The sequence below is a fragment of the Artibeus jamaicensis genome, unplaced genomic scaffold (genome assembly GCF_021234435.1).
Source record: "Artibeus jamaicensis isolate MK-2021 breed Jamaican fruit bat unplaced genomic scaffold, CSHL_Jam_final contig_797, whole genome shotgun sequence".
Taxonomy (NCBI): domain Eukaryota; kingdom Metazoa; phylum Chordata; class Mammalia; order Chiroptera; family Phyllostomidae; genus Artibeus; species Artibeus jamaicensis.
In genome coordinates this window covers 26,118,717-26,407,074 of record NW_026521977.1, presented here as the reverse complement: position 1 = coordinate 26,407,074, position 288,358 = coordinate 26,118,717, and the positions used below count along the sequence as shown (strand labels likewise).

Here is a 288,358-nt window from a genome sequence, read left to right as displayed (position 1 = left end):
AGCACGGAGCTCAGGGCCTGGCCCGGAGCACACTCACTGCACAAAAACTGTCTGCGTGAACAGCCCCTCCTCAGCTGCAGCTCCCGCCACCAGCCGTGCCCTGGTGTGGGGCTTTGCCACGGAGCCCCCAAGCCCGGGAGCAGAACAAAGCCTGTTGCTGCCCCCAAGGGCCCCCTCCTCAAAGTAAAGCCCCTTTGTCCTCGGCACCCACGCCTCCCCCACCAGAGCTAGGCTAGGTGCCAGCAGTAATTACAGAACCACTTATTCTCAGAAGCCTGCACGTGCAGCCCCCATCAGCAGTAATTAGGCAGCTAAAGGGGGTTTGAAAGCCCATCAGCCAATGCGAGGAGGGGGTGCTGAATGGGACAATCAGCCTCACCCAGCGGGGGGCTGGGGAGTGGGACAGGAAAAGACTGAAACAGCTCCCCACCCCCCTACAGCTGCCTCTACAATAAGGGGTGGGGGCGCTTGCTGGGAGGGGAGACGCACAGGGCAGACTGGCCCCGGGAGAGCTGGTGGCAGCAGGAAAGGGTCTCTGGAGGCAGATTCGCCCTCCTCACCACAGTGTGCCCCACAAACCAGACCTCCTGCAAGTGTCCCCATGTCCTTCATCAGGGGCCGGCCCTTTCCCGGTTGGGAAGCTGGATCACTACAGGCAAAAGAACTCCCCTAAAGTAATGCACCTCCAATCGTAAAGTGCTTGCAGATCACCAGGGTTCCTGCTGAAATGGCTCAGGGGGCTGGGGAGGAGCCTGAAATTCTGTATTTCCAACCACCTCCCAGATGCTGCCAATGTCCTCATCTTGGACCACATATAGAGGACAGAGGTTCCAATGCATCTCTGGGGACAGATGTGGGCAGAAAGGGGAGGAGGAACCTGCTTTGTGACATTGGGCAAGCCCCTTCAGTTCTCAGAGCCTGATCGTTCTCATGCAGAGAAGAGGGGACATCGCGCCTTCATCACAGGCTATGCTGAGAGTGGCATGGGACATTTGTGAACACACCCCAGAAAGTTGCAGAGTGGCTTTTATGGAGGAGAACTGGACCTCAGCTTGGCTCGGCCTGGCCCAGAAGCCCCGGGTGGGGAGAGGGATCAGACTGAGCTCAAATAGTAGAACAGGTGAAAGTGCGTCTCTTACTTTCTGAGCTTCGGGTCTGTGGGTGGTTTGGGGTCCCTAAAGGGAGCACATGGTGGGCAGACACTAAGAAGAGCTTGGTCCAGGACAACGTGATGCATGCCCCTTCCTCGGGGCTCCAAATGCCTGAAACACCTTCCTCCCCTTCAAATGACTCGCTCCAGAAAGAACTTGGCCTCAGTTTTCCCCTCCCACCCGTAGGTTCAGTCCCACCCCTGGTCCTCAGGACCAATCAGAACTAGAGGTAGCAAGCCTCTACTCAGTCTTTGTTCCAGTTCCTTATGCCTGGTTCTTGGGACATTACCCCGGCCACTACAAGGACAGGGGGCTGATGTTGCTCAGCCTGCTGCAACCCCCCCAAAGAATCCTCAACTTGCTTTCTCTAGCAGGCAGTCGCTGACAGCTGCCTGCGGCCCGGAGAGTGAAGGCCTTGGGAAGGGCTCTTCCTGGGTGAGGAACCCACGGTCTCCTGGTAACAAGTGCTCCAGGGCAGAACCCAGGCCCACAGTCAAAGGGCAGCAGTCAGATTCAGAGTCCCAGGCACCTCCTGGGAGGCCTCTACAGGATAAGAACCTGAAGGAGAGGCGAAAAGTCAGAAGGGAGACTCTACAAAGACAAATCTATCAACAGTTAAATCTTAAAAACAAACTGTCAAACGCACCAGCAGGCCTCAGTGAACCCCAGGCCTGGCACTAGCAGCAGCCAGCCTAGATTCACAGCCTGGCTTTACCTGGGAAACTCCAAGCCCAGAACAAGTAGCAGCCATCTCACCTTGCTTTGTAACTCGGGAAGGGTGGACTCAGGCAAAACAAAGGTGGTGACTGATCTTGGCCCGCACCACATGGGAAACCCCAGGGCCAGCGCACACAGTGGACAGCTACAGACCACACTGGAGCACCGCCACTCTGCCCTGCACAGCTGATCCTCCGCAGAAGGTGAAGGTTGGCGGTAGATGGTCATAACCAATCCTTGCAGCTGACTGGCCTGGGTAAATCCCTCCCATTGACCTGCCAACAGCAACCAAGGCTCAACTACAGAGGAGGGTGTGCTCAGCTCACACAGAGCGTGCACCTTGAGTACCTGGCTTGGGTGTAGGGAAGGCTGTGCCCCAGGACCCTACAGGAACCTACTACATTAGCCCACACTGCCAACACACGGAGTCAAAGCAGCTGCACCTAATACATAGAAACAAACACAGGGAGGCTGCCAAAACGAGGAGACAAAGAAACATGACCCAAATGAAAGAACAGATTAAAACTCCAGAAAAAGAGCAAAATGAAATGGAGATAAGCAATCCATCAGATGCAGAGTTCAAAACACTGGTTATAAGGATGCTCGAGGAACTTAGTCATGACTTCAACATCATAAAAATGAACCAGTCAGAAAGGAAGGGTTCACTAATTGAAATAATGAACAATTAACAGGGAAACTACAGTAGAGTGGATGAAGCCGAGAATCAGATCAAGAATTTGGAACATAGGGAAACAAAAAACAACCAATCAGAACCACAAGAAGAAAAAAGAACTAAAAAAAAATAAAGGATAATATAAGCAGCCTATGGGACTTCAAGGGGCCAACATTCACATCATGGGGTGCCAGAAGGAGAAGAGAAAGAGGAATAAATTGGAAATTTATCTGAAAAAAATCAAGGAAAGAAAACTTCCCTAATTTGGAGAAGGAAATAGACATGCAAGTCCAGGAAGCACAGAGAGTCCCAAACAACATGGATGCAGAGAGGCCCACTCCAGGACACACCATCACTAAAGTGCCAAAGGTTAAAGATAAAGAGAACCTTAAAAGCAGCAAGAGAAAACAATTTAGTTACCTACAGGGGAGTTCTCATAACTGTCAGCTAATTTCTCAAAAGAAATTTAGCAGGCTAGAAGGGATTGACAAGACATACTCAAAGTCATAAAAAGCCAGGACCTACAGCCAAGATTGCTCTACCCAGTGAAGATGTCGTCATTTACAACTGAAGGGCAGATAAAAATCTTCCCAGACAGGAAAAAAAACTAATGGAGTTCATCATCACCAAACCATTATTACATGAAATGTTAAAGGGCCTTATTTAAGAAAAAGAAGATCAAAACTTTGAATAATAAAATGGCAAAAAAGGCAAATCTATCAACAATTGAATCTGAAAAACAAACTGAGCCAACAAGAAGAACAGAGACAGAATGGTGGATATGGAGACGGTTTTGATGGTTGCCAGAGGGACTGGGATGTGGGGAATGGGTGGAGAGGTGAGGGGGTTAAGAAGTACAAAGAGGCAGTTAGTTACAAAGTAGCGGTGGGGATATAAAGTACATCACAGGAAATGGAGTAGCCAAAGAACTTACACGCATGACCCATGGACACGAACAATGGTGAGGGGGTTGCCTGAGGTGGTGGTGGGGGTGGTGTCTGGTGGAGGGGGGGGCAAAGGGGGAGAAATGAGGACAACTGTAATGGCATAATCAATACAATGTAATTCAGAAGAATAAAAATAAAAATCATATAAATCTCAAAAAAAGAAAAAGAAAACAGGTTGCTACTAATGAATTACTTTTCTGCAAAATGTAGTAACCTCTTACATTTAGAAATGTGTATTAGGAAGTAATCTGGATGAGCCTGAAGGCCCTTCCCGTGTATACTCACCAATGGTAAACAAGAAAGCTCAACGCGGCTGCAGCCTGCGCACCTCGCTGGGGAGTCAGATCCCCACCCCTACTCCCAGCAGGGTCACCCTCACAGTGCCCCGAGCTGTGGGATGAGATCCCCCCAGCCCTGAGCAAGGCCGCGCAGCCGGGGGCTTCTGCATATAATCTCCTAACCTCCAGAACAAGAGTCACTACCGGATGAGGTGACCATCCCCATTTACCAGTGAGGACTCTAAAACTCAGAGAGGTTAAACATCTTGCGTGGCATCACACAGCATTCAGACCCATGGAAGGCAGATTCCAGGCTGCCCTTCTCTAGATGTCTATTATAGTCTGGAACTGCCCCCCCCCCAGGTGGAGAGAAGGGATGGTAGCCCTTGGAGAGTGACTGCCTGACCACAGCCTCCGCGGTCACTGGGGTTCCCAAGGCCCGGTCTCCAGGGGAGGTGAGTGGCTCCAGGAATGCCTTCCGCCCTCCTGCACTGGGACTAGTTATAAACAGGAGCCAGAGGAAACATGTTTGCTCAACTGCCAGAGAGACCCTCACGTCATAAGCTTTTCCTGCAAACCGTCTGAAGGTGCAACTTCTTCCTAAGAGTGGGTCATTTGGGGGGTCCCAGCATTCTGCTGGGGTGCAGCCAGGCCGACTGGGGGCAGGTGGAGGGAGGCTGGGGAGGAGTCTGAGGGGATGAGTCCTCCAAGGGCAGGCTCAGACAAAGCCCAGAGCAGTGTGTGGAGGCTGGGTCCTACTGCCTCTCCTGCCCCCACCAAAAACGCCCCCCCAGGGGGCCTGGGCCCACAGAACATAGGAGGGAGGAGGGCCTGTGTCACCTGGCCTGGGAACATGGACAACGAATCAGGGACAAGGCTTTCCTCCTTGCCTGCAGATAAAGAAAACCCATAAAACAAAGGCTGTAATTGCAAACCCATTTCCTCCGCTCTGATTGCCTTCCAGGCAGGACCCTCCCTGAGTGAGCTATTAATCCTGGGAACAAGCCATTCTGGCTCTGAGAGGACCTGTCCCCAGGGTGCAGTGCGGTGACATGCTGGGGGAAGAGGGAGTCCAGGGCCCTTCAGCCTTGTGGGGGCAGGAGAAGGAGCCTGTGGGGAAGCAGGGCCTGGCCCCTTCTTACACGCTCACGCACTTGCACACACAAAAGCTCACCCCTTTTCCTGCCCCGCGCCCCCATTCCAGCCAGCATTCTCATGCAGAACCCCCTTGTCTATAACACGCCCCTGCCCACTTGTTCATGTTTCTAATTCAGCTATGAAGGCAGGCGGGCAGGGTCCCTCTCACATTTCCTTGCGTGAACACGAGAAATCATGAACGTGTCTCCATTTAACAGATGGACAGACTGAGGCTAGACTCTGCCACCCACAGTCACTGGCATGGGGGGCGGGTACCGACTCCCATTCTTTTTTCATATGTTCTTAGCCCCAAGTCTCATAACGTTTCTAAATTTTAATACCTGTAATATTTCTTCACTTTTTTAGAACTTTGGATGCCCATTGCTATTGTCTGTTAGCAAAAGACTGAACAGAAACAGCCAGAAAGCACCCATGGGGACACTTGGGAACAAGCCACCACCCAGAGCTGGGCAGCTTGCTTTACTCGGGAAGGCAAGCACAATTCTTGGTGCTGATTTCAGCTCGCTTACAAATAACCAGCATTATTCACCCATTTTTCTGCTGGTAAATTGTTCCAGGTTCTCACGTTGCTTAGTATTATGCGTCTGTGTATGTGTCTACCCCCCGCAGGGCTGGGAGCTCCTTGACAGTGGGGACAGTGTCTTCTGCCACCACTGTGAATTCCCCACTCCCCACACCGGGGCAGGGCCTGGCGTGGAACAGGCGCTCCCTGTTTGAATAAGAATAACAAAGGCCACCTTATCTCACGGAGGCAGCTTGGTGCAAAGTTGTAAGGATGGCTCGGAACCACACTGCCTGGGTTTGAGTCCAGGCTCAGTGTCCTTAACTTCGCTGTGCCTCAGACTCCTCGTCTGTGAAATGGGCTGACAGTGTGCACTCCACAGGGTGAGTGCGGCACACCAACTCCACCTTGGCGAACATCTGTCCATGGCAGTAGAGGTAACGTGGAGCACTTGCATTTATTTAGCTCCTACTATGCGACAGTCCCTGGCTGAACGGTTACACACCTTGTCTCATTCAGCCACCACAACTCCCTGCTCATTGTGGGGTCTACAGTCACCCCTTTTCCATAGATGGGGAATTTTAGACTCAAAACCGTTAAAAAAACTGCAGAGCCGGGATTTGGACCAAGATTTGCTTACCTCCAAATGCCATGCTTTCGACCACCATGCAATGTGGATGGCGATTTGGTGACCGAGAGACTGCTGGGTAGCGAAGCCGGCACGCGTTCCCCACACTTTCTCCCTTGCCTGTTCCCCCATAGAAGCTGTAGAAGGGAGACATTCCCTTCCCATGAGGCAAAGCCAAGAGGACTGCAGAGAGGCAGCCACCAGGACGACTGAGCCCCCGAACCGAAGCCTTCAGCTGCTGATTTTAGTGTCGTGTGGGACAAACAGAGTCACATTTATTTTAGCGACTGTTCTTTCCATTAGGCACAGGTGATCTGCATCTCCAGGTGTTCACACACATTTCTTGGCTGGATAAAACTTAAACATACCCATCGGTACTTTTTTTAACCTGTAAGTAATACATGTATTCATTTTCATAAGTACAAATCTCCCTGGATTTGCCAGGTATTGCTACAATCATGCTGTATAACAACCACACAATCTCGGCAGCAAATAGGAATAATTATTATTCTCATAGATTCACTGAGTTACAGGTGATCGAAGCTAGGCTCAGCCCAGCAACTTTTGATTATTTCCAAATGCCACTGAAACAATAGTCAGGGGACATTTCTTTATGGCACAGAACTACTAGGACAGGGAGGGTAGGACAGGAGCAGCATGAGAAAGTTCACGGCCAAACAGGGTGCTGTTGACTTATCAGACCCCAGAAGGCTGGATCCTAAACCAGCACTTGGGGAAAAACAGAGAATTCATCTGACTTGCACAGTGGAATCCCCAGAGGGTCAGAAATTGATCCCTCCCAGGACACCTGCGAGCGGTGGTGGTTGGATGGGGGGTGGCGGGGAGGTAGAGGTGAAAAGTTTATAGAAAAGCATTTGGAGGCCCAGACGCTCTTTTCCATCCCCTGCAGTTGGGCACACCCCCTTTCAACCCTGTTCCCCCCACCCACCCAACCCCACCCTCACAGAAGATGAGAGGGAAGTGGGAGAATCGTTTCTGGGGCAGAGAAGCTCAGAAGAAGCTGGTTTTCACAAACCAGTCAGACCACAGCAGAGCAAAGCAACAAAAAAGCAAAATGAACACAAACACCCTGGTGCCTGGGTCCCACTGGCAAAGATTCCAGTTTCACTGGTCTGGGGCACTGGGATTTTTTAAACTCCCCATGGGTATAGTGGGACGCTAAGGTTGAAAACCTCTGTCAGGAGCATGGGTCTCCCCCTCTGAGGCCCACCTAAGAGCCAGATCCCCATGGCAGAGTCTCTGGATGCACCTCGAACAAAAGCCCATGCTTGATGTCTAGTCCAAAATTTCCCGAGGGACAGAACCTGTGCTCCCCTGGATGCCTTAACCTCAGATTCAGACATAAGCTCATGCCCTTCACTCTCAACTTGGCCCATCACCCCGTCTCAGGGTCAGCACTGCTGTCCACTCCTTCCTCCTGGACATGCCCTGCAGACCTTGTCTTCTACATGGCTCCCAGGTCTTTCCACATCCATCCATCTCTGTCTGCCCCAGCCATGCCTAGCAACCACCCACTGTCACTGGGACGTGACGGTCTCCTGACAGGTCTCCCCACACCACTTATGGCCTTCCCTCTGGTCTGTTGTTGTTCATGCCACACCAAGGAAGACCATCTGAAAACACCAGATCTAGTCATGGTATTTCTGCTGAAAGCCGTCCTTGGTGTAAACCTCCTGGGGCTGTGTAGTGAAGCTTCATCTAGCAAAGCTCCCCCCAGCTGTCAAGGATGAGAACAAGTCTACCAAGACATAATCTGCTTGGGAGAAAAGGCTGATCAGTCTCTCAGAAGAGAAAGGCCTTGAGCCTCTTTCTTAATGGGCTTTTATTGGGTTTAGTTTGCATAAGAATACAGGGCAAATACGTGAAGCTCATCAGTTATTGTCAGGCAATAATGATCAAGAAATAGATACCATTCAAAGAAATATAAGGGCTTATTCTGAGTCATGGTCAGATAGATAGAGTGCCTATAAAGGGTCATAAAATTTTGGTAAACAAACTCATTTTATGCTGGGACCCTTATCATTTAAATTGAGGGTATTCTTAGCAAAGCAGGTTTCATAGGATTTTATGCATTCTTTCTTAGACCTGATCACCCCCAGGGAACCTCCCTTTCCAGCACAGGGCTGCACCCACCTCCAGCATTGTTTCAGGCATGAATCAGGTAGGAGATTCGGGCAGTCAAGAGACTAGGAGACTCTTTGCAGATAGAATGAGGACTCAGGCTATGACAAAGCTGAGGGGTAAGGGTCCATCACCCCTTTTCTTAGGGGACTTAGGTCCCCTAAGTCCTTCCCTGATGGTCCCTTCGTGACTATGCCTGTCTTAGGTTGTTCCTTCCTTGAGGAATCTTACCCATCATTGACTATCCAGCCATCCTCCAGGGGCCAAGCAGGGAGAAGTAGAAGGGGCAGAGGCTGCAACCCTGCCAGGAGGATAACATTTGTCTCCTTAGTGGCTTATGATCCCAAGGTCTTTTTACTCAGCCTTAGGCATGGGGGCTTACAGCTTCTGAAACCAGGCAGGGCAATTCCCAACAGGGCTGCCATAACAAAGTCCCACAAAATGAAGGTTTGAACAGCAGATGTGGGCTGTCTCGACACTCTAGACACCATGTGCCTGACACCAAGGTTTCAGCAGGAATGGCTCCTTCTAAGGACTGTGAGGCTGTCTGTTCCAAGCCTCTCTCCCAGCTTCTGGGAGCCTTATACATTCCCTTGTGTGTAGGTGGCTCTCCCTCTCTGTCTAAGTCCAAATCGCCACTTTGTATAGGGATTCTGGTGTCAGATTAGGACCCACCCTAACAACATCATCTTAACTTCACCATCTGCAAAGACCCCATTTCCAAATCAGGTCATGGTCACAGGTACTGTGACCTAACATTTTTTGGGGGGTAAGGGACACAGTTCAACCCAAACACATGGTTTCCCATCATTTTTAGGGAAAAGACCAAACTCTCCCCAGAGCCATCCTGTTCCCACGGGATCTGTCCCAGCAACCTCTCCTGCTTTATTCTCTATCTTGCTCTCTGGGTTCCAAACACACTGGCCACCTTCTTCTTAAATACACCTTGTCTCCTTGGGCACAGAACTCTGCTTCCTGCCTACTCACTTACCAACTCCTCCTGACCCTCCCTAGCCCAGCCCAGCCCTCCCTCCCAGGCCAGGTCACATTCTCTAGGGCACACTGCCCTGCCCTTGTCCTGTCTACCTTATTATGACACCCATGTTGCAATGAACTATTTATGCTCTGTATTCTCCACCAGAATATAAACTCCCTCAAAACAAACACTAAATCAGTTCTGCCAACAGCTATTATCCTAGGGTCTCCTGCGTGTTCTCTGTATGTGTTGACAGTCGACTGCTTGGTGAGAAGAGCAGTCACTGGAATGTCCTCCTTCAACACAAAGGTGGCTGTGGAATTGGTCTTGGGTTGGAATCTCAACACTACAACTTAACAGCTGGGTGTCCACTGAGCAGGTCACCCCAACTTCCTGAGCTTAGGGTCCTCATTGAAAAATGGGCTTCATGACCCCATCACTTCCCCCTAAGAGCCAGCACAGTGGCCAGCATGCAGCAGGTTCCCGTGGGGGTCCGTTCCCCTCTGCCCAGAAAGACTAGGGAACTAGGAGTCAGGCTAGGGGAGGGGTCCCCGGGCCACTGTGCCCAAGACACCCCTGTCAAACGTGGGAGTTGGACTAACTCAGTGGTCTTGACTGTGACAGAAACAGTGGCCCCTTTGTCATACTAAATATTTAGTAACACCCCTTTACCTCCCAAAATAAAATTCTTAGGAACAAGAGACTATCAGCCACTAAAATAAAACACACACATCTGCTCTAACTCTAATATAAAGGGGACCTAAAGGAAAAAAATTTAGACTAGAATCCTGGGCCTTCCAACACTATTTGAGTGATGCTGTTGATGGGAGAGACCTGGATCTTCTTGCTGACGCAGGTAAAGAATTACAGATCAGCACAGCTATTAGCGGGTAATCAGTTTATCAGTGACTCGCTCCCATGGAAGACAACACAACTAGGTAGAGTGGGAGGGGTATGAAGGGCGAAGCTTCAGGGCAAAGCAGGGTGGCAAAAGTAAGAGCAGCTGGAGACCAGGGTGGCAGCCCCCGGGGGCCTGGCACTGAGTGGCCAGAGGCCCAGTGGCCCAGGAGCCAAGAGCACCCCAGGCCCCCAAGGGAGAGAGCAAGTCCTTTGTTTTGAGGACTTACATAGTTGGTGGGATGGGAGGAAAAAAGTTACGTATTGATTGATGGGTAAATGTGGTGCCAGCTTTCCTGGGGGAATGTGACTACCCAGACTTAGGTATGTGTGGGGGTCTGTTAGCCTGAGTCCTTCTCTCGCTCCAGACTCCATTTGTTCATCTGGTCAAACACGCGACAGGAGGCAGTTAATTAGAGTCGGGGCAGTTACCTAAAGTGATTTATGGGCTCTTTCCGTGAACATTAGGGACTCCTTCATAAAACAGATAGTGGCCAGAGGTAGACAATTAACCAAAGTTGTTTTTCGGGCTTCTACTTTGGGCGCCATGGACCTCTCCTTCCTTCCAGGCCCTGGGATGAAAACACAGTTTCAAGGCTTTCTTTCCCAGACAGTGGAAATGCTGCATAGAATTTCAAGGACTCCCCTTGTTTCTTGCTAACACAGTGTTTCTTGTGATGTCGGAACACCTGGCAATATTATCAGCCCAGACTCAGGACTGCTGAGTTAGTGTGTGAGACATGTCTCCTTCCTCCTCTCTGTCTCGGTTTACTGTTTAATCTACCTAAGTGGGAAAAGGCGTTGCCTGGCAACCAGGATGCTAGATGCTGGCCAGTCACAGCAGTGCAGTCTCAGAGTTCTTCCTATGCTGTCTCCTGCCTCAATGTCATGACTACACTGAAGACCAATGAAGTAGTCAGGGACTGGCAAGCACTGGCCAGGTCACCAGGAACATCACGGCTGCAAACGCAGACTGCTGCACATGGTTAAATCTGCGACCCAGACACTCATGGGGCACTGCCGGGAAGAAATGTTTTCTGAAATGAAAACTCCTGGTAAGGTTCTGAACAGAACAATCGAGATTGGTCTGAATAGCAGTTGCAATCCACAAAAATTAAGTGAATATAAAAATGCACAAAATAGCCCTGGCCAGGTGGCTCAGTTGGTAGGAGCATTGTCCTGTACACCAAAAGGTTGCCGGTTTGATCCCCAGTCAGGGCACATTATCAAGGCTGCAGGTTCGACTCCCAATCAGGGTACATATGGGAGGCAATCAATCAATGTTTCTTTCTCGAATTGATGTTTCTCTCTTTCTTTCTCTCTCTCTCCCTTCCTCTCTTTCCAAAATCAATAAATACATCCTAAATTGACTTCTGCCAAGATGGAGGCATAGGTGGAGATGCCTTGCTTTCTCACACAACCAAGTTTAGAGACAACTAAATATTAGCAACAGAAAACACAGCCAGAACACAGAAAATTGAACTTTTGGGAAGTCTAATAACAACAAATTCTTCAGCCTGACCGGTAAGAGGGGCGAAACCAGCGGCTGGCGGAGCGGGGTTGCTTGCACAGGCAAACTCGGTCAGACGGACTCAGGCACGCAGAACCCAGGGGCCGGGTTGGACCTGGTGGGCAACTCAGCGAGCAATCTTGGGGAAACAGTGAGGGAGTAGTGCTGCAGGTTGACTGTGGTCGCGAAGTCGTGAGTAGATAGACAAGCGAGTGGGTGATTGGACGGGACCCAGCAGGCCCCCAGCGGCAGCAGAGGGCCCCGCCATTTCCCCGCTCTGACCCCGCCTCCACATACAGTGTCATAACCCAGCAACTCTGAGTGGCCCGGCCCTGATGAACCACCTAAGGCTCTGCTCCTCACCCAGCCACGCTAAACAGCAGAGGGGACCGCCATTTCCCCACTCTGACCACGCCCTCACATACAGTGTCATAACCCAGCGACCTGGGAGTCCAAGGCTCTGCTCCTCACACTTAACAGGTGCGAACAGACCAAAAATGGCTCCAGAAGATCTCAAAGCCCCAGAACCTATAAATCTAAGCGATGAAGAAATAGCAAAACTCTCAGATGCACAGTTTAAAACACTGGTGATCAGGATGCTCACAGAACTGGTTGATTATAGCCACAAATTAGAGAAACATATGAAGGTGAAACTAATTGAAATGAATGGAATTGCACAGGAAACCAATAGCGATGAAAAGGAAACTGGGACTGAAATCAATGGAGTAGACCAGAAGGAAGAAAGAAACAACCAAACCGAAAAGAATGAAGAAACGAGAATTCAAAAAAATGAGGAGAGGCTTAGGAACCTCCAGGACATCTTTAAATGCTCCAACATCCAAATTATAGGGGTACCAGAAGGGGGAAAGGCACAGCCACCAGTGAAAAACTTATTTGAACAAATAATAAAGGAGAATTTCCCCAATCTGGCAAAGGAAGTAGACTTCCAGGAAATCCAGGAAGCTCAGAGAGTCCCAAAGAAGTTGGACCCAAGAAGGAACACACCAAGGCACATCATCATTACATTAGCCAAGATTAAAATGAAGGAGAGAATCCTACAAGCAGCAAGAGATAAGGGGACAATCACCTACAAAGGAGCTCCCATCAGACTGTCAGCAGATTTCTCAAAAGAGACCTTACAGGCAAGAAGGGGCTGGAAAGAGGTATTCCAAGTCATGAAATCCAAAGACCTACATCCAAGATTGATCTATCCAGCAAAACTTTCATTTAGAATGGAAGGACAGATAAGGTCCTTCTCAGATAAGATCAAATTCAAGGAGTTCATCATCACCAAGCCCTTATTATATGAAATGTTAAAGGGACTTACCTAAGAAAAAGATGATAAAAAACATGAACAGTGAAAGGACAGCAAACTCACAGTTATTGACAACCACACCTAAAACAAAAGCAAACTAAAAGGACAGCTAGATCAGGAGTGGAAACATGAAAGGAAGATCCCAAGGAGGGTTAGCAACAGGGGAGTGGGAGAAGGAGAAGGGGGGAGAAGGTACAGAAAATAAGTAGCATAGACGGTAGATAGAAAATAGATGGGGGGGGGCAAGAATAGTATGGGAAATATAGAATCTAAAGAACTTGAGACACATGGTCATAAACTAAAGGGGGGTAATGGTGGGGATGGGGGTGGAGGGTGGAGGGGAATGAAGGGGGGAATAGAACAACTGTAATGGCATAATCAATAACAAATAAAATATATAAAAATATTTTAAAAAGATGAAATAAATAAATACATCCTCAGGTGAAGATTTTAAAAAGTGCACAAAATGCTTGGTATCTAGATGTCAAACAGAATTATCGTCTAGTTTCAGATTTTTCAGAACTGCTCTTCCCCTCCAGTGCTGGTTCTGCAAGCCTGGTCCTCGGACCAGCAGTATCAAGGTCGCCCAGGAACTATTAGAAACCCGCCTCCCTCTGATGCTGCAGACCTGATAACTCTGAAACTGGGGGGAACCCAGTGGTCTGGGTTTTCAGACCCTGCATGTGCAGGTTTGAGAAGTGCTGCCCTACAGGAATCTGCAGCTGCGCCTGTCAAGGTCGTATGGGAAGCAGGACAGTTTTCCATGTCCCTGAATCTGTAGCTGCCTTGGCCAGCGCGCCACTCCCCACCCCTTTCCCTGGCACTGCAGCGCACTCCCAAATGCCCCTACCACGTTCCAGAGGCTTGCACTGAGGACCACTGGGCCATGTGGTCAGTGAGGAGCCTCCCTGCTCCAGTTTCCTGAGATCCTCAGCCTTGGCATAGGACCAACTGAGAAGGGGGCAGGCATTGGAGTGGGCAGGAAGCCCAGGCGCCGGGGTGCCAGGTAAGCGATGCTGCTCACCCCAGGAGGGCAGGTTTCTGCTTTGGGTGCTGGAAGTATTGGGGGAAAGAGAGGCTGGGCCTTTAAAGAGCCTTTCAAACGGCAGCTGACAACACTTGGCCATGGAGCTAGGCCCAGTCTCAGCTCACTGGATGGTGCTGGGCCACAGATATTTTTCCTTTAAGCAGCTGTGACCATCCGAGGGGCTGGGACTTACTCAGGACGCATCCCAGGCCCGTCTGCAGCCTGTTGGGGGTCTGAACTCCTCCAGCTGCAAAACCCTGTCCCAGAACCTGAGAGCATCAGGCCCCAAGAAGAGTGCTTGACCTAGAGCCACCCCCCAACCTGCAACGGGCCTTCTTGAGCTACCCCACCCTCAACCTGACCAGTGGTCCGTCTCTCTAGCTCTGTGTGCCCAACAGACCAGGCGGGGCTGAGCCCATGAATTTTTCAGTCCCTTCAGTCCAGCACGGTCTGGCAAGTCGGGGCGGCCAGGCCAGCAGCCCGGCCCTTTTCGCTGTGGCTCGGGGGTCTGCCCTATGGTCTCCATACACACAGGAGCTAGAAAAACGAAGTCAGGGTGGTGCCTGTATTGGCAGAAATAGCCAGTGTTCACCCAAGTCCCTACTCTCCCCTTCTTGCAGGCATGTGGCTAGCTCCCCCTCCCACTCCCCTTGCTCTCAGATGAGGCCATGTGACAGAGTTCTGGGCAACGGCACGTGAGGAGAAGTCTGAGCCAAGGCTTCCAAGAGCAGCTGTGCCTCCTCCACACTCTCACTTTCTCTTTCTGCCAGTTGGATGCAGCTGACAAGGACCTAAACAGTGGGGGGATCTCAAGATGAAAAAAGCCAGGCCCCCCGATCCCTGCATGGAGGAAAAGCCACATCAGACCAGGAACGATCATCGCGGACATACGAGAGTGAGAAACTAACCTCTATTGCGCTCACTCCGTTATATTACATTTCGTGGCCTACTTGTTACTGCAGCCTATGCCAGCTAATGCATTCCATTACACGAGCATGTAGAGTGACACTCAGGTCCTATCTGCTGCAACTGGTGGTGGGGATGGCATTGGTCAAGGCTCTTCCTTTCCTGCAAAGCATGAATCTCTAATATTGATCTCACCAGAGCTACCTCGGCATCCGTGCATAATGTTCACCAAATGTTAATATGCTCAGCCAGCACTAGACTCTGGGTCTCCAGAGATACATGTGACATATTCCTGCCCAGGAGCTGAGGGGACAGACCTGTGGCCACACAGTAATGATGCACCATGGGAATAAAAGGGATGTACCGGGGAAGGAGCACCTGGCAGGAAGAATCCAGATTTCCGAGGGGTTTGTCCTTTCTGGGAGGCTACAAAGACTTTACCTACTAATTGCAAGTTACTGAGGCTGCCTTGAAAAGAGAAAGGGTTCACTGTCAAGAAAAAAAGTGTGTGTTGCGGGGCGGGGGGGAGTGACAAACTCTAAGAAAGGCAAGGGTATGAAAGGTCTGAGTTGTTTGGAGAGTGGTGACCTACCTGGGGTGGCCCGAGTATTGTGGAGACAGTATCACATTAGAAATGGGGCTGGGAGGGGGTGGGGGAGGCGCCTGCTGGAGCCAGATCACGGAGAGCCTTGAATGCCTTAGGCCGAGTCCAACACAAACTTTGAAAAGTTACGAGGAATGGGCCAACACCACCCTCACCGTCCTCATCTGAGAGCCGCCACTTGGAAAGTGCTGTGCACTCTACGAACAACATCTCACTTAATCTTCACAGCACACCCAGGAGAGAAAGCCTCTGTGATCCCATTTTGCAGATAACAAAGTTGAGGCTCCCAGGGGTTAGAAACTTGCACAGCAGCACACAGTAGCAGGGCTGGGGCTTGAACAAACTACAGTGAAAATTTCATCCTTTGTTTAGATCATTTCCGTAGCACATAGGCCCTCCAATATTTCTTGAATAAATGAATGAATGAATGAATCTATCTAACTCCAAAAGCCTGTGTTTGGAGGCCAGACAAGGACACATTAGAGGAGGCAGAAGCTGCGTAGAAGAATCGAAGTGGACAGATTGTTGACCAATTACATAGTAAGAGCTACCATTTACTGAGCAATCACTGTGTGCCAGACACTGTCTTAAGCACTTCACCAGTATTAATACAATATTTCTTCCATTCAGGCCCATAAAATAGGGACTCTCCTGGTCTCTGTTTCACAGACGAGTAAACTAAGGCACAGAGAGTTAAAAGGTCACAGGTCTAGTAAGTAAGGGTTATGGACTTCAAAGGCAGGCACGGGGGTCAGAGCTCTGTGCAGAGAGGAATAAGGGAGAGAGGAACGTGGGGTCTCTGCTTCCCTACTGACCTAGAGTTCAGATGAGCCAGGCCCCACGCCAGGCGACTGCCTGACCTCCTGGCCAGGCCAGCATTCTGGGTGGCCCTGACTCTCTGCAGGCCCCCGAGGTGGCTGGGAAGGAAGCTGTGTGTGGGATACAGAGGACTCCACCCAACACGCAGCCTCAGCGCTGCGAGTGGAGCGAAGAGCTGGCAGCCTCTGCGGGCACAGCTGCAGCAGCGGGACCTGCGCTGGAAGGGCCCCCGCACTCTCCGTTTTACAGACGCATGACCAGCTCACACTCCAAAGCCCCTCTGGGTGCCTGACCTCCTTCCCTGCCTGGCAGAGCTGTGGCACCTGGGCTGGGAGCCAGGGTGTGGGGGCTCGCAGGTCCAGGCCACACAGAAGGGGGGCTGGGAGTGAGCAGCGGAGGAAGGACCAGGTCCCGCTCGGAGCCCACCCTTTGAGTAGAGACCCATAGCCGCCACATGGCCCCAGACAGGAAAGGAAACAGGAGGCTGCTCAAAATAGACCAGGAGCGTGCAGCTCCCACCATCTGGCCAAGCCGGAGGAAAAGAGGCGGGGGAGGGGCGGCCGGGTGGGAGGGGCCCGGCTGCCCGCCAGCCCGAGCCACGCAGATGCCCCTGCTGCCCCAGCACCTCTCCCTGCCGGGCTCTCTGTCTGCCTTCTGCGGACTCAAACAGCACCGTGGCAGGGCGCAGATTGCTGTCATTTGGAAAAGGAGGGAACTGAGGCTCAGGGAAGTAAAGTGACTCGTCCAGGGCCACACAGCTGGCAGGTGGTAGAGCTGAGTGGGCCCGAGTCCAGTGCTGAGCCATCCCACAGCCATGAGGCTGGCCAGCAAGTCCTTCAGGGAACATGGTGGGAGCAGGGGAGGAAACAGAGAGCAAGGAGACAGAGGAAGAGGCAAGAAGGCAAAAAGAAGGAAGGAAAAGAAAGGACCAAGTATAGGGACTGTTTCTGTGTGAGGGGCAGGGGGGAGGGGGAGGGGGAGAGGAATTGTCCTGGAGCTGGCGGCCCAGTGCTCAACCCTGAAGAAGCCAAGTCTTTCTCCTCATTCTCCCCAGCTCAGGAGGGCACAGGCCCTGGCCACCCAGAGCCTCTGGTGCATGAGTGGGCTCACCATGGAGGGCTTCCCGGAGGAGGAGAGGCAGGACCCAGGCAATGGAGATGGGGTTGGGGGCCTATGGCTCTCTCTCTCTCTCTCTCTCTCTCTCTCTCTCTCTCTCACACACACACACACACACACACACACACACTGTGGCTGAGTCCCTTTCAAGGAAAGATGTAAGTGCAGAGTATCCCAGGCCTGCGTTTCTTCCCAGCTTTGGGGCCCCAGAAAGCCTGGAGTCAGGAGAAGTATCTGGCTCCAGGGCCAGCTTCCCAAATAGCTGCCATTTTCTGAAGACTTACTGTGTGTCCAGCCCTGTGCCTGTGCCTGGGGACCCTCTGATGAACCAGACAAATCCCAGTCTCGTGGGACACACCATCTGGTGTGGGAGACAGACCAGACATGATTGAATACCCATTGTTGAATGATCCCAAGGAAACTGCCAAGCCATGAGAATGGGGGACCTCCTGAAAATGGGGGCTTAGAGCAAACCCGCAGTGAGGCACCCCATTTTTCAGCAAGGGCTTGGCTTCCCTGAGCCTTTTCTGGGGCCCACCATGCAGCAGGGCATCCTAGGGGCCCCTGTATCTCTCAGCAGCCAGGTGGGAGCAGGAGAAGGGCGGGAAGGAGGGTGCGCTGATTCTCCTGAACCACTGCAGTCGCAATTTGGGAACTTCTGGGACAAGACTGACCCCCCACTCGGGGAAGCCTATGACCGTGCCTGGAATTCAACTGCTAGAAACACATTTGGAGGGTAGTAAATATCATCTTATCAAAGAAGAACTTTACAGAGAGCTGAGTTTATCTTGCTTTGACTGATCTCGCCTGTTTGGTAAGAGGTGGAGGCAGTTTGCCTTGATTTGACCCTCACTGCACCACTGTCAGATTCTGGGTAAGTTATTTAACCTCCATGAACCTCAGTTTTCTTCTCTGTAAAATGGGAATATGGAGATTACATCCCCCAGGGAATGAAGATGAGATAAGGTAATATAAATAAAGATCTTAGAGTGTATATCATTCAGAAAACACCAAGGAATTGTTAGCTGTTATTATCATAGCTAAGTTATTATTGTCATCATTATTATTAGCTACACAACACTAACTTTGTCCTTGGTCCTGTGCTTGCCACTGGAACTATGAAAAGGAATAAAACAGGGACCCTGTGCACCAGAAGTTCACAGTCAAATGCCTAGAGTAGGAGAAGGCCAGTAGGGCATTGTTCACACCTCAGTATTAAATAAGTTTCATAAACTCCTGGGTCCTTAAAGTGGGGGAAAGGACTTTCTAGCAAGAAGACCAAGTCCGTAGGAGAAAGGGTGGAACATTCTTGCTTGGGGCAAGAGCCCCGGGGGAATTCATCCATCCTGTTTTGATTCCTTGGGATGGGGTGGGGACACAGATCTGACCCATGGGAAAAAACCGGGGGAACCAGTTTCCACGCAGATTCTTCCAGGGTCCGCTGGTCCTTGGCCCAAGGAAATTCCCTTCCAGAGGTGGGGGAAGAAGCATCCTGCCCGAAGTGCATGAAAGGAAAAATCTCTTCCGCCTGCCAAGTGCACAGCACATTATTGTTCCCGCTACATCCCAGCCTCAGACTCTCCTCTGCCGGGACCTCAGCCCTGCCTTGGCCTTGAACTTCAGAATGCCGGATTATTTTCATTCTGTTCACTTGGGAAGAGCTTCGGGCCTATTCTGGGAAGTCGGCTAGGCTGCCTGCTCCGGGCTCCCCCTCCTCGCCTAGATGGGGGCAGTTACAGGTGACCTCCTTGGCCTGTGAGAAAGCTCGGCTCAGAGGGAGGCAGAGTGAGCCTGGGAATGTGGGTGGTGGAGTGAGGACGGCTCGATGGGCCCGTGACCCAGATATTTGCTCCCTGTCCTGCTTCCCTCCATTCCCAGACACTAGTCAGGGCTGGACACTGACTGCAGGCCAGCAGGAAACCAGCTGTCGTCTCCTCGCCATGTGTGAGTGAGGCCAACGCTCAGGCTGAACTGCAGCTCTGAGTGGGGCATCCTGCAGCCCACAGGGTCCCACTGGGCCACGCACCCAAGCACTTTCCAATGGAGCGAGGGAGCCAGTCCTTTAGAACCTGCCCACACCTCTCATCTGACGGAGCGACAACAGCCCCAGAACTTGGCAGAGACCTGACTGCAGCTGCACAAGGGGTTGGTGATAGAGGTGACACCTGGGCCTGAGTTTTCTGACGCCAGGTTCTCAGGAATACATGCATGTGTGAATGGCTGTAATGGGCGAGCGAATAAACGAACGAAAACCCTGATGCATGCACCCCTACATCAGCGTTGGGGATCGAAAACCCATGAAACAGCTCTGAAAGAAGAATCTAGGTGACCAGGACACCAGGGAGAGGGAACTGCCTGCCCTCACCGTGCGGTACTTGGAATGAAAGCGTCGCTAGTGCTTACTCTCCTGACTTCTGGAACCGCACATTCTCTGGCCCCTTCTAAGGAGCTGTTGCCTTCACCTCTTCTGCCATGGCGTGGTGAGGAGACACATGTAGTTAACAAAAGCTTTCTGGGGCATATCACATGCTGACCGCGGATTCCCACTGAGAATCACCCAGACAGGTGGGGGAGACCACCAGCCAACAAGCGAATGGAGGAACACGTGGTGACCAACTGCGACTCCGGTGTGACAAATGCAAATAGTGCTGGGACGCACTGAGTGGAGAGAAGGGCTGGGCGTGGGTCTACGTTGCCTCTCTGAAGAGGTGGCACTCAGGCTGAGCCCGTGGAATGAGAAGGAACCAGCCTGGTGGCTCCACAGTGGGAGCAGGGGGCGGCCCCAGGTCAGGCCTGTGGGGCCGGCCACACAGGGCTTCTCAACCAGGGTGTGTGTGGTGCTTGGATCTTCTGAAAGCACCAGGGAGCCAGGGAAGGCATGAGGGCTGATGCGATCGGCAGATGCTTTGAGACCAGATATTTTGCTCCGATTAAAGGGTGGAGGAGGGACACTGGTTAGGGAGCTGTGGCAATGGTCAGGATGAGAGATGGTGTCACCTGAATGGCGGAAGAAGCGCACTGTTTGAAGAGAGCATTAGGCGGTAGCAAAGACCGGGTTTGCTGAAGGAGTCAGGCAGCGGGGGAGAGGAGAAGTGAGTTTGGCTCCCAGGGCTCCGGCTCTAGTAGCCCGATGTGGGGCTGGGGAAGGGGCTGACATGGAATGCTTGGCTTCCTAAAAGTTAAGTCAGAGACGCCTTTACACATCCAAGGGGAGATGTTAAGGAGGCAGCTGGACATAAAAAACAATGACAATGATCATGAGAATCACATATGATCTGTGCTTCTCTCCTACTTGCCTGTGCCTCCCCCCAAGGCTGAGCCGTTTGAAAGCAGAGGGTGAGCTTGGTTTTGCTCCCAATTCTTTTTTTCTTTTTTAAAAAATATATTTTATTGATTATGTCATTGTGTTGTTCTATTTCCCCCCTTCATTCCCTTCCACCCTGCACACCCCCCCTCACCATTCCCCCCTTTAGATTATGACCACGTGTCTCAAGTTCTTTAGATTCTATATTTCCCATACTATTCTTGCCCTCCCCCCTATCTATTTTCTACCTACCATCTATGCTACTTACTTTCTGTACCTTCTCCCCCCTTCTCCTTCTCCCACTCCCCTGTTGCTAACCCTCCGTGTGTTCGCAGCTTTGAGTCCAGTGCTGCCCTGGGGCCTGGTGGGTGGGAAGGTTGGGGAGCGTTTGGTAAATATTTGTCAAATAAACAACTGGACAGACGAGGCTGCCTGGTGTGTAGGCGGAGCACCAGAGACAGACCCTGCCTGAGAGAACGGCCCAGGCTGCCTTGCCGGGAAACTCGGCCCTGGGCCTCAGCTTTCGTATCTCTCCCTTGGGTCTCCTTCTCTCCTGTCAGCTTCCTGCCAGGAAACGCAGTCCCTGGGGCGTAAATCATCAACGAGAACCACCTCCTACAAGGCAGCTGCACTTGGGTTCTCAAAAACACTTCTTCTGTGATCTGGAATGATCCTTGAGATGACCTTGGGAGGTGGGCAGGAGCAGTGTCTGCCCACTCGACAGGAAGCAGGGAGGCAGCTTCACTCAACAGGATTCAGGGAGGGGATTGGCGTCGTCAGGACCTGAACACAGGTCTCCTGTCACCTTGCTTTGACAAGGATTTTTGCAGTCTGGGAGCATTCCATTCCCCAAGGACATTGCACTCAGAACATCAGAGAAGCCCCCACAAAGAGGTAGTGTTAACGGTGGTACTGCAGGCCCGTGACATCTGGCCAGTGGGGAATGCAGGGCTGGGAAAGCCCTGCGCACCCTGGGCCAAGCAGGAGAGCTCTCCACACGGCCCCCCCTGCCCTAAGGAGAATTCTGTGCAAAGCCAGGCTCCTCTGCGCTGCTCCATGCTCCACAATGTTCCAGGCCCACTGTCTACCCGATGACCACCCACTAGCTCTGGCAGAGGGGTCTGTGGAGGAAGCTGGAAAGAGCTCGCTGTGCTGCTCCGACCAACTCCCTTTCTTTCCCTGGGCCTCAGTTTCCCCATCCGACCAGTGGGTTGTTGGTTGAAATTTGTCAGATCCCTCCAGCCCTGCAGATCTCTGAGTCTCTCTCTGGTCCGAAGGTCCCTGAACCCCCAGCCCTGAGCTTCCCTCTGGAGGATCCAAAGGCCGATCTGAAGACCCTTTCCCCACCTCCACCGCACCAGCCCTCTGGTGGCCACAGGGGCCCAGCCATTTCCCAGCAGCCTCTGCTCAGTCCAGCAGACGTCTGCCACCTGCTCCCTGAGTTCCGGCCCTGCGGCCCCAGGCTGGGAGCAGTTTGCCTCTGTTGGGCAAGGCTCTGACAGGAAAGGAACGGGACCTGGCCTCTGCTTGGAAAACCAATTGTGCAACAGGGTCTGTGAGGGGAGGCATGTGGCCGACGGGAAAGGTGCTTGAAGGAGCCAGGGCCTTCTTTGAAATGAATGATCTTGGCAAGACCTACGGAGACATGTCCCTTTGGACACCACTGACTCTGGGTCGCTGCTAATTTATTCAGAGCCTGACTGCAGTGCCGTGTCCAGGCAACATCCCTGGACACAGTCTTGCTAAGGTCACTGCCAAGTTCGCACGAGTTGCAGGGCCAGTGGATATCCTGGCCTTCGGACTTCTGCGCACACAAACCTCTGATGTGTACTTAGATGTGGTCTAGACCCGCAGTACTCATCTGGGCATCCCCTCCCAAGGCAAGCAAATAATGTTATTTCCAGTAACCAGGCAAAGTCATTTCTGTATCAAGTCTAATAATAAAGTTGGGGACTTGTAGTGACAGAGGTAGGTGAAGGAGAAGTTTTAACAGAAAGGCTATATAGAGCATTACATGTACTAATATATAAAGGATTTATCACTATACAACATATATCATATACATAGTAGGGTTGCTCTGAAGATCACGAGACATCTGCATTGTTGTCTGGAATAAGTGCATGATAACGGCGTGCGTACTGCACACCTGCCACGCACCAAAAACAGCTGGGGAGTCAACACACGTTTTCTCTCAGCCTCACAGCCTCTTTGCGAGGCATATTTAAAAAATTGTTCTTTGATTGCTTTAAGGAAATTCAAGTTTTCGATCTCTTCTTGAATCCATTTTTTGCAATTTATGTCTTCCAAAGAATTTGTTTATATCTAAAATGTCAGAAGCACTGGCACTATGCTGTTCATTGCATTCCCTCCCTCACTTAACGTCTGTAGGGTCTCCAGTTGTGTCCTCACTTCCATCCCTGAGATGGAAAGAGGAAACTGAGGGTACTGCCCACCTTCAAAGTCACAGACGGAACAAGATGCTGCAGCTCCTCTGCCGGGAGAGGGTTTCGAACAGAAGAGGAAAGAGGAGAGCATGGAGGGGCCCCCGGCAGGGAGAGCGGCCGGGGCAGAGGAGAGCCAGCCTCGCCTCCCTCTGTCTCTCGGGGCAGGCGCACCCTTCCCTGCCTGGGCACGCTGCCAGAACGTCCCGGGAGTGGCTCCTGAGCAGAGGGTCCCCAGAGCTCAGCTTCTGGGCTGGCCCGCTGGACCTTGGAAGGCACACTTGGCAGAATAGGAAGAAGAAAAATGAATTCCTTCCTGTTTATAACACCCATGACGGTGGGTGGTAGGAAGGAGGAGTTGGCTAGAATTGGGAGGGGGGTACATGATGTTGCATTGGAAGCAAAGAGGTTTTCTTTCACGGATGAGCACTGATCAAAAACACCCCTATTTATTTGGCCCTGGCTGGTGTAGCTCAGTGCATTGAGCGTGGGCCTGCAAACAAAAGGATCGCGTTCGATTCCCAGTCAGGGCACAGGCCTGGGTTGCAGGCCAGTTCCCAGCGAGGGATGCACGAGAGGCAACCACACATTGATATTTCTTTCCCTTTCTCCTTCTCTTCCCCTCTAAAGGTAAATAAATAAAAATCTAAAAAAACCCCACCCCTGTTTAAAATTAAAGAAAAACCTGGCTATGGTAGCGCAGCCGCCCTCGCCTACCTGTGTCCCCTGCACCCTGACCTGCGACTTGCAGCAGGTCATCTGGGGCTTTCCTCTGGCCCCCGGGAGAGCACTTGTCTGGCCAGGGGCCGGTCCAAGTACCAGGGGGTTAATGCCCTCAAGTTAACGTCCTCAGCAGTGATTCAGGGAAGGGTGACAAATGCTCGCAGTCCCCAGTGTGGCGGACATGAACGCCTGTGCCACCCAGGCTCCCGGAAGACTGAAGCCAGCAGCCAAGGGGCGACCTGCTCCCCAATACAACCTGCACTGCTTTCCTCCTGCCCTGCCTCAGTCCCCACCCCTTTACTCCTTCCTGGGATCACACCCCGAATAAACTGCACTCGCTACCTGTCTCAGGGTTCACTTTGGGGGAAGCTGAAATGACCACACAGACGACATTCTGGAAAGGAGGCCAGGTACCGGGGTCTGGGCTCCAGCCCTGGCCTCACCCCGTCCTAGCCAGGTGACTGAACCTTCCCACCTGTTGAACGGGGATGCTGATAACAGCTCCCACCACAATAATTCATTGTAAGGTCTGAAGGACACAATTCATGAAAGGCAATTTTCACAGTACCTGGTACTTGGTAAGTTCTTAAAACCTACCAGCTACAATTAATAGATGGCCCAAAGCAGAGCCAAATGACAGATAGCATTTGGGGGAGCGATATTTACCACAAACGACAAGGAAAGTGGCATTATCCCTAATATGCAAAGGATGGTGACATAAAAGACTAAACTTTCCCGGCAGAACAGCAGCAAAGGACATGCATAGTGATTCACTGAATACCATATTTTTTGGACCATAAGATGCACCTAGGTTTTAGAGGAGGAAAATAAGAAAAAAAAATTGGAAGCAAAAAATGTGGTAAAGTATCTAATAACATAAATAACATAATATTTCACTGATGTAAATGTAAACAGAACTCAACAGCAGCATTAACAACCATTATTCCTCCCAAATTTGGGGGCTGCATCTTATAGTCTGAAAAATATGGTAAATAAAAGTGCCCGATAAACATATCGATAGATGTTCAACCCGACTTTACTAATAACTAAAGAAATGCCAAGAAAACCATGATAATTCATTCGCTCATGTAAAAGGTGTCCAACCGGCAACATTTTTAAGAGATTGATAATGTTCCACGAGGTGAAGCACGCGGCAAACGCGAGCGGCCCCACGACAGTGAGAGCTGCCCCGGTCGCTCTGCAGGGCAGCCCAGCCCGGCAGTTCTTACTCCGATCTCCTGTTTTCAGAGCTCACAGCACCCCCACCCTGTGCAGAAGGACTCAGGGAGGAGAACTCAGTGCAGCTTAACATAAACAAAAAGCGGCAAACACCCCAATGATGGTCACCGGTCGGGGATTAGCGGATAGATGCTGGGAGGTCTGAGCAAGAGGACAGTAGGCAGCGGGGGAAGGAGGAGGAGAGATAGGCCTGAGCTGAGGAGGTGAGTTATCAGGAGGTGGGAAAAGCAGCTGCACCAAGCTCTGTAGACACCGAGACTGTGTTGCTGATTAAATGTCCTACATCTTTGCACGTTCTTCTAATTGCCTGGATAAACCCGGATATAACAAAGACCAAGAAGTGGCGGTTCTTCTGAGGCTCAGGCCACAGGGGTTTGCGCATCTCAGCAATCACGTTTCCATGCTTAAACTTTGAAACGGGCACACAAATGTGATCAGAAAAATCTGTGCCAGCCCCACCGCTTGTTTCTCTTGAGCCTGCAGGGCATGGAGCAAGCGTCACCTCCTGGCCTCCCAGACCGCGCGGGACGGGCCATGTCATTCTAGACACTGCCCGATGGGCTGGCCCCTTCGGCTGTGTCGTTCTCAGGTGAGAAACCTCATAAAACAATACATGCACCAGAAAGTGAGCATATAAAACTATTAATGTCAAAAAAAAACTGGAAGAAGAAGAACAATGTATTAACAGCAGTGGTACATTGGTGACTTTTGTTTTTTTGTTCTTTCTCATTAAAAAAATTTATTTCCCCTATTTTCTGTATGAGCAAACATTCCTTTTTCTAATGGCAAACAAAGCGAGTGAATTTAAACAGAAGCGTGATGAAGTTGGAGTGGCCTCAACTCGCCATGGTGGATAAAGTTGAGACTGTTTTGAGAAATGGCCTCTTTACACTAATCTGTAGATCTGAGGACACAGAGGGTGGGGCTGAAGTTTCCTCCAGTGCCTGCAGCTCCTTTCCTGGTGACCCAAGGCCAGGACTGCCACAGACCACCCGGACTCTGTCCCCTGCAGCTTGTGTGTGTGTGTGTGTGTGTGTGTGTGTGTGTGTGTGTGTGTGTGTGGCGGGCGGTGGGAGGGGGGTAGGTTCTGATGAAATGGAAACTATGAGCGAGCAGGCTGACTTTGGCCGAGTATAAACCTCCAGCACCTGTCCACGAGAGCGCCTGCCTGGCCCCTCGCCCAGATTTATGGGAAAATAATTGGGAACATCCCTTCCCAAAATAAGAACAACAGTAATTACTCCCAAAAGGCTTTCCCCATTAAACCTCAAGTCACAGTCTCTTCCTCAGGGTTGAAGCTGGGCTGGGCAGATAAAGGAATAAAAGTTCTCACCGGCCCGGATCGCACTGGAGAATGGGAGGTGCACTGGCAGAGTCATCCCCCCTTTGGTCGGGAGTAACCCCACCCATCTCCTCCATCAGGAAGTTTCATCCACGGCACATGCGTTTTTGAGGCATCGAGTCAAAGAGACGTTTCCTCAATCCCTGTGAACTTTGTCTCAAGCAGGGAGAGAAAAAGAAGTCGCCCCCCCCCACCCCACCCTCAGAAAGATGAGGTGATGGGACATAAGAGGCTTCTCTGCCCAGGCGGGAACCAAACCCACCTGGAGACATAAGCAGAAGGGACCTTGGCTGTGGGGAGGCTAAGGAGGGAGCTCTGGAGCCCCTTGCTCTCTCCACCCTGTCTGGATCTCAAAAGAGCCTCTGTTACCCAGGCAACGGTCTGTATGAACTCAGAGCACATTGAGATTTACATCTTCTAACCATATTTCATGAATACCTCCCAAAACCCTAGACAAAATGGCTTGAGCTAGAGCTTCCTAGAGGCAAGTGAGGGAAGGGGTCGTCTCACCTGGTGTCACACGTGTTCATTATTTATGGAGCATGTCCTGCGTGTTAAACCAGACCTGTGTCCTCTGTTAGCCACCACAGCCCGAAGAGCAGCACTGTCTCCATCCCACAGTTGAGGAAACCGAGGCGTGGAGAGATGCAGTGACCTGCCCAAAGGGAGGTCCAGGTTCCAGCCCCGGTCAGCCTGTCCCCACCAGACAGCTGCCCGACTCGGAGGGAGGAGTTTCTGAGCACCCCGCCGGGTTCCTCGTACAGCAGGGCGCTCTGTACACTCATTTCCCATTGCTGCCGTTACAAATGACCACAAACCTAGTGGCCTGAAGCAACACAGGCGCATTATTTTAGAGTTCAGAGAGAAGTCAGAAGTCCGAAACAGGTCGCGCTGGACTAAAGTTCACGTGTTGGCAGAGCTGCATTTCCTTCTGGGGGCACGAGGGGGACGTCCGTCTCCTTGTGCCCTGCAGACACTAGGGGCCGCCCGCATCGCTTGGCTTGTGGCCCCTTGCACCACCTTCAGCGCCAGCGATGGCCAGTGCGTACGTCTCACAAGCCATCTCTTTGGTCTCTTCTGCCTCCCCCTTGCCCACGGCAATACCCCTGGGAGTCTGGTGAGCACAACTAGATAATCCAGGATAATCTCTTTATTTTAAAGCCACTTGACTGGCAACCTAATTCCTTCTGCAAGCTTAATTTCCCCTTGCCTTGTCCTGTAACATACTATTCACAGGTTCTGGGGATTAGGATGTGACCACCCGTGGGAGGGATTATTCTGCCGACCACACTCCCAGAGACAGCAACTTCATGGAGTCGCCAACCCAGGGCTCGGTTTTCACCTTCACGTGGGGTTTGGGAAACTGATTCACCTTGACCGAGACGTCCAAGAGGCTGACGTCTAAGTGGGGACATCCCTGATTTGTCACAGTGGAAAGCACCCCCAACCTGGTCCTGATGGGGTCAGAAAGGTGCAGTACGAACACTGTCTACCCAATCTTATTTATGGTTACTATTATGAGAGTAATAGTGGCTCACACGAAGTACTCCAACGTTACAGACCGCGTGACTGTAGCACACTGTCCTGCATTCCTCAGAACCTGTCTCCCGCTCTCCCCGGGCACACAGCCGCCCTATTTGCCCAGCCTGACCCATAGGCTGGTGTGGCCACGTGGCGCGTCCTGGACAATGGGGATGAGCAGAGTGAAGTGCGCCAGTTCCAGGCCTGGCCCAGGAAACCTCTGCCAGGCCCTCCTCCTGAGACAGCCCAGTGGACAGCATCAGGCCTCATGATGAAGCTGAACTCTGGGCCACAGCTCGGAGGAGAGAGGGGCACTGGCCCGGACACCCGCCTCTGACCTTAGAGCCAGAAACAGAGTTCTGCCGGGCACGCCAGGCAGCTGTGGCGGTTCATTGTACCAGCCATCGTTACCTGAGACACTAAAGTTTCATTGAATCTTTCAGAATTTTATACTGGGCGAATATAAAGCATACACCTATAATACAAACACCGCAGTTGCTTATTGATTCAAATGCTATTTTGTGATGCGCTCTTTTCACTTAGCAGTAGACTGAGGGCATCTTTCAGCACATGTAGAACTACTCGATTTCTCGTCTTTATTGAGGTATAATTGACTGATGTGCAGAGAACTGCACGTGTTTAGTGTGCACAGCCGCTGAGCTGGGACAAATGCGAACACCCGGGGAAGGGTAACGCACGCCTTAGTGACGCACATCCAACCCCTCCCGGAGCTCCCTGTGGTTAGTGTGTCGACTTAGTTTTACTCACAGCATTGAATTTCTTTGTTAAGGTTGCCCTGGAATTTACCTGGCCAGTTCCCCCCACGCACGGGTGTTTCCAATGATTTTAGCTTTTTAGTGTGACAACTAATTCACCATGGATATTCCTGCACATGTAGCCTCACGTGGATTTCTGGAGGCCCTGTCCCCACACAGAGAACCGCTGGGGCCAAAGACTCACGTATACACTCATTCTGAACAATCACCATCAAATTACCTCCCCCTAAGTTTGTGTTGGTGTCAGTTCTAATGAATAGCGAATGGATGTGCCTGTTTTCCCAAACCCTTGCCAATGTTCCATCTCTGCCAACTAGTCAGGTAACATACAGCAGCTCGTTTCCCCCGGAATGCCTGAAGACACCTCATTTTCAACCGGCAGCTTGTATTTCTGCCTCCAACGCAAAATGCTTTGGTGAGCACAGAATCACAGCTCGGGAATGGGGTGGTCCCAAAGGATGTCCAGGCCACAGAAACCTCCAGACGGCTGTCCCTGACCCATCACGGAGCCCACATCCGGTGGCAATGCTACACAGATGCTTAGAGCGTGGCAAAGAACGCCACACCCTCGATTTGGGCTTGTGACCTCAGTTAAGAAATAATTACTAAATACCTACTGTGTCCCAAGCACTGGGGACACAGAGGAGACCAAGGAGAAGCCGTTCCTTCACTCCCTCCTTGCTGAACAACCGTGACTTCGTTCACCCTTCATGCAGCGCTGTGCTGGGTCCTTCCCCAATCCTGCCCTGGAGCCAGGTCCTCGAGTGCTGGCATAGTCAGGTGACACGGTCCTGGCCAAGAAAACATTCAGGGATACCTAAGAGGAGGCTTCTGAGAAGGTTTTCTTTGTGCCCAAAAGGCAGCACAAGGCTGGAGCCTTCCTGGCTGCTGCAGCCACCTTGGCAGCGGGAGGGGAGCCAGGCCAAAGGACTGAGCGGACAGCCGGTGGGGCGAGCGGTGGAGAGGGAAGACGGAGGCTCTCTGGAGCCTGGCTGCCAGCCCCGAGCCAGCGGATGAACCAGCTCCAGATTTCTCCTGATGTGGCACAGTATACGATCCTTCCTGATCGACCCCCACTTACTGAGCCTGCTCTGTGCCTTGCAGCTGAGAACACACTCTCTTCAGGGGCGTCCAACCCACCGCCCACGGGCTCCATGCATCCCGGGATGGCTATGAATGCAGCTCAACACAAAATCGTGAATTTCCTTAAAACATTATGAGATTGTGTGAGTGCGCCTGTGTGTGATTCCATGTCACAATGTATTTAATGTGTGGCTCAGAGACGCCAAAAGGTCGGACACCCCTGCTGGCCCTCGGCTGGTGGGGCAAAGATTGAAAAGGTGGGCTTAGGCTCTGAAGGATGAGTGGGTAAGTGTCAGCTCCGAGGGAGCTGCAGGCAGACAGAGCTGTGGGCATCTGTGTGCGACACGCTCTCTGACTTAGAAGAAGCTGAACGCAGCTGGTGTGAGGAGCACTCGGAGAAGAGCGTGGGGATGGGGTGGGGCTGGCGTGGAGGATTCTGTGCACCATTGTAAAGACTGCACTTTATCCTGCGGCTCTCAGGGAGCCACTGAAGTATCTGAAAATGAACGGACGTGTCCAACTTGGCATTAGCCGCAGCTGGGAGGAGGCGTGGGAGGCAGTGGGGCCAGTTGCAAAGCTGCTCTCACCCACTTCCTTTTTGGGGGGGTCTCTCACCTTCTGTGCTCAAGCTCCAGGAGCAGGTCTCTGCAACTCTGAAGGGCTGACATTACCTACTATGTGCCAGGCTCTGCCAGGGACCCAACCTGCTCCTCCAGACACTCAGACTAATAGAAGCAAACCAAATGTCTGCTGACATGCAGGGGCAAGCATTGAATACACATGCAACGCAACGGTAATGAGCCTTAAAACGAAAGGAAATTCTGACATGAGCTGCAACACAGGTGAACCTTGAAGACATTAAGGGAAATCAGCTGGTCGCGAAAGGACAAACACTATATGATCCCACTTACAGGAGCTTCCCAGAGTGGGCACTTCACAGAGACAGAAAGGAGGCTGGCAGTGTCCAGGGGCTGTGGGGGGAGTGGAAAGTTGTGAAGGGGCCGGAGGTAGACAGTGTTAATAAATACACAGCAGTGTGAATGTATGTACGTAACGCCACTGAACTGCACCCTTGAAAGGTTAAAATGGTAACTTTCACGTAATGTATACTTTACCACAGTACAACAATTTACAGCTAATAGGACTAAATCTAGTACTGATGGCGATAGCTAAAAAAACAACAGAGAAAAAAGGTTTCTAAAGAGAACAATGGCAACAAGAAAAGGAAGAATGGGCAGTGCGTGCAGACTTTGAGGGAGAGCAGAGAGGGAGCTCAGAGCCTGCTGAGACAAGCTGGCTCTGAACCAGAGACAGCGGACGACCATCAGTCACCTGCAGGTTCATCTGGGCCGACACACAGGCACCTCGGTGCTGTCCCCGCAGCCTCCCACCCAGACACACACCTGCTCTGCCTGACAGTCACCGTGGCTTGGGACAGACTCGCTGGGGAGACAACGCCCTTCCCTCTGAGGGTGACCCAAAGAGAGCAACACAAGGCTAATCAGCTGAGCCAGAGATGACACGTTAAAATAGAAAACAAACGGTCCTGGCTGGTGGAGCTCAGTGGATCGAGTGCAGGCCTGTAAACCAGAGGATCGTGGTTTGATTCCCAGTCAGGGCACATGCCTGGGTTGCAGGCCAGTTCCCAGCAGGCAACGCAGGAGAGGCAACCGTACACTGATATTTCTCTCCCTCTCTCCTTTCCCTCTAAAGATGATAGATAGATAGATAGATAGATAGATAGATAGATAGATAGATAGATAGATAGATAGATAGAAAACAAATGGAGACCAGCCTTGAGAAATGCCCAAGGAGACCAACTGGTGGAGTCACACCAGCAAAGCTTCGATTTATTTTGTAAGTCTGACTCGACCCGGGTCATTCCTCACTTAGGCCTCTGGAAACCACAGTCGGACTGGAACCGCTTCCCAGGGTTGGTGCGAGGGACCCGCCGGGCGACCCGCCGAGTCACTCGCCAGCCACTGGGAGGACCACGGTCCCTGCTTCCTCACTGTGGAAACCGCTTTCTCACCACACAGCCTGGGCCGGTGCACGTTCTGGTTTGAGTGCCCCCAGTTTGCACACTGTTCTTCTGGTGTGTGCACAATAAAGGGTTATTTTTTATTTGTCAGTTCCTTTTTGTTTTTCTTTTTTACTGTGTATGCGATTACAGCTGCTGCCATGCGCAGCAAAGTTTCAGCGATTTATACCAACAACTCACCGGCCCTACGCCAGCTTCGGGGCCCCTGCGCTGGCAGAGCACCTGGGCTGTGGGGCCTGCCGCGCCCTTCGCTTCCTCTTACAAAATCACTTCTTACTCTCAGCTTTGAATCATTTCCAACATGTAGAAAACGTTAAAAACAGCTACCTCTATCGCCCATCACCTGGACTGGGTAGACTCACCATTGTAGCAGGTCTGCTTCCCCTTGTCTCTTCTCCTCCGGAAGACGGCAGGGTGAACACAGCTGACACCCACCGGAACTCCCCCTCCCCTTACCTGAGGCAGCCACTCACACCCGCCTGCTCCCACGTGCCAGCCTCTCACTTCCTGTGCACGTGCACCTATGCCTGTCGGTACACAGCACCTTCCGTGATTCCGAGTGTCTGGGTCTCACTGTGAGCATCCATTCCTGGTCGGCCTTAAACACTCGATACAATGCGTTCGCAATTTATCCATGTGGACACATAGTTCTAGTTCATCCCCTTTTCACTACTGTTTCGCTTTTTGTTGTACAATCATGATGCTAGAATTATATTATATGATGAGACTAAACCACAAAAGTTAGATCTACTGAGGAACAGTAGGTTTCTCTTGTTTTTGTTTGTTTGCTTGGGTCCATAGTGTGCAATTAATACCCTTGTACAGGTTTCTTTACCCACCGATGAGAAAGTTCCTCACCTAGAAGGGTAATCGTTGGGCCCCAGTGGGATGCACAGAGTCACCTTTACTAGGTGTTGCACAATTCTCTCCATTGTGGCTGTGCCCATTTACACACCCACAGGCAAATATTATTAGACTTCATCGGTTTTTGCTCAATTGATGCAGGTGACATTTTATTGTTGTCATTTGGTTTATTTTATTTTATCGCTCTAATTTGTCTGTTCTGATCTCTAGTGAGGCCGAGCCTCTCTTCAGTGCAGTGGCCAGGTAACCGCAGGGCGCCCGGCGCACACAAACTAGGAATGCAGGACACAGGATCACTTACACCAAAAACGTATTTGTTGTTCGCACTTTATATTTTTATTTGTTAAATTCTGTGTGGTGCCAAATCAAACCCTCGCCTTATTTTCCTCTTGACATTTTTTCTTATTAATTCTGGACATAAGAGGTCAGTTTATGATTTGCAAGTACTTCCTATCTGTGGTGCTTCTTTTTACTTGATATAAGCTGTCTTTTGTGTGTGTCTGTACAGTTACAAACACATTTTTCCTATGTTTTCTTCTTTAAAAAGTCTAAAAATCTGTCTGTAATTTATAATTGTAGGTGGTGTTAGGCAGCAACTTAGTTTTATGTTTTTCCATACAGGTAGCCATTTTTCCCAACAGAATGTATTCAATTGTCTGTATTTTCCTCACCGATTGTAATATTCTCTGTTTATCTTGCATTTCCTTACTTCTGTGGCTCTGTTTCCAGGTTCCTAATTCCATCCCATGGGTGTGTCTACCCCTCTGCCCCCAAATACAATGCTTAATTATAATTGCTTTAATAAATGCTAGTATCTTATAGGACTTCTCCATTTTTCTCTGAACTTGTCTCTTCTTCTAGGCTACTTGTTCTTCAATATTAATTTTTCCCCAGTCTGACAGTAGATACATTTTTCCAGGGAAACACAACGTAAAGCAGAGATATATTCAGAGATGAAGAAATACTTCCTGGGCCGCACAGAAGCCCCTTTCATGTCCAAGTGCGAGGACGACCCTGAAGCGGTCTGACAGCAGACTGGTCAGGCACAAGGCTCGGGAACTGGATTGGACCACAGGTTTTGATTCCTGCCTCTGTCCCTTTCTGACCTTGAACTTAACTCATTTATGGCCCATTTTCCATATCTTAGAATGGGGATGAAAAACAGAATCTACCCCATAGGGTCATTAAGGTGGCCCAACAAGTCGGTATGTATAAACAGCTTCACCTAGTATCAGGTAACAGGTAAGCACAGCATTAATGGGGTTAAGAGCTTATGTTTTACTGTTGGAACAGTTCTGCCCACACCATTCAGTCATTAAGAAAACAAAACAAATTCTTTTGTGAAATATGACACAGAAGAGGACGGAAAGCAAAGGCGTAAGTGCATCCTATACTCAGTAACTGTAAAGCAACACCTGCACAATAGGGATCCAACCAGGAAGCTGACTGCAGGTGGCAACCCTGTGTGTGCTCCGCTCACCCCTGCCAGTTGCTCGGCCCTCCCCAGCCCCCACCGCGGGGCAAGTGCCGTGTGACTCCAACTCTAACGAAACGTTATCCCTTCTTCAGGACTCTCTTTATCTCTATTCATGTTCTACTGAATCCTACTGTGTCCAACAGTAACATAACTACACCTACTACTTATTTAATATATACGTGGGATAATTTTTTCATTCTTTTACTTTCAATGTGTCTTTATATTTTAGAGTCATCTCCTGTAACCAGCATATAGTTTGATTTAAAAAATCCAGCCTGACGTCCTTATTTTTTTAACCAATTAGTCTATTCATTTTTAATAAATTCACCAAGGTATTTGGGTTTAAATCTACCACCGTATTTTGTGCTTCCTATTTAGCCCACCTGCTAAGTATTTTTAAAACGTTTCCTTTCTGTTTGCCTTTGCATGGACCTCGCAATGTTCTGTATCATTCCCTTTTCCGTCCCCCTGTGGGCGTTCCGCACTCTGTATTCTGTGGGCTGTTGCCCCAGGAGATGCAGTGCGCACCCAACGCTCCCCAGAGCCCAGCGCTACAACCCCGACCCTCTCTCTTTTCGGACCACGCGATAACGGCAAAGCACTTTGCCTCCATTTCTTCAACCTCCCGCCTCATTCTCGGGTTTTCAGAGTGCATGAGGCGTTGTGACGACTGTCCTAAGTGGCCACCGGGCATCCGACTCACTTCTTCTTTACCGTGTCTCCTTCCATTCCTGTTGCATCTCTGACCTTCCAGCTACAGTCAGCTCCCTTCTGCCTGAAATGCCTTTAGAAATTCCTTTACTACAAAGTCTTTTTTTCCTGAAAAAAAAAAAAACTTTTTTTTTTTACTTTATTCTTTTAACACTTTTTATTATGAAAAACTGAGGCATAAGCAAAGAAATGAAAGATGTGACCCACTCATCACAAGTTTCCGGGTTGCCAACCCTGTTTTCCTGGCGTCCCCAGCCAGGCCCCTCACCCTAAGTTACTCAGCGGCAAAATCGTATCTTTCTTTGCACCTGTAAATATTTTCGTATGCATATCTTAAAAGAAGAAGACTCCCTTTTAAACACTACCGCATCATCCACCAAAAAAATATCACTGATGAATGTTAACTAAACTTATTGTGGTAATCATCTTGCAATACATCCATGTATCAAATTATTATGTTCTACACCTTAAACTAACAATTACATCTCAATAAAATCAGAGAAGAAAACAGTTGGGAAAAATATCAGCAATGCTTTTATTATAATATATCTTATTAGTGTTCACATTCCCTCAATTGTCCTACTAATTTTTGTTCTTACAGTTTATTTGAACTGGGATGTAAATGAATTTTTTACATTGTTATTGGTTTTTTTGTCATTTAAGTTTCTGCTGTCTCATAGATTTTCTCTCCACCTTTTTTCTTTCTTGCATTTTGTTGCTATTGTTAACGAAGAAACAGTCTGGATTTTGCTGATTGTATCTCTTTACTGTCAATTAACATATTCTTCTGTTCTCTGTATTTCCTTTAAATTCATAATTGGATTTGGAGATTTAATGAAGTTCAGGTTCAATTATTTGGCAAGACTACTTTGTAGGTACCGTGGTGTTCCTCCATCAGGGTCATATGATGTCTGGTTGTTTCTCTTTGGGGTTGTAAACAGACTGATAATTAATGTCTAGATCCATGAATTCATTAGAGGTTGGAAAACGGTGACATTCTAATGCTAACAGTCTTTCTTCATTAATTAGCTGAAATGCTTCTGGGAAGAGAAACTTCCCCCATCAGTCATTTGGTAATCCTGAAGTACTGTTTATACAGGAAAAGCAGAATAATTAATCCTTTCCCCATGTTTAGCATTTCCAAAATGAGTTATTCCCTTGTTATCTCCCAAAGATGATTAATGAGATTTTTTATATCATCACAGATTTATACGATTAAATACATTGAACGTGTTTCAATCTATTATACTTATTATCTTTGTCGATGCTTCAATTGTTCCATCTATGGTCAACGACAGCTGATTCAAGATGGCTGCTGTGTCCTTCTGACTGACCCCCAAAGTGTTTAACGCTCCTTCTCTCTCTGGTGAGAAAAGAAAACTCCAGTTCACCCTGTACATTTCTCCGAAGATCCCTGGAAACTTTCAGTGGCAAGTGGTGTGTAAAGGCCACGATGTGGACACCAGGAGAGCTTGCTTCTGGACCTTTTAGTGGACAGAACCAGGAGCTTTGTTCTTATTTTTAAGATGAAATATATCACAAGAGGAAAACATGAACTGGTGCTGATACTGACAATTCGAATACAGGAGTACCGGGTTCTCATTTGATTTCAGTAAACACTCTCACATGAAAAATCGTGGTTCCTAATGACATTAAGATATTTATGCTCCTACACAGGGCTGAGACTGGGGGGGCGCCAGTGTGCATACGCACATTTAAGGAGGTGTACTCTCGGGGTGCAGCAGGTGCATGGCACCTCCTTAAATTCTCTGCCCAAGAGTGTCACTCACCTCCCCCATAGTTCTGACCTGGACCCCACCCTACACACTCAACGGTCTTAGAATAACAATACCAACCCCAGCACCAACAATGCAACTACCCAAAACAGTCCGAGGTCATGGTGGTGGTGTTCTGGCAGATCTGTATTTCTTGTCTGTGTTCTACTAAGGGTGTGCGAGAAGTTAATATACTTTAAATAAATACTTGGAATAACTCTTTTTATATCACTATGACACCAATTTGATACACAGTTGGGCTCATTTGGCTTATTTTACTTTTAATTTTAGGAATTGTTTCTTAAATTTAATGGTTTTATAGAAATGTACATGATTCCAAAGTCAAATCTACAAAATAAGGTTATTCAAAGGTGACTAACTTCCATTTGTATCTCTATATGTAAATTTGTGTCCCTATATGTAATTTTTACAAATATACACATGACTTTGCTTCTTTGTCATACAAACAAACACAGGTGTGTGCCCCATGATTGCTGATAAAAGGTAGATACCGCATGTACTTTTCATACGTAGTTTGCCTTAGACACTGTTCCAGAGCCTGCTCCTGTATTTCTGTTTCACCATCCTTTGTGTTCATCCAACCAGCCTCCTCTTGATGCATTTGGGTTGTTTCCAGGGTTGTTGTTTTTTTTAATTACAAATAGTACTGCTATGAATAAGGTAGTGCTTTTGTCTTTTTTTTTTTTGTATTTTTGTTTTGCTCAAAGGATACTGCTTCAATGATCTCGAAGGATATTTTCACTGGGGATATAATTCTAGGTTGGCGTTTATTTCCTCTCATCAGATTGAAGAGGTTGTTAAAACATCCTCTGGTATTCTTACTGCTGACAAGTCAACTCTACCTGCGGCTCACTTGGAGGGAATCTATCTTTTCTCCTCAGCCGCTTTTAATGAGCTTTTCTCTTTTACAAGGGTTTTTTGTAGTTTCACTATGGTATGTCTAGCAGAGACTTCTTTTTATCTTGCTTGAGATTATTTAGAGTTTTTGGATCTATAGATTGGTACCTTCCATCATTTCTGAAAAAATCCCCAGCTGTTCTCTCTCCAAATATTGCCTCCTGCTTTTTCCCATTTTCCTGTCCTCGTGGGACCCAAACCCATATGATAGATCTTCTAATGGTACCTTTACATCCCTTGCAATTACGTCTACATCTTCATCTTTTCTTGCTGAATTCTGGATTTCTTTTTCTGGTTTATCTTGAGTTCACAAATGCCCTATGCGTCTAATCTACAAGTAAACTATTCATCGAGTTATTCAATTTTAGTTATTATATTTTTTCCTTTCTCAAAATTCTATTTGGTTCTATTTCAAATAGCCTCGAATACTTTTTGTAGGTTCTTATTGACTGTAGGTAGTCTCAACCTGATATTTCATTTCTTTAAACACGGTAAGCATCAGTATTTCATTCTCTGGGTCTAATGATTTTAACATCTCAGGTCTTGGAGGATCTGATTCTGTCGGTTCTCACTCATGGTTTCCTATTTCCCTGTGCACTTGGTTATCTTGACATGCCAAACGTTGTCTGTGAAAAATTAGTTGTGGGAATAATTTAAAACCGGTATAATAGTTCTTTTCCTCAGAAAAGATTTTCTTTACTTCCACTGCGCACCTTGATGTACCAATGGTCTGAAACTGCCTTACGTGAGTTCAAGGCTTGAAATTCCCTGGGCTACCGCGTGACACCAACTTAGGTTGCACGTCTGCCCAAGGGCTGGTTCACTTCCTGTTTACACGTACCCTGCAGTTGTAGATACCTGAGCTTCCAACATAAAGGGGAAGAGTTATCAGTTTTGTAACTGGTTCTGCAAGATTATCGAATGACCTCCTGGCAAAGGTAATTTTGGTGCTGGGCTTTCTTCTCCGAGTTTTCACCTCAATTTTGGCCCAACATTGCTAACTATCTTTCCTATATTGTTGACTCTTTAATACTTTTAACAAAATATTTCACCCAACCTTTTAAGTTGACACCAGCAGGAGGATGTGTCCAAATAGTCCAGCTTGCCATTGAGAGAAACAGAGGGTTAGTCGCATTCTCGTAAATTGTAGCGGTGAGTGTCTAGAAGCCAAGGAATGCCAAGGACTGCTGGAGATCCCCGGAAGCTAGGGGAGAGGCGTGGAACAGGTTCTCCATCGGAGCCCCCGGAAGGAGCCAACCCCGCCAGCGCCTGGATTTACGGAAGCTGGAGGACACTAAGACAGCGGCTACCACAAGAAGTCAGACCATCAATGTGATCCTGGCTCTAAATCCAAAAATGTGTATTTTGAGACTGAAGCTTCCTCTAATCTTTGCCTCTGGAATCTGGCAATGGCCATTCCTCACCGTGGTATGGAACACCTACCATTTGCCAGGACAAGACTTTCTGAGACAAAGGGACAAAAATTTATGCCTTAACAGGTCATTCACTCTAGAGAATATCAGTTCAATAATTTGGTACTTGGACTCCTTTCAAATTGCCCATGTTATGATGGTGTTATCTATCCATAGAGGAAAAATAAGATAAACAGTTCTGGGGTGGGAAGTTGCATTTACTCAATGAAGAAATACAACAAGAGAAACATAGGGAGTGGATTATCCTCCAGACCTCATTCTTCAAATGAGGGTTTCAGAACAGTCCCCTCAACACTCACTGAAACCACCTCAATGCTCCTCTGCCATGTCCCTTTCGACAGATGTTTTTTTTTCTGACCTGGGAGCTCCCTTTTTACCAGCTGCAATCAAACTGCCCTATCTCAGCCCACCACAGACAGAGGTTGAGGGCAGACCGAAGTAATTTTTCAGACTATTAACAACATGGAGATAGTGTTTAATTAAGCACTATTACCTTGCGAACTTTTACTGCATATTACTGGGGTTTCTTCCAGCATATACATAAAAACTGACCAAAAAACAAGGCATCTGGAGCTTTTCAAAAACCTTCCATGATATATATGCATACGAAATCCATCAAACAGAACACTGACGTCGTAAAACTACCACTCGGAATAATTTTGTGTGCAGAGCATATACCGCATTGCTTGACTGCCTGGGATAAACGGTGTTGGACTGTCTCACAGACACGTCTCCTCGACTGTGTTTTTGCTATTCGGTGTGTCTCACATTGTGTAGTCTTTTCTCTAAGACCTCGGATCTCTTAAGTCCAGCATACACCAACGTCGCTTCGGTTGGACACGTGCTTATGAAAGATAAAAACTCTTCTTAGAGGTTGTGATTTAGCGTTATTGAGGTAGAGTCCCAGTGTCTGCATTTAACCAGCTTCCAAGGGGATTCTGACACAGACAAACCTGCCCCGGGGGTTTCCCCCTGGTCCCGGATCACTGCTGGGGTTACATGCCACCTTCCCTTTGTAACTGATATCCCTCCTTTACTTGGCCCGACTGGTAAGTCTGAGACAGAAACTCCTATCTCACGCCTGTCAGTGACAGCCGGTCACCTGTGCCCCAGCGTGTACCTCCTAATCTGCTGGGCTTAGCCCTGTCACCTGGTCTGGTGGGTCCAGACTCCCTGCGAGGCATGAGACTGCTCTGGTCACAGACAGGACTGCACAGTCAAGCCCAACTGTCAGTTTGAACTGGACTAGGAGGCCACTCCCGGTGTTGGCGTGAATCACCAGACACACTTCAACCATATTAAATTCAGGATCGAGTATTAGGAATATCAATAACTTGGTTTTACTGAGCACTAGTTACTACTACCCAGAGTCCCCCTGTATGGGTTCCCAGAAGCCCAGAGCTACCTCCATGAGGCTGGGGGTCTGAACAGTGATGCGAAGGGCGGGGGGCACACAGGTCACAAAAGCAGAATGAGCCCAGGGTCTAGCTCTGCTCTTTGCCTGGAACGGGATTTTGGAAATAGGCCCTTTCCTTCTCTGAACCATCAAGACTACCCTTACTCTTTACAACTCAGGACACTCTTACAGGACTCTGAGGACTAGTCAATGAAAGAGCGGATGAGAGACTAAAGGGCTATAGTCATTCAAATAGTCAACAAGTGTTTATTAAATACCTACTATGTGTAGGTTGGCCCAGGAGATACAATGGCAACAAAAGCAGACATGTTATCACAGTCTATCGGGGCACACGGCCTTGAACTGAATAATCAAATGAGTAACTGTGAAACCGCAACAGTGATCACTGCTAAGAAGTAGACCTAGGTCAATGATCAAAGTCACGGACAAGTGGGCAGGGAGCTGTGAGGGGGCACTGGTGAGGGCCAGGACTCAGAGCTACTGGCAGAGCGAAGGGCTGCCTGTCGGCGGTGGTGGCAGGACCGGCAGCAGGCTGCCCCGAGGCTGGAAGGGTGAGGCCAGAAGAGGACAGTTCAGGTCAACAGCTGCCACGCAGGAGGCTAGTGCGGAGGACAACTCCGATGTCTGGATGTGCACATGTTGTGCTTTGCCATCTATATGATGTCCCTCGTCCTGGTCCCCCCGGGTGGCTTTCCACCCTCAATCCACCAAAGCCCTTTCTGTTGTACACTCATCAGTGTGTGTGCCTCACTCTGATGACTTGTGCAAGGCGACAACACAGCACTGCGGTCAGAACGCAGGCTCTGGGTACCGCCTGTGTGGCCTGGGTGAGATATTTCCTCTCTCAGCACCAGACTTCTCTCCTGTGAAATGAGGAAAGAACATAACCTACCTCACAGGACCAGCCTAGTGGATCAGGACATGCCAAAGTGGCATGCAGTGAGTGGGGAATAAATATTAGCTACTAATATTACCAGTGCTCTAAACACTTAAATATAATTGCTCATTTACTGCTTGCAAAACCCTATGACAGTTACTATTATTACTGACACTTTATAGATAGTGTTCTATAATTCATTAAAAAGTGTATTAAGTACTGTGCTAGGATCCGGGGTGGACAATGAGCAAAAGAAACACAGGCCCCACTGTCATATGCAGGGAGGATAGTTAGAACGCCACTGGGCTCCCACTGACCCAGCTGGGGACAATTTGAGCCTCATATAAATAATGACAGTAACAATCAAAAGGTGTTGAATGAACCAGGAATCCATGACTCCATACTGATATAAAAAATGAACGCACAAATAAGTAAATGGGACGATTCTTTGTTATGTTAGAATGCCAACTAATGAATGTCGAGAAATGATGGAGTTTTTTACAAATCACTAGTTGGTCCTGGCCGGTGTAGCTCAGTGGATTGAGCACGGGCCTACGAACCAGAGGATTGCAGTTTGATTCCCAGTCAGGGCACATGCCTGGGTTGCAGCCCAGTTCTCAGCAGGGGACGCCCAAGAGGCAACCGTACATTGATATTTCTCTACCTCTCTTCTTCCTTTCCCCTCTAAAGATAAATAAAATCTTTTAAAAAATCACCAATTGGCAAATATCAATCACAGTAGTAACTAATTCAGACAAGAATTGTCAAAAGATGCTGAAACCACAGGGTACAACCACAGGGGAACAGATGACAGCTGGGGGGGGGGCGTTTAGGTTGTAGAGGAATTGAGCAAAAAGGAAAAAGGACTCATGGACATGGACAACAGTGTGGTGATTGCTGGGGGTGGGGATATAAGGGGATTAAATGGTAATGGGGAAAAAAGTACAATAAAACTTAAATTTAATCCTGGCTGGTGTGGCTCAGAGGACTGAATGCTGGCCTGTGAACTGAAAAGTCACCGGTTCAATTCCTGGTCAGGGCACAGGCCTAGGTGGCTGGGTCCCTGGCTAAGGGCATGTGAGGGGCAGCCGGTCAATGCATCCCTCACACATAGATGTTTCTCTTCCTCTCTTTCTTCCTCCCTTCCCCTCTCTCTAAAAAATACATTTAAAAGATTCAAATTGGAAAAAAATAAAATAAGACTCCTTCAAAAAAATTTTGGTGAGAAATGGGATATTTACATACTCTGAAAAGACATTAATTCCAAGGAGGAAGATCACATCTTTACAGCAGAAAAACCTGGCAGACACCACCTTACCCAAGGGACTAAAATCAGTGCCGCCAGGGATGGGACAAACGAAGGCACGTGCTCCTGGTCTGAGGCCCCGAGAAGGACACCGTGGCGCTGCTGTGGTGTTTCCTGCCCAAAATGCAAAAACGTGAATTTAAAAACTGTGAAGAAACAGCAGGTAAACTCGAATTTAGGAAAAGGCTAAGAACTTACTGGCTCGTGCTCTTCAAAGACACTAAGGCCGTGCACGACAAAGGCAGACCCAGGGGCTGTTCTAACTTCAAAAGCTGCCAACTAAGTGCAGTATGTGCTGCTGGATTGGACCAGAAAAAAAAAAAGAAATATATCCATAAAGGACATTATTTATATATGTCCTCTATGGAGAAATATGAATGTCTATAGGTTACATCATAGTATTCTGTTTATATTAATTTCCTGGCTTTGATACCCGCACTGCGGATATGAGAGACAGTGTTCTTGTTTTTTGGAAATGTGCTCTAAGGAGTACTGAGGAGTAAAGGAGCTTCGCATTTGCGAGTATCTCTCGGATGACCCAGGCAATAACAGCAATGAGTGAGGTGTGTGTGCGTGTGTTTATGGGCAGACAGATCAATCAACAGATAAAAATGATAAAGCAAATGATGTAACATGTACACTCTTACAGATCTGGGTTAAGCACATACAGAAGCTCTTTGTACTATTTTTGCACTTTTTTCCTAAAGCTGAAATAGAAAATTACAAGCTAGCCAAAAAATCAAGAGAAACTCAGACCCTCCCCCGCCTTGCCCGTTTGGAGGGGGAGGGGAGGAGAGAGAGAGCCCTGATATCCGATCTGTATTGATCTGTAAACACGCCCCGCCCCGCTGCCTGTGTCTCTCTGTGGACGGAGCTGCTTCCGGCTGCTGGGGAAGGTGCTGACAGTGAGACACGTTACTGCTGGCCCTTTTCCAGTGCAGGAAGAAACAGTGAAAGCTCTGGAAGGCTGAGGAGCTGGTCCCCGAGGACCCGCGCCAGGAAGCGGGGGTGTGGGCAGGAGATGGAGTTCCTGGGGGGTCTGTGGGCTCAGCAGAGCTTGTTGGGGACCAGGGGTTCACCGCCTCAGGGCCCTCTCCCACTGCAAAGACGGGGGAAGGAGGGGCTGGAAGGCAGTGGAAAGGAGGGAAAGGGAAAACCAACGCCTGCTGCCGCCAAACACTGTGCCGGGTGGTTGACACATATTACCTCACTAATCTTCACAGGGTTTTGAGATAACCTCTATAATTATTCCCATTATAGAGATGGGGACATAGAGGCTTGGAGGGATAAGGAGAGATTCTGTTTGGGGCAGCACGGTGAGGTAGATGCGCTAACTGACTTTTACGCTTAAAGCAACTTTAAAAGTTGGTTAAAATAAGAATGTTTTAGAAATTAGTCAATGATGCCCTGGCTGGTGTAGCCCAGCGGACTGAGCACTGGACTGTGAACCAAAGGGTCACCGGTTTGACTCCCAGTCAGGGCATATGCCTGGGTTGCAGGCCAGGTCCCTGGCATGGGGCATATAAGACGCAACCACACATTGATGTTTTTCTCTCTCTTTCTCCTTCCCTTCCCTTCTCTCTAAAAAAATAAATAAAATCTAAAAAAAAAAAGAAATCAGTCAATGATGTGGTAAGAAAGTATGGAACACTCAGAAGCACCAAAATAAGAGAAATCAGGAATCCAGAGAGGTGAGCAGGGGAGCAGGCTGGCTTTCACCTTGAGGGGATTGCAAAATCGCATGAACCTTGACTTTTGTTCTCATGGGCGGATAGAGATGAGAACACAGGAGGAGTCGACCCCCCAGAGCCCGTCCCACGGGGAAGGTTAATGGGAAACACATCCCTGCACAGAGCTGGAGCCCCAGTGCCCCTCCCCCTCCAATCAGGTTACCTGGAAACTAGGAGCAAAACCCATCACTCACCATCCCCACTAAAACCTACAAAGAAACCTTAGCGCTGAGTTGGGGGGAAAGCATTTTCCCTGAGGACCCATAACCCCAAATGGATTGTCAGTGGGTTTTGAATTCGCATTCCTGCTTAAGTTAAAACATCTCAGGCTGAAGTTTTAAAGTATTCCCTTAGAGATTTTGTTAGGAATGTAGAAGCAGGAAGCAGCAAATTCCCTCTTTTTCTCCTGGATGTTCAAACAATGCAGACTCCATACTACAAGCCACAGACGCAAAAACACAGAGAGGCTGGCAAAAGCAAAGATCTCGCACGGAAGCCAGGAAGTTAGTGAAGTGCACGCAAAGAACGGCTTGGTGGGGACTGGGGAAGACCCAAGGACAAGCCAGCCCTGGAACGCCCGTGCCCATGACGCTCTCCGGCAAACACGCTGCCTTTAGCTGAGGGCCCACGCTGAAAGGCGAGTTTCTCCGTCTTGGCATTACTGATGTTTCAGATGCATGACTCTTTGTTGTAGGGGCTGATGCACTGCAGGATGTTTAGGAGCAGCCCTGGGTTCAACCCACTGGAAACCAGTAGCATGAAGCCCCATTCCACACCGTAGCAACCGAAAATGTCACCAGACACTGCTACACATCCTCCAAGGATGAAACTGCCCTAGTTGTGAACCACCAGCAATAAATGGCAAACTTAGGGGGGCTGCAGTTCTGAGAAGCACAGAGGGGAGGTGGAGAGGCCTCAGGTGGGTGGTGGGCAGTGGGGTGAGGCGATGGATGTGCAGAGGAAACAGTGCAATAGTCCCGTGGTAGCACATCGGAGAAAGAGCCAGCTAAATTATACGATAGTGTAATAATAGCTACTTACTGCCCAATCAAGTAGGGAGCGAAGGGTTCCATATAATGTTATGGAGGCAGACCCTGGAGAAGTGAAGAAGAAGCCCTCACACATGAGAGTGTTAATTGCTCTGGTGAGAACTTCCAGTGCAATGTTGAATGACAGCGACAAGGCGGGCATCCCACCTTGCTCCCGCTCCGGGCAAAGCCCTTCGCCATGGGGACGATGTGGGCCCTGGGTTTTCCATCAATGTCCTTTATCATGTTGAAGGGGTTCCCTTTTACTCTGGTGGCTGAGTCTTATCATGAGAAAAGTGTAGGTTTTGTGGAACTACCCTTGCATTTCTGGGACGGGTCTCAGTGGGTCCTGGTGTAGAATCTTTTTACTGTGCTGCTGGGTTCAGCTTGCTCACATTTTGAGGATTCTTGCACCTAAACTCCTCAGGGGTATCCATTCTCTTTTCTTGTGGTGTCTTTGGCTGGCTTTGGTATTGGAGTAATACCGGCCTTTACTGAATGAGTTAGGAAGTGTTCCCTCCTCTTTGAATTTTTTGGAAGATTTTGAGAAGTATTGGCGTAAGTCCTTTAAATATTTAGTAAAAGTCATCAGAGAAGCCATCTGGCCCCAGGCTTTTCTTCACTGGGAGGTTTTTTATCCCTGATTCAATCTTTTTACTTGTTATCGGCCTGTGTTTAATTAACTTTTTAAAAATATTGTCAGAGTAAGCCTCAAAATAAAATCCAACTCTTCACGGTGTGCAAGAGACATACCTAATATAAACTTGAGATCAAAAAAACAAGCAAAGGTTTACCAAGCAAACTAGTTTTTTACAGACTAATACTGATTAGCTGTAACGATCACGGACATCTGTGCAGCAGCTGCGCGGGCAACTACATTCACCAGGAAAGTCAGAGCACGAACAGGACAGTCTCTCTCCTGGCGGGTCTCAGGGACAGAAAGGCAAGCCCAGTGCACAAGGTAAGGTTCCCCTGCTGTACAGCAACCAGATCTACACCGCGGTACCTGAACGAGGAAACAACTCTCTCTTGCCTGTAACAGTCCAGGATGGTCAACAGCTCTGCTCACTGCATAGTTCCGGGTCCCTAGTTCCCTCCAAGTTGCAGCTTCATCCCCCACAAAGACCACATCATCATCATCTACTGGGAAGAAGCCCATGTACCGCCACGTCCAGGTCGCCCCTGGTGGGGGAGAGGGGGATTGTGGAGCTGGCCCACCTCCTCTCAGGTCTGGCTCCAGCAGAGGCAATGTTACTTGCACTCCCACTGTGGGGGAGAAAACTCGGCACTGGATAAATCCAATCCAAGGAGTGGGGTGGGCCGGGGCTAGTCTGGCTCCCTGCCTAGGAAAATGGATAGAACAGATCTTAGGCGCTCACTATCAATCTATGCCACAGCCACCTCTCTGGCCACTAAATACGTGGGTGCGCTCATGAGGAGGACACACTCACCTCCTCTCCATGGGGGACAGACACACCGAAGTCCATCCAGTTACCGCACCACGATCTCTGAGTGATGCCCAGACCTCTCCAGCTGGTTCAGAGGCAGGTCCTGCGGCCACATGACTTGTAAGCTAAAAGACAATTTGTCTCACCCACTGACCAGCAGACAATGGTGAAACAGAGAGAGCGTGACCACAGGAAACATGCCCAGTCCGAAAGGAGACTGTGACCACGCACAGCAGTCCCGGGCGGGGAGTGAGGACCCTGCCTGGCTGTGCCGGTCCTGGCTGCTTCCTCAGGAAGACCCTCCCTTGTCTACTGTCCCCCCCCCCACATCTGAAGTGGGCGTCACCAAGTATCTTCCTTGGTGAATTCCTTGGGGGCTATTTGGGGACTGTTATGATTTCTTTGGAAAAACAGTTCCTTGAAAGATTCATTAGGGATCAAAATCTACTTGCGTATGTCACACAATTCTCACACATGCATCTGGTCTACCTTTGCAGTCTGGCCACACCTCTCCCTGCCATGAATGGCAGCCATCTGAGACTGAATGAAATAACAGGCTTCAGAGAGAAGCAACGCCCTTAGTCCGACCCTTGCCTGGAGGCTGGCTTCCTTGTCTGCGTGTTCTGCCTGATGGACAGTCCGTGAGAAGGGCTCTGAGTCCCAACCCTCTGAGGTGTTTGCGTGACAGAAGCAGACGGCTGTTCCAGACTTGTGAAGCCCCTACCTTCCTGCATACTCGCGATTCCCTCTCATCTCTGCTCGAAACCGGGCTAACACTCATCTGTGTCTCTGAATATCACTACAACTAACAAGGAGCAACCACTGCTCACTAACCTTTTAGCTCTTCCCAACTTCTCTTTGAGTTATAGCCTTAGGAGGCACAAGATGTGCCTGTCAGGCTGTAGAAGGGGACGACGTCACCTGTTACCTGGCCCGGAGCCCCCACACGTCCAGCCTACAGTAAGAGGGTTCCTGCTGCCGGCCCACTGGGTTTCAGCCATGGCCGCGCCCCTGTCTCGTTGAGGTAAAGACGGCCGACTGTGTGGTGTGTGTATATCCCACCAGGCTTCTTTAGGGCCTGCAGCGCTGTCCCCCTCAGTGCACAGGGTGGGCTCAGCAGCCCCGGGCCCCTCACACAGAATACTCATTGGTGGTCCAAAGCAGACTCTGTGTGCCCAACTGCTTCTTGGGTGTTGCACTCACAGCAGACCAGAGCACAGCTAATCAAAAAACCTCAGCACACACGAAGCGGCCAATCAGACGGGTTTTACGAGGCATGGATCTGAGGGTAGCAGCTTATAGGGTCTGGCCCCTCCTCATACATTCTGGAAAATGAGGGAAGAAGGAAACTCTGTCAGAATCCTCCCAAGGAGATCGGAGGGAAGGTCAGAGGCTACCTAAAGGCCAGCAGGCTGGTCCAGAAGGGGCGCGAGCTGGGCCATGGGCACTGACACACTGGCCAGGCTCCCAAGTCTGCAGGACGGTGGCACTCAGGCGGTTATTTTGGGTTTGGAAGGAATCGTTCAGTACAGAACAGCCCAGCCCAGAGCTTCTGGGACTCTCCCCAAGGCTTGGAACAAGGGGTGGGGTGAAGGCGCTGCTGTCTCGGAGAAGGCTCTGCCTTCCTCTGTGCCGCCAGCTCCCCACCTGCACAGGAGGAGCTGGATGCCTGCACAGGTATCTCTGTGGGCGCGGCCGCTCCGCACAGCCCCCGAGGGCAGGATCCTAAGGCTCTAAGGTGTCTAAGGTCTCCCAGGCCTTTTATAAACTTCAGAACATAAAGGCAAGAAAGCCACTGGCGAAAGGGAGGGGAAGTGATTTGTTCAACAGGGGAGCAGAGCTGGGCTAGAACCTGGCATGTCCGGGTTCCTGCCAAGATCTCTTACAACACCAGTTCTGCGCCCCTTCCCCACTGCTGGCGCACATCTGGGGTGGGAGCCTCAGGTCCCCACCCCAGTCGTGAGAAAACCTGCTCTGGGTCAGGTGGGCAGACATGTGCTCCCACTCTGCTGCAGGCAGGGAGAAAGGACTCTGGTCGGTAGGCTGCTATGAAGAGACCCAGCGGAAATGCAGCGGGTTAAGGGAGACAGGAGTCCACACCCCACGGCCGTCCACAGGCAGCGCAGCGTCACCAGGTCCCCAGGCGCTGCCACCATGCTTGGTCAATGGCGGTCCACAGGTGCGCCCCCAGCCAGTCTTTGGGAAGAGCAGGAGCCACCTGCCACGGCGGCAAGGCCTCGGCCCAGCGTGCACGCTTGTCTGCTCATTCCTCCGCGGACTGAGCTACGGCGCATCGCTGTGCTCACACAGGAGAGACAGAAATCGGCCTGACCCTGAGCCTGGGAAGATGCGGAAGACAGGTGTCAGTGGACCGTTCGCAGCCTCCACTGTGGGCTCCTCGGCTGGCTACCAGATACCTGAGTCGCCGACCCTCCCACAACAGAACACACTCTGCCCCTGTCCAGGAAGTCGGTCCCATACTCCATTTAGTTACCCTTCCAGATCAAAGTGCAGGGTATCAGGGGAAGAGGAAGTCCCCTCCAGAGCCACAGATGGTTCCTCACGGCCCAGTGACATATAAACGGCAAGAGAAGTCATTTGTACCCCCGCCCCGGCACCACGACCCCAGCTGCACCCCCACACGATGCTGGAAGGTGGGAAAAGCACAGCAATACCGCCACGTGCCAGTGGAAGAAGGGACAAGTCCCTGGAGCACAGCAATAGGCCAGTCGCGCTGGCCGCCAGGGCACGGGCTTGCTCTGGCGGAGGAGCATGTGTGTTCCGTGGTGGGCTGACCCCACCAGCCTGGTTCTGGAAGGTTCTGGAAGGTCCCCCCCCCCACATCTGAAGTAGATGTTCAAGGCCCGGCCTCACTGGGGGCTGCCTCGGGGCTCAGACAACCCGGTCACCGGCCAATGCCTACTTCCTCGGCAGTTTCTGGTCTAGGTGCTTCTAGCTAGTCCCAGGTGCCAGTAACCACACCCCAAATGTCGCTCCCCCCCCCCAGTTCTGAAGCCTTTTTGTTCTTTGTTTCCTCTTCTGGGCCAGCCCTCTCTCTTTAATTTCAGCTACCTTGGGGCGGGGAACCTAAAGCAGTGAGTCTGAGGGGAGGCCAACACCCTCATAACCTTGCTCCAGGCCTCGCTGGGTTCCGTGCTGGGCTTCCCGGGGCGACTGCGAGGGAGCCTCTGACCCTCCACAGCTAATCTCCTCCCGTGAAGCTCATGAAGCGGGTGGCTTGCACCTCTGTGAGGCCCCACATTTCCAGATACTCTCTACTCCTTCCTACCTCTCCTGTCTTTCTTGTAATAATTTGCTAAAAGCCAATTAGTGTACACGGCAGCTACAAAGAGCAGCTGCCGTGTACACTAACATTCAGCTCTTTCCGGCCACTTCTCCTAGAGCTATGGGCGGGTCGACACGTGACCAACCTTTCCCAAGTGTCCCGAAGGTGGTTTTACCAAGTTCTTTTCCGAGGAGCAACGAAGACCTCCAGCTCCCCAGCCTGCCTCCTCTGTTCCCTCCCGACAGGAAGCGAAGCCATTAAGGCGATGGCTCGTGCTGTAGGGTTTTTTAGGATGCACCCCACGGCCAGCACTAATTTTTGTTTATTTACAGCAGCGAAAGACTGCTATGATAAAGATATCCAGTGACGGTTTTGTGGCTGGAGGAAGATAGAAGTGTGTTTCTCTCACATGTCAGAACGATCCCTGGGGCTTGTTTCAGACTGGCAGGCTGTTCAGCTCCACAAGGTCATTCAGGAGCCTGGGGTCCTTCCATCTGGTTTCTCCGCCATTGCCGGAGCCGGTGGCCTTGTCAGCTTGATCACCGCTGGGTCGCAGCATATCCATGTCCCCACCTGTGGGGAGGGGAAATAGAGCAAGGGGGTAGGGCAGGCTGCGTCTGAAGGCCAAGGCCTGGGCTCTTCTTCCCAATGTACGCCATGGGCAGAAACTTAATCATGTCTACAGAGCTAGGTACTCCAGCATCTGGGGAAAATCAATGTCAGTGAGCGATTAGCAGTCCCTGCCTTGGGCCTTGAAGCTGAATGGGCAGGCAGTCACCATGAGTCATATGGCCTGGAGCGTAGGCCTAGAAGATAGCTGTTCACTCAGGGGACCTGGGCCCTCGTCCCCTGCACAGGCTGTGACTTGCTAGTTCCCCGCCCAGAGCACGGACCTGCAGACCAGCAGGACAGGTATTTGTCAGGTAGCTTTGCTATGCCCCCATGGTCCTCTCTAAGACGACGCCCACCATCCCTCCCCTGCCAGGGGGGCCGAGGGAGCCTGCAGGGAGACAGAAGGGTGTACCAGCCAGCGTTCTCCAAGAAGCAGATGCCATGACGGATGAAGCGTGCGGGGATTACAGTAGGGGACACGCCTGTGTGAGACGAAACAGAGAGGGAGCCAGCAGGCTGCAGTGCCAGAGACTCCGACCCGAGACAGGGACAAGTGTCCGCAGACTGCCCTGCAGTCCAAGGAAGCTTCAGCAGAGCCATCGGGAGATCCTTGAGCCAAAGTCCGAGAACAAAGAAATCTTGCATCTCCCAGGACAGTTTGACCTTAGCTTCCCAGCTGTGCAGCGTCAGGGCAGGGAACAGCCCGTAGGGGCGGGGCATGGGATGGAGTTCTAAACCGGAGCTGCTCTGCTCTGGTCAGTTATCAACACCCCCCGCCCCCCCCCAACAGGACATCTTTCAAGACCCCTGTCACAGGGCTGCCACAGGGGTTACAGTGAGAGGCTGGAGTTCATATCCGAGAAAGAACGCAGGCTTTGAAATTTTAAAAAAACTACTGGTTGCAACCCAGCTCACCACTGACGAGCTGTGCGGCATTGGGCAAGAAATTTAACCCCTCTGATCCTCAGTTTTCTCACCTGTAAAACACCTGGGAAAGGTTATCAGGATGAGAGTACAATACTCACAGGAGGCACTCACTCGGCGGTGGTCTTTTTTCCCCTTCCCACTTCGCGCAAGCCCAGTGGGCCTAGAGGGCCCCGAATGTGCTCCCTGAGGGAGGAGCTCAAGCCCACAGCTGATCCCGTTTCCTTGAATCACAGATCGCCCTCCCCTCTCCACCCCACACCAAGCGGGCCCAGAACTGGCACACAGTGGGCTGCGGAGGTCAGGCTGGCTTTCAAAATAGTCCAAGAAACACCCTGATAAATATCTCCCCTTGGGCCAAAGAGAAACATCCAGAAGAGGCTGCCAGCCAAAGCTGGGATGGCCACTTGTTACCTCCTCTGGGATCCATCTTATTTGGAAACTGGTCACCCAGGCCAGGACCACAGGCTGAAGCCCAGGCAGGGAAGGGAAGGAAGGAGGCCACCTCCTTGGAGGAGCCTGTAAATCCCAGTGGCTGTAAACCCAGGCAGCTGGGCAGGCTCCTGTCCACCCCGGGCACGTGCCAGCTCTGTGGCTTCTGGAGAGGGCCACTCTGAGATTCTCTCTCCTCCAAAGCCCGTTCTCCAGAGCACTTTCCACCTCGCCTCCCCTCCCTCCTGCCCTCCATGGCCCCCTTCTCTCTCTCCAAAGGTGGCCCTTACTTCTGTCCATCTCTTGACATTTTCTGGCTCCTGACTCTCTTTTTGTTTCCCCCTCTCTCCATGTCTCCATGTTTCTTTGCGTCCCCGAGGGCCTCAATTCTCCCCCATCTTTCTGGTTCTCGTGCTCTCTTGCTCCCTCAGCCCGTGCCTCTCCCTTTCTTTCCTCTTCTTCCACCTTTTGGCCTCCCAGCGCAGCCCAGCCCAGCCCACCTCCTTGGAGCTGTGTGCTGCCTTGCAATGCCTTCAAGCCACAGGGAGGAGCTGGGCCCCAGCAGTTCCATATGGACCTCAGAGGAGCCCCCTCCTGCCTCCCCTCCTTCCTCTTCTGTGCAGAGCAGAGATGCTCAGAGCAGAGGGCCCCCCAGACCAGCCTGCCACCTCTAATGCCGGGGCATCCCAACCTTCACCTCCCTCACCCAGCCCCTGTTGGTCCATGCCAAATTTCTCTTCCAAACTTCTTTCTATACCCAACCGTGAGAGCTAACTGCCAGCTAGAGGCAAAACTAAGAAACTGGGACAAATCAGACATCACTTTTATACCAAAGAGTGGGGAATTAGCTTGATTAAATGTGGAACATTTATTCAACGGGATAATGTAAAGACAAGCCAGGACGTAAGCAAGACGGGCACCCACCTTCCTCGCTGGCCCGTTGCTCATTTTAACCGAACACACACTTCAGAAGCACTGGCTCATGGGGAGCAGGGCTGCCGTGATGGGGTGTGGTCCCACAACCACTCCCCAGTATTAGCCAGGGTGACCCCAGGAGGCCTGCAGCGAGGAAAGGGGCCGAAGGTGAATGGGAGAAGGCGGCCCTCCAGCAGGAAGAAGGGCGCTGTGGTGCCCAGAGAGGAGACGCCCAAGCCAGGGTCTCAGGCCCACAGCGTGTGACATCCACCAGGAAGGTTGGGGGCACCCACTCCTGAAGAGCAGAAACAGGAGCTACTGCTAAAGATGACAGCTAAGATGGACGGGGAGCAGGTTGAGGGAAGAGAATGGGGTGAGGGAATTCAGAGTCCCAGCAACCTTCCTCCCGCCTCCGCCTCCTAGCCCTGGCAGCTGCAGACACTGGAATCAAAGCAGCACCGCAGCTGCCTCACCAGGCGGAGGCATTTGCAAGTAAGGGCCTTCTGTCTCGGCTACAACACAATGGAGCTGACTGTCACTGGGGACCGCAATGACCAGTGCGCTCCCTGGAGCTAGGACTGCGCCCAACACCCAGTCCCAGAGACCCTGTGCCTGTTCTCCTCGCTCTGAGCCACGTTCTCTCAGGCCCCGTGTGTTTTTGTATTTTTCTAAGACCTGATAGTTTTATTCAACAATTCATGAATCTGGCAGCATCCTATCTAGGAAATAGAAAGGTGCTTCTATTTTTGTTTCTTTGTTTCTTTCCTCTGCTCTCCAGAATCCTGAAAGCGGGGAGGAGTGGGGCCACGAGAGGTGCGATGTTGAGATGAAAGTCGGTTCAGATCCCCTGCTGGACCGAGCCGAGCACCAGCCCCCACCACCAGAGGGCGCCCGAGCGCGGAGACAGGGCGACCTGAGGGGAGGAGTAGGAAAAGCACCCAGGCTCCCTGCGTCTCTCCGAACTACTCGGCCCCGCAGGGTGGGACAGCTCTGAAGTAAGCCTGGAGGGGTGCGATCATAGGGCCTCCAACTAGGGGTCACTACCAGCTGCCAAGTGACGCCGTTGCACTCCAACCCCGAGGGTTTAGGGCGGAGACAGGGATGCCGGGCAGCGCTGGAAAGACGGGCTCCTTGTGATGCCGAGGGCACTGGAGGCAGCGCCGGGAGAGCTGTCTGCGACCCTACACGACTCTCCGTGCGACCTTTCCTTCCACGATGGCTAGATTGCCTTCTCATCTGTACCCAAAAGGGGCGGGGAGACTTGGTGGTACCCCAGCTTCTTCAGGCTCCAACGCTAGGCGTGCCCCACCCTCCTCGCGAACCCCTGAGGACGGTGAAGTGAAGGGCTGCACAGAGGGACCAAAGAACTGAAAACGACCGCCATTTGCTCCTGCGGCGCGGGGGTCCCCAGAACTCCCCTGGATCAGCGCACGACAAGGAGGACACAAACTCTTGCCAAGTTCGGGCAGGCTTCTAGGCCCCCTCGGGTGGCTAGATACCCTCCCCCGAGTCTCCCACTGCTGGCTCGGGCAGCTCCCCACCTAGGAAAGGGTGCGGAGTGGGTAGAGGGCTGTGACTCTGACCCCGGCCTCCCTGAGAGGTCAACCGTACAGTGCCGGCCTGCGGCTTCAACTCCATCCCGGACGCTGGCGACGGCAACAGACCAGGGAGGCAGGGGCGCTCTGGGCTTGGTGTGGATCCACCTGGGGAGGCAGGCAATGGGCTCGGGCACTGGGGACGCGACCTCGTTCCAGTGACTGAATTACCTGCACTTGGGGATCCCCGTACTCCCATTCCAGCCACATCCTTCCCCACCTCCCCCAGTCTGATGAGCCAGGGCCCCGAAGGTTCAAGAACTCAAGAGCCTGGAAAAATGCACTGTGCAAATATACTGACTTTATTCGTCTCCGTTCAGGAGCCTCACAGACATATTTAGGTAAAAAGATCGTTAAATAAACGCCGTCAGCCATCGCAATGCAAAAATAAATATCAATCCTCCGGCCACAGCAGCAGCAACCGCTGCGCCCCTAGTCCCGTCCGCCGCGCCTAACAATTATAAAAGTGTTCAGCGAGAGCGTGTTGGCGTGAATGTGAACGAGTGTGTGCTATGGGGCACGGTGGGGGAGCGGTGTGCAATATCGGAGCTGCAAACCCTGGGACAAGGGCGCGGAGCGGCTCTCCTGGAAGCCCCGGCAACGTGGGTGACTCCACGCGGGCGCATCACCCCGCACACACTCACAGCAGAGTTCGTACTGGGCAGAGTTAAAAAATAAACATTTACAAGGGCAGAGAAAGTGGCCCCCTTCCTGGCGTCCCCGGGCGCCTCAGGGCGAGTGCAGCGCGGGGAGCGCCGACCAGTTCGCAGCCTGGCGGGAGTCCAGGCGCATGAGGGGCGGCCTTGCGGGTCCGGGGGTCCCCGCGCTCGGGCCCTGCCCAGGAGCGCACGCGGAGGCGTGCGAGGCCCCGCTGCCGGTGGCGCCGCTCACAGGGCTGAGTCGGAGTCGCTGGAGTCCAGGCTGTTCCTCAGTTTGCAGCTGCTGAGCTGCTCCCTCTGCAGCGACAGGCTCTGCGTGCTGCGGCGCAGGCACTCCAGGCTCTGCAGGAACGACTTCTTGGCCTTCTCCTCCTCCATGGGAGACACCCCCTCCTCCTCCACCTCCTGGATCTCGTCGAAGGTCACCGGCTGCGTCTTGAAGCGGGACTGGCGCGGCCGCCGGAGCCGGCCCTTGCCCTTGGTCAGCTTGGCGGGCCGCACGGGCTGCGGGAACTCGTCGGCCAGGCACACGAAGTGCGGCATCACCGCTTGGTAGCTGGAGCAGATGCCCATCAGCTCGCCGGGCTTGGCGGCCGCCATGGCGCTGCCGGCGTCTTCGCGGCCGGGCGGCGGGGCGGCGGGGCTGTCCGGGGACGGCCGCTGCGCCGGGGCCCCCCGGGGGGCAGCAGCCTGGGGCTCGCCGGGTGGGGGATCCAAATCTGCTGTGGGGCGGCGGCGGCCCTCGCGGGCCCGGGTCGGAGCTCCTCGGGGTCGTGGACGGAAGGCCGGTCCGGGCGGTGGGGGGCGCGGGGCTCCCGGGTCGCTACTCCGCCGTGGTCCCGGGCGCTCGCCTCTGCTGCTGCTGCCGCCGTCTGCCCCGCGGCGGCCGGCCCGCGCTTATATAGCCGGCTGCTACCCACACGGCTGAGAGCTCGGATGACAGCGAATGCCTTTTAAAGCGTGCGCGCCCCGCGCCCTTCCGCCTGACGTCGCCCTGCCACTCCGGGAAAGTAACGGCCCTTTTCCCTGCGCCGCCGCCACCAGCCCCGCTCCGGAAGGCAGGCCCCGCCCGCGGGGGCTGAGAGCACTCGAAGCCCCGGGAGCTCGCGGCTCAGTCGGGGCGGCGGGGGAGCAGGGGTCTTAACGTGTCACTGTCCATTATGGGCTCCCCAAGTCTGTAGGGGCCGTGGTGGCCCGGGACGCAGGATCCCCTGCCCGTCCCTGGTCTCTGATGCGCACACTCAAGGCACCGGTTCTTGTGCCCCGGGCTCTGCGCCGGGCTTCAGTGGCGGTGGCAACTCCCAGCTGTCCTTACAGCGGGGACAGCCAGGGTACCCGGCTCCCCAGAACTGAGTGAGGGCGGGGGTGGCGGTTGGGTTTCTTCTCTGAATCCTTGTTGTCAAACCCCACCCCACCCCACCCCCACACACACACAGAGGCAAGCTCGAATGCAAACACGACCGATGATTCCATTTTGGTTCTTCTCTCCCCTGCACGTCGTCTTTACGTTTGTCTCCTCACTACCCCACCCCCTCACGTCCCTCGGACACCCCGTTTATGCTCAGAGTGACACTCGGATGTGCCACTAACAACGGCAACAATAACAACTACCACCATCTGGAGAGTTGTACTCCGAGCTGGCCAGTGAGCTTTCTGTTACATCTATTATCCTGTTTAATCTTCTATCAGCCCTGAGAGGTAACCGGTACTCTCCAAATTTCACATGCGACAGAATGGAGGCATGGGGGAGGGCACAGAGCTGCTGGGCACCGTGGGGCCAGCTCCGGAGGCCGTGCTCCAGAGTCCCCTGCTCGGGGTTGACGCCCACCAGTGCCCCTGGGCTCCAGTGGAAACTGCGAGCACCGGCCTGCGGTGCCAGGGGCCTGGGGCACCACACAGAGCAGTCCCCCCTGCAGGCTCCCCAAAGGGGCCACTGGGAAAGGAAGGAATCAAGGAGACTTGGCTTCTATTCCTTCCATAGCCATTCAGCGAAGATTCATTGAGAACTTCCTGTGTTCCAGCTCAGAAATGTCCCTGCCCCTGTGGAAGTTACATTCTGGGGCAGGGGTGGGGGGGCAAACAGACAACAAACAAGAAACGAGGACGTACACGCACTGGGGGTGAGGGGATGGGAGTGCAGACCGAGTGCTGCATGTGTGGGGTGGCGGCGGGGGGCCAGGAAAGGTGTCTTAGTGTATGTGACACTTCGGGTGACCCCTGAAGGAAAGTAACAACACTACAGAGCACGTGCCATGCTCTGAATTGCTTTTCGTGCATTAACTCATCACCGCTCTGTGTAATCCTCCCAGCAGCCCTGGGTAACAGCCACTTTTATCATCACCATCCACAGATAGGAGAACAGGGCACGGAGAAGCTACTGCGAGCAACTTGCCCCAAGGTCACACAGCTAGTAACCAGGAGCGCTGAGGTTCCAACCCAGGCGTCTTGGCTCCTCACCCTCTTCTTACCCACTACAGGGACTCCTTTGCCCTGTGGGGGACGAAGAAGGACCCAGTGTGTGCCCAAGTGAGAGCAGGTGGCAGAGGGAGGCCCTGAGGCAGGAACGAGCTCGGCTTCATCAGGGAAGTCAGGAAAGCCTGCGTGGCTAAAGCAGAGGGAGAGAGGCCTTGCCGGCCCCGTTGAGGACACAGCATTTTATTCCAAGGGCAACAGTAAGTAAGGCTTCGGAGGTTAGAGCAGGGAAGCGGCACAGCCAGTTTATGTTTTTCGAAGCTCACTCCGGCTGCCGTGTGGACAGAAGGCTGGAGAGGGCCCAGGAGGAGAGCCGGAGTCTGCTGAGAAGGTCGTTCCGTGACCCCAGATACAAGACACTGGAAGCCTGGATCAGGGTAAACATAACGGAGGTGTAGGGAAAGGGTCAGACTCAAGGTTCACCTGAAGATGGAATTGGAAGGGTGTGCTGATGGATGAGATCGAGGGTGCGTAGAATCAAGGCTGACTTTTACGTATTCTGCCTTGGAGGTGTTAGATGGCAGTGCATTGATTGATGGGGAATGGGTGGGGAGGGGAGAGCCATTGTGCAGTCTGCAGGCGGTCCGTCAAAACCCACTACCCACTGGGGTGAGCTTGACATGCTCATATCAGAACTAGAATATGTGAGGGGAAAATGAATTTCTATGATCTTAAGGCCACTGAATTTTGGGGTTCCTCTTAGGAACAGCAGTGCAGAAATACAGTCATGCACAATGTTTCTTTCTTGTGCAAACATCACGAAGTGCACTTACGCAAACCCAGCTGGCGCAGCCCACTGCGTGGTCCGGCTGCTGCCCCTCGGCTGCATGTCTGTGCAGCACGGCACCGTCCAAAACAGCAGGAGGTCAGATCGAGCGCGAGAGAAAATGGGGCAATTGAGAGATGCGGTAACCACGAGACTTACGGGGCTACTGGCAGCATAACATGGCACACTGCTTTACGGTGAACTGTTCTTGGAAATGAAAGAGCATACCAAAATAATGATAAAAAGTATAGTGGGCCCTGGCTGGTGTAGCTCAGTGGATTGAGCGGAGGTCTGGGAACCAGAAGATCGCTGCTCGATTCCCAGTCAGGGCACATGCCTGGGTTGCAGGCCAGTTCCCAGCAAGGGATGCATGAGAGGTAACCACACATGGATGTTTCTTTCCCTCTCTCCTTCCCTTCTCATCTAAAGATAAATAAAATCTTTTTTAAAAGTATAGTGGACAAAGTAAATACATAAACCAGTAACACCGTCACTTATTATCATTATCAAGTGTCATGGACTGTCTACGGGTGTCTGCTGTGTGTTCATGCCACTGGCAGTGCAGTGGGTTTGTTCACAGCAGCAGCACCACACACACATGTGAGGACTGGGTTGTGCTATGTCGTTGCTGTGGCCACGACATCACTAGGCCATTGGGATCTTCCGGTTCCATAATGGTTTTAGGGACCACTGCTGTACCGCGGTAGTTTCTGACTGAATCGTTGTCGTGTGGCACGGGACTGCCTGTGGGTGCAGAACTCGGTGCCGGGGAGGGGAGGCTGCCTTGTACGACAACCCTAGTTTATGTGGCGTTGGCTTGGGTGGCGAGCTGTATGGAAACGCACACTGCCGGTGGAAGGCTGGCAACACTTGTCACACTGTGAGCAAGCGTTTGTAAACACGTTACCTGTGAAAATTTGGAACCCAGACCACACGCGCACTGAGCCCACAATTCTACAAACACGGCTGGAAGAGCCAAAACATTTGCATGTGTTGGCCGCTCAGTGAGGCTTTTAGTAAGATATTGCAAGAAAGAGATTGGCTAGTTTGCAAGAGGAGATGGGCAGAGAAAGAGAGTCCAGAAAACTGATGTCCTCAAGGTTGGAAAACCAGCTGCTCTTGTCCAAAGAGCAGGAGAGCAGGCTGTCATGGCTCAGAGTCTTTCTCACAGCCCGTCCATCAGGCCAAACGCAAAGCCAAACACATGGACCTTATTAAGTGTGTTGTCTTGTCGTTCACCTGAATATTTTTAAACTGCTCTGATTTCAGGTCTCTCTATGTTGACTTAGCATCGTCCTAACCAAGAGAAGTGTGTATATCCAAGCAGAGAGGCTGAGCAGGACACTAGAACTCGGTGGGGAGGTGTTGGATGGGGGTGGCAGTTCGGGGGTCACAGGGTGCAGCCCACCTGCCAGACAGAGAGGAGCTGGAACCAGCCCACGCTGGGAGGAGGACTGGGACTCAGCCTGCCAAAGACTCAGAGAACCAGCATCCGGCGGGGGAGCAGGTCGTAACCCAGGAGAAGGGTGTTCCCAGAAGGAGGGAGATGATCAGGAGTCCGGAGATGGGTGCTAGTGTGGCCGCCCCTGCGTGCACTGTGTGGCCTGGGACAAGCCACCCCCGTCTGCATCGCAGAGGTTTCAGCTCCAACGCCACTTTCTCGGGGCAGCCTTCCCTGGCCATGCTATTTTAGGTTGCTCTCAGTCACCCTGTCCCCCTTTCCTTCCCGGCACACTTACCACCATCTAAAAGGCCGCAGTACTTTGTTCCCATCGATGTGGTCCGGCTTCCCCACTGCACCGCCATATCAGGCTCTGCCTTTCCCTGGCAGCCAGCAGGAGCTCATGGCCCCTGCGGAGTGTCCACCTCCGCCCTGCTCCCTGACCCTGCTCCCACAGTTCCCGGGGCCACCAGAGCTTCCTTTCCAACACATACGGCTCCTCTGGACCCCAAACTCCCAGGCTGGGGGCTGGAGTGCCCTGGGCCACTCCTGTCACCTTCCCTGCCTAGATGCCTGGTCCCACTGCTGACCCCTCCTGCCCAGGACGTCTCGTGGGCAGCCCCAGCACCAGGCAGCCTTTCACGCGGTTAGTGCCCCTGGAAGGAGTTAGCCACGGGCTGCTGTCAAGTTAGCAGAACACAGACTCAGACTCTAACCCCGCTGTGCTGCAGGCTGCGGCTGGGCAGGCCACGCCGTCGGAGATCCAGTCTCTGGGACTCAGGACGTGAGGCACGCCCCTGGGAGTCAGTGATCGTGCGAGGGGAGCACCTCACACGGTGCCTGCACAGCTTTAGCATGAAATGTGCGTTCCTTTTGTCGTCGTCTCATACCCAGACCCATCCAGCGCCCGACGTGGTTGAGAAGATGTCAGGGAAAGGTGCCAAGAAGCTCCTGCTGCAGAGGGCGTTCGGGGGTTTGGGTGGCTTACCCTCCCTCCTCACTCACAATGTACGAGAGGAAGCCAGGCAGAGCGACATCTCCAGGCACGGAGTTTCAGGGGATCCACTGGGGTGGGTACTGCCAGTGCCCGAAGGTGGTACTGGGGGCTTTAAGGGATCGCAGCCTCTTTCAATAGACCCCCCACAACGCACAGCTACCTTGCCCTCTGTAGGGTTCATGGGGCAAGGGAGTCGGCAAGAACCACACATGTGAGCAGGGATGGGCAGGTCTGGGGGTGAGCATTGTGGCCCACCAGGCATCGGGCCTGGTTCCTGTTCACCTCTGGCCCTGACGAGTTCGCAGGGGACATGTGACCTCTCTTGGCCATCCTGGGGTAGGGGGTAGCTATCAAAGGGGACACAGGACAGTCTTTCTTCTCAGCAGGCCTGTATCCCTGGGACTAGAGAAGAGGGACATAGAAATGTCACCTGTTGAACACCTACTATGTGCCTGGCGCTGTGCCAATGATGCATGGCACCTGCCTCACCTGAATCGCCCTCACGGCATCCTCTGAGGTGGACTCTAGTACCATCCCTCGCTTAGACACGTGGACTCAGGGTGCCTTGTGGCTTCCCAGGGTCACCTCGGGGCCAGGCACTGGAGCTGGTGCTCGCGGCAGGTCTGCCTGACTTGGAGATCAGAGCTCAGCACTCATACCACCCATCCTGCTGTCCCCCGGAGGTGACGGGAACAGCACCGGACTGGACAGAAGTCAGACACCCAGGCTCCACCAGCCCCATACTCTGTGGCCTTGGACCACTTGCTTCTCATCCCTTAGCCTCAGTCTCCACATCTGTGAAGTAAGGAGGCTAGGCTCTGACTCACGGGGGGCCTCTCCAGCTCCAACGTTCTAGAACCCTCAGGAGGATGCGGGGATGAGGGGACCCATTCATAGGAAGCAGACACTTCCTCTGGGGCCCGAGGGTGGCAAGCAGCCTGGGCTGAGCTGCGGGGGAGGCTCGACTCCACGGAGGGGCCGCTGGGGGAGCAGATGGGGCAGGAAGATGGCAGCAGACCAGGGAGGGGCTTGCGCCTCTGCCTCCTCCGCCACTCCCACCCACACTTTGGCTTTTGGGCAGAGCCACGTTTTAAAAAAAGCAACTCCACTTCCTCAGCTATTAGAAGGGCTTCATTTCCAAGGGAGCCTGCGGTGCCCGGGCTGGGTCAGGCGGGAGCAGGGATGCCCGTTCGTCCTGGCATGCAGATGGGCCGGGAGCCACAGAGGCGCAGAGCCAGGTGGGAAGCAGCAGCCAGGCAGGTCCGCTCCCCAGCGCTCTCCTGCTTCCTGGGGGGTGGGGTGGCGGGGGGTGAGGAAACAAGAGGGCGAGGCCCCTTCCTGTGGCTGCTCTGCCACCCTGGCACAGACCTACTGCTGGCTAGACGCCTTGGTCAGCTGGCTGTCCCTGCGCACTTGCTCGGAAGTCTCCCCAGAGGGCAGCCCAGGCCTCCAGGTGCCCACGAGGTGGAGACGTTCTGATGTTGGGTCCGAGTCAACCTGCACTTCGGTGGGTGTGGCCCGGCTGCCATGCATGCGCACCTTCAGGTGTGTGGGGGGTGGAGTGAGAATGTGCACGGGCAGGAGGGCTGGGGAACGGCCAGCAGCCAACAGTGTCCACAGCGGGCCAGCGACAGAGCCTTTCCGGGTGTCCTGCCTGCTGGCCCAGGCTCACCCCCTGCTGCAGCCTGCTCCCCCACTCAGCCGGCCCTCCACACAGAGCCAGTGACTTCAGCATCCTACCAACTGCTTCTGCCTCACACAGAATTAGCACTTCGTCTGGTACGACTGTGAGCAAAAGTGTTTTGATAATTTTGCTGGAGGGTTGCCATGACGATCTCCAGCAAGCTCTGAGAGGGGGTGTCAGTGTGTGCACGGGAGGGAGAGAGACAGAGGAAGAGAGTCTGAGAGCCTCAGAGAGGGGGAGACAGAGGAAGGGAGAGGACCAGGGAGAGCCCCAGGGAGAGCCCCGAATTGGACCTGCAGCCTTCGTTGGCCCCGCCCTGATGGCCCCATTCCTGCGGTGATGAGCTCACTGTCTAATCAGGGCCTCACTGCAGGCCCTGTAACGGGACACCAGCTGCTGGCCGCAGGGCTGGCCCCCCTGGGAGAGGCACCCTGGCACCCCCCCCCCCCACTCCCAGGATGTGGGGACACCAGGCTGGAGTGGCAGCAGGGAGATTCTTAAGGACGCTGCGGGAGCCAGAGCGCAGGGAAACCTCCTAAGAATCGTGCCCCTCCCGTGGGCCTGGCTATGACGGGAACGGTGGCAGCGCACCTCCCAGCCAAGGCCTGCTTCCCGGTGCAGCTCCGGCAGCCCAGGGTCTGTGGCTCGGTCCGTCCTGCACGCTTTCTCTCAGGCCTGAGGGCCCCTCCCCTGGGATACCGGTTTGAGAATCATGAAGGGTAAGGATAAGATCCTGCACAACCTGCGGCCCTAGAGTCTGCAACATGCTTTCCCCTCTGTGACTTCAGCAAACCTGGAATATTTCTGCTGTCTGTTGAGATGGGGACAGAAAGCCCAGAGAGGGGAGGGAACTAGATCAAGGTCACACAGCGAGCAGCCAGGCAGGGGCAGAGTAAGGATGGAACCGAGTCCTGGACTCTACCCCAGCCACTGTCCTCAGGGAGGGCAGGCCCTGTGGAAGGAGTCCGTCTGTTACTACCCCACATGGATGGACAGGGACACTGAGGCCCAGACTCATGCCCTGGCCAGTAAACATAAAGCCAGAACCTGCAGCCTCGGACCCTGAGACGTTTCACTGCCGCTACAGAACCATGAGCCAGCTCCATGTGTCCCATAAACAAGCCCCAGGGACTTACTCATGTCCCAGTGTGAAGCGCCAGCCCTGCCTTGGAAGAAGAGGCCCCTTGTTGTTGGCAGGACAGAACAGAGGGCAGCTGGAGCTGGCCAGGAACAGAAGGGCAAGGTCAGAGGCTTGCCAAGTTCCAGATCCAGAAGGTGGCCTGGCAGAAGTCCGCCCGGCCTGTGCTACTGGAGCTGTGTGGCCTTGGGCAAGTCATTGTGGCTGTCAAAGCCCCAGTTTCCAGAGCAATGGAAAGCTAGTGTGCACAGGAGCCTCGGAGAAACTGCGTTCCAAGCTCTGGGAAGCAGCTGCCCCTGGACAGCAGTCCCTGATGACCAAGGAGCCCTTAAGCCCGTCTCCGGCTTGGTTCAGATCTGCCTTTCAACTGTATGCCGCCGCGGTGGGGGAGGGAGAACCAGAAAGTGCTGTGGGCTCTGAAGACAGATGCAAAGATGACTTTCATGCAGCCTTGGCAATGGGCAACAACATGAGAATAAACAAATGGCATCCCTGCTTGAATTCCCTGGTTCTGGTGTTTGCTAGAAAGTTCTCCTCACTACCCTGTGATTGTGGAAGCTTTGTGCCTGCCCCGTCCTGCTCTCGGGTGGTGGTTATAAGGACCAAACCAGATGATTTAGAAGAACATTCTGAAGGAAAACGCTGTAAGAGGGTGAATTTTTAACTGGATTCCGAGAACTTAGAGTTAAAAGATGCCATGTCATATATGGCTGTTTCCAAGGCTGGAAACAGCCACGGGCCCGTTTTGGGGGCCCAGAGAGTCCCTTCTCCCCGAGACCTGCCTATGTTCCTTCTCAGATGTGGCCTCGGGCTGCCCAGTGGACACCAGGGACCTGCTGTGGCCAAGTCTCTTTGCCCATTCTGGACATGTTGGGGTGGGGGTATTCCCAGGGCCCCCAACTTAAGGCGCCTCTCTCTGATGTTGCCTTGCCAGTCAATAGCCAGCATTTGCCCAGCTGTTCCCTCACAGGGACAACATCGAGATGGGATTTAACGGAGAATGAGTTTATTTGGAGCACCTAAGTCACGCCGGTCACTGACACACGGCACTTTGTACGTATCATCAATCACACCCGTAAGTTTATCCTCTGAGACAGGCGTTGTTATCATTGAGCTGTAGTTGAGGCACTAGGGCTCAGAGATGTTAGGGAACTTTCCCAATGCCACACAGCCAGCCAGAGATGGAGCTGGGGTCTGATCCCAGGCCCACCGGTCGCCAAAGCTCCTCTCCTCCATCAGCAGCTCCCACAGCGGTGACCCCTGGAGCTGCCCGGTGGCGGGGCGTTCAGTGGGAGGACGGACAGGGCACAGAGTCTGGACGTCTAACTGGGAGCCAGGCTCCACTTCCCGACAACTTTTCCAGACCGAAGACGGGGGTCCCAGCCCACACAACAGTCAGGGTGTGGGGGGGCAGGTGTGGATGACATCCAAACCCAGGCCTCCTTGGAGGAGGTGGCAGGAGACGCCCCAGCAGCAGGACCTGCCTATGTTCCTGCAATCCCAGGCAGCAGGCGGACCCCAGACCAGCCCGAGGGAGGGCCTTCCCCCTGGAGCTGGACTGGGGCAGGCGCGGCCCGACCACGCCTCCAGCCAGGAGTCCCCAGCGTCTGGGATTGGAGACTACCACCTGCAGACACAAAGCACAGAACCACGGAGGCTCTGCTGATGGGGGTCGTGAGGCCGGAGGAACCAGAGCAGAACTGCTGGCTGCCAGAGCAGGAAGGAAGCTTCCAGATGAGCTGGGGCGGTGTGTTCAGACCGAGGGGTGTGGCTCATTAGTGGGCCGCTCAACCGGTTAGCGGACCTGGCCTGGCATTTTTAAATGATGTACAACAAAACTGAAAATATCAGAGTAAACACAGGGGATAAAGTGTTGCTTCATGAAGCTTTAGTTTTAGTTAAATGTATGTATGCAAACTTTTTTCTCTTTTTTTATTTTTTTTTTACTCTGGGTCGTGGTCAATAAAGCTACAAAACCAACATTAAGTTGGTTTGACCCCTGAATTTCGAAGATAGAGAAACTGGGGCCAAGGTCAGGGAAAGGCTCTGCTCAGGGGCCAGGGGCAGGGTGAGAACCCAGATGGTTCTCCAGTGCCGGACCCGACTTGGGTCAGCACCCCAGGCTGCCTTCCGGAGACCCGATTTCTTACTGGTCTTTTCATCCGAGCCGCCGTCAGCCCTGCCGTCTCATTTGCTGCGCCGAGGCTACAACAGGAAGAGCCCAGTGCTTCATGGGGCTGGGGGGGGGGTGGCAAGATGGGGGGGGGCATGTGAAAGAACATTCTCAGGTCCCCCTTCCTCCTGGCCCTTCCTCCTCTGGCTCTTTCCCTGCCTCCTTTCCGCGCCCCCACCCCTCTGTGGGAACACCCCATAACTGGGCCCTTCCATACTCCCTCCCCTCCGCCTCCTCAACGCCCGTGCAGTCGCTGCCTCCCAGTCTCTCTCGGGCAGGCTGGGCCCCCCGCCCCCCAAGGCCTTGTCCTACACCCGTCCACACACAGTCACTCCATCTGCACTGCAGTGAGATCTGCCCAAAGCCCCTGGTGAGCAGCCCCTGCCGCCCTGGTGGGAGGACTTTCTTCACAACTACGCACTGTTTGATAATAACAGCTCCAGCACTAAGACAGAGGGACACGGTCACGCTCCGTTCCTGCAACAACTCTGGTGTTTTCTCAGGCTGAGAGATTTACCAAAGGCCTCGCGGCAGTGAGTGGAGGAGCCGGCGCTAGAGCCGGCGCTAGAGCCGGGCCTGTACGGCACCAACACCCACAGCTCAGCCCCACCCGGCCTGGCTGACCCCTGGCGGCCTTTTCACCAAGAGTCTGGGTTGGGGTGTGGGGACGACAGTGAGGGACGGGAAGCATCTCCTGTTTTAAGTTGCAGTAAGGAAAGGGACACTCCCACCCCGGGAGGGAGGAATGCCGCCAAGACAGCATCCACCCCGCTCCCAACCCTCCCCACTCTTCCCAGGACAGGAGGGCGACCTCTCTGATGGTGACTGGGAGAAGGAACTGGGTGGCGGATCCCTCTCCTGCCCACTTCCAGATCCGCCCACCTGTGGAGAGGGTGGTCGCTGCGCAGCCCCCGAGTCCCCCACCTGGGAGGGGGACACCGGGGAAGGGCCGTTGTCCACCTGCTGGAGCGGGCCCAGGCGGCCGCCTTCCCCACTCCCTCCCCACTGGCAGGCTCGGTGGGTTGTGGCGATGCTCCTGGCAGCCGGCAGGGGCGTGACTGTGGTCATGGATATAAGCCAAGGTCCTGCGTCCACCTTTGCCAGTAATAACACTGATATTTTGACCTCGCAGCTGAGTCCGGTGTTTGTTTTTCTTTTGCTTTGGCACTTGTGGGAAGGGGGGGTGTCACCAGAGCCAGAAAATGCCAGCCACGGGCACAGGTGTCTCTGCTTGGGCTCCTGGCGTGGTCCCCACAGGTCTTCTCACCTCCACTCCCATCCACTCCCTCCCTCCTAATAAGTGTATTTTCCTCAAAGACGCCCTCTGGGCTCTCAGTGGCCCCCCAGCACCAGAGCCCTCTGCCTGAGATGTCTCCGGGGCCTGACCTGGACCCAACTTCCTCTCTCACCATCTCTCCTCCAGCTCAACACCCCTACACGAGCCCTGGACACGAGCTACCTAGGGCCCCTACTGTTCATAAGCCTTCATGCTGTCACTGTGCAAGGTCCTCCTCCCCACTCCCCAAGTGGCTCCTCCACCATGCAGCCTTCCCTGACTACCCACCCTAAACTCCATCTTATGTTCCTCCAACCCCTGGAGCATTCGTTGTCTGGACCCCTCATTTCACATTCCCTTTGTCACTGAGGTTTTTCAAATGTGTCTCCTGTTTTCTTAACACCGACACAACCTGTAACAACAGTGCTAATGCTGGCTAAATCGTACCCAATGCTTGCTTACTCTGTGCAGGGCACGGGAGGGACAGCTTCTCCTTCTTCTCCTTCAAGGAGAGGAGCTCTGCAGAACACTGAGGCGGGGCCTGCCACCTCACCGGTGCTCCAAGCACAGCGTGAGATTTTCAGGTGCACTCAAACACTTGGTAGGAGAAAAAGCTGGCACAACCTTGCTGGAAAGCCATTTACATTACAAATTCAAGGCCTTAAATAACATGCGCAGCCTTCCGAATCTGGGCCAGGACCCCAGGTTTAGAAACATGCTCTAAGAAGCAATAACAGATGTGCACAGAGGCTTAGGTACAGGACAGCACAAAGGTGCAGCGCTGTGCTTCCGACTGTTCAGCTGTGAGACAGGAGAACAGTGCTACCTAGTCCACGGACCCCTGTGAGGATTAACAAACTGTGAGTTATTCACGTAAAGCACTTAACACAGTGCCTGGCACCATATACAGACTCTATAAAACAGTTACTTCTCTTTTAAAAAAGATACTTATTTATCTATTTATTTTAGAGAGAGGAGAAGGGAGGGAGAAAAAGAGGAGAGAAACATCAGTGCTGAGAAACATCGGTCAGTTGCCCCCTGCACGCGACCCGACCTGGGACAGATCCCGAAACCCAGGCCTGTGCCCTGAATGGAACCCACTGAACCGGTGACCTCTTGCTTTGTGGAATGACACCCAACCGACTGGGCCATGATAGCAGGGCTGTTACTTCCTTTCACTATTTAAATTGAGGTCCGAATGAGGCCAAACCCTGGGCTCTTAGCTATAACACCGTGTCCCACCTCCCACCATCCACTCTGTTGATTTCCAAAATCAACAGAACGGTCACTAATAACAAAAACAACACCAACATCAACAATGGTGGGAAGATCCAGCACAAGGGGCCCCAGCTGGTTACATAACACATACAGCAGTATGCAGCCACTCCAAACCGTGTTACGGCACAATAACTAACGCCACGCACGCCAGATAATTAATGCCAATGTACAGAGTACACAGAAAAAGGCCACAGGAGGATGAGCGCAGTGTGAAGGTCCTTTCTTTCAAGTAGGCAGATGTTTAGAAGGACATTCCCTGCAAAAGGTACAGACTTGTCATCTCTGGGTGGTAAAGTTACAAATGACTTTGTTTTCTTTGCATCTTTCTTTTTAACTTCTTGCAAAGGACACACAACTAACTCCTTTTGTGGCTAGGAATAAAAACGCATCTTGAGAAAGAAAAATAGAAGCCACACTGGTTTACTTCCACCTGTAAACTCGGGGATCGTGTCTTCCCTTCAAACACCCCCCGCGGCACCCGACACACCATCTGTGGACACAAAGCCCTGGTCTGGAACAGAACTCCGGCCTGGCAGTCTTGTTTCATCTTCCAGGTCAAGGAGTTCTGTACAGAATTTCGAAATGGCCTGCAAGGACAAGAAAACTAGCAGGATGCATGTCTGCCTGGTTGGTGACCCGCTTGCCCGGAGACGTCAGGAACTGACCCCGGGGGGAGAGCAGGCGGCATCAGGCCACGGTGGTGCATGAGGAGACCAATTACCTGGGGAGCATGTGGCGGGGCTGCCGAGAGAGAGCTGAGCCTGGATGTGAGGCCACTTTGGCACCTGGGAGCCTGCTCGGCTTGTTTGAGAGACCTTCCCAGGAGACGCTTAAGTGCAGCTGGATCTTAATATGATCAGCCTCACTCGGGAACAATTTTCACTTTGCCCAAAGCCTCTGGGCCTACGCTTGCTCAACGCCAGAGACACAGGCACCAGGGGAGCCTGCCAAGGGCAGGGTCATAGGTCCATCGGTCAGTCACAGAGGGATCACCTGCCCAGCACGAGCATTAGAGTTGGGGGTAGCAGGGCACATGGAACAGGGCATATTACTAAGCACATCACCGTCAGGCACATTACAGTCATGCTCTTGACCCTCACAAGACCTCGGAGGGGTGGCTGCTTCTGTGTCCACTTCACAGCTGAGAAGACCGAGGCTTGGGGGATCACTGACTGGTCCAGGTGGCTCAGGGAGGAAAGGCGGAGTTGGGGTGGACCCCAGGTCTGCCTGACTGCAGCTGAGGCTCTCTCTCCACGTGGCCTCTGGCAGGAATTCTGAGGGGCACGGAAGCTGAGCAGGATGGGGGTGTCACAGCTGCTCCCTAATTTCACCTCTGCAGGCAGCACTGTGACTCTAGAGGCCCATCCCTCCACTCCCGCCCCCAGGGCAAAGGTAAACATGGGCCAGGCCTGCGTGAAGCTGTCCGAGTTGTCCAGCCACTCGGGGCCAGTGCAGAGCCCAGTCTGCACTGTTCGGCAGGAGGCTGCCGCAGGGCTCTCTGCCGCACACGGAACCGGCGGGAAGACTGTCAATATCGCTCCACTGTGACCTTCCCGGGCCATCTGTCCCCATGTTCCCCCTGTTCACCAGGTTCTGCTTTTAGCTGGGGACCCCAGAGGAGGTCACAGACCCTCAGCGGGGTGGGAAGCACACGGGCTAGCACCTGATCTGGGTCTTCACACCCTAGGTGGTCCCCAGGTGAGGCTTTGACTCTCTGGCCTCAGCTTTCTCATCTGTCGAATGGGGCAGGTAGTCCCTAACCTCCGCCCTGACAGGACTTTGGGGCGACAAAGGGCAAGGCATGTCCTCCCTGGCCCACCCCTCCCGGCACAGGGAAGCCTGGGGAAGCGGGAGGCCCTGGGAGGTGAGCCACACGTTCAGACCCCACCTGATTTTCGCCTCCAGGCTGGCTGTCTTCCTTTGTCCCTCACTCTGGGTGAACAGCAGCTGAAGCCTAAAGTGTGTGTGAGGTGGGGGAGGAGGTGGAGATGTCAGGAAGAAATGGGTGGCTAATCCCATGATACAGAGGAAACATTCCAGAAAAGTTTAACCAATGAATTTAAAAGTTTAACCAAAGTTTAACCCTGGGGCTCCCTTCTTCTCCTGACTCTCCTGCTTGGGTGGTCCCTGCAGCCTGAATAGTCCTGGACCAGAGTTTGGGAACCCCCTGTGACATCCTTCATCCACCCATCCCACCAAGATTCTGTAGAAAGAGAGGATACAACCCCCCAGAGTCACTTTTGGAGGTGTGCAGATTCCCGTCTCAGGTGGTCTCGCCCATGCCAACTCTACAAGCACCGATAGGGAGGGCAGCGGCTCAGACTCAGCCATCGGAGGGCCACAGAGAGGCCTGGGGAGCGCCTTCCTGTTTTAGCCTCTTGGGAGGACAGGACAGGACAGGACAGGACAGGCAGCGCTGCTGTCTCCACCAGCAACTGGGGCAGGAACGGTTTTGGCCAGATCCAGCAGTGAGGCACCTGGATCGTCACGGGCTCTGCATGGCAGGTGCCTGTCTCCACGTGCTCACCCACGCTCTTCCTGCAGGGGCGGATAACGGCAATCCACTCACATGGCCCAGGGCCCTCCAGGGCCGTGCTGGCCGACCCATTCCTCCAGCCTTTCTCCCCATGGAGAGAAGCTTCCAGGCTCCCAGGCAAGGACCGGAGTCTCTACCATTGCTTCCCAGGAAAGGAGCCAAGAAAACACAGTCCTTCCAGCCCCACAGGACTCCGGCTCCTGCTGCCCCCACTGCCTGGGGCCAGGGCTGGAGGAGGCCCGGAGACCACGGACTGCCCGTTGACAAGCCATCACGCAGGGCTCTCCCAGCTCTCCTGGGACACAAGATCTCAGGATCCAACTAATCCTCTAGGACTCTCAGCATCGTCGTCTGTTAAAGAACACAACACAACACAACACAACACAACCCTAACCCTCACAGGGCCACTTTTAGGAACAGACCAGACTACAGATGTAACAGGTCCAAACAGTAAACCTTATGCTCCTTCCTGGTTTGCAACTTTCCTTCCCTCTCAGAAACTTAAAACTTGCATCCAGCGTTAAAAGCTAGCTGGACCAAGACTTCCGCCAAGATGGAGGTGTAGGTGGAAGCACTGCATTTTCTCGCACAACCAAGTTTAAAAACAACAAAGTTTTAGCAACAAAAACGCAGCCAAACCACAGAAAATTGAACTACATGTAAGTCTGACAACAACGAACCCTTCACCCAAACTGGTAAGAGGGGCAGAGCCAGCAGCAGAGCGGGGTTGGGCAGGAAAATCCACCGGACCTACCTGGGCGCACAACCCAGGAGCGCGACCCAGGCGCGCCAGCAGCCGTAGGCGGATCCCAGGTGTGCAGTGGTGGGCGGACCCACTGAGGGTGCAAGGCGGTGGACCCACTGAGGGCTGACCACAGTCACACATTCGAGCGCAGAAAAACTGGTGAAGGAGCAAAGCGGTGAGACAGACCCCAGTGCAGGCCCCAGTGGCGGAAAGTGGCAGAGGGGGACCACCGTTGTCCCTCTCTGACCCCGCCCCCACATACAGCATCACAAACCAGTGACCTGGGTGGCCCTGCCCTGGTGAACACCTCCTCGTACGTAACAGGCACGAACAGATCAAAACATGGCTCAAGAACAACTCAGAGCCCCAGAGCCAATAAATCTAAGCGATGAAGAAATAGCCAAACTTTCAGATGCACAGTTCAAAACACTGGTGATCAGGATGCTCACAGAACTGCTTGGTTTTAGTCACAAATTAGAGGAATATATGAAGGCTAAACTAATTGAAATGAATGGAAATGCACAGGCAACCAACAGTAATGGAAAAGAAACTGAGACTCAAATCAAAGGACTGCACCAGAAAGAGGAAAAAAATGACCAAACAGAAAAGGATGAAGAAACAAGAATTCAAAAAAATGAGGAGAGGCTTAGGAACCTTCAGGACATCTTTAAACGTTCCAACATCCGAATTATAGGCATACCAGAAGGGGAAGAGGAACAGCTACGAGTGGAAAACTTATTTGAACAAATAATAAAGGAGGACTTCCCTAATCTGGCAAAGGAAATAGACTTCCAGGAAATCCAGGAAACTCAGAGTCCCAAAGAAGTTGGACCCAAAAAGGAACACACCAAGGCACATCATCATTACATTAGCCAAGATTAAAATGAAGGAGAGAAGCCTAGAAGCAGCAAGAGATAAGGGGACAGTCACCTACAAAGGAGTTCCCATCAGACTGTCGGCAGGATTTCTCAAAAGAGACCTTACAGGCAAGAAGGGGCTGGAAAGAAGTATTCCAAGTCATGAAATCCAAAGACCTACAACCAAGATTGCTCTGTCCAGCAAAGCTTTCATTTAGAATGGAAGGATAGATAAAGTGCTTCTCAGATAAGATCAAATTCAAGGAGTTCATCATCACCAAGCCCTTATTACATGAAATGTTAAAGGGACTTACCTAAGAAAAAGAAGATAAAAAAGATGAACAGTGAAAGGACAGCAAACTCACAGTTATTAAGAACCACACCTAAAACAAAAGCAAACTGAGGACAGCTAGATCAGGAGCCGAACCATAGAAATGAAGATCACATGGAGGGTTAGCAACAGGGGAATGGGAGAAGGAGAAGGGCGGAGAAGGTACAGAAAATAAGTAGCATAGATGGTAGATAGAAAATAGATGGGGGGGGGCAAGAATAGTGTGGGAAATATAGAATCTAAAGAACTTGAGATACATGGTCATAAACTAAAGAGGGGGAAATGGTGGGGGAGGGGTGTGCAGGGTGGAGGGGAATGAAGGGGGGAAATAGAACTGTAATGGCATAATCAATAAAATATATTTAAAAAAAAAAGCTAGCTGGGCCAGAGGCCAGGATCCTGCCGGAGTAGGCCCATGTTCCTGGAGGCCACTGAGAACAGGGACTTTCCCCGGAGTCCAGGGAGTGTGATGTCACACTGCCATGGGGGGTGATAGCACAGAAATAAGTATAATGACAATGCTGTCACACATGCTTGGCTCAGCTCCCAGTTTGCTCATTTGACAAAATAATCTTTTGGGTAATGCTGGCTGCAAAGGCGCTGCCTAATTTACCCTGATTTCCTACACTGCTCTTAGGTGCAGGCCGTGCCCAGCTTCAACGCTGAAGAGCAGCCCCGCCCAGTGTCTGTAATTCAGCACAGCAGTGGAAGGCACCGGCGGGACAAGCACCATTAGTCCGGGCGCCACCCTGATAAATAAACACCACACCACTTCCCTGTTGAGCCCCAGACACAGAAGCATCTGATCTGAGGCTGGATTCCAGCAGCACAAAACTGACAGGGGCCTCATGTGGGGGCTCCTTTCCGGGAGAAAAGGGGGCGGGGGGAGGAGAGGACCACTGCCGACTGGGTCCCTCTGAGCAGAGCATGTGGGTGGAAACACGTATAAGTAACGACTTTTAAACAAACAGAATGCATCACTATGGAAACATTCGGTTTTTCAAAGGCATTGTTAAGAAAAACGATCAGGAATTCAGATTCAATACTGCAAGTGTTTATGACCAGAAAAGGCAAAGTGGGTCTCAGATACTCTGCCTCCAAGTAAAAGCTGCCAGAACTCAAGGAAAAACACGCCCACTGGGCAGGGGCCCTTCTGTGTCAGGGCTCTGAGCCCTCCCACTGGGGCATTCTGCCCATCGCAGCGCCCACTTAACTCTTGGACGCCATTCAAGAGAAGGTGCCACTCACGGGCCAGACCCGGGCAGACCTGCCATGCACTAGGACAGGGTCACTTCGGCCTTGGAGGCAGCAGGGAGTGAGTGCTGACAGGAAATGGCAGGTTTGTGAGCGGGTGACCCAAACTTGCCGGGAGCCGCCAATGCCACCTGAATGTGTAGTCCAGCTGACAGTGTGGGCCCTGATCCCCGTACGGGGACGCAATCTGGCAGCAGGTGCAACTGTTCTGACCTGCGCCCCAGGCACGTGCCCGTGTGCGGCCTGAGCCACTCTCTGGGGCTGTCTGCCGACTGGCGCTGTGCAGTGTTGTGAAGAAGCCGATGCTGGGTGTGCACACCATTCAGTCCCCAAATGTACCCACAGGTAAGCACAAAGGGAGGAAGGGGCCACTTATCCACCTCTGAAAGTTTCTCAGATGTGGTCAAGAAGCACTCGAGTCATTTCCCAGCAGGGCTGGATAAGAACTTGTCTACACTGGTGCAAACGAGATACTGTCCCTGTCACACCCTGCCCACCCCCTACTCCGCCAACGTGAGCTTCCCAGGCAGAACGATCGATCTGCAGACAGGCAGCGGGGCAGTCAGCTCTGCCGGCAGGCACTGGGTGTGTGACAGGCTCAGCGGCTTGGCAAGAGCAAGCCCTGAGGCTCAGGGCCCCAGGGAGGCTGAGTGGACTACTCTGCCTAAATTCAGGCAAAAAGCAGTTTAGGGTTTAGCCTGCTGCCTGAATTCTAGCATCTTTAAGTCCTGTCAAATTTCTGAAGCTCCTGGAGACTCAGCTGCCGGGCCTCACAGGGGAAACAGCACCTTTCTTGCAGGGCTGTGGGGATCAGGGACTAGGAGGAAAAAGCTCGGAGGACACTGTGTGGCAGGTTATTAAGGCTAACAGGAAGGGCAGCTAAAAAACAAAACTTTTTTTCCTCAAGCTACAGCCATCGTATTTGCTTCCTCTGCTTCATGGGTCACGGCGTGAAAACAGCTCCCTGCGCACTCCCAGCTGAGACCTACCTCGGAGGAGACCCGGCGGCAGGTGGGTCTCACAGTCAGTCTCCGAGCGCGGCCACCCTTCACCAGGGCCTGCAGTTCCTGTCTGGTCCTAACCCCTGGACTATTACTCTGGCCACTATCTACTTCTCTTTTCAGAAGGGACATTATCTTAGTGGTGGGAAGATGGCAGTTCTAGCACTTGACAGCAAGAAACGAAACTCGAGGCTGCTCTCTCAGATGAAGGAACCCAGGTGGCGGCCGAGCTGTCTGCTGTCGAGTAGGAATGTGCTTCCCCGGCAGACACGGCCCGATGAGTGAGGAGATGGGGTCTGCAGCTGACGCAGGGGAGGTCAGGACCCTGCATTAGGACGGCTGCTGAGACGCTCGGCACCATCTGCCAGGTCTCTCATGTCCGGGAATGGAAGAGGAACTTCCCGGCATCGTGGGTCCAACTCGTAACCAAAACTGGCTGTGCCACGCTGGCCAGGTTTTGTGTTTTAATAGAAAAGCTAGGAAGGAAATAGAGGCTTTATTTTTCTGGTGATTTGTACCTCCCTCACAGGAAGTCTTGGTATGATGCTCGTATTTTATAAACCTTTTAGGATTTCTTAGAGAAAGGAGATGTACACATGCAACATTTAAAAAAAGGAAAAAGAAAAGGTGGAGGGGTTCCAGCGCGAGAAGCCAGCTTGTTGGAGAGGTTGTCAGAGAACAGAGCCCGGCCAGGCACGGCGTTACGTCCGAGTCCTGGCCTGCCTCGTCTCTGGCACTCGGCCATGATCATGGGATCATCGATCTTGCGGCACAGAATGGAAACAAGATCAAAAGCAAGAAGGCTCTGTAAGTTTCCCCCACGGGCAGCGAGGGAAACTCTAACTTCTTGCCCTATTTTCATCCACTTTCTTTCTCTCCGGTTTTCCTTATCTCGGGCTGGAATTCATCTGGCGCAGTGCCCCACAGTCAAGAGGTCAAGACAACACGCGCTCTGCTGATGCAACAAAGGGCAGCCACTCTGTCCTGTTTTGGGAACCTCAGTGACGTCACAGACTCAACCCCGAGTCTCGGGAACTTGTGTCTGGGAGAACACTGAGTCAGAAGCAAGCCTTAGTCACAGGGCCGCTGCCATCCGAAGGGAGGAGAACCATTAGGTAACTGGCCTGTCCCCTGAGGAACTGCTCTGGTTCGATCTGGCTTCGGTTGAGATGACTCTAGCAATTCTCCAGGGGAAATGAATTTACGTGGAGCAGCTGTCAGGAGCAGGGCATTTGCTGCTCTGCGCCTAAATTTCTCATGACGTCAGTCAAGTATTCCTCTGTTTGAGGGGACCGTTTTCTCCTGTATTACAAGTAGGTCCAGATGGCGCTGGGAGACGCCCAGCCTAGAGAACAAACACGGCCTTCCGTCTTTACTCCCAGGCCTGCAACCCGACTGAGCGTCCTGTGAAGGCTGCCTGGCAAGCATAGAGTTAAACACGGTGCTTCCAGAATCTGCAGCCTTCCGTTACAATAGCACGTGAGCCAAAACCTTACGGGGCCCGGGCCGACCGCAGCAGAGCTCTGTGAAACCACCTCTGTTTGGGTTTCAGCAGCTGTCTGCCTACGGCGGCTCCGGAGTCCCTGACGCATATTTACATCTCCTCTTCACCGAAGTCACGAGGAACAAACACATGTGGATTTCTACCAGGGGCAAAGGCAATTCATTTTTTCTTCAAACAAAGCAGGGGACAGCAGGGGAAAAACTGCTTATGGACAGAGTCATCTGTGAGCGCAGCCACAGCAATTTTCCTAAACAAAATATGTGATTCCAAGATGTGATGAGGGATTACTGTCTCCGCAGTAAACACATTATGAACATGAGCTGCTGGCTGGCACTGAACAGGGCCCTAATGTGGGGAGTCAATTCCGCCCTCGTCTTCCAAACAGCAGGCTGGGGGAGCAGCTGGACCGGCCTCTCGAAGTTTCCCCACGGTGCACGGCCTGCTCGGTCTCAGCACGGCTTCTCTCTCAAAGGCTTCACATCACCAGCGCGCCCCCCCAGGGTCTGCGTAGACTGTCCGGAAGGTCAGGTTTATCCTCGGCTCTCTGGAGTGGTACTCTTTGGGCACCCGATGCTAAATGGAAATAGAAATAACTTTGACATAAACACACACATGGTTTTATTTCAAAGCCATTTGAAGCTCATTTATCAGTACATACACGTATTTCGATTTCCTCCTCACTCAGATGAGCAGCAGTAAGATCTCTAGGGTCGTGGAGAAAGGTCTTCTCCTCTTCTTCTCCGAAACAAACCCCACCCCCACTCTCACCACGAGATGCCAACAAAAGACGTGGGATTCTGCTCTCATGCTAAGTGTTCGCACGTTAATTTGTACACCTTAAAAGTGAGCTGCTTGCCCTGGCCGGCATGGCTCAGTTGGTTGGAGCTTTGCCCCATAACCAAAGGTTGTGGATTTGATTCCTGGTCAGGGCACCTACCTAGGTTGCAGGTTTGATTCCCGATCCCTGGCCTGGGTGCAGACGGGAGGCAACCAATCGGTGCTTCCCTCTCACGTTGATGTTTCTCACTCTCCCTCCTCTCTCTAAAAGCAATGAAAAATGTCCTTTTTCATTGGGCGAGGATTAAAAAGAAAAACTGAACGGACTAAGCCACAGAGCCACGCAGCTTAATACGCCAGTCACTAGTGCTCAGAGGCTACTGGGTTTGGACTCAGTCCCCCAGCAAACAGGCCATATTCAAAGAGACCCACGGCCACTTGTGTCTAGTGGCCGCTGCGTTGGGCTGCACAGACATCGGACACCTCCATCACTGAGAAAGTCCACGGGCCACCGCTGCTGTGGAGGCCCAGTCTGACTGCCAGTGGTGTCAACACTCCTTGGCAATAATGTCACTTTGCTGCCTCTTGCTCATTATAAAAGCTACTTGCTTTGCACCATGTTTACCACAGAAATGAATGATTGTAAGTCAGTGGGGAAGCTGCCTCCACGTGGGAGCGAATCCACATTACTTGCATGTTCTCACCTGCCAGTCAGCTTGCGTAGCTCCTTCCATGATTAACAGGGTCCCATGATCCAAGGGTATCTTCACTCGCTCCACATATGTGTAGTCCCCATTCTCTTCCTAGAAAACAGCATTCGCTGCACTGAAGTGTGCGGTCACGATGCAACAGAACGTGACTCTGGTCAGGGAAACAGACACCTCTCCTTGGCCAGACCGCAGGGGTCACTGCCTGGCTCTGTCACTTGGCAGCTTTTTGGCCTCAGGCCAATTATTTCACCTCTCTGCACCTCAATTTCTTCCTCTGTAAGACAGGGATGATGGCCACGCCTGCCACACAGGGCTGTTGTGGGCCAAACTGACACTGGACGTGGCGATTGCTTGGACACTGGCACCAAGTACGTCACTGTAAGTGCTAGCTGTTACTACGTCAGCATCCGAAATGCAAAAAAGCCCATTCTGGCCCATGAAGAATTACTTACACAAGAACTCTTTACTTCTCTCTACGCCGTGTGCTGTGTCTGACATAGCATGGGAAAATGGGCTTTCTATCCGGACCTAGGACAATGATTTCCGACTGCCTGTCACATGTATGCTAATTCACTCATCGGGGCCTAGGTTCACACTAGTCACAGCCCTTCCTACAGTCCTTCAGTGCTTTGGAGACATACTCCTGTTCCAGAATGGTCAACAGTAGATGCACTCAGAGAAGTGAGCTCTGGCTCGACCAGAACAGTGTTGTACACGAGACTTGCTGTTCGAGTCTTGGAAAAGGGACCGCAATGCCTGAACACTGAGGACACGAATGCCGGGTACGCTGCCCCTCTGTCCCAGGGAGCTCCAAGTCATGTCACGTCCAGCACCGCCACGAAGCTCCACAGCACAGCCTGCAAAGCAGCCGACAGGTGGGCGCGTCACGCACCTTCCTCGCTCAGGGCAACAAAGGCGCGTGTGTGGAGAGCCGAGACCGGGACCATGAGGAGCTTCCCGCTGTCCTCCCTCTACGCTGGGCAGACCTGCCCATTCATGCGCTCCACTTCCAATGCACGGGATTGCATCTGGGTGAGCGCAGAATTTATTTCATTGCAATACTGTGTTTATGTTTATTATTGGAGGGGTGCTTATGAGAACATAACTATTTACAATGACTTCCTTCAGGAAAATGAAAATCAAAACAATAATGAACTTGCATAAACAGTGTAAGGTCCAGGCCCCAACCCTTGGCAGTGGCTTTGTAAGCAAACTCCTAATTTTTACAGGCAGGAGATAGGAAACTATTTGAAATAACTTTGTTTCAGTGACTGATTTTAATTGGGCCTGCCACCTTTCTCTTCCAGCAGTAGGAATGAATCAAAAGCATTCGCCTCTGACCCTTCCGCCAACCAAAGAGCAGTGGGAAGGGGACCCTGCCCTTCTCAGGAAAGCTCCCTCTAAGAAAAGCAGCCGACTGTTCTTTGAAATAAGTACTCCAGACAGAGCAGATGTACGTTCCACTGCAGAGAAGACATCAGAAGGGAGTGCACTACCCACGAGAGGGGGCCCCGAGGCTCCGTGACTTGGGCTGCGTGAAGCCGGTCGCCAGATGGAGGCGCACACAGTGGGTGCAGAGCTGCTGCTCCCCACACCGCCAGGGAGTGCGACGGGGCCTTAATCTCTCCGGCACAGACACCAGGACAGGAAAGGGAAATGGCGTAGGGAGGGCAGACACTTAACCGCCACATGGAGATAATCTGGAGACGAAGATCTCACAGAACAGCAAAACCAATGCTGGGGAGAGGGGGTGCTAAGGCCTGTGGAAGAGAAAAGGTGAGCACTATAATCTACCTGGAAACATGAGGCAGGAGCAGACCTAGCGAGTGAAAGAGAATCCCAAACACGAGAGGGAAATGTCAGCACTGATGGAAAGCGGTCAGCACAGGAGGTCTCCGTTCCACTGAACGCTCCCGAGATCTGAGTTTTTCAAATGAGAGAAAGCCTCAGGTCGGGTTACACAAATGACGTCCAGCGAACCGTCAGTCGGACCTGACAGTAGGAGTGTGAACCTTCACTGGGGACGGAGCGACTCTGATCCAGTCCCCAACGCAGACAGCAAGGCACAGCAGCCCCACTGCGAAAGGTGCTTCCATTGCTTTGAGCTTGTTACCTGCTCCTCCCGACACACTGGGCTTAGAAAGTGCATTCCTGACCTGCAGGAGACAGAAGAGAGTGCGGATTCTTCCAAGGGAGCACAGAGCTCACCCACGCTTCCTTCTGAGGCCACAGAGGCCACAGAGGCAACAGACCGCAGCGCCGCCGCTGAACCTAACCAAGACCCTCCCAGACTTTCCGCTCAGGAGCAGATGAAGTGCCGGGGGAGCTCCCGTGGCTGCGGGAAGGCTCCGGCCGGCGAACGGACAGCAGCAGGGGAAGCACTGGTCGGAGTGTTCAGACGGGCGCGTCCCCAGTCATCAGCAAGACTGAGTTACCAAGACATGTCCTGTAACCCTTTGGACTCACTCGGGTCTTTCTTCGAAACAAAACAAAACGTGTTCCTGTAAAACCCATGGCTTACAATAAAATGTTCCATCCCTGATCCCTTTATTGGTGCTGTACTTGGTTTTCCATGCATTTGAAACCTCACAAGTGAAAAAAGGAAAAATGTGTAGTTTTGTATCAGTGCCGATCCTCGTTCTCCCTCCCTCCCGACCACGGCCAGCTCACTTGAGGGCTTGACCCCAATTCCCACGGCGCGGCCGGGCTTCCCTGGGCTCACATCCGCACACCCACCTCCCCGACGCAGCAGCCTGTTCAGCTTCCTTTAGAAAAATGCTGTTTAGGGAAAACTGTCTGGGTGTATGTAGTTTATTTTAAATTTTCTATTTATTGATTTAAGATAGAGAGAGAAGGGGAGGGGGAGAGAGAGGAATATTGATTTGCTGTTCCATTTATTTGTGCATTCACTGGTTGATTCTTCGACATGCCCTGAGACAAGGGATGGAGCCCACAACCTTGGCGTATCAGGACGACGCTCCAACCAACTGAGGCAGGTGCCTCTGCCTGTATTTATCGTCTCATTACTGACCCCCCACAGACAGGACATCTAAACATTCTTCTTCTCATTGGAAAGATAACCCCGCACTTTATGAGATCTCTGTAGATTTTTCACATTACTCCTTCTTTGTCCTTAAAAGTGTCTTAGAAATTAATCACCAGTGCTTGAAAATAATCACTGGCATAGTTTTCCTTTCTCCTATATCGTTAACATAATCTTATTAAAATATATAACGCACTGGTAATTACTTGGTCAGTGCCTGCCTTCTACTTACTGATGAAGTTGAAATGCATGATGGGAGGACTATGTTGTCCCGTCCTTTCAAAATGCGCTCAGTGCCACTTTTCACACACATCAAGAAATACGTGCCAAATGGCTGAAGGAAAGCAGCAAGAAAATACAGAAGTCACCTTTAATCCCATCGCCCGGAATTCATAGAGGACCAGTCCATGTACACGACTGCGCACTCGACACTTTAACACTGTGTCGTGCACACTTCTGTGTCTTAAACGCACAGTATTTCGAAAACATGGCTGTATGACACTCCTTTGCCTGAACACATCCACCCTCGCACGTTTTCTGACCCCCTGTCCACGGCAGGTGCAGCACTGGTAGTAAGGGTACAGCAGGGATGCACGTGTCCGGAGACTGAACGCTCACGAGCAGGCACTACTCAAAAAAAAAGAAAAGAAAACGCAACTGCACGTCGATCTCGGACAAAACATTCCTGAGTCTCCTTCTAGGGTGAGGCGCTTTGAGTCACACCACCCGGCTGCCTTTTTAAGATGGTGGGCAACCAACGGTTCCACCATGAAAAATCACAGCCCCTATCTATCGTCTGGCCACAGCGCCCACGCCGAACACAGTCCACGGGCGCTGGAGAAGAGAGTGGGGGGGGAGCCAACTTGTCCCCCCAGCAGCCCTCTCTTCAGCGCCCGGCGGGGCAAACTCCCCCAGGCCCCCTCGTGTTCGAGTTTCTCCTCTCCTGATCTCTCTGCTCACGCTTTTGCCTCGTCCATTGTTCTATGAAATGTTCATGTTTTTCTTATTGATCTGTAACCACAAAGAGTGAGAGATCCGTCTGCCATTCTTTCTCATTTTCTATTTGCCTTCTGTGTTCATGACAGCAAATATTTTCTCATTTGCTATGTGCCCTCTGTGTTTTTTATATTTAACATAGAGTAGCCCCAATTTTTTAGAGTCAACTCTGCTGACCTTTCTTTGGCTTTCCTCTGCCAATTTTTTTAATCCTCACCTGAGGACATGCTTACTGATTTTGGAGGGAAAGGGAGAGGAAGGGGGAGAGAGAGAGGGAGGGAGGGAGGGAGAGAGAAGGGGGAGAGAGAAACACAGATTGGCTGCCTGTCCTGACTGGGATCAGACACAACCTGCTGGTGGACAGGACAACGCCCCAACCGGTGGAGTCACCCAGCCAGGTCTCTCCTCCACAATTTTTATAAAAGTCTATTCCCACCCTGAGGAAAGTTAAATATACAACTGCGCTTCCTTTTAGTTAAAAAGAATTTACAGGTTTTAGATTTAACTCTTTAATCCACCTTGAGTTGTTTCTCTCCTCTGCCCGCCCCCCTCACCTCGGCCAGACTGCGGGGTACTCACACCAAGGAACTTGCTGGACTTTCTGAACAGGATCAACCATGGTGCGTGTTGCTCCGGTGCCAGGCTTGCGAGGTACCATTAATAACGCTAATGCTAATCCTCACTACAGTCCTGAAGGGACGTAATATTATATTGTTCATTCTTCTTAAGCCCCGGGAGCTGGAAGGAGAGCACGTTTCTAAGGTAAAAGGCCGACACAAGGCAGGCAGAGCGAGAACTTGAACTTATATTTGTCTGGCTCTAAAGCTTGTACAATTTCCACTCTACTGTGCTCTCCAAAGTGATCTCTATTCCTTCTGAAATTCTGTGATGTTTCCTGTCCTAATTATAAGGTATCCTGACTATCCTGTAAGGGTCAGAAATACCAGCAAGGAGCACAAGTGAGGGGTGTGGGCGAGTGCACCCGGCGGGCAGCGGGCGGCACGGAGGGTCAGAGTGCCAGGGCCGTGCACAGGGGCAGCTGGCTGCTCTGCGCTCCGGCTCCCAGCCCCCCATGGAGCTCCATCTGGGTTTCCCAGGGAAGCTGATAACTGGAATTTTATGTTAAATGTCCTGAGTACGAGTTTTGGCAAATAATTCAGTTTCTTTAAAAGTACTGGGTAGTATACACAAAAGTCTGAAGACCAGACTCAACTCCAGAGCTGCCCAGCTGCGCTGCCGATGGACCCAACACGCGACCCCCCCCTTCACGCGCATGTTTTGTCATCCTTTGTACTGACGTCCTGCCGGGTCTCCAAAGCCAGGCCCGTCGCCTGCCGGGCTTCTCTGATGCCCCCTTGGCCATTCCACATGGCAGTGCCCGAGAGAGAGCTTGGGACACACACGCTTCTTCATCTTCGGCAATCACATTCTTGATCTCGGTGACCCCACCTCAACCAGAAAAGGCCGTTGAAAGAAAAATATGCTTCTGGATGAGTGATCTCCGTCACCAAGGAGACATCTGGTTTTCCATGTCATCTCTGATCCCACAGATAAGTTCCTTATCTAAAAAATGTTCCATCTTTTTACTAGAAAGATGCTTATAAAAACAAAACACAAATGAGCAAAGCAGGAGCCTGCCACTCATTTCCTGAGTTCACAGGAAGCTCCTGACATGGGATTGCTATTATCAGTTTCTGCACTGGAGGCCCCAAGGAAGGCTTCAAGGCTACCATGGGCCTTGAAGTCTGGAAGGACTTAAATTAAAGAGAAGGTGGGAAGCATGCGTAAGGAGCAAAGAGATAATTCAGCAGAATGGTGCAATCACACAGGGAACAATGAGAGACCCAAGAACGCTGAGCAAAGATTATGGGACAATTTGACAGTCTGGCTAAGGAGTTCACATTTTACCTGTTGGTTCAGGAGGAGCAAATATAGATGTCTGAGTTGGAAAACAAAGCGATTACAGGATTACTGCCTCAGCTTCCTCTTCTGTACAACGGGGGGTAAATAACAGCAATGTGAACTTCATAAGACTATGGGAGGATTACATGTAAAGAACTTGGAACAGAGCCAGGCACAGAGTCAACACGATACACCTGTCATCGATCCTTACCATTCCATTACTGTTGTTATTCTGACAGCTCCCAAACAACATCTCCAGCACAGGCCTGTCATCTGACCTCTAGACTTAGCCAACGGCCCACTTTACATCGGAAAGTCTCAAGCATCTCAAACCTACCATGGAGAAGAAGGAACTCTTGATTCTCTCTACAAATTCTCCTTAAGGCCACAATCAAATGCAAAAATACCCACTCCTCCATCTGACAGAGCAGCACCTACATCCACCAACTGATCAAGCCAGAAACCTGGGAGTCATTCCCGATTCTACCCTCACAATTACCATCTCAATTACCGTCAGCAAGTTCTGCTGGTTCTCCCTCAAAATCAGACATGGGATTCACTCACTCGCTCGACTCCACTGCCCCCTTCTGAGTGCGAACCGGCAGTCTCCCGCTGAGGACACGGGCACCGCGGTTTACTGAGTCTCCTGCTCTTGCCTCTCCCCAAACCAGTCTTCCCACTGCAGCCAGAGTGACCTTTTACAACAGAAACCAGGCCGTGCCTCCACCTCGTTTATTCGCACTGCACTCAGAACGAAATCCCAACTCAGAGCTCGGGATCATTGCTTCTCTCTGTTCATGTGACAACTGTCCCGCTCCTGTGACCCCCGTGAGGGCAGGGCCCGCATTTGTCCTGTTCACTGCTCCAGCTCCAGAGTCGGGCAAGGGTACCCCACGCATGGTTGATGCTCAATTAGCATTTGTCAGGGGAAGGAGAGAAAGGAGAGAGAAGATGAGCTACTCCGAAAACACCTGGCATCTGTGTATCAGACAAAACTGAGGGGGAAAAAGACTGGAATTACAGACACGGGGTGGGGAGGGTCACTGTTAGTGTTTTAGACACGTGGCGTGAAGTGGCTGGCATGACGATGGTCACTCTGAGAGGGATGAGTTCTTCAGACAGAAACTCTGAGAATTAAGAAAATTTTGGAAATGAAACACTTAAAATCAGAGAGCAATAAAGAACTGAAAATAAGTCCCATTTTTAACCTGACCAACAGAGCAGTGAGATCATGAACATAAATGGACTTTTCAGCAGGTAGAACTACGGTTTTTCTCAGAGAACAATCATATGATTTTAGGATTTCAAGTTAGAAGTGACAAGTGCTGTTATAAGTGAACACGTCTCATGAACACACAGAAAGTGATGACTGGGGCTTGAGATAAAAGTCAAAGCTGGAGGTCAGAGATTCAGAACTCACCCCATCAAAGATAGAATGGTTGGAGCCAGAAGAACAAATGAGACCTTACTTACTTATCCACTTACAATACTCTCACACACACACTCTCACACACACACACACACACACACACATGCACACGCACACACACACGCTAAATGCTGGGGACATCATAATAAAGCAGAAATGGACTGTGGCCAATTGCCGTTACAATCCATTGCCAGTTTATAATCTCCTAAAAGACAGAATAGTCAAAGATAACAAAATGAAAGATCATCTTGAACATATTTAAAGGGCTGAAGACAAAAGAAAAAAACTTCAAAGGTGGCAATACAAAAAGTATGAGCATAACAAAGTTAATGGAGTATTTCGGAAGCCGAAAGGAGACAGGAAAAGCAGCTCATAGAAGGCTGAGTCCAAGCAGAGAGGTGATGGGTACTGGTGTCTATACTACGAGAGGACGAGCATGACGACGGGGGAAAGGCCCGTGCACTTGCTCTTCACGTCCACACCACCAGTGCGTGAGCAGAGTGGGGGCGAGGCGGCTGGAGAACAGCCATGCAAGAATGAGCTGAGCTGTGAGGAAAGGGGACTGCAGATCCAGAGAACTTATTCCAGAATCTGTGCTTCAAAAACAAGAAATAAAGTCAGCTGTTACCTGGAATGTCTGCATGGTCAAGAAATGGGTTTCCTTGAGATGGCAACAGATACAATAAGGAACTCCCTAGCTCTGTGGTCCAAGAATCACATACACGTGCAGCTGCTTGAGAATTACGGCCAAGGCTATTTTTGCAGCCCGAACACTTTAAAATCTAAACGTTAGCCTGTGCTCCACCTAGTGAACCTAATGACGGCCACCTGTCCCTTTATCTGCCCTAGCTGCTGACGTATGACTACGCCAACAATGTCCTCCCTTTCGAAGGTCATTCTTCAGTCTTTTCCCGCCACATCGTGGTGTTGCCTTGCCTTTGAGAACCTGGCCGGCTTCTAGACTGCTGTGTGGTTCATCTAAGCTTGCAGCTATATTTGGACTGCAAAGTGGTTTCTATAGCGCAAGCACAAGAGCACAGCTGGACTTCCTGTCCACAGTAATAACGTATTTTTAAAATCTGACATAAACAAACATATTAGTTATGGAAATTACGGAAAGACAGCACAGCTAGGACCCTACAAACTCATCTCCACGGTTGTTCTGCTGACTCAACCACACTCTAACTGATATCATCAGCATCGATCTGAAATACATTACTTTAAAAACAGGAGCAGCTGTTTCTGAAATAAGATCCGCTACAGCACAAGGCTGGCTGAAAAAGCAGAGACTTGAAATCACTGAGGTTATCTGTGTAAAATGGTTTTAAACTCACTTGCCAAAATAAGCCTTTGGGTTTGTATTAAACTCGTTCCTGATGTTGGGCACTGATCGGGCACGGAAGGTTCTGGTAGGTGAGTGAGAACATGAGGCACAAGGGCCTGGCCCGGGCAGTCAGTCGTCCTACACGGGCCCTCCCAGGGCCTGCCTCACTCACAGAGGAGGCCTGGAGGCAGCTCTCTCCGCAGGCATCCGACATCAGCACCTCAGACAAGGCTAGAGTGAGGACTCCATCTTTCCTACCGGACTGGCCACGTTTAAGGCAAATGCATGTCAGTGCGATGCCCTGCTGACACGCTTGCTGGGGGCAGGGCAAGAGCGAGAAATTCCTAAATTCAAGCAAAAACAAACGTGGCTTTACACTCACGGTCAGAGTCACTTCAGCTCCACTCAACGTGCTGGAGTGGAGCACGTTTTGAAATTGGAAGAGTTTGTGTGAGGAAGAGTCCGTTCCTCTTGGTAACACAACTTTTCCAAGGAACACGACTTAAAGAAACTATTATCTCAAAGGAGTTTTGACCTCAGACGGTAGCACCGAAAACAAATGCTCTCCCTGGTCTCAGAGTTGATGAGGACACTCCCCACCATTCAGACATCTAGCTGATCCCAGGCACCAGCAAATGGCAAACGGCAAAGGGCAAGCTCCTCCAGTCACCCCCTGACAGCGGGGCACTCAGCCCGAACCCCGGACAGAGCCTGGTCACCCTCGGCCCCTCCCCGCTCTCCATTTCCTGAACTTCCACTGTGTGTTTTGAAATTCTCACTCAGTGAGAAGCAAATGCACCTAAATCCTTTCAGCCTCACATGCTCTGAAGGTTCCCTCTACACATCCCTGTCCTAACTGAAACCTAGCTATCCCCAGAAGATTCCAAATTCCCTGAGACTTTTTCAAGGGACATACTCCCTAACCCTTTCAGACTCTGCTCCTCTGAGCTCCACCTACTGCTCTCCTTCTCTGCCTTGCTCCCAGGTGTACACAAGGTATAACCACCTCCCAACCATCTACTGGCTTCTACTCTTGTTCCTTTCTAGTCCAGGCTCCACACAGCAGCAGGGAACCTGGTAAAATGGTCAATGAGAGCATGTTCTGTTTACTAGACATCAATGGTTTTTCGATGTGCTTCAAACCCACTCCTCCTTCCTGAGGTTCCTGAACGTCTGCACACCCTGGCTCACCCACTCTCCCACCCCATCACCTGGTACTCTCCTCACTTGCCAGCTTTGCTCCAGTGTGGGGCATCCTTCTTCTTCTCCACACACTCACCGAGCTCCTTCCTACACCAGCTAAGCAGTCATCCACCATGAAAAAGTGACTTGTGAAAGATACGACAATCACCAGAAGGTTTAGGATTAGTTCTTATATAAGTACAGCAAAGGGTAGGAAAAACCCTACCATTGAGACAAAGTCTAAAAAACTGAAGCTTGTAAGCAGACCCCATACCCAATCACCACAAACACGAAAACTCCTAAGACTAAAAGTACTGTTGCGGACAGCACAAAGCCGAGGGCTCTGTGCAAAAACTCACTTCGCCCAGCGGTAGTCAGAGCCTGGGTCCCGGCCTGAGTAGGGCCCCGAGGAAGCAAATGATGATTCCAACCGCCAACGGATGTCAAGTCGGAGGAGAACTCAAGTCGCACCAGGACTACCCACTTAAACACGCACACACTTACTCCCCCACGCCCTCACGCACACTTTCCAAACCTCTTACAAGTGACCCTGGAGACAGGGGCTCCACACCAATCACCACTCCTGAGCCCTAGGCCACTTCTCTCTCCCCAGGTCTCCCCCCCCCCCCCAGTGAAGGCCACTGCACAGGCCAAGGGGACCCTGGGATCGAGCTGCCATTCACTTCCCTTTTCAGTTTCCACATCTAAAGTCACCATGGCACTTACCACTTATAAGAGCTCAGAAACTCACTGATTACTGCAACCACTGTCATTGTGCCTCTCCTGGGAAAACTTTTCTGTTACTCTCATCCAGTAGCTACCAATTATCATCCCCATTTACAAAAGGGGAATAAGTATAAATGAGGCAGAGGAGTGCTTTTTACCAGTATCAGTGACAGAAACAGGAGCCCAAACCTGATTTTCTCAATTTCATTCCGGTACGTTTCAAAATGACAGTGGTTATCAGCAATTTCTTTCAAGCATTTCTTGTCAGTCCCTGGGACTGATGCTGCGGTCCGGACAGCCCAGTGCCCGTGGATGACGGGAGCGGCGGCCGGGGGGACGCTGGCCGAGGCGGAGGCTGTCACTACTCCATGAAACTCTGCCCACGGTTTACTCAGTTTGCACACTCCAGCTAGCCAGTATTGTATTACTTTGGATTCCAGTGTCCTCGTTTCTTCTCAAGTGCTGGAAAAATGATCGAACTGACCTTTTCATACTCTGCCCTTCCCAGTAGTGTATACAGAAACAATTACCAAGGGAGGCTCTGGGAACTCCAATTCTCTGGGCGCTCTGGAGCCTCTGCCACCACAAGTGGTTTACCACCACCTCTCCCGACGACGTGAGCAGGGCTCACATCCTCCAGAAGGTGCTAGAGGGAGGGGCGCTTAGAGAAATGCCTAACTCACCTCAACTAAATCACTCTGAGGTAGACAGAAGCCCCTGGCCTTTTCAGAACCCAGCTGTTAAGGACAGACCTACCCATGAGCCGCATGCTGGAAAAACAAGGCCTCTGGCATCTGAATCTCCAGTGCATCACAAACTTCCTGCTGTTACCTAATACCCCCCCCAACTCAGCCATCACGGTTTCCAGGGTAACCGACAGAGAAATAGCAGCCTGCCAAATGGCTTTTGTAGTTCCCCTTCCAGCTTGTTTTTCAGGATGGAATTAAAGCTAGCTGGAAAAAGAACCGGACTAATCTTTACAACAGGGACACAATGCAGCCTGAAATGTACAACCACATTTGGGACAAGGAGTGTAGAAAAGCTCTAACAAACTCGGCTTGGCAGAATTTCCAAAACATGTCAGCGGAGGTAGGTGTAGTTGGTAAGCTGTACTTCTGTCTTAAGACAGTATATCCTGACATTGGCCAGGGGATGGATACAGTGCTATTTACTGAGTCTTCAGCCGAATTAACAGAAGGGGAGGTGGCCCTAGTGGAAGAACAAGATCAGGCCGGTTTATTATGCCCCTGCCCCCCCCCCCGCCCCGTGCACTTTATTATTGTTAAAGGAAACAGTAACTTACTCTAAAATCAAAACGAATGAGGAGTTGACAGGCTTGGGCTACAGGACAATGAGGAAGGGCTGGCATCGCGGAGGAGTGAGATGTTTAACCCTAGGGATGACGCATGCCTGAAGCTGGCTCAGTGGACTGCGTGAGTCAGAGGGGCCCCGACGCCCAGGGAACAAAGATCTCCTTACCATCTCCGCACAGGGAGAAACTGTTGGGGATGCAACGTCTGTGGAACTGGGGCGGCTTTTAGCTCCGCAGCTGAAAAGATGAGCTGCTTAAGGTGCCAGACCAAAACAAACAGCTGCTGCAGGGTGGAGCAGTCTGAACATGAAAAAGAAAGAAAGGCTCTTTCTCTTCGAAAGTGTCCCCAGACAGGTGCTTTTCTGTGCATATTCGAATGAAGTACAGGAAATCTCATGATTCTTCTATGTCAGTTTCAGATGGGAAACTGACACTAGTCAAAGAGATATTAGCTCCTCTTCTGGCAGGTTAAAACTATCTGGATTTTGAAAGAGACTCTCTGTGACAACCTCAAGCCCACTCTAAGTGTCTTGATGAGAGACAGAAAAATGACAGTCTATAGTGGCACACTGAGACAGGTGCCTAGGAGTTACAGAAAGGCAGACTCCTACAAATTCCACACAGAGACGAGCCAAACTTATGCTTGTTGATTTACGTTTTACCTTGGGTTGTACGGATTGTGAGTCATGTTCCCAAGGCTATCACCGGAGCTCAGAAACAGAAGTCGACAAAGACTTGCAGTGACCACTTCCTTCCAATCCTCGAGAAAAAGATCATCACAGTAAGATGGTGATGAGGCACTCCAGACGCATTTCCTAGGGCTGTCAACTCAAGGAAAGACTTCTGCATTTCCTGTTTAGCTAGAGTCACAGAGCCCCAGATTTTCATCTGTTAAAGAAACTGGAAGGACTCTTTCCAAAGGTTTAAACTTGGGTCCTCTTTACCCAAGAATGGGACTTACTGATTCTGGGGGAAAAATCATTTTTAAACTGTGTTCACTTACGCATGATTATAATTCAAATATACTAGCACTCAATTTCCCCATCTTAAACAAAAGCCAGAATTGAAGGAATACATAATTGCAACAATTCAATCACAGCTAAGACCATGTAGGAAGCCAAAACTTACTAGAGCCAGTAACCTGAGGTACTGACACATTTATATTTCTTCCCCAATCCGTTTCCTCAGCCAACATTATTTCAAGATGTCAGACAAATTTTCTTCCTCATTAGATCTGTGTTGATCGAATCAGCCACTGTAGTTCTAGTGAAGACTCCCTTGCTGCTGGCAGACAATTAAGGGGCCTTCACCACACTCTGTGTTTTGCCGCCTGTGCTCTCACTGAAGTTCATCAAAAGAGACTCCAAGAAGCCTTGAGAAGGCAAAGCTGCAGTGTGAGCAGTGGCCCTCTTAGACAAAGACTCTGTTCCAAGTGGCTGCCCTGAGAAACGACGCCATGTGATAGCTACACTCTCCATCCACACATTAACCTGCAACATGACTGAAGTACGTTACCAACAGACAGCTCTTGATCACCACGAACGTTTTATATCAGTAAAGGAAGACCTTCAGCTTCCTGGAGGTGAAAGGAATGGAGGTGTTCCGGGGACCAGAACACTGTTCGCGCTTAATACCAGTTATAAACCACCTATACGGTAAAATTAATTGTCCAGAAAGTATGCTTCATAAATTCTTAAATTTCAATCTATAAATAGGCCAAAAAAATTTTTAAAGGGGATGGTGGTAAATGAACGTGGGTAAAGAAATGGTACATGAATACTTAAATACTTGGCAACAAAGAAAATAACTGCGAAGAACCAGAGATGACAGTTACAGTACAGACTACACTGGACACACTACAGCTTTTTCAGCCAACGAGAAGGACAGAAGGATGCCTCCAGCAGGAAGGCACGGCACGAGCATGTGCTACATCGAGAGGAGGAGGAAGACTTCATCATACTCACTGCTGCAGCCCCGGCTCCCACGACACACCTAGGACACAGCGGCTGTTCAACACGCCTGGCTTGAGAAGAGGGTCTGCATTTAAGAATGAGCTGAGGTGTATCTCTGATGTTCATATAACAGGAGTCTTACTAAGGGCAGGAGGAAGTCTTCCCATGTGGGAACTGAGGAAGCCTATGTATAACAGCATAACCAGACCTAAAAGGGACACTGCAAAGGTTGGGCAGTGGCTTCTCGAGTGGTGCTCCCTGGTACGTGGGAAGGCCGTCTGCCAAGGACACTCGAGGGCCAAAGTGCACAGGGGCGGGTTCATGCAAAAGCTCACTGACAAATGACAATCCCCTGCTCACACCAATCGATGTTTCAGTGTAAACAAAGCAAAGAAAACCTAAATCAAGGGAAATTAAATCAACAAAAGGTACTTAATAGCATAAATGCTATATAACATATTATGCTTCAAAATACTATGCTTGGAAACCCAAATACATGTCAGAAAAACAGTCTCAGAAAAGTATATTTGATGAAGGACAGACATGAGCACAGCTTAATAATAATTATGAGGTCAAGTTCAAGTCCTGTACAAGACGCAGCCTTGCAGGCCTTCAGCATTGACTGGGTCTGGTAATAATTTTATAAAATGAAAGATTGGGAACCTTGGTTAGAAAAAGACACAAACTCTGGAAACAAGATAATTTGCAGGAGGTTTTCTCTTTTCTTAGAGTTCCTACCATCTTTCTATCCACCTTCGTCGTAAGGTTCTATACTTTTTGATTAAAAAAATTAACAGCCTTGGATCGCTCAAATGTCATGCACAAAAGAGCTGGGATGGAAGAGTGAAGGTATTACAGTCACTTTAGTCACTGCTTCTCTACCTGAACTGGGACAGACCACCACCTTGGAATAGCTGGCTTGGAGCTCCTCTGGAAGAATTACAGACTCACTGGTGTTTCAGGAGAAGGCAGTCAGGACGCACGCGACGCTGCCGCACAGCAACGCGGCAGCAGATCACGGAACTCACGATCAGGCCTCTCCAGGAGCATCTTCCTTGAGTCTCCCTGCTTTCCCTTCTTGCCCCCGCCAGCTTGGGCCATCCCTTCGTAAGTCCTCCTTTAGAGCACTTTTCGTAATTACAATTATTTGAGTAATTAGTAATATCTGTCTAGCCCCATCTCCATGTGGACAGGGATAGTGTCTGTCCTTTCCACCAATGACAAAGAGCCCCCAGTACCTGGCACGTGGTGGGCAACGTCTGTTAGGTAAGTAAATGAATGAATGGGCACTTCGGGGTAAGCAATCGGTTCACAATGTTTCGTCAACAAATCACATACTCCTATCCTCTAAATCTGAAAATAAGAGCTCTACAGAATAACAGGAAGGAGGAAGAACATAAAAAAAAGAAAAGGATACTCACTGGCGGGGGCTTCTTTCTCATCTCGAAAGTGCGTGTGGCACCAAAACTGAGCGAAGCAATGACGGGGCACCTCCCCAGCGAGGGCTCGTCGTCGCTGTGCCAGTCCACACTGTCCTTCTCGTTCCGGTAGAGATTGCAGAGCAGGGAGTTGAAGGTGTGGCCGGTGTTGTCTTCAATTCGGCTCTTCAGGGTGCGCAGCACAGGATGCCACTGCAGTCGGCGGGCCAAGAAGGAGCAGAGACGCAGGTGGCGTCCACATGGAAAAACAGCCAGAAGGTGCAGAATCAGTCACATTGTAAACAGGGGCAAGGAATAAGCAAACCTCCTGGAATGCAATAAATGGCAGGCGAGAAGAGCAGCTTACCCACCCATTATTTCCATTTGCAAGCAAGGTGATCTCTGCAATTTTATTAAAGTGATAAATTTAGTATAACAATGCCATGAGGACCAGGTCTATCTACCCATCTCATCCTTTCCATGTTAAATACACAACCCTGAAAAAGGAGCACCTGCCGATACACTCAGGGCGGTCACCTCGCCGTGTAGGTAAGGTGGTGGGTGGAGCAGCGAGGTGGTTTGCCGCTGAGGGGCTGCCAGGTAGCTGGCAGACGCAGACACAGTCTGAGGAGCGAGACAACCTTCTTGCTGGGTGGCCTCCTGTTCATTCGATTCCTATTTATTGGGAATGGCAGAACTGCTTTTTTAAAAAAGATATTTAATATTTCCAGAGTGGCGAGCTTCCTAAAAACAGAACCTGACGGGGGAGCAATCGCCCTTCCTACAGAATGGAGTCATGGCTCGGCCTTGGTGAGTGGGGGGCCCAGGAAGCACAGGAGATGTAAACAGATCCACGGCCCTGCCTCCTGCGTTCCGAGGTCACCTATGGAGTTTACACTTCGGAAATCACCGTCTACACTGTGACCCCTGACCCTGGGTTGTACTTCGGAGCACACGCAGCGCAGCCCGTGTTGATTCTTGTTAGAATTCTGTCGGTCCCCCAAGAAAGCGCAAGTGCTTTACAGAGCCTCCTTTGGGGCAGTGGTTCTCACCCTTTACACTATCAAAACCTCTGAGGACCCACCGAACTTCTCTTTACAGGGGTTACACCTGTGGTATTTACCATATTAAAATTAAAGCTGAAAAATGTAAGCTATTGGTTCATTCATTTTAAAAATAACAAACCCATTACACGTTAGTGAAATATTATTTTATAAAAATACCTATGTTTTCTAATACGAAAACCTGGTGAGAACAGCACTGCTTTGCAAATCTCATTGGTGCCTGGCTTCATTAAGTACAGTTGACTGTCATATCATTCTGCATTCAATCTGTTGCAGCATTTGTTTTGTGGAAGTAAATGAAGAAAAGTGCCTTCCCACGGATACGTAATTAGAAAAGAGGAGGTGCTTTTATGGCCTGTTCAAATTACAGATATTCTTTGATATTACACCAAAACTCAACAAGTACCGATTTCTTTTTTTCAGAATGTATTTCTTTATCTTTAGAGAGAAGGGAAGAGAGGGAGAAAGAGAGGGAGAGAAACATTGATGTATGAGAGATACATCCATCAGTTGCCTCTCATGTGGCCCCAACTGGGGGCCCAGCCTGCAACCCAGGCGTGTGCCCTGACTGGGAATCTCACTGGTGACCTTTCGGTTCACAGGCCCGCACTCAGTCCACTGAGCCACACCAGCCAAGGCAACGAGTACTGATTTCTTAAAGACGAGTTGCAATGTGGAATCTGAAACCGTACGAACAAACTGTTCGTATCCTGTTATGTTTAAATCCACTGGTCCACCTTGCACTTTGAATAGCTCTTTAGTCCTGTTCGATTCTGTAACATCAAGCACTGGTCACCTGGAAAACACTGGTTCCCTGCAACACATTTCATACACAATATCAAAAACCCATACCTGTTAATATTACCATGGACCTCACCAGAAAGGGCAAAGTAATGGGAAGAGGTCAGGCTCCAGGTGGCAGTTACGAGTTTTCCGAAAATTCTAATTTTTGCTTGAAAACTCAACCTTTATCATTAGTTATAAATCCTGTTCATTGTTTTTCTTGAAGTGACGCTCACTTCATTCATTTCTGAGAATGTTCGCTGAATGCTCAAGTATAAACACGCCTGCCAGTTGTCCTTCCCCCCAAACAAAAAGGCCCCTGCAAAAGCAGCCGGGCCAGCTCGCAGCATGCACAGCCACACAGCTTTTCTCTCGACAACCTTCACACGGGCTTGTGGCAGGAATGCTTCCCACGTACTTTCCACTTCCTCAAACTGTTAAAAAGACACATACTGAAAGGCGGACATTTAATAAGGCTAATGTTTACTGCTTCATTGAGGGATGTTCTTAAAGGAAGCCAGCACGTTTTAAAGAAACTGGAAGTGCACAAATGTGAAGAGTACAATGGTTTCCAGCAGAGCTTGACGACAATGTCTGATTCAAAGCAAGTTTTACCCGCCAGCACTTTTTCATCCACCGTCACCGCGAATTCAACACACAAAAAATGTCATCCAGTCATATCACAGAAAGTGTGACCTTGTGGCCTTCCAAAAAGAATTCTGTGGCCCACTCCAGGGGTCCACAGATTGTGCTTTAACAACTGACACGTCAGAGAACCCCCCCCAAGTCCATGTTCTAGGGCTGCAGTAAGGGAGTGAACGCTCCTCGGAGGGATGCACAACACCATCAGGAAGCACATCCCACGGCTGCGGTCGGGAAGCGCTGCCTGGGAAGCACACGCGGGAGTCACTCAGCTTTGCTGGGCAAGGGGAACCGTGGTACGAGCTGGGGTCCTTTGTTATGGGTATTAATTAGCATTACATTCTAACCGAGGATTTAAAACAATGAATGGCAATAAGAACAAACAAGAACTTAGGTTAGTAAAACAGAAATATTATTAAACTAACCCATGTTCAAGAGAATACATTCCAAAGTGAAATTCCGTAATAATGTTAGTGAGCTGTATTTCCTATTTATGGTTTCAAGCTCGACTTCGTGGGGGTAAAGATCAGATGCTGGAGGACGCTCAGCCAGAAAAGCAGAACACGGAGGGGGAGGTGGCCCTTCTGCCCCGCGACAGGCACTGAGTGGCAGCCCGACTCCGGCGTCAGGACTGAACACTGAAAGCACCGCGTCTGCGTTAGGTTCTAAGTGGCTCTATCTGTTTTTTTCTCGGTTATTTCTGGTGGTGAAGTAAGAAGAAAGGGGGGAAAAAAGAGGATAATGAACTAGAGGATTAATTTAGACTCTCCAACCAATACTCTATATACAGATCCCTCAGAACTGAATGTCTAAATTAAAATTCAGCACCACCCCACTGTTCAGTGAAGACATTCTATCCTTAAAAGACATTTGAGGAAAAGAGTCTGAGAAAATATGAATCACCGAAGTAAAAGGGCCCATTCAGTGGCTTTCAAACAGTGTTCTGTGGAGCCCAGGGCAGCCCAGGGCTGCTGCTGGGGTCACCGCAGGAGGCGAGGCCAAGCCGGTGGGCCTCCCAGCCAGCCACGGCACCCTTCACTTTTCATGTACTGGGTTCATCTTAGATCTAATTCGAACAAAGACTCAAGGAAGTTTAATAACCTATGAATGAATCTGCTCCTGTGCTATGGGATATTGAGCTTGAGACAATAATTTTAAAATTAAACAAGCATCCTCCACACACACATATATACACATGAGTTCCCCTTAAAAAATTCTGAGACAGGGGCATGTCTTTTGATTTGGTTCAAGGTGGTACATAAAGAAACTAAATCTATTAGCAATGAAGACAAAGTTATGAGCTACCCGAATTCAAATGAAAGAATTCTAATTTGACAACCTTAATATCCAACAAAAGAGGCTTCCTTGAATAAGTCATAGCACACACTGATATGGAATACCACGTAGCCATTAAGTATGATGCTGTAAAGGAACATTTAATGACAGTGAAACATGTTAGTGATACAGTTAACTGAAATGCACTGCACACTGAAGGGAAGACATTATATTCAATAAATGGTGTTGGGAAAATCGGATACATGCAAAAAATTAAACCACGCCAACTCCTTACATCATATACAAGAACAAATTCAAAGTGGATTAAAGACTTAAATGTGAAACTCAAAACCATAAAACTCCTGGAAGAAAACATAGGCAGCAAAATCTCACCACTTCTCTTAGCAATATTTTTTCTGATATATCTCCAAGGGCAAGGAAAACAAAAGAAAAAGTAGAAAATGGGACTACATCAAACTAAAAAGCTTTTGCACAACAAAGGGAACCACTAACAAAATGAAAAGATGACCTATTGAATGGAGGAAGATATTAACCAATGACACATCTGATGAGGGGTTAACATCCAAAATTTATAAAGAACTCATACAACTCAACACCAAAATATATATATATATATTTTTACATATATAAAAAATAAATATATTAAACTTTACAAAGACTGTAGCCGAAACATTAGGTGAAAGAATTATCCAACATTTTAGTAATTCTTCGTGCTTATCTGCAGTTTCTAAATTTTCAATAACAAACACATATTACTTACGTTATAATAAAAGGGTTGTCATTAAAAGGGATTCCTTTAAGAGTTGTCAAAATGACCTTGGCTGGTGTGGCTCAGTAGATTGAGCGCCGGCCTGCAAACCAAAGGGTTGCCCGTTTGATTCCCAGTCAGGGCACAGGCCTGGGTTGTGGCCAGGTCCCCAGTAGGGGGCGTGTGAGAGGCAACCACACACTGATGTTTCTCTCCCTCTCTTTCTTCCTCCCTACTCTCTCTAAAAACAAATAAATAAAATCTCTAAAAATAAAAGAATATGGGAGGGGGTGTGGAAAGGAATAAGGGGGAAAATTGGAGAACTGTAAAAGCATAATCAACAAAGTATATTAAAAATAAATTTAAAAAAAAAAGAGTTGTCACAATGTTCTCCAAGCATAAAAGACCACTCCACTTAGCAGATCTTATGTGCTTTATGTTTATTACAAAGCTGTGGTTCTCAACCAGGGGCAGCTGTGCTCACTTCAGCAGGTGTCTGGCAATATCCAGAGTCATTTTTGGTTGTCACAGCTCAGTGAGAAGCGTTTGGGGCAGGTAGTGGGTAAAAGTCAGATTAACTGCCAAGCTTCCTGCAGTGCACAGGGCAGCCCCAACGACAAAGAACTCTCCAGCCCCAAATCATAAATACTAAGGCTGAGAAATCCTATTTGAAAAGATCAACTAGAATGAATGAGAAACAACTTCTTCCCCACACACAGCCTGTCTAATCCTCAACTTGTCTATGACAGTCGACAAAACAGTATATTAATTCTGACAGAAACACGGCCAGCAGTCTACGCTGGATTGACCTAATTCAGTTCTTTCTATGGTTCCAAATCAACCTCAGATACAAAGGTCTCAGCACTTCCCCGGATCACGTTCTAAATGCAGGCCTAGAAACCAAAGCACCGAAATATCTTCTTCTATGAGAAAGCCACGTACCACCGGTCAACACCTCATCCATGCCCATTTCAGTAAAGTGGTAGCTCGTGATTGTAAATGACTGGGAGGTCTGAAACGCGCCATGTCACATTTCTGTGTATCCCCACGCTGCAGGCAAAACTCCATTTTCTTCAAAGTCTTTTTCCATAAAGCATAATATTATTTGCCAAAGGCAAGATTCCAGGAACTAAACAGGGAGCTATTTCTTGGATCTTAACTCCATCCTTTGGACAAGTTTAATTTATATAGTAGGACCTCTTTGTTTACTGTCATGGAAATTTTTTAAAATAAAAGAAGTAGCAGAAACAAGCCAAAGCAATGATAAGCTGGAAGTCTAAGCAGTACAGCCACAGAAGACATACGAAATCAACAAGAAAAACACCGACTATTTCCCGCAAATCCCAAAAGAGCCTGAAAAATGAAAAGAGACATTCTGACCTCACTGGGCAGTCATTAGGACGTCGGCCCCACCGTAGATGTGACCCAGGGAGACACAGAAGGGCCACCACCAGGGATGCTTGGACAGGGAGGCGGGAGAAGAAAGGGTTCCTTTTCCTGCAGGCCTGGAGTCCGAGTCCAGGTCACTTTAGCTCCAGTTTCCCCTCATCTTTGGATCAAAAGCACAGCAATGGCAGTGAGCGCAAAGACTCCACGTGTGAGCCCCGAGGGTTTTCTGAACCGGGAAAGACCATGCAGCTCGGTACTGCGTTTTATTATTACTTTATAGGACTCAACACTTACGGTTTATAGTCTATAACACCATACAACAACAACATTCCAACATACGTGCGGATTGGGCTCCATAGTGACTCTGGAGTAAGTGTAGGGAAGCTCGCCATACCATGCTGTGAGTCTTGGCTGCTGGTAAGTTACATCTAAGAGAGAAAATACAGGGACTTTGAAATGGTTTAGCGCTGTTTGCCATGCACCTAGCGAGTGCCAACTACTCTGCCTCGCGTCGTGCGGAAGGCTGTGAGAAACACAAAGGACGAGCAAGGATGGGCCTGACCCAAGGCTCCGCCCTCCTAGAGGACAAGGGATTCAGGCGGAGAACGGTGAGAGCCAAAGAACAACACACGAAGGTAAGCCGGCATGAACGGAACGAGCGCAGGCTCTGCGGTGAGGATGTGTGACAGACCTGTGTCAGTTATGACATAAACAAGGGTGAGGGAGCCGACCAGAGACAAGGAGGGTCTAAAGGGCAGGACACAGAGCCCGAAGCCTCGCAGGTAGGAGTCCGCAGCTCCACATCGGTACAAGAAACAACACACGCCTTCTGCCGGGTGCCACTGCTGTGTGCGCGGCTTCGATTCTGCAGCATGAACAGAGTGCTGCCAACCACGGCGGGGAGCTGACTGCAGTCGAAGCTTCGCGTGTCCGATTCACTGGGAGAGGGAGCTACCCGCAGACCTGCCACTTCCCCCACAACTGGCATCGACTGCTACAACAATAAGAACAATAAAGGCAGCTAACACTCACTGATGGCTTACTATGTATGGGGCATTCTGCTAAGTACTTATCATGCATTACCTCATTTAATTATCACAAGAACCATATAAGGTAGGTATTATTATGAGCTCCATTTTACAGATCAGAAAACCAAGGACTAGCAAAGTAGTGTAATTTGCTTAAAATTAACAATTAATTTGAATAAAAGTTAGCAATCAAAGCCAAGTCTGTCACCAAAAGCCCCGCTACAGAAACTGCTGGGAGTTAGGAGAAAAACCTGACTCTTACTCTGATGTCTGAGTCGCAAATGAAGCCAGTACACTTTGCCTCTTTACAGAAAATTTAAATCCACTCAACGTGCCAGAAAGGAATTGCGTGCTAGAGCACAGACTCCCCCCAGTGTCCACCTCTGGTATAACAGGTACTGTTCTTTGGGGATGACCACAGGGGAGCAGGTTGAGAAGGAGGTCCTGTTTACACACTCAGGAAAGTAGACACTAAAGCCACCGCAGGCTGGACTCTTCCAGTGAAACTAAAAGGAGACTAAAACGCCAGTAAGAAGTATTGCAAAAAAAATAAGTGCCAAGAGGAATCAGAAAAGAAAAAAAACGAGAAAGCAAGCCCTGGAAGTTTCGATGGGGAGGAAAGCCGGCACCATCTGAAGTAGTGACGGTAGTGAGTGTGCCGCCCGAGTGCAGCCAACCCTAAGGCCCTCTGCTTCCTTGGGCTCCCGCCCCATTCTCCTGCCCCATTCTCTCTGAGCACCGCCTGCGATTTCTTCTGTCCCTTCCGGCTAATTGCTACCCATCCTGGGGGTCTCGGGCAGGCTTTGGTTGTGTGTGTAAGCGGGCTGTGTGAAAAGAGGCAGCAGTGCGAGAACACACTCCAGGCAGGGAGAGCGGGCGGCAGCAACCACCGCGATCTCCGGGACCGACTTACTCTCTCGGATGCCGGTCCTCTGTTTCCAAGGAACATCTTGACAAAGCTGTTCCAATACCCAGTCGGCTTCTTTTAAGTCAACAAAGCCAGGATACAAACGTACCCTTGAAGCAGAAAGAACTCTTATTAACCAAAGAACACAGAAAAGACTGCTTCAGACGCTTTCAGAAGAGTAAATCAATCTGGGCACGGCCTCCTTCTGTGGGCAGACGGAATCACCTCACCCCCTCCCACAGCAACAGAGCCCAGTCGCACCCAGGTTGCGATGGTCCAGACGTAAAACAAACTCCTTCTGCGTTAATGCCAATAAAACAAGCATGAAGGATAAAGGGATCCCTGAGGGCTCTTACACACATGGGTGAAGTGCTGTGCCAGCTCTGCTGAGCTGGGAACCTTGGGCTAGTTACTTAACCACTGAACGTCGTCTGCAATGAAGTCGATACCCACCTCACACGGTCACTGGGCAAAGTAAAATAACTAATAAAATGCCTGGCCCTGTGTTATTTTAACAACTGATGATCTTCCAAGACTTGGCCAATTGTAGGGGAAGCAATCATTTATAATTGTATTACAATTAAAATATCCAAATATAGGTTCTTTCTCTCACTGAATGTACGCTTGTTTCAGCAATGCCAGGTCAGTTCCAAATCATTTTGGAGAGCCTTTACTGGGAACGTGCTCTTCAACTTTACTCTCTGATGATGCGTTTGGTGTTTTGAAAGAGCCAAAGCTCACCTTAAGCCATTCCTGGCTCACAATAAGATGTGACCAAAATAATGCAACTGTCTCCTTGTGTGACAGTTAAACTTGCTTTAAAAGGGGGTTCCAAAAAGGGTTATGACAAGAGCAGTGCCACTGGGCTAATTACAGAGACACCTTCTAAGCAATTTATTCAAATATGTCAGTGCTGAAATATTTGTTTTAAATGCCTCATTATTTTATAGTGACAATTAGTATACTCATGCATTAAGGTGATGTTTTCCATTTTTTAAAAAAAACGATTAATGTCACTTACCTAGATACGCCTGTGGGTGACAGGCTGATTTCATATACACCCTCTCTGCTAAAGGAACAAAGAACACAGACTCGTTAGTATCAAACAGAGCAATTCAACCCGCCGAGGGAAGGGCCATCCTTCGGGACTCCCGCAGCCCTGGCTCGCCCGAGTCACTGAGCAATGAGGGTGCACTGCGAGGTGGGCTTCCTCCACAGCTGGGAGCAGGGGCGGGGGGCAGCACATTGTTAGTGGTGTCGGGAACAGAATCCTGACAGGACCACACCACAGAGAAGGTTGAATAAAATAAATTCTGATCCTGCCCCTTTCTACTTCATCCAGTTTGGGCTGATGAAGTCCAGCAATCTATATTACACAAAGGGGTGCCAAACAGAGCCCCCACTTTGGAGGCTTGGGAACAGGGAGGCGTGTAACCGGCAGCAGGGGTGCTGCTGAGTGTCTGTTGCTTTCAGATCCATGTCTGATGAGGTTGCGCCTCTGGTTAAAGTCCGTCAAAGGCTCCCGCCCACTCTCCAGCATTGCACTGGAGGTCTCCGTGATCTGGCCCCACCTCCTGACAGCTCCCACCGACTCGCCATCCTCCGGCAACAATCACTGCCTGGGGTCTCAAGTACACCACCATGTTCAAATCCTGTGCTTTTCTCCATGCCAGGATGTCTCCCCACCATCCAGCACCCCAAACCAGCCCACCCCAGCTTCGGTTCAGTGGGAAATTCTAATTCTGCCTTCAAAATCTAAGCTCAGCATCAACTTCCTGACCTTTAATCCACCCCAGCGGTAACAACTCATCCTCGGTGCTACCATAAGACCTGCTGGTCCATGATACACAGGATGGCAATTTACCTGATTACAGGTGTATTTCACTTACAAGACTGAGGGGCAAGAAGCGGGCTATTATTCTGTTTCCTAGTACCTAGCACATAGTAGTGGAGCAATAAAGCTAAGTGAATTGAATCAAATGTGTAAAAGTACAAAACTCTTGCAGATGCGCAGTGTGCTGAGGTCCATGTATGAGAAGTGGCCCCGACTGGATTAGTGCCTCTGTCAAGATACCCGTGTCAGATCCTTCTCAGAAAGGTGAGTTGTGGAGGATAATATATAGGAGCGGTGTTCACACCACCCTCTGCCGTGTGAGTCGGTAGGTCGTGATCTCTGTGCTGGCTCTTAGGTAGATGTGTGAGCCCCTCTGAGCCAAAAGGTAGGCAGAACTACCAGCATAACTACAGTATGTATCACATTCCTAAGTGTGTTGCCTATGAAGTTTCCCAGAGTGTGAATACAATGTTGCACTGTGCTTTTGGGCTGCCCTTAAAAGCTGGCTCACTTCAAGTGTGAGCTAGTAAAAAAAAATCTAGCATAGCTAACTTTAGATAACCAAAATTAACAAACCCTAGGGTCAAGTAGGAATGAGTTCTGTCATTTTGCTCCTGACTTGCAAACTCACAATTGCCCATTTTTTCCCAGAATGTCCTGCCTGTACCTTGTAATGGGTTTCATGGTTTTGTTTATTCTCTTTATCACCAACGGAGACAATATTGCATTGGTATTTGTAAAACAATGAAAGGAGCTCCTAGAGTGGGCCCGCAGTGACCGAGTGCTCCAAACCCTCAGTATTACGGACCAGGAGAATGAAGTGCAGAGAGACAGCAACGAATTACCTAGAAACAGGGTACACAGCTAACTCGTGGCAAGGCCACAACCACACACCCTTTCTGAAAGTATGATGACATCTGTGTTAGTTTCAAATATCTCTAAAAAACACAATTCAACTGTTAACAGCCAAACAGCTTAACAGACTGCTCATGGGCGATAACATAAGCCTAGTCCTAAACTGCGAACATAAAGAGATGCTTTCCACTGACAATTCATGTGCATCAGATGGAAACTGAAACGCAGAGGAGTCAAAGCATCTTTCGACAAGTTTGAAAAACCAAACATTTTAGACACAGATGAATGTAAGAATGTTTGCTACCGTTTACTTGCTCTGGAACACTCGTGTGGTTTTAAGAAACAGACTGTAAGGTCATCTAGATTTCTAGCAGCTGTCACACACATTGCTGGTGACATAGTACCTAAAGCCTTCTCTAAGAGCCATGTTGCAGTGACTCGGGAGAAAGCCCCTCAGTCCTAACCTAGGAGGTGGCTCAGCTTATTGTCTGCAGATATGTTAGTGAGACAGGGTCAGGAAATCTACACCAGTGTCTGCGGTTTAACACGCAGATATCTTGTTGCATTTTCCACACCATTAGTACATTCAGAAAAGATTTCGAAAGACTAAGTCTAAATACATCTGAGATAAGAATATCCCAGCCTAAAATTAAGAAACTAATTGAGCTGTTATTTCTTCTAGATGGGAAAACCAGGGTGAGGGAAAGACCCTGGGCTCTCCATCTCAGTGAGGGCGCCGGTCCCTGGAAGGCAGAGGTCCCTGGAAGGCAGAACGTTAGTTACTTACTCGATCACGCGCAGCTCCGGGGCTCTGCGCACCACCTGCAGGGAAACAAGCAGCTCTGAGTCCGGCTCCTTGGCCTCGGGGAGGCTGCCCTGCAGGATCGCCAAATGCTCTCACTTCCGGTCAAAATGCATCAGGTTTAAAACGATCCTTTTTTTAACTCCAAACTCTTACTATCCCACCAGAAACCCTTGTTTCTGCTCTTCTTAGAACAGCTTTATAGTAGTTACTCATGAGCGTTAAAAGATGATGTGATTGGAATTAATCCATTTTCCTTACAGCCAGCAACTCTGAAAAAACCTTTCCAGGAGCGTTTTAAAAATAGAAGATATTCGGACTTCCGCCAAGATGGAGGTATAGGTGGATGTGCCGTGCCTTCTCACACAACCAAGTTTAGGGACAACTAAATATTAGCAACAGAAATCACAGCCAGAACACGGAAAATTGAACTTTTCGGAAGTCTGTTAACAACAAATTCTTCGGCCTGACCGGTAAGGGGCGAAACCAGTGGCTGCTGGAGCGAGGAGGACTCGGTCAGATGGGCTCAGGCGCAGAATCCAGACACGGAATCCAGGCGCAGGGTTGGACCTAATGAGCGACCGAGCGAGTGACCAGGCGAGCGACCGCGGAGGAGACAGCGGGGAAGCGGTGCTGCCTGTTGACTGTGGTCGCCTATTTGTGCACGAGCGGACAGGCGAGGGAGTGGGCAGTTGGACCGGGCCGGCGTCCCCGCGGCAAGCGGCAGTAGAGGGCGCCGCCATTTCCCCGCTCTGACCACGCCCCCACATACAGCGTCACAACCCAGCCACCTGGGAGTCCAAGGCGCCGCTTCTCACACTTAAAGAGCCAGAACAGACCAAAAATGTCGCAAATTCTCACAGTCCCTGAGCCCATAGACCTAAGCGATGAAGAAATAGCAAAACTCTCAGATGCACAGTTTAAAACACTGGTCATCAGGATCCTCACAGAACTGGTTGATTATAGCCACAAATTAGAGAAACATATGAAGGCGAAACTAATTGAAATGAATGGAATTGCACAGGAAACCAATAGCGATGGAAAGGAAAATGGGACTCAAATCAATGGAGTGGACCAGAAGAAAGCAAATAATGGCCAAACAGAAAAGAGTCAGGAAGCAAGAATTCAAAGAAATGAGGAGAGTCTTAGGAACCTCCAGGACATCTTTAAACGCTCCAATATCCGAATTATAGGGGTACCAGAAAGGGGAAAGGCACAGCCACCAGTGGAAAATTTATTTGCACAAATAATAAAGGAAAATTTCCCCAAGCTGGCAAAGGAAATAGACTTCCAGGAAATCCAGGAAGCTCAGAGAGTACCAAAGGAGTTGGACCCAAGAAGGAACACACCAAGGCACATCATCATTATATTAGCCAAAATTAAAATGAAGGAGAGAATCCTAGAAGCAGCAAGAGCTAAGGGGACAGTCACCTACAAAGGAGTCCCCATCAGACTGTCAGCAGATTTCTCAAAAGAGACCTTACAGGCAAGAAGGGGCTGGAAAGAGGTATTCCAAGTCATGAAATCCAAAGACCTACAACCAAGATTGCTCTATCCAGCAAAACTTTCATTTAGAATGGAAGGACAGATAAGGTGCTTCTCAGATAAGATCAAATTCAAGGAGTTCATCATCACCAAGCCCTTATTATATGAAATGTTAAAGGGACATATCTAAGAAAAAGAAGTTAAAGAAACATGAACAGTGAAAGGACAGCAAACTCACAGTTATTAACAACCACACCTAAAACGAAAGCAAACTAAAAGGACAGCTAGATCAGGAGTGGAAACATAGAAATGAAGATCACCTGGAAGGTTAGCAACAGGGGAGTGGGAGGAGGAGATGGGGGGAGAAGGTACAGAAAATAAGTGGCATAGACAGTAGATAGAAAATAGATGGGGGGGCAAGAATAACATGGGAAATATAGAATCTAAAGGACTTGAGACACATGGTCATAAACTAAAGGGGGGTAATGGTGGGGATGGGGGGGTAGGGTGGAGGGGAATGAAGGGGGGAATAGAACAACTGTAACAGCATAATCAATTAAAAAAATTTAAAAAGAAATAGAAGATATTCTATGAAGGGATTTGAATCATTGTTTATGAAATCCCTACTATAGCACAGCAATTTTCAACTGGTGTGCCATAGAAATTTTTAAAATGCAATACCTGACTATTTAGTCAATGCTGACTTCCTTTCCCTTAGATTGTCAAATTAAAAAATGACAACAGCCAACATAATAATAGCCTGTCTTGAACCATAAACATATAGGTCATATAAAAGAGTTGCATCTTATTGGTCACAACCCACAATAAGGTTGCATCTGATTGGTTAATTTTTGGTTCCAGAAATCCTTGTATACAAGTATAAGTACCTGATTCTTTAAAAAGTCACTTTGAAGCAAAAAGGGTAGGTAAGTACTATTATTATTTTTTGTAAATCAATCAAAATTATACCCTTTTTTATCAGATCGACAAAAATTATATTTTTTGGTGTGTTGCAGAATTTTAGTTGTTTATGTATGCCATGAGATATAAAAAAATAACCATTATTGAATGATGGCTGATTTTAACTGTTTTTTACTCTGTTAAAAAGAGTGAATCTTTACTGTTTCTGATATTTTCCCCCCATGCAAAAAAAAAAGCCCCCTAATCATGGTATATCTTCTGTGCCAAAAATAAAAATAAAATGTAACTGTATATGCCTACCTATAATTTGGGGGCAGACTACAGAGAATCCTCAAGACCTACTTAGAAATTGATACTCTACATTTCATTACTATTCTAGTCCTTTAACTTTCTTTTTATTAGTGAATTTATTCAGTCACCAAGTGTCTCCTACGTGAATGTAACTTTTATAAATAAATCCTTGTTACTGTTGAAGGATAAACAAGAATTTACCTGCTGGGGTTCTCTGAACACGAACTGCTTGTCTGACAGGTGATGCTCCTCGTTTATCCAGGTCTGCCCAGGCCTCTGGTGGAGACGGCTCTCGGCAGTGGTCGCTGAAGCAAGAGAGAGGACAGACTCACACCAGGGGAAAGTCTGCTCTCACCACCTCTGCCGAGCAAGGACCAATGAAATCCACTCAGGTACAACATCCGGGACATCTACAAATTAACTGGCAAGGTCTTCCAAAGACCTCAGCCTGCACCCTGAAAGGTCTGAGTGTAGTGACTACACATCAGGAACACTCAAGCTCAACCCTTAGCTCCCTGGCGACAAATTCACAAAAAACACCAGCCACATTTTAAGTAATTCCTAACCATCGAAATGGGAGTTCATTATAAACCAAAGGGATATAAGGAAAAAAGGATGATGGCTGTCCACATGCACAGGACCCCCACAGGTTCTCACCTGGCTGAGCAATGGCCTGGCTCTTAGCAGAGCTGGCCCAGGCTCCCTGCACCCGGACTCGCCGTCTTTTGTCCTCCATGTTGACCAGGAGGGCTTCTGGTTCTCAGCTTTCAGAAGATTTCACTCCTCACATGAACCACACAATGGTTACCTGTTTAAAAAAAAAGATGCTTTTAGTTGGGGTTGTGAGAACTTGTACTACTAAGGGGTAATTATAATCCTTTCAGGCAGCGAGACTGCTCAATAGCAACCAGAGCTTCTATATAAAATCACCATCTATCATCGCATCTCAATTAAGAGGCCTACTAAGCACTTAGGATTGCTGGAGTTAAGGTTTACCTTTTGCAATCTTATTATAGTGCTTTCATTTCAATCACAAAATAGCACATGTTAAGAAATTCTAAAATCAGGATTATGAACCACATTACTCTTATTAGTCCCCAAGAGCAGAACATAAGGAAACTAATACTGCACCTACACGGAAAGTGAGAAATAGGCTAAGACTCAGTTTCCAAGAAGATTTCCATATCCCATTATCACTGGCTGCATCAGACTTCCCTGGCAGCTTGTTAACAACATCCGTGGCCTGTCTCAGAAGATCTGACGCGGGATGGACACAGGTGCAGCAAGCACTGTAGGAGATGGTGATTGACAGATGTGTATGAGGTCCACAAGGTTAAGTGCCTCACCCAAAGTCACGCATGAAATCGACAGATAGATTAACATTTAAATTTGAAGTTATAGTCTTCAGAAAATCCACTTCATAACGGTCAGTAATGTATTACTAATTTGACGTTTTTATCGATAAAATTTTAGTTCGCAGCAAATACAGGAGTACAAGGAGCTACAAAAACAAACAAACAAGCCAGGGAGGTTTAGGCCATGTATTTTGAAACTCTGATCTACTTCTTTTTTATTTTATTTTTTAAAGATTTTATCTCTAGAGAGGGAGGGAGAACGAGAGGGAGAGAAACATCAATGTGTGGTGGCCTCTTGCGTGCCCCCACTGGGGACCTGGCCCCAAACCCAGGTATGTGCCCTAGACAAGAAAATAAACCAGAGACCCTTTGTTTCCTAGGCCAGCACTCAACCCACTGAGCCACACCAGCCAGGGCTTTAAGAGTCCACTTGAGACAGTTTCTCATCTAAGGTTCTCAAAGGTAACAAGCTTATTTTACGGCTTGTTTAGCCTCCCACCCCTGGTAATTGATTTCTGGGCTGGGCCCAGAAATCAGTGGGTTTAACAAATTCCCCAGGTAGTAAGTATGAAATTCTTCTTATTTAATAAATGGGGAGATTAAATAGAGGCTGCCACCTGCCCCAAAAGAGTTAATGGCTACCCTGGAAGGTGTAGCTCAATTGGTTAGGCGTGTAGGCAAAGCCAAGGGTTGCTGGTTCGATTCCCAGTCCAGGTACATTCGTGGGTTGGAGATTCCACCCCCTGTCTGGGCGCATATGAGAGGCAACCGACTGATGTTTCTCCCTCTCTTTCTCCCTCCCTCTTCCTCTCTCTAAAAATAAATAAATAAATAAATAAATAATCTTCAAGAGCTAATGGCGGAATCAAAGGCCAACTCTGCAGTCCCACAAGATGCACAGAGTAAGTCCTCCTTCCACATTTTCTCTCAATTGAGCCCTTAGAAGCTTAGCACGACAATCAGCTGTAGTTCTTGCTCTGTTCACAGGTCAGCGATATGTGTCCTGGGCAGTTGTTGAAAATACAGATTCCAGAGCCCCATCCCAGACCTACCGAATTCCTGGAGCTCCAAAAGTCTGTGTACTAACCCCACCCTCCACCCCGGAATTTTTTAGACATATGAAGCTTGAGAACGCCGCAGCAGGACAAAGAGCAAGAGCTCTGGCGTTAGCCAAAACTCGCTTTGAATCCAGATCTGTCACTTCCCAGCAGCATGATCTGCGGCAAATGACTTCACCTGTTTGGGCCTCAGTTTCCTCCTCTGTAGACAGAAAACCAATCTCTCTCTCACGGTAGAACTGCAGATTAAACGAGCGTGACAAGTGAAAGAGGCTGGTCCTCAACAAGGGCTAGCAACTTTCCCTATTTTAGACCTTTCTCTTCCAGGAGACTCAGGATGAGGTCCCGGAGGTCACGTGGGGAGGGACCTCAGAGGCAGTTGCCACGCCACTGGCCCCAAGCACCCATCGGTAAACCTGAAGACCGCACCTGCCCGCGGAGCAGGGCGCGCCGGTTCACAAACGTAGACCCTGGTGAGCAAACTCCAACCCAGGACTTGCTCCGCTACCAGCGGCCCGGGGAGCCTTAACAGTGCAGCACAGACTCCCGCAACTCCCAATCATAGACCCCGGCGGAAGGCACTTCCTCTTACGTTATGCCCCGCCTCGGCAGTCGCTTCCGGCTCCATCTCCTGGAGTCCGGGCAGCTCAGCGTTCCCGCTCTCGGAGGACCGTGTCGCTGAAGGTGCGGAAGGGAGGGCCGGGTTGGAGGGGAGCGCAGGGTTTAAGGGTTAGGTGGATCCTCGCGAGGAGCCGGGTATGTTGAAGGTGGGAATGAAGACGTCCTTCCTGGGCCAAGGTCCTCTGGACTCCACCCTCCTACCCTGCCAACTGGAGACTTCCCAGCATCCTTTCCCGCCCAGTGGAAGAGGGAGGAACCAGGTGCTAAGCAAAAGGATTTGAATTTTACCCTGAAAGCCATGGAGAGTGTAAGGTGTACCTCCTCTGCGGTCCCATTGCAGGCCGTGCATACCTCCATCAGTAGTACTTACAACAGAACGTGGGACCACGCCTTATTCTTCATGGTTCTCCAGTGAGTGCTAAGCAAATTTCGCTTGAGCGAACCGACCTAAGTTTCAGTCCAGACGCTAGCATTCACTATGTGTATAATCTAGGGCAAGCATTCCGCTTTTATATAAAATAGGCATAGCTCCTGTTGGGAGGATTAAAGGAAATAGTGTATTTTAAAAAATTAGCATGATGTCTGGTACACAGATAGAAACTCATCTGAGTTCTTAAGAAACATCTTTAAAGTGTCCATGTATCTTCCAGGGTGAAAATAGCAGAAGAAGCACCAAATTAACTATTTTATGCAAGTAATTCTTTATGATTACTCAGGCATAGTCACTGTAAAGTCTTTAAAAGAAGCCTCATATTAATATACACAGCTTACCTGCAGGAAGCTCAGTGAACTCCATCAATGTACCTTTTTTTTTTTTTTTTTTGCTAATATCAAATCTAATTTTCACAGCACCCATTATTCTTTGCTATACCTTGTGACATTGAAGGAAAAATGATTTATCCTGCAACTGAAAGGAGAGAAAAGTTGTAAGGCTAGACTACAATTTTTATACCCCACCCCCATCAACTGGTATATAATTTGTCAGTGTCTGCTTCTGGCTCAGGAATTTTGGCTGTATCTTCCAAAGGATGTAATTTATTTCTTTTTCAGTGGTTATGGTTTTGGAACAGGAACAAATAAGTCCGGATTGAGGAGTCCCTAGAAGTGTGTGCCAAATAAAAACTTTTCAAAACTCAGTACATAGCTCACTTGCATCCAAAATCAGTACATCTTTGACAGAATCACCTGCATTTTTACCAAGTGTCCCAGGTCATTCCGATACATAGAACATTTGAAAACCTTTTGGACACATGTAGGGTGACAAATTGTTCTAGTGTGGCTGGGATGGAGGGGTTTCCCAGGACACAGGACTTTATAAGTGCAAAAGCCGGGACAATCCTGGGCAAACTGTTGATCATCTTAGATACATGTGAGTATATATTATTAGAAATATAATCTTGATGCATCTTGGCATCCTGGGTTTCCTCATTTCTATTTGGAGGACTTGCTTTTATTGTGGGGTTGGGGGTTGTGGAGACCATGGAGAGAGAATGAAGGTGAAGCGCATTGCCAATTATTACTCAGGATTCTCAGTTCAGAACCCATCCTTCACTCCTCTGCTTATGGTACTGGAACTTTCTTTTTCTGTTTAGCCTGGTGTTAAGTTTCATCAGTAGAGGGTGCCAGAGGGACATTAGAAAAAGGGCTCTACCTGATTCCTGGGTGCACCTCTCAGCTTGGTCTTCAGTGTGTGGGGGGCAGCACTGCTATGAGCTGGATTGCTGTTAGTTGAATTTACAGCCTTGTTAAGTTTCTCTTGCGAAGTTAAGGCATTAATTGCAAAGGAACGGGATACCAAAACTTGAAATAGGGATATCTGCTTGGGCCCTGATGAAAGGGACAACTTTGAACCCAAGCCACCCTGAAACTCCCTTGGCAGTGGAAGTAGCTTGTCCTCCTACGTCTGAGGTAGACTAGTTGAACTTTGCTTGAAAGTCCTGTGAAACCCTCACAGGATGCAGATGACTCGAAAAACGCAGCATATGTCTGCGCTTCCTAACAGGTGAGATGGCTTCCCGATTCCTGCCTTCCTTTGTGTTCTGCCTTGACCTAGAGGTAGATCTAATGTAGAGGTTCTTCAAAGTGGCTGTTCCCTCTGTCTACTATTTCTGTATTTTTAGAGTTTTCCCTTTCCCCTGTAGGTGATTATTATGGTTAATATTTCTTTGTTGTATTTCTGCTCAAATTACTATATAGTTTGTCTACTTGAGTCCTGTTATAGTATGGTTATGATATCGGGGATTGAGAGCAATGGCTAGCAAGTGACTGGCCCCAAGGTTGGCCTTAAACTGTAAGTAATTGGTTTGCCTCTGCTTTGGACCCTCTGCGCTAGTACTCCTCTCCTTTCTCCACCTGAGAGAGGCCTCCTAAATTCTCAGCAGGTTTTGATGGTCCAGTTGCCTTGCCTCTCCTCTGAAATCATTGTTTCTCAGCACATAGATGGAAAACCATTGCATCAGAGTCACTAGGGGAATGCTTATAAAAACTTGCCCTAGCTGCTGTGGCTCAGTGGATTGAGTGCTGGCTTGTGGACTGAATGGTCACTGGTTCAATTCCCAGTCAAGCACATGCTTGGATTGCAGGCCAGGTCCCCAGTTGGGGCCGTGCGAGAAGCAGCTGATCGATGTACCTCTTGCACATCAATATTTCTCTCCCTCCCTTGACCTCTCTGTAAAAATAAATAAATAAATAAATAAATAAAAATTTTAAACCCTGAGGATTCCAGGCCCCCTATCAAGATTCAGAGTTAGCAAGTCTGGGGCAGGGCCCTGCATTTTGCATTTTAACAGTGCCTGCTTTGATTTCACAAGAATCTTCAAGGGTTCTCTCTGCCTTTTCCAGCTGCCTGCTTTCTCCAGGTGATCACTTTTCCAATCAACAGTTATTTCATCCCCTGGATGGCAAAACGGGTCAATGTTTTTGAGTGTTGATAGCTCTTAGAGAACTCATTCTGGGCGAGTCACACACTGCAGCCTATTTTCACTTGTCTGTTTTCACTCCAGACTCTTGCCCAACATTCCCTGTTTCGATCACATGCCACTTGGGGAGCGCCTGCTGCTGAACTCCGGAGAGAGTCCAATCCAAGGAAAATAATGGCACATCATGCTAATAGCTCTCAGCGAAGGTGTTGCAGAGAGAAATTCCCAGCGTATGTCTCACTGCCCAAGGCTCAGCAGTTCCCAGCTTGAGGAAGGAGGGTGGGACAGGAAGCTGCCAATTCTACAGTGTGTTCATGTGGAGGCCTTCAAGTCCTGCCAACTTTAAACCACACCGATGGAGAGAGGATGCTTCCCCAGGCTCCAGACAGGAACGCCTCCTGTTCAATGCCCAGCACGACTGCCGATGCTGCCAGAGACAACACCTTCCAGGAACCACAGTGAAAACTATGCAAAGTACAATTAAGACAGGGCCATTCCTGAAACGACATACGGAGCCATCTTCTGGGGCCTCATGGCTGCATTTTTTTTCAGTGACTTCAAAAGGGAAGCGTTGGTAGCAAAATAGTACAGTATGGAATAAGGAAATTCTCTGGACTAGCTGTTCAATTTTCCTGTAAACCTAAAATGAAAATCAAATGTACAGTCTTTTAATTAAAAAAAGACAATTAGCCCTGGCCAGTGTGGCTTGCTTGGTTGGAGCGTCATCCCACCACTGAAGAGTTAGGGGTTTGATCCCTGGTCCCAGTGCATACGGTCCCCTGGCTGGGTGTGTATGGGAGGCAGCCGGTTATTTCTCAGGTGAGGATTTTTAAAAAGACAATAAAAAATATTCAAACTAAAGCATAGAGAGAAAAAATGGTGGAATACTCCATGGAGCCTTCGGGCAGTACAGCTGAATAACACAATTAAATTCTGGCTAAATTAGAACAACCACACAGTGGCCACGGAGTCCCTGTGGATGCTGGTTTGAAGCTGTGTGTATGGCTCCTCTGTTCTCTTCAGTAATTTAAAAATTTCCCTTTGTTGTTCTATCATGTATCTGTTAGCTTACACCCTACCTAGAAGAAATGTAAAACAAGTAATTACCCAAAATCCTGCAAAATGCATTGGTTACTACTCTATACAATTTACTGCAAGACTGGAGTCACAAAAAAATAAGTGATATTTCCAAGGGCAAGAAAACAAACCAAAAGGGAAAAAAAAGTGTAAGAAGCAAATCAGAGCTAGAAGCAGTGGGCAGTAAGAAAACAAGAAACTAGTGGTTGCCCCTTGGAGAACGAGCAGACCTGTGTTAGGAGCAGGAGAGTAACTCGAGATGATTTGAAGATGAGAGAACTAAGCCTGAGATGACGGCACCGACGCAGGTGCCTCCAGTGCAGTGAGTGTGCACGGCTGGGGGAGCTCCCAGGCTGCCGCCCACGGCAGCAAAGCATTTGTGTCTGGGGAAGAGCATTTGTGCCCCTACGCAGCCCTCAGGGCTCTTCTCCAGGTTACAGTCAGCCCAATAGGATTTCAAAGTAAAAAAAACAACGAGAAGAAAAACCACTTTGAGTGAGAGGAGACATACAAACAGTAGATTTAGACTCCTAAGAATTTCAAGTATAAGAATCTACCAGATATAGAATATAAAATGCCAATGTGTGAAGTACTCCCATCAAATTTTAAAACTATATGAAGAATGAGCAAAGCATTATGAAACTACCAAGAAGCAAGACCAACTAGAACTTTTAAAAAGAAAAAATAGAAGTAGCAGTAATTAGCTTTAACAGCAGGTAAACTATGAAGAAAGAATTATAGAACTGGAATATACATGCAAACAAATTATGCAGTATGCAGCTCAGGGAGACAAGAGAGATGGAAAATGGGAGAAAATTTATGAGACAGAATGAAGATACGACATTTATAACAAGAGACAGGAAGACAATGGGAATTTTTCAGAAAAGACCAAAGATATGAATTCTCAGATACAGGAAGCACGATATAAAGCCAAATGTGATACATTTTTAAACTTCCACATGTAAATGCACTGTCATGATACTGAAGAACACCAAGCCAAAGATAAATGTGGCCAGAGATCCATCACCTGTGAAAGAATGCCGCATTGACACTAACTTCTGAACAACAACAATGGAAGCTGGAAGTCAGTGGAATGGTGAGCTATTTCATTAACCCTAAGGTGCCATCCATTCTAAAGCACACCTTTACTCATTCAATATAGCCCCAACAAAGAAAAAGCGGTCCTAGTTAAACTATGACATCAACCAGAAGGACGATCTGAGATGCAAAACAGATGTGCAAACAAATTGATAAACATGTAATTTATCTTATACCAACATGTTTGTATAAAATGATAATGAAAGCATCTAATTTATAGGTTTGAAAACAAATTAAAATCCTAGTCCACAAAAACATAAATCAGGAAAGGGTTGACCAGAATTACAATGTTCTAAAGACCATGCCTTCTTAAAGGAGGGTCTGTGGTCCCAGATAACTTAGACTGTATTGAGTATGAAGTGAAAAGGTTCAGGAGTAAAACAGGAAGAAAACATAGTGTAAACTTTGAAACTAATAAGGGGCAGAGATGGGATAAAAAAAAAAAGTCACAAAGGGAGGAAAAAAGCATAAAAGGCAGTAACAAATACCACTAAATAGCAGATCTTCATGTTTTGGGATTGTAATAAATGTAATTGCAATAAACCTGCCTGTAAAAGACAGAGTTTTTTCTATCTAGTGAGCCAAATAAAAACAAATTCAAGTTTATTTGGCTCACTAGAAACAAAGCTAAGATATAAACACATAGAAAAGTAGAAGACAGAAAGATTTAAAAATACTAAGATACTAACAAAATAAAGCCAAGGTAGCTGTAGCCCTGCTTCTTTAACCCCAGAAGATCATTAACAATAAGAATGTCAGATGTCAACCCCAAAAGGCATTAGCAAATAAGGATGTCATTATATGGCAGGAGTTCAGCTCATCAAGATGTAATAATTCTTAACTTTATTTACCTAACAAGATAGCATCAAAATGTATAAAGCAAAAATTGTAAAAAAAAAAAAACACAAGGAAAATGGACAAATCCATCATTACAGTGAGTAAATTCAAAACATCTCACACTGATAGATCAGGCAGACAAAAGTTAGTAAACATATGGAAGATTTGAATATAATTCACGAGCTTGATTAAATGGATATATATCAGAAATAACAAATATTTTTCTAGTGGGTAGTAATAAAAAGTTTACATGTGTATTATTTTTCTTAAGGCTGCTGTAACATTACCACAAACTGAGAGTCATAAATCAAGACTATTCTCTCACAGTTTGGAGGTCAGAAGTCCAAAATCAGTTTCTAGATCCCAATCAAGGTGCTGGCAGGACCCCACATCGTCCAGCACCTCCAGGGGGAGGGGTCCCTTCTTTGCCTTTCCAGCTTCTGGTGGCTGGTGGCATCCCTTAGCTTGTGGCTGCATCGTTCCGATCTCCGACTCCCTGGTCACATTGCCTTATACTCCTGCATGCAATATTTCTCTGCTTCTCTTACTAAGGATGCCTGTGATTGAACTTAGGGCCCATCTGGATAATCTAAGAAAATCCCACGATCCCTAAATTAATCACGTCTGCAAACACCCTTCTTAAAATATAAGGTAACCTTTACAAAGTACAAGGATAAGGACCCGATGTTTTGGGGGGCCATTATTCAGTCTTCAGCGATTATATATGGAAATATAGCCCTGGCTGGTGTGGCTCAGTGCACTGAGTACCAGCCTGCAAACCAAAGGGTTGCCAGTTCCATTCCCAACCAGGGCACATGCCTGGGATGTGGGCCAGGTATCCAGTGGGGGTACTTGAGTGGAAACCACACATTGATGTTTCTCTCCCTCTCTACCCCTCATCTTAAAAATAAATAAATGAAATATTTTTAAAAAAGGAAATATGTATACTTGCTTATACACATAAAAGTGTCTAACAGGAAATATATAATTTACTTTATGCCAAGCTGGATCCTGAGCACTTTAACAACATTGACTCTGGCCCACAACACTCTCTGAGGCAGGTACCGTTAGTATTTCTGTTTATCAGGTGGCAAAAACTGAGGTAAAGACTATAACTTGCCCAAGCTGTATCATACTCATGTTTTCTGACCAGAATGCAGTTATTTAGAAATGGTAACAAGATTTTTTAAAACTTTTTATTTAGAAATAATTTAAGACTTACAGGACATTTGTAAAAACAGGATAATTTCCATATACCCTTCAAATATTCAAATCACCCAGATTCTTCAAATATTACTATTTTGCTATATTTGCTTCATCATTTTCTGTACACATTTTTCCAACCCTTTGAGATCAGGTTGCATAGACAGTGCCTCATTATCCCTAAATCCTGTACTATACCATTTCCTAAAATTTGAGGACTTTCTTAAGTAACCACAGTACAGTGATCAAACTCTGGAAATTAACATTGATATGATGCTATTATCGAATCTATCGTTCTTACTCAATTTCACCAATTGTCTCAAAAGTGTCCTTTATAGCAGAAAAAAAAATGTTTCCCATTTGCTAGAATACAATCCAAATCGTGCGCTACATTTTTCAGATTTCTTTCATCTGAAATGTTGGACAAGTCCAACATTTAGGTTTTGCTGATATTCTTGGTTAGATTCAGGTCATGCACTTGTGACAGGAATCCACATAAATGATGTATCTTCAGTCTGTCATATCACAATGTACATAAGGTAAAATTAGTATTAATGGTTACATGAGTGCAAGTTTAAAAAAAATTTATAAAAACTTAAATTTGTGCTTTTAAAAACTTAAGACTGTGCTTTTAAAACAACATTTCTAAATAACCCATAGGTCAAGGAAATCATAAGGTAAATTTTTAAATATTAGCCCTGAGAAATAGTGAGTACATGTACATTTGTACACACACACTTACAAATTGTGAGATGTAGCAAAAGATAATTTAAAAAAACTTAGAACCTTAGATGTTAGTGTAATTAAACATGAGTTTAATGAGGTTAAACACGAGTTACATGTCCTGTTTATGAAGAAGAAAAATAGCAGGCCCTGGCTGGGTGGCTTAGTTGGTTAGAGCATCATCTCATACACCAAAAGGTCGTAGGTTTGACTCCCAGTCAGTTGTGTACGGGAGGCAACAGATCTCTCTGTCTCTCTCCCTCTCTCAAAATCAATAAACATATTCTTGGGTATGGCTCAAAAAGAGAAGAAAAATAATAGGAGGCTTCTGGTCAAGATGGAGGGGTAGGTAAACATGCCTTGCCTCCATGCACAACTGAAGTAAAAATTACAACTAGACTACAAAATAAGTATCACCCAGAATCAGCAGAAATCCAGCTCTATGGAAGTCTGACAACCACAGATTTAAAGAAGGCATATTCATCCAGACAGGTAGGAGAAGTGGAGACTCAGATACTAGCAAAGAGACACGCAGAGATGGAAAGGTAGGGAGAGATGCAGAGTGGCACAGAGAGGGGCAGAGATAAGGAATGGGTGGTCCCACATCCACATGTGGTAGATAAAAATTGGGAGGGGTACCTCGGGAGTGAGGGGTCCAGCCCCAGACCAGACCCCCCAGCCCAGGGCTCCAACACCATGAAGATAAGTCCCCATAACTTCTGGCTGTAAAAACCATTGTGGGTTGAGGCAGCAAAAGAAACAGTGGGAGTCTCAGGACCCTCCTCTTAGAGGACCCACAAAGGACTTTAGACTTATGGAGAATCATTCCCTTTAGACTTTAGCACCAGGGCAAGAGCTGGAAGGGCACCAGTGGCATATAGAGAGTAAGTGAAGGGAGTGGTATCAGAGCAAGTGCCAGGAGACAGCTTCCTCCTGGGCAAAGCTCCAGAGGCCAGACAGTGGCAGTGTCCCCTCTCTGAGCACCCCTCCTCACAGAGGCACAAAACAGTGACGTGAGTTATCCCACCCTGGCTCTGCCCCATCCAACTTACAGGTGCTCTTTTCTACAATAGGCCACACTACTAAGATGGGGAGTCAAAGCAGCTCTACCCAATACTGAAAAACAAACACAGGGAGGCTGCCAGACTGAAGAAACAAAGAAATGTGGCCCAAATGAAAGAACAGAGGAAAACTCCAGAAAGAGAACTAAATGAAATGAGAGATAAGCAACCTGTAAGATGCTGAATTCAAAACACTGGTTATAAGGATGCTGAAGAACTTATTGGGTACTTCAACAGCATAAAAAAAGACCTAGGCAGAAATAAAGGGTACACTAAGTGAAATAAAGAAAAATCTACAGGGAACCAACAGTAGAGGGGATGAAGCTAAGAATCAAATCAATGATTTGGAACAAAAGGAAGAAAAATAAACAGTCCATGAGAACAGCAAGAAAAAAAGAATTAAAAAAAAACAAGGATAGGCTAAGGTGACTCTGGGACAACTTCAACATACCAATATCCAAATCATAGGGGTGTTGAAAGGAAAAGAGAAAGAGAAAGAGATTGGAAACTTATTTGAAAAAATAAGAGAAAAATTCCCTAATATGATGAAAGAAATACACATACAAGTCCAGGAAGCACAGAGTCCCAAACAATATGGAAGCAAAGAAGCCCACACCAAGACACATCATGATTAAAAAGCCAAAGGTTAAAGATAAAGAGAGAAGCTTAACAGGAGCAAGAGAAAAGCAGAGAGTTACCTACAAAGGAGTTCCCATAAGACTGTTAGCTGACTTCTCAAAAGAAACCTTGCAGCCAAGAAGGGACTGGCAGGAAGTATTCAAAGTGATGAAAAGCAACCAAGATTAATCTATCCAGCAAAGCTATCACTTAGAATGAAAGGGCAGATAAAGTGCTTCCCAGACAAGGTAAAGCTAAAGGAGTACATCATCACATAGCCATTATTATATGAAATGTTAAAGGGAATTATATAAGAAAAAGATCAAAACTATGAACATTAAAATTGCAATAAATTCACAACTATCAACAATTGAGTCTAAAAAATAAACTAAGCAAACAAGCAGAACAGAAACAGAATCAGATATGAAGATCATCTGAAGGGTTATCAGTTGGGAGGGGGAAGAGAGAAAATGGGGGAAAGGATTAAGAAGTACAAATCAGTAGGTACAGAATAGATGGGGATGTTAGGAACACCATGGACATGAACTCAGGGGGAGACTGCTGGAGGGTGTGGGGATACTTGGTGGAGGAGAGCAAAGAGGAAAAAAATCAGGACAACTCTAAGAGCATAATCAATAAAATATTTTTTAAAGAAAAAGAACCCCCCAGAAAGCAGAACATAAAAAGAGCAGAGAGGATCAAAAAAGCCAAAAATTGGTTATTTAAAAAAACTAATAAATAAACAAACTTCTGGCACAATGGTAAGGAAAAGAAAGCGAGAAGACATGAACAATATCAGAGAAAGAAATCAAGTACACATCTAGCAGTAATTTAAAAACTAAGGAAATTCCTTTAATTACTTTATGCTAATAAATTTGAAAAGAAATGGGTAAATGCTTAGAAAACATTTTTTCCCCAAAATTGACTCAAGAAGAAATAGAAACCCTGAGTGGTCTCATGACCACTAAAAACATCAATAGTTAAAAATCTTTCTATGAATAAATACTTTCAAGGTTTTTATAAACTTTCAAGGAAAAAATTGTTCCAATCTTTTATAGATTCTTCCAGAAAATAGTAAAATAGGCAATACTTCCCAGCTGATTTAATGAAATTACAATCTTGCTATGAAAATCCAACTTCCTAAATATAGATGTAAAATTTCCAAAACAAATACGAGCGAACTGAACTCAGCAGTGTATAGACTGTAAAATATGACCAAGACTGTGAAGGCGATTTAATACTAGAAAGTCATAACTAAACTAAACTAAACTAAGGTCATGAAGTCTTCAGGAAATACATCACCTAACATACAAGTTCAGTGTATATAGTCGTAGCTGTTCTTGGGACACGCCAGTTACGCTCCCTTCTTGGGCTCTTTGCTCAGGCTGGTCTGCCTGAAATGCCCTTTCCTCGGGTAGCTGAAAGGCCTGCTCAGGACTGTTCAGAGGCCACCCCTTACTAAAGCCTGCTCTGAAGTCCTTATGGGCATCACAAGCCTCCCACCCTGACACACTGATTCCCCATCCTCCTAACCCTGCTTCATTTTTCCTCACAGCACATGGCACTTACGCTACATGATGATTATTCCTTTTGCTTATTATCTGTTTCCCTCCCTTGCTCCCTCCCCTCCTCCCAACTCAAATGTAAGCAGTATCCGGGTGAGAATTTCTGTCTGCTGTGTGCACTGCAGTTTCTGCAGCACCCAGCAGAGCCGGTGGCGTGGGGTCAGCAGTCCATTAGCACACCCAACAATGTGTCCAGAACCTTTGTAACCAGGAGGACCAGCTTGCTTATATCCTTTCAGAATGACCTTGTGTAGGACCGAGTTTGCTAATTTTTCAATGACACATATACCAAGAGAGGGGACAAAGCTGTAATATGCCATTCGCCACATTACAAGTTTTCATCTGATACGTGTGTTCATGCTAGACACATGTTCCGTTTTTAGACGTCTTCACACAAACCTCAGTAGAAAGATCTACATTCCCACAAGAGAATTCAAAGCTTAATTATGCATATATGTTTTGCACCATGAGATGAATGACACAAACATGCCAATCTAAAAATATTAGGATGTCACAAAGTAGTGAGTCCTCAACATTTTTTAAAATTAACTTTGCTTCTAATGGATTCAATAAAAAAGCTTTGATAATTTGTTTTGACACTGGTAAACTAGAGATAAATAGTGGAATCCAGCAGCACCTAAACCTCAGGTAGTAGACCCTTTAATGTTAGTAGACCGAGGAACTTACAGTCCTACTTTAGCTCCTTTTATTGTCATAAGATATTATCATAGTAAATCTTTTCTTTCACATTGAATCAGCACCGTTTGTACTGGTATCAGCATTGATGTTCCCTCCATGTCAAGTTCAGTTCTATTGTATTTTGGTGCCATAAATACCAACTGAGAAATCAGAATTCATCTCTTTAGGGCAGGACCACAGTTGAGGAAATGGAGACCAATAATATCGACTTTATCATCTATTTGCCTATTCCCAGTGTAAGTGGGACTGACACAATGACAAATGGGAGCGGCACACGTCATTACGTATGCAGCCTAATTCCCCCCGGGTCCCCTGTGCCATTTCACTGAAACAGGAATGAAAGACCAATAAATTAAAATCTGCTTTCTGTGTCATTAGGTGAGCTGATTCTACCTGAATAATCAATACTATCTTCTACTCTATGCTTTTTGGGCTCCAACCTTATCTAGCACATTTCAGACAATCAAGTCGATATAGAATTAAGTCTAAAAAAATGATGTTTTACTATGTTGAAGCTTTGCAGAACATTAGTTGCTCTTTTAGTACAATTTTTCTTTCATGTGCCTGGGAACATGGACTTTCATTTCATCATCTTCAACACTGAGTGTCAAACAGACGAGGACATTTGCTGAGTTGAAGCTGTGAGAGCCATACCTCGGAAGTTCTGAGACTGCTAAGGGATTTCCTACCCAGAATACAACTTTTCTAACAGGGATACAAGGAAAAGTCTTTTGTATACTTGTAAGCCAGTCCCTCCCCCTCTCCGCAGACTTTCCACCAGTGACCACCCCCACAATCATCAACCAGCCAACCAGCCAGCCAACCAACCAACCAGCCAGTGTGTGAAAGATGAAATACTGCCCGGCGATTGTGGTTTCAACAAAATGAGAGAGAGAAGGCAATGTTTTCATAAAGCTAAATTTATTCCATTTAAATGACTAGCCCTTATTCTGAGATTACATTCCTCCTACTGTTTGTATGCCAAAATGTCTTTTACATAACGATGGTAAATTTGGTTTTGTTTTTGTTTTATGTCCTTAGCTGACAAAATTTAAAGCTAGAAACACTTAAATATCCCAATTAAGAAAACGGTTTTCTAATTTACCGGTGCTTGAAACTCAGAAGCTTAGGGCCAGAGCCTAGAGAGAGACCCACCTTCTAGAAGGCACGTTTCGCAACACAGACTGTTGCCTGGCAATTTCCCCAAATGGGTGTGTGGCCGAAGACTTAATTTATATTAAGCCAGTGTGAAAACGGCCTGAAGTTCAAGCACCAAGGATTTTCAATCAACACCATGGTTATATCATCTCTCATTAAAACAAACTAATCCAACTTAAAAGTGTGATGCCACTTCTCTGATGTCATTGTCCTGGGAATAGCCTCTTGTCACACAGGCGAGCAGTGGGACCGCAGTGTGGAAACCAAAGCAGCAGGTCCACGCAGGCCCCTTTCCTGGGTCAGGGTTTCAGGGACACTCCAGGAGGCCACCAGGCTCAGTGTACATTTTGGCCCATTAACCTTTATAAATCACACCCTATAGTATTCAGTAACTGCATACATTTAAACGGAGAACCAATAAGTATTAGATAAAAGCATATTTTCATGGGCTTTGTGTGTAAGAAAACCTCCAAATTTCATGAATTATTTTTATTTCCTTAACTACTTTGGGAAAAAGAAAAGTTCCACATAGACATACAAACTGGGACAAGCCTTCAGACAAGCTTACAAAGAACTATGCAAATTGCTGTACGTCCTCCCATAAGTGAGTCCGTTCATCTCTAGTCCCCCAAATTGTTAAAAACAATAGTGAGTAGTTGGCCATGACTTTTAAAAGTACGTTTCAGAGAAAATAGCAGAATCACCACTGGCATTTTGGGCCAGATGCAACTGTTGGGATCATGCACCACTCTTATCATTCTCTGATTTAGTGTAATTGTGTTCCTTCCTATTAAATTGTTAATATTAATTCTATATCCCATTGATATGAGCACTCCCATTACACTACGGAATAACTGCTAGCAGCAACCAGAATATATGTATCAGGAACTCGTGCTTTCTTCCCGAATCTGACCACATTCAGCCTCATCGGGAACTATCGCAACGACAACCGAGGGTTTGGGAGCTGGGGGCGGGCACCCGCGGTGCTGCGCATGGGCAGGAGCGCACCGTCAGGGGCCCGACGCAGTGGCCGATGCCTAGTTCTTCTTGGCTTTCTTCAGGGCGCGAGCCCGAATGGACTTGTTAAAATTCATGGCTGTTTTAAGATATAACCAGGAAGGCAGGATTGAGATGATCGAGCCCTAGGAAAAGAAATGGGGAGATATGTAACTACAGCCTATGATTTGAGCTAAATTAAAATACACGATCTTTTTATGCAATAAAAAACTATAATATTTTTAATTTATAGGCAGATTTTAGAGTCCTCGGGTATTTAAAATAAAACACAGTTAAGTCTAGACAATATATATGTCAATATATCACGTACTATTTTGTGACTCAACGGGGGGGAAAACCCCACAAAACCCAAGGGCTGGTTTGGGACTTAGAACGCCACCTACCATAAGAGCATGGATCGGGTATCCGTTGGTTCGGGACTCCAAGCCCACAGTTTTCAGCGCAGACTTCACATACGTCTCTGAAGAGGGTATTTGCAAAGTTGCCTTTCGGATTTTAGCCATTTTTGTAGCCACAAAGAATGGCAGGACGCTCTGGAAAGGCAACACCCCCCGAGAGAAAACATGCCATTGATTAGGAAGGCCACGCACTTGGGATTCGCTGTCACTCTCACTTGCTGTGCGTGGCAGAAACGTTCTGAGGAACCGGAAAGTCTGAGTCTTGAGAGGGAGGGAGGGGGAGCGGCATCCCCGGCCGGCCGCGCAGAACATGTGTTGGTGGAAAACAAATGGCAATAAATCCGTTTATCAACCAAACAGAATTCGAGACTGAAGAAAGTTACAAAAATAAGCAGGCCACCTTTCTGAACATTTAAAAAGAAGGGATTACAGAAGTCTAGAGAGCAGAGCTTCGGGACAGGGTGGTCTTTCTAATCCGACCGAGCATTTGCAGATCCAACACAAGGAAGAGATTTTTGACACGTTTATCCTCCTACAGAAGTCACGCGACATTTTCCCATAATTTATAGTCAATGAAGCTTCTTTCAGCTTTGTTCCTTCTACAAGAAACATTTCACTCTCAGCCTCTGGCCTACCTCTACTTTTCTTCCTTAGTTTCTCAGTTCGTTTGTGTTTTATTTATTCGGGGAACACTAATTAATTTAACTTTTACTGGGGTAACACTGATCAATAACATCATCTAAATTTCAGGTGTGCGACTGATTCTGAGTTACAGAAACGTTGCTGTTAATAAGATAGGACCGCCTCCCTTTTCCGCTTTTTTTTCTTGGTGGAGGAGACAGCAGGACAATAGAGAAGCAGCTTGAACACCTGAAAGACACTTGCCAGGATCGGAGAGGGTGACAGCTCTGAAGGCTGCCTTTTAGAGGGACTCAGCCAGCGCTACTTGTTTATTGCTTATGCTGACAAGACTCTGGATTGTAGGGGACCAGTTTGCCTTGGCCTGGCCAGTGTGACTCAGCTCTGTATGGAAAACCTACAGAAGCAAAGTGGTGGGCAGGAGCCAGACCTTCAGACCGAGTTTTCCCCATGAGAATCAGGCCTAGAAAATGCATACAGATTGTTACAGCTTGCTCTTGCTAAAACTCCATCACCCTGGTCTAAAACAACAAATGTGTATTGTCTATCTTCAAGGTAATATCCAAAGCCTGTACGAGTTCTCCCAAGGACAGAACTAATGAGCTCATCGCCATTCCCCTTTGCATGTTATTTTTATTTCCTTGATTGTACCTAGAATGTAGACAATAATATTCTATGTGATAGATAATAAATCTTTCTATGATGTAAGACCCCAGGAAAACAATAAAAGCCTGTCTAGGCAAGGGTCGGGGCACTCCCCTCTTGAGGGAGTGGCCGAGGCACCATAGGCACTCTCCCCTTGAGACAGTAGTCGTGCCTGTCCCCCTTTTCCACACAGGGTTGTTGTCACCTGTGAATGATTCTCGTCATAAACCACAACAGGCGGACTCCGCTGGACAGGGTCTGCAACACTGGATGTGCATCAACAGAGAATACAAGGGAAGGCTGTGATGATGAGCCCTGGGCCATAACACAAGAGATTCCTCTAGTTTGAAACACCTCAAGCGGGGCTGTTCCCCAAAGAGTGAACGCACTGTGTTCATCTCATGTGGGTGAAAGGAAAGGGCGTCGGTTACGATGACGTCCCCATGAAAGAAGACCTGCTCTAACATGTGGTGGTCAAAATTAAAAACGCCATCACTAGAAGTAGAAATAAAATCGAGGTGTGTTCCACACCATGGCTTTCCTTCCTGTTGAGAAGGAGTGTTCCTGTGACTCTTCTCATGTTTTGTTTCTTTGGTGTGTGTTCTCCCACCCCCAAGGATGAGTAGAATTTATCTCTGGATGACAAGGATGATTGGACGTACAAAAATGAACACGACACATTAACAGAATAAAAGAAAAAGTAACATTTCCTGCTCCTCATTTGATGCAAAATAAAAGAAAGAGAAAAGAAAAACACCTCTGAAAATTTTACATCCAACCGTTGGTTTTGGAGAATTTGTTTATGGCAATTATCACTGTTCCCTTATCCCTCACTGGGCAAAAATAGTTTGTCAAATAGGTCTTTAATTTTAAAATCATGTTGCTGCAAGGATTTAATATAGGAGAGCACAAAGCAAGACGAGATCTCCGAATATCACACAGTATGAAATGCAGAGTTCAATGAGGCGCTCACCATGAGAGAGAGGTTTATTCATCAAGCCGAGGAGCAAACAAAGCAAAACAGAGTGTATACATGTACTCTGTCTCAAATAATGAAGAACACAAGCAAACCATGTCACGTTGTTATGCCTCAGGTTTCCTGGTTACAGAAAGAGCGAAGATTAAAAAGCTGTTGGCGCATATAGACTACAAGCCTGTAAAGTTTTGAGCTTCCCTTGCCCCGGCCAGTGTGGCTCAGCTGGTTGGGCATCTCCCTGTAAACTGAAAGGTTGCAGGTTCGATTCCTGGTCAGGGCGCATGCCTAGGTTGTGGGTTTGGGCCTGGGCTGAGGCTTGTACCTCAACCAACTGAGGTTTCTTTCTCACATCAATGTTTCTCTCCCTCTCTTTCTCCTTCCCTTCCCTTCCCTTCCCCTATCCTGAAAATCAATAAGCATGTCCTCAGGTAAGGATTAAAAAAACAGTTTTGAGCTTCTCAAGACGAAGATGGTCTCATAGCTCCCAATTATTTAATTACATTATAATACCCCTCTTTATATGTCCGTATCTGGCATAAATCGGACTATTTTGATCTTGAAGACACAAGTCGCACTGCCCGGCTGAACCACTTGATGGCGCCACAAGCTAACTGCTCACGCAGCTTAAACCGGCCAACTGTGCAGAGAACCTCGGGGCTGTGGAGGTGGAAATGAGATGCGCATCCAGGACTTCCAAGTCACATTTTCCCAACTAAGACATATAAATTCTACTCTGGAAAGGGTATTCATTTATTTCCACACTGGTTTAAAATCAAAGCAGTTAGCACAGCCGTGTGGAAGATGGAAAGGATTCAGAGATTAAATAACTTCTGAGCTGAGTCTGCAGTGAAGTGGAGGGGTTTGCCAGGTAAACAAATACGGGAGGCACGTTTTGGGAACTGGGAGGAGCAAGAGCAAAGGAAAGCCTGATGCTGTCAGGGCGCCGCAGGTAGCTCAGCAGGGTTCATGCATCAGATGTGTGTGAAGCAGTGGCAGGAGGAAGGCCAGGCAGGGCAACACCCCCACTAGAGTGAGAGCTCTGTGAAAACAGGGTCTTACCGCCACTGTGTTGCCAATGCTTCGAACAGTACCTCCAACACGGCGGAAGCACAAAGAGGAGCTACTGGATAAACTGGCAACAGAACACTCATGGACAGCGGTGAAGGCTGGCATTCGGGTCGCTGTCCACCGCTGCAGTCCAGAAAATTATTTATACCAGGAAGCTGACAGTGTAATATGAGTTTAACCCAAAATTTTTGATATTCCCAAGCTTAAGCAAGATCATCTACCTAAATGAAGGAAGAATTATAGGTCTAGCTCCCTGTCCAGAATTTAAAAAGGAACATTTCAAATTCTGTAAAAGTAAATACCTTATGTGTGAAAATGTCATCTAGGTACATCCTTAAACAGTTAAAAGCTCAATAAGCAAGAATGAATCCATCTTTCCTGCTTATTCAGGGAAACATTACACTGACCAGGTCAAGAAGATGCTTACACTGTTATAGGAAGTATTTCAGGAAGAGAACATTCTGGAAACTGCTTAAGGGCAACAGTCTGCCATCACAAGTACTGAAAACTCGAAACCACCTGAACTCGGCAGCTGCAGATGTGGGCAAGTGTCCTGGTCTTCGAATCTATAATCCCCAAGTGGCAACAATTAACTAAGCCACAAAGCAAAGCTGATGTTTTGTCCTTGCTCAGCCTATTTTTTTAAAAATTCCTGGAGACGACTCGGTATCTTTTCCCCTTCACCCACCGGACCAGCTTGTTTAGGTGTCTGGTCTGCACAAAACAATTCAGGGGCCTCGATGCACAGCTGAGGCTTCCCCAGCCGACGTCATGGAGCAGCGGAGGGATGGGTGCCCATGCTGCCGGGAGGGATTCGAGACTCCAACACTGAGCCTTGGAATCTTGAGATTTCACAGGGCAGAGCACCTCCCACTCAGCCACCGTGTACTAAACATGCCTCCTTGCGTTTCAAAATGGCCAGAACAACTCACAACCAAGCTTTGGGAAACATGGATCTGGAGGACACCAGGCTCATCTATTTGCCCAACATGGAATTCTAGACATGGAGTTTATCTGCCTTTTATGAGCATTAAATCACAAAAGGCATTAAATCACACATTCTCAAGGCAGAGGCTGCAGCCTTTATGAGGCAGTCGAGGAAAGCTTTTTGTCCTTAAATCGGTGTGTCCATTTTCCATGTCAGGATCTGTTCAATGAAAAGGAGCGGGAAGGAGCACTATACCCTTCAAAAATATCAATGTCCTGAAAGACAAAGGCTTGGGTATAACCCAGGTTAAACGGAATGGAAGAGGCAGGAAAACTACATAACACCTGGTCCTAGACTGACCTCTCTACAGGAGAATAAATGATGCCATAAAAAATACCGTGGGGATTACAAACTGGAATAAAGAGGGCAAAGCAGTTAAAAATATTATGCCAAATCTACCTCTAAAGTTGGTAACTGTATTGTGATTATATAAGAGAATCTCCTTATTCTTTAGCAATACCCACTAAAGTATTTAGAGGCAGAGAACCAGGATGGACGCAACTCACCAACATTGACAAAATAAATGAATCGAATGTTAACAGTGACTGACTCCGAGTAAAAGTTATTCGAGTGGTCTGTACTATTCTTATTCTTGCAATTTTTCTGTAGACTTGAAGTTATTTCCAAATAAAAAGGTTTTAAAAGAGAAGAAGGCACCTGAAAGTTGTACAGATTGAGTTTGAGAAGTGGAGTTTCAGGGTGCCGTCCTCACGTTAGCGGGTTCTTACATGCTCAGCATGGGTAACTAGTCGGCACAGGGCCCCCCACTGGCCGGTCAGACTGCTTCTGACTTCGTTCTTTCGAAGAGTGAAGTGTAATTTTGACTGTGCTGAATAATGAGAACAGATAGTTCTCACCAACAGAGCCCACTTTTGATCAAGTTTACCACAGGGCACTTCTTAATCTATTCAAAAGTCAGGCCCGAGTCACCTCCGTGGCCTTGATATCGGTTGGCGTCACTGCTGTTCACTTGCATTTCCAGAAAATGCTTGTATGATGGCAAATCTGAATTCAGAAAGAAAATTTCCAATGCTCTTATAAAATCATAGGAAAGAAGCTGAGGGAAAGATAGGAAGAGAAAAAGTAAAGGAAAAATATTCATAAGGAATTAAATTTAAAACTACCTAGAATTTGAAGACATACTGTCTCTCTCTCCCAAAAGAGCAATCTGACATACACCCAGGTAGACCTAAAAAAGGTCGCTTTCCTTCCAAAGGTTAGAAGAAACTGAAATTTGGCAACAAAGCATTAGCCTGGAAGCCCTCTAGATGGAGAGGTTGAAAATTCAAGCCCAGAGGCGTATGGGAGCAGAAGAAGCTCGAAGGGCCTTCAAAACGGACGCCCGCGCACTGCGAAGCACGGTCGAGCATCATCAGAGTCCTCGGTGACCAGGCAAAAGGCAGGTCTCTGCTGAGCCCCGAATTAGCAACACAGAGACAAGATAAAAAGCCCAGTTCTCAGGCCTACACTGAAGTAGGAGAGGGGATGGGCCAGAGAGTATCAGGCAGGGGTACTCGGTAAGAAATATGAAAGCAGAGGGTGCCGGGTGATGAGATAAGATTTCCCAGGGCAGGTGAAGGGTGGCCTGAGCCTGGAAAGATGGAGGGGCCACAGATCTAGGCATGAACAGGCAGGGCGGAGATGTGGGGGAGAGCTGGGGAGAGGGTGCGCCAGCAGAGAAGCCAGTCCCTGGCACAGCGGGGGACAGGGCGTGTAACAGACACCAGAGAGCCCACTCTGGCTGAACACGGGCCGGATGATGGAGTGGCAAGTGAGGCCGTGGCCTGCGAGGTCTTAGTCCAATCCTAAACATGTTGGGCAGCCCCTGGGAGACTACGGAGGGCAGCATTATCGGAGATGCACTTTAACGAGACCACCCGACAGTAGCAGGTGGGACGCAGTGGACGGGCAGGGGAGCTGGGAGAGACTCCGAGTCCAAAGCTGTGCAGACCTAAAACACCGCGGCAGAAACCCAGCCATCCTGAACCCCGAGCCTCGCGTGCACAGACCAGCTATTTCTGTCCCTCTGGTCGGAACCGACACGAGACTTCAGCATTCTGGTCTGTCCACACACAAAAGCGACAATGTTTATATTTTCACCAACTTCATTCTAAGTTTAAGCCTTGAATGAATTCATAGGAAGGAAGGCAATGATTACATAATTCATAACTCATCATCAGGGAAAAATAAAAATAACCAAAGTACAATATTTTGGAAAACAAATGCTAATGTGTTTTTGTAGTAGTTCCTAGTTGCATCGGATTAATAGGCAGCCAATCAGGAGAAAAGATCTTTGAGGGAAGCAAGGTGTGGGAAGGAGAGGGGAGAAGATAGCTTTGTACATTCACAGAATTTTAGAAATCACTCATCTGTGTCCCCAAAGCCTAATACCCCCTTTCATCATTGGGACAGTCATAGCTTCTGTTCGCACTGCCAAAGGACCCGCACCATTCCTGCCTGGCTTCAGCAGGTGTTGAAAAATTACTAAATTAATAGCTTGATTACAATGATTTCATCAGGATGAGAACACAGCACAGTATTGCGTGGCCTTGATGTCTTACCTCTCGTGAATGCCGGTGTCCACATTAGCAAAATACAACACGTTATACATAGCAGATTTGAGATACTACTACTGGAATGACTGGTGTCAAGGAAAGGAGAAAAGGCTAGTATGGTCATTTAGTATGAAATTCCTGATTTTCAAAAACCCTGTTTTTCCCAGTGTACCCTCTGTGGATGGGATGCTGCAAGTCAGAATAATACCAAGTGGCCATGATATCTTGGGGCCCATTGGGCAAGACTTCAGGTGGGGGGCTCCAGGACACAGGCTGTGTGCTGACCCCGGAAGATGAGAAGACGCTGAGCCCACTCCCCCTCCAACGGCCGGCCCTCTCGCTGTGGGTGATTTAGCACCAGCTCCTACTCATCAAGTGAAAAGGTTTACAAGCTACATTTAGATTAACACTCAGGCCCCTCTTGAATGTCTGAAGGTACAAGGGGAGAAATGGAACCAAGCAGCGGAGCCCCTTCTGGTTCCACAACCGCCTGAGCACAGGAGGTCCAATAAGAGCCCAATGCCGTCCTAAGAGCCCGGAGCAAGTGGCACTGTCGTTCAGAACAACGGCTTGGGTGCCAAATGGACTCAGACTGGAGGGCTGGTGGCTTAACCTCCCTAAATCGCAATTTCCATAAATTCAAGGAAGATGATGGTCTTAGATTATAATGAAATGCTGAGTGTTGTGCCTGAAAAGTATCCCCTTAGATATTGTTATTATTATGATGGTTGATCATTGGGGGCTTCAGGGTACAAAAAGCACAACCACAGGCCCACAGTAATAAAGCCATAGTGAACACTGGGTGTATGAAGCGCTGGGGGCGGGTCACAGGCAGGAACAGATAAAAGACACGAATGTCAAGTGCTCCCAAAAGTTCGATAAAACTGTGCCTGAGCAAAGAAACGCCACAAGCTATTACTTCTGAACAAGAGCTGATTTGAGATAGACACTCTGAAAACTCCTCAATCTGTGTCCTCTTATATTTTGTACTATACGTTCACAGCATTATATCTGTTAGCTACATGATGAAATCAAAGCTCTCTATAAAAATTAAGTCAAACTGGCACCAAAGGCCTAAATGTACAAGCTAAAACTATAAAACTCTTAAAAGAAAACATAGGTATAAAGCTTCCCAACACTCGTGGTGGCAATACTTCTTGGATATGACACCAAAAACACAAGCAACAAAGGAAAAAAAATCAGACCACATCCAAATTAAAACTGTTGTGGATCAAACGACACTAGGCATAGAGTGGAAAGGCAACCCACAACGCAGGCGGAAATATTTGCAAACTACCCAATAAAGGGTTAATATCCAGGATATATAAAGGATTCCTACAATTTGACAATAAAAAGCAAACAACCCAATATAGAAATGGGCAAAGGAGTTGAATAAACATTTCTCCAAAGAAGATACACAAATGGTCAACAGGCACTTGAAAAGGTGCTCAACATCACTCATAAGCAGGGATATGCACGCCAAATCCACAGAGATACTGCCTCATACCCATTAGTGTGGCTATTACTTACAAATTAAAACAACAACAGGAAGTAAGCAACGCTGAGGATGTGGACAAGCCCCGGAACACTTGAGCATTGCTAGTGGGAATGTGCAATAGGGCAGCTACCGTGGAAAACAGTAGGAACCTCTTTCCCCCGAAAGTCAAATTACCATATGAGTCAGTAATTCTGCTTCTAGGCACATATATGAAAGAATGGAAAGCAGGGTTTTGAAAAGATAGGTGTGCACTCATGTTCACAGCAGCCAAGAGCTGGAAGCAACCCGAATGTCCGCCTATAGATGAATGGCTAAGACAGTGTGGCGCGTCCACGCGGTGGAATCGGATTCAGCCTTGAAAAGGAAGGGAATTCTGACACTCGAGACAACACAGACGGATCTTGAAGCCATTATGCTAAGTGAAAAAAGGACAAATCCTGTATGATCCCACTCACGTGAAGCACCTGGAGTTGCCAAGTTCAGAGGGACCGGAAGTAGAATGCTGGCAGTCGGGGCTGGGGAGGCGGAAATGGGGAGTCACTGTTTAATGCGGACAGTCTCCGTTTTGGAAGACGAAAAAAATTCTGGAGTTGGATGGTGGTGATGGCTGAATAACAATGTGAATGTACTTAATGCCACGGAACTGAGTACTTAAAAATATTTAGGCGGTGTTTTCTGTTACGTACATATTGTATATGTTACCACGGTCTTCCAACTACTAAAATCACCCCCATGTCTGCACCATCCTGCTGTCTGCTGTTGGCCTTGCTCCAGCAAAAGTCGGTGTTGTTTGGCTCTCCACCCTCGCTCGCGGTTATCACAGGACTTTGGAGCAGTCTCGGCCCCCCTGACATACCTGACAGCTAACGGATAGTAACAGTCCCCTTCTCTCAGAGCACTCGCAATAATTATGCTTCAACTGTGTACACTACACTCAGTTCTACTCTAGGTATCCTGACTGAAAAATTCCAAGGAATAGTTTTTTTTAAAATCTAGACTTAAAGTGCATAAAGAAAAAAGAAACCATAATCGCGTGCTAACGTCACAGTCACTTACTTAGGAATGTCATTTTCTTTTGTTACCAAGATGGCAACAGTTGCTGTGGCAACCACTCAAAAACAGGAATACTTTACTGAAACAAACTCTACTCACCTGCACAAAGATGCCCTTGCTCCTGTATTCCTCGTGGAGGCACCGAGAGAAGAAATCTACAAAAGCCTGGGAGGGGGCGGGAGTGAGAACAAAACACACACACACAATCACATCAATCGGCCTGATTTGCAGCCATGGAAACAAAAAGTAACAAACCAACCATTTAACACCGTAGCTTCTAATCATTCTTTTTATTTCAAGTGCAGAAGAGACCTTCAAAAAAAAAACCAAAAAACAAACCACCTGAAGCCCTCAAGTCACTTTTATCTGCCACCAAATTAGGTATTCTCTTACCAAACATAGTGTCCTGATCAAATTTTGATTGGACTGGAAAAGGCTCTTCTTTCCTTTTTCCAGAAAATTACTCTCCAAGAAGAAGTGTTTCATTATACAACAAAGGGTGCTTTTCTCCTCCCTACTTGCCATTCAAACAAAAACACAATATAAATTCTGTTCGACTCTGTTCTGTGAAGATTCTGTTATCAATAAAGAGAAGAAAAGAGCAAGCATCCTCTTGGCCCCAAGGATCCAACAAGTAGTGGAGATGAACCTGACAGCCCACCTTCTCCTGATAGCGTGACTTTAAATCTGTTTGTGAAATATAATGTACCATTTTCAACTGTGGATGTAGCCTCAGGCTGGAGGTGAAAAGTATCAATAATGACTCTACTATTAGGGTCCCAATAATTAGTCTTGTGTCCGTGGAGCAGAACAGGCGAGCAGTTGGTGCTCACCGATCACTTCGGGAACCCTGGCGCTCACTGGAAACATGCCCACTGTATATAGCAGAGTGTGGAAAAGCAGGTAGATTACAGGGCTGGGGGGCGGGGCCAAGCTTTGCCAAAAGACAGCAGTCGCTGTTGATGTTTTTCCAGGGGACAAAAAGCTGAGTGAAAAAGACGGCAGGCATTTTGCTCTTTTAGTTCCCTGACCTATTGCATGTTCTCATTATGTATTATATTTTGCTCATTTCCCCCTAAAAGCTTATTTAATTTCAGCATCTCAGCGGTCATTTCCATTTCAGAGATGAATCCTATGCCTCAACAATGTATATGCAGATGATGCTATTGACCTGCAAGCAGTAGGAAATATATTCTAAATTATTTTTCTAGTAGTAATGTGAGAGGTGAACGGTGATATATAAAATTACATCTTACAGAGTTCTGGAAAATTCTCGTCTCACTCTGGAAGTGACAACAACTATCTGTGAATTCTGAATAATGTGGCAAAATACTCACACTCTCACCCAGTCTATCTTGTGCCTACTATGTGCATTTAAGTGCTGACTGGCTGCAGTCCTTCTCAGCTCTGTATACTTGAACCAATGCTGTATGAAGGTGACTTATTAATGAATTAAATCCCTGATCTTAGATTCATTAACATGATGCTCTGATCAGCTAAGCCAGCTTTCCCTGGAAAGTTCAAATATCAATTTTAACACCTGTAAATGGAGGAAAAACCTGTCTGTGGATCTGCGACCTTGGCATCCCATTTACCAAGTTTCTACCAATCAGCCCTCACTGGCTCTTCCTGGCTCCCATGAAGCTGGTGCAGGGTATTTTCCTTTTCTTCTCATTCCACTTAAAAACTGCTAAGAATAGAACTTGAAGACAGTTCTATGCTCATTTCTGAGATTTGAAATTAATATGTATTCTGACAGAATTTACTAAAAACTTGGTCACCTTGGTTGCAGAGTAGATGGTCAGTAGTGGAACCGGCAACATGCCGCTCGTGGAGGAGATGTTCAGAATCACGCCTTTAGACCTAGGGAGGAAAGGGCACCATAAAGGGCATGAAATCACATACACAACTGTTCATAAATTACAGATGAAGATACGGATCTGGAACAGAATGACCAGCTGCTTTTCTAACACACATCTCTCCTTGCCTTTCATCAGCATGTGATGTGCTTGGTCAGTGAATGAGGCATAACTCAATCAACTAAAAATAGCTCTTGCTTGCAGTTAGCTCATTTCTCAGTCTTAGTAATCTAGGGCACAGCCGGATCAGGCCTGCAGTCTCCTCGAGTTGATCTCCACCCTGTGCGGGCTTCTCTGCCCACAGCACGGAGAATGCTCACTTTGAGAAACATTCTTCCCCTCCTTGGGAGCTTTTGTTTTGGCATCTCGTCCCATACTACCTTGCTGCAGTATCTGACCATTTTGTGTGCATGTGCATTTTCTCCTGCAACACAACCACGGGCTTCTGGACAAGGTGGCCTTTGTCCCCTCACTTCTCACAACACTGAGCACAGTCCTGAGCGTGTAAGCAGTACTTAGTAAAACCTTCTGGAAGTGAGTGAGGGGTAGGTCCTGCCCTCCCTGGGGTTGTAGACATTCAGGCACTACACGGACCCCTGCCTCTAACACGGGATGCTGTAGCTCATCAAGCCATATTCTTTAGCCGAAAGGCAAAGCTCCCAAGTTTCTACCGCAACTTTGAGAGACTGTTGAAAGTTAAAAGTCAGAGAGTTATCAGGAGTTACTAACACTACTGATAAGTGAAAACTGGTTTGAGGGACGCGGTTCTACAGATATGTAGGGAGAATGCGGAAGTAGGGTTTTAGTGGCTTTAGAATTCACAAGCAGCTCTTCCCCTTCACTTCCATTCTTCTCCTAGGGGTCGGTCCCCTTCGTCAGTGACAGCAGCCTGCCTCACCACCTCCTGTGCCCCATAGTCAGGCTCCTTTTCGCAATCCATTTCCTCATTTTTCTTCATCTGAATTTACTTTCCCCAAAGCCTATTTTTTTCAATATTGAAAAAGGGGACTATATAAACCTTTTTATGCACAATAATAGGAGGAACATGATTAAATGCCATCAAAGTTATTCCAGACATAAATCTGAAAAGAAATAATCCCTGAGGGTCGCCCGGTCCATCTGGCAGCCTCTAGGTGAGATGCCACCTCAGCCGTCAGATAGGAAGTCTGCATCCTCAGCCCGGTGTGTCCCAGGAAACAAGTTGTCGTTTTGGTTTTATTTGCAACACACACTGTCCTAAACAGCGAAATCCATATTTTGGTCCCAGAAATCAAATTCTCAAATATAAAAATGTGACAGTAGTGTTTTGAAGAAAGTTGGAATGTAGTCAGTGTTTTAATTACACCATTTTTGCATTTTTAAAAATTTAATATTATTTTGTTAGTTTCAATATTAGTTTCAGGTGTACAGCATCGTGGTGAGACAGTCATATACTTTAAAGTATTCCCCCTGACATCTGCAGTAACCCACAGGCACCATACATAGTTATTATAGTATTATCGCCTGTATTTTTTGCTGGTATCTCTGATGGAGAGAAAAAAGCCTTCCCTTTTTAAATTGTAAGGTAAGAGTGTAACAATTTCTATTAGGTGTTAGAAGCTGATCATTTGTAGCAATGAATATGTAGTAAATTCATTTTATCTATATTTGTGAGAAATCCGTTTAATGAAAGTAAACAAAAACGACCGGAGATGCTTAATTAACATTAATTTGTGATGTTTAAAATATCTTTATCTATTAAAGGTGTTGCAAATAGTACAAAATCAGATTGTGATGATGGCTAGGACCCACCAAACTGTACACTTTATAAATGAGTGGATTTTATGGTATGTGAAGTGTATCTCAATAAATCTATAAGAAAATAGAGAGAAAATATATTTATGATATATTGGAATGTGCTGCTTTTAAGCTCAGAGCAGATACCAATGAACTAGAAGCTATGAGAGCAATTAGTTCTCACCAAAATAGACTTCTAAAACTTCATTCACCAAAGCAACAATTTTCATACTGGAAAATTCACTGAAAGATGACAAAAACTTCTTTCCTGCTTTCAAATATAACACACCAAAAATCAAATGTGTCATCATTACGCAGTTATGCTTCTTTAACTGTTTACTCCTTGAGTCCACTGACGTGTTTGCTTCTCAAATATTCTACCCTAATTAAAATTCCTAGGAGGCAGAGTTAGTTTGAATTAGTGATAAGTCAGAATTTGAGGGTACTTTCTCCAAAATGAAGTACTCTCTCTCTAAAATAGATGAAAACAAGCCTAAGACCAACGAAGTACAAGGTGAGAATGCACTAGACCTGAGTAAGGAAAAGGCAGGCATTTCTAACAGAACTAAAATGGCAGCAGAGAAAACACCCTTCTGCAAAAACCCTGTGCAACCGAGAAGCACACGGATTTGTCTGCCTAGCAAAAGCCTTCCCCACACACCCACACACAAGACAGCACAGAATTCTCCCTTTCTCTCCAAGGGTGATCACAGTCACCTTAGTTTTGTCTGAATCATAAATGACACACAGGTATAGCTGCCTTAATCCTTGTACTGTATACGAACGGGGTCTGGGCTTTATGCAGAGATGGGGATGAACATTTGGGAGTGTGAGGCCCAAAGGACTCGTCTGTAAAATCAACTACTTTGTCAAGCTCTAATCCTCTATCTCAGCAGAGTTCATGACGTCAAACCAGTTTCCATGGCATTGCCAGACTCTCGACAACTCTATCAAGCAGAAGGACAAAACAGGCTGCGCTTAATTGCACACAGAAACAAACATAAAACCAAACCCTGGTTAATCTCTCATTTTCCAGGGACTTGGGGAACAATTCTAAGATTGGAAGGTACATTAGGAATATTTGCTGAAGTTCCACACTGAAGACTCACATTGCTGAAGCACATTCCCAGTTTGTTATGACAAATAATCCAAATAAACGAGTCAAGTGATCTTCTCTGTGATACAACATTCTCAATTCATCACGCTTCCTACTTGCGAACAGCCACACGATGGTGTCTCAGCGGTGCAAATTTCCTGAGAATCCACTAGAACTAAAATCCGCAGAAACAAAGCAGAAAACACCATTGCTGCTAAGGAAGCACCTTTTCACAGGATCGTGTTCTCTTCCATGACTAGCCCTTCTCACCGGGGAAATCCTCAACTCACACAAACCTGTAAAACTCAACACCACGCATTTATAGCTTCCTATGGTTAGAATTCCCCCAGAACAGAAATTCGCATGCACAACACTCTCCTTCCTTGTCAACTGGAGACAAAAACAATAATGCCAAGCCTGTATTCTCCTGTGCACGCCCCCTATCCCGTCAGACTGCTGGAGCAACCTGGTCCACAGCTCCAGAAGAATTATCGCCATAGAGGAAGTGACAGGTCTCCTCCGAAGTAAGTCACTGCTTTCTGGCGTCCTCATCACGGCCTCACACTGCAGGTGAGGAGAGATGGGCAGACGTACGTGCTGCCGTGAAGACAGAACACAGGGTCAGCCCTTGTGTGGGTGGCCGACTGCAAACAGCTTGATGCCAGTCATGGGCAATCGTGTAAATAAGACTGTCACAAGTGTTCACATTTTCATGTCTTAGCAGGGAGTGCAAAAGTGCGCTCTCGGAGGGTCATTACTTTTATTTTTAAGCTTTAACATAATACTGAAGTTGGTACAGACAGTTCTCCAACAGATTCTCAAGAAGTCTGAGAAATACATCAAAACAGTTCCATGGTCAGGGAGATAATTAGCACTAGCAATCCAAGTACATTACACAAATATTGCTTTCTTGAAGAAAGTTTGCAAACAGTTACTGCATGAGAGGGAACTGCCTGCCCTAAAACAGCATAACATGTCATAATTCCACCTTAAGCGATACAGTATGAGAGAGCTATTTTTAGCTTTTCCATGGTTGTTATGGCAACCACCTCCTGGCTCCAGCTGTACACAATGTTTATAATTCCAGGGAAGTGGAAAAAGCAAGTTTCCTCTAAAATGTAATTATGCACTTTCTACCTCTATGGTAATAACACCTTCGTTTGATTGCAGATACTTGTGTAGTGATGGTCAGTTGGCCCTCGGCTGCAGTTCCGGAGGGTTTGGAAAATCTCACACGTCAGAGATAGAATCAGTGAAAGGGGAAACACACAACCGCAAAGGATCTTTATACCGGAGTCCACTTTTACTAAATGGAGATACAAATCCTGGGAAAGCCAAGCATAGGAAATGTGCCATTTGGGGACAGTGTAAAGGACACATGATAATTAATCATTTACAATGCATAGCGATCTGTTAAATTGGAGTTTTTCTGTCCTCTTGGGCACACAACTAACATTTCTGCCCACCCCACCCCACCCCCGCCCCTGGTGCAGTTAGCTGTAGCCTCTCTCTGAGTTCTGAACAGTGCACTGTGGGCAGAAGTGATTGATGACGGACACACACCAAGCCTGGGCCTGGCCCATGAATATGCCCATCAAATCACCCTTATTCTCCCACCTCACCTGCCAGCTGTGTCCAGAGGACCTGGCAGAGAACTGCAAGGCCCAGCAACGGGGACTCTAGATGGAAGGAGCACGAGACCTCGAAGAGCTGGGTAGAGCAGAGCCCTGACCCCCAATTCCCTGGCTGTGATGCAGGGGGAGAAGCAGCCATCACAGCCCCTGGGCTCCGAGAGTGGCCTGTCAGTTAGCTTACCCAGACTGCCACGACTAGAAACTCCTTTAATTCAAAGTAAATATGGCTGTTCCTTCGCCTAACCAAAAGCACTGACTCATAAAATCCACTTACATTTCTTATTAGTTGTTAACAAGTGCCACAACCCCCTTCCCCCCAGTCCATGTCAGTTTTAGTCCAGCCTACGGTGGCTCTCTGCCAGGTCAGTTCTCAACCTCACTTTAAAATCAACTTGAGTTCTTAAAGGCAAGGATCCCATGGATCTTCTGTGTACTCCATGACAAAACATACACAGCGAATGCTTGTTGAGTGGATGGATCCCTTTCTTTGCATTCTTTGTTTTTATCCAGTGCTCCACTTACAACTCTGATCCTGGCTACCAGGTCTACGGAGATGGGAGTGACGTTCCTAGTACCCAGAGCACTTCCTAATTGTGTAGCTTCATAATCTGGAGTACTGAAATTCTATGACTCTTCGAACCTAATACTTTATGATGTGCAAAAGATGTCATAACCGCTATCTCTTTTGACTTAGTTTCCTTTTTACCAACACACTTAGAAATTCTTTCTACACTATCTCTGTGATTTATAAGTATTTCTTTTTTAATAGATGGAATTCCTGTTCTGAATTAATACCATGTCACTTGCAGTTGTCAAAGTGGGATTAAGCCGATGGCCCAAATTTCATCCCTCCTGAGTTCTAGTCTGTCTGCCCTGATTCTCAGCAGTTTTCTAGGGTTCTGGTTTGGTTTGATCACCGTCACTTCTTCTGACCATCAGGGGGACATGCTCCCATGGCCAACCAACAACAAGCAGTTTGAAGATGTTAAAGGGGAATTTGCTATTAAAACACACAAAACTACATATCAAATGAAATTACAAGCAAAGAGCCTTGCTAAGAAGCAGTTTCTCAACCAGCTTCTGCAGAAGCCAAACAAAATGGATCCCTAACCCAGTGAGGAACCCAGTGCACCATGCAATGGAATCACCTGCACCATGATGGGAGGCCGTCAGAGTTAAATGAACTAACACAGACCTTGTTCTCAGTGCAACACCTGGCACCTAAAAGGTGCTCAATAAACATTAGCGGTAGCCCCTCCCTGAGGCTGGTCATAGAGGTGCCATCACAGAAGTAGGGTCCTGGGTTGTCCCTTCTCAGAGCTGTGAGTCCTTTGGGTGTCGTCCAAGCTCAAAGCTACTTTGCAGAGCAGGGATGACCGTGAAGCCCTCCATTGAGTGAATGCTCCGCTGGCTCAAGATGCAAGCCCAGCTCTTTCCAGCAGGCTTTCTTTGAAGGTCTAGCCGCCATTCAGGCTTTTCCAAGGGAAGAACAGAGTGTAATGACAATTCTATACTTCAGGCTATTTCAACGGTGAGAACTCAACAGCACGTTTCTCCATAAAAATGAAGACACCCAGGGCAGGGAACCCAACATAAAGCGGAAGAACGAGGCCAGTGGACACAGTCTTTTCTTCCAAGAACAGGTTTGACAACTTATAAGCACATTACGGCCCCAATCCTCACACACTCATGCTCCCAGTAAGAACTGGAAAACCAGAGGATGGGGCCTGACGTCCTGAAACTCCACCGACTTGGGCTCTGAGAGCACACAGCTTCCAGAAGGTGTTCCCGGGGCTATCCCAGGAACTCTATCCACCCCCTCAGAATAGCAGGCAATTGAGTTAGTGATGGTGACTCAGGCAGACTTTTTATCCAGATCTAAAGAACCACCGCAACTCTGAAGAGGGAAATCAAAAGGGAATCGAGTGGAAACAGCCTCCACCACTGGGTGACTCACACTTCACCCTGTGACTCACCGGGCACCTTACTCTGTCACTCAGATGTGGGGGACAGGTTCGTTAGCCACTTTAGCGAATTTCTCAGAGAAAGGGTTCTCCCTATAAATAATCATGAGTTCTGTCTCCCCGGTGCGTGTGTGTGAGCTCGTGACTCACCTTTGGACCATGCCGGGCAGCACCAATTGTGTCATCTGCAAAAGAGAAAAACAAAACATCTGATGGCTGAGGATGACAGATAAACAGGGAGGAGAAGCCACCCCCACACACGAGATGGGAATCACAAAACCACTCACCACCTCCACAGGCAGCGGCCTATTGTGCACAGTCTGCATGATTTGTCCGTGCCAAGACAAGGGAGCAGATGAAATGACTGGAGAGGACACTGGGAATACTTTCAGTCAACTTGGCTAAAATTATTCTCACCTGCTATGTGATACGGGCACCGAGATCTTCAAATAATTAAGGATTTACAGAGAAATCTAAGTATCCCAATATGTGTTCTCAGGAAAGGAAATGGGTTATTGCAAGAAATATTATGCCTACAAGATTACTTAAGCTTTCCAGTCTCAAGAGTGCCAACGGTCTTTCCCTATCATGGTAGCCTTTAGAAGAAGGCCATAAAAAGGTATGTTGGCAAATATTAAGGGTATCTTGACATTCACTTCTCTTGCTGCTGTAGGCAAGTAGTGAGTGAAACTCACCCTCAAAGTAAGTTAGGGTTAATCTGTGATCTCAAGTGACCAGTAATGAAAAAAGAATACTTGCATTATTAAAGGACTTCACGACTGTTGGCTACCTACATGTAAGATGATGGCAGAGGCTATTTGTAAACTCTGTTTTAAGATGCGATTAACTAAGAAAAGTTACCGTATCCACTGGCTTAGTCAAGGCCCCATTATAAACTACTGAGGTTAAAACATGAATTCTTGACTCCTGCATATCATCAATTCCCTAGGAAACAAATGCTGTGTTGTCACAGAAAAGTTTGCATGCATGCTAACTATAGGAGTTTAAAGCTTTCTATTTTGAATCGGTTTTCATTAAAATAGCATTCTGAGAAGAGACTTTGTTTTTCCTAGAAATGTCACCCCCTACCAATAGGTTGTATTTAATTTAATTTTTTTGTAATTGAGGTAACATTAGTTAATAACATTATAGTATGTGCTTCAGGTGTAAAACATTATAATTTGAAATTTGTATACACTAAAGCATGCCCACCACCAAAAGTCTAGTTTCTTTTTTAATTTTTAAAGAATTTTTAATTCTTTTTATTTATTTTTAGAGAGGGGGAAAGGAAGCAAAAAAGAAAGAGCAAGAAATATCAATGTGTGGTTGCCTCTTACATACCCCCTACTGGGGAGCTGGCCTGCAACTAGGCATGTGCTCTGACTGGGACTTGAACCAGTGACCCTCTGATTCGCAGGCCACCGTTCAATCCACTGAGCCACACCAGCCAGATAAAAAGTCTAGTTTCTATCTCTCACAATATATTTGACTCCCTTTACCCATCTCACCTTCTCCCATCCTCTCTTCTCTTTTGACAACTATCAATTGTCTGCATCTATGAGTTTGACCTTGTTTCATTTTTGTTTTATACTCTACACATGGGTGAAATCATATATTTTGTCCTTTTCCACCTGACTTATTTCACTCAGCATAATAACCTCGAGATTCATCCACGTTGTGGCGAATGGCAGTATTTCATCTTCTACAATCACTATTACAAAAAGACGAGATGCACAAGGGCCGGCGAGCATGGGGAGAAGGGGGAAATGCCCTCCCGGTTGGTGGGGCTGTTAATCCGCGCGGCGATCACGGAAAACAGCACGAAAGCTCCTCAAAACATTAAGCACACGGTTACCACATGATCAAGCGAGTCCTCCTCTTTGTATTCACCCAAAGAATATGAAAACACTAGTCAAAAAGATGCACGCGCTCCTGTGTTCGTCGCAGCATGACTTACAATAGCCGAGATCTGGAAACGACCTAAGTGTCCATCAACAGGTGGGTAGAGAAGATGTGGTGTATACATGCACAACAGAAATACCTTAAAGAAAAGGCATCCGGACCTGGCCCAGGTCAAATCTGCGATGTGGCACTTTGAACCCAGTTACGAACCTTGAAACTGTTGCATGTACTTTTCTAGTAAAAACACGAGTTCAAACCGATACCGTGTCATAAAAGAGAGATGGACACACCACCAACTTCAAAACAGTCAAAGAAGTGTCTTCGAAGCCTAGGGGAATTATTTCAACAGAAGTATCTGGATCTGGTCGAATTTTCTGGCCCAGATAAAAAAAGAAGAGACCATAATGGGGTCTCCGCTCAAGTGTAAAGCACTCTGCCTCTCCCTCCTTCTTACCCGCAAATCTGCATTTTTCATGTTAATCTCATCTTCAGAGAATAATGGGACAGAGAATACCAACTGTCTTCCCACATTCATTCTTTCCATCATACATAATGACTGAACTTTCAGTGGGCTATGTGACCTCTTTCCTGCCCTCCTTGCCCCTGATAAAACCGTATTTTCTTCCTGCTCTCTCAGATCATGTGGTCCTACGACTGCAAACTACCTAACAGATGTGAACATAAGTAGTCCGTACAACTTCTCGGTCGTGCCATTAAAGAAGACAAAAATGTGCGTCCTCCTCGCCACCTGTCCTGCTCTTCGTGGCTAGAACACAGACGTGAGGGGAGGAGCTACAACAGCCAAGAAGAAAGCCACGCACGAAGCCAGGGCAGCAATGAGATGAAAGGAGGCAGGATCCCCGGGGATCACTATGCCAAACCTTGATTACCTACACAGCTTTTCATCGGAGAAATAAATTTCTATTTTTAGCCATTCCTGGATTTCTGTAACAGCAGCCAAACCAATATTCTAATATAACTTACCATTTATACTACTAAACATCAACCAATATTAATATTTTAATGCTTAATCCCCAAAATAAAGTCAATCAAATTATGCTGATAGCCCAAATGTCCTCACTATTTTATAGTTTTTAAAACACAATTCTGTTTCTTCTCTTCTCTAGGTTTGCTTGACCCGATTCAGAAAGTGCCCAATGGGCCTCAGAGTAAACTATGGAACCAAGTCAAAGAAAAGGCTGATTTCAGAGTTTATCCTTGCAACACAGTCACCTCCTGTCTTTTCAGATTAAATAACAGCTATCCAAATTAAGTAATAACTCGTAAAGGCTTCCTAAGATTTATCTGTTACGGGAGCGTAGGAATTGCTCAACAGACAGCTATTGAATGTTTAAGGCAAATGCGGTATTCAGTCAGGCCAAAGTTCTAACCCTGGCCCTTCCACTTCCTGGCAGTGTGACCTGGAGTTCGTTCCTGATTCTCCTCTGCAGAGTCCTTATGTGTTAAATGAAGAAGGTATCTATATTACAGGTTATCATTTCTCAATCTCAAATAAGGAAGCATAAATAAAGGACCTAGCATAGAGCCCATCACAGAGCAAGGCCCTGAAAGGGAAGCAGTAGCCATCACTGCCAGCGTGCACCACTCTTAGGATATGGCACCAATAAGCATCCAGGCCTCCCTTAAGCATGTGGTGCCCTACACAGGTTAGAGCCAAAAACAACGACACATTCTGAGGTCATCCAGCTGAACTCCGCACAGAGAAGTTTCTGGACAGTTCTGTCCACTGATATCCAAACATATCTCAGCTGGGATCTCCTTGGGGTAATAGCATTATTCTGAAGTGGGACTGTGGTGATGATCGTACAACTCCATAAATTTACTAAAAGCCATTCAACTGTACACCTAAAATAAATGAGTTTTTTTAGTACACACGTCATCTCTCAATAAAGCTATTTGTGACAAAAAATCTAAGAATTAAAGAACTGGATTCACAAAATACATTTGATGTTACTCTTTCACACAGAGAAGAGAAAAGGAGCTCTAAAAATGCTCTGTGCATATCAACTTCTGGCCTGGCCCAACATGAAGCAATAACAAAGCATTCTTCTGTCCAGGGGAAGCCATGCTGTACTTGAACCCGAGCTCGGTGATGAGAACTCACTCACTACCTAGCAGGAGAACAGATTATTGTAAAAATAAATCATAACGTGGCCATGCTATGAGTGGTGCCAGCGAGGTAGGGACAGAAGGCACCAATGCTTTGGAGGACTATTACATCTGGGGCATCAGGGAGAGCCTCACGGATTACATTTAAAAATTAAATAGGTGTTCGCTAGGCAGGAAAAACAATTCTAATCGAAGGAATAAAATGCAAAAATGCAACAGCTACAAGAAACAATGTATGCTATGAAACTGATGCATTTTAAAAACTTTTCGTTGAGTGGATGAAGTAAAAAAGAAGTAAAAGCATGTGCACCCTAAAAAATGTCACACGATCTGCATGTCACCCTACAACATGGACAGCCTCCGTGCCGGTGTGAGCAGGGAGGGGTGCACCAGGCACATGAGCGGTTGTGGAGTATTTTAGTGCAAGGACAGATCATATGCATTCCTAGCAGTACCTAAAAACACTTTTTATTTTGCATCTTTCTTCAGGGGACCACAATGCTTGGCTAATAATGTATCACAGAGAGGTCCCTAAGCATTTTGTGAAGAGACGTCATTATTCATTTCCCCAAAGTCCTGAGGTCACCAGAAACAGAAAGAAGATGGACAAGACGGATAATAAAAACTTCTCACCCAGGGGCAGGGGTGTCTGTGGGTGTGTGTGGGTGTGTAAAATGAGAAAATGAGATGCTGTGTGCAACACAGCTGAGTGGAATCCACAAGCGTGGCCACTGATGTTCAGCTGCCTGCAGAGGGGGAGGGGGAGGGAGAGGCTTTGGAGGCAGCAATCAGTCTGCAGAACTACCAGTTAAGTGTGAAGATGGATTCTTTTATTCCGACCAGGGATCTCAGTGCCATAAGAATGTTTAGTCAGTGGTTGTGCAGAGTGTTAAAGTTCAATTCAGATTTTTTCCCAAGACATCAATTTACCCATTTAGATCCAGTCCAGCAAGAAACACTGCTTTAACCTGGGATATTGAGGCAATACAAACGCATACCCTGGAAGCTACATTTTTCTTTACACTGTGTGCATGTCATACATTAAATGTCTCCTTTCTGAATGGTGAAAATTGTCCAGGCAAAATAAGACCCCACAAGATATCATCTTACTCACAAAATGACATCAACAGCATGCTAAACATTAAATATATTCTTGATGGTCTTCAATGTCTGGACATATTCAAAATATATTTCCCCCCAGCTTTATTAGATATAATTGACACACAACTTTGTATTAAGACATACAAGTTAATGATTTGATATATGTAAACAGGAATGATGGTTACAGTAAGTTCAGTTAACATAAAAAATATGGTACGGTTCAGGTTTCTGCCTGTCATTCTTGCACAGAGCCAAACTAATTCCTGTATCACTTCAGTTTGAGTACCTGCTGCCAGAGCGAGCACCAAACTATATTCTTCATATGTATGAATTAAAACTCAAGACGTTTTAATATCTTAGCACAAAGAAAGGAGCAGTGTCTTCAATGCCTGGATATTAAAAGGCCAGAAAGACTTACTGAATTGCTCAGTGATCAAATGACCCATCGAGTCCTCTCATGAAAAAGTTAAATTCTTTTGTGCTATTTATTGGCTTACCTTTTTTAATTCTGACTCTAAATTATTTCTCCTTGCCAAAAATGGAAGATCTTCCCCCCCACCCCGATCTTTCAAACAACATTGCCAAGTCTGAGAAAAGTTAACCTGAAATCTGCGTGCTTTTGTAAAATTAGTGCCTCACCTACACTTAAATGATCTTTCCTTCTAATCACATTATAAACCATAAATTCAATTTCAAGGCTGCTTTGTTTGGGTTATGTGTATACAAGTACTTCCTAACATTCTTCGCATAAACTGAGAGGCTTCACTGTGTCCACATAGGATATTTTGACTAAGCTATCAGTAATCTCATTTCACTTTATCTGTATTAATTGTTAGCTTGATATATTGAAATCACATACCGAGCATCTCCATGAAACCTCACTACTTACCAGAGCCCCCCCCCCCCCACGGCTCACTAGCTGTTTCTGGGGTTAACTCAATGTGCTGATTTTAGGCCACCTGCAGGTGACAACCGCTGTACCAGGAAATTTTGGGTTCCACTCAAGACATTGCTAAAACAAGGTTGCCATAACTTGCAAGTTTAATGGTTAAGAATATTTAAAAAGTAGTAGTAAACATGATTTCTATACTTGTTTCCAAAAGTATACAGCAAAAGATTTTTATTTAATTCTTTCCTGAAAAGTAGATAAAGTTGCAGCAGTACATCTATAATAATGACAGGTCGAAATCCTTGCAGAAAAAAACACAAATGTTTCCTATTTCCACGCATATATTTTTAGTGACAGTTGCATTCATTCATCCTTAGCACAGAAAGGTCCTACGAGCCTGAAATCCGAAGAGGAAAGGCCAGTGTTCGTCACATCACACCTGGGTTCTGCTCCACTGTGTGTGCAGGGAGGCCGAGGACCACACAAACACACCTGTGTTCTGATGTGTGTAATGCGCTCCTGTGTATAGAGCGCACCCGTGTAGCTGTGTGTGTTGTACACAGGACTATCACACCCCTGGTACCTAATCATTATACCCGTGTATGATGCACATCCTTACTTTTCCCTCAAAAATTTGGGCAAAAGTGTGCATTATAGATGGCAAAATACAGTACAAAGGTAAAGGGCAATTTTTATCAATGGCAGCTCAATTTAGAATTCCTTTGGGAAACACTACACACTCACTTTCAAGAGTGAAATATTTATGAGTATTTATTGCCACAGATGTGTATATTCTGGATGGGAAATAAACAGAGGCTCATTTTGCTCATACGAAGTCAAAACAAGTATTATTAGATCATTTAGGTGAGATATCTAACTCAAAAATATATTTGCTAGCTGAGAAAATCCCTGAAAATGTATTAAAATATAACAAACACCTAAGTATTCCTAAATATTGCTCATATTTTTGGCTATTACTTGCATTGTTTTGTAATTAGAAAAGCACCCACAATTAATGTTATTTCTGAAAGAAATTAACATGAATAATTTTTTTCTCTTTACTTCTCTGGCATCATAATTAAGAGATTGTGGAATGAACTTCATACTCAAAAGCCAACTAGGCTACTTTTTAGTTTAGTATGAAACTGATAACACAAGCAAATCATACAAATTATGCAAATTATTTTACAAGCAATTAATTTTTGTACCATGCAACCTCTGGTATTTGGGCATTTTGGGGAGAGAATAGTACAAAGAAAACAGCATTTCATAATCTTAAAAAGACAACTAAAAACCCAATTAAAAGATTAAGATTCAAGGTAATTTAGTAAAACAAGAAAACAAATACTGTCACCTGCATTGCCATTATATGTGAATAGGGAATAAGGTGTAACGACCTGCCCCAGAGCCTCGGCAAAGCCCCAGGAATGCAGGCTACTCATACACAACTCAGGACACTACACAGCCCCCCGCCCTCTGTCCACTGCCCTGCCCTGCCCTCCACCCCAGAGGAACCTGCTTGCAGTAAACAGGGTCCAAAGTCAAGCAACTGCAAAATGAATCCACACAAACTAGAAGGAAATAGATGCAGATGTCTTAAACAAGGTTTCAGTTGGAAACACTAACAACGATTTTAAAAATCACAGCATAACAGTGAAAAGAATTACATCGAGGAGCGGCGCTGTTACGCTTCGCCCGCTTTGGAGAAACGAGCCGGCAACCCCATTGGACGTCCTGCTAGAATGACACAGCACACGTTTCCTTGGGCCAGCTGCACAATTTGAGCTCCGTGTCATCAAGAATACAACTTCATTAGAAATTCTTATGACTTTACCTACAGGGCTAACTGAATAGTCACTGTGCAGGGCATGAAAGCTCTTAATTGGACGAAGTTTACAGAATGCTGTGAGTACTATCTGATTTTCCTCTTATTAATGTTTAAGTCTTCACAGAAGTTAAGTGTCCTCGGTGCCATTCCCGCGCCCCCACCCCTTGTGTTACTTAACCTGATACTCAACCCTACGCCATAAAAACCAAACATTTTGTAATAAATGCTGCTTTGCTATATGTTAAAATGATTTAACAAAAGAAAAAGAACTTTCCAAAACAGAGGGCTGCATATATACTAATAACAGTAAATCTGAAGCCATTACTTATAAACTCTACACAAACTAAAATAAAAAGAATACATATACCACCACAGACTGTTTTTTCAAATATAGCATACTATAATATGCTAAGAGTTTCCATTACTTAAAATTTCCCAAAAGAAGCTGACTTCTTAAAAAGTAACAGATCTTAGAAGGAGGGAAAAAAATCCCTAAAGTTCTCAAAGAGAAGTTTACATTTTCACCCACATCTAAGAAATTTTTCCTATACTAGCTTCACTCTGAGCTGAAAAGAACCGTAGAACCGATCTACAACTACTCTGTTCTTTTTTTTTTTTTTAAGATGAAAACTGTTGAAAGAATGGCTCCCATTCAATTCGGCACACCCATCACTTTGTAGTTCTGTTTGGAGCAGCCCATTACTATGAGATCTGAAGCGCTAACATACCCAACAATTCAGAAATGTTTACAAGCATGATAGCTGCTTTCAAATGGATTAAAAGACTCTTAGATATTACCTTGGAATGTCTTCATCTAGAAAAGCCCCCGGTGGGGTTCAGTGCTGAAGGCCTTACTCTCCTTCCTCACGTTGTTAACTTGAATTCTTGGGGCAGTGTGGGGGATACATTCTTAGCACAATCCCTAAATTAGATACAATTAGACTGCTGACCAGAGATTATTCTCAGAGATTTCCTAATCAATAAAGGGCTCCCCCTACTGGTACTGCATCACATGCCAGGGGCAAAGCCATGTAAGAAAAAGGAAACATCCACTTCACCTGTGCTTTTCGTCCACCTGTCCACCCACCCAAACATTTATCATCTACAGACAGGGTACAGCATTGCCTACTTATGGCTGAGTAACATACACTGAGTACATAGTGGTACCAGAGGGAAAAAGTTAGCTTTTCAAAAGCCTGCAAAGGGTCTCCTACTCCAAGTGATTAAATTTCAGATAATGATAAAGATGGAAGAGATTTGTTTAGTCAAAGCCATTCTAATTCCTCAACATCACTAAGTGATTTTTCGGTTTGAGCAGACTGAATATTTGGAGTTGCCCAAACAAGGGAATGCAAACTCAAATCCCTAAAGGGCCACATGGATAACATACCCCAGGACAACAGATCAGACAATAGGGACTAGTGGGGACTGTGGCAATCTGGAGATTGTAAGCCTGACTATTTAGCATATTCAGCTGCTACACAGCTAATTGTTGTCACTCAGCAGTTCAGCTCTGTGAAGCTAAAAGTTTGGGAGTGAAATGTCTGTTTTGAAAACACTGCTTGAGCTTACTGAAGTATGTTGGCAGGGCACATGCAGCCCACAGACCATTGGTTTGCAACCTTCTACCCAGAATCAGAAAAGGAACTTACCTTCTGCCCACTCCCCTCTGGCTGATTCAAAGATTAGGAAATTCTTACATTTTACTTCAGTGTAAATACCAACAACTGGTCTAAGTTCAGTCTTCTAGGGCCGAACTTACATAAGTGTGATCCTGATTCCCAAAGAACAAGAATTTTCACTTTTTTAATTTCTTCATTTTTTTTTTTTAAATTCAAAAAGCCATTCATTGTATACCCGCCATATGTGAGGCCTGGGAGTAGGAAATGGCAAGAGACTAAGGGACATGGTACCAGCCACTGCATGATTTATAATCTGTAGAGACACGAAGCTAAAAATGAAGAGCCGAGTGAAGGGAAGACTCGAAGTGGGCGCGGAAACTGCCCAAGGGCCCTAATCTTGTCCCCAGGGATCTGGAAGGTTCCCTACCCCAGCGCCACTTCCAAGCACGCCATACTCCAATTGAGAACTGAAGGCTGAGTAGAATCAGTAAAGTGGGGGATGAAGGAGGCTCCTTCTGTGGAGAGAAACCAGCCCAAGGGAGCATTAGGTTCAGAAGACTGAAGGAAGGTGCTTTGACCTGAGCACAGAGGTAGAGAGGAGAGACCTGGAGTGAAACTGGGGAGGGGAGCAGGGCCACATCAGGAGGGTCCTTCCCTGTGGGGGGAGTTAAAGACTCTGGCCTTGAGGAAGAGGAGAAGTCACCGCAGGCTTTAACAGGGTATGCGACGACCTGAGGTAAAGTAACACTTTGGCTGGAGTACGGAGACCAGAGGGAGACGAGGTGGATGAGAAAGACCCATCAGGCTTTCGAGGCTTGGAATCTGGAAAGTATCACCGGGTGTGAAATGAAGTGAGTTGATCTACAAAATAATCAGGAGGTAGCGTGACTGGCCTTGGCCAGCTGCATGAGTGTGAGTGTGAGTGATGGCAGGCCTCGCTTCTTCACATGAAACACGTCTGGTTCTTTCAACCATTCCTAACAAGACATAGTCTCAAGTCCCCACTTTGGTTGGATATCCGATGAAGGAAGAAATAAATTATGTTCCCCTGCTTAGGACTCTCCCTCCCCATCCCCAAATAAAGCAAACCAAACTCAGTGGTACAAATTCTAAGTGGACGTTGTTAATAAATTTTACCGTAGGCCACACCCACACCTTTCTTTGGTCTAAGGAAGGTAAGGAAGAAGGTGGGAACATTCCCTGCATTTGTCAGAATGGAAATTTCCTGAGGGATTCAGATACAGGTGGGGCCACTCCCTATATTCCACCTTATTCGCCAAGCCCAGGAGTAGCTTCTGGGCCCAGTACCATAGGAAGGAATGGTGCCCCACCCTTAGGCAGCTGCAGGCAGCTGCAGGTAATATTATTTGGGCAGTGTCCACCTGAAGAGGAATGAAGTCTATGGAGTCTAGAGATCCTAGAACTACCATTTAAAGAAATCAAAAAGCAGGCCAGGGGAAGGAAGGCAACCCCTAATCTGGCAAATGCTAAGACAAGTGATCTCCAATCAGAAACAGAGAAAACAAGAGCTGCTTCAGAACTCGTCTGTGGACTGGTGTGAAGCTCAGTGTACTACCTGGTGCAACTGGACTTGTGCTTACCTGCCTCTGGAGTAGCGGCACATCTGCCTTTCCCACGGTTTCTCTAATAGTCGGTAACAGTACGACAATTTCATTTGCAAATTCTCTCGGTATTTTGAGGCCCAAAACCCTCCAGTTATGAAACCAGAACTATTTTAGAAGAGTGCGGCTCTTCTCCGGAGGTTTAATTATCTCTAAACTCCACAGTTTCTGCTCTGAAGGTCATTATCTTAGACAAAGACAGTCACGGGCATCTGAGACCACAAGGAAACACCCCAGCTGGTTGGCTCTCCTCCAGGTTAAGGCCAGTGGACCTGCCATACGGAGACAGGCAGACCTGGCCAGACCGCCCGGCCAGACCCCAGAGTGACCACGCTTCTTCCTCTGGGACCCATGGCATGGACATGCGGGCTGAAGCCCCCGCGGGACTGGTGGGCCCTGGAAGCCACGTGACCAGGTGCAGGGCCTTATGGCTGGCACAGCGGCCCCATGGACGGCTGGCAGCAGAGGCTGTCAATGGCCCCAGGCCCCGCTGCGAGAAGTGGCGGTGGCGGTGTGGTGGGCAGGTGGCATGCGCAGACTCCAGGGAGAAGCCTGAAGCCAGACTGTAAGTGGAACCTGGGGTTCCCAGAAGACTGTATGTTTAAATGGGAGAAGGAACCCCCAGGTGTAGCCTTGGCTAACCTGGCAGAGGGTGGAGGGGATTCTCTGGGTATTCTGGAGGGGATGGGCTCTAAGGCTTGCCATTCTCCCAAACTGTGGAGCTTTTGAATAACAGACCCCTTTCCTTCTTCACCAAACTTCTGCCTCTGGAATTTGCCTATGGGAGGTGGCGGGCAGTGAATCCCACTTTTCTCTTTGGTAACAACACTGGTCACCTATATAGAATTTCCACACCACTGCTCTTCTCACCTTGGCATTTACCTGCTCTGCAGGGAACAAAAACAAGACTAAACCCTGAAAGATTTGAAAGCAAAACTGGAAAAGCAGGCAACAAGGCCTGTAAACGCCCCTGAGGTTCCTCAGCTCACACTGTCATGGCTGGTAAAGGGAAAGCCTAGTCAAGTGAGTCATTAAGAAGGAAAAAAGGAATAAACCTAAATGACTGGACAGCATGAAAAGTGAAACAATCAGATGGAACCGGAGAGCTCAGTGGCCTGGGAGAGGGAGCTACACCGGAATCTGATTAAACACCGGGTATCTATAGGCAAAAACATTTGGTTAACATTCCTCCCCCAGTGTTCTTCTGCCCCTTTCACCACCACTTTGTCTGGTGACGACCTGTCATCCCTCTGGTTAGGATATTTCACTTTCCTTATTCTTCTATTGGACTATGAAAGTTACGTGATATTCACAACCATCTGACCCACCGACAGAGGACAGATGCTCACGGACCGGACCGAGCAGTAATCCCGGCCCTGAAGGAATGTAAAGCAGGCGGTTCAGCACTTGTGGCACAGCCCAGGACTTAAAAGATGCTGGGGCCCTCCCAGCAAACATCTCCAAATCCCTGGCATACTTTGCAACCAGCCAACCCCTACTGAAGTTTGGTAAGGAGGTAATACCTTAACTAACATAGATGGTGAGAAGAGGTGTTCTCTTGCTTATATAAACCCTCTTGATGCATTGATCTGCCTTTAGGCTGCAGACACCCACGTCCTAGTTCCCCTGATGTCCAGACACCAGGAAATCCTATAAGATTCCAGAGCCAGACCAATTTTCATCTTCTTTTAAGTTGCCCCAGGGCCCCAAAGAACCATTGCTACTGGAGATGTAGCCCTGGCACTGGCAGCATAACAAGGTCAACAAAAGGAGAGCAGGTGCAATCCATCACGGCAGGGCAAATGCCAGCAGCATGGAAGAGCACGAAACCTGGGGGCTCCCCTCACAAAGCTTCATCGAGGTGAACACCCCTTTCTCAGTACAAATAAGACACACACGTAACACACGTATCGCCAAGTCCCTCTGCCACCAGACCTGCCTTTCCAAACTGGGGGTCAGATCACACCCTATTTCCACCTTAAAGCTGCCTGTGTGCGGCTCTCCATCCTCCTGAGCACACTGCCCAGGTTCCTGCCCAGCCTGCCTTAACTTCCTTCTCTGGCCGTCAGGTTCACCACTGCGCACCCCTCGCCTCCCGCCGTGAGTCCGACCATTCTGTACCCGAACTACCTATGGCTACACAGATGGTGCCCACACCAAGCTTGCCTATAATCCCATAAAAGTCGGCTGTCCTCTAGATGTTATCAACTCCACGATGACTAAATCAAGAGATTTAAATTGATTTTCCAATAAAGAGTCTATCACAAAGGTACAGGAATATTCATATTTGTACTAAAGATAGAGAATGATTATTTGGCCTGAGAAGGAGTGCTTTAAATAGCAAACTCCCTGAGTGATCTGTGAGATTTACCAAAAAAAAAGTTTACACACAAAAATTTTAAGCATATATCTGATTCTACTCATGATACTTCCCATCAATCTGGTTTACAACATGATACATGTTTAATAGTTTAGCATTTGTCTGCTCTAACTCATCTCATGGGACAGGCATCTATGCCGATGTAAACAGGCAAAGTAGAAGAGGAAGAATGAAGAGTTGGGAAAAACACTCTACAATCTGTCAAGATATTAGGACCAATGGCTCATTTTTATTTCATCATTATATTGAACCGACTGAAAGGTACTCTACAGTGCTGTTCACTCTGAGCGGCTCTTTCCACTTCTGCCCCCTACGCTACTCATCTTCACACAGGGACGCCAGGTGACCACCACACCCTGATCTGCGCTCAGGTGCTGCTTGCAAGACGCAGTGCGTGGACATGGAGCACAGCGGCCGACTGGTTCTCACAGGTCAAGATCAGGACCTTGGCCTTTTACCATTAGTATTCTGTGTACTGCCAACCAAGAATGCCCACTCTGGGTGACAGAGGAGGCCAGTTAGGTTCTGACGAGCAGGAGAAATGCTAACATGTCTAGTGTTAAACTTTATACGGTTTATTTGACAGCGGAAGTAAAATTATCAGGAGACTAATTAGACTAATTTGTAGCTGGTATTAGCTCTATAAAATAAAATTTAAACACCTGAACACATTTTTCCATCATTAACTCATTACAATTATTATAAAACACATATGTACATAATTTTAAGACTCGTATTTTTAAGCACTTGGCCAAGTGTACTAGAAAAGATGATGAAAACAATAGTATGCCCCAGTCATTTCAAAAGGTAAAACCACAAAACAAAAATTGTAGACTAGAAATAATAATTCTCCACAAAAATCTTTGTTAAAAATAAAGGTATAGTTGCACATATTTACTAAAAGTCTTTATCAGCTCTTAGGTTGGCTAAATAATAGTAACATTTTTCTAGAGCCCTTACTAGGATTTGGGCACTATTCCAGTAAGTTTACACACATTACCCTGTTTGATTTCCAAAACAGCTCTGTGAGGTAAAAAGAATTATCGTCCTCATTTATAGGCTGCAGCACAGAGTCAGTAATCTGCTCGAGGCCATATAACTAGCAAATGGGGGAGTTATTTAATTGACTTGAAACTTCGTACGGATTATTGAAGGATGATTATGTATATAAATATGCCCAGGGAAATACCTTAAAAACTCTGTAGATATATTCATACTACCCATGTTTTAAAAGCACCAATTTTGTGCTTTTTTTCTTGCTGCAAATCTACTCACTACAGGTCTACCTGTCAGTAGTGTGCCTCACTGAGACTGAATCCTACATGAGAAAAGCCCTTGGTTAGTAACAATGGAAAAGACAGAGATGGTTTGTTTCATGAACTTACCATTTGTCCTATCAAAATACAATCTGTTTGATGTGCCTTTAAACAGCAAGCTACCAGCGCTACGTGTACGCAGACACTAAGGGTGTAGCTTTCCTGCGGCAGAGCTGGCTGACCTCAGTCGACCATATTGAACAAAACCATATAATAACGAATTAACTAAACACTTTAAAAGCAACGCATGTGTGACACAGAAAGAAACACAGCCACACATAAAACCTTTGATAAGGCGTAAGATCCCAGGGTCTTTGGACTTGAATCAACTGTGCAAAGGTTAGGATTTCGCAGAATATAAAGACACGAGGAGAATTTTTCTTTAAACATTCACAGAAGAGAAAAAGATCACGACTGTGACGGCGAATGAAAATGAACGGTTAAGTTCTTATTTCTATTTATCTGGTCAGTTCTAATAGTTTTGAATGATACAAGGTATTAAAAATGGATTTAGCATTCCCACCAGTCTGTTCAAATTTGAAGTGTCTGATGTTGCCCACGGAAATTCCGCCCCAGGTATCACCTTGCATGTACAATCAAGGAATGACATGTTATTGTAGTTGATGTTAAATACAGGGAAAAGTAGTATCAGAGGCTCCTGTTTGTTAGCTACTCTTCCTCTTAGCATGTACCAGCTGATGCCCCATGCCCAGCAACTAGAAGCTAGAGTAGCTCTTATGTGTGGCTAATAAAAATCACTCTCCTTACTTTATAGTCCCACACTTCCCATACAATACTTTATCATAATATTTATAACTCATTGACTTGCATGTATCACGCAAATACAAAACTGAAACAATTTACGAGTGATGGCTTGCATGTAGATGAAAACTTTGTAAAAAGCAATCTTTGGCCTAAGTTAACTCACATAGTCCCTGGTCCTACCACAGTGTTTGCAAGTAATGGAGGCATTTAATAAATACTCATTTGTTTAAAAGCAATATTATTATACAGATGTCTGTTGGGTGTTCAGTTCTTCCTGCTTCCTGAACACATAAGGAGAGAGACCACTTTCATCTGGAATATGCACTCCCATCAAAAGAAGAGTTGACTGAAATGAACGAACCGATTACATCAGTGTTCTTAAAGAGAAAGAACCAGAAAGGATGGTATATTTATAAAGAAGCTGCCTACCTTACAAACAGAAAGAATATTGACAGTTATCAGTTTCTTGATGGTCTGCAAAAAAAAAAAAATTGATTCTTTTATATAGATTTGATCATGGAAATGACCATGGTACATATTAATATATATGAATGATCTAGAGATGCATTGAAAATTTCCCCAGATATAGTAGAAACCTTGGGAAATGACAGGAATTGGGATGGAGAAACACATTTTATTATTATACCCTCAGTGTTATAGTCCTTTTCTACCAAAAGCAGCAATTCATGCTAATGTGCAAAATCCAAGGTATATGTGCAAGTAAAATCTGAAAGCAAAAGACACACTTAATCTAAAATAAATATGAACCCTCATAATTTCTTCTCTGCTAGTACAGGAAAGGAAAACGACTGAAGCTTAGATTTTAACCATTTAAAAAATTTTACATGTTCCTTCTTCCATAATATGTTTTTCTAGTCTTTATTAAAGAATTATGCATGTATCAAGGATATAGCTTTCATTTTTGTAGAGCTAGTTTACCTGAATCAACTAGTATACTGCTATATACTAACAACTTTATGATTTTTAAATTGGTGTTTAGAATCCTAATAGTTAAAATGGGGCTGTTGTGAAATAATAAAAATAAGAATAAAGCCAGAGCTATTATTGATCCTGGTACTACACAGATGAGGTCATAAACATTTTCTCATTCAATCCTCCTACCATCCCCACAAAGTCTACTTCAGGGCAGAGGGAATGGAAACTGAGTACAGGTGAGATCATCCTCAGAGTGACTCAGGTGGCAAGCAGTAGAGCCAGGGTGCGAAGCACGGGCAGCTCGACTCTGGGGCTCCCAGTCTGCGACGAGAGACCACACCCCTCCCACAACAGCCGAATGCATTCCTTCTGTTACCGTAATATACAAAGAATCGCTTACATTGTCCAAGTCAGGAACTTCCAGAAAGTATTCCGGATACTCATATGACATCCCCACGTTGTTCACTGAAATGAAACACATTTGTTAGTCCGCTCACGTATATATTTTACAGATTTCTTCTGAAATGCCGGGATTAAAGATTCCAACACTAAAATTACACAGACAATGACATAAAATACTTCATGGCTGCAGTGAGCTTTCCCACACCTTTCTACCCCAAATCTACCCACGGGAGTGCAGTTCCAATGCCTCCTCTGCCACTAAGCCTTTTTGCACCTACCACCCAAACAAAAGAACTTACGTTCCCCTTCCAATTTCTGTAGCCCCTCGAGTGTGTCTATTCTCTCTCTGTAGTAGTTATTTGTAGATACTGTTTAATCCATCTCTAGATCTTAAATTTTCATAGCACAGTAGAAAGGGCAGAGAGTTCTGTACTATCGGAGAATGGAAACCCAAATTCTACTTACAACTACTTCAGAATACGTGTGACTTGGGAAAGTCACACATGACAGTCATGCATGTTTCTTCACTTCTAAATCACCCAACAAAGCCAGAAAGAAAAGTCCATTTCTAGCCTCATGGAACATACAATTGAGCAGGCAGAGTAAGGCACTAAACAAAAAGAATTAAAACCATTATTTTATTACAAAGTCCAGGGTGTCATGGAAGGCGATGCCTGGAGAGTCTGGAAAGTGAGAGAAGACTTCTCTGTGGAGGGCAAGAGACTGGGTCAGACTCAATGTCTCCAGTGAACCATCCTTCCTGCTGGCCCCCAAGGCCTTGAAAGTCCGAGTCATGTTTTCCTGAGTTCCTACTCCTCAGTCACTAACCTACGATTGGGGTTCTCAGATAATCGAGAAGCTGTGAATGAACAGATTAATACAACTGGTTAAAACTCAAATATCTTATGGTTTCCTCAGCTCTGTAAAGACAAAGACAGACCCAGACTAAGGAATATTTGCAGGAATCATATAAATAAAGTATCTTTGAGTTTATTTTAACCAAATCAATAATGAAATGGATTCTCTCTCTCTGTATTTAATCATCACAACAGCTACATCATCTCTTTTTAGTACGTGAGGAAACCGAAGTTCACAGCAGTTAAATAACTCACCCAAGGTCACAGAGAAGGAATTCACACTCAGGAAATTTGACTTCAGAGGCTGAGCTCTTAACCGCTACGTCAAAGCCATCATCTGCCCTCACCCAGTGTTCAGTTCAGAAAAAAATACCAGTAATAATTGGATAACAAACAGAAATCTGATAGCGATGTTTAATAAAACTGTGAAATATTAGAAAAGAAAGTTTTCAGTAGCAACAAGATAATGAAATTATGATCAGTCTGCTAAAGCTTCTAAGGAATAGTGCCAGATAAACTCGATAGTAGTAATAGTAACTCTTTCAATAGACTAACAAAATTAGTAGCTCAAAGGAACTCAATAAGGGTTCTATATTTAGCAGTAAGCCAGTCACTTGAGGCTGTGAGTCTCAAGATGTTACTTGCACAGTTCGGTCAGGATGGCCTGAGCAAGAGCACTGAAACCTGTCTGAGAATCGGTAAGCAAAGGATAACAGCCAAGCAAACTGTATTTAGGACTCATGCCCATCTGAATAGAAATACTATCTAAACATAATTAATAACAGCAGGTCCAAATCCATTTTTATTTTATTGAATAGGTTCTCTACCCATCAGGTGTTCTAGGAATCAATTCTATGAAAGATCTGTTAACAACTAAGCCAAAAGTAGTTGAAGGTGAGGCTTTATATTCACTTGCCTGTGGTTTAACCATCTTCAGAATTACAAAGGATGAAAAACTGATTTACAGCGTGACTGAGAAACAGTAACACCCAAAATATCTGTTCAAATGCTACATATAAACAAAATATTCTTTTTCTTAACAAATTTTATTTATTTATTTATTTTTAGACAGAGGGGAAAGGAGGGTGAAAAAGGGCGAGAAGCATCAGTGTGTGGTTGCCTCTCATGTTCTCCCTATGGGGACCTGGCTCACAACCCAGGCATGTGCCCTGGCTGGGAATCGAACTGGCAACCCTTTGGTTCACAGGTCTGCACTCAATCCACTGAGCCACACCAGCCAGGGCTAAGCAAAATATTCTTTACAAAGTCAATTTAAGATAATAGAATCCTTCAAGAAAGGTTTTGTCAAATTATAATATTAGTCAGGATATTTAAAAATTTTCCATCACAAAGAGCAAATTCCATCTCTAATCACTTTCCTGTATCTAGAAAACTTTTTATCTTCAGATTCCTTTCTAGCCCATTGAAAAATTAACGATCTATTTCAAAATACTGGAAAAAAAAAAAACCCCGATCTCTTAAAACCCAGATTTGGGTTTTTTAAAAAATCTGGGAACTTTCCAAGCAGTCTAGTTGACTTCTCAATCTTTGCAACATGTACCACAAGTACGAAGTCCAGCTAAGGAAGCCCACAAATAACTGAATAACCAACAAGCAGGACGTATTATCCTGGGTAAGGGTGCATCAGTGATAGAAAGTCTTCCGGTCTGCCTCTGCTAATTGAGCAAAGAAAAGCTATCAAAGCTATCTACTCTCACAGTGAAAACACAAAAACACCATCTAACACAGCTCTGAAAGAAAACCTGGCCGACACGGAGAACTTCTGCCCAAATAAGTGAACAGTATCATGTATAAGGATTACACTTTCATAACAATGAAAACACACACACACATACACACACACAAAGAAAAAATGTTCAAGCTGGAACAGATCTTTCAGAATATTGAGCCCAATTTTATGAGGGGAAATACACGCCAATGTCACACTGGCAAATGTCCTTTAATAGTGATTTTTGAACTGGCGCGCCACAAGAATTTTTAAAAAGTGCAATACTTTGACTGTTCAGTCAGGGGCACTGACCTCTTTTCCCTTAGACTGTCCATAAAAAAAAAAAAGTGCTAACAGTTAACCCAAAAATAGCCGTCCAGGGTGAATGAATCAAAATCATACCTATTTTTGTCAGATTGGCAAAAAATATATTTTTTGGTGTGGCACAGAATTTTAGCAATTAGTTTATGCGTACCATGAAATGGGAAAGCTTGAAAAATCGCTGTCCGGTAGCAGGGATTGGGGCTCTTCAAGCCCTTCCTGCTGTATTAGTGCCACTTCCTGCTAGTGGAATACATACCATCCATACAATAAGTGACCACTTCAGAGGGCTATGGTTTGAGAGTATACAGGAAAGACAGCTGTTGCTCTCAAATAGTCATTTCCCACAAACTGCACAGTAGTGCATGCAAATCTGGAAAAGGCAAACCCACTGCGATTTTATTTTGAAACACTAGGTGGCAGCAATAACCAAAGAGCAGGAAGAAGGCTTTCAGGGAACTGGAAAAGAAAACAGGTTTGGGGTAGGAGTTAAGAATGGAAATATTTCCATTGTAACTTAATCTCATTAAGAATGGGTGCATGCAGTGCCATCTTTATATATTACAGGGTTCCTTATAGGACTCGCCAAACCAAACAGTGCCACAAGCAATTCCTACGTTATTCAGATAGTTGAAACCTGTTCTAAACGGAAGCCTTTTAAACTGGCATCAAATAACTTCATCAGAGAGGTTTTCTTTCTTTCTTTTGAATTCTACAACTAAGGCACCAGAGACAGATTTAAAATTTTTGACGCAGTGACCCACAAAACACTTTTACTGGTGGAACACACCATGTCTTTCAGAAAACAAAAAATGTCTGTACAACCTCAGAATTCCGACCACGACCCTAGTAATCATCACAGGGTGGTGATCAAATGTAAAATCTACCCCATCAGTTTCTCACTGGAGTTCTAAGACTGAGAAGGGCTCCACAGAAGAGATGAACCAGACAGAGAACAGAGGTGAAGAGAGACCAAGAACAAGGACAAGGTGAGTGGGAAGAGGCGGCGGCGGCAGACAGAGGTGCAGCCCTAACTAACAGTGCCCATCCCGGGCAGCAGCGGGCTCAGCAGCGCTCTCGGTGCCCCGGCCCAAACTTTCGAAAACCCTAACAGATAAGTACGGTATTTTCAAGGCTCAGGAAATCCACAGAGCAATTCTGAATGTTAGAGAAATACTCTCATGACGTGTGACTGCAGTTCAAAAATCACTTCCACATCTCATACCTAAAAAGAAAGAAAAGAACATGCACTAGATTTCTGTTTCTTCTAAATTCATCTACTGCTGCTTCTGACCTACTGGACTTTCAGAATTCTTTATCGAAACCAGCTGCTATAGAGATAATGACGCCATTAGAAAATTATTAGATTTTTGGTAACTGTGTGGGCATGAGGGAGAAGCGAGCAACAATAAAGACTAGAAAATAAAAATCCACTTTTATTTTCAAACACAATAATAGAGATGAGCACCCACACACACATCACTTACAACCTGCTGCTTTTTCCAAATTAATCGGAGACACAAGAAATTAAGGTAATTTAAAAAATACATTGCCTAATGGTTGGGCTTCCCAATATAGATCAAATAATGCAGAGTATTCTCTATTTCCTTCTCATCATATCAAAGTGGAAAATGTTAAGCCTACATTTCAGGCACATTTGTAGTTATATATATTAATCCAGTTCTAGCACTCAAATTAAAGGCTAGGGAAATGGAAAACCTATTAGTGTTCACTAATAATAATGGATTAGAAAAATGCTTCCACTTCCTTATATTTCAAAATAAACCAAATTTTTAAAATGTAGGACGCGGTAATGGTGCATGTACCAAAAGTGTGTGTGGGGGGGAACCTCCCCGGTCTTAAGCTTTTGTACTACAAGGGTACAGTTCTCGGAGTCCAACAGACCCGGCTTTTAGCCCTGGCTCTACTACTACCAGCTCCTAACCAGAGGGAAATGATTTTACCCCAATAACCCATTTCCTCACTGTCCTCGTATAGCTACACAGACTAAACATTAAACAATAGTATGCAAAAGGTTTTAACTCAGTCCAGAGACACATGAGTATGTTAATAAAGAGAGGGAGAGGTGGTACTCTTGCCTGGTCATTCGGTCAGCACATGTTACTGAGCTCCCATTTCGTACCCAACGCTGCTCTAGGAGCCGGGGATACAGCAGACAGCCAGGGTCCCTGCTTTGACAAAACACGGCCAGCACCCAGGTGGGAAGGTCCTTCTACTAGAGAGCTCTGGGCCACAGTCGGTCAGAATAACTGGTTTATATGGATTAAATGAATCCCAACTGCCTCCCTACTCTCTTTAGTTCACTCGAGGAGATGTATCTGCCAGTCCACAGAGAGTGTGGAAAGCGATGCAAAGAAAATTCCTTTTTTGCCTTATTTAACATATTGCGGTAGCTAGCACATGTTCATACTCTGACAGATGATATTTGGAACACTATGTAAAACATTTTGCAAACTTCACAGTTTTCATACACTGTGAGTAGCAATTTCTAAATAAAAGAGAGTTTACAAGGCTTTAAATTTGCAGTGCCTTTAATCAGAAATTGAAAAGTTGAGACTGAGTCAGAAGCAACACAACAGAATGTTTCAGCCCCGCCGTTTAATTATAAATCACCATGTGATCCTCATTACAAAACTAGGTAAGATCTGCCACACATGAACTTAGAAGAGGGGACGAGAAAGGATGATGGCGAGGTTGGTAGTTCAATCTTAGCTAACGGGTGAAAGAAACACCGATTTCATGAATTACGGTTCTATTTACATTTCTGAAGTCACAGCTAATTACCCAGTTTTTAGTTAAAGGTTCTGCTCCAATTAACACCATTAGTGGGTTTCTAGTAAAAGGAAATACATTTGAATTCTAAGTCTTACTCTCCCTTTAGATATCCAACCCCATTCAACACCTCTAATGGAACTATACTTAGTCTGATAATGCTCCTGATGACTCTCCTAGTATTTAAAAAAAATCCCCATGCTGCTGCTGCTGCTTGGCCACGATTGGCTCCACCCGGCTGCTGCCTCATTCAGCGCCAAGGAGGGCATTCACGCCAGAGATCCGCGTATCTGCGTGTATCTCCCACTTGGATTTCTCAGAGCCCTCTCAGGGGTAACATATCCCAAAGTGAAACCGTCATTTTTCTCTAAAGAATTTGCTCCTGGATCCAGGGTTTCCTGTCGCCGGGAAATAGCATCCACTTTCTCAAGCCAGAACCTGGAAGTTGCTTAATTACTAACTGTGTCATCCTGGACGATGCATTTAAATTCTGTAAAACAGGCACAGAAATGCCAATTAGCTACCTCACTGGATTGTTGAGGATTCAATGAGATTCATTAGAATGGCGCTCAGCATATTTTTAAAAATGTTTAAGGAATGTTGGTGATAATAATTCAAAGCTATTATTGCTATTCTTCACTCCAGTCAGACAAGACCTCTGATGAAGACCTTCATCATAAACCGGTCCTGTTTCTGTTTGCTAAACATCTCTCTAATCAATCCACTTCTATCCATTCCCACTCCTGCAATCCTAATATAACCCATCACCCTACTACGTTCCATTGCCAATAGACCTACTGGTCTCTTTCCTCTTCACCTTGGGAGTCAGAATAATCTCTCCAAAATTCTAGTATGATGCCAACTTACTGTTTAATAGTCTACAATGTCCTTCCAGTAAAGTCCAGGCATCAATAAACCTGGTTTTCTAAGCCTTTTGAGACTGGGTCTGCTACATCTCCACACTCCAGCCACTTCCTCTTTGCGATCGCTGCGCTAGATTTACAAATCTCCTATCAGGGCTTCTGAACAGACTGTTCTTCTACCTGGAAACGCTTCCCACAGCTCTTCCTCCAGAGTTGTTCAGCCTTCCAGTCTCAACTTCAATATCACTTTCTCAGAACACCTCTAACACACTTAGCTTTCCCCAGTAATACACTCTTTCACAACCAGCAACAGGTTCCCAGTTACTTGTTCAATGGCTGTCTTCCATGAAAGCAGAAACAATATCAGTTTTATTTACTGCCATATTGCTATAATTATCTTTGTTGATACTCTGGCTTCTCTTCAGATAGGATAAATCTTTCACCTTTTACTTGTTGAATGAATCAGCATCCTATTGATTAAGTCAATCAATCAATCAACAAATAGCAACCAGGAGGTGCTGTATAATAATTCGTCTAGTCTTTGTCCCAGATTCCTAGGCTGGAGGCTGAAACCTTTAAAATTTCCCGGGTCTAGGAGGGTCTTTGTTATTCAAGGTGGGCCTGTGGGCCACACCTGAGTGTATCCCACCAAGATGATTCAGAACGGGGGTGGGGCACCAGAAAGATCAACTGTGTAAGGAGGGTGGGGGCTCTGAGCCAGCCAGGCCTCTGGAAAGAGAGCAGGGCGGGCTGCACACCGAGCTCAATCACTCGAGAAATGATTCATGCCTACATGGAGAGGCCCCGGTCGAACAGGACACTGAAGCTCAGCGGGGCATCTGGTGGGTGAACACACGCGTGTGTGGGGCGTGTGATGAGTCCCGATGCACCAGGAGAGTCCACAGAAGCTCTGTGCTCGAACCCGCTCAGATTGGGCCCCATGTGTCTCTGCATCGGACTGGCCTTCATTTGCACCCTTCACACTACAACTGTTTTTCTAAGCTCTGTAAAAATTTCCAGCAAAGAGCAACTTTGTAGTCAGTTTGTCGGAAGTGCGGAAGTGTGGGTGGCCTGGGGAGCCCCAAACTTGCAGAGAGCAGCTGAAGTTAGAGCAGTTTTGTCAGGGGCTGTGCCCCTGAACTGACAGAGTCTACAACAACTCTGGGTGGTTAGGGACAGAATTTCATTACATTACAGGAGGGAAGTTTTAGAAGTGTCCTAACCCCCTAGAAAGCACAAAGATCAGATCTCGGTACAATAGAGATACTGTACCGTTTCAGGAAACCATCTTCCTGGCATGCCTCTACAACCCTTTCCTCTGTGACTTGGCCAATAACAGCCTCTGCCCTGTCATGGGTCTGAACCATTTTATACCTGGGCTACTGGAAGGAAAACGAAAGTGGGTGGGTGGAGAAGATTACGCCAAAAGTATGAAGTTTAGCTTTGGGGCTCTCTCAACTGTCTTTTTTTCTTGCCCTTCTATTCTGCCTCCCCCCAGCACTTCCCCTTAACACCCACCGCTATAGTAAACCTGTGTTCTTCTATTTCAAAATGATTTCTCCATGTCGTTCACTAACTAAAATAGTCACTTCCTCAGGCTAACTGATCCAGCAAGCAGACAGGTAATAAACTGAATGTACTTAATCCCAATAAGATATAAATGAAGATGTCACTGGTTCTTTCAGAGCTACTGACATTTCAAAAGAAAGCAATTTAAAACTAAAATTCTAATTAGTCCAAGTTCCTGAGAATGGCGAGAAGATAATCTGAAGCTTTATACACTGCTAAACCTTCTGCAGAAGAAGCAACACGTACTTGTAACTTCCTTCACCAACGGAGCCTGGGAAGCTGCGTGACTTGCTGGTTTGCTCCCGTCCTTCCCTCCCGGGAGCCCTAGGAAATCAACCCGAACCCTGCAGCCCCGCGGCCCCCTCTCCGACACCGACACCTGCTTCTTCTCCCTTTGACACTTCAGGACTGAACCATAAGGAAGCCATCTCTGGGTCCCCACCCAATTCATTACCTGGGAGTTTGCCACTTGGAAGCTAACCAGGCCTTTTCCTCAAGAATCGGATAATAATACTCTTGGGTCTTTTGTTAAGAAGCTTTAAAAACTTAATAAAAACCGAGATACAATGCTTTCTTTTCTTTTGTTATTCTTTTTGTTTTGTTACCCCATCTTGGCTCCTGCAAAAACCTGCCCTTTTGTACGACCCTCGCGAGTGCCCTTCTTGTTGCTGGATGGCGTGCCGCCCAATTCCTGAATCACTGAACAGGGCCAGTTAGAGCTTCAACTTTACTTGCTTAAGTTTTGTTTTTTAACAGTGATGAACAGGCCTGAACACACTAAGCCAGCACCGCACCCCAAGTCACGCTCTCTGGACCAGCTGACTGTTGTTTCTGCCACTTGTAAACCGTGACAACCCAGCGAGGGAAGGCCTGGGCGGCCTTGGGCACGGAGTCTCACTCTAGGTCGGGATGTGTTAAAGGTCTGAATAAAGATATGGCTGGTTTTTTTTAAGTGAATCACAAACTAAGTTACCATATGTTTCCAGGAGGATCCTTCTATTTTTAATTCTAGAACAAAGGGTGTCACTTTTTAAAAGTTAAAAAGTCACAGCGGGGGAATGTGATAAAAGTGTTATCTGTGCCTGCTTCAATCCGAGGCTGCTCCTTCGGCCTCGGTCAACTGCGCCTCCTGGGATGCAAAGTCCTCCAAACCAACGTGGAGCGCATGCGATAGTCTCCCGAGGAATGAAGTCCGCCTTATAGTCGGCACAGTCTGCTAAGGAGCTGTTTGCTTATTCGAAGCAATACTGATGTCATTTTGTCTGAAGAGCTGAAATTTTTAAGCTTTCTCCATGCTGTGCTTCTTGGCATTTGCCTGAGAGAAGACAGCAGATGCTTACTTATTTTACATAACAGACTTAAGAATCCAACTTCTCAACCTCAGGCATTTAGAGTCTGATCAAGTTGTGGTGACCCTTTCAGTGGAAATTCACACAATTCATGGCTGTTTTCTCTCCACTTGTCTTATTGAAAACTTAATGTTCCTCTCATGACAAAGGGCTTTAGCATTTTCCTTGGTAGTTCACAAAATATTAATTTTCTTTATTAATCACTGACTATACTTTGGTGGTTAATGCTATTTAAACAAATGGAATGCACCCTGGTGATTTATTTTTCTCTTTATTATTACTGGTTTCATTAATATTTGATAGAAAACAGATGCCTTCCTGTGACTTAATATGGATTGCCAGATCTCACCAGAAATCAACCCATACATTTATTATTTTATATAAGGGGGAGGCTGACATTAAGCAGAAGAGGTAGGGAAATATGATTATTTTCCTCTTACCACACGGGGTGGGGGGTATGTGTGACTTGGATGTGGCTGGGGGAGGGATGAGGAAGGTAAAGGGGCCACGGACCCAATAATCAGAGGAAAAAGAAAATAGAAACATCAGACCCCCCCGTCCAAGTACTACACCCACACTAGAGAAAGAACTCTAAGTTAGACTGAATTACGACTTAGCAATACGATAAAATTAGCTCATAATTAATAATATCCTCAAAAATCTTGACAAACTAAAATTATAATGCAATATAAGAATAAGGTATCTGCTAACAACTGTTAATAATAATTATACAAAACTTATAATTAAGGAGACAGGAGCAGTAGAATAGGAAGAAGACTAAACAGATAGCCGGTTAATAAGATAATGTATGTGAGAATGCTGCTATAGATTTTAAAGGATTATGTACCGTATTTTTCAGACTATAAGGCGCACCTTCCCCCACAAATTTGGGAGGAATAATGGTTGTTAATGCTGCTATTGAGTTCTATTTACATTGACATTGGTAAAATATCATGTTATTTATGTTATTAAATATTTTACCACATTTTGTGCTTCAAAATTTTTTTTTCCTATTTTCCTCCTCTAAAACCTAGGTGCATCTTATGATCCAAAAAATATGGTAAATATTCAGTATTACCTGGAATTATTTTTATTTTAATCTGTAACCAACTAGAAATTGAAGTTGTGTGTACATATGTATCTCAATGTGTATTCAATCAGAAGTGTTTAATTATGGCATAACTTTAAAATGTTATCTTTCATATTTGAACATCACACTGCATAAAATCAGGTGTTTTTTGCTCATTGTTATATCTTCATTTCATTAATGAATGAATGAATAATGGGGGGTATAACCTGCCAACTCCCAGGATGCAATTTACTAAGGAGGAGGACTACAAAAACAGTGGTCACATTAGCAATGTGTGGCCTAGGAAAATATCAATCCCTGTGTCTAACGGATATCACTGTTTGCATGCTGACACAAGTCCTAGCATTCCTTCTAGGAGTGGGGACAACATGCTTGGCAACCCTGTGCCCTGTGCGCCCACCTGTTCCAGATCTAGCTATTGTGCCTAAACTCGTGCTGTACACTTTCTGTACAATGAGTGGGGAAGGAATCCTGCAGTCCTATGGCAACCAGATGCCCAATAGTTTCCATCTTCGGTGGCACCCTTCCTAAGCACCTGGAGTTTCAAAGTGACCCAGTCAAAAGCAGCTAAAATATATGGAAAGCTAAAAACAATTGTTTTTAACTAATCTACTTCTGAAAGAAAGTTTTCTTCTCCAAACCCAAGCTGAAGGCAAGTCTCCTGTTATCAGGGCTCCTCCTTCCTGCCTCTGCTGAAGCCGGCCTCCCTTCTGTGCCTGCCTGCTTGGAGGGGCCGGGACGGACCACGGCAGAGTCTATCCTGGCTCGTATGTTATAGCTGCTGTTGATTTGGAAGTTCTAAAGGGTCAAGAATTTATAGACATTAGTGGTGCTGCAGGTATTCTAGACCTAAGTGAGGGTCTAAGAGGAACTGTGAAAGACCCCAGGCAATGTTGTAAGTATTAAAAGAACACGGCAAAAACCAGACCTGTGTCTTCATTCATATTTTGCTGCTGGCTCTCCGGTAAGTCGGAGAGTCACGGTGTGGCTAGGTGGGGCATGGTGACCTGTGACTCGGACCAGGCAGGAGCTGAAAAAAGATGGCCTGTCTAAGCCAGGGTTAATCTCAGGTCAGGGTACTTATGCAGGGCTCTACGTGTTTAACTAGTTTTTAAATTGCCTTTTCAAGAAATGATATACAAGATTGTCCTTTTATAGTATGAGTAAAGGAGGTCAATCTTAAAATAAAGAAATGTTGGAAAATGTATTTTAAAGCTTTCCTCTTTGTTTTTCCTCCATTTACAGCTCAATAAAGAAAACAATGGCAATAGGCAGGTTCACACCAATTGGGGCAGACAAAGGGGTTGAGTGAAGGAAAGTTTCTCTGAACTACACACCCTGTTTCTTCCTAGAAGTGTCCCAAAGGCTGTTGGATCACTTTTCAAAGTCCTTTTCCTTACTTTAAAATCCGGTGAAATCTTTTTCATAACAAGGTACAATACTTCCGTATCTAAGAAAATCACTGGTTTTGGGTGATTAAGAGCAAGGTAGCTGAGGTGTATCAAAAGGGAGTAGGAGACTTAGATTAAAAAAAGGAAACAGAGGGATGAACAGCAGTTGTACCTTTCAGTCTTTATGTGACCTTAGGCGAGTCCCTAAATTCTCTAAGCCATGCCTTCAGCAGGGACGGTGTCTCCCCCAAAGGGACAAAAATTGGTTTGGGGGTAGGGAGTATGAGGGCTTATTCTTTCAATGCACAAAGCACAGATATACATACCTAAATGACATATACAGTGTATCTGTGGTATTAAAATTTCATGGAAAAAGATTAGGGAAAATACAAGTCTTAAAAGGCTCCTGTGGAGGACGGGGTGACAAGCAACAAAAGGCTGAGAACCGCTTTTCTGGGCCTTCATTTCTCACCTGTAAAATGGGTCAGCATCCTCCACCTTAAAGAGTTATTATACTACAACTATAAACATATAAGGAGAACGCGAGACTGGAAATAAAGCAGGCAGGGAAAACAACCAAAAGCAGAATAGCCATTAAAATACAATGAAAACCACACAGATTCGAGTATAGTAGATGAATATCAACTAGTAATCAATTATATTAATAAGACAATATTCGTCTCACTAGCCATTTTACCAATGGAACACCAAACCTCTGAAAAGAAAACGTACGATCATAGTAAAGGCCAAACAATAACACAAGAAGAATCTATAAATGTGGCAAAGATACGCACCTAAAACACCAACATTAAGACCCGCCAAGCTTGCTTTAATTTTATCATAAATATCTTCAGATGTAAAGTCAACGGCAATGGTCCTTGTTTCCACTTTGAATTTCTCTTCTGGGGAAAAAAAACACACGTGGAGAGAGAGGAAGAAAATTAATAGATGGCAATGAAGCATTTGATGGCATTGTCCTTTCAAACTCTTTTTAGCCCCAATTTGATATAAAGTTTAGAACAGGACGGCTGTGAGCACCCATGAGGCCATCTGAGACAGGATGCAGAGCAACACCACAGTTCCGCAGTGAACACGCCGGTGTTGCCCCAAGGCTGGCCCCCAATCAGTTCTCCTCCCAGAAATCAATAAGGACCACCTCTTAGATCCTTGGGGGCAAATGATAAAACATGATTCATAGCGTCACATTATACACCCTTTATATATCACTGTTTTGTGATTTTAATGACAATCCTGAGATACTTCATAATCTCAGGAATATGCCTTTCTGTTGTGAAATACTTTGAAGTGTGAAATATGAAAGCAAAAGTCCATCTTATTAAAATGAAAACAAAATCAATATGATCGTATCAGAAATTAGGAGCTTGATCAATAGTTAATAGTCACCCCATTTAAAAACCCACACAAAACTAATAGAGCTACAAAGTGACACAGGAAAGACTTCAGGGCTCTACTTTGCGCAAGACCGTTCAAGTCCAAACAGAGCTCCTGGAAACAGCAGGTTGGTGCATGACACCCTGAGACACAGCTCATCTGAGGCAGCAATAAGGTCTACGCCTGCCCTCGCTGGTAAGTGCCTTTGAGAAGGTGGCACGGACTGTGAGGCCACCCAGACATGGGTACCAACTTCATTTCCACACTTATTTGCCAAATGAGTTTGAGCAAGTCACATTGCCCTCTTTGAGCCTGTCACACATCCCATTTGAGCCTGTCACATCTCCATCCCCATGAGGTCCGGCACCCCCTTGTGAAAATGAAGGCGATACCACCCAACCTGGTGTGAGGCTCAAGAGGCCACCCATACGTGTCCGTCTCCCCTTTCTTCGCCTGACCCCGCCCACATCACTCAGTGAAGGTCAGTGGGCTACGAATGCTCCCATTTGGAACTTGATGAGAATTCAAAAGAATTAATTAGCAAATCCAGCTTCCAAAAATAAAGTTTTCCCCATTCGCAGTCAATGGTGGCTCATCACAGGGTCTGCAGTGTTAATCCACAAAGGAGGTTTCCGCTCCTCGTCAGAAAGGATTTGTATTTAACAGTAAAGATCTGGTTCACGAGAGGCGTGGTGTTTAGTTAGACTGAATGAAAGGTATTGACCCGAGGTAGGAACCAATGAATCACCTAGCGAGGACACTAGCCGACACGGAAAACACCTTATTCCGTGTGAAAGGCACACTTCCTCCTCCAGTGAAAGTGAGCTGTTGTCTGTGTCCATGTAACGGAGAGCCAGACAGACATAGCTGCCACTTCACTGCAGCCGGTCCCACCTGTCTTACTACAAACGATTCGCAGAATTCACCACAGGGAAGTGAAGGACTCTGCCTTTGTTAGGGCCACACATTCATAAGGGGAAAAAAATCAAGAGGCTGAGGGGTAGCTTTTATTAAATGTAAAATTTTATTCCAGAATAAAATAAGGCGAATTTATCTCTTTATTTTGGGAAAAGCAAGGTATGTTGCCCCACTGAACCATATCCTGACATTTAGGAGAATTTCTCTCTAGTAATAAAAGCCACTTCACAAGCCCTGATTCAAATTTATTCTTTTTTTAAAAGATTTTTATTTATTTATCTTTAGAGGGGAAGGGAAGGAGAAAGGAAGAGAAACATCAATGTATGGTTGCCTCTCGTGCACCCCCTGCTAGGGACTGGCCTGCAACCCAGGCCTGTGCCCTGACAGGGCATCGAACTGAAATCCTTTGGTTCGCAGGCCCGCACTCAATCCACTGAACTACACCAGTCAGGGCCAAATTTACTCTTTTAAATCTCACAGGATTTGGTGAACACTTACATTGGAGTCTGGTATAGATACACTGCTGAAAAAACCCAGAGACCCTTTGGAAAGCATGTTATTTAGTAAGAACCCTCAAAGCAGCTCTGTCTTTGTGTTCACATTAGAATAAGCAGAACGGCTTCTCATGCAAGTGTTTCAGGATAAAGTTTGAACTTCACCTGGATTACTATGAATCATGTTCTAGTTCAGCTAACACTGCCATCTTTCTCTTACCATCACTGCCTCTACTATGGGCTCTTTTTCAAGGTAGGTCAGATCTCGTGCCTCCCCTCCACACAAACCCCCAACTGTTGCACCTCACTTGCAGCCCGAGCCAGAGTCTTGGGCAGCAACGCGATGTCTGTGTGAACTCATGTCCACCTGCTGACTCCCTCAGAGGCCCCCAGCTCTAGGCACAGAGGCCCCTAGCAGTTCTTTGAGCGCAGAATGCTCTCCAAACACACTCAAAGCTTCTGCTCCTCCTGTTCCCTCAGCTTGGAATGCTTTTCCGAGCACTCATTGTCTCTGTGCATCTTTATGCGAACGTTACCTTCTCAGAGAAGCCTTCCCTGGCCACCCTCAAGGAGTGCACCACTGCTGCCCTTGCCACCTGTGTCCCCCTTCCCTGCTTTGGTTCATCCTGCCACACTATGTGTTTCTGTAATGCACGTGTTTGTTGTTGTCCATTCCCACCAGAAATGAGCTTTGTGAGGACAAGGGCTTTGGCTGTTTTGTCCAGTTGTTTGACAATGCCACAAGGGACAATATTCCACCCTCCTCTTTGACTCCCTTAGGTTGGGTCCCCTTCTGGTCTCAAGAGGGCCACTGCCAATTAAAGTGTCACATGCAGATGGTAATATTCAGAAGTAGAAATGGGGTGTCCCTGTTACATGCCCTTTTTACGGTGAGGAAGACTCCCCCAGAAGAATCCAGCAGGTTCCTCTCCCAGGACTATGGTATTCACACTACTGACCAGGCCCATGAAGGGGCTCTGAGGGCTCCACAAACTGCCCCTACGGCCACCACCAGGTTGCATGAGTCAGGAATAGCAGCACGTGCATAAACACGGGCAGGGGGTGCCTCCCTCTGGCACAAGTGATCCAAAGAGGACGATGATGCGTGTTCTAAAGGGCTGAGATGGGAGGCAGCTGGCTTCCCCAGGACCCGAGAAATAAGTTTAGGCATCTCCCCCCTTCCCACAGCCTGTCCATCCCTCACCTGACCCTGCCAACAGTGGTTCAACCACATGAGCAAGAATCCTCTAAGTTTAAGCACAAGGATATATTAAGCACCTGGAACAGTAGTGAGTACCGTATACACATAACACATCCATAATTTCCACCGTCACACCTCCCGAACCCAAGCTCTGTGTGAGACACTAGCCCCCGACTCAGGAACAGCAGCCCGGTGCTGGGGAAGAAGAACTTCCCCAAAGCCTCTAGAGAGGTGCTTCCGAGCACTTTGATCTTTGCCCACCACACAGGCCCAGCGGATGCCAGCCTCTGTCAAGTCCGTCCCCAGAGCAGGAGCCATGATAGTTAAAGTCAATACCCTACAAGTGTGCAGGATAAAGATACACACAGATGTGAATTTGGAGGTTGCAATGGGAAGAAACGAGTCACTCGTGTCCCTTTACGAAAACTCTGGCTGCCCCAGCTACTGGAGTGAATCAGCGTTCAGGGCGTGCCTCGGGTCCAGAGTCCCCTGAAACAAGACCACGCCTGTGCCGGGACACCTATACTCAGCGACTGACGGAGGTGGGGTACAGAGCCTCGGACAGCTTGTACCTACCACGTTCTGATTCCACAATCACAGTTTTCCAAGTCCAGTTTTCCAAGCCCAGATCCACTTTCTCACTCGGGAGTTAAGACAAAACTAGAGAGCCCTGCCGGGAGGGTATACTACTTTTCTATTCTTTCATAATGCCCCAGTTTTAATTTTTCTGGCTTTAAGAGAAGTTTAATATTTCTGGCAATACAAATCCCCACCATTATTAGTGTTTTTCAAAAGTTTATCAGTTATCTATACTTGGATAGTCTTAATTTTTACTGGGGCTACATGAAACATTTCAATTAAATATTTGAAGAATGAAAATGTAGCATTCCCTCCCGGCTCTCCATTTATTCAATGTCTTACAGTAATAAATGGAGTTACAGTTATAATCTCACGGTTATAAATTCTTAAAGAAATTAGCCCTGGCTGGTGTAGCTCAGTGGATTGAGCACAGGACTGTGAAGCAAAGGGTTGCCGGTTCAATTCCCAATCAGGGTACATGCCTGGGTTGCAGGCCAGGTTCCCAGTAGGGGACACATGAGAGACAACTACACATTGATGTTTCTCTCCTACTCTTTTTCCTTCCCCTCCCCTCTCTCTAAAAAGAAATAAATAAAATGTTTTTAAAAAGATGTATTTATAAAAATTAAAAAAAATAAATTCTTATAGAAATTAAGGAACTAAAGAATTCCTTGTTAGAATACTACACACCATCATGCAAAGATACTCAGTGCCACTGATTTTTCCTACTGATTTAAACCATTCAGTATTTGGAACTAAATGGGCTGGCACCCTGCTATGTACAGTTGTGGTGAAATGCAATCATGCCCCCCTCCCATTTTTCTGGTCCAAGTGGTTCTGAGATGGTCTTAGCCTGCTGCTCTCAGCCTAGTGACTAAAACCAAAAATTCAGAAGCAAAAAAAAAAAATCCTTGAATAATTGACACAAGCTGTTCAAAGCAGTCAACTCACCAGAAATGGAGGCAAAAAACCAGCCAGGGCCTGGCTTAGATAGTAGGGAATGAAGCTAAGAAATAGGTGGGTGGGTGATACCATTTTTCCCTTTGTCATCTGCTGTCCCACTGAAAACCATATAATCACCATTGTGGGATTAGAGAGAACAAACATCACGCGTAACCACAGAGACGCACAACAGCAAATGTCCGCACTGCCCCAGCCAGCCCGCCGCCTGCGAGCGTGGGGGCGCCACACCGGCAGCCTCGCTGCTGGCTTTCTCCGAGAGGACCCTCACCTGGCTCCAGGTCGAGTCTGGAAGGGACAGGAAAGGGACTGTACCTGTAAGTAGTTGCAAGGTGCTGACAAAATACTTCTCAATATTAAAACTAAGAAGTTGTAAGGTTCAAACCTAAAAAAGTCAAGAACATATTCCAAATGGTCTTATGTTTAATGTGCTTCTGGTCTGGCCACCATTATTTTCATTTCGTTCAACAAATTGATGTAGCTTAAATCTCTTTCTCTAAAAATATACTTATGGGTCTTAGAAAGACTTTCTGCATTTCCCCCCCTGGATGTTTGGGGATATTAGGTCTGAGAATGCTAGAAAGAAGGTCTAATCTATATAAATTCATGCACCATTTATAATTTTCCTATTAATAAAAGCCAATAATAATATATTAATTCATTTGTTCCTATATCCGCTCCAAAGAAACAATCCGTTTCCCCCCTAAATTTTAGATCCTATCCATTATGAGGTTTGTTATATGTACCCTTCCCCATCTTTTCCATATCATAACTTCCATCATTTAAGATTCAAATGGTGCCACCACCTGTGTGGACTGACTTTTCACGATTCCCATTTTCTCCAAGGTTAAGCTGTGGATACCTCCCCTCTTGGCTGTGTTCCTGGAGACCAAGCCTCCATATGGTATGTATTTAGTGTGCTATTAAATACTTACCAGACTACGTTATTCAACGAGCCTCCCTTCCCTATCATTCTGTGTTATCTCTGTCTTCCCGGCATCCAGCACCAGGTTGGCATGTTGCACAGGCCACTCAAATGTTTGCTAACTGAGTAAACACATCCAGGCCAACACGGCCAACTTACTAAGATCATCTTCCCGATACTTCTTGAACTCTTCCCTATAAAAATAAAACTACGTGCTGGTAAGAAACTGAGATGTAACATAACATAAGGTACTTACTATAAGCATTTTAAAGCATTAAGATAAATTGGGAAACAACTCAGTTCTTCCATCTGTCCTACATGGACACAATCAGTCTCATAAAAATAGAGCCATTTTAGAATTTTCAGAAACCCATATGGGAGCTTAACTCAGGGGCATGGAAATGACAGTTGAAGACACGTCATGGACCCCTCTCCCTTGACCCAGTCCTGAAAAAGATATTTAGGGAGAAAGCAGAGACTCCTGGAGAAATAGAACTCTATCCAATGCCTACCAATTTTGCCTTCTTAAACCTAAATTCATTAAAACCAATGTATAACTATTAAATGTATTGCATGTTTTTAAAGCTCCCCTCTATTTCATATAAAATGTTTTACAATATTCAGAGATATAAAAGGTACAAGTCTTTTGTACTTTCGCTAATTTTAAGGAGAAAGCAAACGACAAAAAATTCTCTCCGCTTCCCTCTTTTTCTTATTTTTGTTATTTCACCCAGGCCTTACCTCCCTCCACTCCCTACCCCTTGGGGTGAGGCACCCCCTATAGAGAATGCACCCCTTATGTAGGTCCGGAATAAAGGTGACTATGCCCTAGAAGGGAATAATTTATCCAACTCCATTTTTAAAGGTCCATTTAATTATACCATGTCTTGCTGTGTATAATGAGCACTTTTTGAGGGCAAAATAAGCATGCGCATTATACATGGGTAGTACCTGAAATACTTTGTATCTGTTCTTGTGTTTTGTAATTATGTTACATAAAATTTTTGTACCGTAATATGTTAAAAAATAAATGCTAAAATTCCTTTATAATACAAAGGATAACTATCTAAATATAAATAAATACATAATTGAATTAAAAAATTAAAAGGAAACATTTTTTTCTGAAAGTTTGGGCAAAAAATTTGGGTGCACATAATACGCAGTAAAATACTGTAATTGTCAGAGATGCTAAACAAATAATGGTCCATTTCTTCTCTACATTGACCTTGAAAATATAACCATGACAATTTTAATCTCATGAAGACAGCAATGTTCAGTCAAATCATAAATTTATCATAGTATCATCAGGATTCCATCCCAAAGCAAGTATTTCTTTACTTTAAGCCAAGTTTGTTATGTTTTATTCATTAAAATCTATTTAACTAAAACAACCATCTGTAATAAATAAAATAAAAACGGTATTCCATGTGAACTTGTTCTATTGGTAGGGCATGAATAGGAACCATTTGGTTTTTTTTTTTGAAAGCCCTGAATTCTACCCTTGGCTCAGATATTGTAGACCCTTGGACAAGCCATCTTTGAAGAATTTTCAAATAAGAACGTATAGTTTCTACACTTGGCAGGGGAAAAAGGCCTGCCATTTGAAATATCTACATTTTACTTTTTTTTTTTTTTTTAGTATTCCACCCATTCGCTGTGAGATGTGTTCTGATAGAAATGTGGGTTGCACTCCCTTTTTTTAATTTAAAGATTTTATTTATTTATCTTTAATTTAAAGATTTTATTTATTTATCTTTAGAGGGGAAGAGAAGGAGAGAAGGAGAGAAACATCAATGTATGGTTGCCTCTCATGCGCCCCCTGCCAGGAACTGGCCCGCAACCCAGGCATGTGCCCTGTGCCCTGACTGGGAATCGAACCGCGATACTCTGGTTCGCAGGCCCTCGCTCAATCCACTGAGCTACACCAGCCAGGGCTTACATTTTACTTTTGAGGTGAGAATAATACAAAAACATTCCTAACATCACTACAGTTAAGATTCCAAGATGCTGCTGCTAATACTATGGAAGCAGAGTGTTCTGGACTAAATACCTGTGTCCCCTTAAAACGGGGATGTTGAAGGCCTACCCGTGAATGTGATGGCTCTTGGAGGTGGAGCCTTTGAAGCTAATTGGGTTTAGATGAGTTCACGAGGGTGAGGCCCTCAAGACGGAATCACTAAGAGGAAGATAAAGAGCTCTCTCTGCCCAGGCACCGCACCAAGGAAAGGCCGTGTGCGCACAGTGAGAAGGCAGCCACATGCAAGCCAGAAAGTGGGCCCTCGCCACGACCTGAACCCGCCAGGACCTTGATCTGGGATTCCCCAGCCTCCAGAACTGTGAGAAATAAATGCCTGCTGGTTAAGATGCCCACACTATGATTTTGTTATCACAGCTCGGGCTGACCGAGACAGAGTTTGTTTGATAAAGCATGGCATGCACTCAGAAGCCCTGGACTTGGGTACCAGCTCAGTCACTTGTTGGCTGAAGGCCCTTCACTCAAGTCTTTTAACCTTCAGGAATTCTATTACCACAAGAAACAACACCCACCCCCCATTCAGCTCTTGTGAGGATTGCATGTTATAGCACAGGAGAATGTATCTGGAGGAACTACAGACTCTTCTACAGATGCTTCCTTATATCTGCCAATGTCTACAGAGATGACTGGATAACACATAGTTGTTTATGCCCGAATAACACAGACATCGTCTGTATCATTGAACCCTTTCTCTTTGCATCAGATGCGCATCTTTTTCCAAGTTGACCATGCATATGCGTCTCTACTTTAAAAAGCAATTTGTTTATTACTGTCTCATCCATGGACTCAGTGGTCATGATATACTATTTTTAGCCATAGCTTTAGTGTCCAAGTATTTCTTTGACTCAATTTGCTTGTGATTAACCTTTGAATTACGTTTTATCTACTCCAAGAGGCACATTTTTATTCACTTTTTAGCTCTGAAATCAGGACGTTTTTTAATTGATGGCATGCCAGTCCCACTGGCAATTTTTATTTCTTAATGCTGATAAGCTGCGTCACTGTTCCACGACCAGTGGTGTCTCGGATTTGCTGGAAGAAGCACAGAGCCCTGCTGACATCCACCCTTCTCCTTAATGACACAAAATGAACTGAGGACAGCTCCCAAATGCAAGATTCTCTGGTGCTTATAATATTTCACCACTGCCACTAGTCAAGAAGGCAGAGTATCTCCCATCCTAAACTCAGGCCCTCAAAACCCTAGCATATACTCATTCATTTATTCGGGGGCACAGGCATTGGAAACCAGGCAAAGCATCTCGCTCCCTAAATTCTCAGCTCTATGAGGGCAGGTCCATGCCTGGTTTTTTTCTTTATCACTATGCACTCAGAGCTCACACTACCACGTACACTATGGGAACTCAATAACTAAGTTCCAACTGAAAGATTTCAAGAAGTACCCACTGAGGAGTGCCCTCATGTCAGACTTTAACCTGAGAATAATAGCAGATACTCTCAAATAGGTCATATTTAGGTGAAGGAGTTCAGTGTGAACCTGTTGCTTTAATAAATATGAACAAAGCATGCAGAGACAGTTGTTCATGCTTGCAGTGAGGGATTTTAAACAGGAGGTGATATTTGCATTGAGTCCATAAGTAGGAATCGGCCGTGCAGAGAAGGGGGAGAAGGAGCCACAGGCAGAAAGTGCGGAGAAGGATCAGCATGTGATAAGAATCCCTGGGGATACAGTATGTGGTACACAGAGAGAAATGGAAAGAAAAAATTCTGGGAAGGAAACCGGTAGAGGTTGTAAGCACCAAAATAAGAAGCAGAGCCAGCTACATAATTGTGGGGTGCTAATAAAAAGGTGGGTCCCTTGTTAAAAAATTATTAAGCATGTCAAGCCCTGGCCAGGTAGCTCATTTGGTTACAGCATTATCCCTATATGCAAAGGTTGCAGCTTTGTTCCGGGTACATACAAGAAGCACCCAATGAATGCACAAATAACTGGAACAATCGATGTTTCTCTCTCTCTCTCTCTCTCTCTCTCTCTCTCTCTCTCTCTCTCAAACACACACAATCAATCAATCAATAGAAAAATAAAAAAATAAAGAAAGAATTTCAAGATGGCAACAGCAGAGCATTAAACCAAGCCTGGCCCTTCTAAGCACAGAGTCCTATGAATGAACAAGGCACGTGGCCGTGTAACAAGCTGACATTTCATCCCATGTGTTATGAATACACAGCAGGGGCTTTAAGCTAGGCAGGAAGTGACAAGATCACACTTGTTTTTTAGGAAAGAAATGCTAGTGGCAGGGTAGAGGGCACATGGCCTGTTACAAAAACTGATGGTGGCCTGAGTCCCACAAGAGAGAGGGACCAGGACAGAGGCAGCAGCGGAAGTGGGAGGCAGGCCGGCGCAGAGGGATGCCTGAGTTTCCCCCCTGATTAGACACATGGCTTTAGGGAGAGAGAGAACACAGTGGGTTCATCCATTTGCTTTACAAATCTGGTTAATAACCCATCATATGTTAGAACTAAAGCGGTCTTCGCAGTTCCACATATAAGGCAATATGTCTGTAATTATGGCCTAGCCTATTTTCTACCATACAAAATGTTTCTCTGTTATTTTAGTAAAGCAAGTATTTTTTTTTCTTGAGGCAGCTTACTTCTTCTCTTTGTTGGCTTGAAAAATGAAATTACTACCAGTGAGATGTGGGCCAGAGTTGACCGATTTTCCATGCAGGATACCATGAACTAAAAATCAAACTGGAAAACAAAAGAGATATTTTTGTAACCCTCTATAAGATTCCTCTCTTCTTCTTTCAAAGAGAAAGATAGCTAAAATTAATTAGAAGTCAAATATCACACAGTACATTTCTTCTAAATATGCTGATTATGCTCCTTTTTTTTAAACAAAAAGTAACCTCTTTTAATTTTAACCTGTCATTTTGTTCTTACAAGATTCTGTTCTAGTTTTGTGAAATCTCGCTATTGGAAAAAAATATTCTCTTCAAGTTTTGAGTCTCTCACTTTGGTATTTAGAAAAAGGAAGTTTAATAGTTTAAGAAACAAAAAAATTAGGAACTTTTGTTGAAAAATTTACTCTAAAATTTAAAATATCAGCTACTGAAATGAGGTTTACAGCAAATAACACTTTGAAGATTGATGTAGTTCCACACAAAAAATACCCCTTTTCACTTAAATTGTTCAAAGTACACAGTTTTTACATATTGAAACAAAATAAAAGCAAAAATGCTTGTTTAGAGTGTCCTCTTCCTGCACTTTTAGAATGAACGATAAAAATCATCCCCATCAAGGACATCCTAAAGAACCCAGAGGTACCACAGGAAAGGCACAGGGATGCAGTTACCGTTCTACAAACTAAAGAGGATCCATCACTATCCCAGCCCCCAATTACTGAGCATCAGTTAGATGCCAAGAACTCGGCTAAATGACATTACATCATTTAATCCGCACAAGTGCTTCCTGTTATACTGCTGAAACTTATAAATGCTTCTTCTCATAAATTTCAGTTTTCAACATTTGAAAGGCCATCATTTATTTGAGTTTTTGCCATTCTGAAATAATCTCAAGCAAAGAAAAGTTGCAAATACTGTGCAAGTAACTTTTCTCCCTGAACTGTGTCAGATTCACTTGCTAACAAGAGTCCAAAAATATTCCAGGGTAGTGGTTCTCAAAGTGAGGGCCCGTGAGAGTCAAAAAGAAAAACAAAAACAAAAACCCCATGAAGACCTTATTTGCCTGCTTCAGAGTGATGACATGTGCAGTGATGGCAGTGTGCCAGGGCCATGACACCAACCCAAGCGGCCACACCCAACTACACCGGAGTCACTGTGTTCTGCACTTGCAATAAAAAAAAAAAAAATCCGTCAGTCTTGTTTAAGACCGTCCCTTGATGAGACAGTAAAATCAGTAATTTTAGAAACCTCGACCTTGGGCACACATCTTCTTAACGTCCTATGTAACAAGGGGAAGTGCGCACGAAGCACTTTTTCTGTTCACCTAATGGAACGGCTGTGCTGTCCGGAGGAGAAGGTCTGTGCGGGTGAGGGTGAGTCAGGGGCTGAATGAGACTCTTTCCACGCAGTGCCCTTTTACCTGAAAGAACGACCGACAGAAAAACTATGACTGCTCAGATCTGGCAGACGTTTTCTAAGAAACGAAGGAAGTGAATCTGCCACTTCAGGAAAAACAAGCAATAATATTTGTTGTCCATGACAGAAGCAGAACTTTTACGTGAAGATCAGAATTTTGGAAAAACTTTTATTTACCATCAAGAGCTTGAGAAAAAAAAGACTTCCTACTTAAAAATGCTAACATCTAATGGGTTTATTGTTATTATTTTTTTAAAAATTAAATATTTATTTTTTAATTACACAGACTGAGTTTCTAATACGATAAACATTGATAGCTGTATCCACATAAACAAAAGCTCTCAGGGGCCCTTAATAATTTTTAAAAGTATAAAAGGTTCCGAACACTAAGAAGTTTCAGAATGTTGCCTTAGTATATATTTCCTACAAAGACAGTCTCCTAAATAATATAACCATCAAAATCAAGAAATTGACATGGATTCATTCCTGCCTCTGATGCTCAGAGCCAGTTGGAATTTGACCAGATATCCCAACACTGTCCTCTGTAGCAAAAGCATCCGAATCAGAATCACCAGCCGTGTGATTCTTAGACAAGACTGACTGTATGCCATGTCTGTTTAGTGTCTTTCAGTCTGGAGCGGTTTTTCAGCTTTTTCTTGACCTTTATGATGTTGACACCTTAAAGATTACCGACCAATTACTTTTAGAGTGTCCTCGTGATTAGACTCAGGCGATGCTTCCCACAGAAATGAACTGGTGCTTCTCACTGCATCCTTTCAAATGTCCTGTTACTGATGACAGTAACTTTGATCTCTTATTTAAGGTAGCGTCTTCCAGGCTCTTCCACTGCGAAGTTACTATTTTTGCCTTTGTCATTAAGAAGTATTTTTGGAAGGCACCTGCACTCACCATTATACCAACATTGCACCTTTAACAAATATTTTAGCATTTTGTGGGGAGATCTTTTGAGACAACATAAAATCCCACTCCTCATTAAAATTCTACTTTTTTATGCATTTATTTATCATTATTAGTATGCGCTCACGGTTCCTGTTTTATTTAACAGATTATAATTTGTTCCTATGCTTTTAATTTTAATACTGAATTTGTCCAGATTTGATTCATAGAAGAGAGTCCCTTCAAACTGACTTCCATGTCTTTTTGACATGCCCCCACTTTTCTTGGACTGCTTCTTGCATTCTGACATGACATGTTCCAAATTCATCTTCTAGTCTCCCTGTCCCAGCCCTGAAATGAGCCATTTCTCCAAGGAGTCCTGGATCCTTTCTTAGAAAATGGAATCTAGAAGCCGAGACCTGGGTGCTAAGCTTGCTCATTGTGACTGGGTGTTGCTGCTTCTAGGAAACACCAGGGGCGTCAGCAACCAACCTCTGCTGTGTCACACAGCACAGGCACCTGTGGGGCCGTGTCCCACAGAGGAGCCAGGTGCCAGCTCAGACACACTGTCTGAGCAGCTTTGACAGAGGGGCCAAAGATGCAGTAGGTGGGGCTTGGGGTTCTCTTCCAGAACTTGGACCACTGTACATCATCTTTGAAATTAAACACACAAGTGTGCTTGATACATATTGCATAATAAAGGCTGGTAAATTAAGCCTTAGTTTAAGAAGGGATAGCTTTACTTGCAGCCTTCACTTGGTAGATAAAAATCTAAATAAACATTTGAGCTTTTTAGGGGCAGAACAAGCTCTTGCTTAGTTGTTGAGTTTCATGTTAAAGCTATACAAGCTGCGCCATTCTTTGCCCAAAGAATTTCCAGAAAGTGTATCAAATAGATATTGAAAAGTGGACCCCATTTGCACACAAACACAATAGCTGAAATAAGACTGACATTAGACCATAATGTCAATACACATTGGTTGGGTCAAAGCAGTTGTTACAGCTGTCCCCGAACTCCCTAAAATTGCAGGCAAAATATTCTTTATACACAAATCCTCACTTAATGTCGTCAAAAGGTTCTGAGACTTTAAGTGAAATAATGTATGATGAAAGCAATTTTATTGCAGGCCAACTGATATAAACAAGGGTGAAGCTGCGGCCCTGGCCAGGGAGCTCAGTTGGTTAGAGCTTCATCCCAATGCGCTCTGACCATTGGATGGAACTGTGAGTTCCGTCCCCAGGCAGGGCACACACAAGAAGCAGCAACCAAGGAACGCATCAATAAGTGGAACAAGAAATCGATGTTTCTCTCTCTCTTTCTATCTCCTCCTCCTTCCTCCCTCTCTCTAAAATCAATAAAAAATTAAAAACTTTAAATGAAAGAGTGAAGCTCCTATGGCGTCCCCTCCACGTTACAACAGTGAATGAAACAATGTTACCTGAGGTCCTGCTGTGTACACATAATTTTATTAGGGTTAAGTTTTTTTGTATCATTCAGAGTCACAAAAAGATCCATGACCCTCAAAAGAGGAACTATTTTTGGTTTAACTGCCCCCCAGAAATATCCACTGTGAATGGTGTAGGCTGTGATCTCACAGACGCTTTTGGATGCCCATCTGCATCTGTTACAGACACACAGAGCTGGCTCATGAGTTTACTTTCTGTGGGGTGTGGGATGTTCTTTAAAAAACAAAAAAAGGGACCAGACTTTTTCTAAATATGCTATGCTGCAACTTGCTTTTTTTTTTCACTAAAGATGGCCTTCTGTGTCGGTACATACAAATAGACATTTTAAATTACATAAAATAGCAGGGCTGTAATTTATTTAATCAGTCATTCAAAACATACTATGAGCAGGCACAGATCAAAGGAAGAGCTCATTGCATTGGAGAAGGGAAATGCATCTTAGCAAGTTAGAAAGAAACAGAGCGTCAATGAATTCAGAGGAACTTGCATAGGACATCAAACATTATTTAAAAAAAAAACAAAAACAGTAAGGCTGGGGAAACCACAGCACATTTATATTTGTTACCACCAAAGCAAACGCTGCCCAGAAGTTATGGACACAAGCAAGGTTGTCCCCCTGCTTCCAATACACCTCCCCGTGCCAAAGACATTATAATAAAAGAGAAAACACACACACGAATAAAGTACATAAAATAAATCATAACCCACATGTAGTCCAGTGAAGCCCATTTTGGGGCAAGGCCTGAGGAAGAATCTGGGAAGGCTGTACCACAGGCAACAAAGGCGTGAGCTAGTAAAGAACAGAATCTGAGGAACGTATTAAAGAACCGCACTGAGCCAAAGCACTCAAGAGCATCTGTGGACCCTGGGCACCTATTTTACCCCCCAAATTACGGTACAGACAGAGGCTAAATCATGTGACTTCAGTTTTAATCATTCACTTCACATTCTGGAAGGAAGCACTGGTCAAGAAGAGGTAGAGGCTTACCCCCCACTGCCCGGTGTGGAAGCTGGTCCACGGCACAGACCGATCTAGCTCTCACTATCTGCCGTGACAGCTGGGCCCTGTCCCTAACCAGAGAGAAGGACAGACTAGGGAGTTACAGACAAACACCTTATACAGTTTCTCATTCTTCCCTACTATAAACAATGCTGTTATCTGAGTTTTTCTGTAGGATCAATTTCTAGAAGTAGAATAGTCAGATCAAAGGGTATATATGTTGATAGACCAGATAGAGGAGAAAGGGGAATCATTTCAGAGTTTTGTACAATTGAATTAATTAGTTGGCTAATTTCGGAAAACAAGTTACACTGTTGCCATTTTCAAAGAAGAAGGGCTCCCTTTGGTCACCTGGCTCCCAGAGCCACCAGAGCTGGCAGACATACAAAGAAACGAAGTGTCGGTCAGATGAGAGGGGCGCTGCAGAGACCTGGATGGGGGGCAAAACGAGAGCCACTGGGCAGGTCTTGGAAATGTCCGTCCACGCCCAGGCTGGGGGAGACTGCCCAGAGGCACCAAGCAGCTGGTCTCCTGGCGAGGGTGCTCCTGCCATGAAAACGGAGATGCCGGTATCCCTTTACTTGACGCCCTTAAACATGCAAACTCTCTGGGCAAGAGATGGCATGCTCATGAAGGGAGTCTCTGCTTTTGTGCTGACTTCCTCTGTACATCTGCCTTTGGGGAGTGGTTACACTGGGAGTATATTGATAAGTTATCCACTAAGTGTACTTGATAAGCAGCCACCACAGCCTTAACTGCCTTTCAAAAACAAAAACCAAACCTGGGCGTTTGGTTTTGTTTCTCAGACTATTAAGTGTGGTTTCATGCAAGTTTCCCCTTGAAAGGCCTACTCACTGAGTATCCTGACAAAGGCGGGTTTCAGGACCCACAAATTCACACCCCAGTCCCTAAGTCTCAGCCATTTCTCCAGGAGTCCGCTTGGAACCTAACCCCGGGGAACCGAGCTGTCTGTCTTCGGGGCACGAGGCTGTCTGTGCGCCGGCCCCGATCAGTGGTCTCTGGCAGCGATTGCTAATGCCCTGCAAGCCCCCAGCCCCTCCACCCGGCAGCCTGCCTACGGGCCGGGCTCCACACAGGGTACTGGGGTTGCATACGTCACTCTTACAATTTAGAACTTTGTTGTTCTACTTCTGACTTAAGCACCTCCCTCGTTTCACAGAGGTGCTAAATCACAAGAGCAACGTTTAAGGGCCAGACACTAGGCTGAGTGTTTTACGTGAATTAGCTCCTTTAACGCGCACATCCATCCTAGCGCACGGTAGAAGCGTCTGCATGTTCAGATGAGGAAATGGAAGTAAAATCGCTTGCCCACAGCCCTGTTAGAGACAAGGATGGAACCCAGGTACCAGCGCTTGGGAAGGCCTCCTACCACCAGCTACGCTAATCTCTTAAGGATGTCAGATGCTGCTACCCATTCAGTTGAGGCTGGCAGCTTTACAGAAACAAACTAAGAAAAGTTTCTGTAGTTGTAATTACTCTCGTTCTGCTGAATATTGTCACGGCATTGAACCTATCAATTTACTTTTGAAACCCAGTGGATGAATATCTGGAAACATGGCCCTGAACACTGAGACGGACTAATCTTTAGTTAAGAAAATTAATTCAAATCTGGATAGTCTCTTGGTGGTAAAAAGCTTATCTTCCAAAGTCTTTATGAGGCAGCTGCTGCTGTGGACATTCATGCGCTCGCTCAAAAGTATTTCCTGAGTGTCAGGCGCTCTTCTGTGTGCTGGGACCCAAACCAAGCTGCTCACCGTGGAGCTTAGGATATATTGGGGGGAAACATGTGAAAACATAACGTATCAGATTTGGTAATAAATGCCATCAAGAAAAAACATAAGGCAAGGAGAGGAATAGAGAGTGAGAGAACAATTCTTTAAAAATGAGAAATATTTTTTAAGCTACAAAACTGCCTATTTCTGATTTGTTAAATTGGCACAATATTTGGTTTAAATTCCTATGTCAAATCCTAGTGTGCAATAAACTTGCACTGTCACAGGTAATGAATGGATCCAATTACACAACTAATTGAATGCTGAACCCTTAAAAAGTGAATCCTTATTTACTTTTTTCTATACCTTTCAATTATTTCTAAGCAAAAAAAAAGGAGGTTGCTTGAAGGTTTTTCAATTGATAAATGTCACACAATTTAATATGAAATATAAAACACAATGTGTCTATCATTAATAAATTCCATATCTCTACATGTATTTTTGGTCAGATTTTTAAAAAGTCTAACAGGTAGTTTTGAGGAAACCAGTTCACAAATCCTGACGGTAATAAACCCACTCAATATCTTGCTAGTCCCTGAACTGGTCGGTGTCTTACTTTTATCCTCCCTTAAATGGGGAAAATAAAAGTGCCAATCTCAGAGAACTGTTCAATGATTCAGTGAGCTGATTTCTATAAAGCTCTCAGAAGAGTCTACATTTAATCACTACAGAAATAATGGCTTGGTAAAAATAAATAAATGGAAATAGCAGCCCATAGACTATTGGGCCCTCAGTGTTGCTGAGCCCTAGTTAGGGCTACCTTGGGATAAAGTCATAAAGTTTGACATAAGATCTCTTGGTTTCCTTTATAAATTCTTTAAAAAATATATTTAATTTATTTATTTTTAGGGAGAGGGGAAGGGAAGGAGAAAGAGTGGGAGAGAAACATCAGTGTGTGGTTGCCTCTTGTGTGCCCCACAGTGGGGACCTGGCCTGCAACCCAGGCATGTGCCCTGACTGGGAATCGATACAGCGACCCTTTGCTTCACAGGCCTGTGCTCAATCCACTGAGCTACACCAGCCAGGGCTCCTTTATCAATTCTTTTAAAACTAGAAAAGGCAGCACCTTAGGCTTGCACGGTCACACAGGTAAGAACTGGCTGGAGCTGGCATCTCTGTGTGGGGCAAGAGCTCCCGGCTCGCCAGGCCTCACCACTCCCTCTCGCCTCACCCTAGCTCACTGGATCCATTTCCGTGCATGAATGCTCTCTATGAGCATATGCATTTCTGATCTGGGATCTCGCCTGAACCCTTTCGGCCTGTGCCCAGTGTGTAATATAAAAACAGAAAAGACATGGCTATAGTAAAAAATATTTTTGAAAACATTTAACACTAAATTTAAAAATATAAAAGAACGAGAAGCAAAATATATACTTTCCGTGCCATTTTTTACAAGTCTAAGGAGGATAAGCTAAGGAGATGTCAAATGCAGACATTGAAGAAAATCATTTTGCCAGCAGACAACGAAATGTGAGATTTAAACTTATTCCTTTAAAGACCATGAAAAACGTACATTTGACTGCAATATGGATTTGGGGTGACGATGACGTACTAACAGAAGTTCAGCAATTGTAGCAAACATACCACCTGATGTGGAATTTGGGTAACAGGAGAGGATGTGTACACATGGGAAGTCTCTGTATCCTCCACTCAGTTTTGCTGTGAACATAACACTGCTTTAAAAAATAAAGTCTGTTTTAAAAAGTAAAGTACAAGATACATTTTAAATCTAGTAAGGTAACACCTTTTCCATAAAATATTCATTAGTTGTTGAAAACATCTTCAAGTAGTTTGGAAGTATTTTCTTTCCCTCTGAACCATTCATAAGAATCTGACAACTTAAAACGCATTCACAAAAAAAGATGAGACCCAGACTACATTCCCATGATGCTCTGTTCTACTCAAGAAAAAGCAACCATTTCAATGGGCTAATTCTCCATTCATACAGGAGCACAAGCTAGTACATAGGATATTTTTCTTGCTTCTAAAAATATATTAATATTAATATGCCTAAAAGTCTGTGCAGTCATACTCGATTTTCTTCATCTACCACCAGTAGCTGCATTGTATAAAACTCCCAAAGGTAATTTGCTATGTAAAATGATGATTTAAGTAACATTAAGCCCTCCTTGCAGAAACTGTCTTGTAGTTGCGCCAGGAGAAATTCAATTAATAACATTTTAGCATTGTGTGTGAAAGAGTGATAGAAAGAAGACATAGCCAAAAAAGACTAAGAATATTTTAATTCATGATTCATTTAAGATGGTGCATGCTAACATATGAATGCACCTATCTGTTCTACAACATTCTCAAGAATAAACTTTTAAGAAAAAACAAGGGTGGAGAGTGGGGGTTTACGGCTGCTTGTTTTTCATTTAATCTAGTAATTTACAGCATATTTAGTCTTTCTGATCCTTAACGTGATCATTAAAATGTCCATTAAATATGGTCACCACTTGGAGCCGCGCCAAATGAATGCAAACTGCCAGGTGAATCAACTTCTAAAATCTTTGTAGGCTGAAAAAATGTTAAAGCAGTTAAGTGAAAAGGTTAGATGCTCAGCTTTCAAAATATGTTCAGTTTTTTTGTTTGTTCAGGTTTTCAGAACTCATAAAGAGTACCAAAAGTTAAGACATAAAAAATAGCTACTCTGCACTTATTAAATATTTTTGTGTTTCTCTGTTCTGTGCAATGTAGAGCAGATGAGGTGTAGGTGCTGATTCCGACCCCTGCTAGTAGTACAGCTACTACTGTATTTGCAACATGATGTTAAGAAATGTATTTGATATCTCTATACCAAAGACCCTGAAAGAAACAGTGATGTCTCATGTATGATGAAGAGCTTATCAGTGGGTCTCAAGAATGAGTTCACTCGTAGGCACAGATCCCACAGGAGTGCACGCACACGCCCTCCAAAAGACGTGCGCGGGACTGTTCACAGTAACATGGCTGCTAAAAAACAAAACTGCAAACAACTCAATGGTCGCACATTCATAAAAGGATGAAAACAAAGGTACTGAAGCTCCGTGGAAAAATAAAGATGAGGCTCACAAACAAAGTTCAATCAAAATTCAAAGGAATACATATGGTGTATATCAAGTCCAAAGTCTCAATTAAGTGATAATATTAGAAAGTAAGACAATGGTTACTTCTGCGGGTGAAAGGGGCAGTAATTGGGAGGGAGCGTATGATTTCAACTTTGTGAGTATTCTATGGTGCTCCTACATTTACACTGTTTTTAATGTTAGCAGTTATAGGTGTGCTTCTGTTACGAGACAAAAGCAAAATTAATGAAGAACATGTTATAAAAGTATAAGCATACCATACTAGAAGAAATATATTTCACTGATGACAAGGCATATCCAGGTGATAAGATGTTCTATACTCCTTGCAAATGAAATAGCGTTTCTCTCTAGATGTGCTGCTTAGAAAGACTGTAAAGGACCACAAGGGATGCAAACTTCACTGTCCTCAGGGACTGTGCACATTTTACTCAAGTGAGTGAAGAGAGCCTGATAAAAGTCTGCACATGGGCGCTGTGTGCATGGAGGGGCCCCAGCCAGGGCAGGCCCACCCAAAGGGCATCTGGTTCACCACTCCGGCTGACTGCCGCCCGACAGGAAGGTTGGGTCCAGAGTTAATAGATCATTTAGCTTTTCACAAGAAGACAAATTAAGATTTATGACTGACACGGGCTGGTTTTTAAAACACAAAGTGGGACAAACAAAACTTGTCTAAAAGGTACTTGTTTGAGAGCCAGAAGAGAAGATCGCTATGGCAACAAGTCCCTAAGGAGCCAGGAAGAGACCTGAGATCAAGATACCAGAAAAAGGGTGGCTTTTAGAGATGACAGTTCTTCCTCTAAGGAGGATAACAGTAGGAATACAGTGACATGTGTTGAGTAAAACAGGTCCTTTGTTAGAAGGAAAACAGGGAGAAATGGCAGAGAAGGTGTGGGGAGATCCCTACAGCAGTTTTCAAACTTCATTGCAGTAAGTTCTTTCATTAAGAGAAGGCAAAGTTCAATGCACAAAACCCATCAAAGCAGGGACCACACTGCAGCGTTGGGAGAGCTGGAGTCCCATCCGGGAAAAGGCCCCTTCTGTGGCTGGTGGTCCAACGTCCAGCCACACAAACCACTACTAAAAAACACACAAAGGATAAATGAAGGCTTTCTAGATTTGGGCAGTAACAGCAGCATCCTCCATGCTATTCAGATATGGGAGTACAAAACACGTATTCTAAGCAATTCAAGATCAGAAAACAAGGCACGTATCCAAGGCACTTGGGGATTCTGGATTAATACCATAAAGGGTAAGTTGAGGGAGGTGGCTAATTAGAATTGCAACCTAGGAACAGAAAGAAAATTAGGCCTGCAGTTAGCTGGACTGTAAGTAAAGATCAGCTTCACTGTGTGATCTTGGGTGACCTCGCCAGGTTGTCCTCATAATGGTTCAAAGGATCGACTCATCACTGGATCATAAGTAATGTTCATTTCATTACTTATTCAGGAAACAGCTCAAATATGACTGAAAGACTATTTGTTTTTAATCAAAGCCTGTTTTAATAACAATACACAGTTTCACTTAATATTGTTAGGGTTGTACTAATTCACAGTCATCCTTAACTACACAGTTAACATGGCTGTGTCTTAAAAAACAAAGAGAAACAAATACATCTATTTTATTTTTAAAAACTATTTTATTTATTTACTTTTTGAGAGAGGAGGAAGGAGGGAGAAAGAGAGGCAGGGAGACATCAATGTGTGAGATACACTGATCGGTTGCCTCTTGCATGCCCCTAACTGAGGACCCGGCCACAAGCCAGGCCTGTACTCTGCCCAGGAATCAACCAATGACCCTTCAATGTGCAGGCTGGCGCTTAATCCACTGAGCCATACCAGCCAGGGTGCAAATACATCTACTTTAACAAAAGTGTTCACAGGCCCTTTAAACGATCCAGTGATAATAACTGTAATAGGCAACCACACTCAAACACTTTCATGATGCAAGTTTAGTTTAGTTTGTTTTCTAGTTCAACTGATGTTGCATTATTCCAACATGACACTTTCAAGAAGTACCTCCAAAGTTACCACTCAGGTACCTAACCATAATGTTTAAAGTATTCATGTTTAATGTACAGTTAAGAGTGCGGGGGTAACGGACTACCCAGTTTGAGAAGCTGAAGGCTGAACTCTGCACAGCCCTGTCATTAGGCGTGACCTGGTTCTGAGAATTGGTTTCCATACTTCCTACTTACTGCACACTTTAGGGCAGACCAGCACTAAAATGAGGGCTTTAGTCCATCAGTAGTTTCTAAACATGATGCCCTTTGAAATCACGTGGAGTATGTTTTCCAAACTACATATGCCTGTACATGATTCTATGTATTCCACAGGAGTGAATATATTTACATTTGTGGCTTAGTAGTTTTACCAGTTATTGAAGAATGATTACATTTTAGATATTAAACATCTCTATAGCATTAAAGAAGCACAATAAAAGCTGATTCTATAGCAACACTTTTTCTATTACTAGTCTACCCTGTTGTCATTAAATATTAATTCTATTTGTTTTTTTTAACAGCAAAGGAATAAAGTAATTCAAAATTTATGACATTCGCTGCCAGTTTTAATCTCATCTTCTCTTTGATTCTAGTATTAAAATACTGTACTAAGTCATTTAAATTAGTTGATGTGTAGTTATTTTAAAGATCAGCATAAAACAAATCATACACTTAAAAAGTAATAGTATAATGGCATCACCAAACAATGAATAATTGACAAGAAAATATATCACTTCCCTTGATGGGAAAGTCAAATTAAAGTGACCCTTTTCCATAAAACTTTCAAAGTACTTCCTCTCTAAAATAAAAGAGGAAGAAATCCCTGTATAAAACTACTAAGCTTTACAAATGTTTGAGAGAATATGCCCCTCTACAGATTCTCTTACAACTGAAGGCTGCACTCCGAATTACAATTACCCACTTTAAACAACAAGGAACAATTTACTTGTGGGAGGACAGACACTGATCATCTACTTAAACAGGACTCATTTCAGAACACCTTGGTCCCATACTTTCCCAACTGAAAAAAAAAAAAAGGGGTTTTACACAAAAGGCACTGAATCATCAATAATCCAATTGGAAAAAAACCTCTTGCTGTTTTAAAGAAATCGTACAAACACAAGATGTTTTAATTAGGAGGGCCGGCCAGCGTCTGGCCACAGCACAGCGCACCCCCACGTGCCTCGTGCCAGCTGCAGAACAGCATCTGAGCAGCTGCCTTAATTGGAATCGCAGACCAGCACACGCTAATTTGGCTGGGCCAACTAATTAGTAGGTATGCTACATTTCTAACAAAATATCCACCCATATTACAGATGTTGTTCTCTATTACAGTAAACGATTGGTAACAAACAGTAATGAAGTTGAAATAAGCTATACTCTGTGAAATTGAATTGAATAGCTTTACAACAGAAACCCACTGCGACAAAATAGGAACCTAACCTAAATTTCAAAAGTATCTTTCTGTACAAGATTAAGAATAATACGAGGTTTCAAGATGGCTCTTCAGGCACCAAAAGCATACTTGTTAAGTAGGCACATCCCCTTAAACCATGCCGGGCCCTGTGCAAACATTTGCAAAAGGACTGAGTCCTTTTCTCTTTAAAGTCTAATGTGGGAAATCAGTAATAGTAAAAAAGGGGGCGGAGGGAATCCAGCTTCCAGTCACGATGGTGTAACAGATCAGAATTATTCTATTACCTTAAACTAGAAAAACTGGACAAAATATATGAAACATGGTTCAAAGACCATAGACAATATTGACAATTCAGGATAGCAATACCTAAAAGAAGGTATACAAATGAGGTGAGCCCTCTAGCTGTCCTAGCTTATTGCCCTGAGATACTTGCTAAGCCAAGATGAAGGGCAACTCAAGTAGAGATGAGCATTCATTCAACCCCGAGTTGAGAAAATAGACTTGAGCATTTGAGGAAGACAGAGCCCCTATCATTAACCAGCAAAGTATGTGAGGCCTGTCTGGTAAAAGTCCAGCCATTATTAATGTAATGAGAATGTTTTGCACGGCATTGCTCTAACCTGGCAGCCAAGGAGAGTGGACTGGAATGTGCATGTGTGAATAATGACAACTTCACTATACTAGTTAGTGGGGGCGGTGGTAGATGCCATTGAGTGAGTATGTTTACTGTGTGGCTGTTGTATTCAAAATAACTGAGCTAGTACAGCAATGAATCTGCATCAAATTTTGCGTTAAGTTTGAACGTTCCTTTGTGGGAATTACTGGGATGATTCAGAGGGCCCCAGCTATCGGCAGCTGGTGACTGGCAACAACGCAACAACACACCTACGTTGTTCATCACAACAACACACCTGCTCGTGCATCACATCGTGCAGTTTTTTGGTGAAGCATCAAATCACCCAGGTGACTCAGCCCCCCTACAACCCAGATGTAGCACCCTGTGACTTCTAGCTCTTCCCCAAAATAAAATCACCTTTAGAGGAAACATACTTAAGACTATCAGTGAGATTCAGGGAAATATGCTAGGGCAGAGGATGGAGATAAAGAGCATAGTATATTCTTTATGTTCAAGAAAGCGGAAGGTAAATATTTTAAGAAGGGATAAGGAAAACATAAAAATGACCTAAATATATACATGGAGAGGAAAAAATACAAAGTCTAGATACACACACACACTAACAGGATGAACAGATTAAACACTGCAAGAGAAAAGGTTAATGAACGTGAGGGCACAGCCATAACACAGACAGAAAAAAGGGAACGCAACATCGGTGAGCTGAGAGACAACTTCATTGTGTTTAATATACATATAAATGGAGTCCCCCGAAAAAGGGTGGGTCATAGAAAAAATATTTGATAAACTAATAGCCACAGGTTCTGAAATACAATGAATATATAAAGTTAAGCTCAACAAACTCCAAGTAGGAGAAATATGAAGAAAACTACACAAAGGGAGAAAATACTCAAATTACTTAAAACCAGTGAAAGAGAAAAATCTTAAAAGTAACCAGGAGAAAAAAGAAACATTATGCACAGTGGTTAAAAAAAAAAAAAAAAAGAATGACAGCAGACTTCTTGTCAGAAATGCTGCAACCCAGAAGGCAATGAAGCAAAGTAGTTAAAATACTGAAAGGAAAAATACAGTGTCAAGATAAAATTTTATACCCATAGAAAATACATTTCAAAAATAAAGGTTTTTTTTTCTCCCCCAGACTCTGACTAGGCAGCTCAGTTGACTAGAGTTTTGTTCTGATACGCCAAGGCTGAAGGTTTGATCCCAGGTCAGGCACACACAGACATCAACCAGTGAATGCATAAATTAAAGGCACAACAAATTAATGTTTCTCGTTCTTCTCTCTTTCTCCCTTCTTTTTCTCTCTCTCAAAATCAACAAAGATAAATTTTTAAATTAATGTGTTTTTTTCAGACATATAATTAATAATGCATTCCCAGCAGACCAGCACTATTAGAGATTTTAAAAAGTCTTACAGACAGCCCTGGCTGGTGTGGCTCAGTGAATTGAGTGCCAGCCTGTGAATCAAAGGGCCGCCTGTTCGATTCCCAGTCAGGGCACATGCCTGGGTTGCAGGCCAGTTCCCAGCAGGGGCCAGTTCCCTGCAGGGGATGCACCAGAAGCAACCATACATTGATATTTCTCTCCCTCTCTCCTTCCCTTCCCTTCTAAAGATAAATAAATAAAATTTAAAAAAATAAAAAATAAAATAAAATAAAGCTGACTAAAGCAAAAATAATGGTATGCAGTTAATGACATACACAGAAATAAAACATATGGTGAATGAACTATAGCGTTATCAGGTTCGGATGCTATACATGAAGTAGGACACTATGTGAGTATATGAAGTAGCACAGATGTGGTAAGTTAAAAATGTGCACTGCAAGAATATAAAGCAATGACTAAAAACAAAAAAATAAGATGTACAGCCAATAAGCTTAGGAAGGAAAGAATGTGGAATAATTTTTTAAACATGCTATTAGTCCAAAAGAAGGCAGGGGAGGAAAAAAGGAAAGTTATAAAACTCAATACCAAATATTAAATGATCTAATTAAAAATGGGCAAAGGACCTGAACAGACACTTCTCTAAAGAAGACATACAGATGGCCAAGAAACATATGAGAAGATGCTGAATGTCACTGATTACCAGAGAAATGCCAATTAAAACCACAGGAGATATCACCTCACACGTGTCAGAATCACTGTCATCAACAAGCCCACAAACAACAAGTGCCGGTGAGGATACAGAGAAGAGGGAACTCTCGTGCCCTATTGGTGGGAGTGCGGACTGGCCCAGGCAGTGTGAAAAGCAGTATAAAATTACTTCAAAAAATTTAAAATGGAACTGCCTTATGAACCAGCGATTTCTGTTCTGGGCATATATCCAAAGAAACCCAAGACACTAATTCAAAAGAATATATGCACTCCTATGTTCACTGCAGCATTATTTACAATAGCCAAGATTTGGAAGCAGCCCAAGTGTCCATCAGTAGATGAGTAGATTAAAAAAAAAAAAGGTACACCCACACAACGGAATACTACTCAGCCATAAAAAGGAAATCGTACATTTTGCAACAACATGGAAGAACCTAAAGAGTATTATTCTAAGTGAAATAAGCAAATCAGAGAAAGAAAGTACCATATAATTTCACTTACATGTGGAATCGAATGAACAAAATAAAACAAAATAGAAACAGACTCATAGATACAGAGAACAGACTGACAGCTCTCAGAGGGGAGGGGTGTTGGGGGGCAGAGGGAAAAGGAAGTGGTAGGAGGTCAAAGAGGGTAAAGGGGTTAAATGGTGATAAAAGGAGACTTGAGGTGGTAAACACACACATAGTATATAAATGATGCATTATAGAGCCATTAAACAATGTCACCCCAATAAATTCAATAAAAAATTTGAAAATGCACTAATATAAACTTTGGAGATATTTTAATACTTAGTAAATAAACAGAATTATATGAGAATCCAAGTTGTACAGAAACTAATTAAGGTAAATATTTGGGCTGACTAGATCTGGTTTGATCATTTTAATTTAAAAATAGGCATATGTCTCCTTTCTGTATAAAAATACAATGCTACTGTTACATTTTATTCTTTGAACTTTTAAATTTTCTACATAGGTTTTTACCAGTTAGATATATTATTACTGCTTCCCAAAACTATTTAAACTTTTAAAAATTGATATCTTTAGTCTGGCTGGTGTAGCTCAGTGGATTGAGCACAGGCTGTGAACCAAAGGATTGCTGATTCGATTCCTAGTCAGGGCACATGCCTGGGTTGCAGGCCAGGTCCCCAACAGGGGGCATTCGAGAGGCAACCACATATTGCTGTTTCTCTCCCTCTCTTTCTCTTTTCCTTCTGCTCTCTCTAAAAAAATAAATAAGTAAAATCTTTTAAAAAGTTGATATCTTTATACAAGGACTGGCTCTTCTAAACTTCAGAAAAATCTGCAAATCATTTAATCTCTTTAACTCTTCCTGTTCAGTGTATCAAACTTACAAATGTCATCTCTGGCAAACTTGCTATCAATAATGACTGCATTGCTGTGCAATGTCAATGTAAACAGAACTTCTGATTCTTAATTGACTTAAGGTACTGTCCTAATATCAGAGTGAGTTAAATAATGAGGAATCTTTGGTTACCTGAACAATTTCTAAGGACTAAATTCCTAAAGAAAACTCCACTTAGGGTGGCAAACTCAATTTGGTATGGACATTATCTTACAACATAGTAAAAGAACACGAATTTAATATATTTTGAACTACAGGTAAAAGCGTTAACATTATCTTGTGTGTGCGTGTACATATAACATAAAATGCTAAAATCAAGAAAGAACGCTTGTGAATTACACAGCTTGAGACCAGTTATTCAGAAGGACACTGCTCTTTGACAATGTAATCTTAACGAGAGAGCTCTAAGCAGTCGCGCTGTGCCTTCAGCATTCGTCCAGGCGGCGCCCCCTCATCTCCACAGAGCACTCACTTCCCAACAGCCTGTTAACTTTTGGAGCTTTTGTGCTGACTTTTGTTATGCCCCTGAGTCATTTTTAACAAAAGTTTCTTGTTTCTCAAAAGCTTGATTTCCTTATCATTAGTTTCATATAGCTATGCTTTATTTTAATTACTGTCACTCTAAACCAAGTCTGTAATCATTTCTCAACTTGGGTCTGACTTATCCTTATTTTCCTATAATGTCGAATCACCAGGAAACTCTTTATAATACAGCCTTCACAAATTTGGGCCCCAAATTAAGAATAATAAAATTGTTGATACTGTTTATACCCCAACGGTCTCTGGTATTTCCAAAATAGCCACTAGGTAGCACTGTTGAGCAAGGAGGGTATTAGGAAGAACTAGGTTGGCAGTATATTCTCCATATTTTTAATTAGCTCAACTCTCTTATGAGATCTGACCTGATATAAGAAAAAACAAAGTATAACTACTAGTGAATATGGTCCAACATCTGCACACTCTTCGGGGTCCCTAGGAACATATTCCTGATTCCTGGTATCATGAGCAAAGATGGACACAACGCTGTGAACAAAATGATTTCTGAGATTATGTTTCTAAGTATAAAGTACTCTTGTTAATGGATGGCAATTTTAAAATACTCTCTAGAAATCCCTGGGGATTTATCAATGCCCTTAGTGTCCATCATAAGGCTCATGCCCTCAAGATAATCATTGACTAAATCATTAATTAGCTCTATATTATATCCCAACGGGGGATTCCATTTTGACACTGTTAATTACTGTAATAAATTAACCAGAGACCATCAGCCTTGTTAACAGGTGGTTTCTACTTTTCCTTCAAACTTGCCAAAAGGCCTCAGTCATAAACCAGAAAATGGAGTCTTCAGGAGGAAACACCCAGAGAACAGCAGCCGGAGTGGAGGCCTGTATCAGTGCTCTCGGCCACCACTGACGCTGCAGAGAACCAGCTCCCGCGTCGGGCTTCCTTCCCAGGGTGACCCAACACTGCCATCGACAGCGGGACCGTCAGACAGCCACTCCAGGGGACGAACTGAATTTACAGGACTCTTTATTCAAAAATCAGACACCGCGACAGCCTGCTGCTAACAGAAGATCCGGTGGAGCGAGAATCAATTTTGCGAGACTAAATGGGACCAAGGAGGAAAATTTAATAGTGGTTTTGAGTAAACATCTTTTCTTTCTCCTTAATTTTTTACGAACCCTCTTTGTGTCTCACTATATTCGAACAAATTAAAACAATGGACGTTTCTAATGGTATGTCATTCCTACTGATGCATCTGAATTCAGGAAAAAACATTCTTGGGGAACATTAATATAGCTGATAAACTATGGCAGATTGTATTTTTCAAATCCAGATTTTATTTTCAAAAAAGTATCTCCCTTCCCACACATTCTCCACAGTGCCCAGTCACCCCCCCATCAGGAAGTGGAGTCTTTCCCCTCCCCTTGAATCTAGGCAGGCTCGGGACTGCTCTGGCCGACAGAGTGTGGCAAAAGCAACATTGCATGGATTCTGAGAGTCATCACCAAAACCAATCAGCTTCTGCCTGCTCCTCTTGGAACATTCACCCTGAGGGAAGACAGTTACCATCTGGGAAGTCCCACTGCCCTGTGATGGCCAGGCTAGAGAGGCCACGCGGAGGTACTCTAGTCACCAAACAGCTCCAGCTTCCCAGTCACTCCTGCCCTGGCACCAGCCTGTGGGAGAAGCCGTCTCAGGTCTTCCAGACCAGACGATCCATCAGCTGAGTATCAGTGAGTGGCCTTGGTGATACTGTGAGGAGCAAAGGAGTTGTCCCCGGGTCCTGGCAAAATTTCTGAGAATTTACGAGCATTTAAAATCGCTGTTATTTTATACTGACAAGTTTGGGGTAGTTTGTTATGCAGCAAAAGTAATTGCAACATAAACTAGTAAATCATAAAGTAAATTTAAAGGTGGTAATTGTGTAGAAAATAGAACACGTTGATTGGCCTTTTCTGCAAAACTAATCAGAACAATGGTCAAATATTATACACTGTGTCTTTACCAAGCTTTTTTACTTTATATGGTAATGTAATTATGTGCATATGCTGAATAAGAATCTATCCTTCTCTCTACCAGGATATAATTAGAGAAAGCAAATTGGTAACCATGACCATGCCAGAAATGTCGTCTCATTTAACGGTAAATCTCATTAATTAAGCATGACAAGCCCACTAGGAAGAAACAAGGACTGCACTCCATTTTGTGGACTCTGCTTCAAAAGCCTCCCTGGAAACTCTGTTGATACCTCTATGGCTCGTGGAGTCTCACTTTTATAGGTAGTAAAAAAATGTCACTTCCTGGAAAGCCTGGAACACTGACAAATCTGGGCATCTTGTAGTAAAAGGATACTCTATAGTCAATGCCGCAGGCAATGCGGTAGAGGCAGACTGGGTGGTTTCTGGTTCCTCACCTTGGACCATGTGAACTCTACGGGCCATGAAAATATTTCTGTTGCTGTAGAAGCGATAGAAAAGTATATATGACTAGGGCCACATGAGATCTATCCTAACATGTGGTTCTAGACTTATTAAACATAAAATAAAAAGGTCGTTATGTGTCCACTAATGCCTCACTCTCCTTATGCAAATGAAACAGGCTAAACATAACAAAGCATTATATTAACGACACTTCACTGGAAAATTGTGAATAAACTTATTTGGTAAATCCACATTGTAACTGCACAGATCTGATCATAGGTAAAAAGTGAAACCTTACCTTCCCCTATTCCTCTGGTGACTATAGATCAGTAAACTTTGCATTTCAAGAGAGAAAGTCACGGAATTACAAGACCATGCTAAAGCTTTACACTTGAGTTAAGTTACAGAAAAGAGAAACATCATGTTTGGGGTTTTTTAAAAATAAAAGACAGATATATGTGTTTTTTAAAATCGAAGTTGTTTGAACTGTATGCAGTCAGATTTACCACATAATAAATAATATTACTGTAATATCACCATCCCTATATTCTGCGAATTAGTAAGTTCTTCTGAAAGTCAGTCTCCCTTACATCATGCATTATTGCAAGTACAAACTCAGCTCCGAGTGCAAATCAAAACTGACAGAAAACATATCAATAATCTTGGCTAACAATAATAATAAAATAAGCTTATTAGGTGCGATGACTTTCAGCTTGTCTTAATTCAACGGTGATAGGTACCCGTATGAAGAACTATAACTCCACCAAAGCAGTCAATCCTGAAAAAGCACTTACCCACCGCTGGCAAAACATTTAGTTCCCTACTAAATTGCCTATAATCCCCTTAATTTTTTTCCTGAAGAACCCTGACAGATGAGTAGGCCGTCCCCTGGACTCACAAGGCATTGCCCCTAAAGGTACAGAATTCCCAAGTCTGCACAAAGACAGTGGACAATCAGAGGGGGAGAAGAGCAAGAAGTCCCCTATTTTCTGCAGGGAGCACATGGTTTCCTTTTCAATCTCCTCCTTTCTTCTTTCAGTAAGATAAGGAAGAAGGAGGAATGAGTTTAACCCACTGGAGTGAGTTAAGTTGCTGGACCAGAGGACACAAGGTGGCCTTAGTTAAACTGACTTCCTAGGCCTGTCACCTGACTGAACTCTGACTGGTACAGAAAACGGGATCCCCAAGATTGACTTCAGAGGACTTTTGTATTGCTCTGACTGGGGTCCATGATGCAGTAGCATCACCATTAATCAAACGAATGCTGGTTGCTGGTTATATGAATTATCTACTGAAAAAGTCAGTGTCTTAAGCGACGGCGGCTACGTTTGGGTTTGGCGGAAACAAGCACAGAGTGTGGTATGGCAGGGCTTCTTCTCCACGCACGGGAGCACCTACCAAAAGAAAACAGTAAGCTAGGGCCTGTAAACTTTCAGCTCATCTTTATGATCAGAGAAACAGAGTTTCTATGGCAGCCCTAACAAAAACTTTCTTGTCTAAAGTGACAGGGCTCACCTCACTACCATCAGATTTAACTGTGCCCGTTGCAGAATTGCCAGGCCAGCTGAATTCCACCCTGTTTCAAGTAGGAAAGTAAAGTGTAGAATGAGAGAGAGTGAGACCCACAGGCTTAGGGCAGGGATGTCTGGGGGGACGCAGCTGAAGCCAAGAATCCCAAACCCCCAAGCTACTCCGAGCCGCCCTTGCCAGTGGAATTGAAATAGCCTGCCCTCCTGTGCCTACAGGGATCAGCTTTCCTGCCTTCAAGTCCTGCAACCTCACCATAACGCCAAGGGTGGTTTTCTTGCAAGAGAGTTCCACTTCTTCTCAAGACCCAACTGGAGTATCCCTTACTGCCACACATTACAGGCTTGTTATCACAGCATCCTCCAGGAAAAAATGAAAGCCGGAGCCACAAAGGTAATAAGTAACTTACACACAAAAATAATTGCAAAATTTTGCTCTTTCGCATTGGTAGACACCTAGGACATCTGTGTGAGAATGGATTCTGAGTATCAGACCAAGGAAAAAAGAATATTACACCAGATTGGGCCATTTTTCAAACGAGTCACTTACAGAGATTTAAGATTTAATAGTTAGCTTGCCTATGAGTTAACTTGGTTGGCTGACTAAAACTTGGACTTGATAAGAGCCTACATTTAATAGATCTGAGAGGTCAGAACCTGCCTCGCATAATGTGAAGGCAGGGATCCAAGAGCTGAAGGAACAGGACTGTTAGAGGGGATTTGTCACAGGTAACTTTGCACACACAACCCCTCTACCACTATACTTCAGGGGGCACAGGGGACAGTCCCTCCACCGGGCTCCGGCTTTGTAACTAGAGTACAACTAGATGGGCAAGACGCGTTAGCCTGGCCCTTCAACACCTTGCCATTCAAAAAATTCGTCATGTTGCTACAGAATAAGAACCTCTCCATTTTTTCTCCCTACCTTCTTCACCTCCTTCAGGATACCCACTACAAACGGCAATTACTTATTTGTCTGTTGTGCTTTTTTGGTTTTGGGATCTATTTCTTCTGTCTGTCTCCTCCACTGGTCCACGACTCCCCGGAGGGTGAGGACTGCATCTGTCTCGTTCAGCTCTGCACCCTGGCTGCCCAGCTTGGCACCTGGTACACAGGCGTTCCACAGAGATGCGTTGAAAGCGTAAATAGAGTTAGTCTGTCTTTGTCAACATCACATTCTGGTACTTTCTTCTCCTGGAAGAGATACCTTCAGGGAAACATAACCCTTCCAAAGAGATGGTTTGCACCTGAGTGGAAAACTTGAAGTTTATAAATCTCTGTGTATGTCCTCAGCTGATGTCACCTCTTCTGTTAAATTTCTATTATTCACAGAAAAAAAATATTTTCCAAAACTTTCCATAAGTAAAAGGAAACTTTCCTTAAAATAAAGGTCAATTCAGTGCTTTCACCACCTGCTCCATCATGAAAATGCTTGAACAGAACCCTGTCCCAACCCAGGGTCACATTTCTGTCCACATCTATGCGTCGCTTCCCACCACAAGTTAACCAGATTCTCGAATATTCTCACAGTGTATCTTCTGACTCACTGGGCAATTTTTATACAGCTGGAGCACTTGTTGAAGGAGTGGCATGAGGCAGCTTTTCTGGCTTCTGTATCAAGCAGATGGCAAATTCATTCATACCATAGCATTTCAAAACAACGTTTTATTTAACGAAAAGCTTCTATTTTCTGCATGTGAACCTTTACTTTTGGCAACTAGTAGATGCTTTCATTAACAGACAATTTTACATGTGCATACACACAGCACATGTCATCACTGTGAGAGTCACACGCACTACAAGTACTGAAGAAAGAAAGAGTACTGAGACCCAGGTGGTGTGCTCAGTTCAGCGACACCGAACTGACTATACTGCTACACACTCGCTCGTTAGTGTCACAGCTTAATTCAAATTCACACCTCAGCAGAACCACAAAATACTGTTGTCTTGGACCTTCAGGGCGGCATTTACATAGTCAAACCGTGAAAGTTAAAATCCTTAAATGCCAGCGATTTCCTGTATACCTTTATACCACATGCTCACCTTTGTAAAGATCTGTGCTCTCAGCAGGGTTAAAAATAATTTAGCAAACTTATTACTAGTTATCTATAAAGATCATTTTCACACAAAAACTAAGTGCATCTATGTACAATTTGTCCAGTAGGATGAGCTATGCTCTGGAAAAAAAATAACAAAAACATTCCTTACCTCACAAGGTAAGGAATGTCTGCTACCTCACAAGGATGCTCGAAAGATCAAGGGCAATAACAAATGGGATGGAATAAATAATAAAGCATTATATAAATGTTAGTAGTAGGTGGTAATGTTAATAAAAATACAGTGCATTGTATGTCTTAGACTTAGAGAACTTGATAGTCAATTATGTCTCAGTAAATGTGGGGGGAAATAAGCATCCAAAACAGTAGAAATCCCCTCTTCTCCAAGAATTGGGGGAGTTTGTTAGTTGGCTACTTAGAGAAATCAGTTAAAGCAAGGAATCCTACAAAACAATAAATACATATTAAAAGCATTTTATTTTCATTTAAACCATGTATGGAACTGGAGAGCCTTATGCTAAGTGAAATAAGTCAGGCGGTGAAAGACGAACACCATATGATCTCACATATAAGTGGAACCTAATCAACAACACAAACAGGCAAGCAAACTAGAACCAGAAACACTGAAATTAGAAACAATCTGACAGTAACCAGAGGGGAGGAAGGAGGGGAAAATGGAGGGCAAGGGGGGAAGGGTTTTCAGGAACAACTATAAAGGACACTGGACAAAACGGGGGGGGGGGGGGGGGGGGGGGGGGGGGAGGGAGGTTGGAAGCAGGGGAGGGAGATGGGGATGGCTGGAGTTGTGGGGAATGCAGACAGCTGTACTTGAACAATAAAATAAAATAAACAAATAAATAAACCATGCATAAGTACAATCCACTGATCCTCTGGGTGGAGGTGGGGGGCCCAGGCCTTCTCGTGAGTTTGGATCTGCAGACAGGGAGCCCGTCTTCCTTGCATGAATCACACTCACGATGCATCAGCTACTATATGGCAGCTCCAGCTGTTTGGAAATGCAGCAAAAGCTTTAACACAAAAGAAATAACCGGAGAGCAAATGTCTTCTCGCTTTTTACAATTTTTTCCAATACCTTACACTTGTCTTGTTAGCCCCTAATTCCACAGCCAATTTCCAAAAGAACTGACTTTTCTTACTTTTTTTTCAGAGAATTCAACTTAGTTTTTATAGAAAGAACTCTTCTTTTTAGACCAAGATGCATCAGTTTGCAGAATAAGCGAGTTGGAGAACAAACACAACTGACTCTCAATGAGAAAGTCATTTGACTTGCAGGTGTCCAAGTGCACGGGCATCACTGTGACAAGCCTGCCAGCCACAGTCCCCATCCTGGGAATGTCAGCAAGTTTCACCAAGGGGATGGACAGCACTGGTGTATCCATCCGGTTGTGATTTAGATGTCACTTCAAAAGGTCTTTGCCATAATGTAACAGGAAGCAGCCAAGAGGGGGGTCCAGAAAATAATTTGGAATGGGGTCCAGAGCTCAGGGTGTCCAAGAAATACTAAGATGTGTTCCGCCCCCCCCCCCCCAAGGGGAAGGCACAAATGGAGCCAGGGCCATTGAGAGCTGTTTTGCATAGCAAGTTTTGCAGCTAACCTCTAGAATGGTCATTTAACATATCTATAACTTTTAACTGGTTTCATAGATATGTTAAATAGCTGTGGCCATGGTTTGAGCCAGGGAGAAGGGAGTGGCTTCAACCCAGGATGTAACTAGGGGCTGGTCCCCTGAGTCACAGCACCTGCGTGGGAGCTTGGAGAAGACTGGCTCCAGGCCATGGGGCCATATCTGCCCAGACTAATGATGGCAGCCCAGTAAAGCTGGGAGGATACGGGACTCCTGGCTAACTGATTGTAGGAGGAGTTGGAAATGAGGCCGCAAAGGAGGATGGGTGCGGAGATTTAAACTGAGATGCGGCAGCCATTGAAAAAGAGAGTCACAGGGTCTCAGCAAAGTAAAGGACCCCCTCTTGGTGAGGTGAAAGGAGAGAGCCAAGAGGGGAGAGAGCCACGTGGTCTCAGCTGAGTTAAGACCCCCTCCTGCCGAGGTGAAGGGGGGGGGGTGGGGGAACCATGTGGTTTTGGCCAGAGCGCAGACCCCTGCAGCCAGATGAAAGGGAGAGCTACGCGGTTTCAGCAGAGTAAGGACCCCTTCTTGGTGAGATAAAAGAGGAAGCCACGTGGTTTCGGCAGAGTGCGGACCCTCTCTTTCCCAGGTGAAAGAGAAAACCAAACAGCCTTGCCAGAATGGAGATCCCTCCAGCCAGGTGAAGAAGAAAGACACATGCTTTTGGTGGAGTGTGGACCCCTGCAGCTTTGGTAGAAGAGGCCCACGTGGCTTTGGGTGCCCTCTTTGGCCGCGTGGCCTGGAAAGCAGGAGAGACTTTGACTGGAACTGGGTACAAAGAACTCTTGCCAGTGGACCGTGAGAGGGTGCCACATGACTTTTGGATTAACTAGAGAGAGATCCTGCCTGCACGGTGACACAGCTAACGGTGCCAGTAGCCTGAAAAACAGACGTGTGTTCCTTTCCTGATATATGGTATCCAGAGTTGGGACAATGGGAGAAGAGAGAGCTGTGTGGGTGTAGGTGTATACCCTAAAGGACTTTGATATTTTAGTGGAGGCATTAGGCCTAAATAGCATTAAATAAACATTTTGTTTCCTTTTCACAAATCTCTGGCATTGAGAGATGTCTTTCCAACTGGCGGTGGACAGAAGAACCCAGTAGATATTAGTATTCTGTCCTTGGGAGGGACCCCTGTTCTGTAGCAGTTTTTGGCATCCCTAGGTGGGCCAAATATTGCCCCCCCATCAGACCTGTTGTTCTGTAACAATAATATAATTCTGGTCTCAAGTCCAGCTAACTGAAGAAAGTTCAAAACAGTTTCCCTGTCACATGTCTATCTGCTACCTTTGTATTTTCCTCAATCATAGGATGCATACTTTGGAGACTATAAATCAAAGAGTGAAAAAAAAACACAAGAATACTTGTGAAGCAACAGGAAATGTATAAGTAGACCAAACATGATAAAATAATCAGAGAGTTTGACTTCAAACAAATGAGTCAGTACAATACATTTTAAGCAAATTGCAATAGCCCTCTATTCATCTGAAAAAACCCGATGATCCACGTTTACAAGAGCTTGTTAATGGAATAAAAAAGAAGCTCTGGTGTTCATCTTCGAATCACGAGGGGAGGGGACGGCACTGCGGGAACTTACTTATTTCACTGGCCACCTGCTGCAGCTTGTCCTGTGACCTGCTGATAAGGACAATCTTCATCCCACGCTTTGCTAACTGAAACAGGAAAAGAGACACCAGACAACGGAATCACACCCAGGCATAAAAAATAAGAAAATAAACCCAAGTGGAACGAATGGGCAAAGTGAAGACTTTACAAGAGGATTCTCCGAAGGGTTAACTTTATCGATCAAGCTAGTATATAAATGTCAAAGGGTTTTAGAAGAAATAAAATGGTTACTTTTCATTTTGCATCCATCTAGACAGTTTGAGTTTTTCAAACCATAATTATCTATTACTTCTATAATTTAAAAATTAACTTTAAAGTAGTTTTTATTCGGATTGTCCATGAAGACTGGAGGAACAGCAAAGAAAACCATCGTCAGGATGTTAGCAATTCTTAAAAGCAGAGTCGATCTTAAACTTTTTACTAAGCGTTATACTTTATGGACAACAAAGGCAAACTAAGAGAGTTAATTGCACAAATTAATAATTTCCTGAGGAGCACCTTCTATGTACTTACCTGGCACTGTCTAAGTGCTGCACAGAATGAGTAAGATTGACAGGAATGTGATTTCTACTCCAGAGACACATAAATTTAGGGGCAAAGGAAAAACACTAATCTACACACAAGCTTTTAGTGAACTATTCCAGACAGTATATAAATGAGCAATAAATTAGCTGCTGTGAACCATTAGCAATTTACTAAACTAATATTCCAGTCTTAAATCCTAAAGTTCGTTTTTATTAAGTGAAAAATGGTATTGCAACTGAGAAGATATAAAACTTTTATTTATTTACTTTGTAGAGGGGAAGGGAGGGAGAAAGGGAGGGAGAGAAGGGAACATCTATGTGTGAGAGACACAACAACCAGTTGCCTCTTGCGCACCCGGGCCCGGGGATCTTGCCTGCAACCCAGGCATGTGTCCAGACCCACGGAGAGCCAGCAACCTGTCCCTTTTCGGAATGATGTACAACATGCTGAGCCACACCAGTCAGGGCTACACCACTTTTTCAAAAAATAAAAATAACAAAGGTTGGCAAAAATTTGTTAAATTACTCTGCTGTAAAACCACTAAAGAATCCATGAGTCCACACTGATAGGTTTTTGGTCTGTTTCTTTTTTTAATTAGAAGGGGAAGAAGGACAAAGTAGAGCTTTTATTTTAAAAAAAAAAAAAAACAGCATTTAATAAATGGTGAAGGGAAGATATCATTACAGAATCACCATTTTAAAAACACCATGGTAATAACTAATTTAGGAAAAAAATTGTCAATGGGTGTTAGAACCACTGGATGAAAAATTATTGGTAAATGGTGTATTCACAGTCCTAAAGAACCATCCCACATAGTCCTTATTGATTACAAAGGGGAAAGGTCCCTTTATAATGGAGAATTATGGTGGGTAGCATTGTCACAAATGATTTATCTTAATATAGTCAATCATGAAACAAGTGGACTCCTTGTGCCTTCTGATAAGATAAAGTCAGGGCACAAAAGCACCGGTTTAACCTGAATCTAATCACGAGGAAGTAATCAGACAAATCCAAATGGAGAAACCTTTCACAAAACAATGGGCCTGGGTGTTTCAAAAAGGCCACTGTTGTGCATGCACATACACAAAGGCTAAGGAACTCTTCCAGTCAAGAGACTTGTCACCTAAACTCAATATATTAATTAATCTCTAACTGGATGTGGAACCACCTCTAAAAGAGCTATAAGAAAGGTTTTGGGGACAACTGGGAAATCTGCATACGGGCTGTATGTTACATAAATAACATTGTATCGAGTTAAACTTCATGTGTATGGTCACTGCATAAGGGCGAACGTTCTAGGTCTTAGAAGGTTCAGACTGAAATATTTAGGGATGGATTGTCATGGTGTCTATAACATACAAACAGCCCAGCTAAATGATCATTACAATAAAGTTAAATGTGGCAAATGCTAATAACTGGTGAATCCTGGTGAAGGGTATGTGGGTGTTCATGATATGCTTCTTGCAACTTTTCTATAGTTTCAATATCCAATGCAAAAAACTGGGAAAACAAAGGAGGATTTTTTAAAAAGAAACGTTTGGGAATGACAAGAGAGAGATCCCGCGGATCTTCGTCGTAACTGGGCAGTCTCGCAGGAGGAGGGTGCGTCCGCGGAACCGGAAGGCAGGGAAGCGCGCCTGCAGAGCGCGGCCAAGGTTCCTTCTTTGTGTGATGGTCTTCAAACTACCGTGGTTTCCTGCGCTATCATCACAGTACCAATACCTTGAATCTTTTGCCTGCGCCTGCCAATACCTTTCCATCAATCACAGTCCTTCTTGTGAAAATGATACCTTAAAACGATGGCCTGGAAATATAACCTACATGATAATAGATCCACCTTTTGGAAAACAGTTCAAAACTGAGGTCTGCCCAATACACGCAAAAGAAGGAAAATGCGACTGACTTCTTACATAATATACTCCAAGTACAGCATACATACCATAAACTCAAAATGGGTTAAAGACTTTAATGTAAGGCCCCCCCAAATAAAACTCTGAGAAGACAACATAGGCAGTAAACTCTGACAATTCTCTTAGTAACATTTTTTCTGATATATCTACTCAGGCAAGGGAAACATAGGGAAAAATAAACAAATGGGTGTATATAAAACTGAAAAGTTTTTATATCAGCAAAAGGACAACATACTGAATGGAAGAAGATATCTGTGAGCAATACATCTGATGAGAGGTTAATACCCCAAATTTATAGAGCTCATATAACTAACACAGACAAAAATCCAATTAAAAAAATGGGCAGAGAACATGAACAGACACTTCTCCAAAGAGGACATACAAATGGACAATAAACATGAAAAGATGCTCAACATCACTAATCATCAGAGAGATGCAATTTAATACCAAATGAGATACTACTTCACACCTGCCAGAATGGCCATCATCCTTGTATCAATAAACAAGAACCCTGGTGCACTGTGGGTGGGAATGCAGATCGGTGCAGCTACTGTGGAAAGCAGTATGGAGTTTCCTCAAACAAAACAGAACTACCATACGATCCAGCAAGTCCATTTCTGGGTACATATCTGAAGAAATCCAAAACACTAATTCAAAAGATATATGTACACCCATGTTCACTACAGTGTAATATTTACAACAGTCAAGAATGGAAGCAATCCAAGTGCCCATCAATATACCAGTGGATAAAGAAGATGTGGTAATATTAATATATACAATGAAATAGTACTCAGGCATTAAAAAAAAAAGATTGAAATCTTACCATTTGCAACAACATGGATGGGCCTAGAGGGTATTACGCTAAGTATAGTAAGTCTGACAGAGAACAACAAATAACATATAATTTTACTTATTGTGGAACCCCAAAAATAAAATACATGAACAAACAAAACAGAAACACACTCTTAGGGCCTGGATTTTTAGAACAAACAAAACAGAAACACACTCTTAAGGCCTGTAGCTACTCTTAGATACAGAGAACAGACTGAGGGTTGCCAGGCGGGAGGGGGGTTAAGGGGCTGGGTGAAAAAGGTGAAGGGATTCAGAAGTATAGATGGGTAGTTACAGAACAGTCTCAGGGATGTAAAGTACAGCAAAGGGATTAGAGTCAATGATATTTTATTAATGATGTATGGTGTCAGGTGGGTACTGGAATTATCAGAAGAATCACTTCATAAATTATATGATTATATACCTGAAACTAATATAAAATAATTTTAAATGTCAACTGTAACTGAAAAATAAAATTAAAAAATAGAAACCAAAGACTGTTCATACTTACACAATATAAAATAAAATTACACTACAATTTTACAGCTCTAGCTTACCAGGGTAGAAAGTTTTACACTCATTTTGTATTAAAGAAAGGTCTTGAAAATGACCTACCTGTTCTGCATATGATTTTCCAATCCCGTCAGTCCCACCTGTGACAACTGAGAAAAAGAGAGAAAGTAAGTTTAATTTAAGAATTAAAATGAAGAACTGATCATACATAGGAGCCAACAATTAGACAAACAAGGACCTGTGTAATATTTGGATGCAAACTTGAACCATCTGAAGAAATAAATGCCAGGGCTTCAAATTTAAAGCTGAAAACCCAGCACGACGGCTAAAATTGAAAAGGATGGTAATACCAAGTGCTGGCAAGGATATGAGCAGCTGGGACTCTCATACCCTGCTGGTGGCACTGCATCTCCAATGTGCAATCATTCCAGAAAAACTGTTTGGCATTATGTCCAGAATTAAACATACATCCACCCTATGACCTAGCAATTTCCAAGATATAAGAATGGCCATGGTAGCTTTATTCGTGCATAGTAGGTAGACATGCCCGAATATTAAGCTACAGGAGAATAAGTACTGATAAACTGAAATATATTCATACAATGTAATATTAAATAGCAATAAAAAAGAACCAGTTGCTGATATATTCAAAACATGAGCAAATCTCTCAGACGTTATGTTGAATGAAAAAAGCCTGACATAAAAGTTTACAAGTTGTTATGATGCCATTTACGAAGGTAAACAACAACAACAAAAAGGCAAAACTAGCCTGTGATGACAGAACTCAGAATATTGGTTACCTTTGGGGAAGGGGATAGAGGACAGAGAAAGGCATTAAAGGGAAACTTCAGGGTACAGGAAATATTCTCTGTCCTGATGTGCGTGTGTGTACAAACATTCATTGAAGTTGTATATACTTAAGTACACACTTACGGTATCGTTATACTTCAATAAATTAATTCTTAAAAGTTATAGGTAGTTTTAAAACTGAATAACATCTATTCCTCCTCTGCAAAAGCACAGTCCTCTTCAAAGCTCAAAACACTCAGGCAGCAGAAACATTCGATCATTATAATGGCTCAGGCTACACCACGGCACCTCATCTCTGAAACAGGGAATCGTGTTTGTTACAAATTCAGAGCACGGCTGTCTGCTCCAAAAGGTTAAGGGAGGCTCCCTGAACTCCTCTATGAGTTTCTCCGAACTATTTACAGATTGTGGAAAATAAGTCATGATGTAAAGTAGGATTTTCTTGTACTTGTCCTGAAACTGCTATCTATCCATCTACCTACCTACCTGTGTCTATTCATCTATTTAATCTCTGTCCCTCTTTTTCCTCCACCTCTCCTTTTCCTCCCCCACTCTGTCCCCTCCTTATCTGCTGAAGATATTGGACCATATGTTTATACTTTCCCAGCCTGGCATTTGCTGACTGCATTCCCCTCATGTCACTTAACAAGTGTATCAGTCCCCTGGTGGTTGTCTATAGATACTTAATCAAATTCAGGTTTGATTTTTGATAAGAACCCTTTATAAGTAATTGCGTATTTCATAACTGCATATTTACTAACCATGAAACATATTTCCAGTTATCTTTCTTTTGCTTTATTAGCAGTCATTGATGGCATATTATTTCATTAGAAATTGCAAAGTGGTGGTATTTAATATTTAAATTCTACCAGTCCATCCTCACTTATTAGCTAGAATATTTCCATCGAGAAATGACTGGTTATTAGTTATCTGGTACCAGTAATACAAAGTTTACATGGGAACGCAGGATAAATGTTTGGGTTTTTTCTCCTTTGTCTACCAGTTTTCGAAATAAATTGGTTCCCTAGCACCTTCTGAAGGTGGTAGCCCATGTGTTTTTATCATCGTGGTTTTCTTTATAAGAAACATTATTAATTTATGGATTGAAACATTTATGTTAGAACCCATATAAAATTAAGCTTTAGGACTTCCGCCAAGATGGAGGCATAGGTGGACCCACCTTGCTTCCGTGCACAACCAAATCTAAGAACAACTATTTTTAACAACGATAAACACAACCAGACCACACAGAAAATTGACAATACGGAGTCTGAAAAAAGGACAAAATGCTCGGCTAAACTGGTAAGGGGGGCAAAGCCAGCAGCAGAGCCAGTTGACCAAAAAGATCCCTGACCTGGTGGTGCGCAAGCAGCCGAAGGCACGGATCCTGGGGCTAGCTACGGGAGCACACAGGGAAGAGGCGCAGCTGGCCGTCTGCAGTAGGTCGCGCATCTGCGTGCAGATAGACCAGTGAAGAGGCGAGCATTGAGACCACACGGCACGGGGCAGCAGGCTCCCACAATTCTGCTCGGATAAACAGGCCGGGGCGAGTGGTGGGACGGGACAAACTGGGGACAAACTGGGCTAGCGGAGAGGACCGCCATTGCTCCCTCTCTGACCACGCCCCCACACACAGCGTCACAAACCAGCGACCTGGGTGACCCCGCCCTGGTAAACAACTAAGGCTTCGCTCCTCTTACCAGCGCGAACAGACCTAAATGGCTCAAGAACAACTCAGAGCCCCAGAGCCAATAAATCTAAGCGATGAAGAAACAGCCAAACTTTCAGATGCACAGTTAAAAACACTGGTTATCAGGATCCTCACAGAACTGGTTGATTTTAGTCACAAACTAGAGAAACATATGAAAGCTAAACTAATTGAAATGAATGGTAATGCAAAGGAAACCAATAGTAATGGAAAGGAGATTGGGACTCAAATCAATGGAGTGGACCAGAAGGAAGAAAAAAATGATCAAACAGAAAAGAATGAAGAAACAAGAATTCAAAAAAATGAGGAGAGGCTTAGGAATCTCCAGGACATCTTTAAACGTTCCAACATTCAAATTATAGGGGTACCAGAAGGGGAAGAGTCACAAGTGGAAACCTTATTTGAACAAATAATAAAAGAAAACTTCCCCATTCTGGCAGAGGAAATAGACTTCCAGGAAATCCAGGAAGCTCAGAGAGTCCCAAAGAAGTTGGACCCAACAAGGAACACACCAAGGCACATCATCATTACATTAGCCAAGATTAAAATGAAGGAGAGAATCCTAGAAGCAGCAAGAGATAAGGGGACAGTCACCTACAAAGGAGTTCCCATCAGACTGTCAGCAGGATTTCTCAAAAGAGACCTTACAGGCAAGAAGGGGCTGGAAAGAGGTATTCCAAGTCATGAAAACCAAAGACCTACAACCAAGATTGCTCTATCCAGCAAAGAGGCTTTCATTTAGAATGGAAGGACAGATAAAGTGCTTCTCAGATAAGACCAAATTCAAGGAGTTCATCATCACCAAGCCCTCATTATATGAAATATTAAAGGGACTTACCTAAGAAAAATATAAAAAAGTTGAACAGTGAAAGGACAGCAAACTCATAGTTATTAACAACCACACCTAAAACAAAAGCAAATTAAGAGGACAGCTGGATCAGGAGTGAATCATAGAAATGAAGATCATGTGGAGGATTAGCAACAGGGGAGTGGGAGAAGGAGAAGGGGGGAGAAGGTACAGAAAATAAGTAGCATAGACAGTAGATAGAAAACAGGTAGGGGGGAGGGTAAGAATAGTAGGGGAAATAAAGAATCTAAAGAATTTGAGACACGTGTTCATGAACTAAAGGGGGAAATGGTGGGGGAGGGGCATGCAGGGTGGAGGGGAATGGGGGGGAATAGAACAAATGTAATGGCATAATCAATAAAAAAGTTAAAAAAATAATAATAAAAAATTAAGCTTTAAATGAAAGTTCCTCCAACCTCAAGATCAATTCAGTTGCACCTTTCTGTAACTTTTCATCTCCTGAGTATTTTGTAGGAGCCGAGTAGTATATGAAAACCCAAATATACTACATTCCTGTTACTGATTCACTAATGTTTCACACATGAAGGATAAACATTTTCTGGAAAATTGGAAATGTTTCCAATTTTCTCCTCCTTCTACCTGCGGTAACCTTTTTGCTCTCTGCAAGATCCCCAGAATCCCCCCTCTCCCCTTCCTTCAAAGCCTGTTCAAGCCCCACCAACTCCAACTTACAGACCCCTTCCAACAAACGAAAGCCTCTCTCTTCCCTAAACTCCCACAGCTTTTTCCATGCACTTCTCTGTTGGCACCTATGACTCTACTTTGAGTTGTATTTCCTTATGTGTATCTGTCTTAATTCTTATTCCAGGCCTCCTGTTATGGGACAGGAAGAAGGTAGGTGCTCAGGAGACAGCTGCTGAGTGCACGAATGATGCTCAGCACTTAGTGTTACAGACTGCTAAACTCACAGCACCTAGACTTTCTCTGGACACCTGGCGTCTCCAACTTCCTCACGTTACAGGTACAGTTACTTCCACTCGCCTACCCCAGCTGCCACTCATCTCTCTGTTTACAGAGCCTTTCGTACCTAGATTATTTTGTTCATTCTCTACAACTGCAGAGCAAGCAAATCCTGTATGAATAGAGCAGTGAATTGATGGCAATATCAGATTTCTCGGATTAGGACCTTAAAAGTCCCTTAATAAGGAAATGCTCAAGAATTAAACTATAATAAAGTCATTCCAGCCCTGGCTGGTGTAGCTCAGTGGATTGAGCGCGGGCCTGCGAACCAGACAATCGCGGTTCGATTCCCAGTCAGGGCACATGCCAGGGTTGCAGGCAGGTTCCCTGCAGGCCAGTTCCCAGCAGGGGACGCACGAAAGGCAACCATACATTGATGTTTCTCTCCCTCTCTCCTTCCCTTCCCCTCTAAAGATAAATAAATAAAATCTTTAAAAAAAAAAAGTCATTCCATATAACGTATGCAGAATTTTTGGCTAGAATATACATATTTCAAAAGAATACAGATGACTGTAGTGTGTGCCTGTCTGTGTTCTTGAAGTCACACAGCAGGTAGCATGTTTGCAATAATATACAAATATAACCAAGTCACCTGCTAAACTTTAGGCAATTATAGAAGTGTATTAAGACATGTGGAATGAGGACAAGGATTGCCCAGCTTTTGCTTTTTAAAACATATTCTTTGTTTAAAGCTATATATCTGCCAACAGCAGTAGCAGAGATAGCTTGTTTTTGCACAGGAAAATCCTTTAAGTTCAATAATTTTTCATTTTAGTGTAATTCTCACTGTTAAGATGACACCGTATTGTCTGGGGAGCTGACTTTTCATTATTAACTTAGGGATCTAAACAAAACACGCCACTTTCAATCAAGAGTCTTCTGGGGTTGCTTCTGGGGTGCCGGGGAAAGACAGGAAAGAGTTCCCTAACTCTTTTTCTTTTTCCTGTTTATTCTTTTTCCTGTCAACCGCGTGCATGCACTGCCTTTCTAACAAAGAAGTCCTCTCCTTCTTCTGAAGAACTCTCCGTCTATTCCAGTTTCCTTAAATCAGTGTTTCCCGAGTCACTTAATGTTTTCTTAAAAACCGATTTTTTAATAAAATAGATAACGATTATTTGATTACTATTCACTTAATTATTTGATTAGTATAAAAGGCCACCCGTTTCAATTAATACAAGTAGTCCTACTGTAAAATATGCATGTGTGTAACCATTACATTTTGAAACCATTCATCAGTGCAGGACCCAAGGTCGTCTCTTGGTTTGCCTTTTGGGAAACACTGATGTAATCACAATGCACCGACCACCGCCTTGCAGTGGGAACCTAAGGGAACGAAGACCAGCTCCCAAACCATCCAGATTGGAAGTAGTGCCTGTTTTTTGTGATTTCTTAAAATGAAAAAAGTCAGCACTCACAGCTGCACGGACAGAAGAGGAAATGTGCAAACCCAACCCAAGGGACAGCCTCCGTGTGTTACCCGCACAACCAGGCCAGGGCCCACTGTCTTCCCAAGCAGCCATTCTCCCCTCCCTTCTTCACAGAAACCAGGGCCTGGAATAGACTCTACTTTCCAACTCCCCAGCGGCTAGGGACGGCCATGTGATTAAATTCTAGAACTAATACGCAAGCAGTCTTGCAAGGGACTTGGAGAAAGGCTGCTTAAGGCAAGCTGACTCGGGAGGGAGTGGTCCCTCTGTCTAGCCAACTCAAAAGCGGCGGCCGCAGCTCCCATGGTCTTGAGCAACGAAATAACCTGGACGGTAGAAGCCATGGGCTCAGATGAAGGCTCACAGGTTCCTGACGACTCAGTGGAATTACCACGCCACTTTTTAAAAGCAAATCATTTTGGTTTTTACTGCTTACCGTGGAGAATCAGACGTACACAAACATTCTAGTCTTCTTTAAAATAGGTGAAAAACTCCTGTATGGTTGAAGTCACTATAATAATAGACCCAGGAAAGCAAGAGAAAGTTGCCAGTAAACCATTAAAACACAATACTTGGTATTCATTATAAGAATAGTTGCTCAAGGCATTTCACTGATATTATCCAGTTAATTATCACAGCATCTTTAACACCCCAATCTAAGCTATCATCCCAACACACAAGGACTTGTGTGGCGAACCTTCCAGGCCCTCCTCACTCAATTCATGCTATACAGTTCAGAATCACCCTTCTGAAACACCATTTTTATGATCTCAGCCTCCTGTCAAGAAGTGACAATGCTTCCCCATTGCCAATTACATAAAACTTAAAGCTTCCCGCCATTCAATTCTCCCCCTTGCCAGCACCTGGGGCTACCATCATTCATCTCCCGCAAAAACTGCTGCAACCCCCTTCTAACTCATGCGTTCCCCTGCTCCCTCCCGTTCTTACTCCTCTCCAACTCATTCTCCACACTGCAGCCACAGCCACCACTCCAAAGGGAAAATCTGCCATCACTCCCTGCCTAAAACCAGTCCATGGCTCCCCACTTCCCTTATTCTTTACAAGGCCTTCCATGAACTGACCTAACTCCCATCAGCTTCCTACCACCACTCACTGCCCCGGTCATGCCGACCTTTTTCCAGTTCCTCTGAGCGAATATGCTCTCTCTTTCCAAATGCGGTTCCCTCCAGTCCCAGCTTCATTCCAGCCAGTGTCGCCCTCCCGTTCTTGAGCTCTTCAGTTAAGTATCCCCTCTCCCATTAAGCCTTTCTTAACCTCTAGATGAACAGGACCTCAAAACTCTCTGTCCCAATGTACTTCGTACTCCCTCTTAATTGCTATCATATAGGTTTCCATAAAGGTCTGAGTCACCACTGCTGACCTTAAAAAAAAAGCAGTTATTTTTACCAGCAAAGATGGGCTTATTCAAGAATAGTAGAGAATTGCAATTTGGGACAACCATACTACAGCAAAAACTTTCGGCAAGTACAGCAAAAACTTTAGGCAAGTCCAGCAAACACAGGAGAGGACAGTTATTTCATAGAGAAAAAGGAAGAAGCTGGTGGGGTGTTGAATGAAAGTCTGTGAGGGAAAGAGAGTTCAGGGTGATGGTGGCTTCTCATTGGCTCAGTTGCAAGGGTTCCCATTGGCTGGGCTTTGTGCTAGACAAGGAGAAAATCTTCCATGCACTGGAGTAACAGAGATACATCTTGTTGAAAATACAAGGTACATCTCCTCTCTTTGGGTCTGTAATTATCCATTCTTCCTGTTGGGGTGTGTAATTGAGGTAGCATAGCACGGCCTGACAGCTCCCCCTTCAAGGGGCCCCCTTCAAGGCCTTCTTACTCCATTTAAAATCAGGTTTCCTTTATTCATTTTCACACCGCAGTGCCTGGCAAAAGCAGATGATCAATAAGGTTTTGCTGGATGAATGAGTGAGTGAATGAATAAAAGGGGATTGTGAATGGAAAACTAGCCTCTTACGACACTACCCACTGCTTTATCCACTTTTTAAAAAAGAAATAATGCCCAAGCACCTACTGTACAAACCCAATATGCTCTTCAACCCCTCTCACCATCAAAAGTCAGTGATCTAAAATAAAATTTCAAGAAACTTAACAGAAAAGTTTCACTGTGTGATAAACCTATAGATACACATTTTCAAAGGATACTGAGGCTATTCTTGAAAAGAGAAGATTTTGAATGTTAAAGAAAACTACCTCACTCATAATGTTCCTGGGTGGATATGAAGTTAATCAACCCAGAGCAGTACTAGGGGAAGGGAGGATGAACCATCTTGGTTTCCTAAAGCGTGGCAGATTACCAAAGTACGACAGCTTCCGGTCCTTACTAAGATTTGCTTCTTCCATGAACACTTCAATATGTTCTCAGATTTCATTTTGCTATGAAGTAAGCAGATAAGGTAGCTTTCAGTAATACACAGGAAAAAAAGCTCCAGATATCGCCCATAACCAATAGCCTCAGGTATTACCCACAATCCTCTGGGTTGTGGGAGAACGTATGATAGCCAGGGGCAGAAATGAGATTGAGCAAAAAAGAAGGGGGAAGAGGAAATTAAAAAAGGCTTATGGTTTCATATATAAATATAACACCAGAACCCAAATTTGCAAGCCTTTGAGAAGATGGAAACTGACAACTAGAAAGAATCCCCCAACTTGGCATCCAACGCGTCTAGCTTGTTACGGATTATATAAAACACTGGCAACTGACCAGGCCCCAGCTTCCAGATTTTACATAGTCAACAAAAATACATTAGTTTGTGTAAGTTAAAAATATTCTACTCTTTTTGTCCTCAATTTGCTAGGAACAGATATTTTTAGTAAGTACCAAATCAACCTTATCAAAATCAAACATCAAAAATAGACTAGAGAAACACTGGAAGCAAACACGTTATTTTTAGCTCTTCTGTCTACCCACCAAATTCTGACTGCAGAGCCCATGCATAAGCGCTTAGTTATTCCTAGCAGGTTCCTTCTCCTGACTCTACCCCCACCACGCTGAACACCTGAATGCAGAAAACACTCGATTGATTAAAGATTAATACTGCAGCAAACCATGACAGCTGCCTTTCCTCTAGTGCTTTTGGGGGGCGGGGGGAACAGAAAATGACAGAGAGCTTGCATCAGTATTCCACTGGGGATCTATTACATGGAAAGAAATTGCTATTTCAATTCCCTTTTGTTACTAAAAATAGCAGTCTCGATTGATTCAAGCAAACAGGGAACAGGGCTTCGCAGTGCTGAATTTAGAAACCACTTAAGTCCCAAAGAGCAAACGCTAGTGTGGTCTAACCCACACCCGCTCACATCTAACAAAGAACAAAGAGAAGCATGCAGGCTGCAAGGTAATGAAACAGCACATTCCTGCATTCTTATTAAAGGTAATCAGTGACAGTGATGCAAAATAAGGAAAGACCACTATCACTTGTTCTTCTAATCATATTTTAATGAAAATAATTTTACAGGAAAACACAGACCAGGCATAAACCCAGATATGATGGGCATTTCCCACAACCTCATGGTATGGGAAAGCTACACGGTTTTTTTCCAGGCGCAGTATGTTACTATAGAGAGAAAATGCCCAGCATACAAATATGCTGACCCGTGAGAGAGGCCCTTCTCCCACGCAGGCCTCTCAGGTTCTCTAATCATCAGCCCTCTCGGCCTTCCCTCCACTTCTCTTGACCCAACCAAATATTGCAGAGAGTTACAGTATGCCACTTAAAAAAAATCAACAAAAAACAAAAGCAACAAAAAGCGAGACATAACAACATTCCAAAACAACCTTGTCCAAAACAACAAGGCTCAGAACAGAAAAAAGGAGGATGTTATGAAAAGCAGGATCCGCCAAAGGCAGCTAATCCTCTGGACTGACTTGTAATTCCTTCTAATAGCACTAAGCCCCCAAAATATCTTCTGCCTGCTTTTTTCGCTTTACTTGGTTAACTGAAAACCTTTCTAGAAGAGTCATTCACTTAGACCACATCCTCTCTGAGACTGCAAACCCCTGCCTAAGAACGACAAAGCAGGCAACCCTGTGCCCCGGTGGGATGTAGCGGGATCGAACAGCTATGCAGCTTTGTGTGGGTACACCCAGGGGTACACGTGTGACATGGAAGGGGCTTCGTGAGAGCAGGAATTCTGCCCGGGAGCAAAGAAGGCACGACTCCTGGATCGCAAGCCTGGTAAAACCATCATGGAAAGACGGTAGACTTTTGCTATTTTAGTACAAAGAGAGTATATGAAGTGGCTAAGCACATGGGCCCTAAAATGAGACCTGCAAGGTTCAAGTCCAGGTTCAAATGCCAACTGTGCCATCATCTATCAGGAACCAGTTAACCTCTCCTGTCCCTGCTTCTTCATTTATAAAGAGAAGACAATATTATTTGTCCCATAGAGTCAATGTAAAGATTCAATTAAAAAGTGTTAATAATAGTCCCCACCACACAGGATTGTTTAAGAATTAAATGGGACAATGTATATAATGTATTTAGCATGGACCTGGCACATAGTAAATGCTCAATAAATGTTAGCAATAGACAAGGAGTACTAGAAAGTGGAAGGGGGATAGAAAGAAAAAATTTTAAAGCAATTAAGATTAGATATGACACCAAAACTATAAGCAACAAAAAAAATAAGTTGGACTTCATCAAAACTATTTTTTTGATACATCCAAGGGCAATATCAAAAAAGTGAAAAGAAAACCCAAAGAATGGGAGAAAATATTTGAAAATAATATGGTAAAGGTCCCGTATCCAGAATATATAAAGAAGTTCTACAACTCAACAACAAAAGGACAACCCAAGGTTAAAATGGGCAAAGGATTTGCATAGATATTCATCTAAAGAAGTTCTGCAAATGGACGTAACCCACCATCTTCTTGGACTGCCAGCATCTGAATAAAGTGCCCATAAAGATTCTAAACGAAACAAACAGAAAAAGAAGCTATACAAATGGCCAACAGGCACGTGACAAAAATGGGCAACATCTTTAAGAAAATGAAAATCAAAACTACAATGACAAAACAGTTTGGCCATAATTTTTGAAAAACAAAAATGTTAGTAAAAGTGCAAATAAATTGGAATTCTTGTGCATTGTTGCTGGTGGGAATTTCAATGGTGCAGCCGCTGAGGAAAACAGTTTGGTGCTTCCCCAAAAAGATATACAAAGACCTAACAAGTCTATACACGCAGAAGAACTGAAAACAGGTATTCAGCCAGAAACCGGACCAGGAATGTTTGTGGCAATGCTCGAGCCAAAAGGTGGGAACAACCCAAATGCCATCAACTGCTGCACAGGTTCTTTTGGATGTGGTATCTCCACACAACGGAACGTTATCAGCCATGAGAAGGAATGAAGGACTGACACGCTACAAAGTGGAAGAACACTGTGTATGAATGAATACTACATTAAGTGAAAGCCATATGCAAAAGATCACAGGCTGTATGATCCCACGGGCGAAACATCTAGAACACGTCAATCAACATACGAAGATGAGTGGGCGCCAGGGCTAGGAAATGAGGCTTAAGGAGGGACTGCTTAGTAGGTACGGTGTTTGCTTTGGAGGCGATAAAAAAGGTCTTAGAACTAGACAGAAGTGATCACTGTAAACCACTGTGAATGTACTGAATTGTACAATTTAAAATGATTAACTGGGCCCCAGCTGGGGTGGCTCAGTAGACTGAGTGCCTGCCTGCGAACCAAAGGGTTGCTGTTTCGATTCCCAGTTGAGACACATGCCTGGATTGTGGGCTGGGTCTCCAGTGGGGAGCACGCAAGAAGCAACCACACATTGATGTTTCTCTCCCTTTCTTTCTCCCTCCCCTGCCCTCTGTCTAAAAATAAATAAATAAAAATCTTTTTGAAAAATAAAATAAAATGATTGTTAATTTCATGTAGAGAATTTTACCTCCATCTTTTTAATCTCTTTAAAAAACAATTAGCAAATATTAGTTTTTTTACCAAAAGCTAGATCAAGAAAGGAAAAGAAATTTCTATTTCTCTCGCTGTGTCATCCCTTAAATTCAGGAAGTAAAATTACAATCAGTAACATCATTCAATTTATACAACAGAATACGGAGGAACCTAAGTTTGGATTGTTCCTCTGAGTAGAACAGCACTTTCACATGTATCTAAATTTACTGCGTACCTAATGTGTGCCAAACACAGTAGTAAACATGCTGTTTTAATTTTCCCAACACTGTATTAGGTATAATTAGTAACTGCCCCAGTAACTATATGAGTTATACATAATAAGATCTTGTTACAGACTACAGGACTGGCTGGGGAAGCTGGACCCTTCCAGAGCGCAGGGAATTGTGGGACCAAAGATTTAAACGAGGGAAGAGCAGAGACTTGGCCCTTCTCCTTCCCCTCGCTTGCCCTGTTGGGGGCTGGTGCACTCGTGGACCAGCAGGCCCTGGAAACCACGTGGTCTGGCAGCAGCCCTGACCTGGGGCTCAGGCGTGGGAAGCAGCAGCGGTGACAGCATGGCTGGGCGAGCTACATCCTATGGCTGCAGCTGAAAGATGGCTGAAGATGGACTGCAACTGGGAACAAGCTGAGCCACTTGGATGGTCATGCTACAGCCACCAGCATTTCCCAAAGGACGGTATTTTAAATGGGAGAAAGAACTCCAAGTACAGCCTTGAACTAACCTGGCAAAGGGTGGTAGAGCTTTTCTTTCGATGTTTTAGAAAGGGATGAGTTCTGAGGCAGAAGCCTGCCATTCTTTCAAAATTGTGTAACTTATGAATAAAAGACTCCTTCCCTTTTCCACCAAACCTCTGTCTCTGGAATTTTGCCTGGAGGGTGACGACAGGCAGCAGACCCCACATTACTGTTGGGTAACGAAACCACCTTGTAGCAGTTAAGAGACTTGCCAATGGTCACATCACTTTAAATCTAATCGCCAGAAGATGAACCCACTACACAACAGAACACTAACTTATAAACTTGGAACTCTCTGTAACAGTCACGTTCAACAATAACGCATGGTGCCCCTACATACTGCAAGACATTCATGGCTCATTAATCTAATAATGCAGAATCCAACTTTAGTTTTCACTATTATTTAACCAGCCTCTTACCCCCAACCACTCTGTCCGGCGTTACACAAATATAACATGTCAGGAATCTGCTCCACGTTGTACCCAAGTCACTCATATTGAGAATGACATCTATGTCTTACTCCCCAACCCCATCAGCCATCTTTCAATAACCTGAACTTCTAAGCTTTACAGACCACAACACTTGTTAAGTCTGGCTTACTCTGTGGCCTCTTGCATGTAAACCCCCTCTATTAGTAGAGGCTAAAAGAATGGACACAAGTTCAAAACAACTGGAAGCAAAAAAAAAAAGAAGCAAAGGCAAAGTTCCCTGACTTGTTATCTAGCTGTTAATCAGAATGCTTAATTAGATTCTAAAATATGGCAAGGAAAAGGAGTTAATGGAAGACTTAGGAGAGTCTTATCTCTAATATGCAATGTAATTATGTATTTTCTTCTTAATGTGGAGTGGTTAACATTCAAATGAGACTCGTCCAGCCTATGCACTGTTTTATGGTCAACATAAACCATAACATTGCCTCTGCTCTTATATAAGAAATTCGCATCTTGTAAATGCCTATAGGTTTAAAGTTACTTCAATAAGTCCAAACTGGAACAGTCCTACAGCTCAAAATAAGAAACATCAGCTTTGACCAACCTTATGATTATACACATTTCACTGGTACAGTAATATCTATTCCCTTAGCTTATTAACAGTATGTACACGTACTAATAGGACAATAGTGCCTACTACATGAGTGTCCTTGAAATACATAACTCGAGCCTCGAAAAAATGAGAGCTGTGATGGGAGCTAATTGCTAATTCCAATAATTAATTTCTTTTGAATGGTCCAAATTTATAAACACCAAGGTAGATATATAGGGAGGGTCTGGTGTAGGTTATTTGGCTTGTCTCGATCTAAATCATCCAGTTGAAGCTTTTAACAATAATCTTCAGATAAGTGGTGGGTAAATTCCTCCCAAACAAAGAGACCTTGGATATCAGCCACTCCGAAAAGTCCCTCCCTACTGAGAAACTGTTCTGCTTTTGAGCCACTGGTTTAGGGCAGTAACACTACAATAAAGTCCTATTTTGACCCAGAGTTTCCTAGCGAATAATTTCTGTTTCTCCAAAGATTAAGCAGTGCTTCAGCCAAAGAGGCCTCACTACATTGCTAGGTACTTTACTACTAGGAGAAGTCAAGTTCATCTACTTGTCATGCCTCAGACAGGCCTGTTAAGATCTTCAAAATAGCTTCTCCAAAAGATAATTTCATAAACAATTAAGATATATACATATATCTTAAAGACTGACAAGTATCAACAACTAATGTAAGGAAAGAATAAAGAATGCTAATCTATTCTCTCTAGTTTTGGGGGTTTTTTTCCTCCTTAACTTATCCCTGAAGAGCAGGAACCATAGAAGCACAATCCCTTCCTGCCAGACGGCATCTGGCTGTATCCTCTTTCGACTTTTTAGGAAAACCCAAGACTGCCAATGAAATTATGCTAAACGACTCAACAAATATCACACTTTTCAAAATGAACATTCAACAAGATCTATTTCCAACTGAACCTTTTCAATGGTGCTCCCCATAATCCAGCACCATCCTTCTTGGTTGCCAAGATTACAGTCCACCTAAAAGACTGGTGAGTTGACTGACTAGCAGTCGGGAAGCCTATGTTCTAGGCCTGGGTCTGCTAATGAACCTGGACCAGTAATGAACATTTCTGAGCCTGACTTTCAGCATTTTTTTTTACAGATTTTTAAAAAATCCTCACCCAAGGACATGCTTATTGATTTTTATAGAGAAGGCAGGGGGTGGAGGGAGAGGGGAGAGAAACATCAATGGGCAAGGGAAACACTGATGGGTTGCCTGCCTCTGGCACATGCCATGACCAGGGACCAAACCTGCAACCCAGGAATGTGCGTTAGTTATGTGTTCTGATCCAGGATCGAATTAGCACTGCTTCAGTTTACAGGATGATGCTCCAACTAACTGAGCTACACCAGACAGGGCTTTTCAGCATCTTTTTTAAAAAAAGATTTTATTTATTTTTAGAGGGAAAGGGAGAGAGAAAGAGGGGAGAGAGACATCATGTGAGAGAAAAACATTGCCCAGTTACCTCTCACACATACCCCGACGGGGGACTGAACCCACAGTACAGTCATGTGACCGGGAATCAGACTGGTGACCTCCCGCCTTGCAGAACAATACCTAACCAACCAGTCAGAGGAGCTTCTCGGCCTTTTGAAGTGTAGTCACATATTAAAGGTATGGCCCAGACTCTATGATTCCATGACTTGGATGAATATAAAGTCATAGCAATGACTTCTCTCTCATCTTTAATTTCTAAAAATACACACACACCCACATGTTTTTAGGGTCAGCTTTAGCTCAGGCGGTTACTTCATCAAGGCAGACACTAGAAACAGTACTAAATCAAGTCAGAACTGTGATTCAAAATAACAAACCGACAGCTAGCTCATCTTTAGAAATTCAAGACAAAGAGCATGAGTAACTGAATCAAAAGAAAATCTTTTACATTCAACTTTTCTTCCATAGCCAAGAAAGGTAGAAAACGTGCGGCTTGTTTTTATAACTTTTAAGTCACCTGTGACTCACCGTCTGGGAAGTGGTAAGGAGCGGTGAAGTCATTTTCTGCTGTCTTGGAGGGCTGCCTTATTCAAGTTCACAGATAAGCCACCGTCCCAGCGGCAGTGGTCAGGTTGCAAGTGCACCTGCCTGGGAGCAACGTGGAATCAAAGGAAGCACATTCTCCCTTCAGGAAACTACCGCTTACACATAGAAACTCTAATAAAAGGCTGTTCTAAAATACATTCTTAGGTGTTTTTCAGAGGTCTTCCTTATTTACTTATAACGCTTTTTATTCTGCAAAGGTATTATAGACACTCACTGGTCTCTAGAGAAAGTTTCCACAACTTTTTCAAAAGCAAATTATTTAACCAAGTTTCACTTATAGGAACTAGAGCTGAAAGAGAACGAGACTGAGGTCTCTGATGCCTAAAGTATTAGTTGTGTTATTTACTGACCTGCTCGCCTACCCTGCAGGTGTGCTGCAAGGACCAATACTATCTGCTATTTAACACTTTAAAAACACCTTCAACTCCTCACAAGATTACGATTCCTACTGCTAAGCTTCAAATTCCAGTTCTCTACTAGATTCTATCAGATGTACGATAGTCCTGGTGTGTTTGTTTTTTTAATTGTCACTGACCCTTAAGATGCAAGGACATCTGAACCAATTCTTCAAACGTTACACCTTTCCATGCCATCCGCTGGCCTTACCATAATGCTCTACTGCTGCTTTTTTAGATGTTCAAAATGAATATGACCTTTAAGATGCTGGTATATTGAAGCACTGTTTGCAATAGCAAACTAAAACCCTTCAACAATAGGGACCACTAAAGAAATCATAATATATAACCAAAGAATAGGTATAGAGTAATGAATAGTATATCCATGTATAATATATACTCTACATTAGAAAAGATATCTATGTTATATTTCATAGCATATCAATACAATGGAGACATGATGCAGGTATCAAAAACGGTAGCACCAGCCCTGACTGGTGTGGCTGTTTGCTGGGCATCATCCCACTGGTTTGATCCCAGTGAGGACACGTGCCTGGGTTTCCGGTTCCGTCCTCAGTCGGAGCGTATGCAGGAGGCAACTAATTTATGTTTCTCGAATCAATGATTCCCTCTCTCTCTTTCTCCCTCCCTCCCCCTCTCTGTAAAAATACATAAATAAAATTGTTTTTAAAAATGATAGCACCAAAGCAAAGCTACTGGCTGTGAAAGGTGTCTATGATATACTGCTAAGTAAAGACAAGTTAGAGCAAAGCTGTTATAGAGCAAACGTGAATACATTTGGCTTTTTTTCTTTTAACTTTGGAAAATTTTTTTCATTTTTTAAATTCCCAACCACCCTTTAATGAAGCATAAGTGTTTTTATTGTTATGCTATTACAGTTGTGCCAATTTTCCCCCTTTTCCCCCCTCCATCCAGCTCACCCTGTGCTCCCTCAGTCAGTGCCCACACTGCTGTCCATGTCTGTGGGTCCCTCACACATGTCCTTGGACTGGTCCCTTCACCATCTCTCCACCGTTATCCCCTCCTCGCTCCCCTGTGGCTGTTGTCAGTCTGTTCCATGTTTCCATGCCTCTGGTTCTATATTGCTCATTAGTTTATTTTGTTCATCAGATTCCTCTTATAAGTGAGATTATATGGTATTTGTCTTTCACCAGCTGGCTTATTTCACTTAGCATAATATTCTCCAGTTCCATCCATGCTGTTACAAAATGTAGTAGTTCTTTCTTTCTGCTGCATCATGTTCCATTATGTAAATGTACTACAGTTTTTTGATCCACTCACTTATTGATGGGCAATTAGGCTGTTCCCAGCACTTGGCTATTGTAAATTGTGCTGCTATCGACATTGGGGTGCATAGGTTGTTTTGAATTGGTGTTTCAAGTTTCGTAGGATATATTCTCAGCAGTGGAATCACTGGGTCAAACGGCTGTTCCATTTTTAATTTTTTAAGGAGTTTCCACAGTGTTTTCCACTGTGGCTGCACCAACCTGCATTCCCACCAACAGTGCAAAAGTGACTGTCCTTGTTTTAACAATATTGGTTTCTTCAGAAGACCCTTAGTTGGAGTGTGTAATGACCGTTATCTAATGACGAGGGCAAAGAAGCCTATCAAAAACTTTAAGGCAATTCATTGCCAGATGCAACAGTTGGAATAACAAACACAGTTGCCACCTTTTGTATACAAATGCTCATATATACATGTACGTGCACGTTCAGGTATGTATTGGAAAAAGCGTAAAGTCTAGAAAGTTTTACATGGACCAAGTTGGTGGTGCAGGACTGTCAGTAACCTTAAAACTAGAAAATGTAGCTTTGTACTTAGCTGAATGTTTTAGTTTTTCTATGATTTCATGCTTTTTAATATAATTTTTATAATTTAAAATTCAAATAAAAGCATATTCTGTAAATGCTAACAAACAGAATTTTACTCTAAGTCCCCATCTGGTCATTGCCACAGTGAGGCGGTCTGTGTAACTCAGCATGCAAAACCCTGGGACAGAAACGCACTTGATGAACTCAGGCCTTTTAGAAATGAAACAAAATAAAGAACTGCGCACCATACACTTACTACTTCAGTCCTCCTCTCTCCGCCTGATGCCAAAAGAGGTACACTGCGGAAGACAGAAACGGGACTGGTCAAAAGCCAGAAAGAACAAAAGGGTGGAGAGAGAGGGATTATCATGGGTTTCTGCTGTCCCACCATCACACCAGGTACCTGGAGAAAGAGGGCTGTATAACTCAGCATTAAGAGTCGGTGGTCTGTGTTCGGAGCGTAATTTGTATCAACGAAGCACCTTATGAACACGACTTACCCCTGTAGCTAAGGATTCAAAGGGACTCCACGTTCCCACAAACTTCCCTCTGAACAAGGTCTTCCCTGGAGCCTTCCGCTCAGCTTTATTTCAGTACAACCAGGCTATACTGGGGACACCATATAGCATATGAATCATTAAGGAACTAGGCCGGACTGGTGTGGCTCAGCATATTGAGTGCCGACCTGCAAACCAAAGGGTTGCCCGCTTGACTCCCAGTCAGGGCACAGGCCTGGGTTACGGGCCAGCTCCCCAGTTGGGGGCATGTGAGAGGCAACCACACACTGATGTTTCCCTATCTCTCTTTCTCTCTTCTTTCCCCCTTGTCTAAAATTAAATAGAGAAAATCTTAAAGAAAAATAAGGGAATATCTACCGGAAATAATGAGGACTGCTGTAACATTTTACGTTAAATTTGTCGCCTGATGGAATCTTCTTATTCCTTCTGACAAGGGCTGCTCGATCTCACAGGGACCCACGAGGCCACCCTCGGCTTCAGTGGCCTCTCGGCCTACAGGCCACAGCCCTCTCCGTCCTGTTACCTGACCACACAATTGTCCCTGTCGGTGAGAATGAGCATGCCACTGTATCATGACTGAACCCTCAATATAAAGTAGATTTTAACTAAGTGTACCCTTGAAACAGTAACTGTGGTCTGGCATTTATATACTGTATAAATAAAATCTGTTCTCTGAGTAATTATGTAAAGCAAAGTCCCTCAGTCAACTTAATAGAAGCTTTAAGAATATTTTTAGAATGCAAACTTCCCCCCACACACATTAGCTATTTTTATAAAAGTACATTTTCTTACACCAGGTTTTCTTAAGAGTGGACTCCACCTGTATTCTGACAGACTGGCAGCTTCTAATCAGGGACAGAATGTGTGCTAAAAATCATGAGGAAATTTTCATAGGCAATGTCTTAAGATTTGCTCTACAAGCGCTGTTCAGATATCACCTCCATGTGCTTAATCCTGGAAACGCGGTCCATTAGAAAGCCAGCGCTGGAGCTGGGAAATTCCTCTTTTGTTTGATTCGAGAGATAGACAAGCGAAGAAACAAAGACACTAAGAGCAAGGGATTCTAATGGTACCTGTTGAGCAAGGTATAGGCTTGGGGCTTAGCAATCTCTGAAATATGACGGAGCGCTGGTCCCACCTGATGGTAAGGCTTATTGCAGAAATGAGGGGTAACTGTTACGTGAGCCATCTCGGGCCCAAGCCGTGCCCTCAATTTCTCCTTTGTCCCTCCGCTCAGGCTTTAGGGAGCCAACCTACTTGCACCCCATGAGCATTACTCTCCCCAACTCTATCTGCTGGACAACGGACTATGCGCTCCCCCTCTGGTTGTTTCTTTCCTGTGTTGTCCTTAAAGACACATACCCTGGTTCCCTTAACTACCTCAGTTCGGTCACCTGTAAAACAGCAACAGTAACGGTGCGTCACTCAGAGAGTAAGGTACGAATATGGTATCAAATACTTACAAAAGTTCCTGGCACATAACTAGCATCATACAAGCATCAGCCATTATGGTTTATAATTATTGTTTAAAACCCTTTTTAGAACTATGTATTAGTAGCGTTATCGTTATGTTACTTTTAAGTATCGGACTGCTAATTGTTATATGAAGTGAGAATAATAACCGTAACATGGGAGATTTTTTAAATTTAGAAATCTTACAAAAATCTACCGGTCAAGGTCCCCGGCTACTTGAGAATAGAGCACAGCCATCCAGTGTCTCTGGGGGGGGCACCGCCCTCCTTCCTCCTGCCCGGTCCTCACGCAGGCCCTTCTCTTGCCCTTCACTCACTAAAACTCTGTTGTTCTCTCGTAACCTCGTTTCAATAGGCCTTCCCTTAGGAACTTTTTCTGAGACCCCCTTCTACTGTCGATAACTGACATCTTATTTTGTTTACTTCACCTCTCTCCCCAAGTAGAATGTAAGTTTTATAAGGTTAGGGATTGTTCTATTTTATTTATGGATGAATCCAGGTAACTAGAATAGCACCAGGCATATAGAGTTTCCATAAATAATTACTGAATGATGACTATTCAATCTGGCTTACCCCAGATTTCTCTTTTTGTTAAGATTTTTATATATTTACTTTTAGAGAGAGGGGAAGGGGGAGGAAAGAAATACCAACGTGTGAGAGAAGCATCCATCGGTTGCCCCTCACACACCCCCCGTCGGGGACCTGCCCGCAACCCAGACATGTGTCCTGACTGGGAGTCCAGCTGGTGGCCTTGTGGTTGGCAGGAGGATGTCCGACCCGCTGAGCCACACCAGTCAGGGTTCCCCAGACCTTTTGTTGGATGAGCAAATCCCCACCTGTTTAGGCCACAGTCAGGTGTACTGTTACTCACAGCTGAATATGTTCCTGACAGCGAGATTACACAGTACTGGTAGAATATTTGGTATTACTATTATCATTGCTATCACTGTTAATATAAATTAGCTAGTATTTACTATGGGCTTATGCTTATGTCCGAAGCCAGAGGCTCCACATTTTCGCCATATTGCTAAGCAAGCACCATCTTTTTTAACCTTCACAGTAACTTCTGAGACATATACTAATTTTATAGATGAAAAACTGTGGCTTAGAGAAGCTAAACAACTTGCCCGAGGTAACACCACTAAGAAATGGTAAGCACAAGTTGTAAAACCACATTTCTGGTTCCTCTGCCTATACTCTTACCACGTGTACCGGGGGTCCCCAACCCCTGGGTCATGTACTGACACTGGTCCGCGGCCCATTAGAACCAGGTGCACAGTAGATGAGCAGGAGGCAAGCTTCACCTGTATCTACAGCCACTCCCCCTCACTCACAGGGGGCCTGAGCTCCGCCTCCTGTCAGATCAGCAGAGGATTCGATTCTCCCAGCTGCACAGTCCTTATGAGAATCTAATGTCTGATGGGCTGAGGTGCAGCCGAGGCGGTGCTGCTAGAGCTGCGGAGCTGCTGCAAACACGGATATCATTCGCAGAGAGGAGTGACCGCACAGAGACTACGATAAATCGGTTGCTTGTAGACCCACATCAAAAGCCTATTGGTGAGTGGCAAGTGACAATTAAACTGCATCTGGTAGCAGGCTTTGAGTCAGAATGTGACACTTATTTTAGTCTGTGTAGCCGGCCCATTATTTTATTTACCACTTCCATCCCCACCTCTTTCCCACACTGAGCACTTGTCTCAGTCACAGTTTGGGTAAGTCCACACGCTAGACTTAGCGTGTGCTTAGTGAGTTGTATAATTGTTTCTTTATACATTACAGTGTAATAATAATAGAAATAAAATGTACGATAAATATAATGTGCTTGAATCATCCCAAAACCACCCTACCCCCATTTGTGGAAAAGTCGTCTTCCACAAAACGGATCTCTGGTGCCAAAAAGCCTGGGGACTGCTACAGCACACCACACTACCACGCCTGTGAAATACCCATACGTAAGTCTTCTCACCTCAAAATATGTACCAAGAAGCTGTGCGAGTCAGGAATCCTGTTTTCCATGCTATGGTGTCCACCAATGCTATTAATGTGTTGAGCCCTTCAGTACCTACTCAGTAAACATTTATTGCAGAGATGGACAAGTGAATACCAATCCTACCTTGGAAATCTTCAGTTTTATAAAAATGAAACATGAGTATGCATTGTTAAAAAATTAATTTATTATGAGTTTCCCCTTGCTTCCTTTTAATTGCAGGGATTTTCCTTCTGTTGTGGTTGTATCTGCCACTCAAGCATCTAGAATGAATTAAAAAAGAGTCTCATAAAAATTAAATGATTGGTGTTGTATGTATTTAGAGATAATGATGGATTTACTTTCAACACGAATTGGTAGGTTTTCTGCCACAAGGGGTAACCCCTCGTCTTAGGCAGCTTTCGCTCATGCAAATGATGTCAGTCCTTAGTTGGGTAAGATGAGGAATGAAACACACAAACACACACATACACACACACACAGTGCATACAATTTAAAACATACAATATTTGAAGAAGGCAGCCAGAAACTGAATGGACACAGACAGAGAACATCCTGGGCATATGCTTCTCTTTTCCTTGCCTTCAATTCAACAGTTTCCCATGAAAGACGAGTCTGAATGAACTGTGTGATACTGACAATCTGTGAATTAAAGTATCTAATACATGAAATAAAAACATTCTCCTCCTCCAAACAGCTGCATGAACAAATCAAAAGGGAAAGAAAAGAGTTGGAGGGAAAGTGAGACAAAGAACAAAACCTGGTCTGTGCCACACATTTATAAAACCGATGGCCTGTCAGCAAGACACTGATGAATATTTCTGCAGGATAAAAATGGCAACCGAGTGTCTAAAAATAAACCGCTGTGCCGCAGACCTGTCTGGTTCAGCCACACCACTGGAATACAAACACACTCACTCACTAGCACATTCTGACTCAAGGTTTCACAAAGACAGGAAAAGAATGCTTTGTTGGCAAGGGAAGGCATTTTACATGGTTTTAAATCAGTTATGTTCTCTATATAATATACATCTGAATGTAAGTTTAAATGACTTTCATTTACTACAAAAGGTAAATGGTAATAGTAATAAACCATTAACTCACCTTATATAAAAGATTACTTTCGCCCAGCCCAATTATAGTAAAATAGAGTGCCATTTTGACCACCTCGTGATGATACCCTAAAGTCGCAATTTAAAAATAAAATTATAAATTACTTCTAAGCTGTGCTGACTTTCATGGCAGATCTCGTCAATTATCTCCGAGCAGCTCTGGAGACAAGGGGACAAGCCTATGATCTCATTCCACATCTGAACTCCACAGTAAGAAGTTGTCAGCTAAAACACGAAAGGGAATGTTCTGTCCTTCACAAGCAGCACTTCAATTCATCAAATCCACTCGCCTTGCTCAATCCTGCCTTAGGTAGTTACGATTCTCCTCTTAGCTACAGGGTGATTTCAACTCTGGAAGGTTTGCCTAGAACATTCTGAGTACTGTCATGCCACCATGTTTAATAGTAGAGATGAATTAACTCTCCATAACAATAAAATGTGAATAATAAATTACACTTGGTCCATTCTGATTACACCCATTTGGAATAAACGGGGGCGGGAGGGGGGAAATTAACACTTCAGGGACCAATGACATTTTCACAACACAGTACAACACACCTTGCCAAATTCCTGAGGGTACTCAGCTGTGTTGATCATGTCACAGCAAATAAATAACTACACATTATAAAAATACATTCTCCAATACGCATCCATAAACTTCCTCCACTGCAGCTCGGGTCTCAATCTAAATAATGGCGAAGCTTCTTCATGAGAAAAAAAGACATAAAAGCCATAAGATATAAAATAATTTCATTTTTAGGAGTTTTTATTATCATTGACCTCATGTTCACAGTGGGCATCACAAACTTAGTTACAGTCCAAGTAAAACCCTTAATTCCCATTTCATGCCCGCCCCTCTCTCAGAATGGCCCATGGGACCAGCCATTCATCCAGTTGATCAAGCCAAAGCCTAGAAGTCAGCTCTGATTCCTCTTTCCCACATATCCAATCCATCCACAAGACCTGTCTGCTGTCTCCCACAGATACATCCCATTCACGAACACTTGTCACCCCCTAAAGCACCACACCCTCGTTCTGGCTTCAGCACTTATCTCCCGTGGAAGACTGCAAGGCTCCCCACTGTCCTTCCTACTTCCAGCCTTGGCCACTGCAGCCTACTTACCATACAGCAGCCAGAGTAATCTCCACAAAAGTAAATGACATCACTCCACACTTCTTTAATTCCTCCCGTGACTTCCCATTACTCAAATTTCCCCATTTGAATAAACTGCAAAGTTCTCCCCATGCCCTATGAAATCTTTCATGATCTCACCCATGCCCACCTCTTCTATGACCGTTTTCCCGTCTTACACTCTTCCCCTCCTCACAGCTCGGCCAAAGGCCTTGGCTTTGCTCAAAAACCCAAGCCCAGTTCCACCCATGGGTCTTTTACTTGTTCCGCGCCGCCCCCCCCCCCCATCTAGAAAGTTCTCACCCCAGAGCTTCAAAAGATCGGCTCCTCCTCATCACTAAGGTCTCCACTCAACATCATGGCTTCAGAGAGACCTCTCTGCCCACCCCATCTGGCATATCTCCGCCACTCCACCGCTCATATACCAGTTACTTTTTAAAAAAATTGTTGACACTACCAATTACTTTCCATCCTCCCTGTCCTTGTTTTATTCCATCAGAGCACTTATCGCCACCTGCAATTACATTATTTATGGGTCTAGTTGATTACTGTCCATCTTTCCCTACTTGAATATAGGCTCTATGTCTGTCTTACACATCACTGAATCCCCTAAGCCATATAATGTATAAATCAATCATTGATAGCAACAGAGTACAAACTCAAATACCTATAGAAGCCAGACAGGTAACATTAAGTAAGTAACGCAGGCAATTTCCACCTAATGTGAAAATGCAGACCCAATAGAGTGGCTTACTATTTTTCACAAGACCGGATATATAACCTTCTAGATGAAATCTTCCAATTGTTTAATGTCAGCAACTTGTGCTTTTTTAATTAAAACTCTGTGTGAGACAAATAAACCATGTCAGAGGCAGATACATACATAGGTCACCATTTGTTCACTTCTCATCTATCATAAATCTTCTAAATTTAAACTTACTAGGTGTGACAGGTTATTCTAAAGCCGGCCACGACGGCCCCTGCCCCACCCCCACTCCTTCCTGCCCTCTTACAGCGTGCACGAGAGGAAATCTGCCTCCCCTCCCTCTGGATAGATGGCCTGCTGTGCCCAGCTGGCTGCCTATCTTCCCGCCTGGGCCTCAGGAGGCCTGGCAGCCATGTAAGGAAGTCACCGAAGAATGATAGGGCGTGTGGAGGAGACCCGAGAACCCAGACGACTGAGGGCACCTTAGACCCTCCGGTCCGGTCCGGTCCGATCAATACAGCGACTGCAGCCCGAGGCCCCAGACGTGTAAGCACATCCGGACTCCTCCCGCCCCAGCAACGCTGTCATGGTGGACTCCACGGGGGACAGAGGGGCGCCACGCCAGCCAGTCCTGCCCAAATTCCTGGTCCACAAATTTGTGAGGAACGAAATGACTGTTATTTCTCCAAATAAGAGGCTCTTGTATTTTCTGGTGACTTGTTTCTCAACAATAGATAACGGAGACAAAAACTGATACCTAAAAGGGAGGTGTAAAAAAAAAAAATTCCTAAAACGTGCAGCACTGGTTTTTGGACCAAGAGGCAGGCAGAGAGGCTGGAAAAGTGGCAAGTAAATTAATCATTAGCAAAGGCTAGAAGAGCCATGAGAAATTTGCTATTAAAGGCGGGAGAAAGAGCAAGACCTTATATTATATACTAGTAAAATGTTTGGTAAGAATATTGCCTGCAATAATGTGAAAAATAGTGTATTTATCTAGGAAACTGTTGGATCTGGCTAACAATATTTTCGGGTAGAATATTAAAAGTGCCAACTGGCTTCTTTGAACTGCATATGATAAAGTACAGGAAGAAAGAAATAAACTAAAGGAGGGCCTGTTTCATTTTCAAGCAGAATTTAAAGATACAGAGGGCATAGGACAGTCTCTCCAACTGGCAACAGATGCTCAAATTAAGAAACAGCCTCGGAGTAAATATCAAATAAAGAGTTTGTCCATAAAATTTTTTGTTGAGACCTCAGACAAGTGTCTTGAAAAGGAATTACAGATGTGGCTTTTGGGACATACAACTGACCCTCCCAAAAATTCATAGAAAACCTTCAAAGTTTTTAAAGAAACTGTAGTGCACAAACTAACACCAGATTGCACTGAAAAAAAAAAACAGAAACAGTTCAAAATGAAAAAAAACTATCTGGGAATCCTAACTTCATACAGACTGGCAGGTTGACAAACCTCCATATCTGCAAACATGACTGACTTCTTCTGAGAAAGAAAAGCAGCAGGGGAAAAAGCCAAGACCGCAAGGATGGGGCTAAGTCTCAGAAAACGACGTCCTGGGGAACACTCCCAAGGACCAGACCTGGGCACCAATCAAGGAACGCTCTCAATATGTACAGACGAGAAGGGCTGTCATGTACCCAGCTGGGTTTCAAAATTGTCAAGGACCAGTGATGGCTATGTTCTTATTCCTCCTGTTTGAATGAGAGTATCTATGGCGGTCTTCCTGTCCCTGTCCTACCACTGTGTGCTGGGTGAGGGCAGGGTAGGCAACGGGGGTAGACAGCTCGTCTCCTGAGTTCACAGGCCACTGGATCATAAGCTGCCCCGCAGCAGATGTGCCTCAGAAACTTCATGTGCATCCTAACTTTGATAAGATCCTGGACTTCAAGTGGGTGTGTGCCCTTATGGGATAAAGCTCTGGGAGAAGGGTAAGTGTATTTTGCACGTGGAGGAGATGTGCGCTGTGATGCTCAGAGAGCTGACTGTGGTAGATCATTCCCCAAGATGGTTGCAACCATACCGCCCCATTTTATGCCTCTTTGTTATTGGAGTTTGCTGTTTTTCCACCAAAAGGTGAAATCATCCCGCTTGATTCTGGGATGGTCCTGTGACTCAATTGGGTTCAACAAAATGTGACAAAATGACGCCGTCTGACTTCCAGGTCAAGGATTTAGATACCTTGCAACTTCCATTTTTACCTTCTTGGAACAATCTCAGGAAGCTTCCTTAGATGCTTCCTTAGATGCACTTCCTTAGTGCCATCTCAGGAAGCTCAGCCTAGTAGAGTGATTAGAGGCTACCTGGAGAGGCCACCTGGAGAGACCACCTGGAGAAGTGAGGCTCCCTCTTGCCCCAGTGGAGATGCCCCAGCCAACACCATGTGGAATAGAGAAAAGCTGTCTTCACTGAAAGGTGCTCCAATTCCAGATCCACAAATCTAGAACAACGATATGGCTGGCTCTTTCCTTAAGCCACTGAGTTTTGGCATATTTTGTTGTATAGCAATGGGTAACTGAACCGTTCAGGAAAAGGTCAGTCTAAATAATGGAAATGTGTGAAATTTTTAATTAAAAAAACAAAGCACATTTTTAATACTTGTAAACATTCACAATGATTTTTAGGATAATAGCCTAGGATTCACCTAGGATTCATATTGTCATTCACCAAATATTTCCTGAGCACCTAATATGTGCCAGGCACTGCTCTGGGCCCTAAGAAAACATCAGTGAATTAAAGCCCTATTATACACTACAGTGAGGTGTACAAGGAGAGGCTTTTAGGAATCTGCTTTAAAAACCAAAATGGTTTCTAACTAATACATCAACATTGTAAGTTAGCGTTTACCAAGTACTGTAACTAAATCTAGTTTTACCTTTCTCCTTGAAATTGTTGCTTGAATGCTTTATCATTGCATCAGGAGCTATTTTTAGCTCAGCCCTTCTTCAGACTGAGCCAGAAGAAAAAACAAGGTCAAGATAATATAAGACCAAATTTTGTGCACCTGAATTTTCAGGTGTCTTCAGTGTACTGAGTTTATTCCGCTGTCACACCTTTGCTCCGGCTGCCTCCCCGGCCTGGGGTGCCCTTCCCCCACCTTCTTCACCTGGTGGACCCCTGGCCCCCTCACCATCCGCCGCACTCTGAGTGCTTCTCCTGCTTTTCCACTGCATTCTTTGCACACATACGGCATGATATTGGATATATCATATTATAACTTCTTATTTAATTGCCCCCACTAGATTGTTAGTTCTTCCAGGAGAGGAATTGCTCTTCCATTCCTGACATAGAAATCTGCAAATAATAGTAAATGAACAATAAATGTTGGCTGAATGAATGAACCTTAAAACTTTGATGAAATCATGGTTCCCTCACCTGTAAAATGGAGGTAATGATCCAAGAAAATGGAATTGCAACTGCCTGGGAAACTATAAAGCATTATTCAAACTTTTTATCATTATTTACCAGATAGGAGCACAATACTGAAGTTTTACTCTCAAGGTAGAAAGACTTGTTACATTTAAGGGCATTCAGAAAAGCATACCCACTCCCAAATAAAGTTCCTACACAGGTACATGGAGTGCTGGTTTGCTGTGTTTCTTTCCTGTTTTAACTTGTCATTCTGTTTTGTAGTCACCTGTCATATCCTGTGTATCTGTATTTTATCTCAAAAACATGAAAGGAAACCCACATGGTTTGAGTCACACCCAAAGGGCAAACACAATCTAATCAGTGGGTTTAGAACTCCAGAACTAAACAGACTCTAAGCCTTACCAACTTAGCTTTCAGGGCACAATTCCCCTTATTCTCACAAACATGTGGTTATTTGAAAACAAGATGTTTACCTGTGACACAGCAACTCAAGAAAGATCCGAAAAATGGGAAGGACTGAATGGGTGAGCCGGGTCGTATGTGGTTATAAATTCATTTTTAAACTAAAATTAGATAAAACTTAAAAGTTCCTCAATCACACTAGCCACCTTGTAAGTGCTCAATAGCCACATGTAGCTGGCAGCGACCAAACTATACAGAGCAGATATAGAATATTTCCCTCACCATGGGAAGTTCTATTGGAGAACACTGCCTTAAATGAAATGGTTCATATCAAATTACTAGAGAATTTTCTCCAATATGGCTTTCTGCCTGCAGCAGTGAAAACAGTGTGATATTTCAGAAGAAATGTTAAATAGTGGGGTAGTCAGGGGAAAAAAATACATCATTTTTTCATAGGTTGATAGGATGCAAAGGTTTATATTTAAATTCATCTTTCGAACTGACTAATATTCCAATGAGTGACAGTTCATTTTATTTAACAAATTTGTCTTCCTGTAACATAAACTTTTTTCTTAATGTACATCTTCAGAATCATCGCCTTCCAAGTCTGGGGTAAAAGAAGCAATTCTCTAAAAGATGAGAAGGTAAAAGAAAGCCTTCTCATCTTAAGACTAATCATTTTCTTCAAATCATCATGCTACAGTTTTAGACTGTTTTATCTTCTAAAATACATACAGCACATGTTATTTGGGACTGATAGCTAAATGTTAATTCTATAAAATCTAACTTAGAATACAGTTTTTATGCAGCTTCTTTCTAACAATAAAATAAATAGCTCTGCAAACTTATCTGAATTCAAAAGATGAAATATTTATCCTGTTTTAAGATTTATATTTTATATTAATGAAATTGGTTCTTTCCTTTTGAAATATTAAATAAACTTTCAAAAGTGGGATCCAAAGGTGGTTTATAGAAATTACACAAATTCCATGGAATATTCAAAGAATTTCAAAGTACAATGGTAAATTACTTGTTCAATTAAAAAAAAATCCTAAGTATTAGGAGGCAAAATATGTATTTATGTTCAAATACTAGATTAAAACCCAAAGGAAACATCCTTGTAATAAAAATCATCACTATAAAATTATAGGAAGGACTTGGTACTCATCAGCACCCTCTAGAGTCAGTTATTACCGTCCACAATAAATCAGGTTTAAAACACAGTAATTCGTTATTTAAAATTAAAGGGACAAAACTTAAGAATTTTTAAGAAATTTAAATTACATTCATATTATAATTTTCCCTCAAAAATTTCAAAATTCCTCTCTAACAGTCCACATTTGCTTTTTTCCCAGTGAGTTCAGTCTGGCAGTGTCTCTAGAAGGTATCCAGCTTGTTTTACAAAAGATGGATTCAAGTGAAAAACACTATGCCTTTTAAAGTTTACTATGCAAAGATCTTTGCTTAATAACCTGTGTTTTTAAATCACTTATTTTAAGAATTACTCTAATTGTAAAAAAGTTTATTTAATATATACTTCATTAAAATAAGATGTAAAAAGAAGCTTAAATTTCTCAAATATGCAGCATATTGCAAGTGACAATTCACTGTAAGGACAGCTGAGCTGGGTTTTCGTAAGAGTCAAGAAAAAGGAAGTCTGTGTAGCTCATTTCTCAGATACCACCCACTAAATTCTTTCAGTGAAACTTATCTCCAAATTTCCACCTACACGAAATGTACTGCAAATCTCCTTTTATGTTTCCCCTTCTACTGGGTAACCCACTTCGCCCTCCCTGGAAGGGCAGAGACAAGCAGGACGCCCGCGGGCACAACGTGCACAGCATCGCGCAGCAGAATTCAGCACCCTGGACCCCTGGCTCCATTCCCCGGCCCAGAGCTGCGCCTGCACCAGCCCATGTCCGACGCATGCGCCACTGCAATGCTCTCAGGGGTTAGGCGCACGCAGTCACCATTCCCACAGATGAAGCTCCCGTGTTCACCTAGAGACCACAGTCAAGCCAGCAGTCACAGCACAAGACAGTAGCCCTTTCTATTCAGAAAAAAGGGGAGAAGTGGTCAACTCAATTTTCTGAGTGCTTTAAATATACATAGGTATAGCAGCAAAATGTTTCTTGTTTACATCCACTAAATTAACTTGGGGCTTTCTTTCGTCTCTGCAAAAATTAAAAATGATACAGTCATCATCTGAGTTCACTCTAGGGGAAACAAATCCAATTATACCCTACTCTCCTCTTACTAGATTTGCCTAATGTTTCATAACTGAATACGTCGTTAAAAAGGGGACGAAACGCAGCACAGCATTGCATCAACTACTTTGTTAAAGGCAATTAAGTCAAAGTACTGCTAATAATTCCTCTTTGGGTGTCCAACAAGCTCATGAAGAGGAGGACTTATGCCTAGTATTCTTGCTTATGAGGGGTGAAAACAAGCTCTTTCTTTTATGTTGAAAATAGTTATGCAGCTCCGATCTTACCAGGATGTGTTACATCCTCTCTGCCGCTTTATTACCTGGGCTATTGCACTGCCCTGATTTTTCTCCACTGGAGGGCACAGTTGGCTAAAAGAAAAGCTGGTGAGGCCTAATTTGGTCTGCTCCACCGTTCCAAAAAAGGATGGATGAGAAAGGAGGTGAAGCTTCCATCAGAAAGGATGTTTCAGTATCATTTCTCAATTTCCCTTGATCTGTTCTCTTGAAAACCATTACAAAAGATAAACACTAATTGGCGAAGAGCTAAGACAAAGATTAAAGACAAAAAACAAGACTTGTTCTAAACACCACTATCTGTAAAGAATAAATAAAAGATGAAGTGGAAAGCAAAGATTGGGTTCTTTTTTAATGGTGGAAATGACCCACGTCAGGGTAGACAATAACCTAAAGTGTACATGCAGACAGAAATTCACCTTTACTGCAGTCCCCACAAGGCATTTCCGTAAGAATGTGGTGTTGAATTACTCGGTTCACAGGCAATGACATAAATCATGCTCAGCAGAAACAATTTATTTTTATTTTCTATTTTTTGCATTATCATTTTAGAGATAAGCCAACAGAGGATGCTATTCAGCAATTCATTCACAGCCGCCTTTTCTTTGTAAACCTAATCAATCCTACAGGCACAGTGCAACATGTTTCTAGTATGTTCAGAAAAAAGATTAGTTAAAAAAAGGGAAAAAGATTAGTAAAGAGACACATAAAGCACTTCTAGATAAAGTCAATAAATGTAGCATTCAGGGGAACTTATAAAACAATAGTCTATTGTTTGACAGCTTCCTTTTGAATAAAACTCTTAGGTTTCAACTTACCAGTAAGCTTTCTAAGCTTTTATTGTATGGAAAGTAATGTGATGAAGGACACCTCTCTATGGCTATTACCCAGGGCATCAAGTTTTATGTGGTCAACTGACGAAATATTATAACAGTTTTTTTGTTACACATGGATCAAGTTAATTTTTTTCAAGTAGCAAATGGGGCAAAATAACTTAGGTGAGATTATGTCCTCAAAAAGATCACTTAAACACCTATACTTAAACAAATTGTTCATGTTATTTTTTTTAAAGATTTTATTTATTTATTTTTAGAGAGAGGGGAAGGCAGGGAGAAGGACAGGGAGAGAAACAGCAATGTGTGGTTGTCTCCCACCCGGCCCCCAGTGGGGACCTGGCCTGCAACCCAAGCATGTGTGCCCTGGCTGGGAATGGACCTGCGACCCCTTGGTTCACAGCCTGCATTCAATCCACTGAGCCACAGCAGCCAGGGCTGTTCATGTTATTTTAAAGTGATTCACCGAAGAACCCAGAAGTAGTCCCAGCCAGGGTCTTCTACATACTCAGTGGCAGCTGGAGCATCTGTTGCAGTCCTAAGAGATGAAACAATTCCACTTGCCTGATAACACACCTGGTTGCTCCCTATCGTTTTTCCTATTGACTTAAATCGCGGTTACCCATAAGAAGGGTATATGAGGCAGATGGGAACGTTGGTACAAAGTTTGTGCTGCAGATGCATAAGGAACAGCAAGGAGGCCATTAATAGTTTGCTTGGAGAGAGGAAATTCCATTCAGGTCTGAGTTCAAGTGTCACCTAATGAGAAAATCTTGCCCAACCACTCTACATAAAGTAGCAGGAATACAACTTCCTTTGCCTCTTTCTCTGTTACTCTCTATCTTCTACCTTGCTTTATTTTTCTTCGTACTACGTCTTGCTATTGGACTTACCAAGTATCTGCTTATTGTCCCTCCTTCCCCATTAAAATGAACCTCCACGAGGGCCGAGCTGGCCCAGTTTGTCCACTGCTCTACCCCCAGCACAGAACAAAGTATCTGGCACACGAAAGGTAATGAAATGTTCATTGAATCAATTAAATGCAAGGAAAATTATGGGAGTGTGAGAGAGCAGGCTGACACCTCTGCGTGGTGGGGCAGGGGGACTGAACAAAAAAGAAAGAGAGTTCAAGGACTCGGACAACAGTGTGGGGATTGGGCGGGGAGGGTGTGGGTGGAGGTGGAAGTGGGTATGGGAGGAGAATTGGTAATGGGACAAATGCAATAAAAAACGATTCTTTCTCTTAAAGAAATTATGGGTAATCTAGGCTAATCAAGATAGTAATTGGCAATCCTCGAAATAAAGGCATGAAAGAAGGAAGAAAAAAGAATAAATGATACAACCTCCCTGATACTACACATCATCCTTGATGTATCCAAGATATGTCCAAGCCTGATGTGAGGTACAAAGAGCAAATAAGCGGCAGAAACGACAGGGATACAGAAATCTAACAAAAAAAAAAAGGAAGAAAAAGAGGCATAAAAATTCCAAAATTAAACCCATTAATAACAGTTGTCCTGTTCTTCTTGCCCTTGCCTTTGACCCATTATCCAAGAATCATATTCTTTCACTAAATCAGAAAAAATACTTTACTTTAAATAATACCTGTTCCTTAAATACAGGAATAGTTATCTTTCCAAAACTAAAGAGCGTTTCATCTCTAAAAGATGAAGGCAGGAAAAGAATGTACACAAAATGCACATACAAAGTGTACACACATCCCTTCACTCAGAGCGCAAAGTCCGACTAAGTTACCAATCTCTCTTACCAGGAGGGACACTCCCACAGAAAGGATCACTGCTGCCCTTGAGGTCCAGCGGCCGTGCGCGGTCTCTCAGTCTCGACAGACCTGAGAAGCTCAATTCATACTGTACCACAGTCCTTTCAGACTCGGGCCTTCTATCATTGCTGTTGAAGATACACAGTCTCTATCTTTTTAGAACAGTACTTCTACTCACACGTCAGGCTCACCAGGCACTCAGAGCAAACTCAGCACTGAGTAGGCCACACCCCCACCTGGGACTCAGGGAGTCCACGTCCCTGAGCTGCAGGTGTCCTTGCTCCAGCTTTTCCAGGACACAGATGCACATGTCCACTCCATCCCAAATTTGAAAATATGGAAATTTAAATAACACTGAATCTTTAACCTTGCACTTGTCTTCCCAAACCAGGAATATCCGAAATGGATTTTATAATCTTTCTACTTAGTAATACATTAATATGTGGACGTGGCAGAGCTAAGAATACACCCCCAGGATAATGAATCCGATTGACTTCTTATTGACTTTGCAATGGACTCAGCACTACACACTAAGGAAAGGAACAGGCCCATTTGTACATACACTCACTCCACCTTAATTCTTCACACCCAGTCGTAAATTGTTTTTAAATTCAGTTGAACTACATTGGGCCAACCAAGATCCCCTAGATTACCGGGCACTCCCTAAAAGTAAATAGCTACTTAGACTAGGCTGAAGTAGACTGTCCTAAGAAATTTATTTTGTTAATTGAAAACACAATATTCCTGAATAATTTGGCAATAATTCCCACAGAATATTAGCAATAAAACAATTCTCACGCACCTGATTGCTTTGGCTTCTTAAACTGTAGACCTGGTCACTAAAATGACTTAATGGCCTGATAGGGACAAGGACGCAATGACCAGCATCATCAGGAATGAGACTACATAGTGAGACTTGTTCCTATCCCATACCGAATTTGGCCTCCTTTCGTCCATTGCAGTATTCAGATCAACAGCAATATAGTACGTGAACCCAAATCCACAGCCCTTTATATCAATTATAAAATTTTATTCAAAACAAGAAAATATTACTTCTTTTCCATGGAATCTGTAGGCTGGGATGCTTTCAGCTGCAAATAACAAACAGTTTTCAGAAAAATGGAATTTGTTATCTCAAACTACCAGGAAGTGCAGAGTGGGTGAATTCAGTAGCTCAGAGACAGCATCAAAGACCCGGGTGCTTTCCATCTCCCTGAACTGCAGTCCTGGTGTGCCGGTCCTTTGCCCAGTCTGTTCTCTCCCTGCCCAGGGACGGCTGCTGGCAACACATCCTCACGTAACACTGCACTTCCTTTGGCTTCTTTTTAAGGGGAAGAAAAGCCTTCTCAGAGACCCTCCCTCCAGCAGATCATCTCACATCTCATTGGTGAGAACTGACCTATGCCCAGTCCTAAACCAACTCTAATAAGGGGCAGGATTCGCTTAGACTACTTAAGATTTGGCCACTGGCGCTGAAGAGGGAGCTCACCTCCGCTGAAGTGCACGATCATCTAATACCTGTGCAACGCTGGCATTCTGCCAGCAAACAACCAACCAGCCACATCTGCCACGTCTTCCCCAAATGTTGCATCTACCCTATGAAATCATCTTCTGTTCAGTAGATCAGAATTAAATTATGAAGAGGAAGAGATTAATTTATATGTTTAATACAAACATATGCCTAAACGATCCATTCACTCACTAGTCATCTGTAGTTATAAAAAAAATGTTCAAATACTTGGAATTAGGCCAACCCACCCTAAGAAGTGACAAAACCTCTATGTCCACTGAAAAATTGTAACACACATCAATTTATGCCTCAAATCTACCACATTTCTTTGATTATCTCTAGAAATTACCTCCTTCTCTCTCTTTCCCTTGATCTTATTTTGTTGCTGTGTTTAAAGAAAATGAAACAAGGGTAAATATTGTGACAGGAACCCCGGCTAAGCCGGCGGTGCCCTGTCACCCCCACTCTGGCCAGAGCATCCATCGGACAGCACATTCCAACTCAAGGATTTTCTCTGGTCCCCGAAGCCAGCCAGCAACACCCAAGAACAGAGTGGACAGAAAGGCTGTCAGATACTGTTCCTCCCCACCGACAGCCCTCAACCAGTAACTAATGGCTGTTGGTGTATAAATTCCAAGCATCCTGACCCTGCAGGTGAAATAACTCCGGAACTTGAAGTCTACAGAGCCCCACAGCTGTGCAGTGGGACTGGACTCCAACCGACCACAGTGCTTGATAATGGCCCCTTGTTGGCTGGGTTCCCTTCCCCATCTCCCTCCCTGTGTCTCCCTCCCTTATGTCAAGCTTGACAGTCTTCCAGTCATAGCACAGTGGAAATGACACTTCGCTACCAATGACTTCACAAGATCTGTACTATCATACCTAACCATAGTTTCTGTGGATGTTAAAAATAAAGTTGAAACTTAATTCAGAAACCCAGCCTACATTAACAAAGTTGTAAAAAAAAAAAAGATCTGTTTTAGAAACAGGCTCAACTTGACATATTAGATAATCACATCAAAAGAGACTTAGGTGTTGATGACGACAAAGTTGCAACAGATCCCAAAATAGGCCTCTGAAGCAATTTGAACCTCACACAAAGGATCTGATCAACTCATAGGGCAATTCTATTTCTGGGCTTCTGAGCATGGCAGGGGGAAAAGGCCCAATGTCTTGTGTGTAACGCTCTGTACTGTCTACAGTGCTTCCAAAGACTTTTCGGAGACTCTGAACAGCCCTGAAGACAGACAAAGTGAGTATTTTTAGACATATTTGATAGATCAAATAAACAAAAGGGCTGCCCACAGATTTCACAGCTAATGAATGTCAAAGGTGGGAAGGTGGAGAATGAACTCAGGTTTTCTAATAGTCCACTGTACTTCCCAGCTTCTCTGCCTAAAAAGGAAATAGCAAACGTTTACCAAACTAAGGCACAACGTGCTACAAAGGCTACACTCAAACCATTCAAAATAATGTTCCCCTTTCCTAAAATAGTACACGCTGAAGCTCCAAACTTTTCTACAGACCACACAATATAGCATATGATTTATGACTACTGTAAATGATGGCTGAACCCAAGGCCTCTGATAAGGAACTTAGACCATTAGGCTCAGCTTGGTGCTAGTCAGTGGTAAGACTGCCCAACACACCCACAGAACCTGTCCCAAATCGACCTCGTTATTTCCCTCCCCAAGCCTGCTCCTTCCCTTTGTGTGCTTCCAACTTCAGTGGCCAGTGCCGGCACCTACCCAGACCTCACAGTCCTTGACTATGTGACTCCATCACCCCCACAACCTCCGGATGATGAGGGCCCGGGACTTCCACCTCCTCTCTCTCTCTCGTCTGACTGCCTCGCTTAGTCCTACTCCCATTACCTTACTTAAGCCGCCATCACCCACTGCCTGGCCGACCACCAACCACCACAGGTCTCCCGGGTTGCTCCCTCCACATCCACTCCCCAAATGCCAGAGTAAACTGTCCAAACTATACTCTTTATCATGACATCCACTGCTTAAAAATCTTTCCATGACTTCCCACCGCCCTTAGAACAAGCAAAACTTGCACCATAGCCTCAAAGTCCTTTGTGGCTGGACCTCTGCCTATTTTTTTAGCTGGTCTTACTTTTGTCCTCCTGCCTCCCAAGGACTCTTAGTCCAAACTTCCTGAATGTTCTCACTTGCCTCAAGGTCTTTACTGAAAACGTTCCCTCTGCTGGAAATACTCCCCTGCCCTCCAAGACCCCTTGTCTAGCCATCTCTAATTCATCAAAGCAGTTTGCACAATGGTTAACAGGAGTTCCAATTCCAGATGTTCCTCCATTTACCAGTATGCAAGTGTGGGCAAATTGCCTTCATCCAGCAAAACGGGGATATTAATAGGACCTACCCTATTGGATTTTGTGAGGAGTAAATGAATTTATTCAGGTAATTAGAAAAGTATCTGGTACATGGTAACCGTTTTAATGAACACTGTATCATATTACCAGTATGAACATCATCACCATCATCTTCTTGCTTTCAGTTCTTTTTTTCCACACCTTGGATTAAATGTTACTTCTTTCAGAAAACCTACTCTAGGCCCCTGGACTAAGTTAGCACCCCCACAGCTGGTGCCTATTACACGTTTTGGAGCTGTTTATGCAATGATCTGTGTCCTCTGCTAGATCAGTGGAGGAAGAGACCATGGCTTTCTCGCTCAGCACTACATTCACACACTAAGCACTGTATCGGGAACACAGCGCATCCTAAATATTTACTGCTGAAGGCATGAATGACCCAACTCACTGTTTAGTCACTACAAAGACCATTGAGATAGCCAACTAAAATCTAAATTCCTCCCTCGCTGGTGTGGCTCAATGGATTGAGCTCTGGCCTGTGGACCAAAGAGTCACCAGTTTGATTCCCAGTCAAGGCACGTGCCTGGTTTGCAGGCCTGGTCCCTAGTAGGGGACACATATATGAGAGGCAACCACACATTGATGTTTCCCTCCCTCTCTTTCTCCCTCCCTTTCCCTCTCTCTAAAAGTAAATAAATAAAATGTTTTTAAAAAAATCCAAATTTCTTCTGGTTAAACTTAAGCCCATTTCCTTCTTCCTCATCATTTGGAGGACTTTAAAAAATTTTTTAAAAAACTAATTAGAACATCCTCTTTTCAGTCTCTTGGCCCTTTAAGAATCGTTGTCAATAAGTATCACATTAATTTTACAGAAAGATTTTTTAATCTATCTATAAACAAAACAGACTTAGAACTTTCTTCTCTCAGAATGTAAAAACCAATGAACTCAAGTCTCAGCTATGCTTCTATGGCCGCCGTTAACCCCAAAGCCTGCGATCTACCACACGCCATTCTTACCCCTCCCCCACCCTCACGCCCAGTCTCCAGTTAGTAAGGCCTGGGAGAGGCGGGAAGTGGCACTTGGGGTTCTCGGTGCACAGAAACATGGTCAGGTGCCAGTTTTTGTCCATCCCCCCCACCCTGCCAATCTATTTCAGATGCACAAACACAGAATTAGCCTAAAATAGAATGTCACTGTCAACGTTATAAGTAAATACTTAATACAGATATCACTGGAAGTTTTTACACTATTACAGACCAAGCTCTGGTGTGGAGAATAGATATTCAGCTGAAAAGCCTGCATGTATATCCCACTGACTTCTTCGACGGCCAGACTGACCTTAGTGTGGGGTTTCCCAGAATGCATGGTATCAACGGTTATCTTATGTGTTAAAAATACACTTTGTTGGGTTCTTTTATTAGAGACTTTTACTTTATAGGTTTGTAGTGAAGCCTGAGACTTATATTTTTACCAAGCACACCCAGTTGATTCTTATGATCCGAGTTTGGTTATTGCAGAGACGTAAAGAGACCTCTCACTTCCAGACAACATTTGAGGAGCTCTCCAATTCATAAGCTCTTGTACAAGTATTCCAAGCTGTCCCCAAATCATCCTTACCGGGCACGCTGGCAGAAAACTAGAAAGAACATGGAGCCCAGAGCCGGGAAACCTAGATTCAATTTCTTTGGCCATTTCCTAGCTGTGTAACTTTTACACCAGTCACTGGTCCTGGTGCATTATGTGGAAATAACAAAATCAACCCTAACCTGCTTCCTCGGGTTGTCGCAGCAATCCTTTGAGGATACTTGCAAAACCACTTTCTCAATAAGCTGTCATCGTTCCAGTAAAATTTCATTAATTCAGCCTCCTCTAATTCAGAACGTGTGAACTTCCTGAATGTTCTCACTTGCCTCAAGGTCTTTACTGAAAATGTTCCCTCTGCTGGAAATACTCCCCTGCCCTCCAAGACCCCTTGCCTAGCCATCTCTAATTCATCAAAGCAGTTTGCACAATGGTTAACAGGAGTTCCAATTCCAGATGTTCCTCCATTTACCAGTATGCAAGTGTGGGCAAATTGCCTTCATTCAGCAAAACGGGGATATTAATAGGACCTACCCTATTGGATTTTGTGAGGAGTAAATGAATTTATTCAGGTAATTAGAAAAGTATCTGGTACATGGTAACCGTTTTAATGAACACTGTATCATATTACCAGTATGAACATCATCATCTTCATCTTCTTGCTTTCAGTTCTTTTTTTCTACACCTTGGATTAAATGTTACTTCTTTCAGAAAACCTACTCTCGGAGGTGTACGATATTGTCTAACCTGCTGTGGGTTCAGGGTTGTGTTTTTTTTTCACACTATCTAGAAAGAGATCATCACCGCCTTGCACGTGACAGGCAATGATGGGTATTAGAACACACAGATAAGCAGCAGCTTCCTGTTCCACAGCAAATTAGACTGAATGGGCAGGATCCTGGAAGCCTGTTTACTGCGTTAGCTGTGTATGTGCCCGAGACTGGAGTTTCAGCTATTGTTACAGCCAGCGTGGCAATGTTTCTGCTGGAAATTAACTTGGTAGTGGGCCGTTACTGACAGTCATTATGGTAAAACCAATCCGAAGAATGAGTTTTCTATATACCAGGAATGTGAAGGAACTTTAAAGCTGGCATCTAAGCTACTAAAAAATACTGTCCTTTCCTGGCCTCCTGAAGAAGCGTACACTAAAAAAAAAAAAAAAAATAGTATCTCCTTGGTAATTCAGTGTCATTAACATAATCAGTAGAGTGGGGTACAGACAAGGCTGAAACTACCGGTAAGAGTTGCGGGATCAACCCACTTCACTTGCAGCACTACATTCAGTGTAAGGGTTCCCAACTCATGCCCAGGTAGGAGTGTACCAGTGGCATAATGGTACCCTCGGGGGCTACAGAGGTACATGTCATTCTTCAAGATTTCAGGCCCTTGTACAAAGAGGGCTGTTTTTGCCCCATACCAGTTGCGGGAATGTGTGACAAGGTCTAGTTCTGCCAGCAGCCTCATGGTTGCCACAGATCAGCTTCCCGCTTTGAATTCATCCCCTACGAATCCCTCCCACTCTGCCGTCAGAGTGTGCTGCTCATCACCCCCACCACACTGCTCCGAAACCCCCCACCACAGATGCACCCACTGTTCTTGGCCTTTTGCCAGTGGCCTGTGTTGTCTAGCCACTAATGGGACGCATGATCTTGGACAAGCCATCGCCTCTCCCAGCACACTTCCCCAACAGGCCCCCTGAGGAGGCCCCCTGAGGAGGTCCCCTGAGGAGGTCCCCAGCAGTGCCCCTAGTTTTGTCAGCCTATCTTCATTCTCTTCCGCTTCCTAATCACTTCTCGATGTTCTCCTTTCTCACAAAGGGGGGGACTAAACTTTTGTAAAGACTGTCAACACATACTCATTTTTGTCCATGAAGCAATTAAACTTTACACTCATTGCTCTGTGGTTAACTTTCTAGCACTTGTTAAATACATACATTTACCTTTCAGTGCCTTTGCTACCAAAGAGACTTTCCAGGGGCTCTGGGTCAATGTCTCCAACGATTCAGGAAAGTCTAAAGGTTCTGGAAGGCTTGGGTTCATTTGATCAGGCCTTTTAAATCAGAAAACCACATTTGGATCAACATATCCTAGAATTAAATTTTCTACTAATTCATCTCAGCCTTACCAATTAATTAGCAAGGTTTTACTGAAACTTTAAATTGGAAAAGTCTTTTTTATAAAATGAAAATCTATTGGCAACACTTTTGTAATGATCTGAAGATGAATAATTAATATAGTACCAAAATTCTATTAATATTGAAATGTGGTGTAGTTGGTTTCCTGTAGCAATTTCCTAAACCTCAGGTGGGGAAAGGTTAGCCTACCACCAGTGCTACTCAAGGGCATCTTTTTTATCTCATGGCGTTTCACTCTTTCAAACCTGTTATCCCAGCGCTGGTTTAGTTATTTTGTAATCAGTCTTCATCTAACCAGTCTTAGTTTCATTCCAATCTTGCTTTTTAGGCGTTTCGCTTGAGGTTTTAAAACAATGAGGAAAGGTGAACAAATTATTTTGCAACACAAAACCAAAGCAAAACATCCCACTCCCAAGTGAACCTCAAGGAGAAAATATTCATGTACTAAGTATTATTTATTCTGCACTCTCAAGGGGCTTGCTGTTTAGAACAAAGAGGTTAATGCAGACATACACACGTGTACGCATATGCATTGTGACCCAGACACGGAGCAAGGACTAAAATAGTAAAGTGTGAAAAGGCCTACAAGACAGAACAAAACAAGTACTATCAGAGTTCCAACCATGCGTGACCACTTGCTTCCATCTGTACAGCCCGCTGCAAGGACAAATTCAAAAGCTGGACTCTGGGAGTCGAACTGCACAAACAGAGAGGGAGGAAGAGTGTGTGTTGCAAGATAAAGCTACCCAAGCAGAGTGAAATAAACGGTCACCAAGCACCGAAACTCCTGATGTCTCTGCACAAAACACGTGGAACTGGAAAGAAGTGGGAGAGTTACAGGCAGGTCTGGGACCCAGGAAGTCATTCTCCATCCCCCACCCAAGGGAGGATGCAGAAAGGGCCACGTTAAGAAATGAGACCAGAAAGAAACATAAGAACGCGATTAAAGGGGCCAAGGAGCTTGATGTCTGCAGACATGAGGAAACTCTGGAGTTTTTGTGTAAAGTGTAAGAGGTCATTTAATCAGCGATTTCTTTTTTCAGAAGACGAGGCCTGCACTGGAGTGTGGATTTGGCAGGGCGGTGCTACGTCAGGCTGACTCAGAGAAAGATGTGGGTGGGAGAGAGACTGCTGCGATGACAGAGTCAGTAAGCTACGGCAACATCCTGTCTAGATATGAAGAGAAAAGCAAGATTCTAACACAGAGCAAACTGGCCACTTGCTGAATTTGTCACACGGGCGTAATTTATTTGGCTCACAGAGCAAACTTGAGAAATTAAGAAACTTTAACCTTAAAAAATTAAGCAACTTTCCACACTGGGGCCCAGGTTACGGAAGGGCAAAAACTGGCCGAGCGGCGGCCATACTGAGCCGGCCACAACTGATCAGGCAGACGGTGTTCAGAGGTGGAGCTACACCTGACCCAGCCATCCTGATGCTGGGCTGGGTGGCAACAATATGGAAGTCCGAAATCAGGTGGAAAGAATAGAAAAGATGAGTTTCAGACATGCTAGGATTGAGATCTTGAATAACCATCCAAAAGGGAACAGGCAGTAAGTTAATAAAAATTTTTAGAGAAAGCTTGGAAAAGAGAAGATGGATATACACAGAAATAAGAACCACCGCCAGAAATAAAAGTGATAGCAAATGTAACAACAATGATATCGGCATTTATGTACCATTTACTACTTAAATGCCACATACTTAGAACAGCATCAGGCATCTCACACCCAGGAACTTGTTTAATGATTTCTTTAAACCTATTATTATCCCAATCTGACAGGTGAGAAAACCGAGGCACAGCGAAGTCAAGGTGATGTTGCTTGTAACTGGCAGGCTTGGGACTCAAAAGCAAGTAGCCTGGTTCCATTGCTTGCACTATGAGGATTTCCTCCTGAGGTCATGGTCTGTACTTTGTGTATAGACTAAATAATTTCATTTTAGAGGTGGGGAGACTGCTAATACTTCTTAAATTTATAACCAGTAACTTAAGAGAATGAAGAAAGAGAAGATAATTCTCCCCAAATACATTATCCCTTAATCTCTGAAAAACTGGAATACCTTACTTAACAGGTATTTTCATTCATTCAACAACTATGTGTTTACACTGCATGCAGGCACTGTTCTAGGTGCTTACAATCATGAACAACCACCACCACCACAACAAAAACAGATCTTTGTCTTCACGAGCTTCCATTCTAATGGGCAGACAGATGAGAATCGTCATCAATGAGGTGTACATACAGTATGGGAGACAGCGACACGTGCTGTGACAAAAAGGACAAGCAGAACAGGGGAAAGGAGATCAGAAGTGGGGTGCGGAAGTGAGGATTGTGAGTTTGAAGGCAGTAGGTGTCAGTGAGAAGGTGAGATTGGAGCAAAGACTGGAATAAAAAGAGTGAGCCACATGGTTATTCTCTTGGGAAAGAATAACCCAAAGCCCCAGGGCAGCCCATGCCTAGGATGTTCGAGGAAGTGAGTTCACGCGAGAAGTGAGCGTGCTGGGAGAGTAAGAAGGAAAAGGGGGCAGAGATGAGGCGAGACGTTGAAGAAGGCAGCAGGCAGGTGGCTGAGAGCCTTGTCAACCACATGAAGAGTTTTGGATTTTAATCTCAACAGAACAAGAAGCCATCGGAGGGGTCTGGGCAGAGGCTCACGGGATCTGACTTGAGCTTTTCAAGGATCTCTCTGGCGACTGTGTCAGAATCAGTGGGGGTGGGGAGGGCATGGTGGAATCAGAGAACAGGAAGCCTTTGTCATTTAGAGGCAACAGATTTCAGTGGCTTACCCCAGAGTCACAGAAGGGACTGGATTCTGGATATTTTCAAGTAAGAATCAAAGATCATTCGAAGGTTTTTATAAACGTGATTGAAAAGCTGCATGTAACCAAATTTTCCTAAGTCCATAAAAACTTAGGTTCACTAGGGGGAACCATATTTCCAGGAACCACCTAGTAAATCTTCTCACAAAGCAAGGGATTGTCCTGCAGTAATACCAATCCCCTCCTACCTGATCTGTTCACAATTTCAGGTTTGCAACAGTGTGTCTGCTGAGTAAACAACTTTATTTCTGGGTTCCAACCATCCCTTCTCATCAAATAAGAGTAATCTGTACCAATAAAAGATGTTCTCCAATATGTTACTTGCTATCCATAAAAACACTGAGGACTACACTGGAACCTCATTTGCATCTCATTTCATTGTCATAATCATCCTGAAAAGAATGAGCTCCATTTAACAGACGAAGGGGGTTGTAACACTCTTTGCCCAAGGTCAGACAGCTTGGCAACTGGCAAAGCTCTCGCCCTTGCTGCGCTGACTCCAAAGCCGGCCTTTCGGTCAGCACAACAGGTCCCTGACGCAATACTCTTGAGAGGCAGAAACTTAAAAATTAAACTCTCCTCCCTTTCCCCACTGACTAGATCATTTAAATAGAAATAACTTCACTTAGTGGTAGTAAAGATAACTCTTCAGAAACTAGATCTTCTCCCTGGAATTGCCAGTAGAGAGAGGACAAAAGCTTTGTTCCACTAGACAAAGTCAATAAATAAAACAAAGCATTCCCTCTGACTGGGATTTGTGGCAGCCTTCTCAACTACCACACCAGTGACCTTTAGAGAGCCGTCACCCAGTTTCAGGGTTCATTCAACTGCCCTATTCCCAGTCCCTGATAAGACTAGAACTTCCCACGCCACAGTGGTTAGATTTTTTCCTCCAGGGAGAAATGGTCTCTGAAAGACGATATGATCAGGAAGTGCACGAAAGTGGCTCCCTTCCTACAAAGTGTAAATTCACTTTTTTTTTTAAAGGCAATTTTAACTGAGATTATCTGAATAACTCGCACTGGTCTGTCTGTGTGGCAAGGCAACAACTTCAGCAGGATCACAAAAACAATGAATTTGGTTTGAAGTTGCAACTTGACATCACCCTTCTGCTTAAAATCCCCTCAGCTGTTTCCCATGTTCTTACAATACATTAAACGGACCTGCTTGCCGGCGCCTCTTCCCATCCCACCTTACACTGTGCCCCTCCCTTCTGGGCTCTAGTCACTGGCCTTGTTTTATGGGGGCCTCGGGAGCCTGGCACATGCTGTTCCCTCTGCTCTTTCTGCTACTCCTCACTTACCTCCAGCCATAGAACCAACTATGGCTTCTTTCCACCACTAACACAACAGTTTGTCCATTTGATTGGTCTGCCATCCTACTGATTCTATTTTAAGGTCCATGGTCAGCACTCAACAGTACTTTTGGTGGTGGATGGACAAATGAATAGTGTTATATCACACTCGCCACCAAGCACAGTATAAAGGCTTTTCACACCCTGCCTCCTAGACCGAAGTTCAATCCATCCCAGAAGACTAAAATACAAGTTACAAGGTGCTGTTTTTATTTTTACCCAAGATGAGAAGAGAAATGAAATAAAGGATCTGCTATGCTATAGACTGAATTCATTTGCTCTACACAAAATTTACATGTTGAACTCTTAACCCCCAATGTGATGGTATTAGAAGGTGAGGCCTTTGGCAGGCGATTAGGTCATTAGGGTGAAACCCAAATGAATGGGATTAGTGCCTTTATAAAAGAGATGCCAGAGAGTTCTCTGTCCCCTTCTCTCATGTGAGGACACAGCAAGAAGACAGCTGTCTATAACCAAGAAGTAGTCCCTCACCAGACACTGAATGTGCCAGCACTTTGGGCTTCCCAGCCTCCAGAACTACAAGAAATAAATGTTTGTTGCCTAAGAATGTTTGTTGTTCTACAGCTGTATCTGCTGTTTCTTACCAAGTTCTGACACTAGTGCTTGAAGGTTGCCCTGCCAACTCCAATCTGGACAGCTTGTTTCATTTAGGCCCATGGACTCTCTTTTCAGAGAGAAAGTGCAGAGTGATAAATACCTTTCAGAATTACGACTAAGGCCATTTGCTTTTTTGCCCTCTTCCACCCATCTGGCTTTTTGGGGAAAAAAATTAAAAAAACACAAAGCACAGCACTGCCGTGATCAACATCGGCTCTCCAGCAAGAACAGGTCTACCAGACACTCCTGAATGTCCACAAGGAACGCCTTACATTTACCAAGCTGAACCTCCAGAGAGTCACTAAATCCATTTGAGAATTGCCAGAGAGATAAACAGAAAACAACATACAAGGTCAGGTCCAGCCATATTGATGACAGTCAAACCTTTGCTTCCCTAAGCACCTGCGTGCCGTTCCAAAGTTTTCTCAGGTGGCAACAAGATTCATGGTTGCAAATATGAAGAAAATTCTGACCTACTTGATTCTAGAACATGCTACCTATTTTGCAATGCTTCCAGGAACACCAAGTATGTGCAAAGTTGAAAGCGTGCCTTCAATCAGAGAGCAGTCAAGTTCCTAGGGTGTAAAGAAATCCACCAAGTACCATGCAATCTGTCAGCTAATCACCAGCCACCAGCTAATCGTCCTCACTAACATGAGGATGCTGCAGAATGGACAACTTGGTTTCAAATACTGATTCTGTAACTTACTAGCTATGAAACTGAAGACAAGGGATATCATTAACCTAAGTTTCCGTTTCCTCCTCTGTACACTGGGGATAATGCAGCCTAGCTCTAAGAGACATCAAAGGTAATCTGTGTGTTCAAGCATCATCTGGAGCACCAGTACACTCAATGATGGAAAACCAAAAGCTTTACCTATAAGATCAGGAACGAGACAAGTATGCCCACTCTCACCACTGTTATTCGACTTAATACTGAAAGTCCTATCCAGAGCAATCGAGCAAGAGAAAGAAATAAAAGGCATCCAAGTTGGGAATGAAGAAGGAAAAATTGTCACTTTTTGTACATGACATGATTCTTTAAATAGAAAACCCTAAACACAAAAACCCTAAACTCCACCAAAAAACTATTAGAAACAATAAATGCAGTAAAGTTGTAGAATACAAAAACCAATGTATAAAATCCATTGTGTTCCTATATGCTAACAATAAAATCTCAGGAAAAGAAATTTTAAAAAAGCATTTCCTTTTGCAATTATAACAAAAATAAAATGCTTAGAAATAAAGTTAAATAACAAAGGATGTAAAGGACCTATACACTGAAAACTATGAGACATTATTAAAGAAACTAAAGAAGACACAAAGAAATGGAAAGCTATTCCATGTTCATGGATTAGAAGAATCAACATAGTTAAAATGGCCATATTACCCAAAACAACATAGAGATTTAATGCGATCCACATTAAAATAGCAATGGCATTTTTTTAAAAAAAAAGAACAACAAAAAATCATCAGATTTGTATAGAACCAAAAAAACCCCCAAATATTTAAATCAATCCAGAGAATAAAGAGCTAAGCCAGAGGTATCACATTCTCTGACTTCCAATTATACTACAAAGCAACAGAAATGAGAACAGCATGGCACTGGCAGAAAAACAGACACACAGACCAATGGAATAGCATTGAGAGCCCAGAAATAAACCCACTTGTACATGGGCAAATAATTTTTGACAAAAGAGCCTAAAATATACAATAGAGAAAAGAAAACCTCTTCAATACATGGTGCTGAGAAAACTGGGAAGCTACATGCAAAATATTTGTAAGACTGCTAGTTGGGAACATGTATAAAGGACCAATGGACAAAGACAACAGGGGTGGGGGGAGGATTAAATGTAAGAGGTGGAAGGTGAATGGGGCAGGGGAGAGAAATGGGGAAAAATGGGGACAACTGTAATTGAAAAACAATAAAAAATTTTTTTAAAAGAACTGCTGTTTGTCACCAAACACAAAATGGATTAAAGACCTATATATTAAAACCTGAAACAATAAAATACATAGAAAAAATAGGTATTAAACTTATGAACCTTGGTCTCAGAGAAAATTTTATGAGTTTGACCTCAAAGGCAAGGGAAGTAAAAGCAAAAAGTAAACAACAGGACTATATGAAACCGAAAAGCTTCTGCACAGCAAAAGAATCATCAGCCAAACAAAAACAACCAACGGAATGAGAGAAGATGTTTGCAAACAACACCTCCAATAAAATGTTAATATACAAATATATAAGGGACTCAGACAACTCAACAACATTAAAAGAAACAATCCAATTGAAAAATGGGCAGAGGACCCGAACAGACATTTCTCCCAAGAGGACATCTAAATGACCAACAGATATATGAAAAGATGATCAACTTCACTAGTCAGTAGGAAAATGCAAATGAAAACCACAATGAGATACCACCTCAAACCTGTCAGAATGGCTATTACCAAGAAGACAAGAAATAAGAAGTGTTGGAAAGTTTGTGGAGAAAATGGAATCCTTATATACTACTGTTGGGAATGTAAATTGGTACAGTCACTACGGAAAACAGTATGAATGTTTCTCAAAAAATGAAAAATAGAGTTACCATATGAGCTAGCAACCCCTCTTCTGGGTATCTACCTGAAAATTTTGAAAACACTTAGTCACAAAGATGTATGTACTCCTATGTTCTTTGCAGCATTACTCACGGTGGCCAAAATATGGAAACAACCAGTGTTCTCTGATAGACGACTGGGTAAAGAAAGACAGTGGCACATACACACGATGGAATACTACTCAGCCACAAGACATGATGAAATACTGCCATTGCGACAACGTGGATGGATCTTGAGGATATCATCCTAAGTGCAATAAGTCAGATGGAAAAAGTCAAGACCTATACGATTTCACTCATACGTGGGATATAAAACGCAAAGCAACAAATGCACAAACAAGACAAATAAAACAAAACTTCACAGACACAGACGGCAGCATGGTGGTTACCAGAAGGGGTAAGGTAAAGGAGGGGAAAGGGAATCGAATACGTGGTAACAAAAGGAGACTTGACTTTGGGTGGTGAACACACAAGCAATACAGAGATGATATATCACAGAACACAGTGGTACACTTAAAACTTATTTTAACTCGTATTGACCGGTTATTCCAATAAACTTAATAAAAATGTTTAAAGAATCTGCATCAAATGCCTAGGACACTTCAAGCATCCAATAAATGGTAGTTACTAATACTTCTTCTCATTGTGCTAATTTAAGTTATTAACATTTCATATATAACTCCTCAAATCATGTGATAGCTCAAGGCCTAGTTCAAGAAAGGAACCTACCACCCACTGCCCCTGGTTACTCGAGTAGCCGTCGCACAATTGAGGTAACAGTCCTGTGCAGTTACCCAATATAAAAAGAGAAATTACACAGCACATATGATTTTAAGAATTCTTCAATTTTTTGAGCTTGGCTAAGCACAGCCAGTTTTGATGAATGGCTGTCTTACAGGAGAACTGCATTAGCCCACGCTCCTTCTAGGTCCCCAGTGTCCCTGAATTGGGAGCACCTGGGAATACTACAGGAGTAAATGAGTTCCATCAGCGTCAGAGCTGCGAAATCTTGGGGATCTGCTAATGCGGATGGACAGAGGACAAAATGCACAAGTGAAGGCCCTTTGCAAAATCTAAACTCCCTCCAGAGAATGGAACATTATTCAGCAACAAAAAAAATAAATGGAGCACTGGAACCTGCCACAATATGGATGAACCTTGAAAAAGAACCAGTCGCAAAAGGGCAAATATTGTATGATTCCATTTATATCAACTATCCAGAATAGGCAAATGTATATAGAAAGTAAATTAGTGATTGACTAGAACCTAAAGGTATTGGGGTCAGGGAGAGACAGCTAATATGTACAGGGTTTCTTTTAAGGAGGAGGAAAATGTTCCAAAATTAAATTGTAATGAAGATTGCACAACCCTGTGAATATGACGAAATCTTGAACAGCAATGCACACTTTAAATGGATAAAGTGTATGGTATGTATGTGAATTCTACCTCAATAAAGCTATCTTAAAAATCTAACTCATTCACTGATTAGTGGAGCCTTCATCTTTCCTGCCTGTAGAACTGTCCTCTCTGTTAAAAACGAAAAAGAAGAGCTCAGAGTGCTGTCTTGGGTTTAAAGCCATAAAATACCTGGACTTTGGAAGTATGCTTACCTTGCCTGTGCACCTATCACCTCCACTTTATTTCAGTAATCAATCATTATAGATGAACTCCAGTGATTGCAAAAATATTTATGCAAGGATACATAGATGCAAAAGTGATATATGCTCAAACTAAATCCTGCAGGTTACATTCTTTATCACCCCACAGCAATGACCGGTCTCTATATAGTACAAATGGACCACCTTCATTAGCCACCTGCTGTGGAGTACCTGCTACAGTGACTTGCAAATACCTGAAGCTCTACTTTCACAGGGTCTCTTTGTTCTAAGAAATACAGGAAGAATGGCATCACAATGACAGGCAAGAGTCTTCCTTACTAAGTTGGCTAACCCCGTCTGCTAGGGACCTAATGAAATCAGCGTTATTCATCTGAGTGGGAATGTTACTGGAGCAAACTGGAAAAGACATGATCACCCTTTTGATTAGGAGATGAAGAAGATACATTAAGAGTATGGGCCACGTAATGGATGATGATCTTAAAAGCCTGACTAAAGAATCTGTAGTCTGGAATATTTTACTGATTGCAAGTCAAACCTGTATTTCAGGGTTTCCACAAGTGTTTGTTTTTAAGTTTAGAAGAGCTTATATCTGATTAACGTGCCAGTTACTGTGGGAAAAGACAAAAAAAAATGTGGACCTACAGCCTCTGCCTCTCATTCCAAAAATCCGAAGATAAATTAAACATAGTCACATGAAGGGACTTAAGAATAACAAAAATAAAAAAATATACTATCAAATCAACACATATTACTAGGTAATACTTAAAATATTTCATTGGTTATGGAGAGGAAAATGTTAAATGGACATTAGTACTAGAAAGTAGGCATCGCCTCCCTAATACTGCCTGCTACTTGCTTTTACTCAAAGAAAGGTGCACAGGTCTCAGTAAGCAATTCTATAGGGAAGAAAACTTACTAAGACTCTTTATATATAAAAATTAGGCCCTGGCTGGTGTGGCACATGGAATTAAGCACCAGCCTGAGAACCAAAAGGTCACAGGTTCGATTCCTGGTCGGGGTACATGCCTAGATTGCGGTCAGGTCCTCAGCTGGGGGCGTGCATGAGGCAACTGATCCATGTATCTCTCACACACTGATGTTTCTCTCCCTTTCTTTCTCCCTCCCTTTCCCTCTTTCTAAAAGTAAATAAATAAAATCTTTTTTAAAAAGAAAAATGTTTAAAAAATAAAATAAAAATTAATTCTAAACTCCTAATTTTGGTTGAACAAAGTATCTACCTATCTTTAATTACAATTTAACCCTGTTTATTCAAGTGTCATCTCTGCTGGTGTGTTTTTCCAAATTAAGTTCACCCTTCCAACAGATACAAAGAACCTGTTTGACATGAACTAGCCTTAACATACTTTGTTTCCCAGAGTCCGTGAATTTGGACAGATAGAGGAAGTATTTTAAGATTTGGGCCACCACATGTAAGTAATGTTACAAATAACTTGATCATTTCTTCTGCTTAAGCACTCAAAAAACAGAGACTTTTCCAACCATCCAGGGTAAACTAAACTCAACAATATTTCACTTTTTGATGCTCTGATCCTCTCTGCTATATTCCAGTGTTCTAGTTCAAATTTTACTTCTAAATCTTTTAAACATTTCCCTTAATCTGTCAAAAATCCTTCCTCTGGGACCAAATAATTTCAATACAAATATTACTTATGAAATGACAATGATGCATCTCTTGACTTCTACTATGGACTGATATAGATGACTTAATTAGTCCATTTGAGTTATTAACCAATCAATTTTAGATATTTTTAAAAAGCTACTAACATTAGTCTATGTTTACAAATTACAAAACTTTATCTGATTGCTGAAACACTGGAGTCTGGTATAACTATTCCAAAAGTCCACAATCAGATTCCCCAAACCTTACAACCTGTAACTTGAGCAAGCCAATTGTGAAATTATAATACTGATTAAATGAAGTTGAGCACTTCACTGCTTTTTCAAAGACTATTAAAAAAATAGCAAGTGATTTTTTTAAATGAGTACTAGAATTTTAATTGCTGCTTCACATAGTGGACAGAGCTCTACTTACATATCCTTTCCTACTTGAGATGTTTTCATTATTGCGCTGCCCCAAAAGTCTATTTAAATGTTTTTGAATAAATAAAGAATATGGAGTAACATTATTTGTGCACCTTACTCGAGCCTAGTCTGAAAAATATCCTAAACACCTCAGAACTCAGGGGGGAAAGAAAATAAAAGCCTTAAGTGAACATTCAATTATAAAATGGCAGAATAAATAATCACACCAGAGAACGACCACAGCATATCCACCTGGCTAAACAAATAAATAAATAAATAAAATCTAAAGGAAAGGAAAGAAAAAAGCAAGCGCGAAACTTGCTCGCAGGTAATTTTTTCAACTTCTCCAATCCGACTTTTCTCTTCCATTTTTAAAATCCTCCGCCTGGATAGAATTGTTTAGCTCACTTTTTGTGGGAATACTTCTCCCTCCAAGTGTCTATCTGCAAAAAGTATTTCTGATTTCTAAGAAAGAGTTAACGTTTTGCAGAAGCAATACATCTTACTACTTTTTAGACTCCAGAACAATTTTAGCGAGGATTTTTTAAAATGTAAATTACATGAAATTGGCCAAATCCGAGTAAGTGGTTCGTTGCAAAGTGCAGAAAGACTTCGTAAATTCTATGTCCTCTTCCTCCAAGCCCTCAACCCCGCAAAGTCAACAGAATCCTTCTGCATCCTTAATACTGGGGCCAATGTTCAAATCCAACGAAAAACTTTATCTTTAAAACACTCAGAAGGGGTGAACCAAGGTGGGTAGAGAGTAACTGAAAAGACGGCAAGGAGACTGACTCTGGGCCATGAACCGGGAATGACTTAAATGACAAAAGTCCGAAGTTCAGATTTCTTCCTCACCTACCAAGCGACACTTTAGAGTCCCTGCGTTACGCCAGGAATGTTTTTAGCCCTTCAAAACTCTACAAGTCTAGGCTTGCCGCCGATGGCTCAGGGGCCGGACGGATACGTGAAAAGCAGGAGTTTCACGAAGGTGAAGAGGGAAGCTGGGGAAGGCCGAGGCTGGGCCCTGAACTTGTCAGCGCGGACCAGGCAAGGCCGCGAGCCGCGCGAGCCGCAGCAGGAGCGAGGGAGCTAGCGGCGCTGGTCTGACTCACCTGCCCATTCACCGAGCCCCGGTCCGACCCCAGGCTCGTGACCCAAACCCCAGATCTGAAGGGCCGTGAAAAGCGAGTACGCGATGCGCAGGGCCAGGTAGGCCACAGTGCTCGCGCCCACCCAGTACAGGAAACCGGCGGCAGAGAGAGCGCTGTCCATGGCTTTCAACCAGGCCTCACTATCCTCGTGAATGAGAAAAAAACTAATGAATGAATCCTAGAAGACGCTCCGGCTGTGACGGTGAGGACAACCCATAGGCGCCGCCCCGATCTTATTTTGCTTAAAACCCGCCCACAAAACCACATGCGTGCCACCATTGGTGATCTATTGTTTCCTCCGCGCGTAGTGCGTCAGTCATTGGCTAACTCCAGGTTTACTGCCACGCCCATAACCCTCCAGCACTCGCAGCAGGCAGTGTTTCCGCTCTAGGGAGGCTAACCACCTGCCAATCAAGATTCAGCTCAGTGTAAACGTCACCAGGCCTCTCGTATCTCTACAGGAAGCGACTCGGCTCACCCCACCAAATAACCCAGGTCTCTCATTGGCTGCAGCGGTCCTCGCGATTGCCGAAGAGTGCACTCTTATAGGCCAATGAGACCCAGCGGTTTGAGCTCTGGTTCAAAGAGGGAAAGGGATCAGAGAGGCCGACCAGTGAATGGGAAGATTGTAGTAAGAAGTAGGCGTGGAGCCATGATTTTATTTTCACCTCTTTATTGAGTACTTTGTCACTGTTAAATATGCTATTATTGTCCCCATAAACTTGTCCAGATAAAGTCTTGCGTCTTCTGTTTCTGTGCCTTCCCCACATTACCCCTTCGCTCTGGTGACACTTATTGAGGGCCTGCTAAATGCCACTTCCCCCCTCCCGCGCCGAGCGTTAAACAACATAGTTTCCAAAATCTTGAAGTTCAAAGCAAATGGCTTCACGGAGACAAATAACTAATACACTGTGACATAGAGCCGTGAGAAGAATGAAAAATATAGGAACACGGGTTGATGAATGCCATGTTTTAACTGGGCCATTTAAAGGATGATAAAGATTTTTCTTTTACTTTCTTTTTTTATTTCTTTGCTGCTGCTGCTGTTCTTGTTGGAAGGAAGTGAGTTGTGAGGGGGCACAAAAGTGTACAGTCCAAGAAGTATGAGAACTACCTCAGCAAAGTTTCAGAGGAGTGCGGCTTAAGGTAAATTTAAGAAAATGTGCGATGTGATAACACACTTCACAATTATCCTCTTATCTTCCCATCAAGACTTTTTGCTTCCTGTGCTGGTATGGGTTTTGTTAGAGTTGTCAGTGATGTGGGCTGTGAAAGAATCACAAAGAGAAGAAAGTACAGAGAGTAAAGGTTTTATTTTTACTTTCTCAAGGGAGGGACAGGGCTAGGAGCAGAGAAAAGCATGCGTGTGTGTATATCCACCTGCCTACTCAACCTCTCCACTAGATGTAAAATAGAAGTAAACATCTCAAACTTAACATGTTGGAAACAGAACTGCATCACTACCACACAGATCTCTCTCCTTCCCATCTCCATTAAAGGCACTATTTACCCGCTTTTTAAGAGCTTTTATTTACCTAAAACCTAGCAATCGAGCTCAACTCTTTTCTTTCCATTTCAATCCCATGCCCAATTCTTCACAAGTCTTTTTCACTCTACATCTAAAATATATCTTAACTGACCACTCCTCCCCACTCCTGTGGCTACTAGCCAAATCCAAATCACAAGCATTTCTTGCCTAGAGTATGGCAATAATAGCCTCCTAACTGGTCTCCTTGATGTCTGGCTCTTAGGATTTGTTTTCCATGAAGAAACTGGATTGTTTATTTACTTTATTTTAAAGTGAATACTATTTCTCCCATTCACATGCTTTAAGGACTTTATATCACATGAAGAACAAAGTCCTGTTTACCTGCTCTGACCTCTCCAGCAGCACCCCCCACCCCATCCTGTGCTCACCTGATTCCAGCCATGCTTCTTGCAGTTCCTCCAATAAGTCAAATTTATTCCATTCTCAAAGCAGTTCCACTTTCTGTTCCCTCTCCTTTGAACCCCTTGCCCTGTATGCCCAAGCTACACCCCTTTACATTACTTAGGCTTTGGCTCACCCTCCACCTGAGAGCAGTTCTCTCCCATTGCCCTACACAAATGTCCCCAAGAGCCTCCACTCCTTTGCCCTGTTGCTACTTATCCTCTTATCCTAATTTGGTTTTCTGATAACACTGAAAGCTTTTGAATTGTCTTTAGTTTTGTCCATCTTCCCCAAAGAATGTAAATTCTTCCCCAAAGAATGTAATCTTTGATTACAAGACTTCTCCTTGTTCACCACTGTATCTTCACTTAAGATGCACACCCAAGAGTGCACTCTTAGTAGGTGTGCAATAAATACCCTTTGAATGAATGGACGGGGAAAGGATAAATGAAAATAGTCCTATGGGAGAGACAAACATCTGACGAATTATATGATAAAATTAGAATACTTATGAAGAAGAAAATAACAGGGCTTAAGGAAAGAGGATGAAGGGAGAGCCTGAGGTAGACGGGGCGAGAAGGCTACACTGAAGGGCCTTTCTGAGAAGCAGCATGTGAGCTGGAACCAAGGATAAGTAGGAATTAATCTGGCAGAGACGAGGGTGGGATAGAGGAGAGGCGAGAGCAACAAAGACTCATCGACACTTTTGTTGTGGTCTTGAAAAACACATGTATGTACCTCTAGCACCTACCACATCACATCATCGGACATAAGATCAAAAAGGCAGAAAATAATTGTTGATTTTTAATTTTTTAATAAATAGGGACAGCCACCCTAGAAATGGACTTTCAATGGATGTTAGAATTCATGTTGAGTATGTTATTTTAAGCAAAGAAATCTTAAAGACTGAAACCACCTTATTTTGGTATCCGTTCTTTTTCCATAAAGTTTGGGCACTACCCATGCATGCAATTAACATGCATAATCTTTATTAAAAGTGCATTATTCTGATCACCTCACCCTTCTTTTAGCAATAACTTTTCTTTTGACTTAAAGAAAAAAAAAATAGTGACTCCATAGAGCGAAGTGGTACGAGCCAGAGTGAAGCGTGATGGGTTCAGAGGTCACCCGTGTTTGGAACTGAGCACTCCTTTGTCTCTGGCTCAATTTTATGCATCACTAAAAATTCTAATGCATACAAGAACCTCTAATGATGTCCTACCCCTATTTAGCAATATCCTGTGCTAAAATTTAACATATAGACCAAGGCTCCTAGAAACTGACAGAGCCATACTAAACAAACATATGAAACCAGTAATAGCTTTCCAAAGAGAAAGCAAAACCCCAAACCTTTTTCTTTTGATGTCAGATAAATCCAGGAGCAAATCCCGATTCTACCTTTTATTAATTGTATGATTTTGTTGTGATTAACTACTAGATATTCAAATTCTACATTTGTAAGGTGTGCGTCATGACTTAAGCATTTAGTAATGGTTGGCAGATATTATGTTGAATGAGGTAGGCACTACTCTTAACCCCATTTTAAAGATGAGGAAACTGAGGCTTAAACCATTAGACGGTAGGTGGCAGAATTGGGATTTCAACTAAGAAGGTGTGGCTATGAAATCATGTTGCAAGAACTGGGTCAAAGAAGGCAACATAAAAAATGGCTAAGGGAGAGAAGAGTTTCTAGAAATATTTGTTTGTTACACAAATAACATACTCAGACACAACTACAATGGATTTCTGTCTCATTTATTTAAAAGATAGTTCAGAGTTGTCTTTAATATGGAAAAATGTGAATGAACAATATTGTATCACATTAGTATACACATATTCCTGTTTAACTTTAAATTCACTTGCAACATTTCTGTAAATTAACTTTCAGATCAGATTTTCATGATGAAAATGGGAGTTGTTCAATGTAATGAAAGAAAATTTCAAAATTAGGGAAATTCACAGAAGTGAGAAATTTTTAAGAATACCGGTACAACAGCGCTGCATCCTTCATTCAACTGTACAATAAAACTCAGATATTTTTAACAGTCCAGTCTTCTCTCTCATATTCATTTAAACATAGCTCAAAATATTGCATGTGAGCTCTTTAAGTTCAGTTGAGAAGGCATTCAATCCTGACTTAACTAAAAAAATAATAACGCCTTGAGAAACAAATGAATTTAAAAGGAACAATTTTGGGGCATTAGAAATTGTGTAGTTTCTAAAAGTTAATATTTAATTTCTTTTACAACCATTATTACCATAGAAATGAACATTAACATTCATTATGCTTCAGTATTGCATTATCATTGTCAATGTGACTTCACATACATTATCCCACTTGAACATCCCAACAGGACCCCCAGTTGTCCAACACGGAAACTTTAACATGAACTTCATGCTTAAGAATCAGTCTGGTGCGGGAGGCCTGGCTGTAAAACCAAGGCGTCTGCACTAAAAATCTAGGGGTGTCAAACTCATTTTCACCGGGGACCATATCAGCCTCACGGTTGCCTTTAAAGGGCCGAATGTAGAGCCCTTTGCCCCTAGTTAAGGAGCAGTTACATTTACACAGTCCTAAAATTATTTCGGCCCTTTGAAGGCAACCACAAGGCTGACGTGGCCCTGGTGAAAATGAGTCTGACACCCTTGCTCTGTCACCTACTGTATAAGAAGTTGAACTCACATTCTATAGCCTGTCCTGTAAGCATGTAAAACTAAAACCAGTCATTTTGAAACTATTTTAAAATATAATTTAATGTTTTATTTTTAAAATTTTTCAATAGCTCACAGAAGTATTGAGTTGGCCAAAAAGTCCTTTTAGTTTTTTCTGTAAAATAAGACACATTTTTCATTTTTACCAATAACGTTATCGATTTGGATATTTTGAGTTGTGTCGGCTATCTCCTGCTATTGGCCTCTCTAGTGGGTAGAATTCAGAGCTGCTGCTAAACATCTTCCAATGTATAACACAGCCCCACAGCAAAGAATTATTTGGCCAAAATGTCAAAACCAAGAAATGTCACAAACCACTTTTGACAAATTCAATCAGTCACAGCACTTTCTCCATACACTGTACAATTTTTTTCTGCTTTTTACCTTTTCTTGCAATAAGAAAGCATAATACACCAAAAAATGTTGAATATCTTCTTCCATCTTCAATATTGAAATGGTTGCACAAAAATTCACCAATTTTAGATATCCCACGTGGCAATATTTTTGCTGATATATATATCTCCTAGGGCAAGGGAAATAAAGGAAAGAATAAACAAATGAGACTACATCAAATTAAAAAGCTTCTGCACAGCTACAGAAACCATTATCAAAATGAAAAGGGAACTCACTGAATGGGAGAACATATTTGCTGATGATACATTGGACAAGGGTCTGATCTCCAAAATATATAAAGAGTTCATATGACTCAACACCAGGAAGGCAAACAATCTGATCATAAAATGGGCAAAGGACTTGAACAGACACTTCTGTGAGGACAACATACAGAGGGCCCAGAGACATATGAAAGGATGCTCAGCATCACTAGCCATCACAGAGATGCAAATTAAAATCACAATGAGATACCACTTCACACCAGTCAGAATAGCCATCATAAACCAATCAACAAACAATAAGCACTGGAGAGGTTGTGGAGAAAAGGGAACCCTAGTGCACTGTTGGTGGGAATGCAGACTGGTGCAGCCACTGTGGAAAACAGTAAGGAATTTCCTTTAAAAAAAAAGCTAAAGTGGAACTGCCTTTTGACCTGGCAATTGCACTGCTGGGATTATACCCTGAGAATCCTGTAACACCAATTCAAAAGAACCTATGCACCCCAATGTTCATTGCAGCACAATTTACAATAGCCAAGTCCTAGAAGCAACCTAAGTGCCATCAGCAAGTGCGTAGATCAAAAGACTGTGGTATACCTGGCTGGTGTAGCTCAGTGGATTGAGTGTGGGCCTGCGAACCAGACAGTCGGGGTTCGATTCCCAGTCAGGGCACATGCCTGGGTTGCAGGCCAGTTCCCAGTCAGGGGATGCACAAAAGGCAAACATACATTGATTTTTCTCTCCCTCTCTCCTTCCCTTCCCTCTAAATAAAGATTTTATTTATTTAAAATAAATTTGTATCCCAGCTTTGGTCAGAAAGAAAGATGGGACTGTGGGAGAACGGTCAGGAGGTGTGAGGTTGCTGACTCTGAAGATGGGAAAGGCGGTCCATGAGCCAAGGAGTGTGGGCAGCCCCTGGAAGCCGACAAAGGCAAGGAAACACATTCTTCCCTAGAACCTCCAAAAGGAATATTTTGATTAGTCCGGTGAGTCCCACACAGTAATTCTAACCTATAGAACTATCAAATAAGAAGTGTGTTGCTTTAAGCCACTGATTTGTGGTCACCTGTAATAGCAACCGAACCAATACTGTGTGCATGTGTGTGCGTGTGTGTGTGTGTGTGTGCGCGCGTGTTTGTCCTAAGGAAGCACAAGAGCTTCCTAAGGTGTGTCCTTCACCAAGGCCCATCCTACACCAGCCATACTGTTAAGCACCTTAAAGTTCCATTCTTCTTATCCATGTAGTCATGGTAAACATATAGTAAGCTATCACTAAGTATCCATTAAATGAATGAATGGCTTATTATTGTAGAAGGAAAGGGTAAAAATCACCTGAAGAATAAGTTTCAGTTGAAAAAGAAAATCCCTCGCAATTTGAAAGCTATATAGCTTATCTGTTGGCTCTACTTTTCTCTCAGGCTATAACTCATGGATTTTTCCTTTAGGGAACCAAGAATTAAAATTGTATAACAGCAGAAAGAAGCCACGCTTTATTATCTTACTAAACCCAAGTCAGGTTTTCCCACAGGGGGAGAAGCAAGCTTTTAAAACACAGTGTGTTAAAGCCAGACTAGTTGGTTACTCTTGTCATGCCATCTGGGCTTGTCTGATAGGCCCACCAACTTCATTGTTACCTCTTACTCAAGAGTAGTTGGATTTTAGGAAAACTAGCTCGTGTTACCCAATTTCTAGGGAACGTTGAAAAATCAAAATATGGGTTGTGCTTCTCTCTGTGAAACGGCAGGAGGGAACCATGTTCATATCGTCTAGAGAAGGGATCTCAACATATTTTTGTATCTCTAACCCATTTCTATTTTTATTTTACATTATAAAAATGTTAATAAACCTCCTCAAATCTTCTTTGCAACAAGCTAGAGGGATGAAGAAATAAATAGCCCCCTTTTTTAGCCCCCAGATATTGAGCAACACCGACAGGAAGAGCATGCCCAAAGGCTGTATGGGTAAGGAGCTCAGGGAGAAAGAAAGAGAAGCGTGACTACAGTACAAGAGAAGTAGAGGAGGAAAAGGAATGAAGGAGAAGAGGTCTCGGGTGGCTGCCAGCTGAACAAAACACAAAATCTTGGCCTACAAGAAACTAAATTTACTTCCCACTCCCACAGCTGTGGGTGACCAGGATTCAGCCAATAGAGGGTGGCACCCGCTGAGCTTCACTCCAGGCCATGGGCTGGGCTTGTCCACTCTGCTCTTCAGTCATCCGGGATGATCCAGGTCAGAAAATAACTCTAGGCAACTCATTATCATATATATTGCAAAATACTTCCTCAACAGGATCTTCACCAGTAATGGAAGGAGAAGAATGTTGAGATCTGGGAAATTGAGAACATAGCCTGACCACAGCAAAACAGGAACAAGGAACAGCATGCAAACAAAGGCTGAGCAGACAGCCTGCAGCATGTGAGTGCCCTACTTAGAGCAAGATAGGCAGATTGTAATCTGTTTAGTTTTGAATTTTGAAACCCCACCCTGTTCCCCACGCACGGTCTCTGTCAGCAAACAGCTAACTGCCACGTCTGCTTCTGTTCAATGCTTGCTTGCTCGTCCCTATATAAGGACTTAGCTGTAAGCGCTCAGCATGTCTCTCATCTGCAGCCCTTTTGGGCACCGTGTCTCTGGACACCCCGAGAGTTCGCCCCTGCGCAGGTTAAACTTGGCCAATAAAATAAGATCAAAACCATGAAAGATCTTCGAAAATTATTCTTGCGTCCAGTGGATATAACAAAGAACAAGCCCTCGGTTGTATGACCTTGGACAATTCTGGTATCTAGTTAGCTCCCATGTAAAATAGGGATGGCAAATGATGCCCACCTTTCAGAGAAGATAGAAATGACAGTCAAGACACCAAGGGACTTCCTGGATTTACACTTCCGGTGGTGAACAGATTGTTAGTTTTGCCTCATCCTCATCAGTAGTAGTTTCTCTTTGTCAATGCTTCTGGTGTGAAAAAGTATATCATTTCCAGATGTGTGTTTTCCAAAACAACCAAGCAATTACATTAGCTCAATTCTGAAACTATCCACCGGGAGACAGCATCGGATCCCACAGGCTCAGTCCTACAAGACTGCCCCCCAATTCAGATGCCAATTGCAAGTCTGGGTTGTTACCAATGGCTGTGATCAGCTGGCTATAAATCAGGGGTTTCCACAACTTCCTCCATGGGTTTTATTAATTTGCTAGAGAGGCTCATAGAACTTGGGGAAAGTTTACATACTTACCTTACCAGTTTATTATAAAAGGGCATAATTCGGGAACAGCCTGATAGAAGAGATACAAGAGTTTGAGGAGCCGTGAGCCAGAAACAGTGGATAAAGACCAAATATATGTTTCTCATTATAAATCACATCATATATTGTTTTCATTTGCATTTTTTGAGGCTAAAGTTTTCTTCATATGCTTATTTTCCATTTGCATATTTTGTTTTGCATACTGTTCATTTATTTTGCTCAATGATATATTTTATCTTTTTCCTAAGAATTGGTAAAAGGTTATCATGAGGTTATTTGTATAAAGTTATTAACCCTTTTTAAATGCATTTACCATTTTATTATGAATAATATCAAACATAAAAAGGTAGGCAGAATAATATAACGAACTCCCACACGTAAGGCACTTCCATAAATATCAACATATGTCCATTCTTGTCTCATCTGCACCACTACCCACTTCCCCTTTCCTGATTTATTTGGAGGCAAATCCCAGAAAACATATAATTTTATCTGTAAATATTTCTGCATGTATCTGTGAAATTATACTGGCTTTTTAAAAAGATTTTATTTATTTTCAGAGAGAGGAGAAGGGAAGGAGAGAGGAGAGAAACATCAATGTGTGGGTGCATCTCGAACGCCCCCTACTGGGGACCTGGCCTGCAACCCAGGCATGTGCCCTGACTGGGAATCAAACCAGTGACCCTTTGGTTCGCAGGCCTGCGTTCAATTCACTGAGCTATACCAGCCAGGGCTCTTTTTTTCTCTTTCCAAGTTTCAAAAATACATCCATGAATGATTCATCAAATTGAAAACATTTCAATGAACTGGAAAACCAAAGAAAGTAGGATTACATGAAAAAAGTGTTTACTTTCATTAAGTCAGCTGCAAAAATGGCTAGCTTGCTAACAATAGAAAGAGCTATGGTAAATGAGTTGTGAAAAACAGATGTAAAATCAGTGAATTAGATTCACTACAATAACGAAATCATCAGTAACATCTACAGAACAAGCCTATTTAGTATACAACATTCCAGTTCCTGAATGCCGCAGGGAAAAGAAAAAAAATGTGTGAATATCCTAGAGGTGATATACACAGACTTCTTCCTGGAGCACGAAGCCCGTGGCCTTGACTGTGGTTGGACACAGTGGAAGAAGCTGCTCACAGTTCCAGCAGGCCTGTGTCAGATGAGATTCCGATATAAAGGAAAAGACATGGGTGCGCATATGAATAACCCTCTGACACTAATCGTCTGGAAATAAAATGTTGTAGTTCTAGTTTTAGTTTGGGAAAAATGACACATAGCAAGACACGAATCGTTTTAGGGTTCTATTTTGTTTGCAATCCACACACTGTCTCTTTGACACTCCTCCCTTCGAGTTGTCTTATTCTTGACTATTAATGTATTCCACATTTTGTCATCTGTGTATATCTGTGTGTTTATTGAGGATGCGAACAAACAGTCTTTCTGTCAGTTCCTTAATACAGGTGTTCTTTTGGTCGGGTTTGTAGAGAGAACAAAAAGCCCGATTTTAGTATTTCACAAGTTCCTCAGAAATAAGATGCTTACTCATCATTTCATGAATGAGACATTTTAATCATTAAAATGGGAATGTTAAAAAGACTTTCTACCAAAGCTGAGAATATTTCTTATTCATACAAAATGTTTAATAAATTTGGCTTAACACCAAAGACCCAGTTAACGGAAATCCAATTAATTGCAAATTTGTAGAGGAAACAACAAAAACAATTTGTGGACAAGATAATTTTTGAGTACAGGTTTCCAAGTGTATAGAAAACATGATCTAAAATGTTTGAATGCCACTGCTAACAACATTTTTCTTCTTTCACAAAGTTAACTGATACTGAAGAATATATCCACTTATTTTAATGGTTTTCTTTGCTGTTTAGATACTGATGTTCCAGGGTCTATCGAAGTTGGAGGTGCAAAGCTGGAGATCTGCGAATTAATCCATTCTTGCCTTTAATCATGAAGTGAAAATTTCAGGCCACCAAGATTGACACTAATGAAAGAATTTTACAGGCCATTCATTCCCCCATTGAGTGTGTGTTCAAACTATTCAGATGGCTTATGTTTACCCTCCCTACCTCAAAGTAGAACCATGCAATAGTCCACCCGGTCCCGAGCTCCTGCTCTGGGGCTGCTCACCCAGCAGATGGGAAATGGAACCAGCACACCACAGATGGAATGAAATGTCTGACCCTTTCATACCCCCGGAAAGGTACTGTGGGTCTGTGTTTGACTTCAATTTTGCCCACGTTGAAATTTTATTTCAACTTTCTTCTGACTTGAGATACAAACACATGTGTCCATTTAATCTAATTTAGGGAGATGTTTATAAATCTAAGCTAAGGGCATAAGATTGGGGATCTGTCTCAGATTTTAATCTCCTCCACATCCGATGAGAAGAAAATAACTATGTATGGAGCTAACAGATTTTCAGATCTCAGTTGAACAATACCATAAAAATCCCACTTGCTCCTCATTTATCAATGAGGTAGTGAACAAGTTTTCATTCGATTAGCTGCTAGTTTTAAAATAAAAACAAAAAGCAAAAAAAACCCCACAAAACACTACAGTGCATAGTAAGTTACAACCTACTTTTTTACTTAAAATAGTAAACATTTTTCTGAGTCATATTTCCTACATAATGTTTAATGGCTTGACAGATTCCATGTAGACATGTATCATAGTTTTAAACAATATTCTATTCCTGAGCATTTAGTTGTCTTAAGTATGTAGCTATTATAAATAATGCTGAAACAAACATTCTGGTGCATTTATATATATCTGATTATTTCTTTATATTAAATTCTTAGAAATGTAATTACTGAGTTAAAAAGCATAAGTACTTTGTCTTTTTCTTAGTCCACTTTATTGCAGATCATTTAAAAACAATTCACAAGTTTTAATTTTAGTATTTAATGAGTTTTGATAAATGTCAACCAAAAAAGTAACCATGTGATATGAACCCCCCTCCCCCCCCAAAAAAGTTTTAGGCTATAATAAAGAATAAAAAGCATTTATTTGAGCAAAAATGTGTATGAGACAGAGATTCAAGTAGCAACCAAACTGTGGTTTGGGGAGAACAAAGAAAGACAAGAATTATAAAGGCAAAACCACAAAATATAATTCTTTCATGCAAATGAGGGATTGATGGCATGGTCAGTTCCAATAAGCAAAGGAGAGAGGCAAAAACCACAAGGAAGATAAGTCCATGTCTGTCCACACAGCAGTTGTTCCAGGGCGTTTAGGGCTCAGCCTTGAGCTGAGTTTAGCAAGTGATTTAGCAAACTCATAGTAGCTCAGGGAACTGAGGCTCAAGCTGTGAGTACAACACATAGGTTCACTACCCTAATAGCCTTCTGACTCTATTTTAAGTGACGCTCTTGACCATGCTTATTCTGGTTTTTTCATTATCAGTGTGTACAGATGCATAACTACCACTATCAAGGTACACATTTCCATCATCTCCATGTTTCCTCTGCTTTTTTATCATCAATCTCCTTCCCCCCTTATAACCACTGAGTCTGCTTACTATCACTATAGTTTTGCCTTTTCTAGAAATGCATATAAATGGTTTCATACAGTATGTGGTTTTTTGTATCTGGCCTCTTTAATTTATCCATGGTGTGTGTAATGGTAGACTGTCCCTCCTTATTGCTTACACTGCATTTGATGATCCATTCTTCAGTTGATGGACATTTGGGTTGCTTCTAATTTTTCACTATTATGAATAAAGCAAATAGAAACATTCAGATATATCTTTATGAGGACATATGCTTTTATTTACCTTGAGTAAATAACACTGAGGAGTGGAATTATGGATTACATGATAAGTGTTTAATTTGGTAAGAAGTTGACAAGACTCTTTTCCAAAGAGGCTGCACCACTGTGTTCCATATCTTTACCACCACTTGGGAGTGTCAGCCTTTTTTATTTAGCAGGTATGTTGTAACATCTCAACATGCCTTTAATTTGCATTTCCCCAAAGAGTAAAATTATGAGCATCTTTTTATGTGCTTATTTGGAACCATTTCTCATTTTGTGAAGTGTCTGTTCAAGTCTTGTAGGGAATTGGCAGGATCCACAGGCTGATCAAGGAAAAAGATATAAACACAAGAATGATGAACACACAACAACCCAAGAGGGCAACACTTGGAGAGGGTTGCATGAAGCCCCTTGTTGCATGAGACTGTCTTAAGGCTTGTGGAGGATGGGTCACCATCCAGAAGGGGAGGAGAGCAACAGAACTCCTTGAGGAGAGCGTAGTAAGACAAGGACTTACGTGTCTGGGTGACTTGCTCCCCTCAGCACAGCAGGGAGCCTCAGCATCAGAGAGCTTTGAAGGGTAGCAGCAAAGTCTTGGGGGCTTTATGGCCCAGGGCTTATTTTATCTATTGCCAGTACATGTGTGGTTAGATTTCCTGAAATATGCAAAGTAGACAAGTTCTAAATGGCTAAAAATCCACTTGTTCTATTATAAAATAATTGGATGTGTCAAAATTTGAATTTGGTGTTGGTAAGCTTTTGAGCTAAAAGGTCATAACCTGTAAAGATGAAATAAACTTGGAGCCAATACCAGGGAGGACTTTTGGGGCTCATTTATACATATTTCTACATAATCATACTTATTTAGGTTGGCTGCCTCCTTGCTATATTGAAGACTTCTTTATATATCCTGAGGAGCAGTTCTTCATCAAATGTGCTACAAATTTTCCCCTAATTTATGGCTTGCCTTTTCATTTTCTTAAGTGTATATTAATGAGGAAGTTTTAATTTTGAGGAAATCCAAGTTATTGATTTTTTTCTTTTGTGTTTCTTACTAGTTGTGTCTTATCTGAGAAGTCTTTACAAAAGATCAGGACTTCTGCCAAGATGGAGGCGTAGGTGGAAGCACTGTGACTTCTCGCACAACCAAGTTTAGAAACAACAAAGTTTTAGCAACAAAAAAGCAGCCAAACCACAGAAAATTGAACTATATGGAAGTCTGACAACAATAAGCCCTTCAGCCAAACCAGTAAGAGGAGCAGAGCCAGCAGCAGAGTGGGGTCGGGCAGGAAAGATCCACCAGACCGACCCCGGTGCGTGACCCAGGTGCGCCAGCAGCCGCAGGCGGATCCCAGGTGTGTGGAAGTGGGCGGACCCACTGAGGGCTGACCACAGTCCCACATTCGCACGCAGATAAACCAGTGAAGGAGCGAGCAGTGAGACAGACTGTGCACGCCCCAGTGGTGGGAATCAGCAGAGGGGACCGCCATTGTCCCTCTCTGACCCTGCCCCCACATACAGCGTCACAAACCAGCAACCTGGGTGGCCCTGCCCTGGTGAACTTTTAAGGCTCCACTTCTCATACATAATAGGCACGAACAGATCAAAATATGGCTCAAGAACAACTCAGAGCCCCAGAGCCAATAAATCTAAGTGACGAAGAAATAGCAAAACTTTCAGATGCACAGTTAAAAACACTGGTGATCAGGATCCTCACAGAACTGGTTGATTTTAGTCACAAATTAGAGGAACATATGAAGGCTAAACTAATTAAAATGAAGGGAAATGCACAGGAAACCGATAGTAATGGAAAGGAAACTGGGACTCAAATCAAAGGAGTGGACCAGAAAAAGGAAAAAAAATTACCAAACAGAAAAGGATGAAGAAACAAGAATTCAAAAAAATGAGGAGAGGCTTAGGAACCTCCAGGACATCTTTAAACGCTCCAACATCCAAATTATAGGGGTACCAGAAGGGGAAGAGGAACAGCCACAAGTGGAAAACTTATTTGAACAAATAATAAAGGAAAATTTCCCCAATCTGGCAAAGGAAATAGACTTCCAAGAAATCCAGGAAGCTCAGAGAGTCCCAAAGAAGTTGGACCCAAGAAGGAACACACCAAGGCACATCATCATTATATTAGCCAAGATTAAAATGAAGGAGAGAATCCTAGAAGCAGCAAGAGATAAGGGGACAGTCACCTGCAAAGGAGTTCCCATCAGATTGTCAGAGGATTTCTCAAAAGAGACCTTACAGGCAAGAAGGGGCTGGAAAGAAGTATTCCAAGTCATGAAATCCAAAGACCTACATCCAAGATTGATCTACCCAGCAAAGCTTTCATTTAGAATGGAAGGACAGATAAAGTGCTTCTCAGATAAGATCAAATTCAAGGAGTTCATCATCACCAAGCCCTTATTATATGAAATGTTAAAGGGACTTACCTAAGAAAAAGAAGATAAAAAAGATGAACAGTGAAAGGACAGCAAACTCACAGTTACTAAGAACCACACCTATAACAAAAGCAAACTAAAAGGACAGCTAGATCAGAAGCAGAACCATAGAAGCGTAGATCACATGGAGGGTTAGCAACAGGGGAGTGGGAGGAGGAGAAGGGGAGAGAAGGTACAGAGAATAAGTAGCATAGATGGTAGGTAGAAAATAGATAGGGGGAAGACAAGAATAGTATGGGAAATATAGAATCTAGAGAACTTGAGACACATGGTCATAAACTAAAGGGGGGAATGGTGGGGGAGGGGTGTGCCGGGTGGAGAGGAATGAAGGGGGAAATAGTAATGGCATACTCAATAAAATATATTTTAAAAATTAAAAAATAAATTATAAGAGAAGCTAAAAAAAGATGACAAAGATTTTTCTCCTGTTTATTTTTACAAGTTTTATCTCTTATATTCAGGTTTATGACCCATTTCAGGTTAACATTTATATGTCATATGAGACTAGAAAGAGGTTTACTATTTTGTGTAAGGATAACCAACTGGTCCAATACCATTTGTTGAAATTTTTTTTCCTCTACTGACTAACCTTGGCACTTTTATTGAAGATTACTTGATATATGTATCCATCTCCATTTTGTTTTGTCATATTGATTTATATATCTATCATTATGTTTAAATTACACTGTTTGGATTACTGTAGGTTTAAAGTAAGTCTTGATATGAGATAGTATAAATCCTCTTGTCTTGCATTTCTGTGTAAGTTTTAGTATCAGCCTGTTTAATTTTATTTTTAGCTTGATAGTGTTTTGATAAGGATTTCTTTAAATCTATAGATCAACTTGAGGAGAGGTGAAATCTCGTCTTCCAATCCATGAACATGGTATCCTTCTCATTATTTAGCTATTCTTTAGTTTTTCTTAGTAATGTTTTGTGCTTTTCCACATACACATCTTCCATATTTTTTGCTTACTATATCCCTAAGGATTTCGTATTTACTGGTGCTATTTATTTTCACTGAGAACAACTGAAGTTCAGTATTCTGGTGTGTTAAAGAGTGTAGAAATTGAAACTTGGAAGATAATTTTTAGTTTAACTTTTTTCTACCCATACCTCCACCCTCTTCCCTTTGGCAAACATTAGTTGTTCTCTATATCTGTGGGTCTGTTTTGTTTATTCATTTATTTTTATAGATTATACATATAAGTGAAATCATAAGGTATTGTCTTTCTCTGACTTATTTCATTAGCATAATACTTTATAGGTCCATCTATTCTATCACAAATGGCAAGATTTCCCTTTTTTTCATTGCTGAGTAATATTCCAGTGTGTGTGTGGGGGTATTATTCCACTAGAAATATAGTGGAATAATATTCCACTATATATATCTGTGATATATATATATATATATATATATATATATATATATATATATATATATCAACATATCAGGCTGATACTTTATTGTGGTTTTAATTTGCATTTCTCTGATGATTACTGACATTGAGCATTTTCATATGTCTATTAGCCATCTATATTTCCTCTTTGTAGAAGTATCTATTCAGGTTCTTTGTCCATTTTTTATTTGTATTGTTTGTCTTTTTGGTGTTGAGTTATACAAGCTCTTTATAAATTTTGGAAATTATGATATATCATTGAAAAATATGTTCTCCCATTCAGTGGATTGTTTTTTAATTTCGTGGATGGTTTCCTTTGCTGTGCAAAAGCTTTTTAGTTTGAGGTAGTCCCGTTTGTTTATTTTTACTGTTGTTGTTTTCCTTGCCCGAGAAGACATATCAGAAAAAATATTGCTACAAGAAATGTCTGACATTTTACTGCCTATGTTTTCTGATAGAATTTTTATGGTTTCAAGTGTAACATTTAAGTCTTTAGTTCATTTTGAGTTTATTCTTGTGAATGGTGTAAGAAGGTGGTCTGGTTTCATATTTTTGCATGTATCTTTTCAATTTTCTCAACACCACTTATGGAATAGGCTATCTTTATTTATCCCATTGCCTCCTTTGTCAAATAATAATTGACCATAAAGGTGTGGGGTTTGGGGGTACTCTTTATTCTGTCCATTGACCTATGTCTATTTTTATGCCAGTACCATGCTATTTTGATTACTATGGCTTCATAGTATGGTTGGATATCAAGTAGTGTGATTCTTCTAATTTTTTCTTCTTCTTTAATATTGCTGCGGCTATTGGGGCTTTTGTGGTTTCATATAAACTTTTGGAATATTTGTTCTAGTTCTGTGAAATACACCACTAGTATGGAATTGCATTTAATCCATAAATTGCTTTGAGTAGGATGTTAATTCTTTCTATCCATGAACACAGTATAAGCTTCCATTTATTAGTGTCTTCCTCAACTTCTTTCTTCAGGTTTTTACAATTTTTCAAGTACAGGTCTTTTATATCCTTGGTTAAATTTATGCCTAGGTATTTAATTTTATTTTATTGATGCAACTGTAAATGGAATTGTTCTTAGTTTTCCTTACAGTTCATTATTAGTGTATAAAAATGCAGCTGATCTAGCTGTTTATTTTGTATCCTGCTACTTCACTGAAATGATTGATGAGTTCTGATAGTTTTTTTTGGTGGAATTTTTAGGATTTTTTTCTATACAGTATCATTTCCTATGCAAATAATGATAGTTTTGCTTCTTCCTTTCCAATTTGGATGTCTTTTATTTCTTCTTGTCTGGTTGCTGTGAATAAAAGGTCCAGTTCTATGTTGAATAAGATTAATGAAAGTGGACATCCCTGTCCTATTCCTGATCTTAAAGAAAAGCCTTTTAGTTTTCGTCTATTGAGTATAATATTGGCTGCCAGTTCGTCATATATGGCCTTTATTATGTTATAGTATGTTCCTTCTATTTCCACTGTGCTGAATGTTTTTGTCATAAGTGCTGAATTTTATCAAATGCTTTTTCTGTGTCTATTGATGTGATCATGTGATTTTAATCCTTTATTTTATTTATGTGGTGTTTCACATTTATTGATTTCTGAATAGTGTACCAACCTGTCGTCCCTGAAATAAATCCCACTAGATCATGGTCTATGATCTTTTTAATGTATTGGTGGATCTGGTTTGCTAATATTTGTTGAGGATTTTAGCATCTATATTCATCATGGATATTAACCTATAACTTTTTTCTTTGTAATATCTTTATTTGGTTTTGGAATAAGGATGTTGTTGGCCTTGTAAAAAGAGCATGGAAGTCTTCCCTTCTGTTGAATTTTTTGAAGGTTTGAGCAGGACAGGTGTTAGTTCTTCTTTGGATGTTTGGTAAAATTAGCCTGTGAAGCCTTCCGGTCCAGCAGTGTTGTTTGCTTAGAGTCTTCTATTTACTGCTTTGATTTCATTAGTTGTAAAGGGTCTATTTAGGTTTTTCTGATTCTTCCTAATTTGCTTTTGGAAGATTACATGTTTCTAGTAATTTGTCCAGTTTGTCCAATTTCTTGGCATATAGTTGTTCATAACACTTTCTTACAAACATTTGTATATCTGTAGTGTCAGTTCTCTTTCACTTCTGTTTTTACTTATTTGGGTCCTCTCTCTTCTTGTCTTTTTACGTATACTTTATTTATTATGCTATTCTAGTTTCCCCAACTTTTCCCCCTTTGCCCTCTCCAGCAATCCCCCCTTAGTTCATGTCCATGGGTTGTGCATAAAGTTCTTTGTCTTCTCCATTTCCTATACTATCCTTAACATCCCCTTGTCTATTTTGCACCTACCAATTATGCTTCTTATTCCCTGTACCTTCCCCCCATCCTTCCCCTGCCCCTTCCCTGCTAATACCTCTCCATGTGATCTCTATTTCTGTGATTTTGTTCCTGTTCTAGTTGTTTGCTTAGTTTGTTTTTCTTTCTTTCTATTTTTTAGGTTCAGTTGTTGATAGCTGTGAATTTGTTGTCATTTTACTGTGCATAGTTTGATCTTTGTCTTAGATAAGTTCCTTTAACATTTCATATAGTAAGATATTGGTGATGATGAACTCCTTTAACTTGACCTTGTCTGGGAACCACTTTATCTGCCCTTCCATTCTAAATGATACCTTTGCTGGATAGAGTAATCTTGGATATAGGTCCTTGCCTTTCATGACTTCTAATACTTCTTTCCAGCCCCTTCTTGCCTGTAAGGTTTCTTTGAGAAATCACTTGATAGTCTGATGGGAACTTCTTTGTAAGTAACTGTCTCCTTTTCTCTTGCAGCTTTTAAGATTCTCTCCTTATCTTTAATCTTGAGTAATTTAACTATGATGTGTCTTGGTGTGTTCCTCCTTGAGTCCAAATTCTTTGGGATTCTCTGGGCTTCCTGGACTTCCTGGAAGTCTATTTCCTTCACCAGATTGGGGAAGTTTTCCTTCATTATTTTTTTCAAATAAGTTTTCAATTTCTTGGTCTTCCTCTTCTCCTTTTGGCACCCCTATGATTTGAATGTTGGAGCATTTAAAGTTATCCCAGAGGTTCCTAAGCTTCTCCTTGTTGTTTTGAATACTTCTTCATTATGTTCTGTTGATTTGAGTCCGTTTCCTTCCTGTCACTGTTGGTTCTCTGTATATTTTTCTTTATTTGACTTTGCATAGCCTTCACTTTTTCCCTCTATTTTGCAACCACACACCACCATTTCTGTGAGCATCCTGATTACCAGTGTTTTGAACCATGCATCTGATAGGTTCACTATCTCTTCATCACTTAGTTGTTTCTCTGGAGTTTTGATCTGTTCTTTCACTTGGGTCATATTTCTGTAACAGCTCACCTGTTACAGTGTAAGGGGTGGAGCCTTAGGTATTCACCAGGGTGGGGCAACCCTCGTGGCTGCATTGTGGCGCCACATGCAGGAGAGGGGTCAGAGATGGAACAATGCCATTTGCTCAGCTCTCTGCTGGCTTTCAGTCACTTTTCCAGCTACCCACAAGCAAATTGGGCCCTTCTGGTGCTGATTCCTAGGTAGGTGCATTTTGTATACATTTTAGGACCCTGTGGTTCTCTCCAATAAACTGTCCTGTGAGGCTGGGAGTTTTTCCTGATGATGCAACCCCCACAGATTCTTCTAGTCAGAAGTTTTAAGGCTTTAATTCCTTGCACTGGAACCCTGGGTTGCACAGTCTGTCTTGCTCCCCAGTTGTTCCTCCCGATTTAGCTGCACACATATGTGGACTGCCCAACTGCCAGCCACCACCTTGCTATGCATCCTCTTTGCCCCAGCTGCCTGTCTCAACCCTTCCTACCAGTCTGATGTTCTTCTTTAAGTCTTTGGTTGTCAGATTTCCACACCATTCAATTTTCTGTCAGTTATGGTTGTTTTTTGTTTTTAAATTTGTTGTTGTCTTTCTTTTGGTTGTGTGAGGAGGCAAATTGGATCTACCCACACCTCCATCTTGGCCAGATTTCACCACCTCTGAGCATCCTTATACCAGTGTTTTGAAATCTGCATCTGATAGGTTGGCTATCTCCGTTCCGCTTAGTTCTTTTTCTGGGGTTTTGTTCTGTTCTTTCTTTTTGACTATATTTCTGTTTCCTCAATTTGGCAGCCTCCCTGTTTGTTTCTGTGTTATTAGGTAGAGCTGCTTTGAATTCCTGTCTTAGTGCACCTATTAAGTTGTATGGGGCAGAGCCTTAGGTATTTGCCAGGGTGGGGCAACCTGCTTCACTGCTTTGTGGCTCTGTATATAGGGAAGGAATCAGAGAAGGGACAATGCCACTGCTTGGCTGCTGGAGTTGCTCAGCACTCACCCCATTTCCAGTCACTCCACCCCCTTCCCATATGTAACAGCAGCCCCTCCAGAGCTGCTGCTGCAGTAGTTAGTTCCCAGAGTGGGTGGGTTTGCATGCCTTCTAGGGCTGTGCAGGCCCTTTAAATCGACTTTCTTGAGAGACTGTCAGTTTCTTCCACTGCCCCTACCCCAACTGGTTTTTTTTTTTTTACAGCCAGAAGTTATGAGGCTTTATTTTCCAGCACTGGAACTCTAGGCTGCAAGGTCTGGCCTGGGGCTGGGATCACTCACTCCCAAGATATCCCTTCTGATTTTTACTCACCACACATAAATGTGGGACCTCCTGTTCCACTGGCCCCCACTGCCACTGCCTCTTTGCCTCTGCTGACACACTGCATCCTTTCCACCCTGACTCCCCATCTCCACCCATCCTGCCCATCTGGGTATGTCTTCCTTAAATCCTTGGTTGTTGGATTTCCATACAGTTCAATTTTCTGGCAGTTCTGGGGTTTTGTTTGTTAGTTTTGAAGTTAGTTGTGATCCTTAGCATGGTTGTGCAAAGAGTTGAAGCATGTCTACCTATGCCTCCATCTTGACCAGAAGTCTCTCTTCTTTTCTTGAAGAGTCTGGTTAAAGTTTTGTCAATCTTGTCTATCTTTTCAAAGAATGTGCTCTTGGTTTCACTGATCTTTTTGTATTGAGATTCTATTTTTATTTATTTCTGCTCTGATCTTTATTATTTCCTCCCTTCTACTCACTTTGGGCTTTGCTTGCCATACTTTTTCTAGATCCTTTAAGTGTAATTAGAGTTAATTTATTTTTCTTATTCCTTCAGGTAGGCCTGTGAGGCTATGAATTTCCCTCTTAGGACTGCTTTTATAGTGTACCATTGATTTTGGGTTGTGTTCTCATTTTCACTTGCTTCAAGGTATCTTTTGAGTTCTTTCTTGATTTCACTTTTTTGGAGTTTTTTTTGTTTTGTTTTGTTTCTTTGTTTAGACCATGTTATTTCACTTCCATTTCTTTGTGTTTTTCTTTTTTTTTCTTGTGACTGATTTCTAGTTTGATATCATTATGGTCAGAAAAGATCCTTGATATGATCTCAATCTTCTCGAATTTATTGAGACTTGTTTCATGTCCTAACATGTGGTCTATCCCAGAGAATATTCCATGTGCATT

The 288,358-nt window shown here is 44.9% G+C and overlaps 3 protein-coding genes and 1 long non-coding RNA gene across 9 annotated transcripts; 1 reads left to right on the top strand and 3 right to left on the bottom strand.

Annotated features, from left to right (window-relative positions):
• Window positions 1–54,865: 54,865 nt before the first annotated feature.
• On the bottom strand, window positions 54,866–56,172 carry CUNH11orf96 (chromosome unknown C11orf96 homolog). Its single transcript, XM_037166252.2, has one exon. It carries the CDS (start codon window positions 55,841–55,843, stop codon window positions 55,472–55,474), a length of 372 nt encoding a protein of 123 aa, XP_037022147.1. The 5' UTR covers window positions 55,844–56,172; the 3' UTR covers window positions 54,866–55,471.
• Window positions 56,173–76,832: 20,660 nt separating this feature from the next.
• Window positions 76,833–110,448, bottom strand: ALKBH3 (alkB homolog 3, alpha-ketoglutarate dependent dioxygenase). 4 transcript variants are annotated; one of them, XM_053673103.1, is made up of 11 exons: window positions 110,355–110,448; window positions 108,648–108,801; window positions 108,170–108,320; window positions 107,714–107,817; window positions 104,801–104,835; window positions 102,346–102,393; window positions 101,331–101,434; window positions 99,729–99,817; window positions 93,471–93,680; window positions 78,178–78,276; window positions 76,833–77,269 (listed from the first exon to the last, which is right to left on the bottom strand). In XM_053673103.1, exons 3-11 carry the CDS (start codon window positions 108,246–108,248, stop codon window positions 77,177–77,179), a joined length of 861 nt encoding a protein of 286 aa, XP_053529078.1. In that variant the 5' UTR covers window positions 108,249–108,320; window positions 108,648–108,801; window positions 110,355–110,448; the 3' UTR covers window positions 76,833–77,176. The 4 variants fall into 4 exon arrangements, with proteins under 4 accessions (XP_053529078.1, XP_053529076.1, XP_053529079.1 ...); XM_053673101.1 differs by lacking the exon at window positions 108,648–108,801; XM_053673104.1 differs by lacking the exon at window positions 108,648–108,801 and having other exon boundaries at window positions 102,346–102,390.
• Window positions 110,449–110,546: 98 nt separating this feature from the next.
• On the top strand, window positions 110,547–114,158 carry LOC119064486 (uncharacterized). Of its 3 annotated transcripts, none has more exons than XR_005085411.2 (2): window positions 110,547–110,609; window positions 113,549–114,158. It is a non-coding gene; the product is annotated as an uncharacterized LOC119064486 (long non-coding RNA). The 3 variants fall into 3 exon arrangements; XR_008392931.1 differs by having other exon boundaries at window positions 112,743–114,158; XR_008392930.1 differs by lacking the exon at window positions 110,547–110,609 and adding an exon at window positions 110,625–111,915.
• A 9,089-nt stretch (window positions 114,159–123,247) lies between these two features.
• HSD17B12 (hydroxysteroid 17-beta dehydrogenase 12) lies at window positions 123,248–266,957 on the bottom strand. Its single transcript, XM_037166093.2, has 11 exons — window positions 266,700–266,957; window positions 213,478–213,524; window positions 209,568–209,643; window positions 172,319–172,426; window positions 159,561–159,625; window positions 158,654–158,698; window positions 142,820–142,854; window positions 136,122–136,203; window positions 134,440–134,505; window positions 124,904–125,053; window positions 123,248–124,645 (listed from the first exon to the last, which is right to left on the bottom strand). The coding sequence occupies exons 1-11, from the start codon at window positions 266,857–266,859 to the stop codon at window positions 124,541–124,543; spliced, it is 939 nt and encodes a 312-aa protein (XP_037021988.2). The 5' UTR covers window positions 266,860–266,957; the 3' UTR covers window positions 123,248–124,540.
• Between the last annotated feature and the right edge of the window lie 21,401 nt (window positions 266,958–288,358).

Coding starts and splice junctions, on each gene's coding strand:
- CUNH11orf96 (XM_037166252.2), bottom strand. CDS start 55,843: ATGGCGGCCGCCAAGCCCGGCGAGCTGATGGGCATCTGCTCCAGCTAC.
- ALKBH3 (XM_053673103.1), bottom strand. CDS start 108,248: ATGGAGGACAAAAGACGGCGAGTCCGGGTGCAGGGAGCCTGGGCCAGC. Junction 99,818..101,330: donor GAGGACCGGCATCCGAGAGA/GTAAGTCGGTCC, acceptor TTTCTCTCTTAG/ATGTAACTTACCAGCAGCCA. Junction 93,681..99,728: donor CTATGGAGCCCAATCCGCAC/GTATGTTGGAAT, acceptor CGCCGACTGCAG/TGGCATCCTGTGCTGCGCAC.
- HSD17B12 (XM_037166093.2), bottom strand. CDS start 266,859: ATGGACAGCGCTCTCTCTGCCGCCGGTTTCCTGTACTGGGTGGGCGCG. Junction 159,626..172,318: donor TCTTAATGTTGGTGTTTTAG/GTGCGTATCTTT, acceptor GTTTCATTTCAG/TGAACAACGTGGGGATGTCA. Junction 136,204..142,819: donor CTGCCCGGCATGGTCCAAAG/GTGAGTCACGAG, acceptor TTTCCTCCCTAG/GTCTAAAGGCGTGATTCTGA.